The 288,358-nt window shown below is 41.7% G+C and overlaps 7 protein-coding genes and 1 non-coding gene across 34 annotated transcripts in view; 5 read left to right on the top strand and 3 right to left on the bottom strand.

The window, feature by feature from the left end:
* The window catches only part of HNF1B (HNF1 homeobox B), a 136,444-nt gene extending 105,218 nt beyond the window's left edge, over positions 1–31,226 (top strand). For 2 of the 4 annotated variants that reach the window (XM_027087392.1, XM_027087390.1), the window contains exons 8-12: positions 9,834–9,994; positions 14,861–14,993; positions 18,617–18,811; positions 21,245–21,363; positions 30,261–31,226. In XM_027087392.1, coding sequence (XP_026943193.1) covers positions 9,834–9,994; positions 14,861–14,993; positions 18,617–18,811; positions 21,245–21,363; positions 30,261–30,281 — 629 coding nt within the window. In that variant the 3' untranslated portion in view covers positions 30,282–31,226. Of the gene's footprint in view, positions 1–9,833; positions 9,995–14,857; positions 14,994–18,616; positions 18,812–21,244; positions 21,364–30,260 lie in introns of all 4 variants that reach the window. The other 2 variants (XM_027087391.1, XM_027087389.1) reach the window with 1 other exon arrangement.
* Positions 25,919–26,050, bottom strand: LOC113609803 (small nucleolar RNA SNORA72). The gene has a single exon (XR_003428801.1). It is a non-coding gene; the product is annotated as a small nucleolar RNA SNORA72 (small nucleolar RNA).
* A 37,651-nt stretch (positions 31,227–68,877) lies between the features above and the next one.
* LOC113609771 (tumor-associated calcium signal transducer 2-like) lies at positions 68,878–69,282 on the top strand. The gene has a single exon (XM_027087394.1). The coding sequence runs from the start codon at positions 68,898–68,900 to the stop codon at positions 69,252–69,254; it is 357 nt and encodes a 118-aa protein (XP_026943195.1). The 5' UTR covers positions 68,878–68,897; the 3' UTR covers positions 69,255–69,282.
* Positions 68,898–70,563, top strand: LOC113609770 (tumor-associated calcium signal transducer 2-like). The gene has a single exon (XM_027087393.1). The coding sequence runs from the start codon at positions 69,297–69,299 to the stop codon at positions 69,870–69,872; it is 576 nt and encodes a 191-aa protein (XP_026943194.1). The 5' UTR covers positions 68,898–69,296; the 3' UTR covers positions 69,873–70,563.
* Positions 70,564–73,473: 2,910 nt separating this feature from the next.
* DDX52 (DExD-box helicase 52) lies at positions 73,474–96,367 on the top strand. 2 transcript variants are annotated; one of them, XM_027087384.1, is made up of 15 exons: positions 73,474–73,611; positions 74,679–74,877; positions 79,206–79,333; positions 80,307–80,492; positions 82,212–82,355; positions 83,037–83,148; positions 83,973–84,045; positions 84,541–84,744; positions 86,941–87,031; positions 89,392–89,514; positions 89,648–89,798; positions 89,968–90,043; positions 92,200–92,271; positions 92,851–92,943; positions 95,807–96,367. In XM_027087384.1, exons 1-15 carry the CDS (start codon positions 73,525–73,527, stop codon positions 95,862–95,864), a joined length of 1,797 nt encoding a protein of 598 aa, XP_026943185.1. In that variant the 5' UTR covers positions 73,474–73,524; the 3' UTR covers positions 95,865–96,367. The 2 variants fall into 2 exon arrangements, with proteins under 2 accessions (XP_026943185.1, XP_026943184.1); XM_027087383.1 differs by lacking the exon at positions 95,807–96,367 and adding an exon at positions 94,154–94,430.
* Positions 96,368–98,773: 2,406 nt separating this feature from the next.
* SYNRG (synergin gamma) lies at positions 98,774–191,307 on the top strand. 18 transcript variants are annotated; one of them, XM_027087370.1, is made up of 24 exons: positions 98,776–98,920; positions 105,628–105,668; positions 109,758–109,879; positions 126,567–126,697; positions 127,369–127,474; positions 127,987–128,098; positions 131,760–132,062; positions 132,931–133,164; positions 134,128–134,205; positions 136,334–136,530; positions 137,157–137,405; positions 138,649–138,779; positions 150,971–151,089; positions 151,225–151,287; positions 156,261–157,208; positions 166,161–166,616; positions 167,966–168,129; positions 168,917–168,970; positions 169,471–169,567; positions 173,765–173,913; positions 188,701–188,784; positions 189,119–189,229; positions 189,585–189,620; positions 190,634–191,307. In XM_027087370.1, the coding sequence occupies exons 1-24, from the start codon at positions 98,844–98,846 to the stop codon at positions 190,763–190,765; spliced, it is 4,194 nt and encodes a 1,397-aa protein (XP_026943171.1). In that variant the 5' UTR covers positions 98,776–98,843; the 3' UTR covers positions 190,766–191,307. The 18 variants fall into 18 exon arrangements, with proteins under 18 accessions (XP_026943166.1, XP_026943183.1, XP_026943171.1 ...); XM_027087369.1 differs by having other exon boundaries at positions 166,158–166,616; XM_027087364.1 differs by having other exon boundaries at positions 98,777–98,920; positions 109,761–109,879; positions 166,023–166,616.
* Positions 191,308–194,847: 3,540 nt separating this feature from the next.
* On the bottom strand, positions 194,848–220,814 carry DUSP14 (dual specificity phosphatase 14). Of its 2 annotated transcripts, none has more exons than XM_027087361.1 (3): positions 220,700–220,814; positions 197,236–197,318; positions 194,848–196,156 (listed from the first exon to the last, which is right to left on the bottom strand). In XM_027087361.1, exon 3 carries the CDS (start codon positions 196,062–196,064, stop codon positions 195,468–195,470), a length of 597 nt encoding a protein of 198 aa, XP_026943162.1. In that variant the 5' UTR covers positions 196,065–196,156; positions 197,236–197,318; positions 220,700–220,814; the 3' UTR covers positions 194,848–195,467. The 2 variants fall into 2 exon arrangements, with proteins under 2 accessions (XP_026943162.1, XP_026943163.1); XM_027087362.1 differs by lacking the exon at positions 220,700–220,814 and adding an exon at positions 220,135–220,153.
* An 11,537-nt stretch (positions 220,815–232,351) lies between these two features.
* On the bottom strand, positions 232,352–279,608 carry TADA2A (transcriptional adaptor 2A). 5 transcript variants are annotated; one of them, XM_027087357.1, is made up of 16 exons: positions 279,517–279,608; positions 277,215–277,342; positions 268,737–268,843; positions 267,288–267,347; positions 258,497–258,588; positions 255,557–255,714; positions 254,273–254,355; positions 252,638–252,710; positions 246,415–246,478; positions 245,030–245,073; positions 241,685–241,795; positions 239,889–239,960; positions 237,747–237,879; positions 236,905–236,948; positions 234,700–234,773; positions 232,352–233,188 (listed from the first exon to the last, which is right to left on the bottom strand). In XM_027087357.1, the coding sequence occupies exons 2-16, from the start codon at positions 277,237–277,239 to the stop codon at positions 233,003–233,005; spliced, it is 1,326 nt and encodes a 441-aa protein (XP_026943158.1). In that variant the 5' UTR covers positions 277,240–277,342; positions 279,517–279,608; the 3' UTR covers positions 232,352–233,002. The 5 variants fall into 5 exon arrangements, with proteins under 5 accessions (XP_026943158.1, XP_026943156.1, XP_026943157.1 ...); XM_027087355.1 differs by having other exon boundaries at positions 254,273–254,361; positions 279,517–279,607; XM_027087356.1 differs by lacking the exon at positions 279,517–279,608 and adding an exon at positions 279,132–279,148 and having other exon boundaries at positions 254,273–254,361.
* Positions 279,609–288,358: the final 8,750 nt, after the last annotated feature.

The raw sequence follows: 288,358 nt of genomic DNA, 5'->3' as shown, positions 1-288,358 counted from the left end.
ATAAGTTCATTTGTACCCTTTTTTTAGATTCCACACCTAAGTGATATCATATGATATTTGTCCTTCTCTGTCTGACTTACTTCACTCTAGATTACTTCCTTTTATAATCTCTTACCAGCATCCCTTGGGCAAGCAAAGAGCAAGAATTACTCTTCCTGAGTTTCTATTGAGCAACTGAGAACTAGAAAAGGGATTGGACTTATTGCAAGTCAGTCATTTGGAGAAATGGGAAGGAAACTCCCCAGCTCTGGGCTGCCACCAGGTCTCTGGGGGAACCCCTAAGCACGTTACTGGTGCTCCTGGTCAATGGAAGCCAGTGGTCATCCACCTTCCAAGGTATCAGTGCCCAACACCTGCTGCTCCCTGCGACCGGCATCCCTGAGCCTGCCGGGTGATCAGTGGCTGTCTGTCATGCTGATGGTGATGATGATGATGATAATGATGCTGGAGCTGCCCTCCACGACGGTGCTGAAGGGGCTGAGGTGTGGCCGGGCAAGCGCCCGTAATGAGCTCTGACACTTGCCGGGCCTCCAAGGATCTTCTCCCCGGGTACCACTTCCCAGTAGGGTCCTGCTGATGAATAGGTCGCAGTGGAAAACCTCTCTCTTCTAAGGCAATTTTATTAGCCCTTCAGTCACAATACAGATGTCTGTTTATGGGACCTCACTTTTATGTGGACACCCAGTGGCTCAGTCTGCTGATGACTTTATGGCCTTCCCCGTTCCCCAGACCCACTAGGAGCATCGTCATTCTCCTCGTCAGCCAGGCCTAGGGGCCTTTGTTGCAGCCGCATTCCCCCTGCCTGCAAAGGCAGCCCCTCAGAAAAGACACCCCAGGAGCCAGACGGTGGCAGGGCTGTGTCTGCCTGCACAGACTTTCAGCCTAACGATGTCCATCATTAACCCTTCTTAGTTTTACCCTAGATGCCTTTGGAGAAAGGCCTTTGAGTTACTCAGGTTGCCACAGTAAATCCCCAGTAATTGATCCTACTGACCCCCAAATAAACCCAAGGGGCCTAAAACTGGGTTCTGACACGGCAAGTCTAAATTTGGGGCTCCCACCAGCAGCCCAAACCCTTTAGAAATGGTCAGCCCATCAGGACCCTAGGTAACAGGTATGTTCTTAGGCCTCAAGAAGTAGGGAATGGGTAGGTCCTTGCAGGCATCCCACTGGCCCTTTGCACTCTGGATAAAGCACTGTCCAAGGTGTCCGGTGTGGAAAGGAAGAGCTGCGACGTCATACTTACTCCTCAGCACCTCCACCTCGTACCTTCCAACATGAAGTTGCTGAAATGCATCCATGCTATCTCTTCATTTTGATTAGATGTTAATCTCTCTTTCCCCTCTCTCCTTCTCTGCTACTCCTCCTTAAAAATACCTGCCTCTCGTCAACCTCAGAAAACCCGGGAGATCAGCGAATAAATTATACCATTTATAATTGCTCAGTCAGAGTTGAAGTGCAGTCAGAGTTGAAGTGCAGGCCATTCATTCATTCATTCATCACATGCTCTTATCGAGGGGGCAGAGCATAGTCTGTACAAGGTGCTGAGGAAGGAGATCATGGAGAAGACAGATGAGGTCCTGCCCTCACTGGGCTTACATTCCAGTGAGAGATGCCGCCAAGAAAACAAATGAAATCATTTCAAACTATTAGTGCATCACGATGGGAGGCTCAGGATATGTGGAGTCAATGTGGGGCTATCGGGGAAGAGCGAGAGGGGCCAGCTTCGGGATACTACTGCTTCGCTGGGAGACCCTTAGCAAGAGATGGTGGAAATGACTTCTTCCTCTCTGAACCTCAGTGTTCCACTCTGTCAAATGGGCATCTGGGACACACTGAGAAGCAGACTGTGTAAAACACTTACAGAGGTGAGGCCCTCTCAGGTACTCGAGGGTTGGCTGGGTTTCTTTCACGTGTAGCAGCATCTCCCGGATGAAGTGTTCATTGCAAACCCTCTCTTGTTTGCCTGCAGAAACCAACTCTCTGCTAAGGAGCAGGCGTGGTAGCCGAGATGGGCTTAGTGGGAAGGACAGGCAGCCCTTTCTACCTCCCCACGTGTGCCATTTTTTCAGGTGCACATTCATTTCTGTTCTCAGCCGAGATGCTTTTGATGGAAGCCTTTGTCTTTTCTTGGTTACATTTGCTTTGATTTTTATAAGAAAACCAGTTTGTGGGCTTCCCTCAAGTATCACTCAACTTTTACTCCTTGAGTTCAAGAGTGTTTACCGTCCCCGCAGGCCTGTCTGTGTTTCTCCTCTTATGAATTGGGCTCCTAACTAAGCCACCTCGGGTAGAAAGGGATCTGGAATTGAAACCAGCCCCATGTTTAAACTGCTTTCATCTTGCTTCAGATTTTTCCTCCCAGACTTTCAGATTTTTAATCTCCTCAACTCTTGGCAAACATTCATCTTTATCCTCAGAGAGAAGGAAATATTAATAAGAACCGGCAATAGTCCTGCGTGCAATGAGGAAACTGAGGCAGCAGTGCCAGCTTATTTGAAAGCTTTCATTTTTGGAGTTCCCAGTTTCACGCTGGGGGAATTGTTCACATTCTTTTATCCTAAATGAGTATCTTAAGAAGTTCACTAGACTGAATCACATGTGTCTCTGCCTCTCTCCTCAAGAAAGTGACTTGTTTTGGGGAAAAGGGGGAGTGGGTTTATAAGGATGCAGTGCTGGACCCATCAAGACTGGCCTGGTGCCCCTACCCCCAAACCTCTGTTTTGGCTTCATAAGAAAGACAGCTCTGTCTACTTATAATTGATGGACACGGTTGTTTCCTTTTTGGAAGAGCTTTCTCCTCTGCACTCTCCCTCCTGCCTGATTTTAAATTCCCAGTTTCCAGACCCAACAGTGCTGGGCTGCACTCTGCGTGAGGTTAGGAACACAGGGGAAGAATGTGTGTGACAGAGCCCTGGCCGGTTGAGTAATGTTTACTCTGTTGGTGGCTGGGACGCTCACTCGAGCTGGCAGCGGTCCACCAGCCAGAGGAACATTCCTGCATTATCAGGGATGGGAGATTGGCTTTGAAATGTCAAGAGTGAAAGGCAGCCCACCAGATTCTGGGTGCAGCTCACAGACCCCAGTGAAAGGGACCCCCAGGCTTCAGGCTCAAAGGCCACGTGAGGTCAAGCTGAGCCTCCCACTGCCCAGGAGACCCCCACCTCCCTCTTTGCTTCTTTCTAAAAGAGCGATTCTGGTCATGCTTTCTGGGCTGACGCTGCTGTTCTGTTTGCCCAGCATTTTCTTTCTCAGGAGAACCCAGTGCCTCTCTAACCTTATTTTATTCATTCATTATTCTGGCTTCCGAGGAAGGGAGATCTGTATGCCCATTTTACAGATAAAAATGCCAAGGCCCAGAAGTTGACTGGCCCAGAACCATCAGAGAGTCAAAGCAGAGAGATGAGAGAGTATGAATTTAAAGTGGCTGGACACTGGTGCCCAGTTGATTTCTGGAGTTGTGGAATTGGGGTCTCAGCTGGTTGTTTGTTTTTTTTTTAGCCGCACCACATGGCTTGCGGGATCTTAGCTCACCAACCAGGGATTGAACCCGGGCCACGGCAGTGAAAGCGCCAAGTCCTAACCACTGGACCGCCAGGGAACTCCCTCAGCTGGTTTTTTTAAACCATTTTTTAAAATTGAAGTGTAGTTAATTTACAATGTTGTGTTAGTTTCAGGTGTACAGCAAAGTGATTCGGTTATACATATATATTCTTTTTCAGATTCTTTCCCTTATAAGTTATTACAAAATATTGAGTATAGTTCCCTGTGCTATACAATAGGTCCTTGTTGTTTATCTCTTTTATATATAGTAGTGTGTATTTTTTAAAAATATTTATTTATTTATTTGGCTGCACCGGGTCTCAGGTGCGGCACATGGGATCTTCATTGCCTCGTGCGGGATCTTTAGTTACGGCACGCGAACTCTTAGTTGCGGCATGTGGGATCTAGTTCCCTGACCAGGGATCCAACCCGGGCCCCCTGCATTGGAAATGTGGAGTCTTAGCCACTGGACCACCAGGGAAGTCCCATAATAGTGTGTATATGTTAATCCCAAACTCCTAAACTGATTTTTGAAGCTCGTAGAGAGCCGGATTAGATATCCAGGGCTCTATGGGGTAGTCCAAGCCCCTGAAGCACAGGTTTATGAAAAGTTTCTGTAGTTAATTACACCCTGGACAGCTCCTCTCTGGGATCCTCCTGGGAGGCAGTTGCTTCCACCTTTGAACACAGGGGCACAGTCAGTCCTATAGAACCCAACATACCCATCATAAAAACCACCGTGCTTTGCAAGGTCACACAATAAAAACCACAGGGCTTATGGGAAAAAAATGGGGTTAAGGGCACAATACTCAAAAGCTTTGTCGTTGACACCTTTTAAAAAAGATAAGAATCTAATAAAAACATTAGCAGAGTTTTACACCTGTTAAATGCCTAAGAAATACATAAACACTGTACAACAATAAATATGGCTCTTTACCTTGAAAAAGGCCTAAAGTTTGCCCATTGAAGTGAGCATCGGAAGGGCTGCAGCTGGTGAGTTATTGTGAGGTGGGGGACGGATGTGGCTTACAGTACATGCAGTGAACTAATGGTAGCTGGTAGATGTTTGAAGAGTGTGTGAGAGAGAGAGAGAGAGAGAGAGAGAGTGTGTGTGTGTGTGTGTGTGCATTTAGTGTATTCCTATGTGAATGGATAAACAAGTTCCTACTGTATAGCACAGGGAACTATATTCAATATCCTGGGATAAACCGTAATGGAAAAGAATATAAAGAAGAATGTATATATGTGTATAAATGAACCACTTTGCTGTACAGCAGAAACTAACACAATGCTGTAAATCAACTATACTTCAATTTTTTAAAAAACAAACAAACAAAAAAGCAATTGTAGTTATTCCTATGTGGCTCCATTCAGCTGGGTGCAGATTTCTGAATCCCTCAAATATGAAATTCATGTTGTACTCAAATTATTCCCTAATATATCAATAGAATTGGAACCAATCCACACTGTTAATACCAATATGACCGCAGAACTGACTGTATTTTCTCCTTCTGCCAGAAGGGATGCTCCCTTGTTCTCTGGGGCAAGGATCCTCAAAGCACCTGAGGGCTTATTCCCTCATTCAATGAATATTCACACATCAGCCCCTCTGCTAGGCTCTGAGGATGCTCTTTAAGAGGGAGAGAGAAGGAAACATATCCTCAGGGCATTTTAGTGCAGGGTGACCAGCTCCTGCTGTAAGAGTCTCTACTGTATGTTAAATACAAAGGATGGAACAGATAACTACCAGGATGAATCAAGGAGAGCTTCACAGAAGAGGTGACATTTAGCCCTTTTAAATGATGGGACATGGAGAAGAAGGGAAGAGCTCTCCAGGCACAGGGAACAGCATAAGCAAAGGCACAGAGGCAGGAGATGGCAGGGTCTGGCTGAGGAGTGGCAGGGCTCTGACATGGCTGTATGGGATGTGGTGACAGATGATACCAATAAGGCAGACTGGAGTCACAACAGCCCAATTCTGCCATTGAGGTGTTGGGGCTTTTCCAGAAGGCAGTGAGGAGCAGCGTTAGGTTTCCAAAGAGTGCCGTGGCATGGTGCAATTTTGTTCTAGAAAGAAATCCCAGCCTGCAGTAGTGTGAAGAGTGCCCTGGATTGGGTGCTGGTACAGGAAGGCAGCGTATGGAGAGGCCGGCTTCTGGAACCGTAAGCTTCCTTCATGTTTTGTCACTTCTGACCAGTCATGTTGGATAGAAACCAAATGATTTGTCTCTGTCCCACATGCTGTCAGGAGTTCGGAAATGGCATCATCACCCACGGTGCTGAGGCCTGGGAACAGGTGAGAGTAGACATCTCCTCTCCAAGGCCTCAGGGCTGTCTCTAGATTCCAGCTAAGATGCCTTTGCTGCTGGACTGTATACTTGCTGTGGTTCTTTGCTGCTGGACTGTATACTTGCTGTGGTTCTTAGGGCTGCTGATAGGATGTGGCCAATGAGTGACTTGAGCCAGGAAGTGAGTGGGAAGTACATGACCACCTTCTGGCTTTGTCATTTCTCCTGCGGGACCTCTGTGGCTATTAGCCTGGCATCTTCGGTCAGTCACTATTAAACCAGAGCCCTTGTCGTATGTTCATTTTCAGAGCCTGCAATGGTGAAGGGAGAAGGGAAGATGCCATTCCACTTCTTACAGGCTCCCTGCCACAATGCCTGGCACAGGATAGGTGCTCAATGAAGTTTTGTGAACTCAGCCTTCCTAAAAATGTCTTTTAAACAAAGACAATCCCCAAATAGGAGGAACAGATGTGTCTCGAGTAACTGTTGTGTGCCAAGCGTGGCCTGGGTAATTTCACGCCCATAACTCATCCACTGACCAAAGGGATGGAAATCATTAACAATAAAGAAACTGAAGCTCAGGGAGGTTAAGTAATTCCCCCAAGGTCACACAGCTATTATGTGGTAGAGCCAGGATTTAAACCCATGTCACCTGGCACCAGAGCTTATTCTACTTTGGTTCTCCTTTCAAGCGCTCTTCTGAGTTTGTGAAATACACAAGGACCTGGCCTCTCCTTCCTCTAACGAGAACACCGATTTCTGGTCTCGTAGGCAGAGATCTTGTGATACACCCTCCACCTCCGCACCCCCTTTTAAGGCGGCTGGCTGATTACAGCCACCCTCTCAGGAGCCTGAGTGATTGCCAAATTCCTGGTGAGAGGAGTGTCAGTGGGAAAAGCTACAGGTGCACCTGGAGCGGATGAGCAGCCTCGTGCCCAGCTCTCACCGCACTCTGTTGAGAGTAGTGTGGTGATGATAGCCCCCTCCCCACAGTAAGCACTCCTCTGGCTGAGAGATGAGGGAGCTAGAGCTCACCCAATACACTGATGGCAGAACTGAGTTCAAAACAGGGCTCCCTTAATCCCCAGCCAGACGCTATCTCTCAACCAGAGGTCCTTAAAGGGAGGTGCAGAGGTCTAGGCCCATCTGTCTTTGAGGAGAGCAGCTCCATCATTATATTTCTCATATAATGAAGTTCCGCTGGGGGAGCGGAGAAAACAAGGTTTACAAAGCACAGCAGCCTTGGGCTATGCTGCCGGGATTCTAACAAATGGCTCTTGCCTCCCTCCTGCCAGGCTCCCTTGTGAAGAAGGCTTTTGTTTCCTGCGGATATCTTTGGTTAATTATTTTTAAATAAATAATTATGTAGCCTGGGATAGGGGAGAAGTCTCCCCACGACCCATATTCGATCACCAGAGGACTGGCCCTCTTCCTTCAGCCAAATTAAATAGGCGAAAACGAGCGTCTGTTTGACTTGAGACTGAATCAATGATGGGGACAAGCTGGGAGGTGAAAACACACCTGACTCCCAGCGTTATCACTGCTCTCTCAGGAGCAGAGCATCTTGGGGAGGTAAATAGCTGGTCAGGGAGTCAGAGGAAGCCAGAGAAAAACAGGGTGAAGTCCAGTTTCTCCAAAAGGAAAGAACAAGAGGGCCAGGGGCCAGGCCTCCCTCCCAAGTTGCTTCCAGGACAAAGCATCAGTGGTTGCAGCAGAGTTGGATTCTTTGGAAATGATTCTCCGTGGAAAGGTAATTCCATTCAGTAGTTAGAACCTACTGTTCATTGTCCAGAATTCTAGAGTCTTAGGGCAAACATCTTGGGCTCCATCCCTACACCAGCTCCCTTCCTGCAGCATCGCTAGCCGTGTTTGCCGTTTATCTGGCATTCTGCTGAGAGCTTTATAGATGTCATCTCTAATCCAAAGTAGCCCTATTAAGGAAGCGTCCTCTTCACTTTATGAGAGGAAACAGCCACAGAGGGAGAGAGTGATTTTTCCCAAGATCACGCATCTGTTAAGAGCAAAGTCAGGATTGGAACCCGAGTTTGTCCAGCTCCAGAGCACACAATCTTCCCGTTAGCCCCCCTTGTTAGAAAATCCTTCGTTTAATTGATCTGAAATCTGTCTCCCCCTTTTCTACTGGACCCAGCTGCCTTCTGAGCTCACAAGTTCCAGATCTCTCTTCTCCTAAATAAGTATCTTGCTGGGAACCCGGTGGCAAATATGAGTGGAGAAAAAGGACCTAATTTAACCCAACGGGATGGAGTAGAGGGTGGTAAAGAGGAGACCTAGGGGCTACAGGTAGGTGCAGAGGAAGTCAGACAGGACTGGGCAGGCAGCGTGGGCTTGGAGACGTGGAAGTCTTTCTTCCTCTTAGCTTCATGGTTCCTGTTCACCACCACCACCAAAATAGAGTGCTCCAGACCTATCACTACCAAACTCCAGTGCCGGCCGTCTGCCAACACCCCCACCCCCAGCAGCCCCTTGAATCAAAAGATGGGGAAACAACCAATAGAAGAAGCCCACAGAGCATGCATCAAGCCACTTCGTAGTCAAACAAGTTGCTCCTGAAGGTTAGAACCCTGCCCTAGCGTTTGTTTGTTTTCTCCCCAGCCCTCTTAAGCTCTAGGTCACATCAGCCTTGGGGAACGTCCTTTGCACAATTCAAGGAAAACCAGCTTGTATCTCCTCTTGGCAAGCTTTGTCTTCGTGAATAAGAGGCTGCTGGTTAGGGCAGCTTGCCTGGCTCCCAGGGGTGCGGAGGGGGACTTCTGCAGGCTCCTCGAGCAGGTGGGGCTCCAGGTGGGGCAGGAGGCAGGGCAGGGGGCAAGCGGACCGACAGAACTCGGATACTTGATACAGTGATGTTTGATCCTGGGGAACTGGGCAAAAGGGAAAACGAAGGAGAAGTTGGTCCTCCTCTCCAAATAATTCCATGCCTAAGGCATTTGGTCTCCATCCCTTGCAGGTAGGAACAGGGTCCCCCGAACCTTTCTGTCCAATCCAAAGCATAAACCAGAACACTGTCTTTCTCAGCTTTGAGCTGAGGGTGAGATGCCTCAGCTACCCCTGGCTTCGTCTTTGGCTGTTTCACAGGCACATCAAGCAGGACTTGGACTCTGCACACTGGGCCCAGGTTCTCTTCCCCCTTCAGCTCCCTTCACCCGCCTGGTCTCTGCCCAGCACTGTCCCTTTCCTGAGCACAGACCTGCGCTTTGGTTCCCGAGCGAGAGGGAGGGTCAGAGCAGTGACATTGCACACATGCTTGGTTCTCCCCTCCCTTGCAGACCAAACTGCAGTGGTTTACTAGGCATCCGCCTCCTGCCTGTGCTTGCTGCCTGCCCCACCTCCTAGCAGACACGCCTTCCCCTGGGCCCTGGAAGTCAGCCAAATGGGACCCCACCAAAGGAATGTGAGTTCCAGAACCGAAGACTCCTAGCTTCAGCCCCATCCTGACCCTGCTCCGCCTGTGTCCCCCTGGCCTCTTGGGCTTGGCCAAAATGGTGGTGCACAGAGTCTGGTGCATTTTGTTGTGGCCCTTATAAGGGTTGCTGGGCCAGTCCCTCTCCGTAAAATCCATCAACTCATGCTTTGAAGCCCTGCTTGGCCAAGCGATGCCAGGGAAACATTTCTAGAAGGCATTTTGAAGAACAAAAGAAATACGCCAGCCAGAAAGAGAAGCCCCTAAATCCTAAACGAACTATGCTGAAGCAACAAGAATCAGAATCCATTCATTTGTTCATTCGTTCGTTCATTCATTTGACAGATACTTATTGAGTGGCTACCGAGGGAATACAGCCATGAACAAAACAAAACAGATAAAAACATCCTGCCCTCATGGAGATTACATTCTAGAATTCAAGCAGAGGCCATGCAACCTCTACCCTAGAGAAAGACAGCGGATGGAAGGCAGCTTTTCTTCCTTGTCATCCACCCTAGAAAGCAAGTGTTCTCGGGTCAGGTGGCACTAATCTTCGCTGTTGGGTCTGCCTTGTTTTGCAGGAGTGCGCTACAGCCAGCAGGGAAACAATGAGGTCACTTCCTCCTCAACAATCAGTCACCATGGCAACAGCGCCATGGTGACTAGCCAGTCTGTTTTACAGCAAGTCTCTCCAGCCAGCCTGGACCCGGGCCACAATCTCCTCTCACCTGATGGTAAAATGGTGAGTACACCTGGGCCATTGTAGCTCTGGAGCTGATAAGATAAGAGGCAAAACAAACACAACTTCTCACAAGGCCTGCCTCAAACAATGAACCATTGTAGCCCCACAGGGGAAAATGGGGGCCGTCCAGAGTTGGAACGGAAAGGTAGAACCGGTGACCCAGCCTTTGGCGGGTGGAAGAGGTGTTCGGTTTGAACCCAGCCAATAAATCTGACAGAGCCCTGCTCTCGTTTTATTGATTGAATGCCTCATAAAGGAGCAAAGCGGGTGGGACACTGTTTGTTTTGGGGCTGCCGGTGACATTTGAGTTGATAAAATGCTCATTCATCCCCCCCAACCCAGGGCCTCCAAAGCCAGTTTTTTAACCCAGAGAGCACCTCACTTTGAAACAAGCCCCCTCTTCCTCTTCACACCCTCCTGGTCCTGGCAAGGAGGGTAGTTAAGTCAGGATTGAGTGGATGGCGGGAGGTGGGGAAGCTTCTGGCACGGGGGTTTTGAAGGACACTGGACGGCAGTGAAGATCACAGCACAAAATGGCAGGTGGGGTGGGGCGGTGCTTACAGGGTGAGTGGGAAACACCAACTTTGAAGTTACAGTGACCCGGGTTCAAATCCCAGCTCGGCATTTAATAGCTGTGTAGCCTTGGGCAGGTTCTAGCTCTTTCTTTCTCATCTATAAAAAGTAATAACACTAGGGTTGTTGGCAGAACAAAGGTGATAACACGAGAGGCACGGTGTTGGGGACGGTAAATATTCCATGAACGACAATGCGATTGTTGTTAGGTGAATGTCAGTATTATTCTCCCTAAATGAAGTTGTCTATACCCATAACCACAGCCCAGCCCCAGATGTCAGTTGAGCAGCCCCGCCCAGTGAGGAATAGACTAGTTGATGTTGAATTTTCGACGTTCTAATCCTCAAGCAACACAAGCGCAGCAGGGGAGGGCGGCTTCCAAGAGAACGCAGCATGACGACACTAGGAAGGGTAGAACGTGGAAAACTTGATTCTTTGGGTCATGCTCTGTGTTTCACAGGAGGGAGGAGCCGTGGGTTCCTGGCTTCCAAGCTCAAGGTGGAGCCGTATGCCTTCCTTCAAGGTGTCTGACCTAGAGGCGGGGGTGGGGGGGGTGGCGGGGGTGGGGGGTGGCGGGCAGGGAGCCGATGCCATTCTAGACCTTGACGTGTGTGCCGTGTAGGCAACACAGGAATGGTGAGTCACAGGTGACTGAGTCCCCAGCTCCCTGGAGGAAAAAACAAAGTGTAATATCCGAGGGGAGCGCCAGGCCTGGCCAACTCTAGTTTGGGGACTTGAGCTGATCAATCCCTGGTAGTGGTCTCTGCAAAAGGAAACGAAAGATGCTCCTAGGGGAGCCCTTTTGCAGCCCCCTTGCCCACCTCTCATCCCTTAAGCTTCTTCTTTGGCTGCCTTGTGAGACCCAAATAAGTTAAAGGATTGCCCAGACTTCCCTGGAGGAGGGGGGCGGGGCTTGCGGGAGAGATCTTGACTTCCCAGCGGAGGAAACAGGTCTCCTCTCCTATTGCTTGAAGGTCCTTGGGGTTTCCCTGTGAGCCCTCCTGCCCTTCCTCCTAACAAGCAAACTGCCTCACCCAGGCCGGGGCGCTCCAAAGGCAGCCGCAGGAGACGCTTTTTTCTTCCTCTTCTGCTCGGCAGCGCCCTAATGAGCAGTATGTTATTGGATTGATGATTGACCAAGACAGCACACCTCAACGTTAGCAAACACCTGGAAGCTTGTTTGCAGGGACCAGCTTTTCTCTAGTTTCCAACACCCTGGCTCATATGTTATGTCACTATCACTGGATGCCCAAATTCAAGAGTCTGTTTTCGGTTAATATATAACAAGCCCATCACAGATCCTGGTCCACCAAAGACAGGAGTGGAGTATGGTTTAAAATAACGCAGCAAGGGAACGAGTGTGTCCACGTCGTGGGTTCTGTTGTTTATCAGCCATAGGATGGACGTTGCTTAACTTCAGTTTCCTCATCTGGAAAATGGGGGATAACAATGCCTGCATCACCAGGGTGGTGTAAGGCTTGCCTGTAACTCTGCCGTTTTGGGGATAAGACCCATCCAGGGAATGACAGTCTTCGTGTGCTGACCTGTGGTAGGATGTGCATTTGAAATCTTCCCACAGGGATTGGTTTTGGAAATAATGGTGATCCCTTTGAGCTTTCTTTTATTCTATTTGGCCCCCACCCCATGCCCAAATGGCATGCGTCCACAAAGAGCTGGCCAGGTTTCAGACTGCAGTCTGTGTCTGTTGAACCTTGTGTTTTAGAAAAGCACATGCTGGATACTTCCACAGTATCAAAGCAGTAGAGCTTAATAGTGAAAAGCTCAGGCCTGGAGGCAGATCGCCTGCTCTTCATGGCCACTGTACCACTTGGGCACATTTCTTAACTTCTCCAAACTTCCGTCGTCTTGTCTGCAAAGGAGAGTTAATAGTACCAACCTTGTAGATGGTAGGTGTGTGAATCACAAAGCAAAGGACTGCAAAAGGCAGCGCTGATACCACTCAAACTCTCTGGATTATCCTGTGAGGATCATGACAGATATTCTTGGCAGCTCCCTGGCTTCCATCAGTCCTGAAGGCAAATAGAAGATGATGGTTGCGTTTTAGAGTGGGAAGGAGCTTGACCAAGGTGCCCCCCAAAATAGTAAGTGGATGGGACTTAAAGCCCAGCAGCACTGGGTTTGAATCCTGGCTTCCTCGCTTACGAGTCAGGTGACACAGAGCTGCTCTCTCAACTCTTCTGAGGCTCTCTTTCTCTTTTTTAAAAAATTTTTATGGAAATATAGTTGATTTACAATGTTGTGTTAGTTTCAGATGTACAGCAAAGTGATTCAGTTATACATATATAAATATATATTTTTTCACATTCTCTTCCATTGAGAGAGGCTCAGTTTCTTAATCTGTACCATGGAGCAATAATCATAACGCCTTCCCTATGTGTGCCATTAACTATTGAGAACAATCAGTGAAAGCACTTTACAAGCGCGAAAACCATACACATTTAAATTGTTTTTATCATTAGCACCCACGTTTCTCCTTCACCGTTAAAACCAGACATTGAAATGGCAGAGATTACTGTCACTCCATTGACTTTCTCCAAAGGACTGCATTACTCAGGGCAAGTCTGAAGGCAGGTCACTGACTTTTTTTTTTTTTTTTAATGACTCTGACATTTTGAAAAACAAGTCCAGCAAACAAGCTGGTTCTCTCTTGTTTGATGTGGTCAGAATTCCTTCTTGGTCATGTGACCCCTAACTCATGTCTTGATGCTCGTTTTAAAAACACAAACAAACCTGTTTGGGTTTTTCTTTCTTTCTTTTTCAAATTCACCTTGGAAGCTATGGGGTTGATCAGAAGGGCAGGCAAGAGAGAGTGTCTTCCCCCCTGGGTGCTGGTGTGAGACCTATAGTCTAAGGAGCTCTGGGTCACAAGGGAAGGAAGAAGGAGAGGGCGACTCAAACATCTGATGTATGTATCCCAACCCTAACCCACCTGTCAGCATTCCTGATGCCATCAAGAATGTCTGAGTTATTTCAGAGTGAGGGGGGACAGTCCTTTCTTAGTAATACTTCTAAAAATTATTTTAAAACTATAAATAGTAAGCTACTTTATCATGAATAAAAGTTTGTTGTGTGTATGTGTGTGTAAAACTGAAAACTTCTTATAATTAATGGGGAAACATTGGAAGCATTTCTGATAATACAGAATCAAAGTAAGTACATCTATTACCTCTGTTACTGGTTAATACTACTGGGAAAATTCTAACCAATGCAATATGACATGTAGACGTATTAGCACTAGCAAGGAAGAGACCCAATTAGCATTATAGGCCTGTGATGCCGTTATATATACACTTGGGAAAATGAAGAAAATCGATAAGGAAAAGACACTATTAGGAATAAATAGGACTCAGAGTGGCCTTGGACAAAAATACACAAAACTCAGTAGGTTTCTCTTACTAATCTGTCATTAACATATAATGGTGAAACGGAGTCAAGCCTCATTTAGTAGCTTTGTCATTACAATAGTAGCTTCCTGCCCAAAAAAAAAAAAATTTTTTTTAAATGTATAGTAGAGATTTGGGAAAAGTAGAGAAGCCCAATCATGGCTGATCTCCCCCAGAAAAACCTTAGTAATAATTATCGGGTAAAAGTCCTCCGTAAAAAGTAAGAACTTGAATATTAGAGTCAGACAGACTTGGGTTTGAACACAAGAGTTACCATTTACTAGTTGTCGGATCTCAGGCGATATGCACAACTACTCTGGGCCTCAGTTTTGTTATCCGTGAAATGGAAATGGCAGAAGTATCTGCCTCGTGGCTCTAGTGAGGTTTGTGAGTTAATGCATGAGCAGTGCTTCCTAGAACCTGTACTCAGTGAAAGCTTCCCTGTGCTCCTGCCTGGGCCCTAATCTGCTACGCTAGGGAATCCCAGGGCATTTCTTCAGCTACTATTTTTAGCAATCACATGTCTTTAGCACCAATACTATAGAGGGCATAGAGCAGAACAGAAGATACTTTCAACATGAGCCAGAGACAATCACATAATACACATGGGCTGAGGAATCTCTAAGGCAAGCTAGTAATTCAAAGGTAGTCAACAAGCAGGCACATGAGGGAAGGGATTATGGTCAATATTACTTACCACTCCATCCTCTGTACCTAGAACGGTGCCTATCCCTCACTTGGTGCTTAATAATTGTTCCTGAATGGATGAATGAATGAATGAACCAGTGAATTAGCCATGCCAAGGAATTGCTGAGCCACGTCCTTTTGGACACTGCTCTTTGCAACCCTGATTCTACTCATGCTGCTCTTGTTTTTTTCTCTCCAGCAGATCTCAGTCTCAGGAGGAGGTTTGCCCCCGGTCAGCACCTTGACGAATATCCACAGCCTGTCCCACCACAATCCCCAGCAATCTCAAAACCTCATCATGACCCCCCTCTCTGGAGTCATGGCCATTGCACAAAGTAAGCTCTGTTCTTGGTCAGAAAACTTGGGGGCAGGGAGAAGCAGCATGGGAAATGAGTCAACCTGATTTTAAAAAAACAAAAACAGAAGAACTAAAGAAGATCCCCTTAAAACTCACCTGACACTTGTAGGATTGATTCAACTCGTTTCGTTCCTTATTTCTCTCCTCAACAAGATTTGGATTGTTTAGCCTAAAATAAGAGAAAATTATGGAACGGAGTTGAATCCTGGTCACAGCTCACCAGCTGTGCATTGTGGGTCAAATCATTGAAGCTTTATGAGGGTCAGTCTCCTCATCTGTAAAATGGGTTGGCAATCCAATGACCGTGTGTGTAGACATGCCTGTAAATCGATAAAGCATGAGTATGTATAATATTGTAGCTTATACTTTTGTCTGGTATTCATTCCTATCCCTAAGTATGTGGTGGGTTTTCTAGGAGGTTGGGTTGTGTTGATGTTTCTTTGTGTTGGCCAAGATGGAGCAAGACATGAGGGGCTTCCTTCTTAAAGGGGAATTTTGTGTGGTCGAACGAGACCTCCTTGGCCCACGGTGAAAACATACTGAGAAGGGACTCTGCAGGAAAGTGTCACAGCATCTCTGAGCCTTGACAGATTTAAGGAGAAATAGGTTGTGTATGCCCAGGACTGAAGACAGGGAGAGGGGTCATGTCCTTCCAGCCCCAGCAGCTTGCATCCCACAGAGAGTCCATCCCCATCCATCACAGATGGGCCATTTCAGGGCACAGGAAGGCTGACACGGCTGTGCCAGTGGATGTCTCTCTCAGAGTAATAACGTTGATGTGTATTCAGCATATTTCAGCCTTACGGTAACAGCTCAGGCCAAGTCTTCCTTGTGACCCAGGGAAGCATCCCTGAGAAGTCTCGGGAAAGATCTAAGGGCAGTACATTGCTTATCTTTCTTTCACCCTGGGGATCGCCTCTCTTCCTAAACCATCTCTAGTCAGGGTAGCAACTCAGATCACTTCTGAAGAGAAGGACTTGTGCTCTCCTTGAGGGCAAAACAGGGCTAGGCCCCTAGGAGACACAGGAGTTTACTGAATAAATCAGTGTGGCTCTCTCTGTCCTCAGCAGCTGGGAGATTGATGCCCTCCCCATTGAGTTCTGTAAAGCGAAGTGGGAAAGGAGAAGCCTTTAGAGAACTCACAAAATCAAGTATTTAAAATTTGCTGCCTTTTCACGGGGCCCTCTCCAGCAATATGGTAACCACGCTAACACCAGGGTTTGAGAATGAGATAGGATAACTGAAACCAACTTGCTTACCTTCTAGATGATTTGAAAAGGCCTACGGATAAGATATCCCACCTATATTTTTACAACCAAAATGATACACAAACTGTCCCACTTACCTTCTCTCTTCACACGTCCAGCTTTGGCTGACACACACAGTTATATATTTTCTTAGGCACTATCGGAATTAAAATTTTCCCTGGAGCTATTACATATTTTTCTGTTTTGTTCCTCCTAATTTTTCTCACCCATCCTTCTCTACCTTCTTACAATAATCTTAATCTCCTACTGCAGACAGCCAACACCAGAGTACGTTGACCTTAGAAGGGTGAGAGTGTGTGTGTGTGTGTACTTGAAGCACGATGAGGGTCACCAGAAAACATGGCTGAGATGCAGTGGTCCTACCCCGTGGAGTGTCAGGATGAAGAATCAGTTACGAGTCCAAACTTGTACTGCTCTCCACACGACAGGCCAATAAGCCGAGAGATGAGTTTTGGGGCAAGGAATAGCCAACTCCTGTCCTGTTGAGTATGTGAGCCCTGCCTGGCGACTGCAGAGGCCCAAGGAGAATGTGATAACAGATTACCCAGCAGTGCCAATTCCTCATTCTCTACTCACCTACTGGACTGGATAACATGCTTCTTAAGCAGGAATCAGTGCCCAGAAAACAGATGGAAAGGCCAAGAGTCACACTTCGCAGGAGCTCGAATGACATCAGTGGCTCTCCATCCTGGAATTGAGGCATATCAGGGTCACAGACTGTGTTGAAAATAAAATTCCTGGGCCTCACCTCTAAAGTGTCTGACTCATTAAGTCATGGGTGAGGCCGAGGAATGTATATTTCTTAAAGTGCTCCCCAGGATGATTCTAAAACACAGGCAGGTTGCAGAAGTATGCCCTCCACTGTCATCCACTCTAGACAGCATAATTTGCTTTTCTGGGCAGAGATTTCCCAAAAACAGCAGTGGCAATGGGCTCGGGGAGACAACAGCAAATCCATGGGGCTTCCTCGGGTACTGAGACCTTACGTAGAAGGTAGGAAAGGGAAACAGGAGATCGTGGTATCGGGTGAGACACTGCCTAGAGGAGAAGCCGAACCCCTGGGGAATTGGAGATAGCACTATTCTGATCGCTCAGAGGACCCCACCTCCCCAGTCCCAGCCAGGAGAGCCAGGAGGGGGCTTATTCGTCTTCCCTTCTGCTCATGGGCCTCACCTTTTAGGTTTCTGATAACAGTATCAGCTGGGTTCTGAGCAGGCCATCGTTGAGGTCTTTGTGCTATCTCCACGGAGGACTGCCTCCTCCTGTGAACCTGCTTATGGAACCCTCTCTGTCTCAGGAAAGGCTCTCTAGGTGTCTTTTCCACGTTTGCCTAAAAGAGACCTTTCTCTGGGATTCCTTCTTCATCGCATTCTTCCCCCCACTTCCCAGAAAGCAAGGTCAAAGGAACCTTGGCAGTTCCAGGAAAGAGGTCGGGGTGTCTTTCCCCTGATCCTCACATCCCCACTCCCACCCTGCCTCAGGTGCCTTCCCCAGAGTCCCGCCCAGGGAGACGATGGAGGGTGGGTACCAGGGACCTGATCTTTGCAGTGCTGGCCCCAGTTCTAAAGAGACCTTAGGATACAGACACAGTACAGAACCACGGAGGCCCTCATTCTTCCAGAACAGAAAGCAACACCTACTGGAACTGCCAACCTTCAACTTACTACTTACTCCTTCCAATACCTGGTCCTTTTGAGGCCAGCAGCCCTGTGCTGCCAGATAAGATATACCCTTTTCATAGACTGATTGAGTTGCAGTGTTTTATCCCCTCTCTGTTCCAGGCAAGAGAATGAGCATCTGACCTCTTTCGGGTTTTGCACAGCCCGCTAAATGAGGGGCTTCAGGCTCCATACCTCCAGGACTGTGGAGGGGGGTTTGCTTTTTATCCAAATGTGGGTCCCTGAACACTCCTGCCCCCTGCTGATATATCTGGGCAGTAATCTGCACCTTGGTGTGGATGCCTTTAACCCTGCTCCCTCAGAGCCAGGCATGGATGGAGCAGGCAAGCACAGGGCCCTGCAACCTCAAGGGAGCTAAGTTTGGGAGGTCACAGGACAACTTTGGGAGACTCTCAGGTCTCCTTCAGATCTGTTGAAAGCCCATTTGCATCCACAACTCGCTGTGGAATTTGAGCAAGTCAACTTAATCTCTCTAAGCCTCAGTTTTTTGGTCTATAAGATGGGTCTATAAAATTGCTTTCTGTGCAGTCTCTTACGTAACAGGCTCAGCCCAGTGCCTGGCAAATAGCAGGGCCTCCGTTGATGACCATTCACATCTGTTCACCTGTCCTCCTCCCTGAAGCCATCTCTAATCTTCCCTCTTGTTCACACAGGCCTCAACTCCTCCCAAGCTCAGAGCGTCCCTGTCATCAACAGCGTGGCCGGCAGCCTGGCAGCCCTGCAGCCCGTCCAGTTCTCCCAGCAGCTGCACAGCTCTCACCAGCAGCCCCTCATGCAGCAGAGCCCGGGCAGCCACATGGCCCAGCAGCCCTTCATGGCCGCTGTGACGCAGCTGCAGAACTCACACAGTAAGGACACGGGCAAGTCGGGGAGGGAGCCCAAAGGGACCTCAGCAGCCGAGCTCTTCCCCCTATGGGTCTGAAGCTTCTTGGAAGCTTATTGGTCTGGTCACTTTTCCCTACCTGTGATCAACAAAGCCAATATCTCAAGCATAACTCTTATGCAGTGCTGTGCCTTTTCTGGTCCTCTTCTCTACCCCCAGGATTCCTGGGGGAAAATTTGATGAAGACAATTAAGACCTATATGGAAAGGGGAGCTGGAGATAGAGAGTAAGGGTAGCTTAGATGTGGAGCGAACTCATGCCCCCTTTCCCACCCTGGCCCCCGTGGAAGAGACCCCCAGTCAAGCGCAGCCCCTTTTCCCAACGAGCCTCAACTTAGCCTTTTCCGTTCAAAGTTCCAGGCAGCTGTTACCAAATGATCAGACTTGGCATATAATTTGCCTCCTATTTGCCTTCTCTGAAACTGAAGAATCTTCCAGAGTCCCCACACCCTCCAATTTCCACACCCCAGACATCTCCAATCAAGAACCATGAACATGGGCAGAAAATACCGCCTACACATCATCCTGCACAAGGAATATTAGAGTTTCTGCCCACCACACAGAGGCTGCTTCCCACCTCCAATTTCTACACCTACCCCAAGTCTACCTTTCAACCATTTAGTTCCCACCCACCCCCATCCCCCGTGTCTCTCCCCCTACCCCCTCCTGAGCCCCAGACCCCCAGTCCTCTGGCCACGTCAGGCTGTAGTCCCTGGCCTCTGAGTTTGGGGAGAAATCATGGAAAGGATGGCTTCCCTGCTTCAAGCACAGTTACCACAGGGACACCAGGGACGTCTGTGGAATAGAGTGATAGCCTTAGGGTCAGACAGACCTAGCTGTCTGATTAAATCCTGGCTCTGAGCCTTACCAGCTAGGGAGCCATTGTTAAGTTCCCTAGCTACTCTCAGCTTCAGTTTCATCCTCGTAAAATGGAAATAGTGTGCATGTAGAGTGATTAGGGAAATGAAACAAAAATAGGTATGAACTGAGTTTGGTAAGTGTTAAGAGTTGTAAAAATGCAAGTGATTATTTATCAAGGGACTCCTTAATAGAAGGAGGCAGGGATGGGAAAGAGGATTTCAGTTTCTCCTCCGGCTGCCTCAGGCAGAGCTGTGGGTCTGAGGGAGACCAGCCAAGTTCAGCCTTCTTCTACGCTCGGGGCTCTATTCCCAGGCCTGCGGAGCTGGTTTCTAAGTACCATCTCACATTCCAATCACATTTTCAAGGCTTTAAAAAAATCTACCACAGCCTGTAGCAGAGTCTGGGACCACAGGTGTACCACTGCCCTTCCGTCCAGGGCCAATATGCTCCCCACTTGCCCCCACCCCTCACCTGGACAGGATTCCTCAGTGGCGAGGCCCGGGTATGACAGTCGGAGAGTGGTCATCAGTGACCTGTGGACTGCCATGGCCCAGCTGGCCTGGCTGGCTCTGAAGAGATAGCTCACGGTTGCCCCAGGCCAGGAAATAACCAGCCTCCCTCCAAGGGAAGGGCAGGCTGAGGCGTCGGGCTGTGACCTTCACCCCCATTCCCAACTGGAGGACTCCTTGGTAGAACACGCTGGTCCCTCCCTCAAGGCCAGACATCCACATGCTTTCTGGGTTGGTCACGTGACCTGGAATTTCCATGACTCTTATGGACGAACTAGCGTGAGTGAAAGGTTCCAGACTTGGTGGACACAGGCTAGAAAAACAAAAAGTGAGCCACATGCTCCTGGAGGCTTTCTTGGTATCTAGTCTCATTTTGTCCATCAGCCTTCATCTCTGTGTGATGTCATAAGGCATTCTAGCGCAAACTGGAACAGCCCAGAATTATACAAGTAATGACATCCATGTCCATTTACAATTACTAATTAATCTACAGTTGCTAGCACAAGACCTGGCACTTGAGTCACGGCAGAAACAGTAGACAAACAGGCCAGCTCCTTCATTTTGCCAGCTATTTAGAACTTTTTTTTGCCCTAAGTTCTCAGATGTACCACATATGCCTAAGGATCACTTGTTGATGCCCAGGAGTCTGACACTCTGTTGAAAGTCAGGGGCAAAGAAGTGCTCCCACCCCAGAAGTGCCAGCCACCACTGCACACCAGGCACTGTGCAAAGCTGCTGATCTATTTGGTATGAAGTGCTTTAAACACAAGCTCTTCTAATCCTATATCATTCCCATTTTAGAGGTGAGGAACCTGAGGCTGAGTTGATTAAGGAGCCAGGATTTAAACGCATGGCCGTTCTTTCTATCACATCGCACTGCCTTGCCAGACATAACCACCACCACCACCTTCCTTTTATCTGCCTGGGGAAGCAGGAGCAGTGGTGTGGGCTGGAGGTGGCGGGGGTCTGTAGCTATGTTCACGCCTGTGTGATCTACACGTTGATTTTGTCTTCACTCTGTCTCTCTAGTGTATGCACACAAGCAGGAACCCCCCCAGTATTCCCACACCTCCCGGTTTCCATCGGCAATGGTGGTCACAGATACCAGCAGCATCAGTACGCTCACCAACATGTCTTCCAGTAAACAGGTAATGCCGGCAAGAAGATGTGGGGGGAGGGGAGGGATGACTATGGCTACTCATGTGCAGAGAGTGCGGCAAGTGTGGACTCAGCCACAAGCGTGATCCTTCTGAGGCTCCCCTGGTACTTGCTAAAGGAATCCCTGAGGTCACAGGGCAAAGAAGATGGGCCACAGCCTACAGGGGAGGGACTTATTGCTCCCCCCAGCATCCCTGACAAGAGCGCTAGAGTACTGAAGTTTTATCAGTTGCTAGAGACTGGATTACACAGAGCCTGTAGGCACTGAGATTGAGTATCTCCAATGGATTGATCAGTGAGCCACAGCAAAGGTATTTCCAAGGAGGGCTCAGAAAGTCAGACCCCCTGCGGAGTTCCCTGCTTTGCAAGAAGGATCCCTGAGGATTTCCCACCAATAGAGAAAGTGACCAGTGAGTCCTCAGGCTGATTCACCCAGTCCAGGACCCATGTTGGACCCCCAACGCTGTAAGCTCTAGAGAATGATGCAATTCTGCCAACCCATGGGGACTCCCCAGTAGACAGCCTGGCCTTGCCAGGGACCTGCATTTACTTGGTGTTTTACAGAGAAACTTAGAATCCACTTCCTGGTGCACTGAAAGTGGGGAATCCAGAGGCTTAGTCACCATGTCAGTTGATGACTAATGCCCACCTCCGCATAGAGGGGATGGGGAGTCAAGATGACCCACGCTGAGGCTGCAGCCTGGACAGCTGGACTGGAATGAGATGCCAAGAGTTAGAGAACAGGACAAGATGTCTGCACACAGGTCACAATTCCAGAGGAACACAATAGGACCTTTTAGTAGCTGGGGTCTGTGCAGTGTGGGAACTGTTTGGCCTTTATTGATTGCTAGATAAGTAGGTGGCAACCTTGAACTTCATGTCCGATGCTCTCGGCAGGGTTTCCTGCTGTTGACGGTCTTTTTTTCCCTCAAATCCCACCTCATCCAGCGCCGTGTGTTTCTGAGCAAGTTCTTTCACGGGCTCAGCCTTCTCTGTTCTTCCTCTGCCCCCATCTCCTCCTGGTCCGCCAGCGTCAGACAGGTGGGTTCAGTTCCTGGCTTTGCCACTTGCTTGGTGACCTTGACCTCGGTGAGCCTTCACTTTCTTCATCTCTAAAACAAGTCATAACATCTGCTTGTTCTGAGGATTTGATAATATCGTGTAGATTAAGCGCCTGGCACATCTTGGATGCTGAATACAACGTAGGCATCCAGGCTCTGGAATTGGGGGTGTTGGGGAGGGAGAGGTGTGTGGGACCTGCTTTGCTACCCTTCTCTCACCCATTGGAAGATGAAAGGACAGCCCCCATCGCCCTGCCCTTCGACTCCCATGTGATTTCCCACTCTTTGTAGCGAGCAGGGAAAACATTTATCTGTGCTCACAAATCTCAGTCAGGGGGGCAGCCAGGCGCAGCAGCCCTGCTTGGGAATACCTTCCCCTTTGAAAGGTTTATCAATCCATCTGCCGCTTGGTCAGCCCTAGATGGGGCTGTGATTAATGATTCCTGTCTTTCCCAAGTTGACTTTGATGCTTGCTTGTTGAAACAAGTCCTCTGAATTCAGGAAATGGTCTCTTAATCAAAATGCTTCGAGATGCTCTCTGAGACTCTGTACCGGCCCCCAGCCGGCTTCTCCCCTCCACCGGACAGAGTGGCCAGCCGACCTTGAAGCCGCCTGGACGGCCCTCTAGAACTACTGTGAAGTTGTTTCCGAGTCCCTGGACATTTCAGGAGTCTATGATGGACTCACTTCTAGGATGATGATAACATTTAGTAAGGATAAAACTTCATATAGCACTTTACAGTTTACACTGATACTTCTCATGAATATTATCTCACCATTTTCTGTTTTACCAAAACCTCCTAAGAAGTACAAAGAAATGAACTGAGGCTCAGAGATGCAGGGTCACCTGCCCAAAGTCACACAGATGATATTCGGGAGCCAAACTTCTGGACTTTGGTCTTTGATTCTAAATCCTGGACTCTTTCCACTTAAATAATACTTGTCTTCCAATACCCATCTTTAAAACACCCGTGGTAATCGCTGCTCTTGTGGTCTTTACCGGTCAGGAACATGAGTAAAAATTAAGCCCACATACTGTATTCCAGTCAGGAAACTTTCTTCCTGCAAACTACAGGAGAAGAGGAAATAGGAAAGACAGAATGAAGTAAAAAGAGGATAAAGATGCTGTCTCCTGGCAGCAGAAGGAACCCAAGGTGAAGAAAAGTTGTACAAACTCTGTTCCAAAGGCAAAGGGTCAGAAGTGAGTTCTGGAAGAGAATTGGTGGCAATTCTGCTTTTTTGTTGTTTTAAAGTAGTATTTTCCAAAAAGAGTTTCAAGGTTATTGCTAGGAATCAGGGGCCCATGGCATGAGGAGAAGATTCCATGGTCAAATTTGTTGGGGAAACAGCTGGGCTCAACAGAAATCCCACAGGGCAGGGCATCTCAGAATCTTTCCTGTGCTGATGTGGGCAGTGAATAGAGACCCATCCTGGGCAATGCTGCTTTAGAGACATCGTAGAATGCTAGGAAAAGCCAACAGGCCTGAGCCAATCCCAGCTCCTTCACCCCTGCTACACGACCTTGGGCAGTTAATTCATGGCTGTGAGACGAAGTTTCTTCATCTCTAAAGGGGAAAATCCCACCTCCCTCTTACAGTATATTCAAAGTGTCTGAAGACCATGCATAGTACAGAGTCACGTGCTCGAAGTGATAGCTTCCTCCCTGTTCCTACCCCCTTTCTGTCTGTGATCCTTTAGGAGACACCTTCCATTAGCTCCTTCAACATTTAACTCACTGCTTGGTCTGCATGTGATCAAAGGAGGTTCTGACAATAACATTTCTCAGGGTTAGGACCGTCTCTCAAGCGCATCCTGCCTCTCGGGCCCAGGCTCCAGATCCCTGCTTCCCATTCTCCTGCTGGCACAAGGATGCCCTCTCACCCATCTCCCAGGAGAAAAGCAAATAGTTCAGGGCCTCTCAAAGCACCCAAGCCCTTTGTGTGTAGCCAAATGCCTGGGCTTTAGTAGATGTTCACTAAATATGAATGAATGAATGAATGAATTCAGATCTAGCATTTTTTGACTGCCTCCCGTTTGCCACACAGCACTCCAGATGCTTGTCCATCTTAATTTCCTGGCTAATCCTCCCACCCATCCTGCGAGGTAGAAATTTGTATGCCTGATTTATAGAGCAAAAACCTGAACTTCAAAGATGGGGAAGAATCTGCCCACACTCACATGATGGTAAATCTGGAGTTGGAGTTCCAGACTTTGGTTCTTCTCACTCCACATCCATTAAACAACACTCACCTTCTAAGATCCATTTTTCTAACATTTAATTTTTTTTTTTTTTTTTTTTTTGCCTGTGCCATGCCACACGGCATGCGGGGATCTTCCCCGACCAGGGATCGAACCCGTGCCCCCTGTGTTGGGAGCATGGGGTCTTAACCACTGGACTGCTAGGGAAGTCCTAAGATCCATTTTTAAAGTACTCATAGAAATGACCCAAGGTTATGCCAGTATAAGGCTAAAGCCAGCGTTTGACCTTGAAGCTGTCTGATCCCAGTGTTTTCCATTGTCAAGACAGACATGCCCCAGGGCCTCACGGATCATGTTTCGGGAACCTCAGGCTGGAACTTTCTTGCTGGGAATCCTCCGTCCTTTCCAGAGCTTATGCCCCATCCCCCCCTTCTCAACCCTTGGGTGCTGGAGAGTTACCACCTAAGTGGGTCTCTGCCTGAGCCTCCTGCAAAACGACAGCCTGCCAGCCTGAAAACCAGACCACAGCCAGCACCAGCCTTGGCTAGAACGAGTGTGGGCGGGCTGTGAGCCCACTCCTACTTCCACAACTTCTCTACCCACCGCTCCACTTCCTAGTTTACGTAGAGAGAGGTCAGGAGAGGACCCCCGGAGCAGTCACCGTCAGGGGTGCTGACGAGAAGGAGGTGGGCAGCCTCATCGTCATAAATGCCCTGCAGCTGCCCCCCACCCTCCCAACCTTCCCCACTGGCAGTGTGGGCTGATGAAGAGCCAACGTGGGTGCGAGGCAGACCCGGGCTCAAGATTCTACCACTGTCTACCTGTGTGACCAAAGGGAAAAGTCTAGCGTCTCTGAACTTCACTTTCCTCACCTTTAATATGAAGATAACGATTCCTCCTTCATGGGATCATTGAAAGGACAAAACACAATAAAACTTGTAAAACACTCAGCTCAGCGCTTGGCTGGAAACACCCAGTCCGTGGCAGCTGGGTCGATCTTGGCTTTCCCTGATGGTAACCTTGAGTGTCTCTCGAGCTTAGGAAGGAGGATTTTAAATGGCAAAGGGCATTTATTTCTCCCTGGTGTCCCACTCAAGATAAAAGGCAGTAATCTTTCTTTTTTTTACATTTTACAATTCATTTAATGGCAACGGGTAATCATCACATTAGCAATGGTTATCTTCAAAAGTTATTACACTAGCTGTGCTACCATTTCTCAAGGTTGATCGGATACCTAGAGTCACAGACATTTCCCACATAAGATTCATCATATAAATCAGACTTGGTTTATCACCAGCATTTATAAAACCAGACCTAGGAAAAGAACTAAGTCTGGGGACACATGCATGGTCTTAATATAGCGAATGTTTAGCCTGCCCTGATTATTACAAAATCAGAACAGCGAGAATATTCGCAGAAAAGGCAGTAATCTTACGTAGTGGGTAAGAGCACAGAATTTTCTGTTCTGAGACCCTGGGCACGTCACTTAAAATCTCTGTACGCCTCAGTTCCCTCATCTACAAAACTGGAAGTATAATCTTTACTTGTAATTAATAGAGCTATAATTAATCTAACTTAATAATAATCTGTACTCACTGTCTCTACTTCCTCACCCCCAGTTCTCTTTTCTTTCTTTTCTTTTAACGGAGGTATAGTTGGCTTACAATATTCTATAAGTTTCAACATAGCGATTCACAATTTTTAAAGGTTATACTCCATTATAGTTATTATAAAATAATGGCTGTATTCCAATATCTGTGCTGTACAACAGATCCTTGTGGCTTATTTATTTTATTCATAGTAGTTTGTACCTCTTAATCTCCTTTCTTTTTCCACCCACCTTCCCTCTCCCCACTGGTAACCACTGGTCTGTTCTCTATAATCTGTGAGTCTGTTACTTTTTTTATTATATTCACTCATTTGTTGTATTTTTTAGATTCCACATATAAGTGATATCATACAGTATTTGTCTTTCGCTGTCTGACTTCTTTCACTAAGCATAATACCCTCCAAATCCATCCATGTTGCTGCAAATGGTGAAATTTCATTCTTTTTGATGGCTGAGGAGTACTCCATTGTATATATACCCCCCCCGCATTGTATATATACCCCCCCCGCATTGTATATATACCCCCCCTGCATTGTATATATACCCCCCACACACATTGTATATATCCCCCCCCCCCCCGCATTGTATATATACCTCTCTTGAGAACATTTCAGTCTGGCTTTTGTCCCCACGTTCCTGAAACCCCTCTTGGCCAGCTCACTAATACCTCCTTGTCACCAAATCCAGTGGTTATCTCTCAAGCTCTATCTCTGACACAGCCAATCACTCCCTCCTTTTTTCACTTGGATTTTAGGACATTACCCATTCCTGGTTCTCCTCCTATGACACTGGCCACTCCTCCTTTCCTTGGCTGGCAACTCATCTTTGCGACATTTACTTGTCAAAGGGCACTGGGACTCATTCTTTGGCCTCTTCTCTTCCATGTTTGTCCCTGGGCAATCTCCAGTCCCAGGGCTTTGGATCAAGTGGACACAAAGATGGATCCTATCATTCTGTCTCCAGTACCGACCTCTCCCCTGAGGGTCCATTCACAAACCTGTTGCGTCTTTGGCACATACAGATGCATACCTAACATACCAGACAAGCCTCTTAAAGCGAACCTGCCGCTCTTCATTTTGTCCCAATTCCTCCTGACCCAAATTGCTTCCTCCTTGGGCTTCTCCATTTCCAAACATGATACCAGTTCTTCCAGTGAGATTCCTGAGGGTACCCTGGATCGTTTCATACCCCGCATCCCACATCCAGTCCATCAATAAGTTCTGCTAGGGGTCCTTCAAAATGCATCCTCAGTCTGACCGCTTCTCACCACCCCATCAGTCTTTCGCTCCTGCAGCGGCCCCTAACTTCCCACTTCCAGTCTTGCCCCACAGGGGTGGGTGTGCTTTGCTCACCACACAGCAGCCAGAGTGATCTCTGGAAAAGGGAAATCCATCATGTCGCTCCCCTGTCAAAATGCTCCACTAGCTTCCCGTTGCAACCAGACTGAAACAGGGACCTCCAAGGCCCTATGTGGTCAGACCACGGCCCTTTCTCCCTCTGTCACTCAGCCTCAGCTGAACCAGAGCTGAAGCAATCCCACCACAGGACTTCTGCTTCTGCGGTATCTTCTGCCTGGAATATTCTTTAATGCATATCTTCACCTGCGTTCATTTCATTCAGTTCAAACATCACCACCTCAAAGAGTGGGGGGATCACCTTCCGATGCCCCTCCCTAATTTATTGCCTCTTCCCTCCAGTCACTGAAACCTCTTACCATGCTTAATTTTCTAGAGTGTTCATCCCCTCCTAAACTTCTATGTTATGCATTTTGTTTTACTCATTCATTGTTCAAAACCCTCACTAGAATGTAATCTCAGTGGGGATGGGGACAGGGTCTTGTTCACAACTGCACACACACCCAGTGCCTAAAAAAGGGCTAAGCATATGGAAGGACCTCCAAACCGTGTGAAATGAATGAATTACCTATCTCAGAGGCCTGACGTGAGCATTCAATGCCATGATGCGTGTCAAGCCCTTACTTAGCGGTGCAGCCCGGCACACAGTAGGACCTCAATAAATGTCAGCTCTTCCCCATTACGGATCAAATCTTCTTAGGGTGAGGACGTCCTTAACAATCCCCCAGCAACTACACCCTCCAGACGAGGGCTCTGTAGTCACTCAGAGGTCCTCGGGCAAGGCCCCCGCGCCGCTGGGTGAGCCAGGCCTCCGTTCTGAGGGAGCACAGTGCACCCCTTATCAGATGTTTGTGTTTAGACTCTGAAGGGGGCAAATAACCCTAGTTCCTTTGACAACATTTAGGGCTCTGCCACCATTTTATTATGTGAGCAAACATTTGATAGCTGGGGAGCCCATCCCTAATGACAGGTCATAGAATCTTGCTGGCGTCTCCTTATCTGCTCTTGGTGTTTGCTCTTCTATTGAAACCTGCAAGGTCACAAGCCATTTTCTCTCTCCTCCACCTGAAATCTGAAAATTGGAAAAAGGCTGATAGTGGGGAGTAAAGAAACTCGAGAGTGGGGGTGGGTGGGGGAAAGAAGAGGAGGCAAAGGGTATCAGAGGACCCTGACCAGGGCCTCAAGAATGAAGAAGGGCCAGTAAGCCGTCTCCTCCCACGGACGCACAGCTCAGTCCTGCTCCGAGGAGCTCTGGAGGAGGCACCCCGGGCAGCCCAGTGTTACCAAGGACAGTTACACCAAGCACCGTGCGGAGTACTGCACACAGAGCAGCCCCTCTGATCCCCCAACGACCTTCATCTTATAGGTGGAGAAACCGAGGCTCAGAGAAAGGAGATTGACCAAGAAGAAAGCTAGTAGAAGGCTCCTAACCTCAGCATAATAGAAAGAACGCGGGCTGGGAGGTCTCCCAGAACTGGTTTGAATCCCCACACTCTCCTAGGTCTGAAACCTTGGACAATCCACGGACTCTCTTTGACCTTGTTTTCCTCACCTGTAAAATGGACATAAAGGCAGCCTCATACAAGGCTATGGCTGGGAGCACTGATTAATGAGATAACAGTGGGATAATAGGCCTTTAATAGTAGTGGGAGGTGTGCGTGTATGCGCGCGAGCAATGCACGCGTGTGTGTTGGGTGAGGTCTTGAGAAAATAAGCCACGAAGCCAAAGGGCAGAACCTTCCCCTGAGATGACAACAAAGGGGAAAGAGAAGGAGGAGACAGAGAGAGGAGAAAAGGGACTCCCTGGAAGGCAAGGGCGAGCAGTGGTGTTCCAAGACAGCTGAGATGAGCAAGGCCCAGGGCTCTGGGAGCAGAGGCTGCCTCGGATGGGGGTCTGGCTCCTCTCAAAGGTTCCTCCATGCTGGGTAGGTCTCCTGCCCCGACGCACCGGGAAGCCTGGCATCAGAGGCCTTCAGCCCTTAGATCCTGGTCCTCTGAGCTCTTGTCCTGACGGTAACAAATGTTGTAGAAAGCACTTTGCAATTCCCCATGCTTCTTCCCTGATGGATCGTTTGTGAGTACGTGGTGATTTTCTCATGTGCTTTATGGCCTCGTGGCTCAAAATATATCAGCAGCATCCGCCCAAGCTGGGAGCTGATTAGAAATGCAGGTTCTTAGGCCTACCCCAGGTCCACTGAATCAGAATCTATCAGTACATTTTAACAGGATCTCTGCCACTCACGGGTCCATTACAGTTTGGGAAGGGGTCTAGGGGAACCCCTGCTCTTAGAGGACTTAGGAAGAGATCCTTATTTCCGCCAGAAGCAAGAGCTCCCCATCCAGCTGCCATTGCCACCAAACTGAGCAGTTTATTTATAAACTCACAGGAAGAGGAGCCCAACTTCAGGATAAAGGTCGGCGAGTTATGACTATTTCAAGGTCGGCAGCAATTCACTTCTCTCTTCTGAAGTAGCCAGGGAAGCCGGCACCTAGGTCTTCCTAAAGGGAGCGTGTTTCAGGCTCAGCAGGCACGGGGTCCCCAGGCCTCCAGCCTCAGCTCTTTGCTGACTGAGTTGGGTCTCAGCTCCCCCAGAGAAGCCAGACTAATGGCCCAGGTCCCAGCAGATGTACACAGCTGAGCCGTCTCTCCTCTCTCTCTGCAGTGTCCTCTCCAAGCCTGGTGATGCCCACACATCACTTACTTTGTGCACAGCAACAAGGACCCTATTTTCCACACCATCACCCTCCAGGCAGCTGTCGCGGAAAAGCGCAGTGACCTGACAAGCAGCACCTGCGAGAGGTCCCTGCTCACCTGACGTCCTGCCAGCGCCTCGGACAATCCGCTCTGAGAGGCGCGGCCCAGAGCCCAGCTTCCCTTCTATGCAGTATTGTCACGATGCCTCTCCCAAGACGTCAAGCTCTCCCGTCCGGTCTGTCCTAAAGGCGGGAGATGAGAAACCGAGGAAGAGGAAGAGAGAAAGCCGGAGCATCTACATTATGCTCCTTCATCGAACAAACTGATGTGAAAACTTGAATCTGTTACTGAAGTGAGGCGAGGAGGACACGTGCTATTGAACTGAGCCAAACGCACTGTAAATATCAGCAGCTCCCTCCCCCGCCCCCCTCCCGGCTGATCTGGAAATTTCTTTTAAAGAAGTAAATTTGTCCAATGGGTGTAAACTATAAACTACTGTAATTAAGTGCAATTTCCCCTCTACTTCCTCTCCCCTCTGCCCTGTGTATAATACTAAAGTGTCTATCCGTTTTCTTCGTAAAGGTCAGAGTTGAATTTTCAAAGTGATTTGCCCCCTCTGTCTTCCCCCACGGAGAAATATCTAAGGTGGAAGTGAAGCCCCTGCCCCCTTCCTCGGGCCCGGGCACACACAGGGACTGTGTATTTTGGACTGTCTGCTAGCTCACTCCAATCTCCTGATGTTAAGACACACCTCTGGATCCCTGGAAGGGCTGAGCATAGTGTCAGAGTAACGTCCTCACTTCCGGTGGGGTTGGGGGATCAGCCAGTACCTCCCCAGGAAACCCCAAGACAGGGACACTGGCTGTTTGATAGCACAAGGAAAAGTTGCCCTTTCCGAAAACCTCCCATTAAAACAATTTATTTTGTCACTGCCCAGAGTCTCATATTTCTGTCTGTCTCTGACTCTTCCCCTGCCACGGTTCCTCCAAGAACCCCCAGCCCCTGGTCTCCTTGGAGTTTTCCACTTACTCCACCAGGCTCGCTGCTGCATGCCCCAGTGTCTTCAGGCCGGCTTTACCGCTAAGGTAAGAAAAGGCTGTAACCCCAGTCAGACTCCAATACCTTTGTCTTTCTGCGACTCACAGAAGTAGACATGGAGCCAACTCTTGGTGACTGTTGGTCACAGGAACAGAGAAAAAGTAGGAAAAGTGGAATCCCCGTGGGTAACATTTTCAACCTCCTTTTAAGCGTTAACTCCAGCTCTCTTCCCTTCCGTAGGGCTGTTAGTCAGGAGAATGGCTCTTCCTTCCCAGGCAGGAAGGCGAAAAGCCAAAAGAGGCCTGAACACTCTGCCAGCAGGGACTTTGCCACAGATGATCCAGTGTTGACTCCAGGAAGAAGGAGGCTGGACCTGTCCTCTTTGCCGTCTCCTCTTACGTGCAGCGTAGACCTACCAGCATGTGGTTTCTGGCTTCTAGACAGAGCAGTTCCCAAGCTGGGTGTAAGCAAGGGCATCATGCCAACGAGGCCCCAAGCAACAGGTTTTTCAAAATCTCAGTGTAGTGGAAGACGTAATTCTTAGTGAGCCGGGCAAATGTGCTGAGTGCCCAGGGCAGGGATGGGTAGGTTTGGAAACGCTGACCTCCTTTGGCTCCTGGCTCCCCCAGACAACGTAATTTGGGCTAAAGTGGTCAAGAGAAAATTCATGGTTGGGTTGAAAAGGACTGGGGCCAAGGCCGAGCACCATGTATCAAGAGAGGCCAAGATCGGCTGTCTCTGGTTGAGATGTCCTGTTGGTTGGCTCCTGTGAGTTCCAGGAAGAGGAAGGGAATGTAGGTCTCGAGCTCAGGCCTCAACTGAAGCCCTGTGTTTGGACTCACGTTGTTTCTGGGACAGCCAGTATCTGCATTTGATAGATTTTAGGTCTTGTGTTATTGCCATAACCCTGAGAATCCAGAAGGTCTTAACCATCCAAGAGGCCATCTGGGAGTTGGGGGGTGGGCAGGTAGGGGGAAATCTCTAGGGAGTCTTCTTTACCAAACCCTACGTGATCCAAGACTTGTAGAAGGTGACCCTGACAGCTGAGAACACCTCCCTTCTAAATCAAATCTCCCTTCCCACTGGCCCTAAGAGGGGCAAGGAGGCTCACTGTGTGTGCCTTCAGGTGGGCATTACCCACTCTGAAGCTTCATTTGCAACTAAAACCTCCCCATACCTTCCTCCAGCATGTTATGGACCAACATTTCCGGGGTCTCTCTTTACACCCTGAGCCTAGGCTAACAGACAGATGGTTCTGTTTTTACCATGATCTGCCTCCGTCTTCTAGGGTGAGATCTGAGGAAGGCAGATTTCATTTTCACACCCGTGGATAAGAAATGAAATCAGTAATGAAAACCTGCCCTAAAATGGATTGACTTGTCCATGCCAAACAGTGGATCATCTCCCCTCAAAGGCAGAAATAACTGGAGTGTTAGCTACTGGATTCAGGTGGATAAGAACACAGTGTAGACAGCCAGGGAACTGAGCTTTTGGGTTGGGGGCAGGTCTTTTTTTTTTTTCTTTTGCGGTACGCGGGCCTCTCACTGTTGTGGCCTCTCCCGTTGCAGAGCACAGGCTCCGGACGCGCAGGCTCAGTGGCCATGGCTCACGGGCCCAGCCGCTCCGCGGTATGTGGGATCTTCCCGGACCGGAGCACGAACCCGTGTCCCCTGCATCGGCAGGCGGACTCTCAACCACTGCGCCACCAGGGAAGCCCCGGGGGGCAGGTCTTTGATATTCATTTTGGAGCCAGAATGCCTTGGTTAGAATCTCCAACTTCACCACTGAACCCCGTGCTCATTGTCTGCCTACATAACATTGGGTGATAGTAGTACCTACTGTACACAGTTGTTGAGTGATTGAGTTCATATATGTTAAACGCTTAGACGTGGGCCTGGTACGTTGTGAGAGCATGTGCGTTAGCATCCTCTCATCCCAGAGTGCCTCCTCATGCAGTCTTCTGGACTTGGTTGATCTTTCCAGACACCCTCATCACCAGTGTGACGCTTGGTAAAGAAAACTGCCAATCGCTGGTGAAATGATTTTGCTCATGTCTATGGTATATGACCAATCAAGCAGTGAACCGAGGATGAGTCAGGGAGGAGAGATCTGAGGAGAACGGAAAGGCTTGACTGGGGAGTCTGTGTCCTTAGGGAAAGAAGAAGGTAAAATGTGGTGATGGGGCTTCCCTGGTGGCGCAGTGGTTGAGAGTCCACCTGCCGATGCAGGGGACACGGGTTCGTGCCCGGGTCCGGGAGGATCCCACATGCCGCGGAGCGGCTGGGCCCGTGAGCCATGGCCGCTGAGCCTGCGTGTCCGGAGCCTGTGCTCCGCAACGGGAGAGGCCACAACAGTGAGAGGCCCGCGTACCGCAAAAAAAAAAAAAAAAATGTGGTGATGAGTGGGAGGACCACAGAGAGCCAGGTGGCTGGGACTAAAGGTGGCTTCATGTCCCTAAAGGTTGGGGAGGGGGCGGTCATGGAGGAGGAATACAGAGAGCAAGGAAGGGGGTGGGTCAGGAAGAGGCAGGAGTGAACTTCTTCCCAAGCACAATCAGAGCTGATGCGTCCCCTTTGAATGAGGAAGTAATTCAAATAAATGCCATTGAAATCTGTTCTGGAAAATAAGCGATTGCCAGTAATGGACCACATAGTGGCATATAACAAATCCATGTTTTTGAATACTTTAAACACATCCCAGTTGTATCAAACAGACTGAATATTCACGAGAAGTTGCAATCAGCTAAACCAAATGCCTGTAAAGCCCCTCCCTGTCTCCCTCCCTCCCTTTCTTTCCCTGTCTCTGTCTCTCTTTCGTACAGAGGTCATTCCAGCTGGGCAAATACTAGATTGTCAGCCAAGATTTATAACATGACAGTATTTTATAAATGAATCTTTGGGGCATGCAGGGCTTCTCACACACCTGGATGACCATTTTTTTCCTGGTGTATATAAAATGGTATCTGCATGTATATAGAGGAAATACTTTCTAAGGAAGAATGAGCAGAACAAACATGAGGGGAGACAACATCAAAAGCAGGAATCCTCAGAGCAGGTTTCATGCAGTCTGCATATGTATAAATATGTTTATTCCAACAGATCACCCGAAATTTCTTCTCCATTTCCACACATTTAATTTTCTCAATAGATACACACTGTTATAGTCCCCAAAGGCAGGTTTCCTTCCTGTGGCCAACTGTCCAGACATCCTTAGTAAACCAATTATATTAAATGATTCCCAATTAATTATGAAAGAGATAAAAAGATAAAGCTAGTATTTTTTTTTTTTTTTTTTTTTTTGGCTTCGCTGCATGGCATGCAAGATCTGAATTCCCTGACCAGGGATTGAACCCGTGCCCCCTGCAGTGGAAGCGTGGAGTCTTAACGACTGGACTGCCAGGGAAGTCCAAAGCTAGTTTTCAAAAGACAAAAAAATAAAAATAAAAAATCGCACTCTAAGGAAAGCATGCCTGATTTCCTGAGCCAAAAGGCCTTAGCCTTCTGTATATCCCTTTGCTTTTGGAAATATCATCTAGTCCAAAATAATATTTCCCATTTATTTATTCAAGAAATACTGACACCTACTGTGTGCCAGGCACCATGGTTCTAGACACTGAAGATACATCAGTGAATCAAATAGACAAAAATCCTTGCCCTCGTGAGCTTTACATTCTGGTTAAAGAGATGGGTAGTAAATGTGTGAGTGTGTGTATGTGCGTGTCAGATGATTTTTTTAAATCTATGAAAAATTCGGCAGGGAGGCTCGAGTAGCTATAGAGCTGAGTGAGCGGGAGTGTGGGAGTCAGGGTGTGAGCAGAGTGCGGGGAGGTGATGACAGATGACAAGGACCTTGTCACCATTGTAAGGACTGCTATAAGCTACTGGAAGGACTTTTTATTCTGAGGGAGCTAGAGGCCATCAGAAAGTTGTGAGCAGAGCAGGGGCAAGATCTGGCTTACGCTTTAACAGAATCCCTCTAACTGCTGAGTTGTAGGGAGGCGTCAAAAGTGACGGCAAAGAGACCATCAGGAAGCGATGCATCATCAGAGCCTGAGACCAGGGGGTGGGGGTGGAGGTGACGAGAGGCTGTCTGATCGTGGATGTGGTTTTAAAGGGAGAGGATTTGAAGGCACGAGGGTTTTCTGATAGTTTAGATGTGGCATCAAAGAGGATTCCAAGGTCTGAGGCCTGGACAAATCAGGAAATAGAAATTGATGTTATAGAAAATGGAAAACAATATTACCTGGGCAAAGACTCTTATCTCAGGCATCTTGTAAAGTGGTACTTTAGGAAGCATCTGGGTAGTATGTCATGCTGTGATGTCTGCTGTTATCATGTCCCTGATATGATGTCAGGACTCTCCAGGTGGCAGTAACCTGACATTTGATCATTCATCCAACAAGTGTTTATTGAGTGCTTACTATGTGCTACATACACTTCTAGGTATGGAAAGAAAAGCAGTTTAAAAAATGTTACTCTTCCCATGGAGTTTACATTCAACTGGGAGGGAGCCAACAGTAACGAAATAAACAAATATACAGTATGCCGGGTATTGATTGACAGGCAATGGAAAGAAACACAAAGCCAAGAGAGGGGATGGGAGCTGGGAAGGAGGTGGATTCATTTTTGTAGGGGGATCCCCTTGCTTTCCAAGGTGGGATTTCTTGGGGGCATCCTGACTAAAAAGAGAATGCATTTCTTTTTTTTTTTAAATTGAAGTATAGTTGACTTACAATGTTGTGTTAATTTCTACTGTACAGCAAAGTGATTCAGCTATACTTATATATACATTCTTTTTTTGTATTCTTTTCCATTACGACTTATCATCAGATACTGAGTATAGTTCTCTGTGCTATACAGTAGGGCCTTGTTGTTCATCCATTCTATATATAAAAGCTTACATCTGCTAATCCCAACCTCCCACTCCATCCCTCCCCCAACCCCCTCCCCCTTGACAACCAGAAGTCTATTCTCTATGTCTGTGAGTCTGTTTCTGTTTCGTAGATAGGTTCGTTTGTGTCATATTTTAGATTCCACATATGAGTGTACCATATGGTATTTGTATTTCTCTTTCTGACTTACTTCACTTAACATGATAATCTCTAGTTGCATCCATGTTGCTGCAAATGGCATTATTTCATTCTTTTTATATCTGAGTAGTATTCCATCGTATATATGTACCACATCTTCTTTATCCATCTGTCTGTCGATGGACATTTAGGTTGTTTCCATGTCTTGGCTACTGTTTATAGTGCTGCTATGAACGTAGGGGTGCACGTATCTTTTTGGATTAGAGTTTTGTCTGGATATGTGCTCAAGAGTGGGATTGCTGGGTCATATGGTAATTCTATTTTTAGTTTTAAAAGAGAGTGTATTTCTGAATCACCTACACTCGTGGTCAAAGACTTGTTCTCCCTGCTGCCTCCTTCTGTAGAAGACTGTATTAGTTTCCCGTGGCTGCTATAAGAAATTTCCACAAGCTCAGTGGCTTAAAACACCAGAAATACATACTCTCACAGTTCTGGGGGCCAGAAGTCCAAAGTCAGTATCACTGAGCCCAAGCCAGGGGTCAGCAGGGCCACACACCCTCCGCAGGTTATAGGGGAGAATCTGCTCCTTGCATCCTCCAGCTCCTGGTGGCTTCCAGGTTCCCTAGCTTGTGGCCACATCACTCCAATCCCTGCCTTCCTCGTGTCATTGCCTTCTCTCCTGTGTCAAATCTCCCTCTTCTTCCTCCTCATAAGGATCCATGTCATTGCATTTAGGGTCCACCCAGATTATCCAGGACATTCTTCCTTCATCACATCTGCAAAGTCTCTTTCCTTTTAAGATAATGGTTGACAGCTTCCAAGGATTCAGACCTGCTATCTTTGGGGGTCGTTATGCAGCCTAATACAGACTTTACCACAAACCCAGAAAAGAGAACTGAAGGGGACAGTTTCTTTGGCATAACTTTTTCAATGATAATTCCTGATTATTTGTGTAAAATAGGTTGCCTTGCCCGGGAAACACAGATGATAACGAGAAAGATGCTTGTTTCTTCATCTTTATGAAATCTACTCTCTATGGGAGCCACCCTTTGGAAAAGCTTGAATCAATAAGTAAATGAAAAACTTAAACGTGGTGCTCACGTTTGTATCATGGAAGCAAAACAACGGGCTGCAACTGTAGTGACGGTTAACCATTCATCCACCCCTTTGTTCACCTGGTAAATATTTACTGCTGCCGTACAGAGTCATGGTGAGGAGCTCAGGCTGGGGGGGAGTCAGGCAAATCGAAGTTCAAATCCTGGCTCTACCACTTACTAGCTGTGTGATCTTGGGAAGGCTACTTAACCTCTCTGAGCCTGTTTCCTTCTCTGAAAATGGGGCTGTTGTAAGGATTAAATGAGATACAAGGTGGATCAAGTCCTTCACCAGGTACATGAGAAAGTGTGCACTAAATATTAGTTATTTGCGTCCAGTTTTTTCGGACTATGTGAGAGAGAACATGATGGGCCCCATCCCCGCCATCACTGAGTGCCTGCCCCCAACTGGAGTGTAAGTTCTATGAGAGCAGGGACCTGGGAGTTTTATTCACTGTTTTGTCCCCAGCATCTAGTACCTGGTACATATTAGGCACTCAGTAAATATTTTTTGAGTGAATGCATGTGTGTATGTGTGTCATGGAGTTTACTAGTTTTACAACTGGAAAATGACCCCAGTGTGCACCTGCTACCACCACCCTCAGCACCTCTGTCTGGGGCCTCCCAAGCTTCAAAGGAAGGAGCAAGTCACTGTTATATCTGCTATAAATGGGGACAAGGAGAAAGGAAAGAGATGAAAATGGAGGTCCTAGGTATCGCCTTATGGCCAGTGCAGTACTAGGGTTACATAGACCAGCTTGGAACCCATTCTGGCTTCTGAGCTGGCCCTCAGAAAGGAAAACCAACAACAAAAACAATCCGCTTCTGTCTATCTGTGAATCTGATCTTTATACCCCGTCTGCAAATATTCCTATCACCCATAGAAACATAACCAGATTGCAGACTTCTCCAGGACAGGAGCCCTAGGTTATGTCTGTCTTTACTGGCCTAACCCAGAGCTTCATCCCTTTGACTATACCCATTGTGCATTTTCCATATGCAAAGCATCTAAGTGTGGTAGAGAGACACATAAGAGATGCCCATTCACTCATTTATTCAACAACCCTCTTTTGCACACTGACTTGAGCCAGGCACAGGGGTGGGTGCTGGGGATTCCAAGATGCCTTGAAGGAGTTCCCAGCCTGGCCAGGGAGACAGAAAATTTTGCAAGTTATTGCAATGAATGTGCTGTGTTGGTGTTAGAAGGTAGAGTGGTAGGACAGTGGAGGAAATTCTGTCTGGGTGGAAGTCAGAGAAGTTTCCTCGGAGGACACTTGAACTGCATCACAAAGAATGAATGTCAGGGGACTTCCCTGGTGGCGCAGTGGTTAAGAATCCACCTGCCAATGCAGGGGACACGGGTTCAAGCCCTGGTCTGGGAAGATCCCACATGCCGCGGAGCAACTAAGCCCGTGCGCCACAACTACTGAGCCTGCACTCTAGAGCGCGCGAGCCGCAACTACTGAGCCTGCATGCCACAACTACTGAAGCCCGCACGCCTAGAGCCCGTGCTCCACAACAAGAGAAGCCACCGCAGTGAGAAGCCTGCGCACCGCAATGAAGAGTAGCCCCTGCTCGACACAACTAGAGAAAGCCCGCATGCAGCAACAAAGACCCAACGCAGCCAAATAAATAAATAAATAAATAAAATAAAATAGAAAGAATGAATGTCAGTTCACCAGGCAGATGGGGGAGGGGGTGGGGAGAAAACATTCCAGGCTGAGGACCCATAAAATGCAAAGTGAATGTCCAAATCAGTTCCAATGTAGTTTCAGCCCAAATCTTCTGTCCTCTGCGTGCCTGAGACCCCCTGCCTGAACTTCTCTTGCCCCGGCTCTGCAAATCGTGATCTGACACAGTGAAATATGTTCTCCAGGCTGCAGGGTCCTCAGGTCAAGGTAATGGGTCACTAGCCAGCCAGTGCCTCTGAGGAGTGAACCAGGGCCTGAGAATCAAATATGTGGGCCCCCCATTTCAGATGAGCAGAGGTAAGGCATGGCGTAAGGCATGTGATGTTTACGTTCAGAAACTGCAAAGCCACTAGCTTGCAGAGTGTCATTACGACTGCAGGTGGAGGGTAATTTTCCTGTTACTCAAGGACTCCTGATCGGGCTCTGATTGGTCTCTGGGGAATTGTTTTATGACCCAGAGCCAGGCAGCAGATAGATAGGAGATGTGGTTTGCTGGGCAGAAATTTACAAGGCAGGAAATTGCTTCACTGGACACAACCATTCATAAGAAACACCTCTGGGAAAAGGAGCCCAGGCTCCCGGCAGGTCTGCCCCAGGCCGATGTTTACATCAGCAACAACCCGTGTTCCTGGTTACACAATGTGGCAGCGTCACTTTGAGTGGGGGATCTTTGCCCCTTGGAAGAATAAACACATTCCTCACTCGCAGAGGAATTAGCAGACCTCAGAAGACTTTTCAGTGGCTCTCCTGGAGGTCTTAATGTCATAAGAAGGTGACTCTACACATGATTAGCTCTACAATCTAACTTACTCCAGATTCGGTTGCGTTTTCTTTTACATGGCAGTGCAGGCTAAGATGAAGATACTCCAGCACTGAAGGCTGGAAATGGTGACAGTCCAGGCAGTTGCCAAAGCCACACTAGGTTTCTTAGGAACAATCCAGGGGTTTAGGGGTCATTGGTCAGTCTTTGGGGAGGAGGGGACAGGGCTGTGGGTTGTTTAGATACATTCCAAAGCCCACATTTCCATTGTCCCACCAGCTCTTAGCTGAGTTCTAGAGTCCAGATCTTTCAGAACGAGAGCCATCAGATCTGCACAGGTCATGGGGAGGAAAGATAAAGGGCTGTGGCCAGAGTCTCCAGAACCATGGGGGTCTGTCTGGCAAGTTACTAGAGGCTCCAGCCCAGCACTGTTCAGTAGAAGCAAGAGCCACGCCTGGGCCCTACGCCCCCGGCCCCGCCACCCCCCCCCCCATAAACCCCATCGCAGTCCTGGCCCAGCCAGGGGATATTCCACAGGCTGCTTCCCCTCTCCAAGGCCTCGGGTTCTGCATCTGTGACATGGGGGAGAGCCTGGTGCCAGTGCCCGTTGCTGCTCGAATGTGAGGATTATGTGAAACCATGAATTTCCTCACTCTCAGGCGTGTTTGCACACTTAGTGCATTGTCTCTGGGGCAGTTGGGCAGGTCAGGGGACTCGGAGGGGAATTTCATTCTATGTGTTTTTAACCTTCCTATGAGGAGTTGCAGGCAATTCGCCATGACCCCGACTTAGTTCCGGACCTACTCACTGTGCCCTTGTGCTATTGGGCATGACATCCAAGGCAGGAGGGGTCAATGGCGGAAGGCCCTGGGCTTGCCCCATCTGAGCTCGTTCTATTTGCTTCCTGGAGACCATTTCTTTAATTCTGTCTCCCCCTAGCAAGTTCTAAGGCGGCCCAGACCATGTTACTCTTGTTCACCACTGTACCTCCAGTACCTCGTGTAGCGCCTGGTGCATAGTAGATTCTCTATAAAGACTCGTCGAATGAATAAGCAAATGCATGAGTGAATAAGTGAATCGGTGGTACCTCTTTTAAAAGTTGAAATCCATTGATAGAGTGAATCCATAACAAACCCACTACGGACTTCAGATCACCTAACTTGCACGTCATCACATCAGCAGACAGCCTTGATTCCTAGTTTCCTTGTACAGGTGGAGCGGTTGTGTCAGGGAAAGCAAAGCCTACCGAGGCCATTGCAAGGACAATCCTAGCCGAGGACCCTTTAAATAATTGATTCATTAAGTATCCATTTTAGTAGTTATTTTCAACCCACCTCAGGATCTCATACTTACTGCCCTGCTCATTCTCTGTGAAAGAGGCTGCAAAAAGGTTTAGAGCCATTGCCCCTAGACATTTGAAGAATAGGGTTACTGCCCGCCTGATCTCCAAATTCTGCTAGAGGCAGCAGGATAAACCCAGAGGTGAAGGGATGATCCCACAGGGTCAGACTGGAGGAACGTGTGGACAGGGCAGCACAGGACAGACCTAGAGGAGTGTTTGGGGATCAAGGTCATGGGCCATGCAAGTATGTTATGGGCCCACTTTGGGTTGGAACATGTGTATGGGCCTGATGTCCTAAGAGGCATGCTTCTTCTCAAAGTGGGGTACAGGGCAATGAGTCAGGGGGTCCAAGAAGCCACAGGAAAGATAGTTTGTCTTCCCGGAGCATCTGTTTTATTCAGAGATAAGTCATTTTAACTGCATTTTTATATCAAAGCAAATTGATAGGTCATGGTAGAAAATACAAATTTTTAAGATCAAATATGGGTCTTCAAAGAAATGTCCTGTTTGCAGTGATCTGAAACCCCAGGCTCCTTGAGAAATGTGAAATTCACTCTTCCCTGCCACATGGCAATTGAGTAGAACAGTTTCAGAAGCACTGGCTTAAAAGAGTCAAGCAGAAAATGCCACCCAGTGACAGTGCCTCTTCTGTCCACGCACGCTGCTAGACCCCCAGTCCATGCATTGAAGGTCCCCTTGATGAGACAGTGGCCTTGGTACAGCAATGGCCGCTCACATTATCTGGCCCCCCTGGGACCCTAAGAGATCAACTTGCTGTCCTTCTTCTCCCAGGTTCTCGGAGATATAAGAGGAGGAGTTACAACCCTGCTGTCATTTTCTGTATTCCTGGTGGCCAGCACAGATGTGCTGAGCTGTGTTGGGATGGCCCGAACTCCAGACAGGTGTCTCCGTCTCCTTCCTTCCTTCCTCCTGAGGGCAGTGACAGCTCTGGCCTCAAATCCCTGGGGAGCCCAAACCGAACAGCACGGGCACAGCTAAAAAGTGTGGCTCCGGTTGGAGTCCCTGTGGGGACACGTTTCACTTCCATGGTTCCCAGGACTGAATGGTTGAGAAATCCTTCCCAAGTAGAGACACTACTTTTTTATTCACATTTTTGAGACAAAGTCACATAGGGAAAAGCTAGACGTGCAGATAATTGGTAAGTGGTTAGCTCCACTCTGGAATCTGCAGAGATCCGCAGTGAATGGGTTTCTGGGTCTGGGGGTATCCACAGTAAGTTTACTTTTTGGGAAACTTTGGTTGCCAGATTCCCTGGGGTCTCCAGCCCCAGCTCCTTCCTCTGACCTCCTGGCAAGCGAAGCTTCTCTGGGTCTCTCTGACTCTAGCGTAAACCGCTGTGAGTGGGAATGGTGTCTCATTCATCTTTGTACCCACCACTGCTTAGCGGAGTCGCTGCACAGAAGACGCCCTCAATAAATATTTGCTGGTGATGAGTATGACAGCATTAGGCTAAGTCATTTACCAAATATTTATGTTCTGTGCAGTCTGCTGGGCATAGGGATTCAACGATGAATAAGAAAAAATCTCTTCCCTCAAGCGGCTCATGGCTTAGTAGGGAAGGCTAATAGGGACTATGAACGGTGCGGACAAACTGAGTGGCATCAGCCTCCACCCACACACACACCGCATCCCCAGACAATGGTGGTGCTGCCTGCACTCTAGCCAGTGGCCTCAGCAGCTAAACTGAGGACTTCTTTTTTTTTTATGTAAATTTATTTATTTTTGGCTGCGTTGGGTCTTTGTTGCTGGATGCAGGCTTTCTCTAGTTGCGGCGAGCGGGGGCTACTATTCATTGTGGTGCGCGGGCTTCTCGTTGCGGTGGCTCCTCTTGTTGCAGAGCACGGGCTCTAGGCGCGCAGGCTTTAGTAGTTGTGGTGCATGGGCTTCAGTAGTTGTGGCTCGCGGGCTCTAGAGCGCAGGCTCAGTAGTTGTGGCGCACGGGCTTTGTTGCTCCGCGGCAGGTGGGATCTTCCCGGACCAGGGCTCGAACCCGTGTCCCCTGCACTGGCAGGTGGATGCCCAACCACGGCACCACCAGGGAAGTCCCTGAAGTGAGGACTTCTAAATCCATTGAGGTGGGCTCGGCCTCCTGCAGCTAAAGTCATGGGGGACCAAAAGGAAGGTCACGTCCGAAGGTGGGCTTTTACGATCACAAGAATGCCCAGAGAGGGCTGGGCTAGAGGTGACCTCTGCATCACCCTGTAGGAAAGTGAGGCCAGGCTAACACCTGTTGAGACAGGTAACTCCCATTTGCCCATTGTCCCATGTTTGCAGAGGAGGAGATGGGGGCTCCGGGGAGTGAGAGGGGATGGGTCACAATCAGGTGAGCCTCCTTTGGACGGCACCACAAGCATTAGCACGGAGATAGGGTGGCCGTCCTGGAAGGATTTATAACTCCAGATTTCAAGGTCTTATCGTAAACAAGCTCTTTCTCAATCTCAACATGTGTGTGGGGGGGGCGCGGGGGGGAGGCAGGTAGGGACAGACCAGATGGAGCGGTGTTGGAGGTGAGACTCTAGCAGAAATGTGTTCCTTTGCTTGTAGCAGAAGAGGGACATTTAGGAGGGAAAGAAGGAGACAGAAATGGACCTGTTCGTGGTTAATCGTACATAGGACATTGAACTGGTTAATAATAATGGTTAATTCCTTGTCTCATTCCCTGTGGTCCAGGCCTGAAAGGTTACAAACATGCTTTGGGAACCCTAAGGCAAGCCCTGAGAGCCAGCCCAGTGGGAGCATTGTGTTACCCAGGTTTCTAGAGACTTCTCCACCCCCCTCCCCCCGACCTCCCACCAGGGTTCCTCACCCAATGCATTTTATTGCTTGCAGGAGAGGCTGGGGAGCAGAGCTTCTGAGGCAGGAACACAGCAGCGCTGCCCCTGGCGGAAGGCAAACTGCCCCCTGCACTGCTTTGGGGATGGGGGAGAAAGGGTGAGGCACAGTGCGGAGACCCAGGGAAGCAGTTGGTGGAGGATGAGAAGGGAGGAGGAGATTGATCCTCAGGTGGGACCCTCAGGCCTGTGGCTACTGAAGGCACCAGGGCTGCCTTTGTCACCTCTTTCTTCCAGTCTCCCCTTGCCATTCATTCTTACCTGATGCCACCTGAAAAGAAACAGTGCCCGAGGGAAACAGCACACTCTGCCAGCCGCCCTGGGCCACGCCCCCGTGGCCCACCCTGAATGGAGGGGGCTAGGTGTTTCCTTCCATCACAGGCTCAGCAGGAGTTGAAAGCTGTCCCTGGGAGGACCCCCGGGCAGGCCTCCCTCCTCCTGCTTCTCCGGAGAGACATCAAACGCCCCAGGCCTGGGTGGCCGGGTGGAGTTAACAAACACAGCCAGGCTCGGGGGAGGCTCGCAGCCCTCTCCTTCAGGCTCCCCACTCCAGCCTGAGCAAATCCCCCCTGGGACTTCAAAGCCAGCTGCTTGTTTGCCCGGCCACAGGGCAGCAACAATGCTTTCCCTTTTGACCTACAAAAGCATCGCTGCTGAAGGACGGCTGGCCTGGGCGCCGACCTGGAACATGGAACCCTGCTTAGGGGGCTGTGAGGTGGGCACTCCTGGCAGTCCAAGACCAGGGAATAGGAACTGTGTCCCCAGGCCCCTGGGCGAACCTCTGGAAAGACTGCCCCAGCCGGGACTCAGTTCAGAGAAGGCAGGCTCCACCCTACTGCAGCAGGGCGTAACTGGTCACATCAAGGCACTGGGGAATGGAGACCACAAGCCCGTGAACTTGCTGCTCCCCCAAAGGCCACCCTTGTTTCCAGGGCCTGCTCATCACAAACGTGGTGGTGTGGTGAGTGTGCTTGTCTGGGCCAGGTGTGTGTGTGCCCACGCGCAAGCGTGTGCACAGGAATGTACATGTCTCAGTGATCCCAGATGCCACCCACGGTTCTCTAGGAACCATGCCCTTGACTCATATTCTGAAAACAAATTCTTTTTTTTTTAAGATTTTTAAAATTATTTATTTATTTATTTGTTTTATTTATTTTTGGCTGCGTTGGGTCTTCGTTGCTACGTGGGCTTTCTCTAGTTAGGGCGAGCGGGGGCTTCTCTTCGTTGTGGAGCACGGGCTCTAGGCATGTGGGCTTCAGTAGTTGTGGCTCACGGGCTCAGTAGTTGTGGCTCACGGGCCCTAGAGCGCAGGCTTAGTAGTTGTAGCCCACGGGCTTAGTTGCTTCGCAGCATGTGGGATCTTCCCAGACCAGGGATCAAACCCGTGTCCCCTGCACTGACAGGCAGATTCTTAACCACTGTGCCACCAGGGAAGCCCTGAAGACAAATTCTTATGCTTGATCTAAAAGCAAGAGCAGAAATGGTGTATGAGAAGCAGTAAATTTTTAATATAAAACTTTATTCAAAAATATATTTTATTGAAGTATAGTTGATTTACAATGTTGTACAGAATTGTAATTCAATGAAAGGTGTACAGCAAAGCGATTCAGTTATACATCTATATATATTTATATCTATATGTATACTCTTTCTCAGATTCTTTTCCCTTATAGATTATTACAAAATATTGAGTATAGTTCCCTGTGCTATACAGTAGGTCCTTGTTGTTTATCTATCTTATATATAGTAGTGTGTGTATGTTAATCCCAACCTCCTAATTTATCCCTCCCCCGCCCTTTCCTTATGGTAACCATGAGTTTGTCTTCTTTTTTGTTTTTTGTTTTTTTTTGAATTTTATTTATTTATTTTTGGCTGCATTGGGTCTTCGTTGCTGCGTGTGGGCTTTCTCTAGCTGCAGAGAGCAGGGGCTACTCTTTGTTGTGGTGCATGGGCTTCTCATCGTGGGGGCTTCTCTTGTTGTGGAGCACAGGCTCTAGGCGCGCAGGCTTCAGTAGTTGTGGCACACGGGCTTAGTTGCTCCACGGCATGTGGGATCTTCCCGGACCAGGGCTCGAACCCGTGTCCCCTGCATTGGCAGGCGGATTCTTAACCACTGCACCACCAGGGAAGCACCGAGTTTGTCTTCTATGTCTTTGGGTCTATGAGAAGCAGGAAATTGATTCAACCCATCAGCTCCAAAGGTGGAGAAACCTATCTTAGGACTTATTTTCTTACTTAGGCTTTATTTACCCTTCAGCTTACTTCCACCAGGTCAATGGTGAAACACTCCCATTTTCAGGGACCCTCACTTTGAGGCCTGAACAGTGATCCCAGATTGTAGCATCCAGCACCCAGCTGGACCTTTAACAGGATTTTTTTGGTAATAATTATGATGATGATGACTTTTCCCTGAAGAATGGTCCCCACATATTGTCCATCCCAGGCAAAAGAGGGTATTGAGAGTGTACAGGTTCTTTCTGAAGATACGGCCCCATGATAGAGGTGGTATAGGGTTGGGGGACATGTGTGGACACTAAACACACCGAGAGGGAATTCCCTGACAGTCCAGTGGTTAGGACTCCGCACTTCCATTGCAGGGGGCATGGGTTCGATCCCCGATCGGGCAACTAAGATCCTGCAAGCTGTGCATCACGGCCAAAATAAAATAAATAGATAGATAGATAGATAGATAGATAGATGATAGATAGAGGCACCCAGAGTGGGGTTCACATCCTAATGCTGCCACTTACTCCCTATGTGAACATTATTTAACACTCTGAACCTATGTTTCTCTGTCTGTAAAGGGGTTAAAACCTACTGGAAGATTCTACCCTAAGAATCTTCTTAGTGATTATAATAAGAGGAAATCGTTTACCAAAGAATAGCTTTGGGGCAGAAACGCAGGCTTGGGGCTGCAGTTCTCACACATATGGTATCCACTGCAGCTCCCTTCACAGTTTAGAGGGGCAGCATCCATGGTGGTTTAGAGCCCAGACACTGGAGTTTGACTGCCTGGAGTCTGCTCCCACCTGCCACTTTTAGCTGTGTGACCTTGAGCAAGCACATCTCTGTGCCTCAGTGTCCTCATCTGTAAAACAAGGATAATAACAGTCTCTGCCACAAAGAACTGCTGTTAAGGCGAAAGGAGTTAACATATATAAAGTGCTTAGCAGAATGGGTGGCATATAGTAAGTACCATTGAATGTTTCCAGTTTTTATTATTGCATTGTCAATGCTGCAGTCACACAACACTGCCCTTGTAAATACAGTCCAGGCAAAATTACAAATATTTGGTGAAGATGAGGGATATGTGTTGGAGTGGGAGAAAGTTTACTAGTTTTTAAGTATGGATTTGTGAGCAGAACAAGGGCAAGGGAGATTTGGGTAGCTAGGATTTCAGTCTCAAAGACATACCCTGAGATTCTTTTTGATAGTCACATAGAGGGGTGGATGGTAACCCCACTAAGCCAGGTGATATAAAGCTGAGCAGAGGACTCTGACTCCTGCTTCCCCTTCCCTTTCTACGGTCCTTCCATCATTTCTTAAAAAAATCATGAGATTTCTGGTTTCGTGTAAGAAATTGAATTGTAACTCTATAATCAAAAATGTCAAAGTACCAATGCTCTGAAATTTGAATTTTATCCTGTCCTGGGACAGCAGTCCCAAGTGACTTCACCCACCCCTGACCAACCAGGTGTTTCCTGGTAGTCTGTTGGCAGATTCCAAGCTGCAGGTGATGCCTTATTTGTCTCCATAACAGAGTAGATTTCTGTCCTGGTTCCCTCCCCACAGACTTGGCTCTGACCTAGACCTAGAGAGCTCCAGGAGAGGGTATAGGAGATGGAAGAAAAAAAAAACCTAGCATGGCTGCTGGCCTAAATGATTAGTAATTCAGGACAACTCTTCCTTGCATTTTCCAAGTCCACACCTCACACTATACGGAGAGCAAGCTTTAGCACATTTATAGATGGTTGATTATGAAGTAGGAACACTTTTTAAAAATTTTATTTATTTATTTTGGCTGTGTTGGGTCTTCATTGCTGTGCACAGGCTTTCTCTAGTTGCGGCGAGTGGGGGCTATTCTTTGTTGAGGTGCATGGGATTCTCATTGCAGTGGCTTCTCTTGTTGCAGAGCACGGCCTCTAGGTACACGGGCTTCAGTAGCTGTGGCATGCAGGTTCAGTAGTTGTGGCTCACAGGCTCTAGAGCACAGGCTCAGTAGTTGTGGCGCACAGGCTTAGTTGCTCTGTGGCCTATGGGATCTTCATAGACCAGGGCTCGAACCTGTGTCCCCTGCATTGGCAGGCAGATTCTTAACCACTGCACCACGAGGGAAGTCCCTTTTCTCTCTTTTAACATACAAATAACACATTTTCAGTAATGTAGTTCAGATGAAAAATGTGTGGGCTTAGCTAACCCTAAACTTAAGTGTGCAATGTGCCATAGTTGCTAAAAAGACAAAATTCTAGACTGCATCAATGGTGTGTCTGATAACTGTCCAGATCATGGAACATAAGAGTCCCACTTTGTTTGCAGTCAGACCCCACCCTAAAGTCTGAGCATTGTTTTTCAAAAGGGACATGGATCAATTAGAAAGCATTGAAAGGAGAATAATCAGGATAATGAAAAGTCTGGAAACTATCTCATTCAGACAATAACAAATATCCTAGAAATGAACAGTCTCAAAGGGAAGACCTAAGGAGAACAGATACAGGGACAGGTGTTATGGACAGGAGAAAACACACTGCTCTCTGGACCAGTGGGCAGATTGTGGATCCATATGAGAATTATTCAACTGTTTGACAGTGAGGTGAACCCACCCTGGCAGTTGGTAAAGGCTGGAGGATGATCTCTCAGGAATGTAGTGTAGGCATAACTCATTAAAGAGGGGGTTGGATAAGATAAGAAACCATTCAACTCTAAAAGTCTATGAATCTGTAAAAAACTGTAAGTAGGCCAAGTCTTCTGTTTAGGCAAAACAGAATATCTGCCTAAAACTCCCACTATTAGAGTCATTTAATTGAATAAAGGCATTGTTTGCTCTGGAATATCTCTTTTTAAATGCAATATATTATCTGAGAAAGGTGACACATTAGCACAAATAGATAGCTAGAAGGAAAATCATGGAAATAACATTCAACTGGGAATCAGATTTGCGGTTGAATCTCCCACTCATTAACTGTGTGGTCTTAAGCAAGTTATTTACCTCATTGAGTTGCTGTTTCTTCATCTATTAAAAGAGAATAAAAATACCTATTCTCAAACACCAAAGACATTTTGCTGGTACAGATCTAGTAGGTACAACATAGCTCTAGAGCCAATAGTTCTGGTGACATATCACAGTTCAGGTAGTATGTTCCTTTGACTAACAGCTATCAGTTTTTACCACTTTCATTCAGTATTTTACTGGATATCCCAGACAAAACATTAAGGCAAAAACAAACAAACAAACAAACAAAAAGTATAAGGATTGGAAAGGAAAAAAATTAATTTGCTGCTATTTGTTGACAATATGATTGTCTTCATAGAGAATCCAAGAGAATTTGTAGATAACTTATCAGAATTATTAAAAGAATTGTGCAAGGTTGCTGAATTCAGGATCAGCATACCAAAAAAATCAAAAGCATTCCTGTATACCTGAAAAAACTAATTAAAAAATGTAATCTTTAGGAGTTTCTGTCACCATATCCACAAAAACTAAAAGGTATTAGTAGCGGATCTAATAAAAGAAGTGTTGATCTATATGGAGAAAAATAAAACTTTATTGACTGACAGAAGGCCTAAATAAATAGAGCAATATACCATGTTCATGGATGGGAAAACCCAATATTATTTATTTATTTAGGAGAGACTCTCTCTCTTTTTAAAAAATATTTATTTATTTATTTATTTTATTTGGTTGCACCAGGTCTTAGTTGCGGCAGGCAGGCTCCTTAGTTGCAGCTTGCTGACTCCTCAGTTGCAGCACATAGGCTCCTTCGTTGCGGCACGTGGGCTCCTTCGTTGCGGCTTGTGGGTTCCTTAGGTATGGCTTGCCAGCTCCTTAGTTGCTGCAGGCTCCTTAGTTGTGGCATGCGAACTCTTAGTTGCAGCATGCATGTGGGATCTAGTTCCCTGACCAGGGATCGAAGCTGGGCCCTCTGTATTGGGAGCACAGAGTCTTAACCACTGTGCCACCAGGGAAGTCCCCCAATATTATATTTTGATCCCAAATTACTCTATAGATTCAATGCAGTTCCAATAAAAATACCAACTTGGCTGTATCTGTGTATAGGAAACTTACAAAGCTAATCTTAAAATACAAGAGGCAAGAATAGTTAAGACAATCTTGAAGAAGAAGGAGGCATTTGCTTTACCACATGTAAAAATCTTTTAATAAAGCTATAATAACTTAAATGGTATGATTTTGACACACAGAGAGATAAGTAGCTCCAATGGAATGGAATAGAGAGCTCAGAAATAGACCCATGAACGTGAAAATTTGGTATATTATAGAAATGGCATCACAGGTCACTGGGAAAAGGATGGACAATTCAATAAATGGTACCAGAGCAATTGATTATCAAAATGGAAAAATAGGGCTTCCCTGGTGGCGCAGTGGTTGAGAGTCCACCTGCCAATGCAGGGGACGTGGATTCGCGCCCAGGTCCGGGAGGATCCCACATGCCGCAGAGCACCTGGGCCTGTGAGCCATGGCCGCTGGGCCTGCGCGTCCGGAGCCTGTGCTCCGCAACGGGAGAGGCCACAACAGTGAGAGGCCCGCGTACAGCAAAAGAAAAAAAAAAAGGAAAAATAAAATAAAATTAGCTTCCTACCTCACACTATATATAAAGAGCAACTTAAAGCCTTTTATATAAAAAGACAAAATTTTAAAGCTTTTAGAAGAAAATATTGGAGAATAGTTTTGTGCCCTTGGGGTAGGGCAGGATTTCTTAGGTAAGACCTCCAAAGCACAATACTATAAAGGATAAATTTGACTATATTAAAATGAAGATTTAATACATTAAATAGGTTTAATGTATTAATTATATTGAAATGGAAAAACACTACAAACAAAGTTAGAAGTCAAACCACAGAGGGGAAGAAAATCTTTACAATGAATGCTACTAACAAAGGATGAGTTCCGGATTATATAAGGAATTCTAACAAATCAATAAGAAAGAGACCAACAACCTATGAGAAAAATGTTCAAAGAATATGAACAGGTGGAAATGGAAACCCAATGGGTAAAAAATATATGCAAATATACTAGACCTCACTAATATTTTGAGAAATGTAACTTAAAATCACAATAAGAGAGACTTTTGTCATCACTAAGATGACAGTAAAGATTCTTTTTACAAAAGGCATAAACTCACAAGGATAAAGAGAAAGGAAAAGGAGACTACAGCAAATTTTGGAAATTTTGGAAGCTGGAAAGCAAATAATTGAGAGATAACTGGCTCAGTAAACCTAAGAACGCTGAATCCCAATCCAGAAGTGGAGAAAGCTGGGAAGTAACCCATGTTATTCTACCAAGTAATTCAAACAATGAGGATGAGGGAAGATGGAGTGAAATATATCTAGAGCAGATGGAAATCTTTCAAAAGCCAATAGGTTCCCAGATTTTTTTCTCCTTGCTTCATGCAGCCAGGACTTTGAAGAGAATAAAAGAGAGAGTCTCTGGAAAAGCAAACAACAGACAAAGCTGAGGGCAGGTTATTATATGGAGAACAAGAGGATTAAGTGCATGTTCATATACCAAATGCTGGTGAAGTGAAGGAAGCGTTTACCCTCAGGAAGGAGGTTGGGCAATGCTCCCCTAGGGATTCTGACTAGTCCAAGAGAAAAAGCTTAACACTTCTGACATCAGGGGTTCACCCAAGGAAATGGCACAGCCAGGTAAATCTACAGTGAGCCCCATAACTGGCAAGCCCTACTCTCAAGTTCAGAGCTTTCAATCAGTTTTTAAGTTGCCCATATTTAAATATTAGAGAGCATCCAAGAATCACCAGACTCCTAAGGAAGACCTCTAACATGAACAATAGAGACCAAAACAAACAGGAAAAAGCAACCTGGAGAAAACAGATTCTATTCAGGAAAAGGAAGCTAAAAGCAAATAAACAAACAAAATATAAACAAATGAAAAAGACTACAATGATTATTCTTAAGAAGTAAGAGTCGATAGTACATCCATAAAACAAGAGCAGGAAACTGTAAAAGGAACATTCAGACAATTTAAAAAAAAAAATTAGAAATTTTAAATAGATACGATAACATCAATGGAAAACTTAATGAATGAGTTGGAAAATAAAGTTGAAAAAATTCCCAGAAAGTTGAATAAAAAGACAAAGAAAAAAAAACAGAGAAGAGAAAATAAAATAAGAGGACCAATCCAGGAGGTCTAATATCTGAGTAATGGGAGTTCCAGAAAGAGAGAACAGAGAAAACAAAAGAGAGGAAATTCTCAGATAAACAATCCAAGAAAACTTTCTTAGAAGTAAAACATGACTTTCCAGATGGAAAGGACCCACCAAGTATCTAGCATATTAATGAAAACAGGTCCATCCACACAGGCGTATTATCAAACACATAGAAACACAGAATGGATTCAAACAAACTTCAGAAAAGTAGTTACTTCTGAAGGATGAGAGGTGAAGAATAGGAGTGGGGAGGGATGCAGAGTGGGTTGCAACCAAATCTGTAAACTTTATTCAAAAAAAAAAATTGAATAGGGCAAAATGTTAACATTTATTAAATATAAGTGGTGATATATGAATATCTGGAATAATCTCTGGACTGTTCTGTATATATTTTATAATTAAAATATAAATGCAATGGGGCTCAGGAAAATATATAAGAATCATCATAAAGGCCTTATTCACAACAGCTAAAAACTGGGGAAAAAAATCAAATGTCCATCACAGGAAAATGGATAAGTCATGGTATATTCATACAATGGAGTGGTATTCAATTAAAAAAAGGAATGAATTACTGATACATGAACAATGTGAATGAATCTCAAAAACATGTTTAACAAAAGGAGGCAGATACAAAAATGTGTGGCATCTGGCAACAGGCAAAATGAAACTAGGGCGATAGAAGTCACAATTGCCTAGCAAGGAGAAGAGGAAGCCTGGGGGGGGGGGTGAATGGAGAGGAGCAAGAGGGAACTTTCTGGGGTGATATAGCTGTTCCTTACCTAGTTTTGAGTGGAGGTTACATAAGTGTATACAATTATCAAAACTCACTGAACTGAACATTAAGATCTGCATTTTATTGTCTGTAAATTATACTTCAATAATGAATGAATGAATGAATCAATCAATCAATGAATTGAAAAGGAAAGGTGGCAAAAGGGAACTTCAAAATTATGTTTTGGATAGAAGCTCATATCACTCTGTGACCCTGTGGTGTCCATAATGTAAATCCCCACTCTGGGGTGGGAGAGCCAATGTTCATAGATGATCTAGGTCTCTTTCGTATTTTCATCTTTTTATCTGCTCCAGAGTCCACGTGCAGTGGTACCAGAGTGATGGTCTGCTTCAGAACTCTGGGCAGAGCTAGGCAAACTGATTCTATTAAACTACACAAAAGTTAGAAAGAAAATTCACAGAACTCAGACCTCATCTTGGCCAACCTCCATCTGATCCATGAATGTCCCAACCAACATCCCTGACAAAGGGTAAGCCAGTCTAATGCTTGACCTTCTGCAGAGGCCAAAAGCTCCCTCCTTCCCAATAATAATAATAACAACAACAACTGCCCTTTACTGAGTGCTAACTGTGCCCTGCACTGTTCTAAGCCCTTTGCATGTATTGACCCAAGTCAGCTCCTTCCAAATTTGGCCAGCCCTTCAGAAGAAGGTTCAGACAGGACTCCAAAATGTCCCTCCGATCCTCACAGGTCTCTTAACTAAGGGGGAATGAGAACTTTCATCTTGGAATGGGTTGCCCATGGAGATTATAAGAGAAGAAAGAGTCAGTATTCATTGTGTTATGTGTTTATCACCATAAACACAGTCTATGCTGGGCTCTGAAGAAATAGCAGTAGTAATAGTTAACATTTATTGAAGCATATCCTCACTTTACATGCATTTACCTCACTTAATCCACATAACAACCCTGTTTTTCTACAGATGAGCAACTTGCTGCTTTGAAAGATTAAGTAATAATCCTAAGGTCCCAGAGCTAGTAGCCAGCATTCTAGCTCAGGCTGTCTGACCCAGAGGCTGAGCTGTTAACCAGTCTGCCCAAGTTTTCAAAGTTAATATGTTTCTGAGAAGAGTGTCATGGAAAAATCTCTGGACCAGGAGGGAGAAGACCTGAGCTCTACTCCCTTCTCTACTCCTTTCTCTGTGAGTCTGAGCAAACTGCTTTCCTCATTTCCATAAGTCTGAAACAAGATGAAACTAGATGACCCCTAAAGCCCAGGCCTAACTCTAATCATTTATGATCCAAGCTAAAGGTGTCTATAATCCTTTCCCATCTTATGAATGTGCCCAGCATAACATTTCCTGGGGCATCCAATTAACATATGGAGATAGTGATGATGGAGAAGAAGAAGAAGGAGGAGGAGGAGAAGAAGGAGAAGGAGAAGAAGGAAAAGAAGAAGAATGAGAAGAAAAAGAAAAAAAAGAATGAGAAGGAAAAGAATGAGAAGGTAAAGGAAGGAGAAGAAGAAAAAGAAGAAGCGGAGGAAGAAGAAATGCATGAATGAATGAATGAGTGAAGTGGAATCTTCAGCATTTTCCTTTGCAGAAGGCTGTCCCTGGTCAGCTATTCCTAGAAAAGGAAAGAAGGTTCTTGTCTCACTTGCTTTTCACCAGTTGGCCTCAAATCTCGGGGCATAAAAAAATAAAGCCAGCTCCAACCCCAGCGCTTTCCCTCAAGGCCCAGCTGTAGGCTAGAAGCAGAAAGTGAATATGTGAAGAGTGGCCAATTAGTTCCCTGAGTGCCCTCCTGACCTCTGACCCCTGCTGGGCCACCCCATCCATTAGCTGTCCTCTTCCCCCTCCACCCTCCTCTCTCGCAGTTTGAATCGCTGTCCCGCCATTCTCTTTCAGCAAAGAAACATGCTCAGGCATTCAGCCAGCCGCTGCCACTTTCTGTTCTTTTGTCTCCTCCCTCTGTTGCCCTTGTTACTAACCTGGTCACCACTACTTGACCCTACAGCTGGGCTCTCTCCCCTTCCTGGGGTGGGGAGGGGCAGTAACTGGAGGCAGGGCTTGCTGGGAAGAAGAAGGCGAGCTCTTGCTTTTCCTTTCACTTGGGTTTCATTCCACAAACTTGAATTTTAGTCCTACTCCTCAATGCAAGAAAGTCCCTGTAATGCTTTCTCTGGGCTGATGATTTCTTTCAAAGGCAAGCATTTTGAAAAGTCCATGTGGGCGAAGGCAGTAGTATGTTCCTTTGAGATGTTGGTTATTCCTCTATGAGGTTGGAAAAAAAAAAAAAAAATATATATATATATATATATATATATATATATATATATATATACACATTCCACTGATGGGGAGGGGAAAGGCTAGTTCAAGATTATGGGTGTGTGAGTACATATCTGTGAAAAACTACAAACCAATCATCAAAAGAGGAAAACAAACTACTTTATTGCACTTGGAAAAAATCTGCCAAGTGTTGATTACATCCGCTAACTCTTTAGAATTCTAGCTCACAGAGCAAAGGAGCTGGTGAGTGAGTTTATTAGAAAAGTGTAAGCACTTGGGATTCAGAGCCATTAAATCCAGGTCCTGCCACTTGCCAATTACACACATCATCTCAGTTAATCCTCATAATAAGCGTGAAGTAGATATTATTAGCAATTATCTCCATTTTACAAATAGAGAAATGAAGGCTAAGAGAAATCAAATTATTTGTTCAGGATTGTATACATGATAAATGTCAGAAAAGGAATGTGAATGAGGTCTATATGACTCCAGAGTTTTTAAAAGCTATGCCGTATTTCCTCCAAGTTATAATGTACCTAAGTTATTAAATCTTAATGAGCTTCGGTTTCCTCACCTGTAAAACAATCACCTGTAAAGCACCTAATAGTAATGACTAACCACTCCTGAATGCTTTCTATATGCCAGGCATTTTCTAAATGCCAGCATACCTTATCTCACTAAATTCTCACAAAGTCTTAATGAATAGGAACTATTTTTATCCCCATTTTACAAGAGAAACTGAGGCTTAGCGGTGAAACTAACCCAGATCACACACGGCTATTAAGTAGTGGAGCTAGGATTCTGATTTGAGCCTGTTCAGCTCCAGAGCCCATGCTCTTTCCACTTTCCACTCTGGGACAGCTGCCTCAAAAGGGCCTACTGAGAAAGATACAGTGTATACGCAAGAGGGTTCCAGGACTGTAGGGAAAGCTGAGGGTGACAGGGACAGCTTTATGGAGAATGTACAGGAAATTCACTAGATGGAAATTCACTTTAATGCCAGAAAGGCTCAGAAATATATCTGTTTCGTAAAGTGAAGTACATACCTAATTAGGTACCAGTGTTTATGATGAAGAAGAGAGCAGAGTCCTTGTCATAACCATGTCCACTAAATAGTAAGGCAGGTGCTGTGTCTTACTCATCTTGGTCCTACTTCCCCCCTCCCGCCCCCTCCCACTTCAACAGCATCTAGAATGGTGCCTTGCACCTAGTAGGCACTCACTTGATAGATATTTACTAAATGAATGAGTGAATGATACCTCAGGAAGGACTTGGTTGGGGGTAAACAGCTTTCCTGGTCTGGGGCTCCTGCAGTCCTGCAGCTGGAAGACCCTATTCTGTCTCATCTTTCTCCCTGTAGCTCCCTGGCAAGCCCACAGGCTGCATGATAGGGGGCCCACCCTACCAGAGATGATTTATGGTTCTTTGTTATACAGACCCTTTCACATTCCTCCCCCATCTTCTTTTTGCAGTCAATTAATCATGATACTTAAATCAAACTTTGGGTAGTGAACTATGGCTCACAGTCTTGAAGACAATTGTTCAGGACAACAGACCTAGTATTGAGATCTATAAAAAAAGACCACCTCTCCACTGGGATTATCTAAGAGTCCGCTGCTTTTTCCCAGGACCCAAGGAAATACCTTTATTTCTACCTTAAAGAATGCCAGGTACTCAGCCTGAACAGTGAAAAGGAAGGGAGCAACAGGGAGCTCCCAGTTGGCTATGGGAGGCATTGCTTGGGAATTTCTCCATAATCAAAATAGTAGAGTCCCCAAGGAAGGTATTTCAGTCTGGGCTGCAGGATACCTTTGCAGAGATAGCTAAGGTTATCTTCCTCAGTGCTCCGGGAACCCCAGCTTCGTTGAGTCAATCTGCCGTCAAAATGATGATGTGAAGCGAAGTGAAACTTTCTTGGTTCTTCATGCTATTACTATAAACTGAAGTTACACTAATCCAAATAAACCCTTTATCGTGGCCATTAGAGTAAAACAGGAGTAAGCAGTTCCTTCCATCTGTCATTAAGTCTATTTTCATCACATCACTCACAGGATACTCTGGCATTATCTTGACTATGTCAATATAGTCAATAGAACTTGAGACCTAAATTCTTGGGCAACAATCACATACACTCTCATAAAAAATCTTGTACAAATGGGCACTTTTGATTTTATTTATTGATTGATTGTTACATATCATCACCTTATTGTGAAAAGAACTATGGCCGTTAGGTACTAACATGCCATCCATGATTTTTTAACATGATTTTTTACAACCCAGATGAGTAGGTGATGCCTTCTCATTTCTCACTGCATGATGCTAAATAAACTCACTGCTTCTCTCTGTGCTTCATTTTCCCTCTGTTGACAATTAGGAGATGAATATTTTGCTGTCTATCCTCCTAAAAGACAGAAAACTCAAAATGCAATGTAAACAACAGAGATATTTCATAAACTAATCTGTTCAAAAACAGTTCGGCATACATTTTAATTTCAGTGAACCACATCATACTTTAGATGTACCAAGGAATCTTGAATAATACTCTTTTGTAAAATAATCAAGCCCCTTGTACACTGGTTTAAAACATTCAAGTTTTCAAGTAATAAATTTGCTTAAAAGAGAGGTTCAGTTAAACTTGCCAAGTTCCTTGAGTTCACTCTATGCACTTGGTGGTATAAAATATTTTTATTACATATATTATCAGCCGAAACATTTATTGTGTACTGTCCTTCCCACTCCTTAAATGCCAGCATTTACCTTTGACCTATATGATGTGAACATTTTATTGTTCATTCCAGATGATTCTGTTTCTGTTTTGTTATCTGCAAAATAGAAGTCTGTGCTGTATAATTTATAAAAATATTGAATCACTATGTTGTACACCTGAAACCAATAAAATATTGTAAGTCAACTATACTTGAATAAAATTTTTTAAAAAGTAATCTATCCCAAAGCAATCAGGTACAACAAAAGACATGCATTGAAAAGATACATGGAGAACAAGATTTTTTTAATATTAACTCTTTCTACACTTTGTTAATGTTCATACTATTCTGATTTTCCCCCAAGAATTTTGTCCCCCAGACTGAATAATAATTCTATATTAGCTCTACAGTTCTCAAACTGTGCCCCAAGGCACCACAAGGTGCCACAGCAGCAAGCCTATGGGAGAACATAGAATATTTTTTAAAGTTTCAAGAGCAACACAGTGACACTCAACATCTGTCAGAATTCATGTGAACTTCTAGTACACAGTAAATCATGGTTTCAGCATTAGACCATTATCCTTTTGATGTTATGTCTTTGAGAAGCTGGGTTTTCTGCAGTTGTGATGAAAAGCAAGTACTGCATGAATATTGGTGTGGAACAGAAAATGAGTGTGGCCGTGTCTGATCTGAGCTCATGGTTTGAGAAGTACAGACCTCGACAGGCTCATCCATCCCATTAGCAAGTAATCGTGATTATTTTACAAGAAAATAAGAATATATTTTCTCTTTCAATTCATAAGTATTTTTAATGGCTACTAAATTGTGAAATCATAAATAGATGTTAAGAGATTTGGCTCTAATAACTCAATAAATTGAATTATTACGTTATTTCTTTTGGCCTGAGTTGCCATGAAAAAACTACTGAAGACACTAAGAGCACAGTTAATCAAGAAAGTTTGAGAACCTTGGTTTTTTCAACTGTAAACTGAGTCTAATAATAGTATCTACTGCCCAGGGTTGCAGTGAGATTAAATGGGTTAATGTACGAACGATATTTAGAATAGTATCAGGCAAGTCGTTGCAGTAGTAGTATTTGTTACCTAGGACGGTTTTCAATCTTTCTAAGTGACAGAAGAAAAAAAAAACAGTTTTGAGTATGTCTCTGCATCAGTAACATCAAAGATTTATAACTGCCATCATAATCAGAAATTTCTATTAAATGAACTATCTGGGAAGAAAACAGAAATTACTCCATTTAAAAGTTTTTTATTTCTTTGATTTTTATGTCTCCTGGCATTTAAATTTTCATCCAATTATGTTTTTTTACCAACTAGAAACAGAATTTGTCTCTGCCACATACTAGAGAGCCTTTTATTTTATTTTTTTGAATGTCACATTGATTTTTATTTCAGTTAATTACCTATGTTTTAGTGTGCTTTTCTTTTTATATATAGAGTATTTTGAGTGAGTAATAGTCTTTAAATGGTTATAGAACCCTCTTGCTTAGTTTTAAGTACAGAAAAACTTCATTTTTAATTAGCTACATATTTTGTTATTTTATTTTATCTTTATTGAAGTATAGTTGATTTCCAGTGTTGTGTTAGCTTCAGGTATACAACAAAATGATTCAGTTATACATGCATAGTTTTTTAAATTGCTATCAAAAATCCTTTTTCAACAGGTTTACATCTTTTCAAAAAGAATTTTTGAAAAAACTTTATTCAAGGAAACATCTAATAAGGTTTTTGCCCTCCTGCCACCTCCTACTTCCCAACGATGACTTTCCATACACCATTTTGCCAAGGAGGCAGGCAGAATTAACTTGCTATACATTGATTACAACCTTTGTTTTGCTATAGCCTAGCAAACTCCTCAGAAATGCTTTAATAAGCTTTTCTTTTTAACTTTTTATTTTTATGTAATCTCAGACTTACAGAAAAGTTGTAAAAATAGTACCAAAAATTCCCGTATACATCTCACCAAGATTTCCCAAATATCGAGATTTTACCCCATTTGCTTTATCATTTACTTCGATCATTTTGTTAACATGGCGCCTGCCGATTTCTCCACTATAAATTTACTACTTTTCTCTTTGTAATTAATAATATCTTGTGAGAGGACTTCCCTGGTGGTCCAGTGGTTAAGACTCCACACTCTCAATGTAGGGGGCACGGGTTCGATCCCTGGCTAGGGAACTAAGATCCCACACACCGTGGGGCAACTGAGCCCACGCGCCTCGACAAAGAGCCCGCGCGCTACTACGAAAGATCCTGCAACTAAGACGTGATGCAGCCATAAATAAATAAATAATTAATTAAAATAATAATAATGATATCTTGTGAGAACATGCTTTGCAGCTATGTAAATATCCTGTTCCTCATCCAGATTTCACCTACTCATTCTACCATCCATTGATTATTCAGTTATTACTACGATGGTTGCCAAATAGTGATTTTTCTAATTCCATCATTCCTTCTAAATTTATTAGCTGACATTCTATTGAGACTCACTTTCCCTTCCCCCACATTATTTACTCTTTCATTTATTTATATGCCTATGTGTTCTTATTTTACTCGGTGGGTTGTAATACATGACTATCAGTATTTATTTTTATGTTTAATTGTCCCAGATTTGGCTGGTACTAATCCCTTCAGTACAGCTCTTTTTGTCATTCTGACCTGTCCTAGCATTCTTTGAGCATTTCCTAATTTACTAATTTAATACGATGTTCAAGGTTCATCTTGTTCTTTCCCAGCTCTAGCTCTAGAATCCGCCAGTCCTCCAAGGGGCCCTGGCTCCATTTAGCAGCAAACAGAGTTTAGAAACCAAATTGCTCCTGGGGTGTCATTGCTTCTGGGCTTTCTCAGTGGACAGGGCTGTCATGTCCAATTCTAATCCAATACTATAGAATTCATTCTACTCTTCTCTCTTTCCATATTTGTAACTCTCTTTTCTCTCAGTGAGAAAATTGAATCTCATTGTTTATAATATATTTTATACATTTACTTCTTCACCCAATCTCGGATTACACAGAAAGTAGTTTTAGAATTGCTATCAAAACGAAACAAAACCCAACCACTGCAAAAAAACAAACCAATTTCATTTTAACGTTCATTTACAGTTCATTTTTTCTTTAGTCTGAGAGTATATAGCAAAAAATATCATATTCTAAAGTTACTTGGTTTGAGTTAGTTTTCCCTCCCACACAAAAATGTGCTTTTCAATGTGTTTATATTATTCATTTAAAACCATTAGGTTGATTTGTTTGTGCTCCATTTTCAGGCTTTCCCCCTATGTGTGTGTGTGTGTGTGTGTGTGTTTTACTTAATATATGAATTATTAACATGGATCCAAAAGACAGAACTATATAAAAAGGAGTATTCAAGAGAAATGTCACTTTCCACCTTCTACTTACCCTTTCAACTCATCCCCAACCACCTCCTGTAAGTAACAGTAATCTCATTAATTTCTGGTTTATCCTTCCTGGTTTGCTTTTTGGTCAAAATGCAGGCACTTGTGTATTTTTCTCACTTCCCTTTTTTTCTTACACAAAAGGTAGCATACTACAGATACTCTTTTGTACTTTGCTTTTTTTCACTAAACAGTATATCCTAGAAATTATTCCTTATCAGTTTGCAAACGTCTTCTTCATTCTTTTTTACAGATGTGTAGTGCTCGATTATGTGCTTGTACTATAGTTTATTCAACATCTCTCCTCTACATGGGCATTTAGGTTGTGTCCCTTATTTTGCAAATACAAACAGTGCTGCAATAATTAACCTCGTGCATACGTACTTTCATATTGTTGGAGGTGTATATTTAGGGTGACTTCTTAGAAGTAGAATTACTGGGCCCAAAGTGAACACTTTTGAAGTTTTTTAGATGCCTAATAAGGTTTTAATATAGAGATTTAAAATAGATCTGTGATAATATTTATTACATATTTGTTTACATAGGTATTTTGTTTTAGATTTTGAGTTACCAGACTTTCATATCTTAACAAATGTGTTCTGGTAATTATAAGCAATTGAATAACAAAATTCTTCCTAAGTAGTTTTAGATTTTGCATGTATTTATTTAATTAGATTTTAGCTCTGAGAGTAATGATGTGCAAAAATAGTGGGGTGAGGGAGGAATCCCTTAGATCTGAAAAACAATACTTATATAAGGATGGATCACATTCTGCCTGTGGGAATGATCAGGGACATAATATTTTTACATCTCTAAGGAGGAGGTATTTCCTCCCAACAGAGTTGCTGATCTGAAGTCACTGGAAACATGATGAATAGTAAAAGGAGCTGGTCTGCTGGTGCTACAAGGCTGGTTAATTATACTGTAAATCATGCGAACACCGACATGTTGAACAAAAAGCTTCTCTAGACATCTTTTCCTTCTCACTAAAAGAACAGTTCTTTAAAGAAATAGACAGATTGGTAATTCTCTTAGACTGAGGATGTACAAAAATGCTGGCATTTAGCCCTAGAGAGACAGAGAAGCTATTTATGGCTTTGAAGTCTGTAAGGCATTTAAAAAATGCTTTGTAAATATGCTTTGACACTCTTGATTAAGCATTGGAGGAGTAAGGACAACTAACTCCCATCTCTACCGTCTATAATCAGTATAATAACATTATTCTGGAGTTTTATTATTTGTGTCTTTCATTTGGGAGTCTTCCTTTATATAGAGTCCAGGATTCATCAATAATTCTCTACCCCTTAGAAAGGTAACTATTTCATTTGGAAACCTTTGTGGGCTTTGGGCTTTCACAGATGGAGATCAAAGATAGAAATTAGTCCTCTGCTCCACCGCTGACCAATCCTGTCAACAGAACCTCCCTGTCCCCTTGTTTTTTCTACTGTAAAAGGAAAAGAATCTCTCTGTGGCACAGATATTGATATTTTACCACATTTGCTTTCTCATTTATACTTTATTATATTAACATAGCATCTGCAAGATTTCTCCATTGTAAATTTGCTCTTTTTCTCTTTGTAATTAATAAATACCTTGTGGGACATACTTTGTGAATATGTAAATATCCTGTTTCTTATAGGTGGTGAAGAGTTTCAGGAAGAGGCCTCAAATTCACAATAGGGGTCCTCACTAGATCTCCCTAAATACAGTATTATTTAAACCACCTCAATCCAAACAGTCTATACCCAAAGAAAACCACAAAGTTTCATTTGTTACTGCTTTAATTTTGGCATCAATAATACGAGGCCATGCAGCCTTGCTTAAAGACCTCAAATTTTGGAATCATACAGATTGAGTTCAAAATACAGCATGGATGCTTACTACCTGGATGACTTGAGAGGCAAGTGACTTAATGTCTTTGAGCTTCAGCTTCTTCCTCAGAAAAACGAGAATAATTATCAATTGCACGGAGCTGGTATGAGAGTTCAGTGAGCTCATATAATATGAAAGGCACTCTGAACTGTATGTGGCACACAGTAGGTACCAATAAATGGTAGCTATTAATAAATAATAATGAGGGTATTATTTTGGTTAGTTTTGAACCCCGGTGAAATTTCTTTTTTTTGGATGGAGACCTGCTGCCATATAATACCCTGTACTGTTGATCCAGCCTTAGGTCAGAGCGGATTTAAAAACAAAAGGATATCCTTCCCTGTAAATTCTCCCCAGGTAGTTTAATTGTGTGGCCTATGGACCCAGAGTTTATGCCAACTCTTTACTTCAGAGTGGACTGTCCACTTAAGAGTTTAGTAAGATGATTCCAGAGCCCTTTATTCCGACAAGACTGGAGTGCCACCGTGAGGTCAGCTTTGGTCCTGGCGATGTTTACTTGAATTCTGTCCTGATAACGAGCATATTTGAGTGGTTACATTTATATTGCGTTAAACTTCCATTAAAGCCTGGAAAGAACATGTTATACTTTTGACTCTTAACATTTTGTACATTGGACTCTTGATGGCAAAACAGAAATGTACAAAAAGTGTAAGAATCTGGATTCCTTAAGTACTTGCTTTGGATTTCTAAAGTACAAGACTATGGGTAAGGCTTGAGAATTTGATATTGAAAACTTAGCCCCAGGGAAAGTGAGAGTTTTGTCTGTGTGAATGGCTGCTGTGTTTATTATCTATAGCCAATCACTCTCTCCTCAGCTTATTTTTAATTAAGACCCTGAAGCTGTGATCTAGAAGTTTCTAGCTCCCTTTGCAAAGAAATAATTCCTATTTCCAAATGACCATTAGAAACTCCACTCAGGTGTTCCACAGAAATCTCAAACTCAGACCTTCTCAAAATTAAACTTTATTATGTTGTTCTCACACTATCCTAGCCCTCCAATATTCCCCATCCCCATAAACAGAGGCCCCCTCACCCAGTCACCAAAGTTTGAGACCTGGGAGCTACCTTAGGCTTCTCTCTCTCCGTCTTCCTACATCTAATCACTAAGGGAGTGCTATCAATGTCACCACCTTAATGTCCTTTAGATCTGCTCCTTTCTCCTCTTCCCTTTTGCTACTGCCTTCTTCCCTCACTAAACTACTACCGTGATATTCTTCTGTTTTCCCTGACTCCAGGCTTGCCTCCCTTCCATGTTGCTGCTAGAGTGATCTTTTAAAATTAAAAAGCTGTTTATATCACTAACTTGACATCCTTTAATGGCTCTCAATGCCTACAAGATCAAGTCCAAGCTCTTTGGCGTACCCATAAGGTGTACAGGAGCTAGTCCTTACCCACCTGTCTGATTCCACCTCTTGCTGCATCATCCACTTCAGGTTTTGTTGAACCACTAATAGATCCCCAAACACAACAGGCATTTTCTTTATTTTTTGGCTGTGCTAGGTCTTCGTTGCTATGGGTGGGTTTTCTCTAGTTGTGGCGAGCGGGGACTACTCTGCGCTGCGGTACGCGGGCTTCTCATTGCAGTGGCTTCTCTTGTTGCGGAGCACGGGCTCTAGGCGTGCGGGCTTCAGTAGTTGTGGCTCACAGGCTCAGTAGTTGTGGCACACGGGCTTAGTTGCTCCGTGGCATGTGGGATCTTCCCAGAGGACCAGGGCTCAAAGCCATGTCCACTGCATTGGCTGGCAGATTCTTAACCACTGCGCCACCAGGAAGTCCCACAACAGGCATTTTCATACCCTCTTACATTTGTTGCTACTGTTCCCTTTATTTAAAAGAGACTTGCCCGTCTTGTCTAATTTGCCAACATCTTTTTTTAAGGGTTTGCAAGCTTTATTTCCTCTATAAAACTTTCCTAACTTCCTACAAAGCCCATCCCATCCTACCACCACTGAGAAAACACTCCCTTACCTCCTATAACTTATACAGTGCTTAGGGAATTTTCTTGCTCTGTTTGAAAACAGACTCTAACAGACTTTAGTCCCTATCCTTAGCAGACTTTAAGCTACTTGAGAGCAAGGACTGTGTCTATCTCTGCATCTCTAAGCCCAAGTCCATGCCGATCACACTGTGAAAACAATGCCAAAGTTTGTTGAATGAGAAGCAGGGAGTGGAGGAGAGAAAAATTTTCAAAAACATACTTTTAGGACATGAAGTGATCACTCTGTCCATAACAACAAGATATCCCAACCAGCTCCCACTGCAGCATTATACAAAATTTGTGTTCTCACTTGCTACAGTTGAGAAACCATGTGTGTCTACCAGTCAGACCATACTGGTTTTTGGAGAAATTCCACTTATACAAAACCATGATTCAATTTCCTCACCACTTTTATTGACGATGGTTTTTAATTGTTCTGCTTTGTTTTTTTTTCCCAAGAGGAAATGGTCCCTTAATGAGTCAGCTGGACATTGTCAAGGTAGAAAATGATATCAGTCTGACAGTTTCATTTGACTTTATTCGCTCATTCAGCCAAAATTTATTACAAAGCACCAAGCAAAAGATATAGGTCCTTTCCTAAATCCACACGGTTGGCAGTTTCAGGAATCTTTGTCTATTTTATTTCACTTCATTAATTCAACAAGATTTATTGACCACTTAAGTATGAAACAGTATCCATGCTAGGCCAACATAATATGAAGATAAATGAGATACAGGCCCAGCCCTCAAAAAGCTTAAAGTCTGGTATGTGACAGATGTGGAAAACAAAATACAATGCAACAGGAAAAGAGCTAAAATAGAGGCATTTACAAAGCGGCATGAAAACTCAAAGAAAGAAGAGGGACTATGTCAAGGAGGGGACATTCAGGGTAAGCTTCAGAGGAGACAACATATAAACTGAATTTTTTAAAATAAATTTATTTATTTTTGACTGCATTGGGTCTTCGTTGCTGTATGCAGCTTTCTTTAGTTGCGTCGTGCAGGGGCTGCTCTTCCTTGCGGTGCATGGGCTTCTCATTGCAGTGGCTGCTCTTGTTGCAGAGCAGGGCTCTAGGCGCGTGGGCTTCAGTAGTTGTGGCATGAAGGCTCAGTAGTTGCGGCTCGCGGGCTCTAGAGCACAGGCTCAGTAGTTGTGGCTTACAGGCTTAGCTGCCCCACAGCATGTGGGATCTTCCCAGACCAGGGCTCAAACCCGTGTCCCCTGCATTGGCAGGCGGGTTCTTAACCACTGTGCCACCAGGGAAGCCCCTGAATTTTTTGTTGTTGTTGAGGTATAGTTGATTTACAATGTTTCAGGTGTACGGTAAAGTGATTCAGTTATACATATATATATTCTCTTTCAGATTCATTTCCATTATAAGTTATTACAAGATATCAGATATAGTTCCCTGTGCTCTACAGTAGGTCCTTGTTGTTTACCTATTTTATATATAGTACGGTGTATCTGTTAATCCCAAATTCCCAATTTATCTGCCCCCCCCTTACCCTTTTGGTAACCATAAGTCATATAAACTGAATTTCAAAGAATATAAGGCATTTGCCAGAGAGGAAAAAGAGAGAGGACATTCCAAGAAGAAAAAAAAACATGTACAAAGGTTCAGAGTTAGAAGAAGCAAAGGCAAAATCAGATGATAAAATTAAAGCTTACAGAGGATAAGTAACTTGCCTAAGATCACACAACTGCTAAGTAAAAGGGTTGGGGGCAGTTGAACTCAAGCTGAAGTTATTTATGGGAGTGTGTCATGTGTCCTGAGAGAGTTGAGAATCACTGCTAAGGGTCTGGCGTACAAGTCACAGGAGCTCGGACTACACTCAGTAGACAGTGGAAAATCATGAGAAATTTTTAAGCAGAGAAGCAACATAGTCTCATTTGGGCTTTAGAAAGATAATTCTAGCAGTGATTCTTAATCCTGAGTGCAATTAGATTCACTTGAGAAGCTTTCAAAAATTACAGGCCAGAGAGCTCCTCCAGAACAATGAAACCAGGATTTCTGGGGGTTGGACCAAGTTTTCTTTTGTTTTTTATGTTTCTCAGAGGATTCTAAAGTGCTGTTAAGGCCAAGAACTATTGCTCTAGGAGAATGGACTGCAAGAAAGAAAAGGACTAATATTTATTAAGCACCTACTGTGTTTGAGATTTTGTTCCAAAAGCTTTATACAACAACACACACATATATATAATACATATTTCTAATATGGATAAATGTAGATAGATAGATAGAATCCTAAGCCAATTCCCACCATTTTGATCTCTGTGTGGGGAACCAGTGTTACTCCTAGCCTTCAAGGTAGGATTATAGGATATTATAATGCTATAATCCCCATTTTACCAGTGAGGAAATTGAGGCACAGAACAGTGAAATAACCTGCCTACAATGGTCAAATTATTAAATAATACAACTGGATTCACACATAAGTCTTTCTGACACCCAAAACCCATGCTTTTTCCATTATACACCATTGCCCTATGAGCTCAGCTTAACGCTGATAACCATCCTGCTGTAGGTATCATAATCCTCATTTTACAAATGAGGAAATTAGACCAGGAGGTTAATTTGACCAGGTCACAGCTGGCAGGTGGAGAGGCTGGGAGGAATTTAAACTCAGACTTGTTTCACTCTAACTATATGCTTATGAAAGTAAAATAGAGCACATATTCAATACTCCATACAATTCTTTCCTCTGAAAGAAGGGAAGCAAGTTGGATTATTAATCTAACCCAGAGTATTATTCTGAATAAGACTGCCATTCCCAGCGATTTTCCCCTTCCTTCTTGGGTTTCAGGAGGTCAAATCTCCGTTGAACTATCAATCCCAGGTGACCTTTCTGAGGCGGGAGAGGGCGCACAAGGAGTTCTGCCATAATCCTCTATCATATTTACCTGAAAATACTTTAACCCCGGCTAAATCCAGCAATACAACTTCTTCACACCCTTATCTAAGTAGCTGAATCACGCTGATTAGTCTCTTTTTTAATTCATTGTTTCCAACTCAAATGAGCATTCACTGTCCATCGGTATTATTGCTTTTTCCCAGTAAGTTCATTTTCCCACTCTTTGAGGATGTTATTTCATATAATTTCTTCCCTCCTCAGCCCTCCAACACTCCCTGACAAAATCTCACCTCACGCCCATCCCATTATTTTCTCCCTTCTCTGTTACATCAACAATTTCCATCTTTTCACTGGACCATTCCTTGCAATTTACAAATATTCCCTAGCACCCATCCTTAAAAACATCAAAAACAAAAAGCAAAACCCCAGACACCTGGAGACCTTCTCAGACAGCGGAGCCCGAGCTCGGAAGAGGCCCCAGCGCTCGCCAGCCCGCGCCCCTTCCGCACTCCTCCGCCCCGCCCCACCATGGCCCAGGGTCCGGGCCTCGCGCTGCTTTCGCCGTCGCTGCTGCCGCCGCCGCTCCTACTACTAGCGGCGGTGATCGATCAAGCGGCCGCGCAGGACAAGTGCACGTGCCCCACCAGCAAGATGACCGTGTGCGACCGGAGCGGCCCGGGGGGCCGCTGCCTGTGCCGCGTGCTCGGTTCGGGCCTGGAGGTCGACTGCTCCACGCTCACATCCAAGTGCCTGCTGCTCAAGGCGCGCGTGAGCGCCCGGAAGAGCGTCCGCGCCCTGGTACGGCCGAGCGAGCACGCGCTCCTGGACAACGACGGCCTGTACGACCCGTACTGCGACCAGCAGGGCCGCTTCATGGCGCGCTAGTGCAACCAGACGTCCGTGTGGTGGTGCGTGAACTCGGTGGGCATGCGCCGCACCGACAAGGTCGACCTGAGCCCGCGCTGCGACGAACTGGTGCGCACCCACCCCATCCTCATCGACCTGCGCCACCGCCCGGCCGCCCGCGCCTTCAACCCCTCGGACCTGGAGGCCGAGCTGCGGCGGCTTTTCCGGGAGCGCGACCCGCTGCACCCCAAGTTCGTGGCGGCCGTGCACTACGAGCACCCCACCATCCAGATCGAGCTGCAGCAGAACACGTCGCAGAAGGTCGCCGGCGACGTGGACATCGCCGACGCCACCTACTGCTTCGAGAGGGACGTCAAGGGCGAGTCGCTGTTCACCGGCCACCGCGGCCTCGACGTGCGCGTGCGCGGAGAGCCCCTGCTTTTGGAGCGGACGCTCATCTACCTCCTGGATGAGAAGTCCCCCCAGTTCTCCATGAAGCGCCTCACCAGCGGCCTCATCGCCGTCATCGTGGTGGTCGTGGTGGCCCTGGTCGCCGGCGTGACCGTCCTGGTGATCACCAACCGGAGGAAGTCGGGGAAGTACAAGAAGGTGGAGATGAAGGAACTGGGGGAGATGAGAAAGGAACCGAGCTTGTAGACACTGGCGGGGCTGGGGTGGGGTGGGGATCAGATTTCAGCAAGGTCCCAGACCCAAGTGAGTCACGCTTCTTCATTCTTGGCCCCAAGGAGTCATTCCTCCTCCCAAATTCCTGCCTCCCCCCGCCGCCACCAAATTTAATAGATCCTGTTGTCAGGATCACCTCTCTTTCTGACTTCTGTCCTGAAGGAAGCATTTCTAAAATTCCTCCCCTTTAGGTCCAACCAGAAACCTGACTCGAGAGTTAAGGGAAGTTTGGCATAGGGTTATGTATAAGAATCAAGTGTCTGTATGACAACCCAGCATCGTTTACACGTGACGCAATCATTGCTGAAGGCTTAAATGCGTTCAGATGGGAAACAGCGCTTTTACTGTCTTGGGTTTAGGTTATTGGATTAGCTCCACTTGTATGGTGGCCTTCCTGATGAGGAGTTCGCTACTTGGGCCCAGTAGTATCCTCATTTACCATCGTTTGTATTAATATTACCGACCACACATGCTTGTCATCAGAAAGAAGCCTGTTTCAGCTGCCTGAACACATTTTAGATGTCTTTGAGGGCAGACTTTGGCCCAGAAACTCAGCATCTATTCTTCAGCTTGCCCTTATTACAGCTGATACTAGCAATATTTCTTTTGTAAAATGTTTGTACATAGGTTGTCTTTGATACTGCTGTTGTGATTTTTAAAAAAACAATGTAATAAAATATGAAAAAGGCACAAACCAAAAGATGGAGTTTGTGAAAACTTGCTCCAGGTTTATACCAAAAAAAAGCAAAACTCACCTTTGAACCCACATCTGCCTCTAGTTACTACTCTACTTCTCTGCTTTCCTTCTCAGTTAAACCTTTGGAAAGAGGTGGATTCAGGGACTTCCCTGATGGCGCAGTGGTTGAGAATCCGCCTGCCAATGCAGGGGACACAGGTTTGGGCCCTGGTCCCGGAAGATCCCACATGCTGTGGAGCAACTAAGCCCGTGCGCCACAACTACTGAGCCTGCACTCTAGAGCCCACGAGCCACAAATACTGAAGCCAGTGCACCTAGAGCCCATGCTCTGCAACAAGAGAAGCCACTGCATTGAGAAGCATGTGCACCGCAACAAAGAGCGTGCAGCAACAAAGACCCAACACCGCCAAAAATAAATAAATTTATTAAAAAAAAAAGAGTTGGCTTCATCACAGTCTCCCTTTCTCCACCTCTAGCGCTCAATCATCTCCAGCCACCATGCCACTGAAACTGATATTACGTCACTAGTGACCTCCATGTTGCCAAATTCAGTGATCTTTTTTCTTCGTGCTCAGTCTCTCAACAGCCTTTGAAACATCTGATCACTACCTTCTTTTTAAAACCTTCCTCTGGCTGCCAGGACACCACATTCCTCGTCTTCCTACCTCACTAATTGCTTCTCAAACTTTTGTTTTATAGTTATATCCTCCTCTACCCAATCTCTAAATGCTGGTGTGCTCTAAAGGTCAGTTCTGGGTCCCCTTCTCTTCCCTAGTCACACAATGTCTCTAAGTGATCACATTTATGACCGTGCTTTTAGATATGGGTTTGTCACCACTTACATAGGGATTGGGTTCTAAAGTCGGCTCATAAAGAAAAAAAAAAAAAAAACTCATGAAGTGTAATTACTCTTGGAAACTATTTAAATCACTTATAAATTACAGAAGTTGTGGTTTCATACATGTTGATTTTACACATGATTGTGGCCATACTTATGTGCCAAACTGAAGACCAACACTCCATTTCCTAAAAAACTCAGTTGATTTTTTTTCCCTTGCCATGTTGAGATAAATTGTTTTTATTGAGCAATAGATGAAAAAGTACTTGGGGCTTTCATTCAGGAGCCACATTTCATGAAAAATACTTATTTTTAAAGAGCAGACACAATTGGAACAGCAAGCTGCTCCCACAATGAGAGAATTGGGGACTGACGCCATCTGAGGGTACAGCAGACTCACATCTCTCATCTCATCCTCACTCCACACTTACTTTACTTGAGTGTAAAGGAATCACACAATTTAAAGTATTTCTCACACTCTCTGGCTGAATATGTATAACTCAATTTTAATAAGTTAAATGCTTGTTTGGTGTGATTCCATTGTACCATTTATATGTTGATGACTCCTAAATTATTTTTCTAGCCCTGACCTTTTCCCCTGAGCTTCAGATTCATGGAATCAACTACCCACCTGGACATCTCCACTTAAGGTCAACGAGGCAACTTAACATGCCCAAAACATAAAAACTGATTCCACCCCCCATGCCTCAACCTCACACACAAAAAAGCTGTTCTCCTTTCAGTTTTTCCTAGCTCAGTAAATGGCATGCCACCTACCCTGGATTTCAAACAAAAAACCTAGGAGTATTTCCTCCCTTTCCTTCACCTCCACATGAAATTCATCAGGTGAATTTAGACCTACCTCCAAAATATACCCCAAATCTATCCATTTAACTCCATCAGCACAGATACCACCCTAATCCCAGCCACCATCATCATTTCTACTTTGACTGAACTGTTTCCACTCTTACCCTTTCTATGGCCCATCCTCCAAATAGCCAGAGTAATCTTTTACAAAGCATTCACTCATTCATTCATCAAATATTTATTGAGAGCACACAGGAACTGGGGATACAGCAGTGAAGCAAATTAGATCTCTGTGCTCCTAGACTTCATTTTAGAAGGGGGAGGCAACTCATAAGTAAATAATTTTGTACAGTACAAATACAATGAAAATAAATACAAAATGTAATAAACTAAGCCATGTTGCACTCTCAGTAAAAAAAAATTTGAAGAGCTTCCTAGCATGCTTAGATTAAAATCCAAATTCCTTACCATGACCCTGTTATAAAATTCTATGAGGGCTTCCCTGGTGGCGCAGTGGTTGAGAGTCTGCCTGCCGATGCTGGGGACACGGGTTCGTGCCCCGGTCTGGGAGGATCCCACATGCCGCGGAGCGGCTGGGCCCGTGAGCCATGGCCGCTGAGCCTGCGCGTCCGGAGCCTGTGCTCCACAACGGGAGAGGCCACAACAGTGAGAGGCCCGCGTACCGCAAAAAAAAAAGTCTATGAGATCTGATTTTCACTTGTCGCTTCAACCCTATCTGTACCACTCCCTCACTGCAACTTGGCTCCAGTCACCCTGGCCTTCCTTCTTTCTATTTTCTCAATGTTCCAAAACTTTTTCCATCTTCAGACGATGTTTCCTGTGTCTGGAATGCTGTTTCCCATATCTGGGAAACGCTGCCTCCTCTTAGATCAAATATCACTTCATCAGAATGAACCTAACTAACCTACCTAAAAGTGGCTCCTCTCCCTTGTTTCATAGCACTTTTTCAGGAATTATTCTGCTTATTTATTTGTTAACATCTTCCATCCCCACTAAAATATGTTTCCCGAGGTGAGATTCCTGGGGTGTTGTTTACCAAACTATCCCTAAAAGTGTAGAACAGTGCCCGGCTTAAGAGGATCTTGATAAATACTTTTTTAAAGAACAAATAAAAAACGACGCACTGTAATACGATAAAAACTCCCAGACTCTCCCTGCGGCCAAGCTCCGCCCCCCGGAGCCACTTCCGCCCAAGGTCTAGCCTTCCGGGAGGGGAGTCCTCTGCGCAGGCGCTGTGGGACCGCGGAGCTTTCTGGGAAAAGATGGATGCTCACGATCTGTTTCGCCGGCTCGGCGCGGGGGCCAAATTCGACGTGAGACGCTTCTCGGCGGACGCTGCCCGATTCAAGGTACTGTGTGCAAGGTGTCAGAAGCCTGAGTAACTGAGAAGGGGCAGGTGCCGGAGAAGGAACTGGCTGCTGGGGGAGCCGGCACTCGGAGACCCCGTGGCCTGGCTGTGGGGCATTTTCCCTCCCTTGGCGTTCAGCTTACTGCAGCCTTCTGAATGAACTCTTTTTCCCATCATTCTGTAGACTTTGTTGGGTCTAGCAAGGAAACGTTTCCTCCTGGCCTCCTTTCTGAGTTTATTCAAAGCACAGTTAGAATCCTACTTTCAGAAGTTATCTTTTTTCCGAAACTGATGGAAAAGAATTTGAAAAATCCCAAACGGAGAGAACAGATGATTTCACTGTAGTCTCTCCAGGTTTGTCTTGGCATGCGTATGCCTTTAGTGGGCATGTTTTTTTTTTTTATTCCCGCAACTCCATGGCGTGTTAAGTAACCAATGAGAAGAGCGATTTAGAAATGGGAGATCTTACATAGGGAATTAGTGAGTGATAAATCGGGAGTAGTTAGGGCCCAATTGTGGAAAATCTTGAATATCAAGATTTCTTGGTATTGGGACTAGGGACATGTGTGTGTGTGTGCAACACGTGTGTTTCTTCTTTCTCTGTCTGACGGCATAGCGTAGTTGTTAAGAGTTTGAACTCTGGAACCAGATTATTTAGGTAAAATCCTGGGTCGGCCAGTTACTAGTTTTGAGACCTTGGTCAAGTTACTTAACCTCTTAATGCCTCGATTTTCTGATCTGTAATATTGCTATTTACCTCGTTAGGGTTGTTGAAGGAAGAAGGAATTTAATATATCTAAACATGCTTAGAAATCTGCCTGACAGCATGTGTTATGCTTATAAGTGTTAGTTGCTATTATGACTATTATTATTACTTTTATAAGGTCAGAAAAGGTATCATCTTGGATTCCATTTGCCCAAACACACACTTGTCAGCTCAAACAAATAGTTGGTGAAAGATAAAAAAGATGGGGAGTCATTGTACCCACACCCTTACTGCCAACACTGCTAGGGTGAAAACAGTGCCAGTCTGTCTATAGATTTCATTTGAAATTTTCTGGGTTTTAGATAGGAAAAAGGAAATATGACTTTGATTCTTCGGAGGTGCTACAGGGACTGGACTTTTTTGGAAACAAGAAGTCTGTCCCAGGTGAGAGTGAATCATCAAGAACTCATCAGGAACTACAAGATGAAGAGAAAAATGAAGAGAGCCTAACTGAAAGGAAGAGGGAGCAGAACAAGAAAAAGAGGAAGAAGATGACTTCAGGTTAGTGCTTGATGTGTTTTCTTTTCTTTTTTCTTTTTTCAATTACAGAAATTATGCAAGCTTATGATTACACCTCAGACAGTATACAGCTATTTGTCAGTTGATGGCATTCAGGTTGTTTCCAGGTATTTGTGATTATGAATATTGCTACAATAAGATACCTGTACATATATCTTTTTGTACAGGTGCTGTATTTCTGTAATTAGCATCCTAAATGTGAATTCACTATGTGAAAGGATATGCACACTTCTTTCTTTGAACAGATACAAAATGACTTCCCACAGCCATGTCAATGCTGGATACTGTTGGTCTTAACATTTTAGCCAATCTCATGAGTGAAACTATTTTTTAATTTGTATTTTTTTTAATTTATTTATTTTTGGCTGCATTGAATCTTTGTTGCTGAGCGCAGGCTTTCTCTAGTTGCGGCGAGCAGGGGCTACTCTTCATTGCGGTGCGTAAGCTACTCATTGGGTAACTTCTCTTGTTGCAGAGCACGGGCTCTAGGCTCGCCGGCCTCAGTAGTTGTGGCTCGCAGGCTCAGTAGTTGTGGTGCATGGGCTTAGTTGCTCCACAGCATGTGGGATCTTCCCAGACCAGGGCTCAAACCTGTGTCCCCTGCATTGGCAGGCGGATTCTTAACCACTGTGCCACCAGGGAAGCCCCTGTATTTTCTTGATAACTGGTGAGGTTGAACATCTTTTCATAGGCTTTGTTGGATATTTACATTTCAAGTTTTGTGACTTGTTTGTTTTTACACCTTGCCTGTTTTTCACAAGGTTTTTTTCTGTACTCAAAAATAGGAGTATTTACCTTTTTTCTTTGTCTGTTACATCTATTAAGTTTCCTAGCCATTTTACCCTTTTTTATTATTTTTTATTATTTTTTTTGCGGTACGCGGGCCTCTCACTGTTGTGGCCTCTCCCTTTGCGGAGCACAGGCTCCGGACGCGCAGGCTCAGCGGCCATGGCTCAGCGGCCATGGCTTACGGGCCCAGCCGCTCCGCGGCACGTGGGATCTTCCCAGACCAGACTGGGGCACGAACCCGCGTCCCCTGCTTCGGCAGGCGGACTCTCAACCACTGCGCCACCAGGGAAGCCCCATTTTACCTTTTTAATAAACTAAATACTTACACATGGTTTTAAAAAGTTATACAATGGTGAAAAGTAAATTTTCTTTCCACTGTTTTGTCTCTAGTCCCCTATTTCTCCAGAGGCAACCACTGTTAATCAATTTCTTAGGTATTTTCCTAGAGATATTCTATTCACATGTATTTATACCTCGCTTAAAAAACGTGAATGATAGTGTACTCTGTATGCTGTTCTGTTCTGAACCTTCCCTACCCCTACTCCTTTTACAAAAAACAATATATCTTGGAGATTGTTTGGAATGAGTAGGAAGTACATTGCCTTGTTCATTTTAACATAGCATAGTATCCCATTGTCCATTCCATAAGTGATTTAACAAGTTCCTATGTGATGGGCTTTTAGTTCGTTTCCTCACTTTTACTGTTACAGCGTTGCAATAAATGTTTTACTTTGTGTGTATGTGCGGGTATATCTGTCTGATAAATTCTTAGAAGTGGAATTTCATAGTTAACAAGTCATGTTACTTTCCTGGCTACAAGGAAGTTTAATAAAGCCTTCCACCGAGATGAATTGAAAAAAGACCTGACACAAGCTTAGGTTGCCCTGTTTTCCTGGGCAGCCAGAAACACACAGATATGTCCTATAACCATTTAACAACAAGTGTGGATAGACATATATATAGTTTTAATTGGAAAATTCAAGATCTTGTGGATGAATAATGATTCAGGTCTATTAATGCCAACTGTCTCATAAAAGGGAGCAAAATTTTATTTTTTTAAAAAGTCTTTCCAAAAAAAGAAGTCATTCCAATTGGTGATGCCCACCAGCCATGTACGAGAGTTTCCTTTTTATATTAATTTGCCTCCTCACGTACTGTTGCACCGTTTTACTGTTAACATTGTTCATCTGTTTCTTCTTAATTTGTTAGGCCTTATATATATTAAGGAAGTTAGCTCTATTCTAGCATACTATGTATACAGATATGTTTTCTAGTTTGTCACTTATCGTCTTTATTTATTTATTTGTTGCCATTTTATGCGTTAAATTTATCTTTTCCTTTATGGTTTTTTGGGTTTGTTTTTACATTCTAAGCATTAAGCTTATTTTTCAAAAATTCTCCCATGTTTTCTTATTTGTAGTTTCATTTTGTTATATTGAAATCTTTGACCCTCTGGGATTTTATTTGGTATAAGGAATGAATGAGGAACTAATTAATTTTTTTCCAGATGGCTAGCTAAGTGTCCTAATACATTGATATTACATCTTCTCCCTGTTGCATTTAAATACAACTTTTATTGTAACTTATTTCCCATATATATTTGGGTCTTTCGACTCTATTCTATTTCATTGATTTCTAATTCTGTATTCCTACACCAGTACCAGCTTGTGTTAATTAATGTGGCCTTACTTTATAAATTCCAGTAGAGTGGTATGGCATACTCTTTTTATTGATTGGGCAACTGGATATTTTCTCCCTAAAGTGATCTCTAGAGTCAGTGCAAACCCAGTTAAAACTCTAGTAGACTTTTCTGGTAGAAATTGAAAAGGAGTTTTAAAAAAATAAACATGCAGTTATTATGTGACCCACCTATTCCACTCCTAGAACTTACCCAAGAGGAAGGAAAATGTGTGTCCTCACAAAGACTTGTACACAGGTGTTCATAGTGGCTTTATATGTAACAGCCAAAAACTGGAAATGACCCAAATGTCCTTCAGCAAGCGGAGGATAGACAAATTGTATATCCATACAATGGAGTACTACTTGTAAATAAAAAGTTAAAATTATTGATACATGCTCCAACATGGATGAATCTCAAAATAACTGTCCTGAGCGAAAGAAACCAGACTAAATTTATTAAATACTATATGATTCCATTTATATAAAATTCCAGGAAAAAAAAAAGCTAATTAATCAACAGTGACAGAAAACAGGGGACTTCCCTGGTGGTCCAGTGGTTAAGACTCTGCTCTTCCACTGCAGGGAGCACAGGTTCAGTCCCTGGTCAGGGAACTAAGATTGCGCATGCTGTGCGGCACAGCCAAAACAAGAAAGAAAGAAAGAAAGAAAGAATACAGGTTGTTACCTAGGGATGGACTGATGCATTGTAAGGGGCCACAAGGAAATTTTGGGAAGTGATGGAAATAGTCTTAAATGTGGTGATGGTTTAACAGGTGCATACATAATGTCAAAATGCCTCAAGTTGTATACTTTAAATATATGCAGTTTATTGTGTTGGTTGTACATCGGTGAAGTTGAAAAAATTTAAAAGAAATTCCAGAAGTAGTCTTTGCTCATTACTCTTCTTAGAATTTTTTAGGTATTCGTACATATTTATTTTCCCATATAAACTTTAAAGTCAGCTACTCCAGTTACCAAAACAATCCTATCATTACTTTTCACTGAGGTAGTGTTATTTACAGATTTAGTGAGAATTGCTCTCTTTATAATATTGAGTAGTCCTTAAGTATTGTGTTGTGTTTATTGGTATTATAAGTGAAATCTTTTCTTGCATCGTATTTATTTTCTAGCTGGTTGTGGATATAGAAAAGCTGGCTGCCTCATTGACATCTCTTATTGTTTAAATAGTTTTTGAATTAATCCCTCATTGTTTTCAAGTGTACAGTTAGGTACATATTACAAAGCTGAAATAACTAAAAAGGAGAAAAAGGAAAGAGTGAGCTTCAGAGCTCTGATTTTACCAACACACAACTTGCTTCTCCTTTCCCAATTTTTTTTTTTAATTAATTAATTTTTATTTTTGGCTGCCTTGGGTCTTTGTTGCTGCGCGCGGGCTTTTCTCTAGTTGCGGCAAGCAGGGGCTACTCTTCGTTGCAGTTCATGGGCTTCTCATTGGGTGGCTCCTCTTGTTGCAGAGCACAGGCTCTAGGCGCGCGGGCTTCAGTAGTTGTGGCACTCAGGCTCAGTAGCTGTGGCTCACGGGCTCTAGAGCACAGGCTCAGTAGTTGTGGTGCATGGGCTTAGTTGCTCCGCAGCACGTGGGATCTTCCCGGACCGGGGCACGAACCCGTGTCCCCTGCATTGGCAGGCAGACTCTCAACCACTGTGCCACCAGGGAAGCCCTCCTTTCCCAATTTTTATACCTTCTATTACTTTCTTTCATCTAGTTGCAACCACTAGTACTTTTTCTTTTGTTTAGTGTGAAGGTAAGGTATGGTCTGTTTGTGCCACCTAAGAATGTTGCACTTAAAATCTTTTAATTTTTTAAAAATATATTTTAGAAATTACGTCTCAAGAAGTTTCTACTATACAGTGGATATCATCTGTGGAAGCAAAGATTGAAGATAAAAAAGTTAAAAGAGAAAATAAACTAACTTCAGGAAAGTTGGAGCAGCTCAGAAAAGAAAAGGTTAGAAAAATGGCTTCATCCAATTGTTTTTCTGGCCTAATAACTTTTTCGCTATCCTTGAGTTATTCTGGTGGTAAAAGCGAGTATGGTTTTGTTTAGAAGATTACTTACATTAGATTAGATTTTACTTTGATGGAAACTTAAAGCAAAGTAGTGTTTGTGCTGTGGCTGAAATTTTTAAAGTTTAAAATTCTTGAAAGTATCTTGAAATTTTGAAACTTAGGTCCAAATTGATGATGTGTTTAGAATTAAATTTTTAAAATTTCTTATTCCCTTTTGATAAACATGAAATTGGCCCCCTTACTCCTTTATGTTAAGCTCACACTGGTTTAGAAGGATTTCCTCCGACAGGGATTTGAGAGTTAGAATTCTTAAGAAACCTATTTTATGACTTGGGACTAGGAGGAGTAGAATTCAGAAGAAACAACAAATATGCCGTTGTCGTGTTTGCTGCTCTCCTGCTGTATTGCAGATGGAGAGTATTGTTCGGCTCAGTTAGTAATCCCGAATCTGTCTGGGTCAGAGAATGGGAAAACAACAAAACTCAGCATCACCTGATTCTGCTTTTGGCACTCAGTCTTAATAAGTAGAGTTTAGGGTAATCATTAAAAAGCATTGGCACTTGTCTGCTAAGTGCCACATAAAGACAATAGATTGATTCAGTGCCTGCCTTCTAGAAGTTTATATAAGATTGTGACTGTGACAGTAGCACATTAATGTGAATAACACATTATTCATGGCATTGACATTAATATGAGGAAAGTGTGGATAGATAGGTTTCATTGTTATGAAGGTCTTCCTTCTATGAAAGGGCACGAATTATACCTAATATCTGTATCTTGTAGGGATTGGAATTTAACCAGAAAGTTTCATATGTTACTAAAGCTTATCCCAGAAACCGTTACTGTTGCTTTACAACATCTGACACGGTATTTGACCACATTCATGGCGACTCCTTTATTTCACTTTTCAGATAAACTTCTTCCGGAATAAACATAAAATTCATGTCCAAGGAACTGATCTTCCTGACCCAATTGCTACATTTCAGCAACTTGACCAGGAATTTAAAATCAATTCTCGACTGCTTCAGAACATTCTAGATGCAGGCTTCCAGATACCTACGCCAATCCAAATGCAAGCCATTCCAGTTATGCTGCATGTGAGTATGAAGGCCTGTAAGTGAGTATGCGTGCATGTGTATGTGTGTGTGTGTTCATTCTCTTTCCTCTGTCTTTGAAATGTTCCTTTCTGCCTTATCTCCCCTTGTTGAAATCCTACCCTTGATTTCAAGGTCCGTCTCTAATACCTGTGCCTCCGTAAGATTTGTCTTGATCACTACTGCTAGATGTGATCTTTTTCCTTCACCAGCACCGTTTCCCCTACCACCCAGTTCTCCATGTGTTTTCTTTTTCTTGCAACATTTGTCTTACACTTTACTATGGATTTGCATTAATTATATTCATCTCTTCCATTTAACTAAGAGTGTTAATCTTCTGAGGATAGGGACTATGTTCTGTTTTTTCATCCATGATTTAGTTTGTAATATTCAAGAACTATTTCAGAAATACAGAATTCTTGTACATAACCTGACTTTGTTTTTATCCCAGTACTTTTTATTATTGAAGTCTATTTAAGTACCAAAAAAATGCATAGATTTTAAGTGCACAGTTCATTGAGTTTCAACAGTGCATACCCTATGTAACCATCAACTCAGTGAAGATGTGTAGCATTTCTGTCACTCCAGCCAGTTCTCTCATACCCCTTCCATTCAGTCCTCACCTGACCCCCGCCCAGAGGTAAGCACTTTTCTGGTTTCTATTGCCATGTTTTAGTTTTTCCTCTTATAGAATCATGTAAGTGGAATCATTCATTATTTACTCTTTTTGGTTTCTTTCACTCTAATACAGTTTTTGAGATTCCTCCATGTTGCATATATCAGTAGTTTGTTACTGAGTAGTATTCTGTTGTATGAATATACCATAATTTGTTTATGTGTTGTTGATAGAGGTATGAGTTAACTTAGACTTTTGGAAATTAAGTTTTTCTGAGGTTTCTTTTTGTAGTGGTGAGAGCTGACTTTTTTCCCCAACATAACCAAGATGGCCTTCAGTTCTAGTAGCCAAAGGATATGAGTTCCCTCTCTCCTCATCCATACTAACCCTTTTCATTTTCTTTGGGAACTGAAATAAGAATATATTTGAATGATGTTGTTGACTGACATTATAGTAAATTTGCTTTTAGTTTTCATTTAAGGTTGTTTCTGTAGTGACCTTAACTTAAAGCTTTAAAAATCACAGTGACAAAAAAAAAAAAATCACAGGCTCCGGATGCACAGGCTCAGCGGCCATGGCTCACAGGCCCAGCCGCTCCGCGGCATGTAGGATCTTCCCGGACCGGGGCACGAACCCATGTCCCCTGCATCCGCAGGCGGACTCTCAACCACTGCACCACCAGGGAGGCCCTCAACACTTTTTATTTCTTACTTTTAGCCATTCTGTTATTTATTAAAACCTTCTTTAAGGATGGAGCAATGCAGATATCAGGTCAAAAAGTTGGTTTTGTAATTTTGCTTTGATAAAGAGGTTTAGGGGAAAGAAAAATTGAAATAATGGAAATAAGGTTGTGAATCATCTTTGGGTTTTAGTTATCTACTTTCTTTACCCAGTTCAAATGAACTTTAGTAATAATGCTCAGAAACTCTATTGGGGCGGTTGTAGCAGGGGTGGGTAGAAAGGCAAATATCGGAGAAGTTAGAAGAGTGATGGAAATGTGAGTGTTTGGATTTATTATGTATAATTTTGTTATTTTTATGGCTGGTAGCATTATTTGACTGGGCTCTGAAAAATGTATGTACTCTTACTTAATATACTCTTTTTAGGGTCGAGAACTTCTGGCTTCTGCTCCTACTGGATCTGGAAAGACTTTGGCTTTTAGCATTCCTATTTTAATGCACCTGAAACAACCCACAAACAAAGGCTTCAGAGCCCTGATTATATCACCAACACGAGAACTTGCCAGCCAGGTATGACTGGTACTTTCTGAAGAGGTTGTGTTTGTGTTTGTCAGTCATCTTTCTTATTTGAGGGTAATAGAAAGGTCCAAAAGAGTAAGGCCCGTGTCTTTCTCATGGTCACATATTCTGTTCAAAGCACACTTCTCTGTGTCTTACTGCATGTGGGCCAGTCTTTTAAGTCTTTTCAGTTTTATAAAATATGTTGTTCTTAACATTTATACTTTGGTATATGCTCTAAGATCCTTGAAGTTGGAAGGCTACTATCATATATAGTTCCCCTCTAAAACTTTTTTTCCTCACCTAGAAAAATGAAACCTCATCTCAGTTTTTGAGAAAGTAAAACTATACAATGATCCACTCTACCCTCCCAATGTGCTTAATATAAAATACATGCTAAGTATGAAATAGTTTTGTAACAGTACTGTATTCTACAAACAATATGTAACAGAATGGAAGAGTTTTGGTTTTATCTCTTGGAACTAGTTTACTAGACCAGAAGAAACTACTGAATCTTACTTAGTATTGACGTTCCAAAATGCTGAGATTCCAGGTTAATCTACAGATTATTATGGGCTTAATTTCAAGTATTCATGAGTTGATACTAGATTTATTTTGTTAATAATGAAAAAGAGACTATACATCTTATCCAAGTATTTTAGCAGCTAATGTTTTTATCATTTTCTGTTTCAGATTCACCGAGAGTTAGTAAAAATATCTGAGGGAACAGGATTCAGGATACACATGATCCACAAAGCAGCAGTTGCAGCCAAGAAATTTGGACCTAAATCATCTAAGAAGTTTGGTAAGGGGCTTCGTGCTTGAGATGTAAGGGAGTTAGAAATTACAAGTATCCTAATTGCTACCTAGAAGTTCTTCAAGTGTAGTTAGTTGGATTTTTAGAAAAGCTGAAAGAGATCTCCTCCTCACCCCCACCCAGTAGATATATAAATATATACCAGTGGTTCTCAACCAGAGGTGATTCTGCCCTTCACCCCCACCTCACCCTCTATCCCAGGGATACTTGGCAATATCTGGAGACATTTTAAGTCATCACAACTGGGGAGAGGTGCTACTAGTATAGGGACAGAAGCCAGGGATGCTGTTAAACATCCTACAACACACAGGTCAGCCTCCTACAACAAGGAGCTGTCTGAACCAAAATGCCAGTAGTGCTGAGGTTGAGAATCCCTGCTTATTCTATTGATTGTTAATCTGCCATGGAAATATTCTGCAGATAAGATTGATTTACATCCCTACTCTTAGATCAGCCAGAGAATCTGTTTTACTTGTCTTTTATCTTGAGCTTCTGAGTAAAGTTGCATTTAAGGAAAGTATTTTCCTGAAAAACAAACAAATGTTTGTTAAGCAAATTGGTGGATTATAGTATTCTTGCCTCTTAGAAGCTGAGAAAGCAGATCAGATAAAAGGAGAGTAAGGATATAGTAGTTTGTGCTATGATGGATTTAAAAAATATGTATATTAGCTTATTGTGTTGTTGGTGGTATAGTGCATATAACCACTTCTCCCCACCTGAGGTTATTAACAGAAATTCAGGAGACTTAATCCCCTAATTCAAGAGGGATGAATGTTGTTTTTGCAATTTGTACCATTTATTTTTCCTTACAGATATTCTTGTGACTACTCCAAATCGACTAATCTATTTATTAAAGCAAGATCCTCCGGGAATAGACTTAACAAGGTAAATTACTTTAATAATGTCTTTTATGTGTGTTTTTCATTAAATTGATTATATTTTGTCCTCAGTTACTTGTATTATTGCTCTTTGGAGCTTGCTATCTTGATGCTGAGAAAAATGGTTTTCATTAAACTCATAGAAAAGTAACTATCCTGGTCTGGAAGAAAGTTAACAGATTCCGATAAGCAGTTAGTACAGAATTCGCCTAGAAATTTTCACATCTTTCAGCAATGGTGATGGCGTTCATAAGGTTTATCTGAGCTTCTGTCATTGCCAGTGGAACCTCATATCTTTGGGGCTAATGGAATAGGTACATTAATTTATATTTATTTTGTTTTTACCTTTTTCTTGCTTATTTTTCTTATACTTTTTCTGGTATGATATGTAGATCTGAGAAGCATCATTGTGGTTGGACTTCTTCATTTGTTCCCACAGGTAGTGAAGCATCTTGGATCTTTCAGTTCAATACCCACAAGTTTTTTTTTTGTTATTTCTTAGTGTTGAATGGCTGGTAGTAGATGAATCAGATAAACTGTTTGAAGATGGCAAAACTGGGTTCAGAGACCAGCTGGCTTCCATTTTCTTGGCCTGCACATCCCACAAGGTCAAAAGAGCTATGTTCAGTGCAACTTTTGCCTATGATGTTGAGCAGTGGTGCAGACTCAACTTGGATAATATCATTACTGTTTCCATTGGAGCAAGGTAATTGTTCTTCCACATTATCCCACTCATTTTTTAAAAAAACACAAGTCATTATTTTAGACTAAAAGAGATAGGTTGTGTGGGTTAAGATTGATAAAAAGAGTTTGACTGAAAGAAATATATTCTTTAAAGTCAAGATTGATTAAGCATTTTCTATTTTAGAATAATCCAAAGGGAGATTCTCATATTGTCATATTAATATTCCTATCCTCATGCGTTTAGTTGGTTTTTCCAATCCACAAAGTATGACATGAGCTCTGTGGCCACCCAAAGGATTTAATCTCGTTGATGGCTTAACAAAGTAGGGCCACAGAGAAGGAAGCTGATGTTACTGAGCCACTTGATTTATAATTGCTTTTTAAAAATATTTTGGGGAGCATTTATGCTAAATGATAGAGAAAAGTCTTATGAAATTATGATATTGCCACTTGATACACTATAATGCAACGCATGAAATGGTCGGAGTGAAGATTGTAGCTATATGAAAAGGTGCCTGTAGTAACATGTTAAGTAAAACAGAAGCCAAATGAAACAGTAAAGAATATCCTGTCTACTTTCAACATAAAACTCCTGTGTATAAAAAGAAAAATAGAACAGATTAACCATAAACATAATTATAAAGGCAGATAACAGAATGGAAAAAGTATTTATACATGGTATAGAGTGTTAATAAAGCCTAAAGATACCTCACCCCAACTGTTTGTCAATAAATAAACCTTTGCTAACCATTAAGAAAAAAATTTAGGCATATGTAACAACCCCCTTTAAAATGTTCTCATTTTACCCAATAATTTTACTTTTAGAAAGATTCTGTAAGTAATTAGACACATGAAAATTTATGACTAGAACACAGCAAAATGTCAAAGTTTATTCTAAAATGGTAGAATTGTGGGTAATTTATTTTATTGTTTATGTCTTTATTTTTTTAAATTTTCTTGAGATAACATTTTTATAATCATAACAAAACATTCAAAGACCTAAATAGACATTTCTCCAAAGACATCCAGATGGCCAGTAGGCACATGAAAAGATGCTCAACGTCACTAATTATTAGAGAAATGCAAATCAAAAGTACAATGAGGTATCACCTCACACCAGTCAGAATGGCCATCATCAAAAAGTCTACAAAGAATAAATGCTAGAGAAACTAACACAACATTGTAAATCAACTATACTCCAGTAAAAATTAAAAAAAGAAAAAAGAATAAATGCTGGAGAGGGTGTGGAGAAAGGGAACCCTCTTACATTGTTGGTGGGAATGTAAATTGGTGCAGCCACTATGGAAAATAGTATGGAGGTTCCTTAAAAAACTAAAAATAGAGTTACCATATGATCCAGCAATCTCAACTCCTGGGCATATATCCTGAGAAAACTATTATTCGAAAAGATACATGCACCCCAGTGTTCATAGCAGCACTATTTACAATAGCCAAGACATGGAAGCAACCTAAATGTCCATTGAGAGATGATGGGTAAAGAAGATGTGGTGTACACACACACACACACTTACACACACACACACAGAGGAATATTATTCAGTCATAAAAAAGAATGAAATCATGCCATACAGCAACATGGATGGGCCCAGAGATTATCATACTAAGTGAAGTAAGTCAGAGAAAGACAAATATCATATGATATCACTTGTATGTGGAATCTAAAAAATGATACAAATGAACTTATTTACAATGCAGAAACAGGCTTACAGACATAGAAAACAAAGTTACAGTTACCAAAGGGGAAAGGCAGAGGTGGGGATAAATTAGGAGTTTGGGATTAGCAGATACAAACTACTGTATATAAAATAGATAAACAAGGTCCTACTGTATAGCACATGGAACTATATTCAGTATCTTGTAATAAACTATAATGGAAAAGAATCTGAAAAATAATATATATATACACACACACACATATATATACACACATAACTGAATCACTTTGCCATACACCTGAAACTAATATAACATTGTAAATCAACTATACTTGGATTAAAAAATTTTAAAAAAGAATGAATAAAACATTTAAAAATAACAACTTTGTCTTTAAGTTAAAATATAAATAATTCAATACTTATATTGACAGTGGAAAAGGTCATTCTGTTGGAGTTGTGTGTAAATTTTTTCATTTATTTAGAATTCAAGGGGGGAAACAAAAATTGGCTCTTGCAAACTACAAGGGATGTTTTCTTCTTAGGAATTCTGCAGTAGAGACCGTAGAACAAGAGCTTCTCTTCGTTGGGTCTGAGACTGGAAAACTTCTGGCCATGAGAGAACTTGTTAAAAAGGTATATTTGGACTACATTCTTGAGTTTTGTTAATGTTCACCAAGCCTTGTATTACTAGGTGTAATATTACTAGCAATTACTTGTATTACTAGCCTTGGAAGATGGATTTATTATGAGCACTTAACTTCCTGGCAGACCCTTGATTGGGGCTCTGCTGGGTCTCCCGCCTCCTGCTGGCAGTCTTGGGGGTCTCTCTGTCCCAGCTTCTCCCTGCCCACACCCTAACTCCCATCCAGAACTGGCTGCAGGGCCCCCAGCTCTCCTCCCTGTTCCCAGGTAGGGTGATCAGTGCTGTGGCCTGGGTCCCTGAGCTGTGTGCTGTTGAGGGGGTCCTGCCGCAGGATTCCTGGGTGGGCCCCCCTCCGTGCCCTGGCTGTTTCCATATTTAAGCTGAAATCAAAGGTTTTAGAAACTTAAAAAAAAAAAAAAGGAAGGTTGAGTGCTATTCTTGCGTCATATTTAGTAATCCAGTGGTAAATCGGTAAGAAGCACATTGGAGCAACTCTTGTCTCGAAGGGGAGAGGCTCTGCTCTCAGAATACATTAAGATTTCTGTTCCCAGCTCGGGGTAGGCCAGGGAAAGACCTACCTGCTGCCCTGAATGCCTCCTTTTTCCACACCAGCACACTGCGGGTTCTGTTCCAGACCACCACAGTAAAGCCAATGTCACAATAAAGTGAGTCACAGGAATTTTCTGGTTTCCCAGTGTATAGAAAAGTTATGTTTACACTATATTGTAGTCTATTAAGTGTGCAGTAGCATATGTCTAAAAAACAATGTACATACCTTAACTTAAAAATACTTTATTGCTGAAAATGCTAACCAACACCTGAGCCTTCACTGAGTCATAGCAGAAACATTAAAGATCACTCACTGATCATAGATCACAACAGCAAATATAATAATAATGAAGAAGTTTGAAATATTGCGAGAATTACCAAAATGTGATACAGAGACGTGAAGTGAGCAAATGCTATTGGAAAAATATGGTGCTGAACATTGAGTCGCCACAAACCTTCAATTCGTAAAAAACACAATATGTGCAAAGTGCAATTAAACAAAGTATGCCTGTATATATCTGCCCCTGAATCTCCCCCCATCACTCTCCTGGTTTCTTAGAGAACCGGGGCATTAATGAATAGGACACTAGAGTGGGGTTTTTTGTTTTATTAATGAGTTAATAGAAATATAGTGCTTACAATAGTGCTTGGCACATAATAAATGCTATTATGTGCATGTTTTACTAATGTTCTTAAGGATATCATTTGGCAGTAGGGAATTTAAGGTTTTCACAGATACTCAAATGGAATTATACACCAGAGATTTTTAGCCATGTATAAACTTCAGGAGTTCTGTGAACCTTCTGAAATTATATGTAACATTTTGTGTGAATGTGTGGTTGCCTGTTAGAAAGCTTCATAGCTTTCTTTCATTAGATTCTGAAAGGGTGCGTGGACCAAAATAATAAGGTTAAGCCCTAATGCTGACAGTCAAAAATATAGAAAGCTGGTTTGAGAGAGAGGTGGGGTTTGATGATATTAATGTAAAAACTAAAAATCATTTGCTTAGGGCTGCTGGTTGATAACTGAGATTTTATGGAACTTGATAAGATAAAGATTATATTGAGAGAACTGAGAACCAAGGACTAAGCTTTGGGGAATACCCACAGTTAGGATAAATAACAGATTAAAATGACAGATATTGGGGCTTCCCTGGTGGTACAGTGGTTGAGAATCCGCCTGCCAGTGCAGGGGACACGGGTTCGAGCCCTGGTCCAGGAAGATCCCACATGCCGCGGAGCAACTAAGCCTGTGCACCACAACTACCGAGCCTGCGCTCTAGAGCCCGCGAGCCACAACTGCTGAAGCCCATGCACCTGTAGCCCGTGCTCTGCAACAGGAGAAGCCACCACAATGAGAAGACCACACACCACAATGAAGAGTAGCCCTTGCTCACCGCAACTAGAGAAAACCCACACGCAACAATGAAGACCCAACGCAGCCAAAAATAAATGAAATAAATAAATTTATTTTTTTAAAAACGACAGCTATTACATTTTAAGAAGAAACAAAAATGTTCTGAAGCACAGAAGCAATCAGATGATTATTTCAAAGAGTGGGCATCCATTGCTGTAGAAAGATGAAGGGGAATTAATTAGACAAGATTATTGGAATTAGATGGAGAGCCTGTACTCCACAACAAGAGAAAGAACCACATTGTAGAGAATGGATGGTGAGGAAGACAGGCAGGCTTGGACCTCTGGTCTAAGAAATTTGTCAATTTCTAAATTAAAATGAACTAAAATCATATGAAATACTGCAGTTACATTCTTGATTATGGATTATGTATGCTTTCTTTTAGGGTTTCAATCCACCTGTTCTTGTTTTTGTTCAGTCCATTGAAAGGGCTAAAGAACTTTTTCATGAGCTCATATATGAAGGTATTAATGTGGATGTTATTCATGCAGACAGAACTCAGCAACAGGTAAAGTCAAATGCATACTTTCAAAGCAATAAAGAACAACTAAATTTTTTTTAATTGGCATTAAATTTATGAAGTACTTGTTTTCCATTCCTAGAGTGGTACTAAAACATTTAATATATGTTCTGTTAACCAGAGAGATAACACAGTCCATAGCTTCAGAGCAGGAAAAATCTGGGTTCTTATTTGTACAGCCTTGCTAGCCAGAGGGATCGATTTTAAAGGTGTGAACTTGGTCATCAACTATGACTTTCCAACCAGCTCAGTGGAATATATCCACAGGATAGGTGAGTCGTGTGCCCCACCCCTCTACTCGCCTCTCTTAGCACCCCTGCCAGTCCCTTCAGCACGCTCAAGTTTTTAGTGCTGTGAAAATCCAGTGACTTGTATATGTGATTCTTGAAGGTCCCATTCCTCCCAAAAGTAGGTTTTTTTTAATGGTCTGGTTTCTCTTAGGTCGAACTGGAAGAGCCGGGCATAAAGGAAAAGCTGTTACATTTTTCACTGAAGATGATAAACCATTATTAAGAAGGTAAATTAGGAGAAAAAATTTAGCATTAAGTTGGCAAAATTGATTCATTATTCTCATACACAGTTAACGGATAATTACAAAATGGCTGTGTCCCAAATTCTGTTATGGTATTAGTCAAACAAACCTTAGCCATGAAAAAAAGAAAAATGATCAAAGGGCCTCGTTTTTGCCCTTCCATTGTTAGATTTTGGAAATATTCACAATGGAATATTCATTAAGTTTCAGACCCACGGGCTTTCTTGGTGGCACAGTGGTTAAGAATCCATCCACCAATGCAGGGGACACGGGGTCGAGCCCTGGTCCAGGAAGATGCCACGGAGCAACTAAGCCCGTGGACCACAACTACTGAGCCTGCGCTCTAGAGCCTGCGAGCCACAACTACTGAGCCCATGTGCCAGAACTACTGAAGCCTGTGCACCTAGAGCTTGTACTCCACAAGAGAAGCCACCTTAATGAGAGGCCTGTGCACAACGAAGAGTAGCCCGCACTCGTTGCAACTAAAAAGAGCCCGCGCATAGTAACAAAGACCCAATGCAGGCAAAAATTAATTAATTAAAAAAAAAAAAGTTTCAGACTCACAGAATTCTCCCAATAGCCTTCACTTGATATTACTCAAAATGTAATATTAAGCTTTTGGATTAATTGTTTAAAGTTAACCCCTGAGTCTCTTATAGCCCCGTCAAAATGATCTCTTAGCATGGGTGTATTCTTCCCATTACTCTTAGGGGCAGCTGGAGTTTTATGTTTAGTCCCAGGATCACCTGTCATAGAGGAAAAACTGTTTTAGTAACACACTCTAATATTCAGTTGTAGCCCCTTGAAGCCTGGGTAACCTATGATAGATACACTTCTAGAATCTTATCTTAATTTAGCCCATCGTCATAGATTTTAATATAGAAGCTGAGTTTCCTACATTTGGGCTGCCTACAGAAATTTTAGTCTGATGATAATTGGCAACAGTTCATATTTCTAACAAATGAAGTTGAGTTGTGGATGTAGGCAGTTTGTACTTTATTCTGTTTATCAGTTTTGGCGAAGATTTTGCTTCGTGCCTTCTGAGCCTTGGCTCTGTCAGCCTTGATTTTGCTGTGATCAGATTTTCACATGTGGTGTGTAGGGGAGTACATTCCAATAGCCTAGTTCACCTGAGTTCTCAGCAACTCCAAGCACGTGCATCTGATGACCCCCATATCAGTGCAACTGTGTACCTCAGTTTTCCATCTGGGAAATGGGGATAATGATAGTATTTACTACAAAGGGTTGTAAGGATTGAATAAGTTACTACAGTAAGTCCCCTACATACAAACAAGTTCCGTTCCGAGAGTGTGTTCGTTAAGTCCAGTTTGTTCATAAGTCCAACAAAGTTAGCCTAGGTACCCAGCTAACACAACCGGCTATATAGTACGTACTGTAATAGGTTTATAATAGTTTTCACACAAATAATACATAATAAACCCCAAAATAAAACATTTTTAATCTTACAGTACAGTACCTTGAAAAGTACAGTAGTACAGTACAACAGCTGGTGCTTCTTAGCAGTACCAGCTACGTCACCACTGCTTTTATGCTTGCTTCCGGACACCCTGGGCTTGAAACAAAGATACTGTGCTACTGTACTCTATACAGTACTGTACAGTAAAGTACACAAAAGCACAACCACTTGTAGAGGATGTATGCATATGACAGTGTACGCCAGACATGTGAACTAATTTACCTGATTGGGCATGCGAATGCATGTTTACATCTTTGAAAGTTCAAAACTTGAAGGTTCATTTGTAGGGGACTTACTGTATACATGAGAAGCTTGAGACCATGTCAAGCTTTATCATTTAATAAATTTAAGTATGACTCTGACTTCAGTCAGTGTCTCATCCAATACTGGGCTTAGTAGCTTTTTAGGGCTTGTTAAATATTGAGTAGAAACAGATGCTATCTAAAATTTTCATCAAGACATTGATTTCAGTCCAGCAGACCATTCTCTCAGTAATCCAATATGACTGTATCTGGTAATAATTGGTAATAATTTATCAGAACACTTTACTGGATTACTTTTTTGTTTGTGTAGTTTTAATTCCTCTTGTATTGTGCAGAGGGTTTATGTACATAAACATCAGTTTGACAAGATACAAATTTACGTTTATGGGTACCTTTTTCAGTGTTGCCAATGTTATCCAGCAGGCCGGATGTCCTGTCCCAGAATACATAAAAGGTTTCCAGAAACTACTAAGGTACAATCTTGAATTTACCTGGAGCTTCTCTCTCTCTCTCTCTCTCTCTTTACATATATATTCTTGATTTCACACTCTTATACATTATAGTTCTAATAATACTACTATTTTTAGAACATTTTAAGATTAAAATTTTTCCTTTTAAATATTTGTGAATACTGTCTGTTCTTTCCCTGCCAGTTTTTCATCCTTGAAATTTTAAGTATTCAGATTTTTAAAGTATTATTCAACATGAGTGAAATATGCTGAGATTTTGTTCTAATTCATAAAACTGATAAAAAGCAGTTAATTGGCCAAAATGAAACTCTAGTGTTTGTTAGCACAAGATATACGAGTGACACACGACATATTTTAATCATAATCAGTGCCTTTTAAAAAATTGGTTGAATTTATCATCCCTTTGGGTTACCTCTCTAGATGCTGTTAGGTAACCTAGTATATTAAAGTGGATACAGTGGTGTCACTGTAAATCTGTAAGTGGATGAAGGAAACGAATTTTGTGAACCAAAGAACCAAAACTAGTTTTAGCTCTTTTAAATTAAGTTGCACTTAATTCAGTTCTTTCTTTGTAACTTTCAGTAAACAAAAGAAAAAGATGATTAAGAAGCCTTTGGAAAGGGAGAGCATTAGTACAACTCCAAAATATTTCTTAGAAAAAGCTAAGGATAAACGGTAAGTATATGGTAAAAGTTACTGTTTGATTCTGGCATATTCTTATAACGTAAGCATTATTTTTCCTTAGGATAGATTTTTAGAAGTAGAATTTGATAGGTCTACAGTCCATTATAGAAGGTAATAAAAGTAATATATCTTAGGTTGCCTGTGATTTGGAAACTTGGATAATTCAATCTTGGAATTTTTCTTTATCTGTATATTAATGATCTGTATTTCTCCATCTTTGAAAATATGATTTCAATTCACTATGAATTAGAATTGCACTGTCCACCATCTCCACACAGCCTGTATCTGGGCACACTACTGAGGCCAGTAGTTAGGACTGCTGACTCACATTGATGGAGTCTTCCTTCAAGCTCCATATTCTGGGCAGGATTTCAGTAGGATCTTGGGCTTATGCTGAAGCACATTGTAACACCTCTGAACAGTATGACTTGAGTAAATTTGTAGTCATTTAGCTGAAGTTTTGAGGATTTTAAAGTATAGGTTTTTTTTTTTTTTAGCATACACACAGGACTACCTTTTTTGCCTGTTACTGCCAGGAAACGACATGATTTCATAGGGGATTTCACAGTACTATTCTTTCCACTGTTTAAGGAAAAATGACACTCTTCAAATTCTATCAGTACCAATTAATATATAACATATATAAAATGTAGGCCTTTACCAAGTTCTACTGTTCACCTTCAGTCTTACTACATATATCATATGTAGTGAGGTGTATGAATGGATGTAAAATGAGACGACCCCTTTCCTGAAGTTAGGGAAAGGAGATTAATATACATGAGAAAAGTTAGATAATAATTTTTAAATAAAACAGAAGTTTAGAGAAGGGAAAAAAATCATTATGGATTGGTGTAGTTACAGAAAGTTTCAAGGAAGTAGAATTATGTTCAAGGATGGGTAAAATTTAGGCATGTAGAAGGAACAAGGTGAACCCAGGCGAGAAAACCTGCACTTTCCTTCTGAGTGAAAGAGTCTGCCTGGCATTTTGTATTGGTTGTGGGAAATAATGTTCAGCCCCAGTACATAGACTGTACAGAGTGTCCCAAAGGGTTCGGTGGTTTTAAGCTTTAATAACTTGGGAAGAATAAATGTTACAACCTTATAAAACTACATCATTTGAAAGATTATTTTAATTTAACTGGTACTTATTCAGTTTTGTGCGTTCTTAATACATTTTTATTTTTATTCTTTGTGGCAACAGTTCCTGGGTGACAGACCAGTGGATTGGTAGAGAAGGTTGCCCTGCTTGGTCACCTTATCTGTCTCATAAGACTTTTTCTTGTGGTGGGCTGCTGCAGAATTGTTGCATACACATCAGAACCTCATTCTTTGGGTGATCTCAAAGCTAGGATTGGAAATGCAGTCCTTTCAGGCACTGAGCCGCAGCTGATGAAAGTTTTTACAAAGGTCGAAAATTGTCTAGAGCATAAGATCATGGCTGTGTTGAACTGTAAAAATAAAATCAATATTTTAAATAATGACAGTTTAATTGCTGATTTTTGTAAGTTTGTAGCTTTTAATGATCTGAGGTTATTAAAACTTAAAGCTGCGCTAAGACTTTGAGGACACTTGTTACAAACCTTGTCACTAGCCCCCTGCTTAAGATGCTTTGGTTCTGTCTCTATTTTCTTTACATTTAAAGGCCATACTTCTTAACATAGCATACAAACAAGATCTGATCTAGCTTACCTTTCCACTGTAGATGTTGCTTTAATGATCCTACCCACACCTGTGGCCTCAGCTCTATGCTGATAAATCTTAAGTCCATATCTTCAAGCCCAGCTTCCCAACTGAGCTATAAACCTGAAGCCTGTTGCCTAATGGGTGTCACTTCAGGCGCTGCAAACTCAAACTGGTATAGTAGGGCGTAGGGGAGATTGGATTTGGAGCCAGAATAACTGGCTCTAATAACACCTTTTCCTGTGTGACTTTGCACAAGTCACTTCACCTCTCTAAGCCTCTTTCCCCCTATATATAATGGAAATGGTTATATAAATAATACCAACTCTGCCACTCAGAGTTGGTGGAGGATTAAATGAACTGATATACATCTAAGAACTTTGCATTACTGTACTGTAGTATGTGAATATTGATTATTTTCTCAAAACGTTTTTTCCTTTTCCTGTGTTAACAGTTAGTTGATGGCATTCACCATTCACCAAAGTCTAAAATCAGACTGTCATGTCTAAAATTTTTACCAGTGTCATGTCTAATATTTATTACCAGTGTGTGATGATCAGCAAGTTACTTAACCACTCTACCTCATTTTCCACATCTGTAAAATGAGGATAATAATAGAATCTTCTTCGTAAGTTAGGAAGACTATCTGAGTTGATACATATAAACGACTTATAAACAGTATCTGGCATTTAATCAATGTGAACTCTTCTTATTAATTCAGGATCAGAATCTGTCTTTTATACCATGTTGTAGTGTAGTTTACTGTGGTGTTTCTGTCTCACTTACCTGGATGTGGTTTTCTAAAGGGCAAAGACACATCTTTGTGTTCCTAGTGCCTTGTATACTTGATTATACAGGAGGTTTCAGTAAATGTTTATTAAACTGGTAGAGTTTTGGAAAGTACATATATCTAAAATTTCTAGGGCTTCCCTGGTGGCGCAGTTGTTGGGAGTCCGCCTGCCGATGCAGGGGACGCGGGTTCGTGCCCCGGTCCGGGAGGATCCCACATGCCGCGGAGCGGCTGGGCCTGTGAGCCATGGCCGCTGAGCCTGCGCGTCTGGAGCCTGTGCTCCGCAACGGGAGAGGCCACAACAGTGAGAGGCCCGCATACAGCCAAAAAAAAAAAACAACAACAAAAAAAATTTCTAATTCAACTTTCCTTTCATTGTCACAGGAAAAAGGTCACTGGTCAGAACAGCAAGAAGAAAGTAACTCCTGAGGACAAAAGTTAAAAACAGACTTCTAAAAAGACTATATCACAAATGTGATTTTATGATTCCAGCATGAATGTTGTTTTCATGGAATACATTGTCTTATAATCACCTGTACCAAACATTTGAAATCAACTACAAGAACATGGGACTAGTGAAAAATGATCCTAAACTATCAGTGCATCATGTCAAGTTTCAATTCATAGGTGATTTTTTAAATGATTATATAATGGAAAAAACATTCATTGACATTCATGTGGTTTGAATCCAGAGCGATGCTTCTTACAGAAGAACAAAAGTTTATGCTAAAAATAACAACACCCAAATGTGGTGAACTGGATTTTTCCCTTCAAGTGTGGAAGAGCGTGTCGTGTATGCTGTGGAGAGGCGTTTGGAACCACATTGCGAAGTAAAGTCTTGAGGTTGAATGCCCCTTCCCACCCACTTTTTTTTTTTTTTTTTTTTTTGGATGGACAAGAAGCAGCACGGGCTGTCTACCAAGAATAAACCTACTGCTCTCTTTATTTCACTGTTTCTTAATTTGTTGATGGCCTTTTGTGATATGAGCCACAACAAGATGCCTTTTATATGGCTGGTTATTCAAGTTCACTAGAATTTTAAATTCTTTGATCTATATATAAATATCTTTTACCTCATCCCTATCGTAGCTCAGACCTTACCTTCATAATGTTGCAGCTATAAGATTATGGTCAGCTTCTCCCTTTCTTACTTCATTTTCCATCATTTAACCATGTTCTTTCCTGTCTCTTTCCATTTGAGATGACTTTGCTCGAAAAGTGATAAACATTTTATCCTGATAAGGAAGAATGTTCCTGTTACTTGATCCACCTCTGTCTCCCTTCTCTTACAGCTTATCTTTCCTAAGGCTTTATGGCCCTTCATCCAGATAGTATGCAGGTCTCTGCCGAAGGTAAAGGATTATGATTGTACAGTGATAGAGACTATTCACTCTTAGTAGATTTTCCTCAGTTGCTAGTTTTGTACAGTGGAATGAAAAATCGACTTCATACATGTAAGGTACTTGCAATGGTGCCTGACATGAATGTTAGTTATCAGTACTGTAATACTATAATATAGATAACCTTTTCTCAGTAACATTTGAATTACACTTATTTATTTCCTGTATCCTCAGTCTTTTATTCTAGAGTCAGGATGGGTAGACTTCAACTTAAATATTTTAGATGAGACAAAAATTGTTCATCTTCAGAATTTATGTAAATGGAGACCTATTGCTACAAGGTGCAAGAAATACTTAGAAGCCTGTGATTTTTTTGTTCTTGCAAACAGAGCCTTGACTCAAAATATATTCTGGAAGTAGGTGTACTGGTGCCACCCACTTGCCAGTTGTTTTAAGTTCTTAATTTCTCAGAGGTTCAGTTTGTTTGTGAAATTGAGGGTAATACCGACTATGTCTCAAGATTATAAGTACCCAGCACTGTGCCTGACACGTCATAACTTCACAAAATATATTCCTTAACAAACATTATATATTTGGTTAGGAATACAAGTCTTGGTAACACAGTCCCTGCCCTTACAGTATAGTGGGCATAAAGTAAAGGAACAAATAGTGTGGTAGATGCCGTGTTAGACATAAGGCCACAATGCTGAGTCATCACAGGACAGCATCTAACCTGGACTGGAAATACCGTGGAACGCTGACATCCTGAGTCATGTGGTCTATGATCTTTGAAATACTCCCTTCGTTTGACTTTATTTCCTCTTTTTTTTTTTTTTTTAGTATTTTCTCCTGTGCGATCACCCATCCTTAAAAGTGGCTACATAAGCCTGTACCATCTTGATTTGTCGATGGATTAATACTGAATTTAGTTATATATCAGTTTATGTCGATTGGAACATCTGCTACACAGTTCCATCTAAAGAAGGGGAGGAATGAAGTTAGTGGACAATTATGGGGGAAAAAAGCATAATTAAATAGCTGGCTCTAGCTGAAATGAAGTCAAACTCCTTGGATTTTGATCCTGGTCCTGCTGTTTTGCAGCTGTTTGATGTGGGTAAATTACTCCTCCTCCTAACCTTGATTTTCTTATCTGTGAAATGCCAATACTAGCTCTTAGGGACACTGAGGATTTGAAAAAATACAGTAAAGTTCCTGACCAGTGATTGTGCCCAATAAACGATAACAATTATTACAAATTGTTTCCCAGTAAAAGCCCTGAGGCAAGAGTAAAAGATAAAGCTAATTATAATCCGTTACTTGCTAGTAAGCAAACTCCACTTGAGGGCTTGAAAAAGTTTACATTCAACTTTTATATTTACCTACAGTAGTTTGGTTAGGAAAAAAAAAATCACAGTAAAATATGCCCAGATAGGGTCGGAGCAATGAACTCTTCCAAGCACCACCGTTTTGGCCCTGATTGTAAGTATAGGGAAAACGGGGATTACCAGCTGGCTAAACACCTTCGGCTTTTAGAGTGGGTACCAAAAGGAAGCTGCCGAGTTCCTGGGAAAAAGTAGAGCTCATCACTAATCGGCGCTGTGATGCTATCAACGGGGCATTCAAGATCCATCTATTCTTTGTGTAAAGAGTAACAATAAAAGAACACCCGTGTACCCCCCATCCAGGTAAAAAAACAGGACTCAGTGTACTGTTTCCACTAAGCAAGACGATGGTTTTCAAACGGAGGAACGGTGACGCCTCGCCGCTCGGCGGCCAGCTGGGTTCTCCACAGAGCCTTTCCTGAGAATGAACCTGGAGCCGGCACCAGACCATCCCACCAGCCCCTGAACTAGAATTGCACCTGGCGGGCCCTCAGCTGTGGCCGGGTCACGTGACGAGGAAGCGCAACTCCTCCCCCGGACGCGAAGGGTCACGTGGGCGCGCGGCCCCGCCCCGTCGCCCAGGCCGCGGCGAGGTGGGGTCCTGCTTCTGCCCCGGAAGTGGCTGTCGGGAGCTGACAGCTGCTGGGAAGGTGGCAGCGGTGGCGGTGGCGGCGGCGGCGGCGGCGGGCCCGGAGCAAGATGGCGCTGCGGCCGGGAACGGGAGCTGGCGGCGGCGGGGCCGCGGGAGCTGGCGCGGGGGCTGCCGGGGGCGGCAGGTGAGTGTGAAGACCGGGGCTGGGCGTGCCTCGCAGACGCAGAGCAGACCCGGCACCGGCGACGGGTGGTCGGTGGTTATGGCGGTTTTCGCCCACGCCGACCCCTTTTCCCTCGGAACTGGGCTACGGGAGGAGGGGTCGTCCTCCGGGAACGTAGGCCGAAGGGATGGATGGAGCCCGAGCGCCCGACTCTTGTCCTGCAGGCTCGGGGGCACTGGCTGCTGGTGCTGAGCGGGGAGGAGAGGGGGAGGAGGTGAGTGTCCCATCAGTGCGGCTGCCACCCGGCTGGGTGGATAAAGGAGGAACTCGCTTCTAGCCCGGCTGGATCTGAAGCGACCAGAGACTTCCTTTTCCCAGGGCTTGACCAGGGGCTCTGAAAAATCTGTTCACAGAGCTGCACAAGTGTTTCCAAGGGGTGTGTGTGTGTGTGTGTGTGTGTGTGTGTGTGTGTGTGTACTCATTTTTTCAGTGTTGTGTCCTTTTTATTTTTTCCTTAACACACCAGAAACAGCAGGAAAATCTGAAGACCTTTGAATTAGTATATAGAGCTCTTGTAGAGGTAGTTTTAACACCTGTCTTCTTACTAAAAAACAATTCACTGTTAAACAGCACGTACGCAGTTATCAAAACAAAGCTTCCAGACTTTTACTTAGCCCTTAAACAAATTTGCTCTCTGTCAGTTCCAGCTACTAATCGCCAGTAGCTCTCATATCGAGAACATTAAAAGAGATGAACACTTGCAACCCGACAAGTTCATCATTTGAGGAAATATTTGATTCTGGGAAGTTTTCATCCCACTTCTGTAATGACCTAGTCTGACTTTGTTTTGCTAGCCAACCCGAGGTTCATACACATTTGGAGATAAATTTTGCTTTTTATCTTCAGCATCCTAAATTATTTTTGGAAAACAAAGTGTTAGGTTTTTTTTTTTATGCAGTGTTTTATTTTGGAGTCATGAACACCACAGCGTGAAGCCTTTAAAATCATCACATCCTGCAGGTGCTTGTATATATGCCAGGAAAAGAGAGCAGTCACTTCACCTGTGTGCAGCCGCATTTTTCACTTCCTCTTTTTCACATCTTTCTCTCTAGATTTAAAACTGTTTTCTTTCTCTTTTGTTTTCTGATTTCCACTTTTCATTAGAATTTTTCATGAATACTTGATATAAGTCAGTTTCTGGCTAGAGAAGACAAATATGTAATAATCTCTTTTTTCTGAATGTGACAACAGTTTCTAAAGTGTTCTTGAGTGGCATTAATTTGATCAAGTGAATGATGAGTCATGGCACCAAGTTCTGGGGAAATATAAAACTTAAAAGAATTTGGCGTTCTAGGCACGGGTTTTGGGGGGGTTTGTTGTTGTTTTGGCTTGGGTTTTTTTTTGTTTTTTTCAGGTGGAGAGGAGCTTGGGTGTAGAAAGTTGAGTGGATCATACCCCTTAGTTTGTAGTAGTTTAACATCATTGGTCCATGAACACAATATTTTTTCTAAATATGGCCTGAATTGTGATAGAAATTAGAATGATTGACTTTAAAATTTCTTTCCTATTTAAAATTTGGTGGTAACATTACATTCTTAAGCTCTAGAGGATATGTGGGAGAGCAAATCAGCCTTATCTTGTAAAATGTGTGATAAATATTCTATTGGAGCTTTTCTGAGGCTGAGAAGCTGTATGCTTAATAAAGAAAGAATATGGTTTTTAGAGAGCAGTGGTGAGGGCTGAGGTTGTTTTTTAATAAGGAAGCTAACGTTATGGTTGGTACCCTAAGTATATTTTAGGGAAAAGAAAAAGAACCAGGCAACCTTTCTCAGCTTTTAATGGAAGAAATCTGTGAACTATAATTTACTATATTTCTTAGGTACTTGTCTGTGTCCTTCCTAAGAGGCTAAGCAAAAAGCACAGGCATTTTCCAGCTTTATTAATGTTAGCCTACTTTTGATTGGTATCCTGAATGGACTACTTTAGAATAAATAGTAGAGTTGTATAAAGGGCAGAATTTACGCAAGAGATGAGAAGTATAACTTGTTTTCTTTTTTAAAGTATGGCAGGAAAAAAACAGTTGAAAGATCTTGATTAGACTGTGTCCTTCTGGGATAGTATCATTTGTGAGCTTGTCTATTTCCTGCTTTTATAAGCTCCTTAAGGGCCTCATCATCTTTTTATCTTCCACTGCTTCTAGCACATTCTACACATAGAAAACATTCTGTAAATATTTGTAGATTCAAGCAACGTTGTAGGCAGAGAAGAGGTATTTCAATTGGGCCTCATTTCAAGGAAGAGTAAGGGGTCAAGAGATTGTCATGGAGATGGGAAGGCCCAGTGAACATTAGGGGACAGCAGGTAGGCCAGATGGACTGTGGCACTGAGGGGGAGAAAAGAGTTTTGTGAGATAAAACTGAAAAAGTTGTGTTAAAACTGCAGAGGACCTTGAATATAAACTAAAAAAATTCAGTTTAAGGGGGAATCATTACATTGTTTTAATCCCAGGAGTAGCTTTATCAAATGGTCCCTTAGCTAGATGCACCTCACCTGTGCTATGTGAACTGCGTTAGAAGCCACAGTGTCTGCAGGTGAGGGGATCCATTAGGAAGTCTTGCTGAGTCCAGGCCTCAAGAGAGAAGGGAAGGCTGATCTGGGTTAGTAGCAAAGGTAACTGAAAGGGGAGGATGAATGAGATAGGCATGTGACAAGCAGGGCTCACAGTTCTGCTTCAAATTGTTTGTCATCTTGTTGCCCATTTTTTTGCCAAACTTTTGCTGTCTTATCAATATCTTAGCTGTTTTGTCTAACCAGTCTTCAAGCATGTTGCTGCTAGTAGTCTAAACATTTCAGAGAGTCCTATGAATGGTACATAGGTCAGTTGGTAGTTTGGGTTGTATAATTACTGGAGTAAGTCATGTTTGTCAGTAATGTTCTTAATTTAGTTTTTGTTTATGTTTTTGAAGTAGCCTTTATATGTCTGTACATTATTTGGTTGTCTTAGTTAGGAGCTTGGCAAACTTGTGTCCTCGTTTGACAAAGGGCAAACAGGACAGGGTGGTGAAAGGGATTGCATAGAGCTTCATGGTTACTTTGTGGCAGAGCTAGAGAAAAGAAAATGTCACTCAAGTGTCCAGTTTTTACTTAGCCACTAAGCCCTATTGGTGATTGTAATCTTTAAGACTGATTTGGAAAGTCTCAATAGGTTGACTACTTAAATCTTAGTGTATGAGTAACTTTTAAAAAAATTGAGTCCTACCAAATTTCAACTTGCAGTTTAAACACTTTATCCAGTTAACACATTACTTAGCTAATACGTCTTGTGTGCAGTTCGGAAAAGCTGTTCACTGTTCAGACCTTTCCTTGGTGTGGGCTCGCTTGTCTGCAGAATTTGCGAATGGTTCAGATCCTCTACAAGGCTGTAATCAGGTAGATGTCCAACTAGAAATTTGTGAACCACCTTACAAAAAAATCTTGTTGATCAAAATATTTTAGAGCTAAAAGACTCTAAAGTTTGATTTTTAGCCCTTTTCCTGGGAAGGGGGAGTGTTGTGTAATAGAAAAATGCAAGGACACATAAATTTGGCATACCGTTCCTGATCTCACTATATCTTTAAAGACTATCCAGAAACCCCCTTCAGATCCTTGACTCCCAGATTAAGGGCTTTTCCCACTCAGACTTTTTCTTCCTTGATCTGTCCCATTTCCTTTCCCTCCGGTCTCAGAGAAAGAAGTCCGTCTTCCTTTTGCTACATTAACCCCATCCTCTCAAAAACCTTGTTTTAGCTATCACTAAGTATATCTTTTGTATCCTAAATCTCTGTCTATGCAGGTCCCTTCCTCTTCCTCTGTTGAAACCGTTCACTCAAAGATCACCATTTTCGAAAACAGCAATCTTTATTTAGTAATCCTCATTCTTATCAGCTTCTCTACAGCGTTAGACACTTTTTCCTTAAATGCAGTCCTTCCTCAGTTATAACCCTCAGTTATAAGCAACTTCTTTGGTTCTCAGTGACCATTCCGTACTCAGTTTTCACTAAGAATTCCAAGGATTTCCTTTGTTGTCTTCTCACTATGTATACATCCCTTTGGCTCTTTCATCCACAACCAGACTTTAATTTTTTTCTTTTTTTACCTTTATTTAAAAGAGCCTGGGTAGATTGATGCAAGGGAGGGGATCCAGCTCCCTTCCCTTGAGCTGGAGTTACTTTTCTGGTTGCCTATTAGATTCCTCCTCGTGGACACCCTCCTAACACCTTTCTCCCCAGACCGGCTCACACTGGGTTCCTGTCAGCAGGTAAACAGTGTCACCATCCTTACAGTTGCTCAGCCCCAAAATCTCGGCAGCATCTTCAGCCCTTTCTGCTTTTTCAGTGCTGTTCTCCATCCTGGTAGTTGCTAAGTCCTGTTGATTCTTCCATTTAAATAGATTTCATTCACCTCTTCTTTTCCATTCCCACTACTCTGGTTATGACCCTTTTCATTTCTTATTAAGATTATTGTAATAGTTTCTTAGCTAATTCTTGTTACTTCAAGTCTTCTCTGTCATACCCCATTACCAGAGAAACCTACAGCACATTTCTTTTTTTTTTTATAAATCTAGATTGTTTTTAGTAAGTGTATTTCTTTTATTTATTTATTTATTTATTTATTTGGCTGTGCTGTGTCTTCGTTGCTGCTCAGGCTTTCTCTAGTTGCGGCAAGCGGAGGCTACTCTTCGTTGCGGTGTGTGGGCTTCTCACTGCGGTGGCTTCTCTAGCTGCAGAGCTTGGGCTCTAGGCACGCGGACTTCAGTAGTTGTAGCACGCGGGCTTCAGTAGTTGTGGCGCACGGACTCTGGAGCGCAGGATCAGTAGTTGTGGTGCGGATTTTGTTACTCTGCGGCATGTGGGATCTTCCCGGACCAGAGCTCGAACCCATGTCCCCTACATTGGCAGGCGGATTCTTAACTACTGCACCACCAGGGAAGCCCTACAGCACATTTCTAATCATTTCACTAGAGAAAAATGTATGACATCAGGGAAATGTAGATCTAAATCACAATGAGATACCCCCTCATACCCATTAGGATAACTATCATTATAAACAAACAAACAAAAATTCAGAAAATAACAAGTGTTGGTGAGGATGTGGAGAGATTGGAACCCTGGTGCATTGCTAGTGGGAATGTAAAATGGCGTAGCTGCTGTTGAAAACAGTTTGGCAGTTTTTCAAAAAGTAATCATAGAATTACTCTATGACCCAGCAATTCCACTCCTAGTTAGAGACCCAGAAGAATTGACAGAGGGACGCAAACAAATACTTGTACACCAGTGTTCATAGCAGTATTATTCACAACACCCAACCCAGCTGTCCATCAACAGATGAATGGATAAGCAAAATGTGGTACATACATACAATGGAATATTATTCAAGCCATAAAAAAAGAATGAAATTCTCATGTGTGCTACAACATGATGAACCTTGGAAACATTATGCTAAGTGAAATAAGCCAGATACAAAAGGACAAGTATTGTATGATTCCACTTAATATAAGGTAGCTAGAATAGGCAAGTTCATCAAGCCAGAAGGTAGAATAGTGGTTACCAGGGGTTGCAGGGAAAAAGTAATGGGAAGTTATTTTTTTAATGGGTACAGAGTTTCTGTTTGTGATGATGAAAAAGTTCTGGAAATGGATCATGGTGATGGTTGTACAACATTGTAATGCTACTGAACTGTACACTTAAAAATGGTTAAAATGGTAAAATTTTATATTGTGTATATTTTACCACAGTTTAAAAAAAATCTCTGGGGGCTTCCCTGGTGGCACAGTGGTTGAGAGTCCGCCTGCCGATGCAGGGCATGCGGGTTCGCACCCCGGTCTGGGAGGATCCCACATGCCGTGGAGCGGCTGGGCCCGTGAGCCATGGCCGCTGAGCCTGTGCGTCCGGAGCCTGTGCTCCGCAACGGGAGAGGCCACGACAGTGAGAGGCCCGCGTACCGCAAAAAAAAAAAAAAAAAAAAAAAAAATCTCTGACTTTATACAGTAATCAAAATAAAATCAAACATTTTAAAGGCCCTCTACATTTTGCTTACTTTTTCAGTCCTATATCTTATATTCAACCTTAAATCATTTCTCTGAACACACTACAACTCCGGCCTCTGAGATTTTGCTCAAGCTATATAGTGTGCCTCTCTTTAAGATTCAGCTCAAGAGATACCTCCAAGAAACTTCCCAAGATATAAACCATAAAATTAATCTTTTTCTTCTCATTTCTGTTAGTATTCTGGCCCTCTCACAGCCCTTAGCACATTCTGTCCTATGTTAAAGTTATTTGCCTGCATCTGTGTCTTCAGCGAAACTGAGCTCATTCAGGCCTTTCATGTAGTAGGCACCCAATAAATGTTCACTGAATTGAATCTAATCCAGCCCTCTCATTTTATGGATGGGGAGATTGGAATCCAGGGGAGTCACATTGGAATCCAGGGGAATCCGGGGGAGTGACAGAACCAGGACCAGTTTCAAGGTCTTCTGTCTTCTGGCTCAAAAATTTTCTCCCTACACTAACATGCTGACTGTCATGCATCCTGTGGATGGTCAATCTGTATTGATGGTGGATAATTCAATATTGTACTATGGAAGAGATGCCACGGCCCAGGCTGTAATTTTTTACTTTATGTGAAATGTTACATGTTTTATCTGAACTCTTTGCACATAGGAAAATCCTGATATATTTTTCTGTTTTCAGCTTCATGTTTCCAGTTGCAGGTGGAATAAGACCCCCTCAAGGTATGTGAAAGCTTAAGTTTTCAACTTTCATTTTTCACTATTATGTCTGAACTTGGGGATTAAGTGGGTAAAAAAGTTCTGTTGCTGCCAAATAGAGTAAAATTTTCTTATAGTCTGGAACCTCTATGACAGCTTACTCTTAAAATTTCTCAAAAATTGTGTAATTTGGCAAATAAGAAGGATCATTCCTCATTTCTCCCAAACTTCTTTAAGCATTATATTGACAGGTTATTATTTAATCTCAGAGATGAAGGAGACTTTCAAGACAAAAGTATTGAAGAAACAGGTGACAAAGATGAAATGAGTTGTAGTTCTCTGAATGCCATCTTCCTCCTGTCTGTCTTCTAGATTGTTAGCTCCGTGGGGCAGGGGCTATGTCTGCCTTATGCTCGTCAGTATCTCCAGCACCCAGCATGTTGATAGAAAATAATAGGGTCTTTATAGATGCTTGTTGAATGAATAAATGAACCCCTTTAGTTATTTTATACTTATGTTTTCTCTATATGAATTTGGTCTTATTTTAATCATGTACATAAGAGATCACATATTCTGATTCCGTTTAAACTATTTTACGTCTCAGTTTTATTCCTAGCAATTTCTCCACTAGGTATATCCCTTCTCTCTTGGTTTCAGACAAGGGCCCACCAATACTGATTCTAGCTTTGTCTTCAAGGAAACAGTAGTGAAGGGATATAATCTTGACTCATGCTTCTGTGTCACTGGAACACAAAACTGATGAAAGAATGTCTGCCCTTCTTTCTGCTCACTTCTCCCACTCCAATGTGCCCCCCTCCTCTCCACAGGCCAAGCTGCTCTGAAAACCGGCCCTGCTCACAAAGCCAGTGTTAACTGGTTATGGTAGACTTGCTAGAGAAACAGAGACTCCTAGGTCACCAGTAGAGATGAATGATAAAGAGCAGCTCAGTAGCAGGTGGTCAGTGTCTCCATTTATAATCAGTGATGGAGGTTGAGTTTCAGGCAAATTTTTCCAAGGGTCAGTTGTATTCTTTTCATTGTGCTCACATTTATGCATTATTTAAGCTATCTGTAATTAGATGTGTCCCAGATTTAGATCAAATGGTTTGAGATCTTTTGTACTTTAGGAGGGCATTAGAGAGTTGTGTGTTCATTATTGTGGCTCCTCATTTTGCATTTTTATAAACTTTCAAGTAAAAATCTACATATGGAGCAAAGGAACAGGACAAGAAGAGAGCCCAGAAGGTTGCCTGATATTTTTTCTTCTGGAATTTGGAATTGTTTTCAAGATTTTTTTACAAAGTATGTTAGAGTGGACTTTCTGATCTTTTGAAGGCATTAAAAGTGCAGGGGTTATTTCTGAAAGCATATACAAGGAACAGACAAGAAGAGTAGCTATAAGATCATTGAGTAGGTGAATAGGAGACAGGAGAGAAACAAGACTTGTTTTTTACTGTGTATACTTCTGTGCCGTTGAATGTTGTACCAAATCCTTGAGTTACCTGTTCGACTTAAATACACTTAGGAAAATAAATAAAACTTTAGGTCCAAAGGCATAAGAGGGAAGACATCTTACTATGCTATATTCAGTCTGTGTGTTCTTTTTTTTTTTTTTTTTTTTTGGTAAATTTATTTATTTATTTTGGCTGTGTTGGGTCTTTGTTATTGCGCGTGGGCTTTCTCTGGTTGCAGCGAGCAGGAGCTACTCTTCCTTGCAGCGTGTGGACTTCTCATTGCTGTGGCTTCTCTTGTTACGGAGCACAGGCTCTAGGCACGTGGGCTTCAGTAGTTGTGGCACGCGGGCTCAGTAGTTGTGGTTCGCAGGCTCTAGAGCGCAGGCTCAATAGTTGTGGTGCATGGGCTTAGTTGCTCTGAGGCATGTGGGATCTTCCCAGACCAGGGCTCGAACCCGTGTCCCCTGCATTGGCAGGCGGATTCTTAACCACTGCGCCACCAAGGAAGTCCCCAGTCTATGCATTCTAATTCTCCATGACACCTCAAGGCCTTCGCATTTGGTGTTCCTTTGTCTAGAATACTCTAACCAAATATCCTCATGGCTCACTCCCTTCAAGTGCTTGCTTAAATGCCACCCTTTTGGAGAAACCTTTTCTGACTATGAAACAGCAACCACTCCTTTCCCTGGCTCTTCCTTTCCCCCATCCCCACCTGATATCCACTTATTTTTTTCTTTTTTTATTATCTGTCTCCCCCAATTACAGTGTAAGTTACATGAGAGCAAAGACCTGGCTTTGTTCAATGTTGTGTCCCTAGAATGGTGCCTGACATGGAGTAGGCCCTCAAATATTTGAAAAAATGGTTAATATAAATGAATAGTTTGCCACTAATAAATGTTACCTACAAATGTGGTGTCCATGCTTCTGAAATTAAACTCTGTATGAATAACCTTGAAGGTACACAGAATCCACGAGATAAATATGGTATACTTTACCAGACCTTTAATTTTTTTTAATCAAAATTTGATTTTAAAAAGTTCCTTATACTAGAACCAGCATGGATGTAATATGTCGTACAGTGCAAAATTAGGATGAAATTTGTGTTCAGGCTATGTAGGGATTTTGTTTTATTCCCTGTTGCATACCAGGTATCTAGAACTGTGCCTAAAGTGTGGTAGGCATTTCATATTTATTAAATCCCTGAAGGGACGTAATCTTTATTCTCCTGTACTCTTGGGAATACTTCATTGGAAAAGTTTGGGAGGTTCTATACTATAAAACACACTTTCATGATGGTTTTCCTGCCATTGCATTATATACTTTGCATGCTGATAGCTGTTTGTGGTGTTATATTAATTATTCGTGTAAGGAAAGAGAAGAGGAATATCATTTCTTTGAGCATATTAGGTATTAAACAGTTTCACAGATGTGAAACCGAGGCACAGAAAGAAGTTAATCAAGTTGCTTAAGGTCCCAAACCTAGCAAGTGACATTTTTAGGTGGCTTCCAGAGTTCATGCTCTTAACTACTTTTGTATTAAAAGTAACTTAATTAGTATTAGTATTAATTAGTATTAACTCTTAACTACTAGTAATCTGCTGCTGTATAAAAAATTACCCCAAAACTTAAAGAAAATAAACATTTTACTGTTTTACACTTTGTGTGGGTTGGGTATCTGGGAGTGGCCTCACTAGGTGTTTTTGGCTTAGGGCCAAGGAGATTGCATTAAAGATGTCAACTAGGACTGTAGTCATGGGAAGCTTTGATGGGTTTGGTAGATCTGTTTCCCAGATGGCTCACTCACATAGATGGCAAATTCATGCTGCCTTTTGGCAAGAGATTTCAGTTCCTTGCCACATGGATTCTCCATTCCCCCTAGGACTGCTTGAGTATTCTCATGATGTGGCAGTGGGTTTCCCCAACGGGTGATCCAGGAGAGCAAGAAGGAAGCTGCAGTGGTTATTAGGAACCTTGGGGGACTTCCCTGGTGGTCCAGTGGTTAAGACTGCGCTCCCAGTGCAGGGGGCCTGGGTTCAATCCCTGGTCGGGGAACTAGATCCCACATGCCGTAACTTAAGAGCCCGCACGCCGTAACTTAAGAGCCCGCACGCTGCAACGAAGATCCCCCACATGCATGCTGCAACTGAGGCCTGGTGCGGCGCAGCCAAATAAATAAATATGATAAAGAGAGGGAGGAAGGGAGTGAGAAAGAAAAGAAAAAAGAAAGGGAAAGGAAGAAGAACCAGCCTTGGAAGTTACACACCGTCATTTCCACAATATCCTATTGGTTATTCTGGTCCGCCCTATTCAGTATGGGAGGGAAGGACAAGGATATGAATACCAAGAGGCAGAGATTGCTGGGGGCCATCTTGAAGGCCAGTTAGGCCATATTGTGTATTTTTTAAGTATGCACAAAAATTCTGTGGAATAGGTATTATTATCTTCATTTTACAGATGAAGTTTTGTAACTTGCCCAAGATCACATAGCTAAGTAAATGATGGAATTGGAATTCATACTCAAGTCTGTCTCACTCCAGAGCCTGTGCCTTTTCCTCTATACTGTGCCACCTCCCAAGTAACAAGTCCTTTAGGTGCTTATGGTTTTAAGAAAATAAACTGTAAAACACATTGACCTTAGTGATATCTTTATGTTTTTCAGCAGGTCTGATGCCGATGCAGCAACAAGGATTTCCTATGGTCTCCGTCATGCAGCCTAATGTGCAAGGCATGATAGGAATGAATTACAGCTCTCAAATGTCCCAGGGACCTATTGCTATACAGGTACTTGCCTCTTTAGCCAATGTTTGCAAAGTTATCGTTTGTTGTTAACTGTGTTCTAAGAGCTACATACTAGGAGCTTAATGTTATATTTAGAAATAAGTGTAGTCTGCATCTTAGGTGGCTTCCTTCAAAATAAAATGAATATATGTTTGTAAGAGTGAAAAAAAAAGATAAATCATTTAAGAAAAATCTGGTGACCTCTATATTTGACTACTGACTTAGAAGAATTATAGAATGGCATCTTGGAAAGTTTAGGGACCTGATGCCATGAAATCACATTGTTAGAAGAACTCTACTGTTCTCATGAAAGGAGCAGTATTGTCGTTTGCAAGGCTTAGGTACTGCTTTATATTGAATTGTCTCATCTAATCCCCATAACAATTTTTTAAAGAGGTGGTATCTCCATTTTTCTGATGAGGAAACTGAAGTGTTGTGAGGATGCTCACAGAGCATAGCCACGATTTGAACCTGTGTCTTCAGTAGGTCTGTACTTGACTATTTATACATTGAATTCTCTCTTGAGAGCATCAGAGAGCCATTGACTGGTATAAAGCGTGGAATGACGCAATCAGAATTATGTTTCAAAAAGATCATTCTGACTGCTGATTGGAGAGTGATTAGAAGGAGAGGGGAGAGCGAAAGTGGATGTAAGGAGAATCATTAAGAGGCTGATGTAGTGAGAGCAGGTGAGATGTTGGCTTAACTTAGGGTGGTAGCAGGTGCGTGCAGAGATGGATGTTTTTGAGAACTTCTTAGGAAATAAAATGAAGAGAACTTGATGAAGGATTGGATGTTGAAAATAAAGGAGAAGGTGGTATCACATTGATTCCCCGTTTTCTGCATGAGCCACTGACTGGTCATTTATTAATAAAAGAAACACCAGAAGAGATTGTTTGCTGGAACATAATTGTTGATTTTTAAGGACCCATGAAATATTCAAGTGGGGCTGTCCAGAGACAATCAGTTGACCTGGCACTCAAGATTTTTCACTCTCGGTTGAAAGTTATAGATTTGGGAATCATGCACACATAGAAGGTAATTGATGCCATAGGGGTGAACTAGAACATCCAAGAACCCTATAGATGGAGAAAATAGTCCAGGATAGAGCCTTCAGAATTTCAGTGTTTAAGGGAGTGAGTTGCAAATGGAGGAGATCGAAGAGGAACAGCCACAGAAGGTGGTGGGGTTGCGGGGTGGGGGGATTAAAGAAAAAAAACATGGGTGTCAGACCTAAGTTCAAAGCCCAGCTTTGCCACTTACCTGTAAAACGCGGATTTAATAATAACTTGCCTGTACGGTTATAGAAAGAATTGAAAAAGGAATTATATAAAGCACTTGGAATTGTACCTGGCACACAGTGAGCAGGAAGTGGCAAGAATTTTTTATTTCTTATATTATTAATATCAGGAATGATCTTTCCAGTGGCATGACACTATTTCATGTTCTGTTTTTAATATTTGTCTATGTTTCCATGCTTTCATTGGCTCACAACCCCCATTTCTGTCTAAAACATTCTTTCTTGAATAATGGTAATAAGCAGTAATAATAATAATGACCACCATTTGTTGTTTACCTGTGCTGTATCCATTGTGTGCATTATATCATTCAGTCCTCATAACAACTCTATAAGTAATATTCTTATTCCCATTTTATAGATAAGGAAACTGCAGTCAGAGAGATTCAGTGCCCTGTTCAGTGTCATACAGCTTGTTTCAGAACAGAGACTGAAAGCAAAGCTATCTTACATTTTGGAGCCTGAGTTCTTAATTACCAGTGTTTCCCAGCCTTTAGTCATTTGAGTATCACCTTCATGATTTTTGCCATGTATTATTTAATTAATAGTTTTAATTGGTTAGGTTTGCAGCAAATTCTTAAAGGAATCTTTTCTTGTTAAGTAAATAGAAAACCTCATTTGTTATAAACAGAGGGTAACCAGAAAATAAATATGATGAATCAAAACAATATTACCAAATTCTAACTAGGTACTGTTACTTATTGGAGTTTATAAACCTCATGTTTACTTTCTCTTTGTTTAAAAAAAAAAAAAGTAAATTATGTCTACAGTTTACCCACAAATGGTTCAGCAAAAGAAAAAAAGAGTGTATGTATGTGTAGAAACAGAGAGCAGGGACTTCCCTGGTGGTCCAGTGGATAAGACTTCATGCTCCCTATGCAGGGGGCCTGAGTTCAATCGCTGGTCCGGGAACTAGACCCCACATCCCGCAACTAAAGATCCCACGTGCTGCAACTAAGACCTGACGCAGCCAAATAAATAAATATTAAAACAAACAAATATTAAAAAAACAACCCAGAACAAATAGGGCAAAATGTTAATATTATACCGTTCTTCCAGGGATTCCCTGATGGTGCAGTGGTTAAGAGTCGTGTTTTCACTGCCGAGGGTGCGGGTTCAATCCCTGGTCAGGGAACTAAGATCCTGCAAGCCCCTAGGCACAGCCAAAAAATTTAAAAATAAAACAAAAAAATATATATTATACTGTTCTTCCAAATTTTCTGTAAATTTTATATTTAAAAAAAGGGAGAATTTAGGTAAAAATTAATAACACTTAAAACGAGACATAAATGGGAATCTGAATGAGAGTTGCAGGGGAACTGAAGAGAATTTTCCTGCTAGCATGCTGAGCTTGTGTCCCTGCGTAGCTGGTCGTGATCATAGATAGTGTAAATTAAAGCAAATAAGGTTGTTTTGTTTTGCTTTGGTTTTGGTTTTAGAATTGGTGAGTGAAATTGATAGTATCATGATTTAATTAATAAGTACAGCCTAAGGAATGGGCTTTATCCACATTGGTAAATTATCTTCTTCAGCCATGATACCCATTTAAACCAACTAAACTGAATCCAGGAGTCAGATCTTTGGCTGAATCCAAAGTGTTATATTATTGAAAAAAAAAGAAAGAAAGAAAAAGAAAAAAATCAGTCACAAATAAACCAGAACAAAAGGATTTTGTACTATTAATATTTTAAATGCCATATATTTCATTTTTACCTAATTATTTAAAACTTTCTATTCCTGCATGTTTTATGTATGTATTAGTATAATAGCACATGTATATAAATTATAAATAATGGGAGTTAGCAATCAGAATTTAAGTTTAAACCATTGTCATGTCAAAGTCATTTAAACAAATAAAGCTTCTATGTTGTATGTAAAGATTTAGGAAAACTTCCAAATCATTCTTTATTCACCTCCAGTAAGAAGAAAATACGAATAAATTGAGCTTTTGTAGGTTTTAAGTCCAAGTTACTCAGCTTTCACTAGGTTATGCTACAGAAACAAAAATCCCCAAGTCTCAGTGACTTACAGAAACAGATTTCTCATTTATGATACGTGTCCTTTTTGAGTTAGCTGATTCAGCTGCATGTTCTCTTTATTGTGAGACCCTTACCAAGGACATCCCAGAGATGGCCAAACCCTGTGATGTCTTTTAAAGCTTTCTCTCAGAGGCAGGATTTATCAGTCACTTCTCACAAAGTAGTATGACTCAAAAACATCATTCGGAGAGTATACCAGGAGGAATGCACACCACATAAGGATGTGTCATCTTATAGTAAGGGCAGCAAGTGATTGGAAACAAGCTACCAAAGAATACCATGTGTTTCTAATTAAGATTTCGTAAACTTACCACTGAATCTTAACAACTGATACAGTTTTTAGGGGGGCGGGGGCTTGTGGGATCTTAGTTCCCTGACCAGAGATTGAACCCGTGCCCTCAGCAATGAAAGCACGGAGTCCTAACCACTGGACCGCCAGGGAATGCCCACAATTTTAAAATCATTAATTTTCACATTAAACATTGTTTTATAACTTGCCTAATTATCTAAAAAAAAATTTTTAAGAGTTTGAAACAACCAAAAACAATAAGGATCTCTAACATGCATAAAAACAATAAGAAAGTGAACTACCAGATTTGATGTCACCCAGATAATTTCCCTGAGTATCAGGAGTTTAGGATTAATGGTTCTAAAGTAAAGAAGCCAAAATCTTTTTCTTTAACCTTTATTCTTGCTGACAGGCATTATACTGCTTGGAAGCTGCTCACTGTTCTTAAAGGAGAAACTCATTCAGATCTTATTTTTCTCCCTCAAACTTAATAACCTTAACCAACCACAGACATGTATGAGGAATACCCATTATGTTTGAAGGGTGCACTTTCAGATAAAAGTCAAAGATGAAAATTAGTCTTGGTTGCCGCATAGCCCTCCACTCCCCCAAACTCAGAACACACTTCACAAGATTTAGAATAAATTTTAAAGTTATTATTCAAAATATTTCAAGTATATAGGGAAGAATAGACTATATGATGAACATGTGTGAGCCAGTTGCACAGCTTTATCAAAACATTTTTTGTTAAACTTTTAATTTTGAGGTAAATGTCTGTACACATGTACATAAGAAATAATACAAAGAGATCCTTTCCCTGTTTCCCCCAGTAGTAACAAGTTGCAGAACTACAGTATAATATCACAGCCGGGATGTTGGCATTGATACAGTCAAGATACAGAACATTCCCATCACCCCAGGGATCTCCTCATGTTGACATTTTACAGCAAAATTCATCTCCCTCCCACTTCATACCCCCCCAGCCCTTGTCAATCACTAATATGTTTCCCATTTCTATAATTATGTGATTTCAACAATGTTACCTAAATTGAATCACTAGCCTTTTGAGATTGGCTTTTTTTTTTTTTTGCTCTGCATAATTCCCTTGAAATTCATCCAAGTTGTTGCATGTACTTCATTTTCATTGCTGAGTAATATTCCATTATTGTGTATACTACTGTCTGTTTAACCATTTACCCATTGAAGGACGTCTGGGCTGTTTTTTACTTTTTAGCTATGACAAATAGAGGGTTTTGTGTGAACATAAGGCTTCATTTCTCTGGGATTAACGCCCAGGAGTGTGGGGTGGCATGGTATTTGGATGTTTAGTTTTTACAGAAACTGTTTTCTAGAGTGGTTGTACCCTTTTACATTCTCACCAGCAATATATGAGTGATCCAGTTTCTCTGCATCCTTGCTAGCATTTGGTGGTGTTATTTTTTATTTTAGCCATTCTGATAGGTGTGTTGTGATATTTCATGATTTTAATTTGCATTTCCCCAATGACTAATGTCAAAAGAAAATTCAAGGAGCTTTACTTGATATGGGTATTTTATTGGGCAAGAAACAAAGTATTCCCCAACAGGGAGACCTCAAACCCGCAAGTGCTTTCAGCAGTTACAGTTCATTAGAAACATGAAGGAGTACATTGTGTTCTACTGTGATTATTTTCTAGAAACTTACTTACCTTTTCATTGCTTGTTTGTAGCTGATGAGCTAGGAAACTGTAAGGTCACATTGACATGAAGAAAGCTTAGGTTTTGTTTAAAGTCAGAGTCAGCATTTGGGGGAACTCAGGACAGTGTTACATTTTGGTTACTGTGAGCCTTTGGTCTAGGGGTATATTCAAAGTGCAGCCTCCATATTGGTTTCTCTTTAACACTAATGATGCTGGACATCTTTTCATGTGCTTATTTGCCATGGTTACATTCTCTTCAGCGAAATGTCCCTTCCTGTCTTCTGTCCATTTTCTTGTTGGATTTTTTTATTTTACTGTTGAGTTGTACATATTTTCTCCCAGTCTGTAGCTTGTTGTCTTGGTCTGTTCAGGCTGCTGTAACAAAATACCAGAGATTGGGTAGCTTATAAACAACATAAGTTTATTTTTCACAGTTCTAGAGGCTGGAAGTCCCAAGATCAGAGTGCCAGCATAGTCGGGTGAGGACCCTCTTCCAGGTCACAGACTTTTAGTTGTATCCTCCCAGGGGGGAAGGGACTAGGGAGCTCTGTGGGATCTGTTTTTAAGAGCACTAATCTCATTCATGAGGCTTTGTCTCTCACGACCTAATCACCTCCCAAAGGCCCTACCTACTAATACCATCACCTTTGGGGGTTAGAATTTCAGCATATGAGTTAGGGGGAGACATAAACATTCAGACCATAGCACTTGTCTTTTCATCCTCTTAACAAGGTCCTTCTCAGAGAAAAAAATTTTAATTTTGATGAAATCCAATTTATCAGTTTTTCACTTGATAAAACATGCATTGCTATAAGTCTGAGAATTCTTCACCTTGCCCTAGATCCTGAAGATCTTTCTCATATTTTTTTATTTTTTCTAAAAGTTTTACATTTAAGTCCACGATCCATTCTGAGTTAGTTTTTGTACAAGGTATGAAACTTTGGTTGGGGTTTATTTTTTGGCCGATGGATGTCCAGTTGCTCCAGTACCATTTGTTGAAAAGGCTGTCCTTCCTCCATCAGAGTGCTTTTGTATTTTTGTCAAAATCAGTTGGGCATGTTTATGTGAGTGTTTTTCTAGGTTCTCTGTTCTGTTCCATTGACTTACGTGTCTACTAGTCTTGATTACAGTAGCTATGTAAGATTGATTCCTCCCATGTTTTCTCCAACTTTATTGCAGTAAAATACACATAACATAAAGTTTACCACCTTAACCATTTTTAAATATACAGTTCAGTGGTATTAAATTCAGTCACGTTGTTGTGCAGCCATTACCACCATCCATCCTCATAACTCTTTTCATCTTGTAAATCTGAAACTCTGTACCTATTGTACAGTAACTCCCCATTTTTCCCTCCTTTCAGCCCCATGCATCCACCATTATATACTTTAGGTCTTTATGTTTTTTGGGTTTTGGGGTTTTTTTTTTGCCACACTGCACAGCATGTGGGATCCCAGTTCCCTGACCAGGGATCAAACCTGCGCCCCCTGCACTGGAAGCATTTTGTCTTAACCACTGAACTGCCAAGGAAGTCCCTCTGTCTTTATAATTTTGATTACTCTAAGTACGTCATGTAAGTAGAATCATACAGTATTTGTCTTTTTGTGACTGGTTTATTTTCACTTAGCATAATGTGCTCAAGGTTTATCCATGTTGTAGCATATTGCAGAATTTCCTTCCTTTTTAAGACTAACATTCCATTGTATGTATATATGACACTTTGCTTATCCATTCATTGGTCTTTGGACACTTGGGTTGAGTCCATGTTTTAGCTATTGTCAGTAATACTGCTATGAACACGGGTGTACAAATAGCTCTTTTAGACTCTGCTCTCAATTCTTTTGGGTATATACTCAGAAATGGAATTGCTGGGTCACATGGTAATTCTATTTTAATTTTTTGAGGAACCTCCATACTGTTTTCCACAGCAACTGTACCATTTTATTCCCACTAACAATATAAAAGAGTTCCAATTTTTCCACATCCTTGCCAACACTTATTTTCTGTTTTTTGATAGGAGCCATCCTAATGGTTGTGAGGTGGTATCTCATTATAGTTTTGATTTGCATTTCCCTAATGATTAGTGATGTTGAGTAATCTTTTCACGTGCTTATTGGCCATTTGTATATCTTTGGAGAAATGTCTGTTCAGTTCCTTTGTCCTTTTTTTTTTTTAATTTATTTTATTTATTTATTTTTGGCTGCGTTGGGTCTTCATTGCTGCACGCAAGCTTTCTCTAGTTGTGGCGCGCGGGGGCTACTATTCATTGAGGTGCACAGGCTTCTCATCACGGTGGCTTCTCTTGTTGTGGAGCACATGCTCTAGGCGCGCGAGCTTCAGTAGTTGTGGCTTGCGGGCTCTAGAGTGCAGGCTCAGTAGTTGTGGCATGTGAGCTCAGTAATTGTGGCTCACGGGCTCTAGAGTGCAGGCTCAGTAGTTGTGGCACACAGGCTTAGTTGCTCTGCGGCATGTGGGATCTTCCTGGATTAGGGCTTGAAACCGTGTCCCCTGCATTGGCAGGTGGATTCTTAACCACTGCACCACCAGGGAAGCCCCTTTGCCCATTTTTGAACTGAGATTTTTGTTGTTGAGTTTTAGGATTTTCCTGTATATTTTGGATATTAACCCCTTATCATATATGTAATGTGTAAATATTATCTCCCATTCTGTGGGCTACCTTTTTACTCTGTGGATTGTGCCTATTAATATACAGATTTTTAAAATTTTCATGAAGGTCCACCTTGTCTACTTTTTCTTTTGTTGCCTGTGCCTTTGGTGTCATATTCAAGAAAGCATTGCCAAATCCAGTATTACGAAGTTTCTGTTCTATGTTTTCTACTGAGAGTTTTATTGTTTTAGGTCTGATCCATTTGGAGTTAATTTTTGTATATGGTGTAGGGTAAGGGTCCAATTTTGTTGAAAACCGCCATTTGTTGAAAAGACTGTCGTTTACCCATAGAATGGTCTTAGTACCTTTGTCAGAAATCATTTTGACCCATATATGCAAGGGTTTATTTCAGGGCTTTCTATTCTTTTCCATTGGTCTATATGCCTTTATGCAACTACCATTACTGTTTTGATTACTGTAGTTTTGTAGCAGGAAATCAGGAAGCCTGAGTCCTCCATTTTTCTTGTTTTTCAAGATTGTTTTGGCTATTCAGGGTCCCTTGAGTATGAATTTTATTTTATTTTTAAAATTTTTTTGAGGACTTGGTATACTGTTTTCTTTCTGTTTTTAATTTATTTTTTTTCATATTTTGTTTATTTTTGGCTGTATTGGGTCTTCATTGCTGCACGTGGGCTTTCTCTAGTTGCAGAGAGCAGGGGCTACTCTTTGTCGTGGTACGTGGGCTTCTTATTGCGGTGGCTTCTCTTGTTGTGGAGCACGGGCTCTAGGCACACGGGCTCAGTAGTTGTGACGCACAGGCTCAGTAGTTGTGGTGCATGGGCTTTGTTGCTCCGCGGCATGTGGGATATTCCCGAACCAGGGCTTGAACCAGTGTCCCCTCCATTGGCAGGTGGATTCTTAACCACTGCGCCACCAGGGAAGTCCCATTGAGTATGGATTTTAGGATGGGTTTTTCTATTTCTGCAAAAATGTCACCAGTATTTTTATAGGGATTGCTTTTGTAGTTTGCTTTGGGTAATATTGACATTTTAACAATATTAAGTCTTCCAATCCATGAAGCATGCGTTGTGATTCTATTTATTTATGACTTCTTTCATTTCTTTCAGCAGTTTTTGGTAGTTTTCATTGGATAAATCTTTCACCTCCTTGGTTAAATTAGTTCCTAAGTTTTTGTTTGTTTGTTTTGTGGTTTTTTTGATGCTATTGTAAATGGAATTGTTTTCGTAATTTCCTTTTTGGATGTTCATTTTTTGTGTATAGAAATGCACATGATTTAAAAACATTATTTTAATGTCAAGTTTTTTCTAGTGGTACATACCTCACTTTCTTAGTGCTTAGGGAGAAATACAATCTGAAAGCTTTATTTTGTTTCCATTTAATATTTGAACAATATATTTCTCTTAAGTTCTAGAACAGTCCATTTTTCATTTAATTTTGAGCATTTTATGCCTTTTTTTTTTTTGGTAGGAAGATTAATTGTTTCTGCTGACATTCCTTCACCTCTTTTGGCTCCCACACCCCTATAGTGAGGTTGGCTCATGATTTTTGTGTGTTGACTTTGTATCCTCCCCCTTGCTGAATTAGTTTATTGGTTCTAACAGCTTTTTTGTGGATTCTTTATGATTTTCTACAAATAAGATCATATCTGCAAACAGAGATCATTTTACTTCTTCCTTTATAACTTGGTTGCCTTTTATTCCTTTTTTTCCCTAATTGCTCTGGTTAGAACTTCCACTACTATTTTGAATAGAAGTGGTAAATGGGCATCCCTGCCCTATTTCGTTTTTTTCTTTTTGGCCACGCCGCGCAGCACGCAGGATCTTAGTTCCCCAACCAGTGATTGAACCCGTGCCCCCTGCAGTGGAAGCATGTAGTCTTAACCACTGGACCGCCAGGGAAGTCCCCCCTGCCCTATTTCTGATCTTAGAGAAAAAGCTTTCTGTCTTTCACCTTTGAGTATGATGTTCACAGTGGGCTTTTCATATATAACCTGTATTGTGTTGAGGTAATTTTTTTCTGTTCCTAGTTTGTTGAGTGTTTTTTGTCATGAAATGCGGTTGTATTTTGTCAAATGCTTTTTCTGCATCCATTGAAATGAATATGTGGTATTTACATGGATCATTTTTCATATATTGAACCAGCCTCGCACTACAGGAATAAATCCCAGTTGGTCATGGTTTATAGTCCTTTTACTATGCTGCCGAATTCTGATTGCTGGTGTTTTGTTGAGGATTTTTGCGTTAGTGTTCATAAGGGATATTGATCTGTAGTTTCTTTTCTTGTAGTGTCTTTGTCTGGCTTTGGTACCACGGTTATGCTGGCCTTAGCATAACCTCTCTCCTCTTCAATGTTTTGGAAAAGTTTGAGAAGAATTGCTATTATTTCTTCTTTAAATGTTTGGTATAATTCACCAGCAAAACCATCAGGGCAGGGCTTTTCTTTGTTGGGAGATTTTCATTACTGGTTCAATCTCATTAGCTATATAGAAGCCTGATTCCTCTCACGTTGTTATTATTTTCAAAATTGTTTTAACTATTCTAAGTTCATTTGCCTTTCCATAAAATTTTAGAATAATGTTGTCTAGATCTACAAAAGCTCTTGCTGGAGTTTTGGTAGGAATTATATTAAACCTTTATATCAACTTGGGGGAAATTCACATCTTTAATATGAAGATTCTTTCAATATATGAACATGATATGCCTCTCCATTTTTTTAGGTCTTCTTTAGTTTCTTCATCAGCATTGTATAGTTTTCAGCATACAAGTCTTGTGAATGTTTTGTTAGATTTACATCTAAGTATTTCATTCTTTTGAGTAATTGTAAATGGCATTATATTGTTAATTTCTGTGTTAATGTGTTCATTGCTAGTATATAGAAATACAAATTGATTTCTGTGTATTTGTCTTGTAACCTGAAACCTTGCTGAACTCACTTATTAGTTCTAGGAATTTTTGTGTAGATTCTTTTCGATTTTCTACTTAAACAGTCATGTCATCCTTTTATCAAATTTTAACCTGCCATATTTGCTTCACATTTTTTAAAAGACTTTAACAATATAGGTATAATTTTCTTCCTCTACTTCTCCAGAGATAGTTATCACTATCATGAATTCACTTTTTATTGTTTCCTTATGTATTTTGTACTTTTTTAAATATATGTTTGAATATTCATGAATGTTATATAATATTTTCTAGGTTTTAAAATTTTACGTGTGTTCCCTTTTGCATTTGATTTTTTCATTTAACATCGTTTTTCTCCAAGATTTATCCCAGTTGTGGAATGATGCCAAGTTTGTTCATATAGCTGCTAGTAGTATTCCATTGCATGAATATATATTCTTCTATTGATGGACATTTAAGTTGCTTCCAATTTTTTGCTCTTTGTTTTGGTTTTATTGATTTCTAAGGGTTCATTATATATTCTGGTTTCTGACCTTCGTGGTTATTTGTGCTGTCAATATCTCCTTCTAGACTTTGGCTTGCCTTTTAATTTTGTTTATGGTGTCATGTTTTATAGAAGTTAAGTCAGATGGATAAATCATTTCTTTTATGGTTTGAGCTTTTCGTGTCTCATCTAAGACATAATCCTACCCTGAGGTAATGATGATATTCTCCTGTATTTTCTTATTAAAAAATTTAAAGTTTCTTTTCATATATAGGTCCTTAACCTACCTGGAATTGTTCTTTGGTATCAGTGTGAGGCTGAAGGGTCTAATTTTATTATTTTCCATTTGAGTAGACAGTTGTCCCCCAAACCATTTATCAATAGCCCATTCTTTTTTGTGCGGCATGTGGGATCTTAGTTCCCCGACAAGGGATCGAACCCATGCCCCCTGCAGTGGAAGCGTGGAGTCCTAACCACTGGACTGTCAGGGAATTCCTCTCAGCAGCCCATTGTTGTTTTTTTTTTTAAATTTATTTGTTCACTGTGGTGGCTTCTTTTGTGTGGAGCACGGGCTCTAGGCACGGGCTTCAGTAGTTGTGGCTTGCGGGCTCTAGGCATGGGCTTCAGTAGTTGTGGCTCGCGGGCTCTAGAGCGCAGGCTCAGTAGTTGTGGCGCAAGGGCTTAGTTCCTCCGCGGCATGTGGGATCTTCCGGGACCAGAGCTCGAACCCGTGTTCCCTGCATTGGCAGGCGGTTTCTTAACCACTGTGCCACCAGGAAAGCCCAGCAGCCCATTCTTTACCTGTTGATTTCTAAGATTACTCCTGTAATATCAAATTTCTTTATATGCTTTGGATTCGTTTTTGAGCTCTTCTATTTGTCCCATTGCTATACCTGTCTATCTCTACATCAATAAACATCTTACTGTCTTAATTGTTCTAGCCCAAGATAAGCCTTGATATCTTGTAGTGTGGATCCTCCTTTTTCTTTTAAAGAATTATAGCTATTCATGGTCACATCCCCTTCAGTATAAATTTTGAGATAAGCTTGTCAAATTCCATATAAAACCTGTCGTGATTGTGATTGAAATTGACATTTTGGGGACTTCCCTGGTGGCACAGTGGTTAAGAATCCGCCTGCCAGTGCAGGGGACACGGGTTCGAGTCCTGGTCCAGGAAGATCCCACATGTTGCGGAGCAACTAAGCCCATGTGCCACAACTACTGAGCCTGCACTCTAGAGCCCGCAAGCCACAACTACTGAGCCCGAGTGCCACAACTACTGAAGCCCACGCGCCTAGAGCCCGTGCTCTGCAACAAGAGAAGCCACTCAATGAGAAGCCCGGGAACCGCAACAAAGAGTAGCCCCCGCTCACCGCAACTAGAAAAAAGCCCGCGCGCAGCAACAAAGACCCAAGGCAGCCAAAAATTTTAAAAATATTAAATAAATAAATAAAAATTAAAAATATATATTAAATAAATTAATTTTAAAATATTAAATAAAAATAAAAAGAAAAGAAATCAACATTTTTACTCTTTTAGTCTTACTGTCGTACCTCTCCACTTACTTAAATCTTCAGTAGCCTTCAGTATCCTTCAGCTTGGGGTGAACTTTATCTTTTAGTCTTCTTAGTAGTTTATTGGATGTATCTCAGATTTCTGAGTTATTTCTTTTGCTGTGTTATTCACTCACTGTATAGCTAAGGATTAGTGTCTCTTAACCTTTTGGTTTATCTAGATCTCAAAAGAATGTATAAAATTAGACTCTATGAAATGTATAGTTACTTTTCAGGAGAAGGAGAAACAAAATGCCATTTAGCAAGTTTGAATCTTCTTGAAGAACAGAATTGTGTAAATAGAAAGGTAATATGCATAATAACACCTCCTTTCATTCTTTATTATTTTTGTGGAATGTCTCATTTTGTCTTTTAGCCTATATGATTTGGGTGGTTTCTTTTGTGTTTTGTGTGCCTTGAGTAAACTGAGTCAAAATTTTAAAAAGAAATTTTAATCCCTTACCACAAAGAAGAAATGGTAATTATGTGACATGGCAGAGGTGTTAGCTAATGCTATGGTGTTAATCATTTTGCAGTATATAAGTGTATCAAATCAACATGTTGCACACCTTAAACTCATACAATATTATATGTCAGTTACATCTCAATAAAACTGGAAAAAATAAGGAACTGATTAAATTATAGATTGGGGGAAAAAAAGAAATGTAATACTAGGACTCTGGCACTAATTTTTAGCAGCAAGAGAACCACAGTGTGATTAAAAATAAGTATGCATAGCCATTACTACTCAAGATTTAGAATAGGGAGTGTTAGTAATTAAGCAATATTACTTGGAATTCCAGTTATAAAGTACTAGAAACCATTCATAAGCCTTCCAGGCTGCTAGTATTTATTGAGCAGGTATGTGTCTGAGCACATGAATAAAAACAGAAAAAAAAATTTTTTTAAATTTGAATTTTATGGTGGTTGTTGGTAGCTGGAGAGGGAGCATAGCATAATGATGGAGAACATGGATTTGGGGACCAGAAGCTGCCTGGGTCTAATCCTGGCCCTGACACTTGCCAGTAATGAGTGAGATACTTAACTATTTTCTGCTTCAATTTCCTCATCTGTAAAATAAGAATAATAGTAGCACCTACTGCATAGATTTGTTGTAAGGATTAAATTAATTAGTACATGTAAAGCACTTAGAAAAGTCCCTGGAACATAGTACAGGCTTCATAAGTGTTATTACTAAGTTCTTCTTATTGATCATTATCAGAAATATCCCTAATTCTGATGATCTTACACATATATTGAGAATAATGTATGTAAATGCCTAGTTCTATAGCTGACATATGGCAGGAACACAGTAAAATGATACCTATAACTATTGTGTTCTTTTTTCTTATCTAGTTGCTTAATTCTGTATTTGCTTGAGGAATCTTATTTTGTTTCAGAAAAAAATTGAATCATTACTGTTTTTGAAAGTGTTCTATTCTGTCATTAGTATTGTTTCTAATGTATAAAGTATATTTCTAATGTATAAAGATAATTATTTCTGTTGTAGCTGTTATTTATTTATATGTACTAGACAGTGTTCTAGGTGCTTTACACATATTATATTACTTCTAGACCTTAAAACAATGTTCCACTGTCTCAGTAAAGGTTCAGAACAAGAAGGTATTTTGGATAAGTTCAAAAGAAATACTTTTTTTATTTGAGGGAAACAGTAACATGATTTCTGTTAAAGGAAAATCAAACAAAATATATTTTAAGGCAAAAAGCCTTAAAAACCTGGAGGTAAAGAGGATATTTCATTTTGATGAGAGATTAAATTCACCAGAAAGATTAACAGTTTGTATGCACCTAATAACCTGGCCTCAAAATGTATAAGACAGAAACTGACAGAAAAGCAAGGTGAAATAGACAAATCCACAATCAGTAAAGATACAGGTTTAAACAACCTTCTCAACAAGCTTGACTAGTGGATAAATAGGACACTGTTCCCAACAATTGCAAAATACTTTCTTTTTAAGCAAACATGGAATATTTATTAAAATTGAAATATGCTGGGCCATAGCAAATCTCAAGAAATGTCAAAGGGTTGAAATCTTACACAGTAGGAGTCCTCATAAGACTCCTGCATTGGGGATCCATTTGAGATCCGTAGTCAGGAATTTAAGGTGAATCATCAAGGCTTTTTTCTCCAGCAAGGTTAAATGGTTTGGTTGTAAGGATAAGAGAAGGTGATTAGTTGACTAACCAGGAATGAGGTTTCCCGGGAGACCATACCAAGGAAGCCAGAGGTAAGGGAGCTAAGGATGTTTACAGAGGCATTTAATATTGAATCCTGGAGTCTAAGCTGAGCAAGAAGAGAAGTGAGGACATGATGAGGATGATGGACAGTGGGAAAGTGGTAAGATTAATGGATGGGAGGGAGGTATTAATGAAATAAGAGAATTGCTGGAGCACATGAGCTGGAAGGATAGAAGGTGGTGGTCAGGTGTTGGGATGTTTAAAATCAAGATTTTGGAGATGATGCAGTTACTGGGGCGGATGATCAGGGGAGGTGGCCGTGGAATGGGAAACTGGAATGGTATGTTGGACATGATTGTGATGAGGAGACCTGAAAGGCCACAGTGTTAGATGAGTCATCCATATGATTATTGACATCACCAAGAGCAGTTTAGGAGTAGAATGGACCTTAGCAAGGTTCTGAAGCCTTTAGTTGAAGAGTGAGGGAGTTGAGGGTCAGTAGATGACATAAACAAGTTAGGATAGTAAATGATGAAGTCTGATGGCAAGAAATTAAAATGTGTTCAGGTTTTTGAAGGAAAAGAGGAGAAAAAGGGTTTAAGGAGAAGCAAGGAGGAATATTGCCCGTCTACAGGAAATGTTGGAAGAAAAGTAGCAATCTCCAAATGAGAGGGCTTCCAGGGACAGCCAAGTTTCAAGTTAGGGAACTGAAGGGGAACTTTTCAGGGAGAAGGTTGAATAACACAGGAATTTTCACTCAGTAAAAATTATCCATTGCCATCATTTTCATCATCATCATCATTATTCATATTAGATTTTGTGGTTAGCTGTTGTGTAATACCATTCTTACTTCTGGACACTTCAGTAAACTTTATACTGTTGTATTGATATGTCATTTACTATTGATTTTTTAAATTATTGATATTTTCTGTGAAAGTTTGGATAGCCAAGCCTATGATAATGAATATCAAAATAATCATTATCCTATCATATTGGAAAATCGTGTTTAATCTCATTTGTTTAATCTCATTTGTGGAATAACTACCATATGCCAGGTGCTTCTCTATTGCTGGAAATACAGAGACATGTAAGATATGATACCTCTTCTCAAAGAGTATGGATCAGTAAACTCACCAGATATAACTTGTGAGTTGTACACATACACAGCCTTACACACACAGACTGAAAGATTTTACACGCACGCCCTCAGACTGTTCTAGCAGTGGTGGTCCCCTCGAAGACATGAAGGAAATGGAAGAGGCAAGATATTAAGGGGAGCTTTTCATTTTTAGCCTGTGTTCTTTGAATCTTGTATTAAAATGCATTTATATAGTTTGTTAATAAATAATATCAAATATTCTATTAAAATGCCTTTATATAGTTCATTAATTAAAAATAAGAAAATTTATGGAAGTTACAGTTTTTCTTTGTAGTAATTAAAAGGAGAAATTGTGGGGACTTCCCTGGTGGTCCAGTGGTTAAGACTCCGTGCTTCCACTGCAGGGGGCACGGGTTCAGTCCCTGGTTGGGGAACTGATCCTGTATGCTGTGCAGCGCAGCCAAAGGAAAAAGAAAAAGGAGAAATTGTGTTTTTTTAAGCTTAAGTCTTTGTTTTTTTCTAGGCAGGGATACCAATGGGACCAATACCAGCAGGAGGAATGCCTTACCTGGGACAAGCACCATTCCTAGGAATGCGTCCTCCAGGCCCACAGTACACTCCAGACATGCAGAAGCAGTTTGCCGAGGAGCAGCAGTAAGAGATCTCAGGATGCAAGGATAAAGATACACGATAGCAATCAATTTTAAAATTGTCAAGTGATCTGTAGTGCAGATTTGAAGCTCGGTGCCTTTACGGTACCTTTAAAACTCTTTAAAATACTCTTATTATTTAAAAGTTTAACGCCAGAAGGGACCTTAGAGATCCTGTAATTCAGTCCTCTGACTTTACATCTGGGGAAAGTGAGGTCCAAAGAAATAAGCAAGTGTCAGGCTGGGTTACACAGTTACCAGTAAGACCTGGACCCGAGTTCGGGCCTCCTGAGTCCCAGAACTACTACTCTTTCTCATGTATGATACTGCCTCCTCAAGTAAAGTTTCTTTTTTGTATGCAAAGAGTGTTTTTATTTCGTCTACCTCCCTCTCTGTTTTTTGTAATTACTTTGAATGTAAAATGTTGTCTCCTCCCCTTGCAAATTAGACAGGAAATAAATTCACGTCTATAATTTAGGTAAATCACTTTTTAGACTTATTTCATGTATTTGGAAATTAATATAGTGGTGAAATAGGATAGTCTTCAGAAAATTAGATATAATTATCAGTGAAGTTTTTAGTTCTAGAAATGCAAGATGACTTTGTAGAAGAAATATGAATATAACAGTTGATAATCCCTGAAGCTGGCTCTTTACTAGATTGTTTTTCCTTCAGAAAACGATTTGAACAGCAGCAAAAGCTCTTAGAAGAAGAAAGAAAAAGACGCCAGTTTGAAGAGCAGAAGCAAAAGCTCAGACTTCTGAGTAGTGTGAAACCCAAGGTAACGTATTCCGGCACACAGCCTACCCTCCTGAATGTGCCTATTCTCAGTCATTTAGTGGATTTTGTTACGTGGGCACCAGCGCAAGCTGAGGCTGTGGTTGATTTGTTTTGGTTTTGTCTAAGTCCGAAAGCAAAGGACTTTTCTTTTTCTGTGAAGTTACTTTATTGTTGAAGGGAATGGGATAGCAGCCATTATCTTCTCAGCTCTTGTTTTCTGCCTTTGCAGTGCTTGTAATCTTTTCTTGGGAAGCATTAATACTGGATACTTAATATCTAACAGCTGTAGCCTAAAGTATTTCTAAATGGGCCTTTTAATAATCTTCTTTAGAGTGTTGTCTTACGCCTTCGCTTTATGTCAATGTTTTTCTGACTTGGAAAATTCACTATCCGAAGTATGTGGTAAAAATATTGTAAATTGACGAATATTTGCACTTTTCTTTCAACTTATGTGGATTAGGACGAAGTGTGAGAGACAAGTGAAGAAATATATATACATTTATTGTCTCCCAGACAGGAGAGAAGAGTAGAGATGATGCTTTGGAAGCCATAAAAGGAAACTTAGATGGGTTTTCCAGAGACGCTAAGATGCATCCTACTCCGGCATCACACCCTAAGAAACCAGGTAGTTTTAATTTAAAATTTTTCTTTTGTTGGAAGGTGACTTATAGTCCCTGTGTGTTTAATTGACCATTATGTGTGTGTGCCGAGAGTGAATGTTGAACTCCTCCTTCAAGCTAGGTACAGATTTGGATGTTTTAAAATTTACAGTGGGTTAAGAGCTCTGGTCTAGACAATCTTGGGGGGAAGAAACCTCTTTGTCTTCTAGTAAATGTCAGTATGACAACTTGTAAATCTTCTGTATAAATGAATATGTTAACGTTAGTAAAATCCATTCACTAAAAACAAATGTAATAAATGAGTTTACCATTTCATTCTCATTATTTTAAAATAGTTTTACTTTTGATGTACTAGTTCATATTTTATTCAATGTGATGAAACTTACAAATTTTCTACGTGACTTCTTTAAAAAGTCATGGATTTATATGTATAAAATAGATAACTAATGAGAACCTACTGTATAGCATAGGGAACTCAGTGCTCTGTGGTGACCTAAATGAGAAGGAAATCCAAAAAATAGGGGATATATGTATAGCTGATTCACTTTGCTGTACAATATAAAATAACACAATATTGTAAAGCAGCTAAACTCCAATTTAAAAAAAGTCATGGATTAAATAATATTTCTCGTGAAATTTTATTTTTTAAAATACATTCCTTTGTAGTTTTTATTTTCATTTACCATCAAATAAGCAAAAGAAAAGTACCTAATAGAGCAGGGTAAAGAGATATTTTTGGGGTTTTTTTTGCATGTGTTTTAAACATTTAGCAGTTGAAATGAGTCTTATCTTCACATAACTGTTACCACATCCTTTTTTTAAATTTGATATTTTGACATTTTATTCTCAGCTAATTTCAAGAATAACATACCATTAATACGTGAATAGTTTTCATAAATCATTCAGCAAGTGCTATTTTCTGCAGGCATGTATTACATTGACAGTTTTTATAGGTACCTTTTATAGGTGATATCAGGAGGGCATAATCTAATATTGGCACAGTAACGGGTTCTTGACTTTCTGGGACAGCTTTGCCTCTGTGCTATTAATTTCACTTGCTAGATTATATACTCAGATTATCGTTACAAACATATGCCCCAAAGTAAAATATATACTGATATTGAAAAGGGAATGGATATTAGCAATCAGAATGAGTTCAGAAAGGAAAAACATACCTAAAAATGAAAATTATAAGCTGAATAAGCTAGTCAGTAAGTCATTTAAGTATAGTCGTTGGAATGGTAAAACTGGACCCAGCATGGAACCTAATTAGATAAAGGAGAAGGCAGCAGAGAGGAATGGTCATTGTTAGGTCACATACTTTTCTATCCATATAGAATGGCCCCTTTGGACAACTGGGTATGGTTTAAAATCTTCATTGTTGAGTAATAAATTGGCGTTTTGATGTTCCCCAAGGAATTTCCAGAGCTTCTCCAGCTAGGGTCTTAAACCTAGGCCTAAAGTATGTAAAAAGTTTCCAGCCTTTTTACCACCAGAGGCATAAATGCCCATAGACTGTTTACCTTAAAATATTGAATATACAAACTGTACCACATAATTTTTATACTTCTTATTAATTATATATATATATATATATAGCTACAAGAGTTTCTAAGCCAAAATATATACCACATAGAATTAACATAATTCCAGTCAAATGGAAAGAAATTTTTAGCCTAAAAATAAAGAAAAGAAAACAAGTTGGTTTAGCCTAAACAGTCAGCTAGTATATCCATAGTAGCTGTCAGTTTTGCATTGTTACTATTTTCTACCAGTACTGATCTGAGAACCTAAATTGAGAGCTTAAATACACAGTCTCAGTAACCATTATCGGGAGGGTTGAGATTCATTACGACATGGCTTTTTTTAAACGAAATTCATTAAGGCAGTAATTTTGCATATTCATTTTGCATCTTTCATAGAACTTTAATGCTTACAGGCTTTATTTCATGGATCCAAAAGAGAAGGGTCCAAAAGAGAAGCATATAGTGTCCCCATTTTTCAAATGAGAGCCTTTTTTAAAAAAGACTGCTCCTTGTGACATTAGACTTTAGTAAATGTTAAAGCAATACAAAGAAGTTAAAAATGTGAAGAAGCAACAGTAATAGTATTGTTAATGAGCCAGTATTAAACATAATCCCTGTAGAGAAGGTTTATTACATAAGTGAATCTCCTATTTAACGGTAAAAAGCCACAGTGATGTTTATATCTTTTAGAGGCAAAGATCTTTTAAACATAGCTCTTAGGGTTTACTTTCTTAAATTGGCTGTTGAGTTATTTGACTTAGCACTTTATGATGTCCTTATTTTGATGCTTTGCACAAGAAAATATCACTTTGGTAATATGTTTGATGTTCTTGTTGCCTTTGTAATTTTTATTCCCCACACAGTAAGTTTCATCCTCATATGAAATATGAACTATGCTAAGTGTATGGATTAGGCATGATTTATCAAAAATTACAAGTATGCATCATGCATTGTTTTTTACTGGCATAATGAAGTTTAATCATCAGTATATATCTGTCTAAAATGTATTCAGCAACATCTAGGTTTGTTCTCTTATTTATATTGGTTTGAGAAAATATTATCCAGATAAACAGATCAATTGGATTTCAAAAATAATCACCACTTTGATGTAAATTATTAGTGGTCTCAAGGAAAAAAAATAAGTGCTAACTTAATAAAAGAAGGAAAGAAATTTTGAGCTTTACATTTTTCTGTTTTTGAATGAAATGCAAAATAGCTATAAAACCTCTTTTTTAAAAAGACTAAAAATGAAATTGAGTTATTTGTAGCGAGGTGGATGGACCTAGAGTCTGTCATACAGAGTGAAGTAAGTCAGAAAAGCAAATACTGTATGCTAGCACATATACATGGAATCTAAAAAAAAATGGTTCTGCTGAACCTAGGGGCAGGATAGGAATAAAGACGCAGATGTAGAGAATGGACTTCAGGACACGGGGAGGGGAAAGGGTAAGCTGGGACGAAGTGAGAGAGTAGCATTGACATATATACACTACCAAATGTAAAATAGATAGCTAGTGGGAAGCAGCCGCATAGCATGGGGAGATCAGCTCGGTGCTCTGTGACCACCTAGAGGGTGGGATAGGGAGGCGCAAGAGGGAGGGGCTATGGGGATATATGTATGCATATAGCTGATTCACTGTTATACACAACAGAAACGTAACACACCATTGTAAAGCAATTATACTCCAATAAAGATATTAAAAAAAAAAAAAGACTAGGGCTTCCCTGGTGGCGCAGTGGTTGAGAGTCCGCCCGCCGATGCAGGGGACACAGGTTCGTGCCCCGGTCCGGGCAGATCCCACATGCCGCGGAGCGGCTGAGCCCGTGAGCCATGGCCGCTGAGCCTGCGCGTCCGGAGCCTGTGTTCCACAACGGGAGAGGCCACAGCAGGGAGAGGCCACAGCAGTGAGAGACCCGCGTACAGCAAAAAAAAAAAAAAAAGACTAAAAAATTGTTTGTAAATAGACATCAAAGTGTTTTGCATTCATTGTATGATTCTGTTTGTTGTTACATGTTATTTCTTATTCACCTCCGCTATTCATGTTTCATTATATTCTTTTGGGGTTATACTACATCTTAATTTCTTTTCCCCTGTTGATTTTCATTTCTGTGTGTTTCATTGCCGTTTTCCATTTTGCAGATTATCCCACATCATTTCATTCTGCTAAAACTGTCTCCCCATCACCTGCCTTTCTTGATGAAGAAGAATTCAGTGACTTTATGCAGGGGCCTGGTGAAGCTCCCACATGTGGGTCTTCTTCCACTTCCCAGCCTTTTCAGTCTTTCCACCCCACCACCCCACTTGGCCAGTTGCATGCTCAGAAGGCTGGAGCACAGTATATCCCTCCAGGTCAGAGTCCAGTGTCTGTTGCCTTACATGGTGTCCCTGGGCAAATTCCTTATTTCTCTACTGCTTCAGCCTCATACAATGTGCAGAAAGCAGGTAACTACTAGACTATTAATGAAAGTATTTTTTAAATAATCTAGGATAATTTATTTCACTTATATAAGTAGAATAATACAGTGATGTTGGCACAGAAACATGTGCCTGAATATATGAGTACTGTTGAAATTCACCAAAGTTAAGAATATAGATTTTTTAATTCTGGGGGCTTCACATTCTGGAAAAGTGATTGGAAACAGCTGCTCCTAAATTAGGACCTATTTAAACCACCTTAGAACTTTAAGAACACACTGATTTCTTCAGGAGATGCCTCTTGTTTGGGGAAATCACCACCATCATTTTCTTAAGAGTACTGAGCCAGGGAAAGCTGCTTTAGAAAGTGCTTTCAGTGATAAAGCACGTTGGGGTCAGAAGCCCAGGTTCTCCATTTACTACCAGTTTGTCCCTGGACAAATCTTTAAACATTTCTATACCTCAGTTTTGTCACTTGTGGGGGCGGGAGGCAGTTACTGTGTCTTGAGGCACAGAATAGTGCTGCGAGGAATCTTAGCAGACATGTACTCATCTACACGTTCTCGGTTGACAGATGAAGAAATAGGCGATAGTTAGTAGAAGTGTCTATATCTTGTATAGGTCACCAAATTTCTAAGGTAGTACACCTTCCGCTATACCATTCTACCTACTGTCTCACAGAATTCCTGAGAATCAAAGTAGATAATGATGTTTAAGTTCTCTAAAATCGCTAAAGTGTCTCAAGCCCTAGACAAATGTGTGGACTTGAATTATTTCAAAATTTATATTATATGTGGCAGGGCCTTCCCTTTAGAATTTGGGGGGTGGAGATGGATGGTTGAAAAATTAGAAGCTTGCAGTTATATACAAATAATCCTTCATGCTGTTTGTTTAGGCCCTTCCTTGGAGGAGAAGCTCCTAGTATCTTGTGATATAAGTACACCGGGGCAGGAACAAATTAAATTAAATACTTCTGAAGTTGGGCACAAAGCCCTAGGCCCAGGTTCCAGTAAGAACCATCCCAGTTTAACGGCCAATAACGGGGGTGCTGTAGATGGACGTGTAAGTGGTACCACTACCGCAGAGGCAGAAAAGACTTCAGACCAAAACCTGTCCATTGAGGAGAGTGGTGAGCTCATGAAATATTCAGCGAAAAGTTCATTTAACCAAATGTTGCTCAAATGCTAACACCTTAGGCATTAATCTTAAAATGAATGCTGCTTGATTTTGCTAATCAAAATTTTGCTTAAAATATATTTAATGCATTCCTTTCTCTAATTAACCCCTACAATTTTGCTCTGAATTCTTTAAACACGCTGTTATTCCTTTTAAAAAAATTTCGATAACCAGTTTTTTTAATCGGAATCATTTCTGATTTAAAATTTCTTCTCCTTTTATTTTATAAAAAACTTTTTCCCCCTCAAACTTTCTGTTCTTCTATAAGGTTGAAAAGTTAAAATTTAACTGGAAAAGTCACCAATGAGAATATAGTTTTGCTTCTCTGAAATTAATCGTACACACTGCTGCCTAAATTAGATCCACATTTTTGTAAACTCAACTTGCAGAGATGAATTACAATGTGGGCAGCCCAGGAGGCAAACTTTTGGAGGCTATTTTACAGGACAAAGTGAAAAACAAAAATTTTAAACAAAAATGCTATACATCTAAGGCAGCAGTGTCATATTCAGGATTTTAAAAAATCAGACTTTGCAAAGAAGTGTTATTAAAAGCTGCAAGTGAAGCTTGGGCATTTTTTCTTTTGTTTTGCGTATGTAATCTTTAAACCATCATCTCTCATGTTTTTGTCTTTAAATTGTAATATATGTGACTGGCATCAAGCCTCATATGATCCAGAATATTGATTTTGTACATCTTAGGGGTATTTTTTTGTTTGTTTATTTTTAGTTTACACCTTAGGACATAGGTGTACAAGAGTTGCTTAGAAACCAAATTTTAGTTGTATTGGTGACTTTTTTTTTTTTAGTGTCTCCAGTGCTCTTCTTGTAAAAAAAAAAAAACATGACACAGTGTGATTTCCCCATCTGCTACATGGACCAGTATATACATTAGATAATGTTCTTTAACTTCTTAGGTGTGGGAGTATTTCCCTCACAGGATCCTGTTCAGCCCAGAATGCCTCCTTGGATATACAATGAAAGTTTGGTTCCAGGTAAAAAGAGCTTTTTTGTCCAAGATTCCTATCTGGATACTTTACTTTAAATGTTGTAAATGTAGTTATAAATATTTACTCTTGTGGTTACAGAATATGCAGAAGGAATTGTAACTTTTTCTTATTTTTTCTAAAAGAGTACAGAAAATTAAATACATCTAGTGTTGAAGACTGCCTCATAAGGACTTCTCTCATGGTCCAGTGGTTAAGACTCCGTGCTTTCAATGTAGGGGGCCAGGGTTCGATCCCTGGTCAGGGAACTAGATCTCACAAGCTGCAGCTAAAAAAAAAGATCCCACATGGAGCAACTAAGACATGGCACAGCCAAATAAATAAATATTAAAAAAAAAAAGACTGTCTCATGTATGAAATAACTATATAAATGAAGAAGTGTTTTGCTTTAATGTTTTATTGACCATCATATACTTTTATATCTAAAAGCTTTTCTTAGATTTATTATGCTTTAAAAGACACTATCAAATATTTATTTCACAGATTATTAATAACATCAAGAATAGTACTAATATGTTTAGTAAAATTTTCTGAACTCTTGGTGATTCATTTATATATTTAAAAAATATTCTTTGACTTTGTCAATATAAAACTATATGAAGTAAAAGACCAAGTGGCATCTTTTCCTACACTGGAAGATGTTATTTACTTTTTTCTTTACGTATGTTATTAACTGCTGAGCTAAAAAATCACTGAAGTACACATTTTGTGATGTAGTATTCAATTGGTACAAGGGAGTAGTGTATTTAAGCCATATTTGATGTGCATAGAATAATGACTATTACAATGGCATTATGTTAATCACAGTTAGTATATTGCAACTTGTTCAATTTGCTTTGCAAACCCCTTAAAAACTAAAGGTAACTTTGATCTTTAGCTCTCTTTGTTGGTCATAGACTTGATCTAGGTTGGTTCTGCACTTAATTTAAATAAAACTCATGCAAGATCCCTGTAGCTCAACTTTTTGGGGGAAGAAATTATTAATGTCTGCTTTTCCTCAGAATCACATAATCACAAATTGAAAGGTTCATTTCCCAAAACCACAGGGGACTTCAGTTGTACATAAAGATAATTGATTTCCTCCCAATTGCCCGTTAGACAGATTGCATCTTTTCTTCTTCCTCTCTGTCTACAAGCCAAACAAACAAAATCTAGATCTTGGTATATTTTGGGATTCTGTCCCTTTTCTGCCAGCTTGTATTTCTTTCTCCCTTCTCCCTCCAAACATACACGTACACATAATTTCCTAGCCAAAATATGTGTTCTTATGGTCAGCCTACTAACCTGTAATCCATATCTAAATGCTAGATGTAAAATTTTTGCTTTAAGCATTTTTCTCTGTCTGCCTTAGCCCTACTTTCATCCCCCAAACTCCTAACTAGGCTTGCCAGATTTAGCAAATAAGTATACAGAACATCCAGTTAAATCTGAATTTCAGAGAAACAGCAAATAGTTGTTTAGTATAAGTATACCCCATGCAATAATTGGCGTCCTGTATTTTATGTGGCAACCCTATCCCTACCTAACAGCCTTTCCTACTTTGTCCTTTGGAAAGGCCATTTTATAGTGAAAAACTCCCCAACGGTCCCTTCCTTTTTTCAGACACTTTCCGCCATCTAACTGAAACCCTGTCTTTCTCTGAAGGCTGTGTTCCCAAAGCACCTTACCCAATGATGTTTCCTCTAATAGCCTCTAATTCACTGGGACAAGAGAAAGGTGATATTGGTATAATTCTTGCTTCCCACTGCTATTTTCAAATTAGTCCCACCATCATTAGTCTACAACTTCTTTTTTAAAGTCCAAAACATCTGCTTATACCACCTCCATCTTATTGTTGTTCCTATCTACTAATGAATTATAAGACTTTCTCTTACCTTTAACCCCAAATCTTTGTCTGTAGGGCCAAACTCCAACCTCTCTTCTAAGCTCCAGACCCTAATTGTCTGCTGGATATTTCCACTTGAATATCTTTACAGCAGTTTAAACCCTTGATGTGGCTTCAGTTCTCTTAAAGCAGTTTGACTTAAGTTTATTCTTGTATAAGCGGCAATGACAACAAAAAAGATGAATCACTTGTAATATGTTTACATTTGTAATCTGGTCTTTCCTTTAATAGATGCATATAAGAAAATTTTAGAAACCACAATGACTCCGACTGGAATAGATACTGCTAAACTTTATCCCATCCTGATGTCATCCGGACTTCCCAGGGAAACTCTTGGACAAATATGGGCCTTAGCTAATCGAACCACACCTGGCAAACTTACTAAAGAAGAACTTTATACTGTTCTCGCCATGATAGCAGTAACACAGGTAGACATTGTTTCTAAGGTTAGGTCAAATTACTTTCCAATATAAACTGAGAGAATATGAATCCTTTTTACTACAACCTTGCAGAACTCCTTGGACTTTAAAATTTAGATTATTTTCAGGATACAGTTCTTCAAAAATGTGCATTTTATATGATGTGCATACTAGCAAAATATTCCTTTGTTTAAAGACTTGAATATATTAACATTCTCTGACCTAACTGTAACCCTTCTGAACTTGAAAGTTAGTTAGTAATAGATGAAATTACTCTCTGTCCTTTGAAGTCCTTGTCTAAAATTCCTTAGATACAGATAAAGTATACTCGGTCTGGCAGCAGTTTTTCTCATATTACAAAATCATTGTAAATGATTTGATTGTAGCGAATTAACCAAACTTGTCAGAGTGAAAATGTCAGAATTGGTATGTGTTGGCCATTTCTTTGCTAAATATTAGATTCACATTAACCTCATAACTTATTTTCTTGTGTCAAATTCCTGAGTTTTGGGAGAGTCAGAGTGGAAACATACCAGGGCTGCAGATTTTACAGTTAGGTCTCTCTTTGCCAGATTTGGGTTGTATGTGGTTTGCAATTTCCTAAAGTGTTTCCATTTTCCTCCTGTTCTATGTAGAGGGGTGTTCCTGCCATGAGTCCCGATGCTTTAAATCAGTTTCCAGCGGCTCCTGTTCCAACTTTAAGTGGCTTTCCTATGACTTTGCCTACTGCTGTGAGTCAGCCAACTGGGATGCCTTCAGGCCCTGCAGGCTCCATGCCCCTCACCCTCGGACAGCCAGTCATGGGCATTAATCTTGTTGGACCAGTCGGGGGAGCTGCAGCCCAGACTCCCAGTGGCTTCATGTCAACTTACCCTGCAAATCAGGTAAATGGAGAGGCTATGCAAAATGGAGAGGCTGTGCATATTCTGAGTTATCCCTGGAAAATGAATCCAGGCAACTTTTTTTTTTCCATGAATGCAGAAAAGGTGCTGGATTATGATGGACACTGGAGGTGAAAATTAAGCAGTATTAAAACAATACAACATTTAATTTTTCATTATTTAAAAAAAAATTTCTTAAGCCTTAAGATACTTGAATTTTGGCTAAAAGTTTATAGTTCTTTATCATATATGTCTTAAACATCAAGCTTAATAAAGCTAATTATATCCTTAGGCTATGTCTTTTGAGGAAGCTGCTAAACCTGAAATTAAGATGCTTCAGTTTATTTTTCACTTCTCAGATTAGCAAAAAACGTTTTAAACATATATTCAGTGTCAGTAAAAATGTAGGGAAAAGGGCTTTTTGGTACAGCCTTTTTGGAAGGCACATTTGGCAATAGCTATCAAAATTCTAAATGTTCATGTCTTCTGACCCAGCAGTCACTCGATTAGGAGTCTCACAGAACTTAGTAACTCAAATTAGCAAAAATATACAAGGATATTTGTTGTAGCATTGTTTGTTAGAGTAAAAAATTAGGAATAGCTGCATATCCATCAGAAGAAGAAAGGTTAAATAAACTTTGGTTTATCTCTACAGTGGTAAACTATTAGATTATTAAAATGAATGCCAGTAGATGTACATGTACTGCATGAAAATATGTCCATGTTCTGTAATTACATTTTTTTTAAGTGCAGAACAATATAATGTAAGCTCGTTTTTCTATAAAACAAATGAACTGTTAACAGTGCTCACTTCCTAAGCATGGGATTAGGAGTACGTGTTCACGATTTCCTTATACATGTATGTGATGAGTTAAAACAAACTTGTATCACTTCTGTAATTTACAGACATGATTAAAATGTTTTATAAAGATGGCAGTTTCTCAGTAATCCATTAAATGTGATTCAGCTATTTAAAAATTATATAAATTAACTGTTTAAACCACTCTTTTACCGTTTGTACAACAGAGCATTTTAAAATATTAGGCAGCATTCCTGCCTTAAGCACTTGAGTTGATGTTTTTGTCTAAAGGGTGTTCTTCTAAAATTAGGTGTTTGTACTTAAATGGGAAGAGTTAAAAAGTAGTTTTTGAAAAAAAAAATAGTCTTTGAGGTTGACAGTTGAAGATTTGTTCTTTACCTTTTTATCATAAGACGTTTTCTATTTCAACGTCCTCTGTAAACCTAGGTTGTCAAACCAGAAGAAGATGACTTCCAGGATTTTCAAGATGCTTCCAAGTCAGGATCCCTTGATGACTCATTCAGTGATTTCCAAGAGTTGCCTGCTTCTTCAAAATCAAATTCTCAGCACGGAAACAGGTAGAAAAGAGTTGAATATAGTTAACACTGTATTTAATAATTGAGAAAGAGGCCATCCACAATGAGAAGCCTAAGTATAAATAAGAGAATTAAGACTCCTTACTCTCATGCTTTCTTGGTTATTCCTAGTGTATTCCTACTTTCACTCTTCAAACTTCCTTCCCCTTTGTCCACCTTAAACTTCAGCTTCTACCATTTCCTCCCAGTACACACCTGCTTAACAATATTTCTTTTTGCTTGTGCTAAACCTGATTTATTACAGCTGAGTGCACCTGTGCCACGCATGACTTCATGTTCTTATATTAGATCCAGGTATTCAACTGCTGAAAAGCTTTTTAGGCAGGGGCACATAATTTGACATTTTGCAATATAACATACTATTGCTTTTCCACAGAAATCATCATTTAGAAATCTAAATATGATTATTTATCCATGTTGCTCTTCTGTTTGAGATCAGTGGCTTTTAGGCCTTCAGGTTTCTGTTTGTTTGTTTGCATAGACAGTTGCATAAACAGTTTTCTAATGTTTTAACTTTTAGGTACAGTAAGTGATTCAGTATGTTGTCAACACCTTTCCATTATTTTTTTTTAACATTTTTATTGGAGTATAATTGCTTTACAATAGTGTGTTAGTTTCTGCTTTATAACAAAGTGAATCAGTTATACATATACATACGTCCCCATATCTCTTCCCTCTTGCGTCTCCCTTCCTCCCACCCTCTCTATCCCATCCTTCTGGCTGGTCACAAAGCACCGAGCTGATCTCCCTGTGCTATGCGACTGCTTCCCACTGGCTGTCTATTTTACATTTGGTAGTGTATATATGTCCATATATATACTACCACTTTCTCACGTTGTCCCAGCTTACCCTTCCCCCTCACCGTGTCCTCAAGTCCATTCTCTAGTAGGTCTGCGTCTTTATTCCCACCTTGCCCCTAGGTTCTTCATGACCTTTTTTTTTTTTTTCAGATTCCATATATATGTGTTAGCATACGGTATTTGTTTTTCTCTTTCTGACTTACTTTACTCTGTATGACAGACTCTAGGTCCATCCACCTCACTACAAATAACTAAATTTTGTTTCTTTTTATGGCTGAGTAATATTCCATTATATATATGTGCCACAGCTTCTTTATCCATTCATCTGTCGATGGACACTTAGGTTGCTTCCATGTCCTGGCTATTATAAATAGAGCTGCAATGAACATTGTGGTACATGACTCTTTTTTTTGCTGTACGCGGGCCTCTCGCTGTTGTGGCCTCTGCTGTTGCGGAGCACAGGCTCCGGACGCGCAGGCTCAGCGGCCATGGCTCACAGGCCCAGCCGCTCCGCAGCATGTGGGATCTTCCCGGACTGGGGCACAAACCTGTGTCCCCTGCATCGGCAGGCGGACTCTCAACCACTGTGCCACCAGGGAAGCCCCCATGACTCTTTTTGAATTATGGTTTTCTCAGGGTATATGCCCAGTAGTGGGATTGCTGGGTCGTATGGTAGTTCTATTTTTAGTTTTTTAAGGAACCTCCATACTGTTCTCCATAGTGGCTGTATCAATTTACATTCCTACCAACAGTGTATGAGGGTTCCCTTTTCTCCACACCCTCTACAGCATTTATTGCTTGTAGATTTTTTGATGATGGCCATTCTGACTAGTATGAGATGATATCGCATTGTAGTTTTGATTTGCATTTCTCTAATGATTAATGATGTTGGGCATCCTTTCATGTGTTTGTTGGCAATCTGTATATCTTCTTTGGAGAAATGTCTATTTAGGTCTTCTGCCCATTTTTGGATTGGGGTGTTTGTTGTTTTGATATTGAGCTGCATGAGCTACTTGTAAATTTTGGAGATTAATCCTTTGTCAGTTGCTTCATTTGCAAATATTCTCTCATTCTGAGGGTTGTCTTTTCATCTTGTTTATGGTTTCCTTTGCTGTGAAAAAGCTTTTAAGTTCCATTAAGTTCCATTTGTTTATTTTTGTTTTTATTTCCATTTCTGTAGGAGCTGGGTCAAAAAGGATCTTGCTGTGATTTATGTCATAGAGTGTTCTGCCTATGTTTTCCTCTAAGAGTTTGATAGTTTCTGGCCTTACATTTAGGTCTTTAATCCATTTTGAGTTTATTTTTGTGTATGGTGTTAGGGACTGTTCTAATTTCACTGTTTTACTTGTAGCTGTCCAGTTTTCCCAGCACCACTTATTGAAGAGGCTGTCTTTTCTCCATTGTATATTCTTGCCTCCTTTATCAAAGATAAGGTGACCATATGTGCATGGGTTTATCTCTGGGCTTTCTATCCTGTTCCATTGATTTATATTTCTGTTTTTGTGCCAGTACCACACTGTCTTGATTACTGTAGCTTTGTAGTATAGTCTGAAGTCCAGGGGCCTGATTCCTCCAGCTCTGTTTTTCTTTCTCAAGATTGCTTTGGCTCTTCGGGGTCTTTTGTGTTTCCATACAAATTGTGAAATTTTTTGTTCTAGTTCTGTGAAAAATGCCAGTGGTAGTTTGATAGGGATTGCATTCAATCTGTAGATTGCTTTGGGTAGTAGAGTCATTTTCACAATGTTGATTCTTCCAATCCAAGAACATGGTATATCTCTCCATCTGTTTGTATCATCTTTAATTTCTTTCAGAAGTGTCTTATAATTTTCTGCATACAAGTCTTTTGTCTCCTTAGGTAGGTTTATTCCTAGGTATTTTATTCTTTTGGTTTCAGTGGTAAATGGGGATGTTTTCTTAATTTCACTTTCAGATTTTTTCATCATTAGTGTATAGGAATGCAAGAGATTTCTGTGCATTAATTTTGTATCCTGCTACTTTACCAAATTCATTGATTAGCTCTAGTAGTTTTCTGGTAGCATCTTTAGGATTCTCTATGTATCATGTCATCTGCAAACAGTGACAGCTTTACTTCTTCTTTTCCTATTTGGATTCCTTTTATTTCTTTTTCTTCTCTGATTGCTGTGGCTAAAACTTCCAAAACTATGTTGAATAAGAGTGGTGAGAGTGGGCAACCTTGTCTTTTCCTGATCTTAGTGGAAATGGTTTCAGTTTTTCACCATTGAGGACGATGTTGGCTGTGGGTTTCTCATATATGGCTTTTGTTATGTTGAGGAAAGTTCCCTCTATGCCTACTTTCTGCAGGGTTTTTATCATAAGTCGTTGAATTTTGTCGAAACCTTTCTCTGCATTGATTGAGATGATCATATGGTTTTTCTCCTTCAATTTGTTAATATGGTGTATCACATTGATTGATTTGCGTATACTGAAGAATCCTTGCATTCCTGGGATAAACCCCACATGATCATGGTGTATGATCCTTTTAATGTGCTGTTGGATTCTGTTTGCTAGTATTTTGTTGAGGATTTTTGCATCTATGTTCATCAGTGATATTGGCCTGTAGTTTTCTTTTTTTGTGACATCTTTGTCTGGTTTTGGTATCAGGGTGATGGTGGCCTCACAGAATGAGTTTGGGAGTGTTCCTCCCTCTGCTATATTTTGGAAGAGTTTGAGAAGGATAGGTGTTAGCTCTTCTCTAAGTGTTTGATAAAATTCGCCTGTGAAGCCATCTGGTCGGGCTTTTGTTTGTTGGAAGATTTTTAATCACAGTTACAGTTTCAGTGCTTGTGATTGGTCTGTGCATATTTTCTATTTATTCCTGGTTCAGTCTGGGAAGGTTGTGCATTTCTAAGAATTTGTCCATTTCTTCCAGGTTGTCCATTTTATTGGCATATAGTTGCTTATAGTAATCTCTCATGATCCTTTGTATTTCTGCAGTGTCAGTTGTTACTTCTCCTTTTTCATTTCTAATTCTATTGATTTGAGTCTTCTCCCTTTTTTTCTTGATGAGTGTGGCTAATGGTTTATCAATTTTGTTTATCTTCTCAAAGAACCAGCTTTTAGTTTTATTGATCTTTGCTATCGTTTCCTTCGTTTCTTTTTTATTTATTTCTGATCTGATCTTTATGATTTCTTTTCTTCTGCTAACTTTGGGGGTTTTTTGTTCTTCTTTCTCTGATTGCTTTAGCTGTAAGGTTAGGTTGTTTATTTGAGGTGTTTCTTGTTTCTTAAGGTAGGATTGTATTGCTGTAAACTTCCCTCTTAGAAGTTCTTTTGCTGCATCCCATAGGTTTTGGGTTGTCGTGTTTTCATTTTCGTTTGTTTCTAGGTATTTTTTGATTTCTTCTTTGATTTCTTCAGTGATCTCTTGGTTATTAAGTAGTGTATTGTTTAGCCTCCATGTGTTTGTATTGTTTACAGATTTTTTCCTGTAATTGATATCTAGTCTCATAGCGTGGTCAGAAAAGATACTTGATACGATTTCAATTTTCTTAAATTTACCAAGGCTTGATTTGTGACCCAAGATATGATCTATCCTAGAGAATGTTCCATGAGCACTTGAGAAAAAAGTGTATTCTGTTGTTTTTGGATGGAATGTCCTATAAATATCAATTAAGTCCATGTTGTTTAATGTATCATTTAAAGCTGTGTTTCCTTATTTATTTTCATTTTGGATGATCTGTCCATTGGTGAAAGTGGGGTGTTAAAGTCCCCTACTTTGATTGTGTTACTGTCAGTTTCCCCTTTTATGGCTGTTAGTATTTGCCTTATGTATTGAGGTGCTCCTATGTTGGGTGCATAAATATTTACAATTGTTCTGTCTTCTTCTTGGATTGATCCCTTGATCATTATGTAGTGTCCTTCTTTGTCTCTTGTAATAGTCTTTGTTTTAAAGTCTATTTTGTCTGATATGAGAATTGCTACTCCATCTTTCTTTTGATTTCCATTTTCATGGAATATCTTTTTCCATCCCCTCACTTTCAGTCTGTATGTGTCCCTAGGTCTGAAGTGGATCTCTTGTAGACAGCATATATATGGGTCTTGTTTTTGTATCCATTCTGCCAGTCTATATCTTTTGGTTGGAGCATTTAATCCATTCACATTTAAGGTAATTATCGATACGTATGTTCCTATTACCATTTTCTTAATTGTTTTGGGTTTGTTATTGTAGGTCTTTTCCTTATCTTGTGTTTCCTGCCTAGAGAAGTTCCTTTAGCATTTGTTGTAAAGCTGGTTTGCTGGTTCTGAATTCTCTTAGCTTTTGCTTGTCTGTAAAAGTTTTAATTTCTCTGTCGAATCTGAATGAGATCCTTGCTGGGTAGAGTAATCTTGGTTGTAGTTTTTTCCCTTTCATCACTTTAAATATGTCCTGCCACTCCCTTCTGGCTTGCAGAGTTTCTGCTGAAAGATCAGCTGTTAACCTTATGGGGATTCCCTTGTATGTTATTTGTTGTTTTTCCCTTGCTGCTTTTAATATTTTTTCTTTGTATTTAATTTTTGATAGTTTGATTAATATGTGTCTTGGCATGTTTCTCCTTGGATTTATGCTGTATGGGACTCTCTGTGCTTCCTGGACTTGATTAACTATTTCCTTTCGCATATTAGGGAAGTTTTCAAGTATAATCTCTTCACATATTTTCTCGGTCCCTTTCTTTTTCTCTTCTTCTTCTGGGACCCCTATAATTAACATGTTGGTGCATTTAATATTGTCCCAGACATCTCTGAGACTATCCTCAATTCTTCTCGTTCTTTTTTCTTTATTCTGCTCTGCAGTAGTTATTTCTACTCTTTTATCTTCCAGGTCACTTAACCATTCTTCTGCCTCAGTTATACTGCTATTGATCCTGTCTAGAGAATTTTTAATTTAATTTATTGTGTTGTTCATGATTGTTTGTTTGCTCTTTAGTTCTTCTAGGTCCTTGTTAAATGTTTCTTGTATTTTCTCCATTCTATTTCCAAGATTTTGAATCATCTTTACTATCATTATTCTGAATTCTTTTTCAGGTAGACTGCCTATTTCCTCTTCATTTGTTAGGTCTGGTGGGTTTTTACCTTGCTCCTTCATCTGCTGTGTGTTTTTCTGTCTTCTCATTTTGCTTATCTTACTGTGTTTGGGGTCTCCTTTTCACAGGCTGCAGGTTCGTAGTTCCCATTGTTTTTGGTGTCTGCCCCCAGTGGCTAAGGTTGTTTCAGTGGGTTGTATAGGCTTCCTGGTGTAGGGGACTAGTGCCTGTGTTCTGGTGGATGAGGCTGGATCTTGTCTTTCTGGTGGGCAGGTCCATGTCTGGTGGTGTGTTTTGGGGTGTCTGTGACCTTATTATGATTTTAGGCGCCTCTCTGCTAATGGATGGGGTTGTGTTCCTGTCTTGCTAGTTGTGTGGCATAGGGTGTCCAGCACTGTAGCTTGCTGGTTGTTGAGTGGAGCTGGGTCTTGCCGTTGAGATGGAAATCTCTGGGAGGTTTTCGCCATTTGATATTACGTGGAGCTGGGAGGTCTCTTGTGGACCAGTGTCCTGAAGTTGGCTCTCCCACCTCTGAGGCACAGCACTGACTCCTGGCTGCAGCACCAAGAGCCTTTCATCCACACGGCTCAGAATAAAAGGAAGAAAGAAAGAAAGAAAAAGATAAAATAAAGTTATTAAAATAAAAAACAAAAAATAATTATTAAAACAAATTTTTTTAAGTAATGAAAAAGAAAGAAAGAACAACCAAACGAAAAAACAAATCCACCAGTGTTAACAAGCGCTGAAAAGTATACTAAAACAAAAAGAAAATGTACAGACAGAACCCTAGGACAAATGGTAAAAGCAGAGCTATACAGACAAAATCACACACAGAAGCATACACACACACACTCACAAAAAGAGAAAAAGGGAAAAAAATATATATATATATCCTTGCTCCCAAAGTCCACCTCCTCAATTCGGGATGATTCCTTGTCTATTCATGTATTCCACAGATGCCGGGTACATCAAGTTGACTCTGGAGATTTAATCCGCTGCTTCTGAGGCTCTTGGGAGATATTTCCCTTTCTTTTGTTTGCACAGCTCCCAGGGCTCAGCTTTGGATTTGGCCCCGCCTCTGCGTGTAGGTCACCTGAGGGTGTCTGTTCTTCGCTCAGACAGGACGGGGTTAAAGGAGCAGCTGATTCGGGGGCTCTGGCTCACTCAGGCCAGCAGGAGGGAGGGGTACAGATGCGGGGCGAGCCTGCAGCGGCAGAGGCCGGCGTGACGTTGCACCAGCCTGAGGCACGCTGTGTGTTCTCCTGGAGAAGTTGTCCCTGGATCACAGGACCCTGGCAGTGGCGGGCTACACAGGCTCCCAGGAGGGGAGGTGTGGATAGTGACCTGTGCTCGTACACAGGCTTCTTGGTGGCCGCAGCAGCAGCCTTAGCATCTCATGCCCGTCTCTGGGGTCCGCGCTAATAGCCGCGGCTCGCGCCCATCTCTGGAGCTCCTTTAAGCAGCGTTCTGAATCCCCTCTCCTCGCGCACTGCGAAACAGAGGCAAGAAAGCCTCTTGCCTCTTCGACAGCTCCAGACCGTTTCCCGGACTCCCTCCCTGCTAGCTGTGGCCACTAGTCCCTCCAGGCTGTGTTCACGCAGTCAACCCCAGACCTCTCCCTGCGATCTGACCTCCGAAGCCAGAGCCTCAGCTCCCAGCCCCCGCCCGCCCCGGCAGGTGAGCAGACAAGCTTCTCAGGCTGGTGAGTGCTGGTCGGCACTGATCCTCTGTGCAGGAATGTCTCCACTTTGCCCTCCGCACCCCTCTAGCTGCACTCTCCTCCGTGGCTCCGAAGCTTCCCCCCTCCGCCACTGCCCGTCTCCACCAGTGAAGGGGCTTCCTAGTATGTGGAAACCTTTCCTCCTTCACAGCTCCCTCCCACTGGTGCAGGTCCTGTCCATATTTTGTCTCTTTTTTCTTTTTTCTTTTGCCCTACGCAGGTACGTGGGGGAGTTTCTTGCCTTTTGGGAGGGCTGAGGTCTTCTGCCAGTGTTCAGTAGGTGTTCTGTAGGGGTTGTTCCACGTGTAGATGTATTTCTGATGTATCTGTGGGGAGGAAGGTGTTCTCCACGTCTTACTCTTCCACCATCTTGAAGCTCCTATCTCCATCTTTTTTTTTTTTTGCCGTATGCGGGCCTCTCACTGTGTGGCCTCTCCTGTTGCGGAGCACAGGCTCCGGATGCGCAGGCTCAGCGGCCATGGCTCACGGTCCCAGCTGCTCCGCGGCATGTGGGATCTTCCCGGACTGGGGCACGAACTCGTGTCCCCTGCATCGGCAGTTGGACTCTCAGCCACTGCACCACCAGGGAAGCCCCATCATTTTTAAAAAGTACTTAGTAGATACTTCTTCCACTGAGTAGAGCACATGAGGCTTTGAGTAAGCAGTGTGAATGTTTTTGGTTGCTTTTGGAACTTGTTTTTGTCAGGGTACATATTCTATTTCTCTTATGTTCCTATTTGTGCAGTTTCATTCATCTTTTCTATTTTAACCAATTGTTTATTTCTTAGTCAACACTTCCTGCAGACACTGTAAGAAGAACTAAGGGATAGGCATTATAGAGAATTAGAAATTAGGGAAAGACTTATTCTCCTGATTTTAAGATTACATCAAACACTTGTAAATGACACATAGAAGAGACATACGAGGGGTGTGACTGTAAAGTACTGGGAGTTCCAAGCCCGCTGTACCGGCGCACACACGCATTAACCTGATAGACACGTAACAGTTCTTTCTCAGGTCTCTTCCTCTGCACAAATTGATATGTTCTACTGCTATCTAGAACATATCTGAATGACCCAAGTCATCTTAAATTACCTCCATAAAATGATTCATTGTTTTCCTGCTCAAAGCTAAATAAGAATTTGTTAGATCACCATATCCAGTCACCTAATCAGAAACATGCTGTTTTTGTCTCCTTTCTCTCTCCTTTACTGCCATCAACTCTGTCAGCTCTGCTTGGCATGGGAAAAGGCCGTGTGTGATCTGGCTCCTGCCAACCCTCTTGACTGTTGCCATTTCTCCACAACTTACCTCCAGCCACACGTAAACCGCCAAACTGACCATGCTCTTTCAAGCTTCTGGCCTTTTCCATTCTGTTTTCTTCAATCTGAAATTCTCTCTATAGTTAATTCTAGTTCCATGTCGAAAATCGGTTCATTATAGGAAGTATTTACTAACTCCACTCCATCAGTCCCCACCTCTAAGATGAGTTAAGGGCTGCTTCTTCTCTACTGCCATGGTAGCCTGTGAACATCTGTGCCGTAATTGCCATTACTGGTTTACCTGACTGTTCCCCTCACTAGGCTGTAAGTACCTGAAGACAGTATTTCATGTCTCTGTATGTAGTACTTAGCCTGTAATATGTAATTAATAAAGGTTTGTTGGATGAATATATTGTCGTATAAAGGTTACAAACCAGATTTAACAAATTGATGGCTCATTCCTCAGGGAGAAAACTTTCAGCAGATGAAATTAAAATTTGGGCATAGAAAGTTTTAAGATGGTGGCCAGACCTGAGATATATGGGGTATTAGCAATTTTGTGTGGCATTATCTCCACCCAGTAGTTTACTTTCATATACAGGCATACTTTGCAGATTTTTCTTCTTCAGTTCTGGCTTGACTACTTCTGTGCTTTTCTTGCATGAAAACATTTTGTTCATGTCTAAGAATCCACACTCATTGTTTCTTTATTCATTCAGAAACATTTACATAGCATCTCCTGTGTGCCTGACACTGGGGTAGGGACTAGAAATACAGAAGCAAAAAGCACAGTTTCTGCTCTAAAGATTGTTAGTTTTATCTGGGTATTTATATTATCTAATAAAACTCTCTTAGAATTGCTCCTTCAGTGGTGAGTTTGTGTGTTCATGTATAATGAATTCCCTAGTTTATGATGATCTATATTCCATATTGTGAGTTATTTTAAAAGGCTGTTTGTTAAATCATGATATAAATAGGTAGGACCACTTTGAGCAGTATTTTTAAGCAAAAATGGACATTATTTTTTTGAGAAGATGAAAAGGCAAGTAAGGTGTTAAAATAGGCTGGAGCCAAGAGTATTGTTAGTCTGAAAAAATGACACTAGTTAAGGGCAGGCACCAGTTATGGGATGCCTTATGATTTGTGGCATAATCTGTAAAGCATTTTAGAAATAAGTGGCATGGTGAAAGTGATTTTTGCTACTAGGTATGGGATAAGTGCAGCTTCCATGGTAATCCTGTTGTGAGGTTATGGGAGTTACCCTGGGTTTAGAGTTACAGATACTGAAAAGTATGTATCTGAGAAGTTGGTTGGACTCGGTGTTGAACTGGATGTCAAAGTCAAAGGAGGAATAGCACTTGAGTTGGCATGAAAGGGCATCTGGAAGGGAGCAACATCATTCATTTATCCATTTGGAAAATACTTACCGTGTGCCAGGCACTGGGGAGCCTCGTATAATAAAGCGGTCATGGGGCGCTGACGATAGAATAGTTCAAAAAGGATTAAGGCGTAGGAGTTTTGAGTTGGTTTATTTTCTTTGCTTTTTAAATGGATGTATTTAGCAGGTTGAGCAACTAAGTAAAGTCACCTACCACAGCCACGTGAAGTAACTGTAAAACACAAATGATACACTAGAGAAAAAGCAAAGCACTTTTTTGTGGCCAAATTCTCTAAAGTCTCATCTTTCAATAGAATGCAGGTTCTTAAATTTTAAAACAGTATGCCTCTCTCACTGAGTACCTTTCGTTAGTATTAAACAGTAGAAATAACCATTTGCATGTTTGGAACAGATAACTACTTTATATAACTGGCATAAACACTTTGATGGTGATTACAGTTTTTTTTAATAAAAACTTTAAGGAAAGAACTGGAATGAATTCTTCCTTTGTAATATGCATAAAATTACAGTCTGAGTCATAGCGTTTTTTGAATGGAATTTTATTTTGTTGACTTCACTCAGCAGTACTACATTACTCTGAAGATCCTCTGGTTTTTTTCCAATTCTGAAAATCATTTTTAAATTAATAATATTCAAATAAATGTCATATTTAGTGGAAGATTTTACCATGGACTTTAAAGGGCCATAGCTAACTTTGGCGATCATGAAAAAACAAATAGATCATTCAACTTTGTGGTTTTTTCCTAAGACATTAATTACCTTTATTCCTGTGTAACATTCTGTTCAGTGTGTTGTAGTTTAATTACTTATGGAACTTTTAGAAATCCACCTATACTGTATAAACAGTGACCTATTTGTCCAGATCAAATATGTAGCAGCTGTTTGGTATTGGTGTGAAATGATAATATTTGATAGCACTAAGTCCTCCAGGCACTGCAGACGCCCATTAGCATGCATGTGCAAGAGCAGGGTTTTTACCTTGCTTGTAGGCCACTGATAAGAAGATTTAAATGACTGTAGAAAATTTTTGCTCCAGGGCAAAGAACTCAATAGAAATCCATTTATATAACTTGTGTGTATGGTATTGAATGACACAAACTAGTAGTGGAATGTAGTCATTCATATGTAAAGGTGGTTCTTCCAGGGAGCTGCCTGGGTCTGATAAGGGGGGAAAAAAAGGCAGTGCTTTTATAGTCTGTGTTTAAGCCGCCCAAGAATTACCCACACAGATACTACTCATTACACTATTTTTCCATCCAGCAGGGAAATGTGTCCACAGGCAAAAGTATCTTTATCTAATTTTGAAGTGATTGTTGTTTTGCTGCAAAGATAGCTTCTGGAACTGCTGATGTGATCCTCGTAAAAATGCAAATTATATTAACTCTACTGCTGCTTATCAGATGTGGGAACTTCTGCCACTAAGCAATGCAGTGTGATCAAAAGAAGGACAATTTACATCTTGGCTTGAACAGCATTTCATAAATAGATTTTTATCTTAACTATTCCACCTCTGCATTCTGAACCCATTTTAGAGAATATATTAAGGTTAACATAATTTACTTTAAAATATTGGGTATACGTACTTGAGCAGTTCACTTTCACAGTTTTATGGACCTAAATTTAAAATTACAGGAAGTCATCATTCTATAATAATCTATTTCTAATGCCATTCCGGTGGTTCTTATGGCTTAAAGATGATTAGATAGATGGTCAGTGTGGATCTGACTCCTCTTCACATAATCAAGAAAAGAATTATTGCTTGAGTGTTGTTTCAATATATGTTTTTTCAAGGAAAAGGATGTTGTTTTTTGTCATTTGTGGTGTACCTATATAGTTTCTAACTTTTAAAGCAGGGAGCCATGAGTTTTAACTAGGTTATCTGTGTGCCATTTTAACTCTAAGTTCTTCCTTGATGACGAGGTAAGGAGACAATGTTCTAGTCATTAAGAAATATTTCTTTTTCCCTTTTAGTGCCCCTTCTTTGTTGATGCCACTTCCTGGAACTAAAGGATCAGCTTCAGTGGATAAATATGCTGTGTTCAAAGGAATTGCAGCTGACAAGTCCTCTGAAAATACTGTTCCGTTTAGAGGTAAAAACAGTTCATAAATTCATGAACCTGTGAATGTAAATTTTTGTTTTTAGTGGTGACCTTTTATGGTGAATGTCCTTGAGCTGTGATCTTAAGGTTCCTAACCTTAATTGGGCTTCTGTCTTTTCATCATAGAGCCTGGTGATAAATATAGTGCTTTCAGAGAACTTGAACAGACAGCAGAGAGTAAATCTTTAGGTAAGTTTTTGTTTCCTTAAATGGATAAATTATTTCAATTTTTAATAAGAGACTTTTATGGTTCTTTCAGTAGCATCCCAAACATTCTTTTATTTTACTGTGTGGTTGTTTTTGTTTCGTTTTGTAGCTCTGGAAATTACAAGAAAGAAAAATGTGGTTCAGTTATTAGATAATAAAATAACTGATAATTTAGAAAAATTATTTTCTAATAATGCAGTTTCCTTTGAAGATAGTGCATTCCCTTTCACTGGAAGCCTTCAAGCCAAGTTAGACTCCTGTGACCACTTTCGGTTATTTTAACGCTCAAAACAAGACTTGAGCTGTTGGCAGTGCAGCAATCTGTGGACTGTGCGAAAGGCAGCAGCCAGTCTTTTACATCTCAAGATTTTCAAAATTGGCTGTAATTTAATGAGTAGAAGTGAGAGGGCTTTGTGTGCCTGTGTGGTTCCTATCTCTGATAGAAGGGCTTAAATAGAGTAGAAGGGAATGTAGAATGATAATTTGAGAGCCATATATGTAAAGTCATATTTGTGGCTGAATCCTACTGGAAACCTGATGTGTAGGATTTAGATAATCCATAGGTCAAATGATGTCCTTCAAAGCTTACCCACGCATGCTGTGAAGTTTTTATCCTCTACTGAGGAGTTCTTCCTGGAAACAGTACCACATTCTACCTCTCTGTATTGGACAATCAAATTTGGAACATCTTTCCACAATCACTTGTTCTAACCCTTTTCTCCGAGCAATGGGGAGGGCGTGGGGAGGTGGGGGGAAATTACAGGAAAGGTAAGGTGTATGTGTGAAAGTTAAAATAGAAAGTGTACTGCTTAAATATCTGTAGAAATATTCAATCTTTTTTTTCTTTTCTTTTCTTTTTTATTTTTTTTGCGGTCCGCGGGCCCCTCACTGCTGTGGCCTCTCCCGTTGCGGAGCACAGGCTCCAGATGCGCAGGCTCAGCGGCCATGGCTCACGGGCCCAGCCGCTCCGCGGCATGTGGGATCTTTCCGGACCGGGGCACGAACCCGTGTCCTCTGCATCGGCAGGCGGACTCTCAACCACTGCGCCACCAGGGAAGCCCAGAAATACTCAATCTTTTACAGCTCTTAGGTTCTAGAAATGTTTCCTTGTGTTTCATTCAAGCCTTTAGGATGTAATAACTTTCTTCCTCAGTGCCTGTATTAGGTACTATGAGTACAAAAATAAACCCCAGAGGAACTTCTGGTTTGTTAATTTGGCATTTACTCCTAGCAATGCTTTTATCAACTCTTGGGCCAAGGCAAGTTTGGAGTAAAGAGCATGGTTTAATATCAGGGTTCTTTATATACTCTGGTATTAGTGATCGTACGATATGTATGTTATTCCTGGGAAACACCATGGTGCCACCAAAATGTAAGCAGCACATCTTAGCCCTGCTTTTGCAGTAGTTTACGAACAGAATCCCAGATGGTTGTTGGCATTGTTGTGTGCTTGCTTTCATTCCTGTCTTACCTTTAAGGCTTTCCAGGGAGAGATGCCAACTTTGTTCATTTTAGGAGAATATATTTTTTTCTACTCTCATTAAAAATACAGGGCTTCCCTGGTGGCACAGTGGTTAAGAATCCGCCTGCCAATGCAGGGAACGTGGGTTCGAGCCCTGGTCCAGGAAGATCCCACATGCCGCAAAGCAACTAAGCCCGTGCACCACAACTACTGAGTCTGTGAGCCACAACTACTGAGCCCGCATGCCACAACTACTGAAGCCCACATGCCTAGAGCCCGTGCTCCACAACAAGAGAAGCCACCGCAGTGAGAAGCCCGCGCACCGCTTCGAAGAGTAGCCCCCGCTCACCGCAACTAGAGAAAGCCCACACAGCAACGAAGACCCAACGCAGCCAAAAATTAATTAATTAATTAATTTAAAACTTTAAAAAAGTGGACTGAAAAGCTACCCATGAAGTCATATGCTTAATGTACCTCCTGATAAGCAATCTTCCAGTGTCTGCAACTAATTTATTTGCCCAAAAAGCCCCTGTGTTTTTGAACATGTAAACCCACCCATTTTTATTTCTTTTTAACCCTTTCACCCAGGTTACATTTCTAGTGGAAACGTTTACAATTCATCAGTAAGTTTAGTTTGCTGTGGTGATTTCCTTTATAAAATAACAAAGCAAAACTTGTCAGTTTCACAGATATTTTAAAGGAGCACATCAAAAATTTAGGCTGTGACAAAATTGACTGCTTATTACCTTTTTATTTACACAAATGATACAAATATTATCAGTGATGTACTTGCCTAAAATTCTAGGGCGATTTTTAAAGTTTTACATCTGCTTCTGTCAATTTGTGAAATTGACTTTAGTTTTATTAGTGGTATGTATAAAAACATAAAATACAGAAATTCTGAATGCTGTTCTTCTCTTTCTGAAATTTCCCTAATATTAAATAGATTTCTCTGTGTTGATAAATTATGCTGGTGAATTTGTTAAGTAGCTCAAATTAGGGGGAAAATAAGCTTCCATTATTTTCCATGCTTTTTTCTTTCTTTTTTTTTTATAAATTTATTTTTGATTTTATTTATTTTTGGCTGTGTTGGGTCTTCATTGCTTCAGGCGGTCTTTCTCTAGTTCCGACGAGCGGGAGCTACTCATTGTTGCTGTGCACTGACTTCTCATTGCAGTGGCTTCTCTTGTTGCAGAGCATGGGCTCTAGGCACGCAGGCTCAGTAGTTGTGGTTTGTGAGCTCTAGAGCGCAGGCTCAGTAGTTGTGGCACACGGGCCCAGTTGCTCCGCGGCACGTGGGATCTTCCCAGACCAGGGCTCAAACCCATGTCCCTGCACTGGCAGGCAGATTCTTAACCACTGTGCCACCAAGGAAGCCCCCATGCTTTTTTCATATGATGTATCAAAGTATATATCATGTTATAAGCACAATATATTTTAAAGCCTGCATTATTTAAGTGACAATTTGCAGAATTATATTTTGGTTTTACACACATTTTTATAGTTCATATGCTTCTATATCTCATTTTTAGGGAAAAGTAGAATTTTAAAAAATGGATGAAGAAATTAAAGCTTGTGTTTTAATTTATAACTCTCCAGAAATGGCATTCATATTTTTAAATAATAAGTGATGTTAGTATAGCTATATTTATATTTGGTTTATCTCTGGTTTTCATTATCTGGTATAACCTAGTGGATTTTATGGAGGACCTTCAGGCACTATTCAAAAACTGAGATCATCTGTGTCCTAACCTTATGCCTATGAGTGATAAAATTATTGTGATAATAAAGAATAGAAACCCTATTAAGAACCATGGGCCCAGATTTTTATCAGTATCTAACTGCATCTATTTAATTATTTATGAGAAATACCTTAGTACCTATTTTCTCTAACTAAAAAACTAATTTAAAAAATGCTGTCAGTAACCCCATCCTCAGAGTAGCACAATATAAACTAAAGTTTAAATCCGATCCTCAAAATTTTTTTAAAAACTTATTTATTATTTATTTATTTATTTTTGGCTGTGTTGGGTCTTCATTGCTGCACGTGGGTTTTCTCTAGTTGTGGCGAGCAGGGGCTACTGTTCGTTGTGGTGCGCAGGCTTCTCATTGCGGTGGCTTCTCTTGCGGAGCACGGGCTCTAGGTGCGCGGGCTTCAGTAGTTGTGGCATGTGGGCTCGGTAGTTGTGGCACACGGGCTTAGTTGCTCCACGGCATGTGGGATCTTTCTGGACCAGGGCTTGAACCTGTGTCCCTGCATTAGCACGCGTATTCTTAACCACTGCAACACCAGGGAAGTCCCCTCAAAATTTTTAATAATGGAATTGGTATTCAAATCCCTTTGAATTGTAATAAATAAGAATAAGTGCTGATTGGTACAGTGAGATTGCTGATTTCAAGAAGAGCCCAAGTACTCATGGATTTTTTGGGTAAGATTCAGCTTATTTGTTGGAAAGTGTGGGGGGAACTACTTTATAATGTGCCCTTAGCAAGAATGCTTTGTAAATAAGCAGATGCCTTTTCAGAATTTTTCATCAAATCCCTTCAAATTAATGCCTCAATATACTTGAGCAAAACCACATAGTATCTAACCATAAGCTTAAGTGCCTAGCTGAGCAGAGTCTTGTACATCCTAAATATTAGATTCAGGATTTTTCATAATACTTCATTGGTACCTGTGATATTTTTTTTCTGATTGATTACCATGTAACACATTTTATCTTTAAAGGGCCACTATGTGTTTTAATATGCCTCTCTTCAGGAACCTCCAGCGCCTATTTCCTTTTTTTTTTTTAATTTATTTATTTAATTTATTTATTTTTGGCTGCGTTGGGTCTTCGTTGCTGAGCACAAGCTTTCCCTAGTTGCGGCGAGCAGGGGCTACTCTTCGTTGCGGTGCAAGTGCTTCTCATTGTGGTGGCTTCTCTTTTTTGCAGAGCACAGGCTCTAGGTGCATGGGCTTCAGCAGTTGTGGCGTGCAGGCTCAGCAGTTGTGGCGAACGGGCTTAGAGCGCAGCCTCAGTAGTTGTGGCAAACGGACTTAGTTGCTCTGCGGCATGTGGGATCTTCCCAGACCAGGGCTCAAACCCGTGTCCCCTGCGTTGGCAGGCGGATTCTTAAACCACTGTCCAGCGCCTATTTCTTATTCTCCTGTATGCTTGGCTGGCTAGCAATAGTGAGAAAACATCCTTAGAGCAATGCTTTTGGACAGCTGAAGGCTCTGGCACAGACATATCATGTCACATATCATATCACACTGAAATGAGCAAATGAAAATCGTGTGATACGTGTGCTCAGTTTGATTTTTATTTATTTCCCTATCACTAGCCTTCAGTGTGGAAACAAAAGGGATATTTGGTAGGGATATTATTAAACTGTGGTTAAATAATGTGAAGCCAGTGAGGGAAACGTCTGTAATATGCTTGTACTTTAATATGGATCATGGGATTTTAGCTCAGCATTCTTTTGTATTTGGTTGTGTTTTTTCTTGCAGGAGAAAACTTTGCAGAATTCAGATCTGCGGGAAATGATGATGGTTTCACCGATTTTAAAACCGCCGATAGTATCTCACCACTAGAGCCACCAGCAAAAGACAAACCTTTTCCAGCAGCCTTCCCCTCAGGAGCTATCCAACAGAAACCACAAACACAGGTGAAAAATCCTCTGAACTTAGCAGACCTAGATATGTTTTCCTCAGTTACTTGCAGCAGTGAGAAACCATTGTCCTTTTCAGCTGCATTCAGTGCATCAAAATCTGTTTCCTCACGACCCCAGCTCACGGGATCTGTGGCACCCATGACGACATTGGCGTCAACTAAAACTTCTAGTTTGGCTGATGATTTTGGAGAATTCAACCTTTTTGGGGAATATTCTAGTCCAGCATCTGTTGGGGAGCAGGATGACTTTGCAGATTTTATGGCTTTCAGTAATAGTTCTATTTCATCTGAGCAAAAGGCAGATGACAAATATGAGGCCCTTAAAGAGGAAAGTAGTCCGGTTCCTCTAAGCAGCAGCGTGAGCAGCACAGTGAAGAACGGACAGAGCTCTGCCGCTGCGTCTACCAAATACGATGTCTTCAGACAGCTCTCTCTGGAAGGATCGGGACTAGGTGTTGAAGAGCTGAAAGATAACACTCCTTCAGGAAAGAGCGATGATGATTTCGCTGACTTCCACTCCAGTAAATTTTCTTCCATGAGCTCGGACAAATCCCTGGGAGAGAAAGCAGTGGCTTTCAGACACACCAAAGAAGACTCTGCTTCGGTGAAGTCCTTGGATCTCCCTTCCATTGGTGGCAGCAGTGCTGGCAAGGAGGACTCTGAAGATGCACTCTCTGTTCAGTTTGACATGAAACTGGCTGATGTGGGAGGAGATCTTAAGCATGTCATGTCTGATAGCTCTTTGGATTTACCAACAGTTAGTGGCCAGCATCCTCCTGCTGCAGGTGAGGAATTGGTGAGATTGCTCTGGTGATGGTGATATAGATCTCAAAGATGGTTCTGTGGGTGTTGATTTACAGAAGAGGAAGGCTCTGGCTCTTAACCCTTATGAATGTCTAATAATTAACCTCTTCATTGCCAGTCCCCTTAAAGCAGTGTTGAATTGGATTCTGTGGATACTTGGATATGTGGATACCATGAATACAATGAAACTTAGACTGGATAGCTAAGATATTTTTACATTTGAAATCTAACACCAACTTGGTGTCTGAGGCACATCAAAATCCACTGCTGAATGAGCCACACATTGCCAGAAATTTTATAAAGACTTTTGCAGTGTCAGTAACGTTCCTCCATTTCTGTGAGTGAAGTCAATGTTTCCTTCTCCTTTTTTCTTCTCTTGGGTATATTTGGCAGCTGCCAATAGAGTATTCTGTTTGGTTTATAGAAACCGACTCTTGTTAGACCAAGAAAGTAACAGTGTCTAGCCAGTTATACTGCAGTTTTGCCACATCCCTATAAGAGAAGAGGGCAAGAGCTTGTACCTGGATGCCCTGTGTGCCAGGGTCTGGCAAGGAGGAGGGCAGGAGTTGTTAGTGGAATTGAGGTACGGTTTTCAGTGTTAACGCTATTACTGGAAGTAGTAAATTGTAACACAACTGTAGATGGTAGATAGGGTAACTACTAACTTTCTCATAAAATGTTTGAAAACATCTTAGAGGAGAGCCCTCTTTAAATTCCATGTGGATTTACATGTAGCAGTTGATTCTCTAGTCCAAATTTCCTGTCAGAAAAACTAGATTCCCAAGTGTCCTAGTTTTTATTTTGTTTTGTTCTTTGATATGTATATAGAAAGATAAACCTATTTTGTGGCCTTTAATAATGAGAAATATCTCAGCATTACTGTATTATTCCAGAAAATGCATTATGCGTACAAAGGGTTCCTTGTCGTTTAACTAGAGAGGGACACATAAGACACTCCCAAGTTTACAGATTCAGGAAGAAATAGTAAAGCATGGCGGCTTTTGCATATATCAATTTGGTAAGTCAGAAAACAAAATTGCATCCATCCTTTGGCTATTGAGATGTTAGAGGTCTTCTTAAACAGGGTGCTGAATTGGGAGCAAGGTATCGGAGGAGTGACGTGTTCCACAGGCTACTTGCCAAGTGCAGTGGGCTGTCTGCAGGGCTGCTTGTGCCCCGACTGTCTACTTCTTTTTCTAATGTACCCTTCTTCAAATGTTTTCCTTTATTTATTTATTTATTTTTTTGCCGCTGTTTGTTTGCTAGAGTGATTTTGTTTCTTTTTTGTATGAGCTGCTTGAGCTACAGCAGTTGGTTGCAAAGTGCTCCATTTTCTGAACAATAATATTGGCTTTTTATTTTAAAATCTCATAACATGTATACTAGCCTTTTGGGCTCTGAAGTTATTAATTAGAAGCTATTTTTCTGAAAGTGAATCTATATTCTTTCACAGTGCCAAACTAGATTTCTTTGTGAGACGAGTCTAATCTGCGTTTGGGAGGGTGTCTTTTCTTTTTTTTTTTCCATTTGGGGAGGGGAGATTGGTTTCGTGACTGAGCTTGTTCTGATTGACCTGTTAAAATAATCTTCTGTGCTCATGTCCTTTTATGTATGTTTGGAACGTTCCCAGCTTGGAACCTGTAACGTTCAAGCCAAGTTTCTTCAGTTTGAGGATATTCTTAAAAGAGGATTGTTCCCTCCTTTTGATCTGTAAACCTCCTGTCCGAAAGGAGCAGTATCCCTTTAGAGTGGTTGTTAAAAGGGGTTGATGTCTGACCAATGAGCTATATCGTTCTTGAGCAAAACTGCTGCGTGAATGTATTGAAGAGGGTAAATGGCAGGGACTTCTCCAGTGCAACTTGGTTTTTCTTTATCCTCATGTTGACGCACAGTATCTCTTGCTCTCTTAGTTTGAGGGTTAAGGGTACTTTTTGTTGGAGAAATAAGAAGTGGGCTGATGAAGAGAGAATAAAACGTAGTAGATTATCATCTCTGGACCTTAATCCTGTTTAGAAACCCTAACTCGACTCTGAAGGGGATACTGTCTCTTTTAACTCTTGCTATAATTCTTTGTATGGAAGGTAGATAACACTAATAACTGCCTGATTTCTCTGCGTATTATTACATTTAACCCTTTGAGCCCTTGCTGCATATAATTTCAACTAGGCTGCTTTTGTCCCCCCTCTAAATTGAATCTCTCAGCACTAAAGCATCTTGATGTGCAGTCATTAAGATCATCTGGTTTCGTTGGCAGCAAGAGCTGCCCCTCATTTGTGACACTCTCAAAGGGTTAGCAAGGCTTCTGTAGCTACCTGCCTACCTACCTACCTGTAAAGTAGCTCTTCTTTGACATTGAAAATCTTTGTATTTTAATCAGCGCTTTATTATTATTTTTTGGCTGCTTTTCTGATGTCTTTTTTTCAATTTAGACATTTTCTGTGTGAATGTGCCTTTTCAAACTTGCTTTGGTATATTCCTCTGCAAATACCGATCTGCATGCTTATTCTGATGACTTTTTTCCCAGCTCTTCTGTACCACTCTCCTTTGTGATCTGTAAGTCTTAACGTTAATAAATAATTCTTTCACACATTTTGAAAGTGTGGGGATGTGTGTAATTTGTACTTTTCCAGGGTTAGACCAAAGAAATACCTGGTTAGTATCAAGTTTAAACCCTCCTGTGGTTAGAGGGCTTTTTCCCTTTTGTTTATTTTGTTTCTTCAAACACCTTTCTCCTAAGAAAGTTATTGGTACATTTTAGCCTTTTCCCCTTATAATTCCACGGATATAAATTTTTAACATGGCACTGGATTAAAATGTAAGTTAAAACGTTTTAAAAGATAAGTGTAAACCTTACATTACTTTACGTAATAGAGAGAAATTTTATTCCTTACTTCTAGTGAAGATTTTATTGCTTAGTAAACATCACAGAGCCTGTCTCCACTAGGAATTATACTGTGACGAGAAGGGGAAGATCTAAGAGTTTAGTGTTGGGGAAAGGGCCATATCTATTAATAACTAGGTATATATAAATTTAATTTAAAATAAATTATCGAATGGTATTGAGAATAACTTCTGAGCAGAGTAAATGTAAACTGAATTTAGATTGATAATCTCTGTAATGAAAAGTGTTTATTGTTAATACCAGGGAGTCTCCAGGACTGAATTTGATTTGAGTTTGAAGTTGGGCACTCCGTCCACTAATTGTAGAGCATGTTATCTTTCCAGCTTCAGAATGTAGTATGAAGCCACCCTTGGTCTTTTTTAACTTAGTCCGTAAAGCAAGTTCTTAGCTCTTTTCATTTTTAAGAAAACAATTTTAGAAAGACCCACAAAAGTTAGCTGCAAGAGTAGGCCAAATTTGGAAATTTTTTTCCATTTTAGAGTATAATAATAGTGAAAAACCTTGGGAAAAGGGAGTTGTTTCCATTGTTTAAATTTTTTTCCATATATATATATATGTATATATATATATATTTTTTTTTTTTTTTTTTTTTTTTTTTTTTTTTTTTGCGGTACGTGGGCCTCTCACTGTTGTGGCCTCTCCCGTTGCGGAGCACAGGCTCCGGACACGCAGGCTCATTGGCCATGGCTCACGGGCCCAGCCACTGCGCGGCATGTGGGATCTTCCCGCACCGGGGCACGAACCCGTGTCCCCTGCATCAGCAGGCAGACTCTCAACCACTGCGCCACCAGGGAAGCCCTTTCCTTATATTTTGATGCTTTGGTTCTTTGTTCTTTTTAAAAGTTTGAGTCAGAAAGGAAATTAAACCGTTGAAGGTGAGGATTTTGAATAGGATTCCTGAGAGATTACTTACAGTATTTGAACTATGCCATTTGAGAAAAAAGAAAAGTTGCATATTGGGATTTAGATTAACACTAAGAAAAGCTGGGTCTGCCATTCAAAATACCGTGTTTTCCAGAGCATAATTCTTTAGAAAGTGAATAATACTTGGTTTGCGAAACCTTGTATAATCACACTATGTTTTAATTATGATGTGTATTAACTAACTTGGAAGAAAGAGATTTTGGTGTAGCCTCCATCTAGTGAAAATACCAGTTGCCTTTCTTTTAGAATGTTCTGGTGCCAGTCTCATGATGGCTTTGGCTAAGGAATTCCTCTGTCAGTGGAATTATTTAGTGCTGTATTGGTCCATCTGGGACTGCTTTATTTTAACTCCTTTCTGCATTTAAGCAGGCTCCAGAAAATGAATATACCTGTGCATAAAACATAATCACATTCACAAATTGAGCAATTAATGTGTCCAGAGTAATATTACTTTTTAGGGAGGAAGTTTTGATAATACATATAACAATATAAACTTTCAGTAAAGACTTGAAGGCTGTATTCTGTAAGTTCCAACAAATCAAAAAACACCATTTTGTTTACCCCAGTGCCAAGTAAAGTAAGATGTGGTTAGTGCCTGACTTCACACATCAGTGCCTGAGAAATTATACAAATGTATTTATATCTTACAGTCACTCTGTTTTTCACGTTAAAATCCCTGCTGATTTTTAAAAGTAGCTAATGAACATGAAGGGGATTCTGGCAATATCAAAGAAGCTGGGCTAAATCCTAAAATAACTCAAAGAATCAAACCAATTTAATATTTAAAGAGCTCTTTCCAGCTTTGTTTTTCCATCAGTTGAATGCTTTTCATAGGTTGTTTTGGAAAATGTTGGCCCATTAGCTATATAGGGTCATATGCACAGTATGGTCTTCTGGGTGTTCCCCTCTCCCTTGCATGGTCACAAGGCTCTAGTTGTAATTGCCATCTTCTGTGCTCATTTGATTTTTTTCTGTGGGATTTTTAACGATGACCATGTCCCACTGTATGTTTTGGCACCATTCTGTGGCCTTCCAGCCTCCTCTGGACTGAAAATATCCACAGGATTGCCACTTTTCTTTATTGAACTTAAAGCACTGACCTGGAAACCTGCAGGTGCTTACTGATAGCCTGACAACATTTAAACTATAGATTTATATGAGTAAGTACACATGAAGAATGGGAGGTTTCTATGCAGATTAGGAAACACTGGAAGGCGATTATACAGCAACATTTTGTGGCCTGTCATTCTTACACTATGATCACTTTCATTCCTGTTTTCTTCACCAACACCTGTCAGGGTGTTTGATACTTAGAGGACACAGTCGGGCCAGGTTCTGTAGTTAATAGAGAATGTAAATATGACTGACTTCAGAAGGTAGAATAAGGCCAGGAATGGAAAGAAGGTTAAGTGTATAAATATTTCATGATTTGCTTTGGTAGAACAGAGTTTGGATTCAATCAGTATTGGAAATTAAAAGCTGTTTATTCCTTAGGCCAATGAACAATTTAACTGCTATATAAAACACTAGGGAACAGCGGAATTTGCACATGTATCTCTTTTCTTTTTCTAAACGCCTTTCTCAAAAGCCAGTAACTCTTAATCACCTGGGCACATATGCTTACAGCTTTAGAAAAGATCCATGGGAATCGGTATGGCCTTCTGTGTCCTGTAGCAGCAGCTCACATTCTTTGTTCCAAGAAATACCTTGTTTTCACGTACAACATCCGTGCAGAAGGGACATGAATAGAGGTTATGGAAGAGACTGATGGGGTTACTTGCCAGTGTAAGCAAGAAATCCATGTCTTAATTTGAGACCCATGGTGGAAAACAGATTGTATAGTTTATTCCTTTGGCCTTAGTAACAGGACATTCCTGGTTGCAAACAAATACATATATTAAAGCACACAATTTGGCGCATTATCTGTGTGCAATTGCAGTTCAACCTAGCACAGCCTAAGAGTTTTCCAGTAGAATCAGAAATACAGCAGTGATTCTCTGTTCCTTTTATTGCATTCATTCTGTTTTCTTTTCCTTTTTCTCTTGCAATTTTCAGAATTCAGCTATCAAATTGAAAACCCACCTACAGTAATTTCAGTGATTGCAAAATAAAATGTGGGTTATTCCGTATTATTTTTTCCATCACTCATGTTGTGGTTCTTATAGAATCTTTACTATTTTTAAGACCATCGTACAATAATACATATCATTTGACTGCTTAGAAAACATAGAACTGTTAACATGGAAAATAAGGAATTTTCTTGGTTTAATCTACCCTCAGTGAGCTGATTTACCACGTTTTTCTAAAAAAAAGGTTTACTTAAAAAAAAAAAAAACAGTTAACTAATATTCACCATGCTAGGAAATAAAACTGTATTTTTATATTGCTTATAAATGCTAAGGTTTAGGAATACAGTGTTCTCACGTTCCTTATGTAGTAGCAGTACTTCCTTATGTGTTCAAATGAATTGCACTTTAGTAAATTGTTTTTTTACACTATATAGCTAGTAAATAAGCAAAAGTAAAATTTAAAAAATCAGCCTTGAGGCTTGACTTTCATATATCCAGTATCATTACTCTTCATTATCTTATAAAATATAAAATTTTTCTTTTTTAATCTTTCTTTTGGTCATTTCTGTGAGTTGTTCCAAAAGGCAAAATGTTATGTTTATCATTCTTAATAAAAGAAACGTTTCTTGAAGACCTATAGTGTTATAAAAAATACTTAAAAGGTCTTCAACTAAGGTATTCCCTTATTGCTTATAATGCCTTTTGCCTGATTATATTACAGTCATTTCTGTTTTTTAAAAAAAAAAAAGAAAACTTGTTTTTTCTTGCTGCATAATTGCACAAAAGGGTCATTTTTATTACCATAGCAATTTAGTTGTAATGCTTGAACAAGAGCTTGACTTTTTATTAAAGTTATCTTTGGTCTCTAGGAAAATTGCTGCCCTTTTTAGTAGATGAGATTCTGGGAGTAGTTCACAATACAGCTTCTTCAAAGAGCTTTCTGGTAGGATGTAATAATAAAAAATTCATGTTCTGACACATTCTTCTGAATGTACCCCTTGAAGACTCACTCATCTTGTGTTTAACTGCATCAGCCTCCTGATAGAATTTCACTTCATTTGAGTCAGGGCACCTTCTGATCCCTTTAAATAGTGGGGAAAATAAACACTACAGCCAGAGACTAAGAGGGTGTTCTGCCTAAAGTCTTGTTTCATTCATTCTAAACTGTACATTTTTCACCTGAATCTTTTTTTCCCTCCTGTTTAATAAGCTAAATTTGAAGGGTACCATTTGCACTACGGAATTTTAAAATATACTGCTGTTCTGTGGCAGTTACCTGCTTTTCACTGGTTGGCCTCTCTGTAAATCTCGGGTTTTCCATTTTTTTTATTATTCAGTTAGTGCCCTTTTCCTAATAGGGTTGAGAGAGAGAGAGCTATTTGGGGTGCACTGTTAGAGGAGCGATGTCAGGAATCCCTTCCTTCTCATAAACTATGCAGCATTGCCGTGTAAGAGAGATGAAGAAGCCCAGTGTTGCTTTACCTGTTGACTGTGTTACGAAAATCTGGGTCACAGAACTTTTGAGCATTTTCCTTTAATCCATGTTTGTGGTTGTCAGAGAGGGAGTCTTGCATTTGGCCTTCTTACCTGGTGTACAATGACCAAAATGAGACCAAACACCTCTCAGCCAGACTGAATGGACAGCACTGCTGGAAAGTTGCTTCTCCACACCAGTGTTACTCAGCGTCAGCTGGTTTTGCTTTATGAAAATGAGCAAGAAATTTTCCCTACTAAGACCACTAAAGGGATGGGTTGACTTTTCATTTTTTCTTTGAAACAATTCTATTTTAGGCCCTAAGGCAGGCAACTAAATACCACATTGAGGCTGGTGGCAACTATGCTGTATAGTAATTGCTGTGTTGCTCACTAGGCCCTGGGCTGGGCCCTTTACGCTTGTTATCGTTAATGTCATAACACAGCCCTTCCAAGTGCATGGTCTTCTCTTTTTACAGATAAGCAAACCGAGGTTAAGAGATGTTAAATAGCTTGCCTAGTGTCACACAAGTGGTAGGTGGCAGAGGTGGGAGTTGAACCCAGGTCTGTCTGAATCAAAAACCTACATTCTTTCTGCTGTTTTGTGCCACCTCTTAAATTATTTAGAGATATATTAAGCATGTAAAATGAGTCTTCTGCTGCAGCATTTCTTTTCTTTTCCTTTTTTTTTTAAATGAGGGGGTTACACGTAGTTGAAGGAGAAACAGGAGCCCAAGAGGACCCAGACCTTTGATTCTATTTTTTTAGTGATTAAAGTAGTTTAGACTGATTTTTCTTTCCTCATACTCCATCACAGCAATATGACGTCCATATTGACCAAAATAACAACTAGGTAAGTAACTGCTCAATTAAAATCTCATATGTGGCCTTGCCTAGACAGAAACTCCTAATAACTGATTAAAAGTTAAATAACATTATTTTTACTTTAGTTTTGGGATATTGTCAATTTCTAATTAGTTTGTCGTGTACATTTCATATGGCCGTGTTATAAAGGAACATTTTCCAGCAAAGTCGAAACGAAAGAGACTTGTTTTAGGCAGGGAATATTGTAAATACATTTTAAAGTTCATAAGTGAACGGACATTTGATTAAATGACCCTATTCTTATATCAAACTGTATATACATTGGTGGATGAACCTCCTATCTTTTTTTAAGAATTGTACTATCCAAAGAAGATGGCTCTTTGTTACTAAGTATAAATGCCAACTCAAGGCTAATGTGGGTTTTTCAAGATCAGATTTTACAGCCCAGCTTCCTTAATTTTAGTACAAGCTCTAAATTTAGTTAACTCCAACATCGCATAAAATGAATCAAAAGTGCTAGACATTTTGCTTCTGCAGAGCTTAGGGCATTTTGCCTAAATGGTGAGCTTGCCTCTAATTGTGGGGTCTTATTTCCCTTTCAGATGTAGAGGACTTAAAATGTGCTGCTTTTGGAACCTACAGTAGCAATTTTGCAGTGAGCACACTTACGAGCTATGACTGGTCAGACAGGGATGATGCCTCTCAGGGCAGAAAACTCTCTCCATTTGTCCTCTCAGCAGGAAGCAGGGCCTCCTCAGCTGCCTCAGCTCTTCAAAAGAAAGAGACTTCATTTGGCAGTACCGAAAACCTCACCATGACACCTCTCTCCAAAGTCACAACCCTCACAAGCGAGGATGCTCTTCCAGAGACGACCTTTCCGGCTTTTGCCAATTTTAAAGATGTGATCCCACAGGCCAGCGAGCAAAAGGAATATAAAAGCGAGGACTACAGGGATTTCACCAGACAGGACCTGCCTGCGGCTGAACGGAGCCAAGAGGCCACGTGCCCAAGCCCAGCCCCCAGCAGCGCTTCTCACGACACCCCCAAAGAATGTGCAGATGACTTTGGAGAGTTTCAAAGTGAAAAGCCCAAAATCAGCAAATTTGACTTTTTAGTGGCCAATTCACAAGGCAAAATGAAATCCAGTGAAGAAATGATCAAAAGTGAGCTGGCAACCTTTGACCTTTCCGTTCAAGGTGAGTGGCTTCCAACATAGATTTTACGTCATGGTTTCTTCCACTGCAGTGTTAGATGTTCTTTCTTAGAATAAGAAGTTAGTCCCTGGGCTAGCAGGAATAGATTTTCCAGTGTTTAAAATCAGAGTCTATGACAGATAGCTATAGAAGAAGGTTTTCCTGAGACTGAACTGAAGTTAAACCAGTATCCCTCAGATAACTGCTTTTGGGGCTAAAAATAAGCATAGCCCCCAGTCTGTTGTTCATTCGCTTGTTTGGGGTAGAGGTGTGCCGTGTTAAAAGACAGAGAAATGGTTTGATCCCCTTGTGGGCAAGTTAGTTCTGCTCTTGTCCGCTGGCTATGGACTATATCTTTTCATCCAGAGGCTGCAACGTGGTAGCTGTGGATCTGGATCCAGCCTGCAGACCTGCTTTGATTGACCCACATGGAAGGTTTTCTAATATGTGAAGCAGCTGCAGATACATAGAAATCATGACACTTCACAATCTGGATTTCTAGCTTTTCTTTCTTCTTTTTTTTTTTTTGTAAGCTTATTTTTTTTTAATTAATTATTTTTGGCTGCGCTAGGTCTTCATTGTGGCTCTCAAGTTGCCGTGCACAGGCCCTAGAGTGCGCGGGCTTAGTTGCAGCATGTGGGATCTTAGTTCCCTGACCGGGGATCGAACCCGAGCCCCCTGCATTGGGAGTATGGAGTCTTAAGCACTGGACCACTAGGGAAGTCCCTCTAGCTTTTCTTGAAAAGTTGTAGCATCTGGCACTACTAGGCCTACATTCCCACCTCTTGACAGGCAGCTGGAGCTGAGTAGCAACATCCCCCTCTGACAGCTGAGGTGTGCTCCCCCCAGTGTCGCAGTCCCCACCACTCCCATCTCCAGCTGACCTTCTTCAGTCATTTACTTTGCTTGCCTGTCCTCTGAAGGCATTTAAGTTTGCCTCTTTTGCTTTAATCGCATCCTGACAGAAGGGCTCGTTGATTTCCATTAGATTGGGAGAGATGGAGGAAGTCGGTACAAATCCCTAACTGATGGCTGGAGAAGCAACACACCTCTTATGCACTGATACTTAGAAGGACCCTTTAGCCCTCCAGACTCCAGTGATTCCGCACTTAGAATTATGGAAGAATTATGATAGATCGGAGAAGCGTAATGGAGAAAATTAAAGGCAAGGAACTCAAGCAAGAGAGAACAAATGAAAGCGTTCAACATGTAGCTTGCCAGACAGGCTGAATGAGGGGTGTGAACGCCTCCTGACACAAACATCTAAGAAAAGAGGGTCGTGTTAGCAAGGAAGAGCCTCTGCTTGCACTAAGCTGAGTAATCAGAACCTTTGTGCCATCCACTTCCCCCAGGATCGCACAAGCGGAGTCTGAGCCTTGGTGATAAAGAAATAAGCCGTTCTTCTCCTTCTCCGGCCCTGGAGCAGCCTTTCAGAGACCGCTCCAACACACTGAGCGAGAAGCCCGCCCTGCCCGTTATCCGCGACAAGTACAAAGACCTGACAGGAGAGGTGGAGGTGAGCGGGCTCCTCGTCCGCAGGGGGCTGAGCCCCTGAGGGCCCTGAGAAAAAGCGCTTGCGGCTTTCACTTGGGGAATCAGGGGCAGAGCGTCACAAAGCACCAGACGTAAAATACGCAATTACAGTGAGAGAATGGTGACGTTAGCCCCAGGTGAAAGTACCTCCCAGATGTGGCATCACTGAAAGTAGTCAGTGACCCTAAAACTGGAACTATTCCTGGGACCTCACAGGCAGGCAGGTGTTTCACGGGGTTCTTTTTGAGCACGTAGACTTTATCATCTTAGTGAATGGTAAAGCCTCAAAATAGAGGAGAAAGGGCAGATGTCCTGGGTCCTCTCACTGCTCCTGTTCACAGCGCCGTAGTCCCATGCCGCCTTCCTCCTCCAGCCAACACTCTTAGCGCTCCTCGTCCCTCCCTGGCACACACGCGCACACGCACACTCAGGAAGCCATGGCGCCGGAAGCCGTGGTTTGATACTGGCCCTTGTACTAGACACCTATATGGTGAGTGCCTTTAAAGAAACTTCCGCTGTGGAACAAATGAGGCAACATTTACAAAGGGAATCAACGAAGAAAATTTCCCTCAGATTTACAAGTCATGTGCTTGGAAGTTACATTTATCAGGAATTAAAAATTGTCACTAGTGGGTTCAAAAAGATAAGTTGCGCTTGGACTAGAGTGATTTTCATGCACAGGAAAGTCTTCAGTACTCTGAATTGACAGAAGTAACAAATAGGATTCCAGCCTTGCTGGTTTGACCCAGTTCTTTTTATAAAATTCACAGGAGAATGAGAGATATGCATATGAATGGCAGCGGTGCCTAGGGAGTGCCCTAGAGGTGAGTCTGTCACTTCCGTGATGTTCACATGTACGGAAATGCCCCTTGTGTACATATCTTGCCTTCTGGGTTCATTTGGATAGACTCGCAGAGCTCTGCCTCGATGGCCTTGCGCAAAGAGAAGCTGTGTGGAAAGTCACACATCTTAAGCAAGGCTTCTTTCCCATCTATGATAGTAGACACAGCTCACTCAACTACCGTGCCCTCTTCTGTCACTGTGTTTAAGACATAACAAAATGATATCATTATCTCTACCCAAGTTAAAATAATATTTAAGCTAAAGAACCTCTATTTTTCCTCTTCCAAAAAAAAATGAAGGATTGGTTCTTCAGTGTCAAAATTAAATTCTCAGATTTGTTTCAGCATAGTCCTCTATATACATCAATCAGTCATGTGTTTCCACACCTCCTGGCTCTCTGTTGGGTTTTCTACTGATAGTAAATTGATTTGTAATGACTTTCCCTGATTACATAAGGTGATGTGATTTCATTTCTTTGTAGGTCATTAAGAAGGCCAATGATACCTTAAATGGAATCAGTAGTAGTTCTGTGTGCACAGAAGTAATTCAGTCAGCTCAAGGCATGGAATACTTATTAGGTATGTGCTTTTATATTTTGCTTATCCAAAATCATGACACTTTGCAGTCTTTTCAGTTGTCCCTATGTTACATAGCTTAATCTAGATCTCTCAAGCCACATATGACTTCACTAAGTAGCGTCTGCATTTGTAGGGAAGACACTTAAGTCCCAGACAGGAACAACTATTTGACTTCGGGTCTCTTTGGCCAGGTTTCCCAGTCCTTGTTATACACAGTGTAAAATTACTGGTTTATCAAAGAGTCTGAACTAGATGAGGCATTAAAATTAAATTATTGGTTTAAAAAAGAAAATTAAATCACTGGGTCTCCAATCAATTCTTACCATGCTGTGTTGAATTCTTCCTTTCTACCTCTCACCGACATCACAGATTCCTTAACTTCCTGGCCACCTTCAGCTATCAGACATGCCAGTCCAACATGAAATCTCAATCCCTGTCCATTTCAATGGTCCTCTCCTCCCCAAGCTCAGGCTTGTCCCGTGGCCAGAGCCACATGCACTGGACCGTAGTCTTTTTCAGATCTTTACTCAAATGTCACCTTCTAAGTGAGGTCTTCCTGGCCTGTCTTACTCAAAGCCATGTCGTGCCTCCCCACCCTGGCACTTCCCGTCTCTTTCCCTGCTTGATTTTCTCCCTAGCCCTGTCACCTTTAATATCTTAAATGCTTTACTTACTGTTCTTATTATCTGTCTCCCTCCACTAGAACGAACCTCCAAGAAGGAAAGGATTTGGGTCCGTTTTGCTCACTGCTGGGTCTTCAGCCCCTAGACTAGGGCCGGGCACATAATGGTCACTCGCAAATACTTGCTGCATGAGTGGCTATGAAGGGATGTGAGCTCTCCTTCCTCCTGCCACCTTGCTCTGGTTCCGCTGTCCTGCCCAGACAGGCACAGTTCTGCTGCATAAACAGATGTTCACCGGGTAATGGGGTGCCTGTCCTTCCTTCTACCAGTTTTCTAGTGTAGAAGACCATCTGAGAAGCCCCCTCACTTGGCTTAGAGTGTACTGTGATTCCTGCCCTTCCCCTGGGGGAGGAAGGACAAGCTGTGGTGCTGTACAGAGGCTGAACGTGTACCACTGAAGACCCCCTGGGATTCTTCCAGTCCTCTCTTATAGCGGCTGGTGGAGGGGTTGGGGGTACGTCTGGCAGCTGTCCTTAGAATGTGGAGACCTTGGCACCCTCATCCTTGCTGAAAGAATTCAGCCATAATTCAGCGACCACAGGAGAAGAGCCATTCTGTGTCAAGTGTATAAAAGATACATGAAGCCACAGACTTTGTAGATCTTTGGGCATTCAGAGGAGTGAGATAGTTCTTAATTACAGGCAGACCTCGGAGATATCACGGGTTTGGTTCCAGACCACTGCAATAAAGCATATATCTCAAAAAAGCATATATCTCAATAAAGCGAGTCACATGAATTTTTTGGTTTCCCAGTGCATAGAAAAATTATATTTACACTATTACTGTAGTCTGTTAAGTGTGCAATAGCATCGTGTCTAAAAAAACAATGTACATACCTTAATTTAAAAATACTTTATTGCTAAAAACTGCTAACCATCATCTGAGTCTTCCGTGAGTCATAATCTTTCTGCTGGTGGGGAGGCTCTTGCCTCCACGTTGATGGCTGCTCACTGATCAGGGTGGTCGCTGAAGGCTGGTGGGGGGGCGTAAGATGACGGTGAGGTTTGCTGCACCGATAGACTCTTCCTTTCATGAACCATTTCCATACACTATAAAATGCTGTTTGAAAGCATTTTGCCCAGCAGAGAACTTCTTTTCGTGTTGGAGTCAGTCTTCTCAAAACCTGCTGCTGCTTTATCAACTAAGTTTATGTAATATCCTAAATTCTTTGTTGTCATTTTAACAGTCTTCACCAGTAGATTCTACCACAAGAAACCACTTTTCTTTGCTCATCCATAAGAAGCAATACCTCATTGTTAAGTTTTATCATGAGATTGTAGCAATTCAGTCACATCTTCAGGCTCCCCTTCTAATTCTAATTCCCTTGCTCTTCCCACCACATCTGCAGTTACTTCCTCCACTGAAGTCTTGAACCCCTCAAAGTCACCCCTGAGGATTGGAATCACCTTCTTCCAAATTCCTGTTAATGTTGATATTGTGACCTCTTCCCGTGAATCACACATGTTCTTAATGGCATCTAGAATGGTGAATCCCTTCCAGAAGGTTTTCAATTGACTTTGCCCAGATCCATCAGAGGAGGTACCATCTGTGGCAGCTACAGCCTCACAAAATGTATTTCCTAAAGACTGAGACTTGAAAGTTGAAATTATTCCTTGATCCGTGGGCTGCAGAATGGATGTTCTGTGTTTAGCAGGCATGAAAACATTAATCTTGTTGTGTATCTTTATCAGAGTTCTTGGGTGACCAGGTGCAATGTCACTGAGCACCCATATTTTGAAAGGAATCTTTTTTTCTGAGCATTAGGCCTCAACAGTGGGCTTAAAATATTCAGTAAACCGTGTTGTAAACAGGTGTATGTCATCCAGGCTTTATTGTACCATTTATAGAGAGAGCACAGGCACAGTAGATGTAGCATAATTCTTAATGGCCCTAGGATTTCTGGAATAGTAAATGAGCACTGGCTTCAACTAAAAGTCACCAGCTGCATTAGCTCCTACCAAGAAAGTCAGCCTGTCCTTGGAGGCTTTGAAGCCAGGCATCGACGTCTCTTCACTAGCTACAAGAGTCCTAGATGGCATCTTCCAATGGAAAGTGGTTTCATCTACACTGAAAGTCTGTCGTTTAATGTAGCCACCTTTGTTAATGATCTGAGCTAGAGCTTCCGGGTGACTTGCCGCAGCTTCTCCATCAGCACTTGCTCTTCACCTTGCACTTTAGGTTATGCAGACGGCTTCTTTCCTTAACCTTCATGAACCAGCCTCTGATGGCTTCACACTGTTTTCTTCTGCAGCTTCCTCACCTCTCTCAGCCTCCACAGAATTGAAGAGAGTTACGGCCGTGCTCTGGATTAGGCTTTGGCTTAAGGGAGTGTTGTGGCTGCTTTGATCTTCTATCCAGACCACTAAAACTTTCTCCATATCAGCAATAAGGCTGTTTTGCTTTCTTATCATTCTTATTTTCACTAGAGTAGCCCTTTTGATTTCTTTCAAGAACTTTTCCTTTGCATTCGAAAGTTGGCTAACTGTCTGGCACAAGAGGCCTAGTTTTTGGCCCATCTTGGCTTTCGACATGCCTTCCTCACTAAGCTTAATCATTTATATTTTCTGATTTGAAGTGAGAGACGTGAGACTCTTCAGTGAACACTTAGAGGCCATTGTAGGGTTATTAATTGGCCTAATTTCAATATTGTTGTGTCTCAGGGAATAGGGAGGCCTGTGGAGGAGATGGACAGGAACAGCAGGTCAGTGAGGCAGTCAGAACACATGCTTCGTGGTTTGTGGTGCCCTAAAACAACTACAATAGTAACATCAAAGATCACAGATCACCACAGCACATGCGATAACAGTGGGAACGCTAGAAATACTGTGAGATTACCAAGATGCGGCAGAGACGCACAGTGAGCAAGTGCTGTCAGGAAAGTGGTGCTTATAGACTGGCCTGATGCCCCGTTGCCACAAACCTTCAGTTTGTAAAAAGCGTATATCTAGAAAGCACAGCAAAGTGAAGTGCGGCAAAGCGAGGTGTGCCTGTGTAGTGATATTGACATTCCGATTCTTTTAAACTGTTAATATTCCTATTTTCAGTGAGTTTAATGGTATTTCCCAAATTCAAACAAATGGACTCATAAAGAAGCCAGAAAAAAAATAGCTAATACTTGGTTAATGCCTACTTTTCTCAGCCTTTTACAGTATTAACCCATTTAATCCCTTAATTCAACCATCCTTTGAGGAGGTACTACTATTATCCCAATTTTGCAGATGAGGAAACTGAAGCACAGAGAGGTTATGCAACCTGCCTGAGGTTACACAGCTAGTTAAGTGGCAGAGTTGGGACTTGAATCCAAGCAGTGTAGCTCTAGAGTCTGTGCTCTTACCAATGAGTTTATACTGCAGCATTAAGAGTTGGTTGGTCCCGAGGAATAGTAAATTCATGTCTGTCCAGGTACAGTCCCAGTTTCCACCTAGAATATCAGCCAGCAATAAGGCTGTTGTGTCTTGCTCAACTCTTTCTGTACGCTTCCAGCACCTAACTCTGTCCTCTCTCACCCTGTCAGGTGTCGTTGAGGTGTACAGGGTAACCAAACGTGTGGAGCTGGGGATAAAAGCCACTGCAGTGTGCAGTGAGAAACTCCAGCAGTTGCTGAAGGACATCGATAAAGTATGGAATAACCTAATTGGCTTCATGTCACTCGCCACACTCACGGTAAGCCCACTAGACAATTTAGCAGTTGCTTTCCTTCTAGAAACCTAAGCTGTGAAGCCGAGCGTATGTTCCTGTGATGGCACTTACTGGAGGATGGAGGTGCCTACTGTATCAAGTTATGTTGAAGGAAGGAGACAACAGTTGTTCCATTAGTTGAATAGTACCAGGTTGGCTTCTGGATAGCTCCCAGGACTGTTGTACCTAAATAAAATGAGAGTGTAGGAAAATGTTCTCTATCTACATCCTTCTTAAGTCACATATGTATATGCATGTTTTGCAAAGCTTTCGTTTGAGTTTCTCCCTTTGCATTTCTAGTTATTTCTGTCCTCATTTGTGTCCTTTTAAAAAACCGTACTATGAAAACACTAATTCAGAAATATACATGCACCCCAATGTTCATAGCAGCACTGTTTACAATAGTGAAGACATGGAAGCAACCTAAATGTCCATCAACAGAGGAATGGATAAAGAAGATGGAATACTACTCAGCAATAAAAGAGAATGAAATTTTGCCCTTTGCAACAACATGGATGGACTTCAAGGGCATTATGCTCAGGGAAATAAGTCAGACAGAGAAAGACAAATGCTGTATGATATCATTTATATGTGGAATCCAAAAAATAATACAACAAACTAGTGAATATAACAGAAAAGAAGCAGACTCGGGACTTCCCTGGTGGTGCAGTGGTTAAGACTCCACACTCCCAATGCAGGAGGCCTGGGATTTGATCCCTGGTCAGAGAACTAGATCCCACACGCATGCTGCAACTAAGGAGCCCGCCTGCCGCAACTAAGACCCGGCACAACCAAATAAATAAGTATTTTTAAAAAAAGAAGAAGAAGAAGCAGACTCACAGATGCAGAGAACAAACTAAACTAGTGGTTAGCAGTGGGGAGAGGGAAGTGGGGAGGAGCGAAGTAGGGGTAGGGGAGTAAAAGGTACAGATTACTATGTATAACATAAATAAGCTACAAGGATATATTGTACAACATGGGTAATATAACCAATATTTTATAATAACTATAAATGGAGTGTAACCTTTGGAAATTGTGAATCACTGTTACATACCTGAAACTAATATATTCTACATCAACTATACCTCAGAAACATTTTTTTTTAAACCTAAGTGAAACAAACAAAAGACTGTATGATACGTCTTGTTGCTGTCCTGTGGTTCATTTAGCCGGTTTACTTTCTTAGGGTCTTGGATTGTTTTCATTGTTTTCCTGTTATGAATAGTTTTACTCTGAATACCATTAAACAAATGACTGTTTCCCCTTTTGGGGATATAGTTTCTCCAAGTGGACTTAAGAGGTCAGAGTGCATGGCTGCACATGTACACGCATGCCTGCATATAGCTGTTGTTGCGTGTGTTATATGGATTTACAGGGAGCTTAGGGGCTAGTTGACAGTGCTATCAGCAATACATAAGTATACATTTCTTTACTTTGTATTCTAGCTTTGTCAATTTCTTACGTTAACAAATGTTTAAACAATTTCATAAAAGTGTTTTTTAATTTCTTTCATTTCCTGAGGGGCTAGCCAGTGTCTCAAATGATAATTTACTATTTTTATTTCCTTTGTGTATAAACCGATCATCTATCTCTTTTGACCATTTGACCATATATTCAATGAAATATTGTATTGACCATACATATTTCATACTTGTAATAGACTTATTCACACACGTGTGTGTGCTCATAAGATTACATCAGTTATTTTTTTCCTCTTCTATTTCTTCCCCTTTTTATTTTTTAAAATTTTTTAATTATTTATTTCTTTATTTATTTTTGGCCATTTTGGATCTTCGTTGCTGTGCGTGGGCTTTCTCTAGTTGCGGCGAGCGGGGGCTACTCTTTGTTGCGGTGCATGGGCTTCTCATCGCGGTGGCTTCCCTTGTTGCTGAGCACTGGCTCTATGTGCGCAGGCTTCAGTAGTTGTGGCTCACGGGCTTCAGTAGTTGTGGCTGGCGGGCTCTAGAGCGCAGGCTCAGTAGTTGTGGCGCACGGGCTTAGTTGCTTCGCTGCATGTGGGATCTTCCTGGACCTGGGATCGAACCCATGTCCCCTGCATTGGCAGGCGGATTCTTAACCACTGCACCACCAGGGGAGTCCTCATCCCCTTTTTAAAATATTACATGGGGCAAAACTATTTTATTTTTATATATTCATACTTATTCAGTTTGTCTATGATAATATCCTTTATTTCACAGTTTATCTTCCTTCCACAGCTGGAATAAATACGCTGTTCCATTTTCTTTCTTCTCTTCCTTACATTTTGCCATGTGCCCCGTCTGAGAGAGCAGCCAGTTCTCACTGCACTGCACTGATGGTCAGGAGGACTCCCGGCTCTCCCAGCAACCTGTCTTCAACGGCAAGCACATCCTCTCTCCATTGTTATGTTGCTTCTGGCTTGTACTATTAAGTTCTTAAAGCATTTGAATCATTTCCCAAATCTCTTATTTTGTTTTCTTTGGCCATTTTTCAATTTATAACCTAATTATTTAAAATATTTAAAATACTGTGTGGCCAATACAATAAGAAATGAAGTTATAAATATTTGAAGAGATAAAATTATGTTCATTGGGTGATAAATACTTATAGAAAACTGAATTCAAGAGATTAAATTTAACAAGTTTGGCAAAAATTCATAGCATTCTTTTTTTTTTTTTAAAGACTTTTTTTGATGCGGATCATTTTTAAAGTCTTTATTGAGTTTGTTACAATATTGCTTCTGTTTTATGTTTTGTTTTTTTTGGCCACGAGGCATATGGGATCTTAGTTCCCCAACCAGGGATCAAACCTGCGCCCTATGCATTGGTAGCACGGAGTCTTAACCACTGGACTGCCAGCAAAGCTCCCTACTGGTTCATTTTTTTATCCACTATCAATTCGTTCTGCACACCACTCTCAGATGTCTCTTTCTAAAATGCTAATCTGATTGTGTCATTTATATCCCATTTAAAATCCTGCAGTGACTCTCTGTGGTCTTCAGGGTCAAGTTTAAACTCCTTAGCTCAGTAAGTAAGGTCTTTTCCATCACTTGGGCTGCCCTGGCCTCTCTTTCTCTGTTAGACTGCTTTCCCCTCTGGACTTTGCGTCATTTGTCCCAGAATTCATTCCAAGAGGCCTTTAGTCTGCATTAGATGCCCTTCCTGTGTGTGTCCATAGCACATTCTGTCAGGGCACTTACCACGCTTCTTGATAATTGTGTTTGCTTGTTTCTTACCCAGTAGCTTCTCAGCTCCTTAAAAGCAGGACTGTGTCCTTTATTTATTTTTTTTAATTGAAGTATAGTTGATTTACAATATTATGTTAGTTTCAGGTGTATAGCATAATGATCTGGGTTTTTTTGTTTCTTTGCAGATTATATTCCACTATAGGTTATTACAAGATATTGAATATAGTTCCCTGTGCTATACAGTAAATCCTTGTTGCTTATCTATTTTATGTGTAGTAGTTTGTATCTGTTAGTCTCATACTCCTAATTTGTCCCTCCGCCTTCCCCCTTCCTTTTGGTGGCCATAAGTTAGTTTTCTATGTCTGTGAGTCTATTTTTTATATACATTCATTTGTATTTTTTAGATTCCACATGTAAGTGATATCCTATAGTGTATGTCCTTTTTTCCTTTGTGTTCTAACACAGTGTTTGGTGGGACTTTGTACCTTTTGTTTTATACTTTTTTGAACTTTCCACTTTTTTTCAAGCAAGATAAGCATTTTTGTACCTCATTATTTTAATAACTGGTTTAAATATTTTTAATAAATGGATAAGGAAAATAAAACAAAGGGAAAATGAAACTAGGGAAATAAGTTAAAGCCAGGTATGAAGTGTACAGAAATATGTGCTTTTTTTTTTTTTTTTTTTGGCCTTGAGGCATGCAGGATCTTAGCTTCCGATCAGGGATTGAACCCACCCTTGGCAGTGAAAGCCTAGGGTCCTAACCACTGGACCATCAGGGAATTCCCCAAAAATGTGTGCTTTAAAAGTGCTGGCATTTGCTAGTGGTGAGCTGTACAGCTGACCCTTTCTAGGCACTGATGTAAAGAAGACGTGATCAGTTCCATGATTCACTGTGTTCACAACATAAAAATAGACCCTCTACTCAGGAAGCATAATTATTCCGGTACCCAGAAAGAAACTTCTTTTGTGGGTTCTCATAAAGAGGAAACTAACATAATCTACATTATCTTCAAAAATATCCTTTCAGTAAAGAAAGCATCAGGTTTCATTGAGTAGTTTCTTAGGAAATCTCTCCGTAGAGATTGAATGGCATAGCTCCAAGTACAGATTAGTGGAAATCCTTCCAAGCGGCAAAAAAATAGATGAAATGGTAAATGAGAAAAAACGTGTGGCAGCGCATACTGACAGTGACCGCAAGTCTTTGCTCTGTAAAGAAAACATATAAATTACTGAGAACTATACCAGCTTCCAGTAAAATCGGAACAAAAACGTGAAGTGATTCATAGAGGAGGCACAGCTAAGCAGGAAACGTTAATTCAAATTAAGACGAGATCTCAGTTTTTACCTCCTAATAAACCCAGTATGGGGTTTGGTTTATTTATTTGAATGCTGATCGTGTTGATGTGGTAAAATTGGACTACTTTTTAGGGAATTTATTAGGAATTCATTGATTAGGAAATTTTTTTTTTTTTTTTTTTTTTTGCGGTACGCGGGCCTCCCACCGCTGCGGCCTCTCCCGTTGCGGAGCACAGGCTCCAGACGCGCAGACTCAGCGGCCATGGCTCACGGGCCCAGCCGCTCTGCGGCACGCGGGACCCTCCCGGACCGGGGCACGAACCCGTGTCCCCTGCATCGGCAGGCGGCCTCCCAACCACTGCGCCACCCGGAAAGCCCTGATTAGGAAATTGGTACCACCCTGTGGGAAAGGTGTCTGGCAACATACTTTCCCCTCCACCTGTGAACTCGTTGAGAACAAGGACCAAGACCACATTTTGTTCATTTTCTGTCTGTCCAGGCACTGTGTAAATACCTGGTAAGTGCTAAATGAATGAAAGGACTTGAAAACATTCAGAGCAGTTGACTTGGTAATTCCACTTCTCGGAAAACTGCCTAAGGCAAGAGTTCTACGTACAAACTCACAAAAAGAAGCAAGTTAAGTGCACAAGTTGTTCTCTGTAAAAGTGAAACATTGAAAATAACCTAAAAGTCCAAATCTGGAGAATTAGTTGTGTGACTCTTCATACTAGGATGTTAGGCCGCCATTTTTCAAAGAAGCTTAAAGTTTGAAATAACACAGATCTGTCACTACAGGGCTAGAAGGAAATACGCCAGAATAGTGGTAGGGTTGTGTTTGGGTGATAAAACCCTGGTGTTTTAAAAAAGTACTTCTAAACTGCAGCTGCGCATGAAGTTGGTTGGCTGGTAATGTCCGTGGCTGCCTGTGAGGCTGTGGGATGGAGCGGGACATGTTACCAGGTGTGTCCCCTTTGCATCGTTAGCATCGCAGTTCATCAGAGCCTCTCGGTCTCACAAAGGTCTCACCTTTAGGAGGAAATCTGGAGATTCTCTCACCTTTAGGAATCTAGAGATCAGTGTGGGTCTGGGCCTCTCCTAATTCACCCACCTTCTGCTCCTAAACCTGTGCCAATATGACCACATGAAGCCTAAATATCGGCATCATCATTCGCCAACTTTCACTGGTGATTACTGTGTGCTAGACCCTATTCATACTCTTTACATAGATATAATTAATACAACAGTCTTGAGGGTAGATACTGTTATTCTCCCCCTTTCTTACAGATGAAGAAACTCAGGCACAGATATTGGTGAGACCTGGACTCAGTCTGAAAGTCCTGAGTCTACTTTTTCAACCACTGTATTCTGCTGCCTCCTTGAAATGGGCAAGTTGGATGGGTAAAAGCAGAAAGGCAAAAGCCTTTTGGGGAAGAGTGGGTTATTATTTAGCATCAAGGTTAATGAGATGAAACACCAGGAGTCTATCTTGGCAGCAACTTGCTATAAACAGTCAGGTTCTTTTCTGTACACTTTTTCCCCTGTTCATATCCCAGGATTATAGAGTAGCTTAAAAGAGTCCCCCTTGCCACTTAGATTTTAAGTTTCTTTGTTCTGGTGACAGGCAGTTTCTTCTTGTAATTAACATTTTGAAAACTAGACTTCTAGACAAACCCGTCTCTTCTGGTGCTATTAGAAAAAGATGACTGTGGGAATTCCCTGGTGGTCCAGTGGTTAGGACTCGACACTTTCACTGCCGAGGGCCCAGGTTCAATCCCTGATCGGGGAACTAAGGTGTCACAAGCTGCCCAGCAGGGCCAGAAAAAAAAAGAAAAAGAAAAAGATGGCTGTGGTTGCAAAGCATCTTTCTTTGCCGTGAACTCTTTAAAGAAAAGGTATCACAAAAGACCAAGTGTGTTAACCAGGTTCATTATGTATTAGTCCTTTTCAGTTTGGAGCAAAGGATATTTGGGGAGAATCTTGGCCTGGATTACTGCTTTAAGGGAGCTGCTGTCAGTGGGTGAGATGGAAGTCAGTTTCATCCTGGTACATCTTGCTCATGAGAAAGGCTTGCCTTCTTAACTCTGCCCCTCCAGACCTTTCTTTTCTTTTTTCTTTTTCTGTAAAATATATATACAGTAAAATGCAAAAATCTTAGTTATACCACTCAATGTTTTTTACATATGCATACCTCATATAACCCATACCCCTATCAAGATACAGAATAGCCCATCATCCCAGAAGCTTTCCTTGTGCTCCTCTGTTGTCATCATCCCACTCAGAGATAAGTCATGTTCTGGTTTTTTACACTAAAGATTAGTTTTGTTCAGACCTTTTTAAAGAAGCCATAGAATTTGGTTTTGTGATTTCAAAGGAAGCCTGTTGGGTTTGGTCACACATCTAACTTAGGAGTGTTGCCCTCTCACTTACGGTGGTTCTAAATCCCTCCACATGGCAAAATAGGAGGTAAGTGGGAAGAGTGGACAGGCATTCTTGCCCTCTCCTTCAAACTCCCATTAGGAACATCCATTTCTAGCATCCATGTCTAGATGCTAGAGTGATTTTTACCTGACAGTTTTTAGGCACCAGGGAAGGGTAGTTATCTGCCGCTAGACAACACAGGAATGCATTGCACGTTGTACGTGACCGCCACTGAGTATTTGTTTCTCCAATTACCCATGCTATTCCAGTTATAGTTGCTTTCTTCACCAGGTTAGCTGTGACAGAAAAATAATCATTCTTTACTCAGGTATTTTTCCTGATTATACCATGGCATTTCCTCTTGATAACTAGTATGTCCTCGGTGTATAAAACTTACTTGAACTGGGCTTCCCTGGTGGCGCAGTGGTTGGGAGTCTGCCTGCCGATGCAGGGGACTTGGGTTCGTGCCCCGGTCCAGGAAGATCCCACATGCCGCGGAGCAGCTGGACCCGTGAGCCATGGCCGCTGAGCCTGCGCGTCCAGAGCCTGTGCTCCGCAACGGGAGAGGCCACAACAGTGAGAGTCCCGCGTACTGCAAAAAAAAAAAAAAAAGACTTGTTTCTTCGCACAAAGACTCCATGAAACTATTGCCGTCAAAAGGAGGCTGCATTAATTTTCTCCAGTGAAAAGGTTCCAGGATGCAGCTTGGGATAAGGAAAGCAGAGTACACGGTCTTAACCTCCAAATTGTGGCTCCTTAATATTTCTTTAGGCTGGAAGTGATACTAGCAAAGTTACATTTCCCTTTCCCTTTCATGCTCCCTTTATCCATGGACTAAAACTCCCTCTTGTGGCAAAAGCCTGTCTCCTCTGGGCACAGGTTGAAGGAACTTTTTTCTCAAGAGATAAAAAGCCCCTATTTTAGTGAGATGAGTGAATTGTTATCTTAAAGTTTTGTCTCATGCTTGTGGATTGAATTGAAGTTCAGTAGCTTGGTAACCAAGACTTAGTCCTGGAAAACAATACTAATGCGTTTTTGCCACATAAAATCTACAAGAAGAGACAGGACTGTTATTCTCCTGACCTGTGGTCAACTGCAAATCACCCTGGCTCTGTGATTCCACTACTACCCTCAGTATAATAAAATTCTTCTGTACTTCCTTTTGATGTAAAATCAGCAGTGAATTTCAGAGTACTTACTTCCCATTGCTGTGGCATGTCAGGAGAACAGTTTTCTTGTTTTGTTTTGTTTGTTTATTTATTTATTTATGGCTGCGTTGGGTCTTCGTTGCTGCGCGCAGGCTTTCTCTAGTTGCAGCGAGCGGGGGCTACTCTTTGTTGCGGTGTGCGGGCTTCTCATTGCAGTGGCTTCTCTAGTTGCGGCTCACGGGCTCTAGAGTGCAGGCTCAGTAGTTGTGGCGCATGGGCTTAGTTGCTCCGCGGCACTTGGGATCTTCCCGGACCAGGGCTCAAACCCGTGTCCCCTGCATTGGCAGGCGGACTCTTAACCACTGCACCACCCGGGAAGCCCCAGAACAGTTTGTTTGTTTTAGTAATGACAGCATTTTTGTCATCTTGCCAGTCTGCACAGTGTTTTAGAGACAGAATCTTAATCATGTCTCTGCACGGCTATCTTCAGTTGGCAGAAGGTGGATTTGGTAGACAGAATAACACCTCCCCACCCCCCTAAAATGTCCACATCCTAATCCCTAGAACCTGTGAATGTTTTACCTTATGTGGTAAAAGGGACTTTGCAGGTGTGATTAAGTTAAGGGTCTTTGGATGGGAAACTTATCCTGGATTATCTGGGTGGGCCCAGAGGCATGACAAGGATCCTTGTAAGAGGATGGCAGGAGAATAAGAATGAGAAAAAGCAATGTGACAGTCGAAGCAGAGAGAGAGATTGGCAGATCCTACACTATTGCTTTTGAAGATGGAACCATGATCCACAGAGTGTGCAGGCAGTCTCTAGAAACTAGAAAAGGCAAAGAGGCAGATTCTCCCCTAGAGCTTGGATAAGGAGGAATACAGTGTTGCCAACCCACTTTAGACTTCTGACCCCCAGAAGTGGAAGAGAATAAATTTATGTTGTTTTAAGTCACTAAATTTATGCTAATTTGTTATAGTAGCAGTAGGAAAAATTACCAGAAAAAAAAAAAAACCATTGTAACCAAGAATGGTTGCATTGTAACCAAAATCAAAGGTGTGAAATTGCTTGTGGAACCTGTGTCTAGATCACTCTTTGTATCAGTCAAATTAAGTTCTGCAGCGGTAACAAGCAACACCTCCCAGCTCCAGTTCTTAGCAATGTGAAACAACAGAGCTTTATTCCTAGCTCCTGTTCCATCTCAAGTTGGAGGGACTCTATGCCATGTCCTCCTTACTCCGGGATCTGGGTTGATAGAGCCAACACCGAGTGGAACATAGCTGGTCACTATGGGAGTATCAAGGGAACATGACAAATAGCACATTGGTCTTGCTTCCTTCCAGAAGTGACCATATTACTTATACTCACAGTCTGTTAACATCATGGCAAGTTACACGACTGTGCCTAATTTAGAGGACAGGGAAGGCCCATCCTACATTTGTCCGGAAGAAGGAGAATAAGTCTACTGGTAACACTAAATTGTACCAAACTCGTCTTCCTTAATAATGATTTTCTTGGATACCATTTTAGTAGTTTATTACTGGCTAAAGATTCAGGATTATACATCCCAGTCTGACTCTGGGACTTGTCAGTGTATGCAGGTCATGTCTAATACAGCTGGGTTTTTAATCTTTACTAAATGCATGGCATACTTGCCAGTTAAAGTAGGTGATACGCAATTTAAGGTGCCTGTGGAGGGCATACCTCCTTATAGAATTAGGGCATTTGATTGGTGTCACACTGTGTACTACAATAATCTCCCTGCTAATAGATGTGTATTTATAAAGGTTAATTTTATCATTTGAAAGATTAATTTGACTACAGGGTAATTTATGCAGAGCCTTATGATTTTCACTGGAGATGACCTTTTCATTGGCTTCTTTTATTCCTTTGGTAAACAGGTATTAAAAGGGCTTTTTATTAACTTGGATTTGATTTCAAGATTCAGAGTTTCCCCGGGTTCTAATTATTTCACAATTAGTCCTCATTCAGTAACATGATAAATGTCTATAATGTAGATTATAGACATACTACTATGTTTTTAACCTCTTCAAAAAGCTTGTTAGATTTTGTCAAAGTGAATAATTGTGATGATCATTTAGAGTATTTTATCCTTTCCAGAGCCCTTTTTATGTATCTGTGAGGGTCCTAACACCAACTGAAGGAGGGAGGGAGGTAGGGCAAGTGAAATGGTTACTGTTTTACAAAGGACAGAATTGGACAGCAGACAGATGATAATTCCACCTGCTTCTAGGTTTGACCACATTGGCCATGATTACACTAAAAAACAAACAAATTATCCTCTGGCTTGGCTAAGGCCATGTAGGTTCACACAGTTGAAACTTCCACCTCCCTTTTTCTTCTTTGAGAACTGTGTATCCTTCCTTCCTTAAGGGTAATCCAAATGGATTCAGCTCAGGTTAGTTTAAGAGAGGTTTATGGAACCTAGCACATGGTTTACTGTTTCAAATTAGAAATGGATGGGGAGGGACTTCCCTGGTGGTCCAGCGGCTGAGACTCCACGCTCCCAATGTAGGGGGCCCGGGTTCGATCCCTGGTGAGGGAACTATATCGCATATGCATGCTGCAACTAAGAGTTCGCATGCCGCAACAACGATCCTGAGCGCCACAACTAAGACCCAACGCAGCCAAATAAATAAATATTTTTAAAAGATACTTATTTCATATTAAAAAGAAATGGTTGGAGAAATATCATATATAATCTACACATTTTTCTAGGGAGAAGGCTTTTTTTCCTGGGGAAGAAGAATACAGTTTTGCAAATACAAAGACAGTATAGTAACTTCTCAGTGGTTCAGCCTAAAGTAACTATAGAACATGTAGCTGTTATTTTATTGTCCAATTTGCCATCATCCTGGTCACCTCAGTATTCATGAGGAAAAACCAGCCAACATGCCAGGCTCCCAGATCCTTGACTCTCTGGACTACAAGCCCCTTGTCTCTGTTTCACTTAAGCCACGCACTTGCATGATCACACTGGACGGTGTTATCACATCACACTGCAGAGCCTGGGCAATCTTAAACTCAGACATCTTTCTGAGCCCAACTTGGTAACTCTAGAACTTTCTCACACTTGACTTGCTGTGCTCTTGTTTTTGGTTCTCAAGACAGGACAATGGACCCTTTTACTTTGTTCCTATCGACTCCCATCTTCACTTCCTTTCCCACCTGCTTTGTCCTTAGTGTTTGAGGTTATTGATGTCTGTCATAGGACAACCAGCTGTCCCGGTTTGCTCAGAACTGAGGGGTGTCCTCAGAGCTAAAATGGCAACAGTCTGGCACAGACCAGGAAGTTGGTCACCCTAGTCCATTGTATCCATATGTGGAAATACTATATGACGGTGCTGCGTGCATCTCTTCCCAACCCCATGTTCAGTGACATCACACTGGTAGCTAGAAATCGACCATAGGGGGAGCATTTATACCATGGAAATCAGCAAATGCTTCAAATCAGGGCTTGACTTGTTTTGTTGATTGTCTAGACTTAAGGTGATAGAGAAAATGTTAATAATGTAGATTAAACTTAAAAGTATGCTGTGTCTGTAGCCATTATGTTGTGAGTAGAACCAAAAGTTGAGGAAAGAGTGTCCAGTATTCAAGAACTGTTACCTGATTCAGCAAAGAAGTCACTCATATATTTGACAGACAAGTGAAGTTCTGAAGTAGGTCTGAGTCATTTCAGTCTAGCCCTAGTCCTTCACATGAAAACATCAGCCTTCGCCTCAGAACTAACAGTCTTTCAGGAAAGCAAGCAAAGGTTGTTGATCTAAGAGTTGGGCAAAAATCCAAGAAAGCATTTTGTGAGAACAAGATACTATGTGGAATCTAGTAAAGATGATGGTATATTTTATTATTTGTAAATGGTGTGCTACACATTCTTTATATCAGTAAAATTTATAATCAGCTTACATACGAGTGTGGGTTTATGTGTATATGTGTATTTATATGCGTGCACACATGCGTCTTCCTCTTTGGAAAGTCAGTTCTTAATAGTCGGGGAGGGGAGCAGTTTTGCCCCAAATTAGCCAGGGATCCTACATGCAGAGGACAGGTCTTACAGGTCTTTTAAGCTCGTCTTACAATTATCCAGCTTAAAATGTCAATGGTGCCAAGTTTGAGAAACTCTGCTCTAGAGCATATATAAGAAAAATAAATTAGTTCATGTATACCTAACTTTTACACATTAAGAATCCAGAATCTTTTTTTCTTAATTGTTTTAATTGAAGTATAATTGATTTACAATGTTGTGTTAATTTCTGCTGTACAGCAAAGTGATTCAGTTATACATAACATACATTCCTTTTTTAACATTCTTTTCCATTATGGTTTATCACAGGATATTGAATATAGTTCCCTGTGCTATACAGTAGGACCTTGTTGTTTATCCATTCTGTATGTAGTAGTTTGTATCTGCTAACCCCAAACTCCCAGTCCATCCCTCCCCCAACCCCTGCCCCCTGTGCAGCCACCAGTCTGTTCTCTATGTCTGTGATTCTGTTTTTGTTTCATAGATAGGTTCATTTGTGTCATATTTTAGATTCCACATAGAAGTGATATCATATGGTATTTGTCTTTCTCTTTCTGGCTTAATTCACTTAGTATGATAATCTCTAGTTCCATCCATGTTGCTGCAAAGGGCATTATTTCGTTCTTTTTTATAGCTGAGTACTATTCCATTGTATATATGTGCCACATCCTTACCCATTCATCTGTTGATGGACATTTAGGTTGTTTCCATGTCTTGGCTATTGTAAATAGTGCTGCTGTGAACATAGGGGTGCGTGTATATCTTTTTGAATTATAGTTTTGTCTGAATATATGCCCAGGAATGCGATTGCTGGATCCTATGGTAATTCTATTTTTAGTTTTCTGAGGAACCTCCATACTGTTTTCCATAGTGACTGCACCAACTTATATTCCCACCAACAGTGCAGGAGGGTTCCCTTTTCTCCACACCCTCTCCAGCATTTGTTACTTGTAGACTTTTTAATGATGGCCATTCTGACCGGTGTGAGGTGGTACCTCATTGTAGTTTTCATTTGCATTTCTCTAATAATTAGTGATGTTGAGCATCTTTTCATGTGCCTATTGGCCACCTGTATTTCTTCTTTGAAGAAATGTCTGTTTAGGTCCTCTGCCCATTTTTCGATTGGGTTGTTTTTTTGCTATTGAGTTATATGAGCTGTTTGTATATTTTGGAAATTAAGCCCATGTCGGTTGCATCATTTGCAAATGTTTTCTACCATTCTGGTTTTTTACTTTGTTTTTCTGCTTTTCTTTGGTCGTTTTTGTCTTGTTTTATTATTCAAGTGTTTTTCGTAGTTGAGGAATAACATATATACAATGAAATGCACAGATCTTAAATGCATAGTTGGACCAGTTTTGACAAATGCACACAACCATGTAGCACACACCCCATCGGTATATGGAGTGTTTTCATCACCCCCTAAAGTTCCCTTTTGCCCCTTCCCAGTCAATCCCCTGATCTGACTCCAAAAGCAGCCAGTGATCCATTTTCTGTAGATTTCCATCACCATAGATTTGCCTGTTCTAGAACTTAATATAAATGAAATTATGTAGTGTATATATTCTTGTGTCAGCTTCTTCTACATAGCATGTTGTAAAAATTCATCTGTGTTGTGTGTATCAGTTTGATCCCTTTTGTCACTGAGTAATATTCCAATGTATTAATATACTATGTTTTTTGAATCCATCTTCTTGTTTAAAGATGCATGCTCTTTCCAGTTTTGGCTAATATGAATAGAGCTATGAACACTTCTTGTATAAGACTTTTGTTAACATGTTTTCATTTCTCTTAGATAAAAATATCTAGAAATTGCAAGCTCATATAATAGATGTGCATTTTAACTTTTAAGAAATTAACAGCTTTCAATCATTGGGCTTTTCATCATTGGGTGACACGCTCCCTATTTCATAGATTTTTTGGTAAGGAATAAATTAAATAATGTATGTAGAGAGCCTAGTGTACTGCTTAGCACAGGTAAAGACTTGACCTGTTAGCTGTTAATATATTTATTCTCCCTAGCCGATAACATCCAGATCTCTCATTCTTGAGTGCTAGGCCTGTATACCCATCTGCCTGCTCATATAGCATCAGAACTCAGCTGTCCCACAGGCAGCTTCGACACGGCTTGTACCAAATTGAACTCTTCTCCCCAGTCTCCATCCCCAAACTGGTTCTCCTCTCACGTGCCCCGTTAGGGTGAATCCTTTCAGTTGCCCAGTCCCCTCCCCTCCTCGCACATCTAACAGATCCGCCAGGCCTGTTGATTCTTCGGCCTTAATAGCTCTTCATGTGTCCATTTCTCTCCATTCCGCACTGTTGCTCCCTCAGTTCTGACCTTCAGGACCCGTCTCCCGGTTCGCTACTGCAGCCTTGTAACAGAGGCCCAGACCCCCAGTTCAGTGCCTGCCTGCATTGCAACCAGAGGGTTCTGTCCAGAGTACAAACCTGATCCTGTCACAATCTAGTTACAACCCTTAGGGCTTCCCAGGATAGAGTCTCAACCCCTCATATTCCTTTCAAGGCCTTCGTGCTCCAGTTTCATCTCCTCCCTCCTTCTGTAAGCTTGGCTCACACTCCCTAGACTTCTTCTCATACCTGATCTTTTGCTTAGAGGCCTTTGCCCAGGCTGCTTATTCTACATAGAGTAGATACCCTTCCCTCCCCTACCTCATCCTACCCTACCCCTTTCACCTAGCAAACACCCATCAGGACTCAGCCACCGTGTTTGGAAGTTCTCAGAAGCATTCTCTGCCACCACGCTCCTTTCCCCTTGAGTCGGGTAAGTGCCCCACCCCTTCCCCCTTGTGCTCCGGCGCTCGGTCCTTACGCCTAGTGTGGGTCTCGTGGCACAGTGTGGCCTGACACCCACCTCGCCCTGACCCTAAACAGCTCTCAGAGGACAGGGACCATTTTGTGCTCATCCTAACACCCCTAGCAACTAGAACACAGCAGGGCAGGTACTCGGTAAACGTCTGGGAAATGGAATAATTGTACTGGTGGTGGTAGAGAGTGGACTGAATTTGCTGCTGGACCTGTTGGGATGTTTGATCAGGGAGTGAAACCAGCAGCGTCTGGAATTCTTGGCTTCTTACCCGTTTGTCTTGTCCTCACAGCCTGATGAAAATTCACTGGATTTTTCCTCTTGTATGCTACGGCCTGGGATTAAAAACGCTCAGGAGCTTGCTTGTGGGGTGTGCCTTTTAAACGTGGACTCCAGGAGCCGGGTAAGTCACCTGCCTTCCCCCCTCCCCTGCACGGGCTGCTTCCCTGACCGACCCGGGAGGCAATCCCATCTGGCCCTTCTCCACAAGGTCTGTGACCAGAGGAGGGGAGTTTATCAAGCCCTGAAATCTGACCACAGAAGCAGACATGTTCTTTCAAAGGGGCAGCGGGGGGGAGCTGTCGAGGGGTGGAGGCAGCTCCTGCCTTTCTAAGGAGTGGGCTTGTTGGCACGTGCCTGCCCACCCTCTGCACAGTGGGGTGGCAAGGAGAAAAGGTTACACCTGTAAGGACTCGTTTGGAGGCCAGAGGCCCTGTTCTGGGAATTTTGTTGACCTTATGGTTTCAACGTTATTTCAGAAAGAAGAGAAGCCTGCAGAAGAACATCCTAAAAAAGTATGAACCAGTTACGCGTTATCTTAGCTTCTCCATCTTAATTTTGAGTGTGGAAGGCAAATTCGATGATTCCACTGCCATCCTGAGCTGTTCCAATCATGGATCCTTTGCTGAGTCCTTTTCGTTCCCATAGTGTTTGATTCGGTCAGCTAACATGTCCGTGCGGGTCCACTTCCGTCTGCTGTGCATGCTTGTGGCTCATAGCTGGCTTCTGGTGTTGCGGTTATTTTCCTCTGGGATGAACAGGGTAACAGGAAGAGCAGCTTCTGGAAGATGAAGTGGTAGTGACACACAGAATGAGATCAGAGAGCTTCAGGACTTGGCCGTTAGCAGACAAAAACAAATTGTTTGGGGTTTAGAGCTTTATTTATTTGTTTACTTGTTGAGCTTTACAAACACCCCGGAAGTGATTGAGGTTAGGCCTGGCTGACTGTAACTTACCGGTAAGCCTTATTCATCTGGAAATCATTCTGCTGTGTTTAACATCTTTATTTTTTTACAAATCCTATACCTATTTGGACTTTTTAATGATGTCAGTTTGGTTATCAGCTCCGAATGGCATTAGACCCTAAGAGTCTTTAATCTTTCATTTGCTTTCATGATAGGACTGTAATCAGCCTCAGAAACTAAGGGATGGCATGTTATAGTCAAATGCCAGCCTCAGGGAAGGGCTGCTTTCTTCACAGAGAGATCAAAATGATCCCCAGCCCGTGGCTGTTTTTGTCCAGTGTCAGGACCCCTGCCGACCCCCACAGCCTCTGTCTGCCTTTTCTGGGAACAATTTGGCCTCCTTTTGCTGAAACTGGGTTTAACAGTAAAGATATTTTTATACCTTTAATTAGCGGCGAAAAACTTTCTCGCTTGAATTCCTGTAGCCACCTGCTCAGCTTTTGTGTGTGCGCCAGTTTGGCCTCAGCCTCTGTGAGCTGGAGAGGGGTCCGTGCCGGCTGCTGGTCAGTGCCCAGGTGTGGAGGGAGCCTGACTGGCCCCCCATGTGTGTTTCTTCCCGGCAGGCGTTCAACTCGGAAACGGACAGCTTCAAGCTGGCGTATGGAGGACACCAGTATCATGCCAGCTGTGCCAATTTCTGGATCAACTGTGTCGAACCAAAGCCTCCCGGCCTCATCCTGCCTGATTTGCTCTGAAACTTCCTGAAAGCTCCTGTGGGAAGTACTGCCTGAGTTTGTTTATTTTCCATCACACCCCTTGGGGTGACAGGGACCAATAAACAGAATGCAAATGCTGCAGAGCTCCCCCCACCGCCACCAGTCTACGTGAAGAAATCCTCAGGAGGTGGCGGGGGAGGAAGTGCTGCAGAAGTTCCCAGTCTTTCCCCACAACGACCTTTGCCCCCAGGTTCCCACAGCCAGTCTTTGGTATTCGAGGTAAAACTGCTCTACCCAAACTGCACTGGAAGTTTGCTGACTTATCTCTAGTTCTCTTAAGATGTTTTAAAACATGGACCACAATTTTCTTTATCTAAGGAATATTTGCTGCTGCAGTATTGAAACTGTGAAGAATTGACATTTGAAGAAAAATAAATTATTGCTATAGGACTGGAGTTGGAAGGATGTTTTGATCCAGTGTTTGTGTGTATCTAGAACACTTACTGTTCTGTGAAGTAGAATGCATTTATCCGCATTTAGTTTGTTAATATCTGAAATGAATAAAAAGGGGGAAATTGTGATTAAACTGGTATTCTTTTTATAGAAAAAATTCTGGTTCTCTCCATTGGACAATGGCAGGTGGGTGAGGGCAGACTTACCAGCTTTACTGTCGCAACCGACCCAGTTCTCTACTCTTTTCGTTCATTTCTAAGACTGTCAACTTATAAGAAAACTTTCTCAAAACATGCCTGGGAACTTTGCAGTGAGAAGAATGTTCATTTTGACAGAGGCCTGAATCTCAGTGTATCGGGGTGAATATCGTTGCCCTTAGGCGCCTTCAGTGAAAGCCTTGTTTTACCTCACACACAGACTGTGAACGTGATACTTTTTTCAGATGAGATTTGGAAAGCCAGCTGAATGAAATCTCTTTGCAGAGGCCTCTAGCCAAATTTCCAGAAATGACTGCACAGGGACCAATACCGCAGTATCTCTGTGAGAGACGGGGAAATTAATTCAGGGTTAGAAGGTGGAGCTCCTGGCCTAGCAAGGAGAAAAGTAAGGTGTGTATTTGTGGTAGAGGCACATGACTTAGAAGCAAAGGCAGGAAACTGTTCAAAAACAGCACTGAATTTTAGAAGGAAAAGGCTTATGCTCTCTGGTATAGGGAATTTTCTTTGCCACTTAAAATGAATGCATAAAATCAGGGGGAAAAAAGCCAAGTGGTTAAAGACTGTTATTCCTGGGAAGAACCCGCCAAACTAGGACACGTTTCTCTCAATTGTTAATTACGTGCTTTACAAAGAGATTTTGAATCTTGGGTGTTTCACTTTGTATGGCTTAAGCTCTCTGACCTAGACTTAGTTTTTATTTGTAAACTGGAAGAGTTGGTTTTGTCTGTGTAATTGCTGCTTTACATAATTAATTAGATCATTTTCCCTCCTGAGGACAAAACTTGAGGAAATTGTTTTGTTCCACCTTACTACCTCCTACTTCCATCCGCTCCAAGAAAGGTAGACATTTTCATTCCCGAGCTCCTGAAGAGGCTTCTGCTTCACCTGGCTGCGCGCCCGAGTGCACAGAGAACTGTTGATGAGGTAAATCTGTTTTTCTCATTTGCTCCAGATGATACCATGTCCAGCTACTAATGCCTGGGACAGCTGTCTCTGAATCGTTACCTTTGCCCTCCACAGAGCCAGTGGGTGTTAGTGACAACACAAGTGGGCTGGTTTCTAGCAGGTTTTGCCTGAGGCCTCTGGGTTCCACTTCAGCCTGTGCAGCACCTAGGGTTTCAACATGGCACCAGATTTCAAGCAGCCTTCTAAGTGGTCTTATACATTCCATGATAGACCATGATAAGAAAATCTACCTTTGCGACAAGAAGTGTCTCGCAGTTGGACAGAATTTACATTGCAGAGACATTTTTTGGAAATGCTGTGTGGACTACTGTTCTGTCACAGTGGTCCATATTGATGACATTTCAAAAAGTATGCTCACCTGTTAACTAGATTGGCTTCCATTTCTAGATATATTCCAGAATGCCTCAGATAAAATTCCTAAGTATAATTACTGCTGACCTTACCAAGTATGATAGGTTTAGTCACTCCATGGGAGGTGCCAGGGGAAAATACAGCAGACATCAATAAAAAGCCTTTGCTATAAAGAGTATTCACTACTTTCAGTATCTGTTTAGTACTGGAAATGTTTTATTAGATCCACCAGTAAAGATTTGGGGAGTGTGGAATACCGTTGCATTGATTTTCTTTATGCAGGTTTATTAAAATGAGTCAACACTGCATGCAGCTTCACCTCAGCGCTTGCTAGCCAAGAGCCCAGTGTCCTTGGAAACAGTAACCAAGGTTACTTACTTCCATATAGTGCATTGTGCAAGCTGCTTCACCCCCTTCTTGAGTGGCAGTTGGTAAGCAGTTTTGGTGTTGTATTTTGCCTTTAAATTTTGTATGGCTTAGTGTGTCATTTTTGTCTGGACATGCTTGAGGTAGAAGCAGCACAGGGTATATTAGGATATTATCCATGCTTTATTTTTCCTGTGGCTACTAGTTAGTTCATATAGGTTGCATATTTTAAATTATTTGAGTATCTTTTGTGTGCATATGCATAATTCTTTGCTGATTTACAGATGCCTTCGACTTGCCTTTTATTTAATGACTAGCGTGTTCTTAAGATTTGAAATTATAGGGCCTTTATGTTATAGAAATCTGAAATGTTTGCTCTGCACTGGGGATCACTACAAAATATCCCGTCACACCTTGGAGGTCACGTACCTTCCTTCGTGACCTTTAGCTAATAAACTCCAACATTTAGATTGGAAAGGTGTTAGGCTTCCCAAGTGCTAAGTTACATCCCAGTAGCGGCATTTGCCAGGATTTCTGCAGGAACTTTTTCTTAATTACCAAGAACATTCTCTCGCTGTGTACAATTTGAGTTTTGCACATTTATCCAGAGACTACCAGACTTACTAGAGTTTGCCTCCATACTGTAGAAGCCGTAGCCTCCACAGCCAGTTTGTTTTTTCTGATTGATTTTTGATCATGTGCTGCTGAGGCATTTATGGGGTGCTCTGATTTCCCATAGAAACTATTAATTTCATTTTAATTTTCCCTTCTAGACAGTAATGGTGCATGCTTATAAAAGTGGACAAAGTGTATAAAATAAGAAAAGGTGGAATTTAGAGGGAAACCATTGCCACAAACCAGGTAAAATCTGGAGGATATAATGTATAGAAATATGTGGCCACTGGCATTATATGTAGGGCTTCTTGCCAAAAAGACTGAAAATCTAGGAAATTTTTCTACAGATAAGCAAGGAAATGAAGTAAAACAAAGCCGTTGCTGGGACAAGCAGCTCCCCTACAAAAGCAAGGAGCAACCTGCTAACGCCCAGTGGTTTCCCAGGAGCGTGCAATAGAGAAGAGCTAATAGAAACTTCTACCAAGTCCCATCCAGTTTCTGGGGGCTTCCCTGGTGGCACAGTGGTTAAGAATCCGCCTGCCAATGCAGGGGACACGTGTTCAAGCCTTGGTCCGGGAAGATCCCACGTGCCGGAGAGCAACTAAGCCCATGTGCCACAACTAATGAGCCTGCACTCCAGAGCCCATGTGCACAATGACTGAAGCCCACATGCCTAGAGCCCGTGCTCCGCAACAAGAGAAGCCACCGCAATGAGAAGCCTGTGCACCGCAACGAAGAGCAGCCCCCACTGGCCACAACTAGAGAAAGCCTGCGCGCAGCAACGAAGACTCAGTGCAGCCAAAAATAAATACGTTTTTAAAGTTTATAAAAAAACAAAAAAAGTTTCTTTGATGGAGGACTCACTGCTTTGGTGCCCTCCAGTTCCCAAGAGACAACTGAAAACTGTACCTTTTATTAGAGTGTACACTGTGCTGTTTTCTACTGTTCCAACGCTGTGAATGAGGTTAATACCTGCCCATCTGCAAGGATGGGCAGTGCTGACATGATTCAAGTGGGATGTCTGATTTAAGGAGCATTCATAATTATCACAGGAGCCGTATTTTAATAGCTGTTGGAGAGCATCTTTCTTCCCTCATCCACACACATACACACACACACACCCTGAAATTCTTATCAGTAAAAATTCCAATATGTTAAGCAGATATATTTATTAAAAATAATGCTAATATAGTCCTGGGGCACACTGATTCCAACAGAGTGTTTGCAGATTCCATTATAATTAACAGCTAAATAATAAAGGCTTGTTTTTTAACTTACAGAGTCACTAAATAATAGGAGGAAAGGAAAGAGGGCTGATCCAGTAGAGACTGACACTGGTATCAATGTTCCCTAAGCATTTGTTTGGTCGGCAGCCTTGGGCAAAGCGTGTATCTAAAGGGTTAATCGGGGCCCAAAGTGATTTTTTGCACTGAGCTCCTCCCATGATGCCAAAAGGCATGGGATTGAGAATAGAGCAGAACCAGTTTATTAAACTGTTCAAATTGTTAAAAAGGATTAAAAGCCAGTTAAAGATTTTCATAAACACTATTCCAAAATGTTAGTTTTAAAAATGTCAGTAGCCATGTAAGCATTCCCCTTACGTTCCTCCCCTCCCTCCTTTCTCTCTTAAGATAGACATGAACACCCAGTGTAAAAAACACTTCAGGGAGAACCAAAAGTCAACCATTTGGAAAGAAAGGTGAAGAGGGGAGCAGACGCGTGCAGCAGATGCTGGTACTGCTCAAGGGGCTGCTGATGCAGGCTTTGGTGACTTATATCCCCCAGTAAGGCATCAGGTGTCGGGACTCCTTCTCGTAAACGTCTGGAACTATGCCATAAGGTGTCTGTACCATTTTAACTGTCGACTTCCCAAAGAGCTGGCGCTCGTAGTCTATCAGCTGCCTCCAGAAGCCCACGTTGGGCCTGATGACGGGCCTCCGGGCTTTCACCCAGGTGTACGCCTCCAGCAGGCACACGTTGTGGTATTTCATCAGGTATGCGATGCAGAGCGTGGCCGAGCGGCTGACCCCTGCAGCACAGTGCACCAAGGTGGCCCCGTGTTTCCTGCTCACGCTGTGGATCTTGTCAGCCACGGTGTCAAAGTAGAGTCCAATGGGGGCATGAGGCATGTCAGCCAGAGGCACTTTAACATATTCAAACTGGGGCCAGTTGAAATTGGGGATCTCGATGGTAGCATTAACAATGCAGGTGATGCCACGAGCCTGGAGGAGGTGCCGGTTGGAGGCTATACTGCCTCTGCCCAGGAAGAGCGAGGAAGTGATTTGAGCAATGCCTCCTATGTCTCCCTCAGAAATCATCCGAGGGGCCATGAGAGTCCGTGGTAGCGTGCTGTGACCTCTGGAACTCATGAAGACGCCAGCAGTCACACTTGCATCATTGGAAGTAAGACCAGAGTGTTTTGTTTTCCTCCACCAAGGAACTGGAAATTACAGTCACTTTCCTGCAAAATACAGGTATATATCAGTACTTTAAATGCTACTGATTCATCACAGCCTTCTGCAGTGTTTGTGGAATGGGAAGGTAAAAGGATTAGAAATGCTTATTTTCTATAATAGTGTGTGCTTTCCAGGACGTAGACAAATCATTTTCATCGATTAACAGTTAGGAAAAGTAGTCTAAGATGCCAATATGCAAAACCAATGTAAAAGTCAGCACTCTGGTGATTTTTTTTTTTTTAAAGGCACTAAATAGAAAGTCATCCTATTTTAGGAAAAGTTAAAGACAGAAAGAAGCCCAACTACTCCCTGAACAACAACCTTGCAGGGTCTTGCTCTTATTGAAGGGAGTGGTGTTCCCTGGTAATCAGGAAGAAATCAGAACTTGTGATCCTTTCTGTGGCCATGTTCTTTCATATACTTCTCTTGCCTACCTCCACATCCATGATGGCCATATTCTCCTAAACCTAAATCTAGACATAGAGATCGTACATAGATTATACTTACAAAGTATAAAAACGATATCGCTTTAGGTAATACATCCAATGCGTGGCCTTTGCAGACTAAAGAGATACTGAATTGGATCAGTTACAGAAAAGCCAGGACATATGGTCACCTTAGCCCTTTATAATTTAAAAAACAGCTAACTATCGTATTTGTGACATTCGAATACCTGTGCTATGTCATTTCCGTGGAAACAATCCTAGGCAATTTGAAGGCCATGGTCTCAAAAATTCATTCGTCTAAGTTAATGAGCATTTTAGCTGACCTGACCCCGGGTGTGGCTAAATTCTTCACCTTCCTCAGCCAATTCTAAGCTCCAAGATGTATCCCACTGGCTTAAGATGTATTGGAATTAAAATTTAACATTTGAACATCTATATTCTTTCATTAGTACAGTAGTTATTATAAAAGACATTCAATATTATATAATCTCTATGTAGTCTTTCATACCACTTTATAGTCTGTGCCCTCTGAGAAGTGTGCTTATCCCCACCCAGGGTACCGTAGGGATGCCCACGGTGATTTCAGTTAGACAGGAACATCCCCGGTTCCACAGACTGGTGATGCTGGGACTACTCACTTGAGGAGTCTGATTACTCTGGCGTCCTGCGTCTGCAAAGTCCTAAGTGAGTGAGTGCTGATGAGAGTGGATACAACTCAGATCTGCAGAAAGACAAAGAGGCAAGAATATGGTCAATCAGGAAGTTCAAAATAATTCCTCCTGGGTTTTGTTTGTTTGTTTGTTTGTTTACGGTACGCGGGCCTCTCACTGCTGCGGCGCACAAGCTCCTGACGCGCAGGCTCAGCGGCCATGGCTCACGGGCCCAGCCAATCCACGGCACACGGGATCCTCCCGGACCGGGGCACAAACCCGCATCCCGTGCATCGGCAGGCGGACTCTCAACCACTGCGCCACCAGGGAAACCCTCCTCCTGGGTTTTTACTACGAAATTGGGTTTGACTGGAATAAATCTAGGAAGTGGAAAGCATGTTAAATATATCTCCATGTGCCTTTAAAGAATGTGCCAGTAAGAAATATCAACCCAAGTCTCAGATTTCTGTTAATGACACATAACCCACGGTGTGAAAAATATTAAGTGCTGTTTTGGCCACAACCAAGATGAATTTGAGAGGAGATTCAGAGACTACAACATGCTGAAATGTAAGGCTCTGCTCACGGGGCCAGCAAGAGATGCAGAGCAAGCTGGACTCTCTTCCCTGTGCCCACAGTCCACCTGGCAGTGTGGGACTGTTTGCAGCATGCTAGATGCTACAGTGGGTGCAGCAGCCAGCCAGCTTTGTGAAGAGCCGTGCTGCAGAGGTGGCTGCAGCTCTGAACGTCAACTACAGGAGGTGCTGGTGGTGGACAGCAATTTGAAATTGCTTTCATTTTGTATTCTCTTCCAGGTTGGCCCTCTTATTTACTCATTTATGTAACGATATGAACACCAATCAGTATCATTAAAAATGTGTTCCTTCCCCAGTGGCATGCAAATCAATGAAGTTAGAACACACCCTCACAAAACATAACTCAAAATGGCTTAAAGACTTAAATATAAGACATGACACCATAAAACTCCTAGAAGAGAACACAGGCAAAAACATTCTCTGACATAAATTGTACCGCTGTTCTCTTAGGTCAGGCTCCCAAGGCAACAGAAATCAAACAAAACCATAAACAAAACAAAACGACAACCTACAGACTGGGAGGAAATATTTGCCAATGATGCCACTGACAAGGGCCTAATTTCCAGTATATACAAACGGCTTATACGACTCAACAGCAAAAACACAACACAATTGAAAAATGGGCAGAAGACCTAAATAGACTGCTCCAAAGAAATACGGACGGCCCATAAGCACGTGAAAAGATGCACAACATCGCTAATCATTACAGAAATACAAATCAAAACTACAATGAGGTACCACCTCACACCAGTCAGAATGGCCATCATCAAAAAGTCTACAAACAATAAATGCTGGAGAGGGTGTGGAGAAAAGGGAACCCTCTTCCACTGCTGGTGGGAATGTAAACTGGTGCAGCCACTGTGGAGAACAGTGTGGAGGTTCCTCAAAAAACTGGAAATAGAGTTGCCATATGACCCTGCAATCCCACTCCTGGGCATATACCCAGACAAAACTATAATTTGAAAAGATACATGTACCCCTATGTTCATAGCAGCACTATTTACAATAGCCAAGACATGGAAACAGTCTAAATGTCTATCGACAGATGAATGCATAAAGATGCGATACATATATACAGTGGAATACTACTCAGCCATAAAAAAAGAATGAAGTAATGCTATTTGCAGCAACGTGGATGGACCTAGAGATTCTCATTCTAAGCGAAGTCAGAAAGAGAAAGACAAATACCATATGATATCACTTATATGTGGAATCTAAAATACAACACAAATGAGCATATCTACAAAACAGACTTACAGACATAGAGAAAAGACTTGTGGTTGCCAAAGAGGGGTGGAGGGGAAGGATTGGGAGTTGGGGATTAGCAGATGCAAAGTACTATATACAGGATGGATAAACAATGAGTTCCTACTGTGTAGCACAGGGAGCTATATTCAATATCCTGTGATAAACCATAATGGAAAAGAATATATATAATTGAAAAAAGAAGTGTTCCTCCCCCGTATGTCCCTCTGCCTTTCCCACGTAACCACTGCACTTAAATTTTCATTTTTTTACAGCTCTGTTGAGACACAGCTGACATACAATTTGATGTACAACTTGATGAGGTTTAACATATGTATACACTCAAGACACCATGACCTCAAAATGATAAACATATCCGTCACCCCCAGAATTTCCTCATGCTCCTTTATAATTCATCCCTCCCTCACCCTCTAGCCCCATTCCCAAGCAACCACTGATCTGCTGTCACTACAGTTTACATTTTCTAGACTTTTATACAATGGAATCATACAATGTAGGGTTTTTCTGTTTGGTCTAGCTTTTCACTCAGCATAATTATTTTCACATTCATCCACAAAGCTGTGTCTATCAACAGGTCATTCCTTTTTATTGCTGACTAGTATTCCATTGTGCAGATACAACATGGTTTATCTCTTCACCTATTGATGGAAATGGGTTGTTTCTAGTTTTAGACTAGTACAAGTAAAGTTGATGTAAACACTCATGTGTAAGTGTGCATATATGCCTTCCTTTCTCTTAAATACCTAGGAGTGGAAGGGCTGAGCCCTATGACGTGCATATTTAACATTTTTAAATAGTTTTTAAAAAATAGTTATAGCTTGCAACCTAAGAGGCAGGCTTCTAATTAAACACACATATAAGGGTCTACTGTAATCCTCTCCAGAGACCTCACAGGGCAGGCACTGTCTTTGTGCTGTCCCTCTGCTGTGTTCCAGAGCACCAGTGTTTCTCAGAGAGTAGCTTCTATGTGTGTCTGGTGCCCTGGCTTTTGTGGCTGCCACCCAGGGGACACCTCTTGATCACCCAGCTCTGGGGGCAAACACAGTTCTTGGCTGGCTACCAACCCTGGGGCACAACACAGCCAGCCAACTGAAACACACCCTCAGTCTTTCTGTGAAAGAGGCCTATTTGCTTTTCCTGGAGCTTCAGCCTAAGGGGCCAGCTTCTGCTTTGGCATGCTCTGGGGACAGAAGCCAGTGGATGCCATCTGTGTGTTCACCCTCTGCCTCACTCCAAGTCTCTGGTATCTTCCAGAAAGGAACTTGTATACTCATCTGGTATCCTGATTTTTGTCACTGCTGCCCAAGGGACACCTCTAGATCACCTGGCTCTGGCAGACAGTGGGACTTACTGCTAGTCATCCCACAAGACTGTATATTTACATACTTTAAAAGCTGGTGACTGAGACCCTTCCCTATAGAATACTGACAGGTCTGGACCCACCTGCAACTACTGGAAGCCACTAAAAATAAAATAGTCTGGACAATCACAAAGGTTTGAGAGACAACCAAGATTAAGGCAGGGCTGAATGGTAAGATTCATCTCCTACACAAGGTCACTCCTCCAAGACTGGGAGAGGTGGCTCTTTTATCTAATGCACAGAAACCAACAGGGAGAGTCTAAAATTAAGATGAAAAAGTAGAGGAATATGCTCCAAATGAAAGAACAAGATAAAACCTCAGAAAAAGTCGTTAATGAAATGGAGATAAGTGATTGACCTGTTAAAAAGAGTTCAAAATCATGGTCATAAAGATGCTCACTTAACTCGAGAAAAGAATGGATGAACACAGAACTTCAACAAAGAGACAGAAAATATAAGGAAGTATGAAAAAAGTCACAGAGCTGAAAAATACACTAGAGGGGTTCAACAGCAGAGTAGATGACAGCATAAAAAGGATCAGTGAACCTGAACACAGGGCAGTAAAACTCAAACCACTGGAGCAGTAAAAAGAAAAAAGAATGAAAAAAAGTGAAGATTGCTTAAGGGACTTATGGGATAACATCAAGCAAACCAACACTTACATTATAGGGGTCCGAAAGAGAAGAAAGAGAGAGAGAAAAGGGATAAAAACGTCCCTGACCTAAGGAAGGAAACAGACATCCAGATCCAGGAAGCCCAGAGAGTTCCAAATAAACCAAACCCCAAAGATACCCACACCAAGACACAGTATAATTAAACTGTTCAAAGTAAAAACACAAGAGAATTTTAAAAGCCAGAAGAATACAACTAGTTATGTACAAGAGAACCCCCATAAGACTATCAGCAAGTTTTTCAGCAGAAACTTTGCAGGTCAGAAGGGAGTGGCATGATATATTCAAGGTGTTGAAAGAAAAAACTTCCAGACAAAAATACCAGCAAAGTTGTCATTCAGAATTTAAAGAGTTTTCCAGACAAGCAAAAGTTAAACTGGCCTTACAAGAATGAACGCAACTTTTTAAAGCTGAAAATAAAGGCCACTAATTAGTAACAGGAAAACATATGGAAGCATAAGTCTCACTGATAGAGGTAACTATAGTACACTTTAGAAAAATATAATGTAAAGGTGGTACGGATTAATTACTCATACAGCTAGTATGGAGATTAAAAGATATAGTAGTAAAAATATAATAATTAAGGGATATACAAGATAAAATGTGTAAAATGTGACATAAAAAACAAAAATGTGGGGGATGGAGGAGTAAAGATGTTGTGCTTTAGAATGAGTTTAAACGTAGACTGTTATAAGTTGTTATGTGTAAGCCTCATGGTAATCACAAAGCAAAAACCTATAGCAGATTCACAAAAGATCTAAGAAAAGAATCTAAGCATACCACAAAGAAAATCATCAAGCCACAAAGTAGCAGAGCAAGAGAAGAAAGGGACAGAGGAATTACAAAACATCCAGAAAACAATTAACCAAATGGCAGTCAATAATTACTTTAAATGTAAATGGACTAAATTCTGCAATCAAAAGACAGAAAGGGCCTGAATGGATTAAAAAAAAAAAAAGACATGCTGCCTACCTCAGATGTAAGGATACACACACTCACTTCAGATGTAAGGACACACACAGACTGAAAATGAAAGGATGGAAAAAGATATTCCATGCAAATGAAAACCAAAAGAAAGCTGGGGTAGCTATAATTAGACAAAATAGACTTTAAAATAAAGAGACAAGGGCATTACATGATGATAAATGGGGTCAATCCAACAAGAGGATATAACCGTTGTAAATATTTATACATCCGACATAGAAGCATCTAAATATATAAAGCAATATTGGGACTTCCCTGGAGGTCCAATGGTTAAGACTCTGTGCTCCCAGTGCAGGGGGCATGGGTTTGATCCCTGGTCAGGGAACTAGGTTCCCACATGCTAAGATCCTGCATGCTGCACCACACAGCCAAAATTTTAAAAAAGTAAATTAATTAAAGCAATACTAACAGACCTCAAGGGAGAAACAGACAACAGTACAATAATATGGGACTTTAATACCCCATTTTCATCAATGCATAGACCATCCAGACAGAATATCAGTAAGGACACATCAGCTTTAAACTACACATTAGACCGGGTAGACTTAACGTATATATACAGAACACTTCATCCAAAAGCAAGAGAATACACATTCTTCTCAAGTGCACATGGAACAATCTCTAGGACATATATTAGGCCACAAAACAAGCCTTAATAAACTTAAGAAGATTGAAATCACATCAAGCATCTTTTCGAACCACAACAGTCTGAAGCAGTCTGAAGTCTGAAATCAATACAAGAAGAAAACTGGAAAATTCACAAATAAGTGGAGATTAAACAACATATTACTGAACAACCAATGGGTCAGAAAAGAAATCAAAAGAGAAATCAAAAAAATACCTGAGACAAATGAAATTGGAAATACAGCATACCAAAACTTATGGGATACAAGAAAAGCACTTCTAAGAGGGCAGTTCATAATGATAAATGCCTACACATCAAGAAACAAGGAAGATCTCAAATAAAGAACCTAACTTTAGGGACTTCCCTGGTAGCACAGTGGTTAAGAATCTGCCTGCCAATGCAGGGGATACGGGTTCGACCCCTTGTCTGAGAAGATCCCACATGCCGTGGAGCAACTAAGCCTGTGTGCCACAACTACTGAGCCTGCACTCTACAGCCCTCGAGCCACAACTACTGAGCCCACACTCCACAACTACTGAAGCCCGTGCACCTAGAGCCCGTGCTCTGCAACGAGAAACCACCAAAATGAGAAACCCACACACAACGAGGAGTAGCCCCCGCTCACCGCTACTAGAGAAAGCCCACACACAGCAATGAAGACCCAACGCAGCCAAAAATAAATTCTTTTTTTTAAAAAAAGAACATAACTTTACACTTCAAGGAACTAGAAAAAGAACAAACAAAAACCCAAGTCAGTAAAAGGAAGGAAATAACAAAGATCAGAAGGAAAATAGAGACTAAAAAGACAACACTATAGAAAAGATCAATGAAACTAAGCGAAACTCTTTGAAAAGATAAAATTGGCAAACCTTTAGCTAGACTCAAAAAAAAAAAAAAGACAAGAGGACTCAAAATCAGAAGTGAAGGAAGAAATTTTTACAACTGATACTACAGAAATACGAAGGATCATAAGAGACTACTATTAACAATTATACACCAAGGCTGAATCATGAAGAAAATCTGAAGACCAATAACTAGGAAGAACATTGACTCCATAATCAAAAACCCCTCAACAAACAAAAGTACAGGACACAGTCAGCTTTTCTGGTGAATTCAACCAAACATTTAAATAATACATACTAGGGACTTCCCTGGTGGTCCAGTGGTTAAGACTCTGTGCTCCCAAGGCAGGGGGCCTGGGTTCAATCCCTGGTCTAGAACTAGATCCCGTATTCCTCAGCTAAGAGCCCACACAACGAAGATCCCATGTGCTGCAACTAAGACCCAGCACAGCCAAATAAATTTTTTAAAAAAAGAAAAAGAATACATACCAATCCTCAAACTCTTCCAAAACACAGAAGAGGAGCAAACACTTCCAAACTCATCCTACAAGGCCAGCATTACATTACTACCAAAACCAGACAAGGGCACCACAAGAAAAAAAAATTACAGGCCAATATCTCTGATAAACATAATGGAAAAATCCTCAACAAAATAGCAGCAAACTAAATTCAACAATATACTAAAAGGATCATACACCATGATCTGGTGGAATTTATCCCATGGATGCAAGGATGGTACAACATCTGCAAATTAATCAGTGTGGTACACCACACTAAGAAAAGGATAAAAATCATACGATCATCTCAATAGGTACAGAAAAAGCATCTGACAAAATACAACATCCCTTTATGATAAAAACTCTTTAACAAAGCAGGTATAGAGAGAACATACCTCAACATAATAAAGGCCATATATGACAAGTCCACAGCTAACAACATATTCAGTGATGAAAAGCTGAAAGCTTTTCCTCTAAGATCAGGAAAGAGACTGGGATGCCCCTTCCTGCCAGTTTTATTCAACATGGTATTAGAAGTCCTAGCCAGAGCAATTAGGCAAGAAAAAGAAATAAAAAGCATTCAGATCAGAAAGGAAGAAGTAAAACTGTCACTATTTGCAGATGACATACTATATATAGAAAACCCTAAAGACTGGACACACACAAAAAAAGTTAGAACTAATCAATGAGTTCAGTAAAGTAGTATACAAAATCAATATACAGAAATCGTTGCATTTCTATAGACTAATAGTGAACTATCAGAAAGAGAAATTAAGAAAACAATTCCATTTAAAACTGCATCGGGGGCTTCCCTGGTGGCACAGTGGTTGAGAGTCCACCTGCCGATGCAGGGGACACGGGTTCGTGCCCCGGTCTCCAAAGATCCCACATGCCGCGGAGCAGCTAGGCCCATGAGCCATGGCCGTTGAGCCTGCACGCCCGGAGCCTGTGCTCCGCAACGGGAGTGGCCACAACAGTGAGAGGTCCGAGTACCACAAAAAAAAACAAAAAACAAAAAAAAACTGCATCAGGAAAAATAAAATATTTAAGGAATAAATTTGACCAAGAAAGTGAAAGACCTGTATACTGAAAACTGTAAGACATTTATAAAAGAAACTGAAGAACACACAAATAAATAGAAAGATATATTTGGTGCTCATGAACTGGATTAATGTTGTTACAGTGTCCATAATACCCAAAGCAATCTACAGATTCTGTGCAATCCCTATAAAATTTCTATCAAAATTATCAAATGCCTATCAAATGGCATTTTCACAGAAATAAATAATCATAAAATTTGTATGGAAACAAAAAGTCCCTGAATAGCCAAAGCAATCTCGAGAAAAAAGAACAAAGCTGGGGGGCATCACACACCCTGATTTCAAACTATATTACTAAGCTATAGTAATCAAAACAGTATGACATCAGCATAAAAAAAGACACATAGATCAATGAAACGGAATAGAGCCCAGAAATAAACCCATGTATATATGGTCAATTAATTTACAACAAAGGAATCAAGAATATACAATGGGGAAAGGACAGCTTCTTCAATAAATGGTGTTGGGAAAACTGAACACCACAAAAGAATGAAACTGGACCACTATCTTATACCATACAAAAAAAACCTCAAAGTGTATTAAAGAGTTGAATGTTAAGACCTGAAACCATAAAACTCCTAGAATAAAACATAGGAGGTGATAAGCTCCTTCACACTGGTCTTGGTGGTGATTTTTTGGATTCGGCAACAAAAGCAAAAATAAAAATGTAGGACTAAATCAAACTAAAAAGCCTTTGCTTTTGTTTAGGAAACTAAACAAATGAAAAGACAATCTATGGAATGGGAGAAAATATTTGCAAATGATATGAATAGGGGTTAACATCCAAAATACATAAACAGTGTGTATAATTCAATAGCAAAAAAGAAACCCCAAACAATCTGATTTAAAAATGGGCAGAGGATCTGAATAGACATTTTCCCAAAGAAGAAATGCAGATGGTCAACAGGTACATGAAAAGGTATTCAACATCACTAATCATCAGGGAAATGCAAATCAAAACCACAATGAGATATCACTTCACTCACACCTGTTATAATGGCTATTATTGAAAAGACAAGAAATAAAAAGTGTTAGCAAGGATGTGGAGAAAAAGGAACCCTTGTGCACTGTTTATGGGAATGTAAATTGGTGCAGCCACTACAGAAAACAGTATGGAGAGTCCTTGAAAAGTTATAAATAGAATTACCATATGATCTAGCAATTCCATTTCTGGGTATTTATCCAACAAAAAATGAAAACACTAACTCGAGAAGATATATGCATCCCCATGTTCACTGCCAAGACACGGAAACAACCTAAGTGTCCATGGATGGATGAACGGATAAAGAAAATTTGGTATATATACACACCATGGAATATTAATCAGCCATAAAAAAGAAGGAAATCTTGCCACTTACAACAACACAGATCTTGAGGGCACTATGCTAAGTGAAGTAAGTCAGAGAAAGACGAATACTGTATAGCATCAGTTATACATGGAATCTTTAAAAACAAAAAGCTCATAGATATAAAGAACAGATTGTTGGCTGTCAGAGGTGGGGACTAAATGGGTGAACAAGGTTAAAAGATACAAACTTCCAGTTATAAAATAAGTCATGGGAATGTGATGTACAGCATGGTGACTATAGTTAATACTGTACTACATATTTGAAAGTTGCTAAGAGAGCAACTTAATCTTAAAAGTTCTCATCACAGGAAAAAAATTTTGTTAACTATGTATGGTGACAGACGTTAACTAGACTTACCATGATGATCATTTTGCAATATACACAAATATTGAATCATTATGTTGTGCACCTGAAACTGACACAATGTTCTATATCAATTATACCTCAATTTAAAAAATTAAAATAATTCCAGCTTTATACTGCAGTGGTTCTCACACTTGGCCTGCATCAGAATCACCTGGAGGGCTTGTTAAAACAGATTGCCAAAAAAAAAAAAAAAAAAAAAAAAAAAAAAAACAGATTGCCAAGCCCCGCCCCCAGAGTTTCTGGTTTAGCAGTTCTGGAGATGGGCTCTAGAGCTGCCACTTATTTCCCACGTGATGCTGATGCTGCTGGTCAGAGGACACACTTTGAGAACCGCTGCAGAGGTGGATGCTGTGGTGTGCCACCCAGATTCCCCTTCAAGACTGAGGCACTCAGAATGCAGGTTCTCTCCCCAGAAATCGCCCGTGCCTGAAGGGAGCTGCCTTGCCCAAGCTTACCACCCCCCTCGTTTGGGGACCACACCTGCTGACCAATGATACAGAGGTACACAGACGTATATAGGTGAAACTGCATCATGAAGACGAACAAGGAAGTAGTCGCATAAGGAGATGCATGCGGATGTGAGGGTCAGATATGCATGGAAACAGGCAGAACTTTAAAAGAACAGCCTGTCCTGCAGCAGAGCACATTCTCATGCCACTTCCAAGTCTTTCCCTGGCAGAATCCTAAGAGTTTAAAAAGCAAAGTCACCGTGGTAATAAACACACAAAGTTAGGCTTTTGAACTGCTGGTGATAACTCCATCCTCAATGTGGAAGATGCTAATCAAATTTCCAACCAGGTTATCTAGTTACTGTCTAATTAAGAGGGACTCAGTCTCGTGGTCTCCCAAATAATTATACTTTTGGGAAAACCACTTGCCCTCCTGAGGCATGTGTCCCAGGCTCACTGGCCTTTTCAGCAGAAAGGTCTTCATCAAGGGCCATGGGTAAGTGATGGGTGGGCTGAAAGCCTAGCTTACTCAGTTAACTCCCATTCGTCAGGCAGTGATAGGGTACTTGGTGCTGCAGGGAAAAGAACGCAGATTGTGAGTCCTCAGGGCAGAATCCAAGTGAGACAGACATGATGCTCCCTCCCTGCTGCTGCTAGTCAGTCTCGTGCCAAAAACCTGTTTAAAATGCCAAAGCTGAGTCCAAGGTTTAGAAAAACAACTTCTGCCAGAGAGCACTCAGAGGGCACAGATGCTCCTCTGACCAACACTCCCGACCCCTTTTACAGATCGAAAAATACAAGGTTCAGAAAGGGGGAGATGATTTCAACTTGGAGAAGACGAGTCACAGGGCCAAGAGAAGATCCAATGTGTCTGGATCCCTTGCTCAAGCCCACACACAGCTTCTCTGTGCCTGTGCGGGGGTGGCTGTGGCCTCACTACCTGCCCTACAGGACTCCCGCCCCACCAGCACCTTCAGTGCACGAGGGGCCTTAGATCTGCCTAAGCAGGACATGTTCAAATGCTACACACAGAGAAGAATGACCCCAAATGGGCTGCCCCAGTTTCTCCTATTGACCAGAAGAGGGAAATACTGCCACAGACAGGTACACCTTTCAGGACCCAGAACGCTCTCCTGATAGCAGGGGGACCTCAGCAAGGAGCAGCCCCAGAGCAGGCACAACAGGAAGCCCTAGTTTGCTTCATTTCTAAGATTAGCAGATTCTGATCATAATGAAAAAAAGAAAACATGCATATTACATCACAGGTGTGTCAAAATCAACTTAGTGAATGTGTACAGGAAAACGGAGAAGGATATCTATTAGGAGAGTAAAAGACTGACCATGTTTGAGGGATCAATGATTGCAAGATGCCTTCTGAGTGACAGCACCACTCCCATTGCAGCACACTGGTCTCTGGGACAAGGATGACCAGAGAGAACACCAAGGAGTGTCCATGTCGCTGTCCATGGTGTTCAACTCAGCCCTCCCAAGCTGCTCTGGCAGCTGCATTTACTTCTTGGAGGGAAAAATGCTTTCCTGGCCAGGGGAATGGGGGTGGGGTGAGGTGAAAGACAAAAAAGAGGAGGTGTCCTAAACCAACCCCAGAGAGGTGTTTTTGTTGTTGTTGTTTAACAAGTTATAAGAAATGTCAGGAATGATGCTGGTCTCTTTGAATAACGAACATCAAAGTGCTAAATGCTAATAAGTAAAATGCAGAATTAGTGTCTACCCAGTGGGCCTGTAATCTCAATAATGCATTAAGCTATTAACAACAGCCTGCTCCCTGCACTGGAGAGCTCCTGGAATGTGGCACCAGCGTCTATACCAGCAGCAGATGCAGAATTGCTACCTGGTGTCACAGCCTATTCAGAGCATCCGTCCCACTGCCACAGAAGCTACTTTTTTTTTTTTTAATGACAAAAATCACTAGAATCAGGAGTTAAAGAACTGAAATTCTATCTACTGCTTTTTCTCCTCATGTTGAATAAGCAGAAAAATGGCCACAGTGGTGCTAGAGATGACCATGTAAAATGATCTAAGACATTTTTAGCTTTAGGGATTTCAGAGGTTTGCAGTATATACTGGAGGCCTACATTGTTTTTATTTTTTAATACATGAAAAGCCTACGTAATCACATTTTCTTTTTCCATTGAAGTAAATGTTTATCTAGTTCTTTCAAAAAAAAACTCTTAAAAAAAAAACAAACTCTTAAAGTCACCCTTTTTAAAAGAGAGGTGGGCTTCCCTGGTGGTGCAGTGGTTAAGAATCTGCCTGCCAATGCAGGGGACACGGGTTCAGCCCTGGTCCACAACTATTGAGCCTGTGCGCCACAACTACTGAGCCCACGTGCCACAACTACTGAAGCCCACACACCTAGAGCCCATGCTCCACAACAAGACACCACAATGAGACGCCCGCGCACCACAACAGAGAGTAGCCCCCACTCGCCACAACTAGAGAAAGCCCACGCACAGCAACAAAGACCCAACGCAGCCAAAAATAAATTCATTTTAAAAATAATAATAAAAAATAATTAAAAAATAAAAGAGGCATTTTAGCCTACATTGTTGTAAATAAATACTACTTTTCTCATTACATTTCGTTATTAAATCAGAAATGTGTTCCACTGGGGAAAGAAGTTAAAATACTCTTAAAAATAAAAATCACAGTGTGGCAAAATTCAAGGGAAAAAACTTTCTGACAAAACATTAAGCATCGGGACGTCCCAGGCTTCCCTGGTGGTGCAGTGGTTGAGAGTTCCGCCTGGCGATGCAGGAGATACGGGTTCGTGCCCCGGTCCAGGAAGATCCCACATGCCGTGGAGCAACTAGGCCCGTGAGCCATGGCCGCTGAGCCTGCGCATCCGGAGCCTGTGCTCCGCAACAGGAGAGTCCACAACAGTGAGAGGCCCACGTACCGCAAAAAAAAAAAAAAAAGAATAGGGACGTCCCTTGTGGTGCAGTGGTTAAGAATCTGCCTGCCAATGCAGGGGACACGAGTTCGAGCCCTGGTCCAAGAAGATCCCACATACCGCGGAGCAACTAGCCCACGCACCACAACTACTGAGCCTGCGCTCTAGAGCCCGCGGGCCACAACTACTGAGCCCACGTGCCACAACAACTGAAGTCCGCACACCTAGAACCCTTGCTCCACAACAAGAGAAGCCACTGCAATGAGAAGCCTGCACACCACAATGAAGAGTAGCCCCCTCTCCCCGCAACTAGAGAAAGCCGGCACGCAGCAACGAAGACCCAATGTGGCCAAAAATAAGTAAATTTATATTTAAAAAATTAAGAATAAAATTCAAATACTGAGTTATATTCATGTTAAAATAAAATGAAATAAAAGATATTCACAAATTGTTCTCAGTTAATCTGGAAAGCTTTAGTAATTTGCTGAAACACCTCAACATCTTACATTTGGAGAAGGGGTTGTTTTTGCTTTTCCCACCATATAATTTAACTGATAAGATGGCTGGGAAGAGGATAAATACACATAATACACATAGAACTAAAGAATCTGAGAATCACCATTTTAGTTTGGCCACCGATATTGCCCCAGTGTGTAGCTGTAGAGCAACTGCCCGTGTAGTCGTGACCTGGCTGACATCTTGATATCCTCATGTGGACCACTAGCCCATGAACTGAGCCTAACAAAGGCTGATCATTTTAAGACACTAGCCAGCTGCTGGATGGAGAATATACCACAGTCCAAAGGAGGACACAGGCAGTCCACTTGATGAGAGCAAGGAAAAAAAGCATGCTAATAGTGACAGAGATGCACATTCTTTAGAAGTTTAGTTCCATACGATAAATTCATAGATTCTCATGTTGGAAACAGAGTAAGTAGAGAGAAGAGACTATAAATAACTATCTATAAAAGGTGAACATATGCATTTATTTGGGTATCGGGGGCAATCTGTTTACATTTGGAATTGAGTTTTTTAGTCTGGTCCTCATCCACCTTGGTGTTTAAGTTACTTGTCACTCATTCACACAACAGTACTTACTGAGTTCATGCCACGTGTTCAACACTATTCTAAGTGCTGTTGGGGACTGTGGCAGAATGTATTGGCGAAAAATGGCCATAACAATACCCTGCACCCCCCATGACCTTCTTACAACGTGACCAACTCAACCAAAAGAGAACAGTAGAAATGACGCTTCAGAGGCTAGATCATAAACATGTCAAACACCTCTCCCTAGTCTCTTGAGACTTGCTCTTGGAACCCAGCTGCCATGCTGTGAGGCAGCCCAAAGAAGCCGGGCAGAGTCACCATGTGGAGAGGTCACATGTGGGTGTTACAGCCAGCAGCCCAGCGGAGATCCCAGCTGACAGCCAGGATCAACTACTAAATATGTGAGTCAAGACACTTCAGTGATTCTAGCTCCCAGCCATTAAGTCACCCCCAGACACTGTGGAGCAAAGACAAGTTGTCCCCACTACATGAGGTTCAAATTCTTGACCTACAGGAATCTGTGAGCAAACAGATTCCTGTAGGTCAAGAATAAAAATGATTTTTATACCACTGAGTTTTGGAATGGTGTGCTATGCAGCAACAGACACTAGAACAGGGATATAAAGTAACAGAAGACATCACCCTGTGCTAGGATTTTATCATCTTCAAGAGACGACACAAGATACACATATAAAACAGATGAGGACTTCCCTGGTGGTACAGTGGTTAAGAACCCGCCTGCCAATGCAGGGGACACGGGTTCAAGCCCTGGTCCTGGAAGATCCCACATGCCGTGGAGCAACTAAGCCCATACGCCATAACTGCTGGGCCTGTGCTCTAGAGCCCGCGTGCCACAACTACTGAAGCCCGCATGCCTAGAGCCTGCGCTCTTCAACAAAGAGAAGCCACCGCAATGAGAAGCCCGTGAACCACAACAAAGAGTAGACCCCGCTCGCCGCAACTAGAGAAAGCCCGCGCACAGCAACGAAGACCCAATGCAGCCAAAAATAAATAAATAAATATTTTTTAAAATGAATAAAACAGATGAATAACAATTAGAGATAGACTAACAATAAGCGAATCAAATGAGTGGTGCAAACAGCAGGTGCTGCAGTAATGCAGAGAAGGCACAGGGTTAAGACAAAGTAAAACAGTCAGTGGTGCTGAAAACCTGGGTTGTTTGTTTCTTGGGGAAGTGTCTCATAGATTACACTATCATGCCTTTTCTTCAATCCATTTAAAACATGCTGCCATTCTTGCCTTGCAAGAGCCTCCTTATTTTTGGGATTCCAAATGAAGAACACCAGCCCTTTTCTATAGCCCCTCACTACTCACAAAGTGTGGTCCAAGGCCCAGCAGCATCAACCTGGAGCTTGAATGAAATGCAGAATCTCAGGCCCCATCCCAGACCTCCAGAATCAGACGCCACCGCTTAACAAGATCCCAGGTGATCTGTTTACACATTAAAGGGTGAGAGACACAGCTCACATTAATCTGCCCCGGTCTGTCCCACTGGACTTGCTGAAGCCAACTCGAGCGCCTGTTTTGTTTAAGCCACACGAGCACGCTCAGCCTCTCACAGATCAGCATCATTCTGCTGTCATGGTTCCCAGATGAGGAATCAGAGGTAAATGGAGGTTAAGAGGCTTTTCCAGACTCTACACAGAAAATGAGTAACCCCACTGGGACCAGAACCCCTTCTCCATGAGTTGTCCATTTGTTGATTAGTCATACAATCTGACCACAACAGATCAACTGATCTAAAGACTACCAAAATGTACACTCCACTGGGGAAGAAAATAAAAACCGAAGAGACAGAAATTAAGGAACATAAATTTAGTCTGTACTTTATCTATAATCTGGATATTCATCTAAAAAATCCTAAACTGCTAAGTGGTATGAGATGGTCTTTGGGTGTGAAAAGTCTGATCATCCTGAACCCAGAAAATGCTTGCAAAATTCCACAATCACATTTAAGCTTGTTTGGTGACAACTGGAAACCAATTTGTGCCACAGCCTATACAAATCATACTTTTAAATCTTCAAAGAGTAAGTGGTAAAAATTAAACATGAATCACAGACTCCTGGCTAAGTGGTGAACTTTGATTTGTACAGGTCAGAACATCTAGACCCAGAGTACTTAAAAAAATCACGTCAGCAATTAAACCCATGGCACGTATAAGTTTGCCTCAAAATTGGGAAAGTCACTACTGCCCTCTGAAAAGCAGAATCATGAAATCTCAGGACCTTTCATAAAGAAGATCTCAGTCCTTAGAAGCTCATTATTACTTTAAGGGAGACAAAAACGAATTTATAAATTAGAATAAAGTTCACAGGACTAAGACCTCAATGGTGAACAGTTGAGCACTCTTTGAGCATCTAACCGTTTGATGTCTCACTAGATATATCAACGTTTTTAAAATTCAAGCAGTGAGCCTCAACCTTCTCCCTGCAGGGACTCTATATCATACCTCTGGCCGCTTCCACATTTTTGGTGCTTTCACACCAAATTAACTTCATTTGTAAACTACTGATGAATTAACTTCCCATTTTTCTTTATAAACCAAAGGCATCTGTAATCATCTATGAGAGTTTCTGAGCAGAATAAGATAACCAGGTAAGTCTCCTGCATTAGCTGGATGCTGCATACCCTTATCCTTGCTGAGGGACAGCAGCCTCCCGAATTTTGAGGGCAACTGGGTGTATCTGAGCCTCCCTGGAGCAAAGGAAGGAATCAAGTTTTTAGCTCAATAGGAGTCAAAGAACATGGCATCCTGAAGTTATTCCCTTGGCTTTAATTGTCTCCTAAAGAAATAGTCTTATACAAAGAGATAATACACATAGTTCTTTGTAGATTATACTACTAATTACTAGTCATATGCTAAACGAGAATGCAATGGTCTCTGAACCTCATTCTACTCTTGGTCAAATCAGGGGCCGACAAACTATGGCAGGTGGGCCATGTCTGCTTGGCCACCTGTTTCTGTACAGCCCATGAGAGAAGAATGGTTTATACATTTTTAAATGGTTAAAAGAGAATTCAAAAGAAGAACACTGTTTCATGGCACATAAAAATTGTATGAGATTAAAATTTCAGTGTTCATAAATGAAGTTTTACTGGAGCACAGCCGTGCTCATTTGTTACATATTAACTGGGGCATTTTCATGCTACAAAGGCAAGCTTAAAAAGGCAAGTTAAATAGTTGCAACAGAAACTGTGGACTTCCCTGGTGGCGCAGTGGTTAAGAATCCGCCTGGCGATGCAGGAGACACGGGTTCAAGCCCTGGTCTGGGAAGATCCCACATGCCGTGGAGCAACTAAGCCCGTGCGCCACAACTACTGAGCCTGGGCTCTAGAGCCCACGAGCCACAACTACTGAGCCCGCGTGCCACAACTACTGAAGCCCCCACGCCTAGAGCCTGTGCTCCCAACAGGAAGCCACCACAATGAGAAGCCCACGCACCACAACGAAGAGTAGCTCCCGCTCACTGCAACCAGAGAAAAGCCCACGTGCAGCAATGAAGACCCAATGCAGCCCAAAATAAAATAAGTTAAAAAACAAAAAAACTGTATGGCCCACAAGCCTAAAATATTTACTACCTGACCCTTCACAGAAAAACATTTGCCAACCACTAGTTGAAATTATGTTATAAAGCCATCATAGTATATGGCAAAGGAATATTTTTCCAAGTGGTTCTAAGGACCCTGCATGAGAATCCTGCATGAGAATCACTGGGCTGCTGGTCAGAAGGCTCTGTGGCTCTATCTGCCACATCACTGTTTACTAGTTAACAGAAGCAACACCCTCTTGTTCAAGAGTCTTCTCTTGTGGCTCTGCAAACTCAAAGACCTAAGGAGTCAAAAAGGCCTGCCATGCTCCACTGATGCTGAAACTGTTCTGGGACAAGGCACCAGTAAGCCCAGCAGTTGCATATAAATTTCAGAAGGGCCTTTTTGTCCACTGAGACCTCCAGATGGCAGGGGAAAGCTGACCAAACTGGATAGGAGGTTACTCTCTGTCAGGGTAAAAGCAAGAATGGGAAGTGCTGAGGTGAGCGGGGAGGGCCATGGGCTGCACGTAACAGGACACGGCCGTAACCTTGGCACCAGGGCTCCCCGCTCTTCCCTGCAACAGGTGGAAAACAAAGCTCCTCTGTAAATTACAGCCTTTGGAAAAGGATACCACGAAACACAAAATTTCTCCCCCCATCACTCAGATTAAGAGGTTCCGACACTACTTTTCATCCTCCTACTATGGGTATGTTTTCTTAAAAACTTCTAATTTATACATATGTAGTTTTTAAAATTATGGTTATTTTAGACAATCTGAAAAAAAAAAACCTTTAGTATATGAGTAAAAAAGTATTCATGATTTGTAAAGACTGAAAATAGAGCAATTTAGCCATTTTCCAAGATGCCTTACAGAAGAAATTTAAAGGAATTACAAATCTCACGTTCTTTGGACTACTGTCTTCTATCAACCCTCCAACTAAGAAAAAGATCTACTTAAGGGTGGGGTTTTTTTTCAGATGCTAATTTATCTTATTATTCAGAGATAATTTCATGATGACAGTTGAAAGGTGTTTTCTAAACGTACAGAATTGTATTTCTGCCCTTAGGATAGAAAGAGACTGTTAGCAGATAACACCAGGCACAGTAGATGCTCAACAAACACCTGAACTTAATAATTTAATAACTGTCCTGACCTGACCTTCCCATCCCTCCCTATCCTCTCTCCCTTCCTCTTTCTCTTTCCCTCCCTCCCTCTCTCTCTCTCACACACACCCCAGCTTTAAATCCAGCTAGCAACACCAAACACAGGCAATTAAAGTTACCCTGGCAACTGTCTACTCAGAAAGCAGGAACTCTCTATCAAACCCGGTACTACCTCTACTGTCGAGTATAAAGGAAGACTTGGAGAAAAGGACACTTCAAAGATTGTAAAAGAAGCATTTATTCCTGTAGCAAAGAAGCTGCGGTTCCTTTGGAATTGCCAAGGAATTCCTGTGCTGGTGCCTCTAAGGGATCTGCATGTGTACACAACCATGTGAGTACCGGTCCTTAGAGGGTATTTTCACAAGTACTGGCCTGGGTTCCTGCACACATCACACACTAAAGCCAGCACTGCTGGCCTGCACATTCAGAGCTGGGCGCAAGGCAAGTATTCTCCAGCACAATGCAAATCACCACATCAAGGCATCTGGTGGCCCAAGAGGTAAAATTCTTCCAAAATCTTTAAAACTTCCAGGTACTAGACATTTTAATTTTTAATACTTCATTTTGCATATTTAAATTTCTCTATAACTACACATCTGTTTAAAAAAACAAAATCAATGGAAGGATTCTATGGGGTACCTGTCAGCCACATAGAGTGGAAAACCATCTCTGGCTTTCGGTGGTATGTAGTCCAAACCATACAAACTTAAGTGTATAAAAATACAGTGGCACATGAAGGGCCAGAGGTCAAGCCACCTAGGTGAAATTTATTCATTCATTCAAGAAATAGCCAGACAGGGCTTCCCTGGTGGCGCAGTGGTTGAGAGTCTGCCTGCCGACGCAGGGGACACGGGTTCGTGCCCCGGTCCAGGAGGATCCCACATGCTGCAGAGCGGCTGGGCCCGTGAGCCATGGCCGCTGAGCCTGCACGTCCGGAGCCTGTGCTCCACAACGGGAGAGGCCACAGCAGTGACAGGCCCGCGTACCACCAAAAAAAAAAAAAAAAAAAGAAGGAATAGCCAGACATGTTGTGGTTAAACAGCAAGTACAGTGGATTATAAGTTCAAGGCTGACACCACTGGAGGAATTGGTACAACCGCTTTGGAAAATAGGCATCAGCTAGTAAAGCTGAGGATATGCACAGCTATGACCAGCAGTATTCATAACTGCCCTGGGCCAGAAACAACCCAGATGTCCATCAACAGTGGAAGACAAATAGATAACCTGTGGTATATGCATACAAATATGAACTAATTACAGTTACAGGTAACAACATGGATAAATCTTAAAAACCATAAATGCTGCAAGAATTTGAACCAAAAAATTATATATGTGTGTATATACATACATGTATAAATACCCACACTTACATACATATACAGATATATGATATTGACCCACCCAAAAATGGATTTACAAGAATACCTACATTAATTCCATTTGCATAAAAGTGAAAAACAGGCAAAATGAAACTATATTGTTTAGGGTTAGTATTTAGGTGATAAAGCCTGTAGAAAAGAAAGGAAATGACTTTCACAAAAATGAAGCTATTTACTGGCTGGGTTACCTCTGGGGTAAGGAGAGAGGTGGTCATTGGGAAAGAGTGGAAAGAGGGTACTTCTTAACCTGCAAGATGGTTACAGCTGTTTTCTTTAAAATAATTAAGTTATCCATTTATGTTTTATACCCTTTTCTGTGTGTTATAATTCACAATAAAAAAGTTAAATAAATACAATGTTGGTTTCCAGTAATTCAGAACCCTTACAATTCTGGCCTATCTGGGGAAAGAACACTTCCTCTCTGAATATCACTACTGGCCTGTCAGCTTCATGAGGCAAGGACCTTATTTGCCTTCTACTCCAGTAGTCAGCACTGAACCTTTCGCATGGCAAAAGTCTCAATAAATGTCTATCTATAAACACTTTTTTTTTTTTTTGGCTGGGCTGCACGGCTTGTGGGATCTTAGTTTCACAACAAGGGATCGAACCGAACCCGAACCCTCGGCAGCGCAGAGTCCTAACCACTGGACCACCAGAAACCCATACACTCTTGATGTGAATTTTGTTTTAACCCACCTCTCTTCTGAAATTACTCATTTGAACTGTGCCCACATTAACATTTCCCTTTCTGTCTTCACCCCAGTCAGGCTTTCATAAATAACTAAAGCTACCATCTTAAATATTCGCTCTGTAAGTTTATACTTAGGTGCTGTTGCTTTAGCAACTCTCCCTGCTTTCCACTCCCTTTTATGCCTCCTCACAAACAAAGAAAAGACGAATACAGTAGATTTTTGTTTTTAATGGGGAAGTTTTCATTTGCAACCAAGAGTAACGCCAAGGTTCTTACTGATTTAACTGTTTTGAAGTTAAGAAGGGGTCATTTCTGCATTGTCTGGAGAAATACTACCATGCTATCAGGGTTAATACAACTTTACGACCAGCTGTATTTAAAACACATGCTACCTGTTCTAGACAGAAACCCAGTCTCTATAAACAGGATTGGTTAATTTTATAATAATCTATTTCAATTTAAAAAGTCACTCAGAAAAAAAATAAGCTAGAGGTTTTCAGACTATGCAAACCAGAAAAAAAAATCACTTTGTGCAAACAGACATTTATGAAAATGCTTAGAAAAGTCTAAAAGAATACACACAGACCAATAAAGATACACGCAGCAGTTACTTTTGGGACAGATGCTCAAAAGAAGGTTTTAATCTTATCTGTAAAGTTTTAATTTTTTTCCAAACAGAGAATGATTAATTCTTGGTATTGGGAAAAAGTATTTGTAATCCACCTCGCCTTAAAATAAAATCCCAATTGCTAAAGAACCTACCAAACACAGTTCCTTCCCTAAGGAGCAACATTTTAAAATGCTGAAGTTTTAAAGGATTTCCTGTACTTACACACCTGGCCAATTTTTTTATGGTAAGAATATAGATTTATACCATTGTGTTAAAGAATATTACACAAATCATACCTGCATTCAACCAATGTGAGAGATTTCAGCTAAGAACACAGCATAGATACGTTGGACACTAACGTTAAAAAGCCTTCGAATGAAGTAAACTGTCTCCCATTTTATGGGGGAAAGCCAAAAATATCAAGCATCTACCTCTCCTCCCCCAAGCGTCAGAAGATGAGTCAGAGCTGGAGGCAGGAGTAGGGCCCATGTGTCAAGCCGCCTGTGCAGGGCTCCTTCCTTCCTCCACCAGGCAACCCTCTGCTCCCACCCACGTCGGGGTCCCTGCCTCAGCCTGTCCCTGATGTGAATTCTCAGGTGCCTCTGGTGAAGATGAAGCAGTTATTCATTCTGGGGGCTCCTCCTTCCCTGCATTTCTAAAGGGAACCTGAGAATGGGGGCCTTTAAGAGTCCACAACAAATAACAGTCACCAAATGCAGCTCAAGGAAGTGGAGCTTCCAGATACACTCACACAACTTTGCAAAGAATACAGCACCTTTGTTCCCCTCATTTTAAAGACTAGGAAACACGCAGAGAGCAGCTGTGACTTGTTCAGTATCACTTAACTTTGTGACAGAGCTGAGTCCCAAGCGTGGAGCTGCTGGCAGCCCCATCCCGTGACTTTTAACTGATCTGTACAGTCTCAGGGAGTACGTTCCAACATTCCATGACATTTCTGAGTGGCCTCATGGACTAGGAATTCCAGGAACTCTGGTCCATATTCCTTTCAGGTGAGTAAAGAATCAGGACTTGTCGTTTTGCCTCCGTTTTCAAATCCGTAAAATGGGACGTAATGCTTTCTACTTACCTCTCTCTTAAAACTACATTGAACAGCTAGTTAACACGTGCTAAACGCCCTGAGGTCTTGCTGGATGAAAAGCACAAGGCACTTAAAAAAAAAAAAATCCCTACACAGTAGAACTGCATTTTTAAGTCACTCCTCCTTCCCTTGCCTCTGGGATGCCCAGTTACCATAACACTGGCTGGCACCACTGGAAACATCCACCTAAATAAAATATCGTTATACAATCCACTTAAGGCAACTACATACAGCATGCAACTCCTCTCGCACACAAACAACGACTCAACTTCGCTGTGGAGCAAGGGTACTTAGGAGAAATAAAAAGACATGTTAGCACTGTGCTCACCAATCCACCACCGTAGAGAAATACTCAAGTTGAATACTTGGCATTGCTGAAAGTCAAGTTGCTTCTACCAACGCACCAGAAACCTTTGGAAGACGCAAAAAGCCGCCGACGCTCCCGTGGCTCGGAGCGGGCGAATGGTGGCGACGGGGTGAGGAGGCAGAGAGGCCATGGCTGGACCGCAGAGCAGAGGGGTCAGGGAGGGGGAGGGGAACAGAAAGGATGCTCGCGAAGGAACCAGAGGGCTGGGACCCCGGCCCAGGCGTCGCCGCAGTGGGGAAGCAGCCGGGGTGGCAGGGCGGGGGGCGGGGAATGCGCGCCGAGAGCCGGCGAGGCAGGGTCGGGCGGTGAGGAGGGGGCGCTGCGTTGGGCGCCGGGCCTCTCCTCTCCCCGCCGCCCAAAGGATGCGAGAACCGCCCGAGAGCAGGTGGGGGACGCCGGCACAAAGTTTCCAGAGACCACGTTCGCGCAGGCCCTCGGCCATCCGGTCCGGCCAGGGCCCCGGGGCCCGGTCGGCGCCAAGTCCCGCCCGCCCGCTGCCCCCTGCCCGAGCCCGCGGGCCCCATACCGGCTCGCCCGGGCTCGCAGCTGACGCTCTTCCCTCCTGCGCTGCTCCCGGCTTCTGCCGGTTATCCGCCGCGCGCACGCCCCTCCTTCTCCCCTCCGCCCGCGCCCGGGGCGGGCCGCGCGCACGCTCCCTGCGCCCCACCGCCCTCTCCCCAGGCGGGGCGGGCGCTCCGGGCGGGGGCGGGGCCTCGGCGCTAGAGGCAAGCTGTGCGTAGCGGGGCGAGCCGGGGGGCACGCGCGGAGCTGCGGACGGCGCGCGTGCGCATTGTGCCCTCCGCCGCCGAGCGGGGAGTCCGGGGCGCGACCCCGGCTCGCACCGCCCCAGCTGCAGCGGCAGACCTCTGCTCAGGGCGCTCTTGTTGTGTCCTCATCTGTGTCTCAACATACGCCCCCGCTCCTTCCCCACTTCAGCGTCTACCTACAAACTGGGTTTGGGCGTGGGTGCAGGGATGATGAACTAGGGTACTTTCTGGATGTGAGAGGGTTAAAGTCAAGAAAACAATACAAATGTAAAGGGTGTGAAGAGTGCAATTAGTGACTAATCTCCGCCTCTCCCCCCACCCCACCACCACCTTCGGTCCTGCAAGGGAGAGCCCAGGAGTTGGGACCAAAGAGTGAAGGGGAAATAAATCTCATGGCAACTGTTGGATGAATTTTGCTTGGGCAGGTATGGGCAGTTTCTAACGACTGTGGGAAGCTGTGTTGTCTGAGACTCAGAAGTAGCTATAGATATGGCCATCTTCTGCCTGCCCCGAGACCATCATAAACCACAGGTGCCACCTGAGTTTCAAAACACCAGGTCCACAGCCCATGCCTCCAAGGCAGAACTGTAGGGTCTCCGGAGCCCAGGCTGAACGCATGGATTCGTGAAAGGCTTATTTGCTGTGTCACGCTGAGGGTATTTTTTTTTTTTAAGAAGATGTTGGGGGTAGGAGTTTATTAATTATTTTTGCTGTGTTGGGTCTTCGTTTCTGTGCGAGGGCTTTCTTTAGTTGTGGTTAAGCAGGGGCCACTCTTCACCGCGGTGCGCGGGCCTCACACTATCGCGGCCTCTCTTGTTGTGGAGCATAGGCTCCGGACGCTCAGGCTCAGCGGCCATGGCTCACGGGCCCAGCCGCTCCGCGGCATGTGGGATCTTCCCGGACCGGGGCACGAACCCGCGTTCTCTGCATCGGCAGGCGGACTCCCAACCACTGCGCCACCAGGGAAGCCCGAGGGTCTTTTTTTAAATGTAGGTTTGTCCATCTATAACATGAGTAGATGCAAAGCGGACTTTTTTCAGCACAATCTTGCCCTGTAAACAACTTTCTCGAGGCTCTGCAGTGAGTCTAACACCTGAGAGTCCCGACTCCACGCCCAACCCTTTGCTCACTAGCCCCAGCTACGCATCGTTGTAAATCATTGGCATCAGAACAGCTGAACACTCAAACGAGTAATCATAGTTTTAGGGGGAAGGATTGGTGAGGGAAGTAAAAACAGCGCTTTGGGTTTATATCCCACCCCGCCACATCCCCCCGCATCTTCAACCACAAGCTTTGGGGATTTTTCATGCTTTCTGGTCTCCAACCGGATTCCGAGTCATCCCGTGGGTACAGGAATATCTAAAAGTTCTGTCTGCTTCCCAGACAAAAATATAACATCAAAGCCATTTTAGTGATAATCCTAAGGGAGTTGAAAAGGCCTAGAATGGAGAGATTTTGTTTATTTTTCCCTTCATAAAGAGAGAATCAAAGCTTTAAAATTAAGCAAAATTAATCTTTCTGCGAGAGAACAACGCAGAATCTGATTCAGGATAACACATTAGGAGTTCAAATCTTGCCTGGGAAAGGCATCTTCCCAGCGCCAAATTGCTCCACCATCAATTTATCTAGTGACTTATTTTTGACATGCCAATACCAAAATAGCAAAATCTCTAATAGAAACGATTGTATGCCGCTTTATTTCTGTTTCTCCCCGACCCCCCCCCCCCACCAAGTCTTCCTTCAGTCAATTCAATGACTCAGCAGCACAAAAGATACATCCCTCTTCAGATTCAAGCTTATTTGTTACACAGAAGGCAGGTTTCCAGAACAACACTTGTTAGTGACAAGGAACTGGGCATTTTCACGCATTCTAGAACTAAGCCTACCATGAAGAATCAAATCCTCATCAGCGAAGAGGAGGGAGAAGGACTAAAATAGAGTTTGTATTGAGTGTGATGTATGTGTGAAGATCTAGAGATTAAGGAAAGTAGGAAGAAGTGCTAAACTCAGTAAGATCATATAGTGACTGTACATATACGCCTGTGGGTAGGGAGGTGCTTTATGCCTTTACAGAACGTGGAAGTGTGGGCTTATAGATATCTCTACAAAAAAAAACAAAGGAAGAAAATGCAATTTGAAGGTGTTATCTTCTAAACCAGCACTGTCTGATAGAACTTTGGGGGCTGGAAATGATCCATACGTGCACTTTCCAACACAGTAGCCACTAGTCTCATGTGACTTTTTTTTTAAGGGTTTTGTTGTTGTTGTTTATTTATTTTGGCTGCGTTGGGTCTTCGTTGCTGCGCACGTGCTTCTCATTGCGGTGGCTTCTCTTGTTGCAGAACACGGGCTCTAGGCACGCAGGCTTCAGTAGTTGTGGCGCACGGGCTTAGTTGCTCCACGGCACGTGGGATCTTCCCAGACCAGGGCTTGAACCCGTGTCCCCTGCATTGGCAGGTGGATTCTTAACCACTGCATCACCAGGGAAGTCCCTCATGTGACTTCTGAGCTCTTGAAATGTGGTCTGTGTGACTGAGGAACTGAATTTTAAATTGTAATTAATTGTAATCCATTTAAATGTAAATAGCCACATGAGGCTAGTGGCTACCTTACCGGGCAGCACATTACTAGACTGTAAATAGGTACCTTTAAAGGTGTCGACTGCTTTCGATGTATTAACATCTTAGAGACCGTCTGTTACAAAAGTCTGACTTGTCTATGCCCAGAGAAGGTGTGGGTGCTCCTGACTATGTCTAAATAAGCAGTGCTTTAGAGCAGTGCAGCTTCTGTGCAGAATAAGAGCTGATCTGATTAGACACAGTAAATAGAGGGTGGAAACTTCTACTCTGCTTAGCTTCTGATGTCTGCCTTTCCAAAAATATTCTCCTTAATTGCTTGGGCAATGGCTTCTCCTGAGACTAATCAGACCTTGATGAGCCCCTCAAAGAATAGCTGCATCTTCCATTTGCATCATTTCTTCTGGTTAACAAATTGGCAACAGATTTGATATATCTGTTAGAATTGGGAGACAGCTGTGATGAGGGCTCCCGGGTCTACAGAAGTTAGATTTCAGGGTGCCATCAGGTCCCATGGCTCTGGAACACCTGCTTGCTAATGCCTGTAATTCCAGAGTATATGCCATTAATTGCTACAAAAATGCAAATCCCCCAGAGAAGTAAATCTTTAAGCTATCTTAAACTTTCACACGTTTAAGAGGGATAGTGGACACCAGGTATCTGGGAGAAAACTCTACAAATGTGGAAAAGATAAAAGAACTACGGGGATAGAAGTCCAAACACATATTTCATCTACTATTCAAGCTTGCCTAATGCTTGCACTATTTTATAAGACATAAGATAACACCTTATATAGCTATCATGAGGATTAACTAGATATTATTAATTGTAAAATACTTTAAACTTTTATTTGTAGAGTTTTACTTTATTTTATTTATTTATTTATTTACTTTTTGGCTGCATTGGATCTTTGTTGCTGCTTGCGGGCTTTCTCTAGTTGTGGCGAGCGGGGGCTACTCTTCGTTGTGATGCGCCAGCTTCTCATTGCGGTGGCTTCTCTTTGCTGTGGCGCACAGGCTCTAGGTGCACAGGCTTCAGCAGTTGTGGCTCGCAGGCTCTAGAGCACAGGCTCAGTAGTTGTGGCGCACGGGCTTAGTTGCTCTGTGGCATGTGGGATCTCCTTGGACCAGGGCTCAAACCCGTGTCCCCTGCATTGACAGGCGGATTCTTAACCACTGTGCCACCAGGGAAGTCCTATCTGTAGAGTTTTAATAGTTCTCATGTAATTTATTTTTCCATTAATAAAAAAAGTCACATTACAAAACAAAACAAAACAGGAGAGAGAGAAAGCATCACCCCTAATTTTACTACTTAACGAAACAAAAATTAGCACCTTTTTCTTTTTTTTTCTATGCATGATTTTTTTTAGTTTTCTTTACACAATTACAATCATAGTGTGCCTACAGTTTTGTAACCTGAGTTCAAGCTTCTTGAGCTAGGCTTATATAAGGGAATATTACAACATATCTAGGATGACTAGGTCATTTAATATCTATCTGTCTGAAATTTTCTGCCCTTAATTCAACCCTGGGGCTGTGGCAATGATGCACAGTGATGAAGATTCCAATATAAACAACAACATCCATGAAAAATGCACCTGTGCCTATTTTAACATTTGCTCTGTGTCCTTCAGAACTTAGTGTCCCTCTGTGAGACTTTATCATGGTGTGAATGTACCATTTACCATGGAAAATCAAGGGCTTGTTCAGACCTGGCTGGAGTTAAATGAAAATACCAAAGGCTCAATGAGAAGGGAAGGGAAGGGAAGGGAGGTGTCAGGTGTAATATATACCTTATCCCATTTATCTTCATCAAACCCAGTCAGGTAGGTTTTATCAACCACAGTTCAGATATGAGGGGTTAAAAAACTTGCCCGAGGCTGTATCATTATTAATAGCAGAACAAGGATTAGCACTTAGGTCTTTCCAGTACACCAGGCAGGTAAACAAGAAAGCATATACACCCTTTATTTAAAAAGGAAAAGAGAGGGGTTCAAATTTTTTTAAAAACTAGAATATATTCATGTATTTCTTGAGGAAAAAATTGTTTTAAAAGAAACCTTTAAAGAATGGGGAAATGAAAAATTAAAATATTTCCCCCCAAGAGTTAGTAACCTCTGGTAATAAACAATAATGAAATGGTAAGAGACATAACTTTAAGGACTTTCTAGGTAATTAATGCCACTTTGCATAATCTCCTACAACACCAAAGAGAAAAAACCTGGTCCCACTAAAAGGAAGTAGATGTCCATATCAGCCCAAGAGCCTGAAGACCGCCCCTCTAGTTATAAACTGTTATAATATTCTGATGTCAAGCCTCTGACTATGCAAATGAAAGAATGGAAGGTGAGGCGTAGGGTGTGTAGCAGTTTCCCAGATTGGTTAGGAGGCAACATCTAACCTACAGTGCTGCTCATCTGCTCTCTGCTTTGCCAAATAGTAGCAAATCTGTGTTACAGGAAGTTGTAAGCCTCAAATAAGTCTTCACCCACCCAAAATGTACACATTGTTGCAAACATATCCCCTGCCGCGTGTCTCCAGAGCCCTGGAAAATGTCTAGCTACATCCTGGATGCTAATCAGGGGTACCTCCTCTCAACAGAGGGCCTCTAAGCTCCCAGCCCCTACATCCGCCCCCTCTTGCCGCATCTGCTGGAAATCCATGGTTTGCCTTCCCCCGCCCCCAGTTTCCATGGAGATGAAACAGTTTACTTTTTTCCCCCCAACTCTAAGCCACGGTTATTTTTAACTGTAAAACTCTGAGCCAGGTCACAGCTGGGATCTGGAAGATGTAATGACGTCTATAGCCACCCTTCTCTCCCACCAACGCCTTCTTTTCCGCAGTTGCTGGGGGCGGAGGCACTCCTGGGAGATTTTGCTCTCAAAAGCGTTTTGCTTTGCATCATTGAAGTTAAACCTGTGCTCACTTAGCTCTGACAGGTGTCTTGAATCTGAAACTATGCACACCCCAAACAAGGCAAAGATCTTCTTGTTGGGGCAGGGGCAGCCAGGTAAGGTTGATATTGCTGTCACCTCCCTGTGGCTAGAGCTTAGATAAGTGCCCTTTGGTAAAAATATATCAAGGTGTCATCCTCTAGACAAAAAATAAGGGTTCTGGCTCCTGCCCCAGTAGAGTGGCTTTTTCTGCTGCAGCTTGACTTTACTTAAAAAGAGGCTCCAGACAAGATACTGTGTGGGAAAACTGTTCCACCTCTCCAAAGCAAAGCAAGTTCCCATGGGGTAAGGGCTGGGACACTGCTGCCCTCTCTTCCTTTACTGAAAGTTCCTATCAGTCCCCCCCCCCCCATCTCTGAGGCTCCTGGTACTTGGGAGCTCGTGTCTTCATGGCACTTTGGAACTTTTCACCCTTTTTCAATAATTTTTGGGGAAAAGCTATTAAATTACCCTGAAAATTGCCTTCTTCATCTTAGACAACATCCTAAGATTGGAAACCGAAGTAAAAACATCAGACAGGCTCAACTCAAAGTCAGTTTTCTGATAGGGTATATTGTAGGGGAACATTAAAATTAAGCTTCACAGTGCAGGTCCCATTATTTTTTTATTTCTTAAAATAATATATATTTTATGTCATGATAATGGGGAGGGTAGGGGCGGGGGATCCAAATCGTTAGCTATCATTTAATGGGAGAAAAGAGGTCACTGCCAGCAATTCAGATAAAGGGAGTGTACTTGGCAGACAGCTCTCTGGGAAGGAGAGGTGCATTGGAAGTGTCATGAGTTGGCACTTGGCTGTCAGTTCACTGAAGTGTGATTTCAGCGTTTTTGCTTTGATTAATAAAGTGTTGGTTTCTTAAAACAATTGTGAGGTCTTCTCCTTTCCACACTTCCTAAGATGCTACTTCTGTTCCACATAACTCTGGACCAAGGCAAGATTATTAGCAAGCTACCTGGAAGCTTTCTGCCACATAAGACCTCTGGGGAGACCAGAGAAAGCTGAAAAAAAAGTGTGGCTTGGTTAAGAACGTGAGATTAATTCAACCAAATGATTAGTTTGGTGCCATAGAAATCCATCCCCTGTGCTCCAAAGTAGAAAATAAGTGCATCAGACTTAACTCTCCAGTCCTGAAAGACACAAATCTGGGCTGGCAAAGGTTAACTAGGGCTTTCAAAGGCAAGGGGAGGTACGGCGATATTCAGGGCTGCATCTATCAAATCAAATTTTTTGTAGCTTTCGATTTGGGGTTTTAAACCTTTTAATGGTCCCTTTCTGCATTCTTATCTCAATTTCCTTATTCTTACTCTTAACTGGGAAGGGGGCCCAGCACACAACGCATACCAAGCAAGTAACTCCTAGTGACAAAGGAATTTTCTTTTTTTTTTTTTTTTGCGGTACGCGGGCCTCTCACTGTTGTGGCCTCTCCCGTTGCGGAGCACAGGCTCCGGATGCGCAGGCTCAGCGGCCATGACTCACGGGCCCAGCTGCTCCGCGGCATGTGGGATCCTCCCGGACCGGGGCACGAACCTGTGTCCCCTGCATCAGCAGGCGGACTCTCAACCACTGGGCCACCAGGGAAGCCCGACAAAGGAATTTTAATGTCAGATTCAAGACATTCATCCTTCCTTTAAATACCTATGTCTCTTAACTTGTAAGTCTGGTCATTCAAATCAAACGGCAGTTAATCTCAGTGCATCTCAACTGGTAGAAGCCAAGGCAGCAGGCAAACAATGAATAGAAAAAGAACTCCCTCCCATTAGATAAACTGGCTTTCCAAGTTTCTCAGAAATGATTCACCTGTCCCCACCCCCTAGCCCTCAAAAGCAGCATACAAATGAACACTCAGTGCCAATGCGTATTTTGTGGATACTTAGGTTCCAAAATACTCCCTAGTTAAGTGCTATTCACTGTTGTTCTCTCTCCCAAAGCAAGTATTTGTCAGCACGACCAATACTATTCTAACCAGGCTGCTCTGACTCTCCTTGCGCCCTGAGATCCTGCTCAATATCACTTACATTTCACTAAGAGGGCTGGTTATTGTGCCTGATTGAAGGGAAATTCTTTATCTTAGCTGGACTACCTCTTCTACACAGGGCCACAGACGTAGCAGTGTCCCATTGTACCAGAGATGGTCCTTTCTGACAGATCGGAGAGGTTATCCACATTTGGCTAAACACATTGGAAAGGAAAGCAAAGCTTCCAGATCAGTACCTCTGGAATAGAAATTCAAACAAATAAAAAGCCAGGTACATGTAAGTTGTGGAAAAGCTTTTTGTGTTAACAATAACAGTGTATATCTAGAAGGTATCTATAAAGACATCTTTAAAAATGAATGGGCAAGTCATCAAAAAATCTACAAACAATAAATGCTGGAGAGGGTGTGGAGAAAAGGGAACCCTCTTGCACTGTTGATGGGAATGTAAATTGATACAGCCACTATGGAGAACAGTATGGAGGTTCCTTAAAAAACTACAAATAGAACTACCATATACCCAGCAATCCCACTACTGGGCATATACCCTGAGAAAACCATAATTCAAAAAGAGTCATGTACCACAGTGTTCACTGCAGCTCTATTTACAATAGCCAGGAGATGGAAGCAAACTGTGTCCATCATCGGATGAATGGATAAAGAAGATGTGGCACATATATACAATGGAATGTTACTCAGCCATAAAAAGAAACGAAATTGAGTTATTTGTAGTGAGGTGGATGGACCTAGAGTCTGTCATACAGAATGAAGTAAGTCAGAAAGAGAAAAACAAATACCGTATGCTAACACATATATATGGAATCTTAAAAAAAAAAAAAAGTTCTGAAGAACCTAGGGGCAGGACAGGAATAAAGACACAGATGTAGAGAATGGACTTGAGGACACAGGGAGGGGGAAGGGGAAGCTGGGACGAAGTGAGAGAGTGGCATGGACATATATACACTACCAAAGGTAAAATAGATAGCTAGTGGGAAGCAGCCGCATAGCACAGGGAGATCAGCTTAGTGCTTTGTGACCACATAGAGGGGTGGGATAGGGAGGGTGGGAGGGACACGCACGAGGGAGGGGATATGGGGATATATGTATATGTATAGCTGATTCACTTTGTTATAAAGCAGAAACTAACAAACACACCATTGTAAAGCAATTATACTCCAATACGGATGTTAAAAAAAAGAAAATGAATGAGCAATATTCCAGAATGCTGTTTAGAACACAGTACTGCTCTCCTGGCTAGAGACCCATCGAAGTGTTTTGGAGTAAATATGAATTAGTTTTTCCAAGCTTCTCTTTGTAGTTTGGGCCTCTGACTTATCACACTGGACATTTTAGTTCTTATCACATACCTACATATTTCCTAAAGCTGGAATGACTTCCCAACTAGAACTTTGTTATTGATGAATGTCATTGGTCTTCTCCCCCTTCCCGCTAACTACAAGCTGAGGATCTCAATACTCAAAATTGGGAAACTTGTTATCACTCAGCAGCGACTGGTTAATTAACTAAGTTCAGATTTAAAAAGGGGGTTTAGGGTGGGGGGAGTTGTAAACGATAAAAGGATGAAAACTGGAACCCAAGAAGAGATAAATCATAAATAGTTGGTCTCAATAGAGACAGTTGAGGTCTTTGAGCACAAGAAAGGATCATTATAAATTTATTTACTTATTTATTTATTTATGGCTGCATTGTGTCTTCGTTGCTGCACGTGGGCTTTTCTCTAGTTGTGGTGAGCAGGGGCTACTCTTTGTTGCGGAGCGCTGGCTTCTTACTGCAGTGGTTTCTCTTGTTGCGGAGCACGGGCTCTAGGCGTGTGGGCTTCAGTAGTTGTGGCTCGCGGGTCTAGGGCTCAGGCTCAGTAGCTGTGGTGCACGGGCTTAGCTGCTCCACAGCACGTGGGATCTTCCTGGACCACGGCTCAAACCCGTGTTCCCTGCATCGGTAGGCAGATTCTTAACCACTGCGCCACCAGGGAAGCCCAAGAAAGGGTCATTACACGTAAAGAAATTTGTTCTCTATTCCCCACCAGGACAGAGGAGGACGATATGCATAAAATTCCAGCAGAGGGCTTCCCTGGTGGCGCAGTGGTTGAGAGTCCGCCTGCCGATGCAGGGGACACGGGTTCGTGCCCCGGTCCGGGAAGATCCCACATGCCGCGGAGCAGCTAGGCCCGTGAGCCGTGGCCACTGGGCCTGTGCGCCCGGAGCCTGTGCTCCGCAACGGGAGAGGCCACAGCAGTGAGAGGCCCGCATACCGCAAAAAAAAAAAAAAAAAAAATTCCAGCAGAAATCTTTAAATTGTAATAAAGTTCCTAGCAGTTAAAGGTCTTTATTTCATAGTTCATTGTTGTTGAGTTTCAGAGTAAACTCTCTTTCTTCTGAGATGATCTGCACCAAGAAGGACCTAAATTAGTGGAGTTGGTTTATGGCCAATCCCATCTAGTTGAAAAGGGGAAGGATGGAATTTTCTTTGGAACATCCTTGCTAGCTCTGGATTTTTAGTAACAAGAAGGGCCTTCCTTTGGTGACAAGAAGATGGAAGGAAATAATGTACTAAGCTAGTGATCGACATCAAACGTCAGCAAGTGCTTTTCTAACGACGCCTTTCAAGAGTACTCCTCACCCAAAATTATGGCTTGATCTTTGAGAAACCCACTAGGATTCTAGGTCTTAAATTTTGTGAAGTTGGGCTTACCAAAACCATAGTAATCCTCCTTTCTAAAATCCAGTCATTTGAAATTATAGCCTTATTTTTCTGTCACTCTTTTCAACAATGCCACTTTCTTCATCCAGTCTACTGATTCGCCAGTCAGTTTTTCAGACTTCAACTTGTTCCAGGGCTTCTATCAGACTGTCCTGCCATCCGCCATCCTCCCAGCCCTAAGCACCGCAGCTGCTCCTTGTGTACTAGCCAGCTAAATCTCTTGGCACTGTTTTCCTTACTCATCACCCTCCACCTACTACGTCTGGAACAGTCTCCCACTTCCATCTGCCATTTTATTTCTCTCATCTCCGTCTTATCATTGCCTCAGAAGTGCACCTCTCCCAGGAAGCCTTCCTTAATCAAGATCAAGGACTCCTCAGACTACAGCAGACATCACCTGACACAGAGGTCTAATGCACTTTTAGAACAGGACTTGCCTTCCAAGGATAAGAGGCAACCCCTTTATAAGCAACTCAGGGTGATGCTGGTGGTAGGATACGTTTTCTAAGAGACAGGACTATATCAAGAAAACCACAAGCCGCCCTTTTGAAACACTGAAGTCCTTTATTCTATTTCCCTCAGATCCTACGAGTTTCCTTTTCATTCGTTATCCCCTAGATGAAGTCTATTAGCAAACTGCATGCATATTTTCAGCAGTCAAGAAGTTTGAGCAGATACTTCCAACAAAGCATATAATATTTGAATTAGATATTTTGAATGTTGAAAGAATTAAAGAAATCAGTCAGCTACTGGAGGTAATTTGTGCAGATTCTGAAGTATTTCTATATAACTTTGCTTCTAACAGAAAAGGGAAAAACCCTGACTCTGAGTTTGGCTTCTTATTGTGCAGAAAGATTTGAGGACCAAGTTTCAGATGTGGTGGGGTCACTCATCCTCATATCTAGTGAGTTCCATATATGAAAAGGCTTTCCTTTTGTTTTACAAGTAGCTCTTATTGTAGGCTAGCCTTTCACCATTGAGAAATTAGGGTTCAGGTCTTAATCTAAGCAACACTGAGGTTAATTGCATCACCTCCATCCTCAGGGGTCTGGTATCCAGGGAAGCCAAGGGTTAGAACAGGGTGAGCCCAGGACACACATGCTAGCAGAGACAGTGCAGCGTGATGAGGCGCGCATCCAACCCCCTAAGTGCGCTTTAGTTACCAGAATATTTGACACACCCACAAAGTAAGTAGCAAAACATTTTTAATCCATTAATTCTAAAAATAAGAGACATTTTATATCCAGTGCCACCTCCTCAAAAGTCTACTGCAGATTAGACAGCCAGACTTCAACTTACAAAGCCAGACATTAACGTTGAAGATGCAGTTTGGGACAAGACCATCATGGGGAGATTTTCCTTCTCTTTGCTCATAAACATAAGTTGTCAGCTTAAAAGAATCCTCAGACAGAAAGAGAAAGCTTTCTCTCTCTATAACCTCTTTATTTTAAATCTGTAATGTTTGAAGGCAAAACAGATAATCAGAAAACCAACCTCCCAAGTAAGTACAAGGATCTGAGCTGGACTCCTGGGACTAAAGACTGGTTTAGTTCTATTTCTACCAACACTGTGATGTGAGGTACTATGGTTCTTGTTTTAGTTACAAGAGGTGTTAGGAATGAATGCCCACACACAATTAATAATAGCTTATCTAGCACATAACTCTGCAGCACAATACCAACAACAGGAGTATTTTAAAGCAGGGTGGAGAAGAAAGTAGACGTTAATACAACTTAAGGTTTCCTTTGTTCTTCCCCTCTTTTTACAAGGAGAATTCAGCTCAAAAACAAAACTCCACAATGCCCGTACTGTCCTTTGGCCCACCAGGCCCGGAGAGCCTCAGGCTTTAGTGATGTATCCTTCTCGGATGAGGAAATCATAGATTTTCCGGGTTTTGTTCACGTCTATCTTGATGAGTGCTCTTGCCTGTGCCAGTCTCAAGCCTCCTTGCTTGTTACATTCGTTCAATAGAGCAGATTTGTATTCTAAATAGGCTCCTGGGACCAATCTCACCATCTGACAGAGCTGCAAGACATGGCAAATTTAATAAACATTAACATCTGTCATTCTCATAATTTAATCCAGCAGGTATAGCCAAAATAAAATTTAAAGAGTGACATCAACCTCTAACTATTTATAGGAGCTGCTGGTGGCTAGATCACATTCCAGTTTGTCTTTTCTTTGGAGAGAATACTCTCTAAAGACAGACAGAAAAAGGCAGAGTGTGATGCCGGGAGAGCTCCAGCACCTACCGGCTGGCTCACCTGGGTTTGTCAGGGATACAAGTCTGTGTGCTGAGGAGCGGTGTGGAGTAGAGGCCCGGCACCTTCCAGCTCAGCCAGTCAGGGAGGAGCCACAGGGCACCGTGCGGTTGAGGCTGCTGATACTTGGGTTCCCAAGTATGAATTGCATTATTTTTAGTATCGGCATAAATCTTTAGTCCCTGATTTTGTGATTACATTTCCTACTCTGGAGGGAGAAGAGATATAGAGACCTTGCTAAGAGGTCGCTTTAACTGCTAAAAATCTAGAAACCTGGCTCGATTCCAGTTCACCTGCCACTATCCAGAAATGAACAGCCTGAGGTTACCACTTTGTGGGTAAGGCTAAAAACTGCTTGAAACTCCAGGCCATTCCACCCTTGATTCAGAATGGCAATACTTCTTCAGCAGTACTTGGATATAACATACACCTCCTTCTACTCCCAAACTAACCTTTACTGTTCCTACTGGGTAAAATAGAAGACTAATACTAGCGCCTACTCCATGACTTTTCCTTACTGTCTGACCTGAATTACTGATACAGAGTGGCAGCTGAAGACACTGATCTTGGGAACCGTAAAAGGAGCACACGAGGAACGAAAGAGGATCCTCTCTTGGAATGGACTTGAGAGTTGCGGCACATTCTTTTGAAAACGCTTGATGATGACCGTTTTGAGGCTGGATTTAAAGTTTAGAAACGGCCAAAAGTAATATGAAGAAGACACATCCGGTGATTATAATGTAAAAGAAAAGTAGGTCATGGCTTTTTTAATCAAAATTAATGTGTGACTACATATGATGATGAATTCCTCTTTTATGCTTATACACATACTATGCAGACAATTCAAAAATCTTTTAAGTGATGGTCATATTGTTGGAATAACAGCAGAACTTCTGAAAATGCCCACTCTAATAGGAAATAATCATTTTCATATACCAGTTATTTTAAGTTTGAAAAAAATTAAATTCACTGACATAAAGCACAGTACAGTATCTAGTACATGGTAAATGCTCAATAAATGATAGTTGCTATTATTTAGATTTACATCTCATATGTTCTTCTCTCAGGAGATGAATGGTGGCTGGGTGATAAGGACCTGCTGAGGTCAGCTCTTTAGCACCTAGGCCTCTGGGATGGACTAGAGCTGTTACATGCACATGTGTGACATGAACAGAGCAAAACGGGTTTGATCCTATAACATGTTTTTAATGACAACTCAGTGAATAACCAGCCCCTACTCTCTTTCTTCTAACCAGCTCCCCTTCTTTTTGTTACCTCCTTTTCTTTTTCGTTCAACTTCTCTGTGCCAGGGAGGCCAGTGAGGTTCAAGGGCGGTGCACTTCGTCTACCTACAGATATAGACAGAAAAAGGCATATATTTCGTAAAAGTGACAGTCCCTCAGGTGTAAAGTGTATAACAAAGTTCACCACAGTCAGGCCAGTTAGGTACAAGATTACTATACATAGCTGTATATATACTCCTCAGGCCTCAGTTTGTCTGGCAACACAGGTATCCCAATGTTCACTTGAAAATAAAAACGGTAAGCCATGTGCCCTCTGCTCTGATAAGATACACATATAATCACACATACCTCAGTGTCAAATATGGCTATTCTTCCTAAACCGGTAAGAGATGCTAAAATCTACAGCCCAGATGTCGTCCAGTTAAGAAAGGTCATACGCTGCCTGCCGTGACAGCTGATGAATGGAAATAACAACTCTGCGCGAGAGACATTTCCTAACCCTTGCCACTCTGCCGGCAGTGCAAGGCAAACATGGTAATTAACCACGTACCATTCGCCTTGAGATCAAAGGCAGAGTGTCAGGCCAGCAAGAGGCCCTTATTTATTATGTGAGGGAATATCTGTTCCTTCCAAAGTAGCCCTGTTTACCTGAAAGATCTGAACAGAGGAATGAGCCACTATATGGCAAAGTAGAGGCTGAGGTGAACTCACAAACCTGAGAAAGAAACCCAAGCATGAGGTCACCGCCCAGGATAGGAAGCCTGATGTGCAAAACCTTTTGGTTTTGTTTTGAATGTATACTTGAATGAATGGACTGCGTTAAACAAAAGAAAATTCAGGGCAATACGTTACATTTCATGGGGGTTGCCGGTTTAGGTGGTGGAGAGAAAGGGGATGGACTGTTGCAGCCTGCTGTACTGCAAAACAGACTTCTCTGTAATATCAACAAAGGGGATGAGGACTTCTCCATAACTGACAGGCCTAGCCATACCCTAAATGCTCAAAAAGGGAGACTATGATCATTTGCTGCCTCGGCAAAGTTCCCAGAGGCTGGGTTACGATCAGGGATCCAGGCTTCCAGCTCTGCACTACTTCAGGAGCAACTCAGAGCGTGAAGAGGAGGAAGGGGTCGCCTCAACCTAAACACAGGGCGTGAGGAAGGCAAATGCCCACCTAGGACGCAGCAAAGAGCAAGTGTGAATGGTTCAGAAAACACAAATACCAGAGGAGCTTGGTCACGTCCATTCATTCATTTTAATTAGCCAATATTAAGTTATTTGTATTTCTGTATTTAGATTGGGGAGGGGTTGGATGTAAGAAACTTAAAAACTTGGATTTAACTGTCTTGGCTATTCCCTAAAAGACACTCTTTTCTCCTTTAAATATTAAGAAATTATTACTTGAAACAAAGGAATAAATGAAAAAAAATTATCATCCATGAAGTCGCCTTTTCTGAGCCCTGTCTAGATCCTGAATCTGAGAGATTATGAATGGGATCACAAGGTCTGTTGTTCCAAGCTTCCAAAAAATGGTAAAACTGCAAGTGGGTCACCTTTTTGCCAAGTCCAATCTGTAATCAGTGGAGCAGCCTGTATGTTCTGACCAGGGGAAGTGGCTACTCTACCATATGGAGCAGGGGTGAATGATAACCAAGAAAACAGGCAAAGAAACACCATGATCTTGGACCACAGTTCTACAGCTAATACCACCCCAAACTACCATTCACTGATTACCAAGAACCAAGGATTACCAGATAGCATATGGCTTAATCTTACTCTGTAAACTAACCTCAAAAGACGAAATACCCAAAGAGATAAGAAATAGAAATACCTGAAGTCTCCAACTTATAAAGAAAGTCTTGCTTTTCTGGCAAGTAACACGTTTCTTTGCTCATATAGGATACAAAGCCTCTAATTATCCCCTATGAGACAAATCTCAAAGTTTGTGGTAGACAGCGTCATAGTAAACTAACTGCCCATGAACATTGGTAAAATAGAGAAAACACCTGTCTGGAGTTCTTTCTTCCCCTGTCTTTGTACTCCAAACCTGAGGAAAGTCCTGTTTGGCCATGAATATTCTAAAAACTTGCTTATGTTTATAAATTGGGATAACACTTAATTATCATTCCTCTGCCGAAGCACCCAGCTCCCACACAGCTGAAGGGATTGCTGGGTTACCATAACCCCTAGAATGAAAACTTCACAATCAAGACCTCTCCAGCCTAAAAAATAATTACCTGAATTCGAAGCCATTGGTACGGAAGGACTCAGGCCAGAATCACTACAAAGAAGAAGAGGAATTTAAACTTACATCACATCAAAGAAAGCCATTTCCAAAAGCCCATGTGAGACTGGGTGACACTTATCAGGTCAGTTACTTTGAAGAGAAGTAATGCGACAGACTGTGTTATGTTTTACAGGATGTCCCAACTGTACTACCTAGGAAAGGAAATCTGTTCCAGAGAAGGAAACTGCTTGGATTTGTTAAGAAGAGTTCTTGGCCTGGCACATCACAAAGACCATTCATGGGGAAAGGAGAGGAACATGATTCTCCAATGAAAATCATACCAATAGAAACAGAGGGAGAAAGAAAGCATGGGGGGGGAATTTACTAATTAAAAAAAATAAGGTCAAAGTAGCAAAGTAGGATTCTAGGAGGCCAGTTATGTTTCTCAAAACTGTCAGTATGGTACTGTTTCTTTTTTTTTTTTTTTTTTGCAGTACGCAGGCCTCTCACTGTTGTGGCCTCTCCCATTGTGGAGCACAGGCTCCGAAGGCGCAGGCTCAGCGGCCATGGCTCACGGGCCCAGCCGCTCCGCGGCAAGTGGGATCTTCCCGGACCGGGGCACGAATCCGCGTCCCCTGCATCGGCAGGCGGACTCTCAACCACTGCGCCACCAGGGAAGCCCAGTGTGGTACTGTTTCTGAGACTGCCTGCTAAAATTTTCTGAATTCTTCTAGTCACCCAATTATTACTGCCCTGCCATGTAGGATAGGGTGCCCACAGAATTCTCTGAAAATACAGGTAAAGGCCAAATTCTCCAAGAGGTTGCTCCTTCCCCCTGGAGTAATTCCTCACATGTCAGCCTGCCGGCGGAGCCACTGCTGGCAGGCGCTACTGTCCTGGATGTACTGGAGAACCTCCGAGAGCATAGTGCGTTTGAGGCGTTCCTCTTCTCGAGTCTTCTTGAGGTGATCATAGGTTCTGGCACCTGGAGGTATTAAAAAACACTGTGACTACAATGACAATGCAGCAGAACTAACCGAAGGGTTTCCTCACTCATCAGCAAACTTCATCTTTTTTAACCTTTAATTTAAAAATTTTTTTGGCCGTGCCGCAAGGCTTGTGGGATCTTAGTTCCCCAACCAGGGACTGAACTCCAGGCCCACGCAGTGAAAGCGCCGAGTCCTAACCACTGGACCACCAGGGAATTCCCAGTCATTTTTAAATTTCCTTTGCAAAACTGCTTCCACATTTTTCTAAGAGCAAAGTCATTTCCCCTAGTTTGAAATCCCTTTTTTGACAAGAAATAAAAATATTTTTATTCCTTTTCTACCTTTAACACATTTTGGGGAAAAATCCCCAAAACAGAAAATTACAAGGAGTCCCTCATATTTCCATCCCCTAAAAGTAACTTTTAACACTGTCATATTTACTTCCTGTTCTGTATTTTTCTATCCATATATTTTTCCAAGTCACACAAGTGCTATACACATACACTCTTCCTTAAAAACCAGTTAGAATTACAAATAAAAATAAATCCTCATTGACCAGTACCATTCCTTTCCCCTCTTTCCCAGAGGCAACCAGTATCAGGTAACCCAAGCCTTTATATGCATCTTGATAAACAGTTGCATAGTGTTTTCTACATGTTACAAATGTATATAGGATCCAAAATATCACACCAGTGGGTTTCAAACAGTGTTCCACAGAGGCCCAGGATACCATGAAAATATCTTAGGGATTACGGAGAAGAGCAAGGGCACCAGCACATACCAGTGGTCCTGTGCTCCACACATGACCTGAACCATCAGACTTCAACCAAAGTAGTCCTACTTTTATCTTATTTATGGATTAGTGCCCCACATAAAATTTCATTTTGTAAACTGTTTCCATTGTTAGAAATAAAGAGCCATTACAGTAGGCTGAACTTATACCCACAGGGCTACTTCTTGTGAGCAGTGGGTGATAGCTTTCAACCAACAGCAAGGAGGAGGAAATGCCGAAGATCATTCCAACAATAACAACAAAATGACAGAAGCTGCCATTTACTGAGGATTTACTGTGTGCCAGGTACTGTGCTATGTTTTCATGCATTATCTCTAACTTAATCTTTTAAAAAAAAAAAAAATTATTTAATTTATTTGTTTGGCTGTACCGGGTCTTAGTTGCGGCACGCGGGATCTTTAGTTGTGGCATGTGGGATCTAGTTCCCTGACCTGGAATCGAACCCGGGTGCCCTGCATTAGGAGCGCGGAGTCTTAACCGCTGGACCACCAGGGAAGTCCCTCTAATTTAATCTTCATACTAACTCTAAGAGACTTGGAAAATTGAAATGAACAGAATTATAGATCTGGTGAAAGAACAGCCAGAATTCAAACTCAAGCTGTCCAAGTCTAGACCTCAGCTCTTAACTACTAACACACACTACCTTCCCTTATGACCTGGCTCTACTACAACTAGCTCCTTAATCACTTTAAACTTTAGTCTCTCCATTAAATGAAAATAACAATAAGTTTGTTACAAGAATTAAATGACACGATCCAGGTGAAGTGCACAGGGTAGGGCCTGGTGCATGGTAAACTGTTACTGCTATGAATATAATTATCACTACCTCAAGTAACTGGGATGCAAGCGCCTAGAACCAGTTGAAGCTCCCTTAATAAGAATGATCAGACTATGCATCACTAAATTTAAAAAGGCTGAGGCTAAAAACTGGAATACAAAATCCTTTTTTTCAGAGGCCACAACGGAATCCTAAATCTAAAACAGCATCTCTCTTTTCTCTGTGTCATAACTTTTATTTCACCTCAGATAATCCATATAATGGTAGTTTATAAGGATTAAATAGGTGAAACTTTATGGGAAAGATTGAAAACTCATTCTGAAATGTGAAAGCTTGTTTAAAAAAAAAAACTCCATGGCACCTCAAACAGAGACACCCTCTATGTGCTTGGAAGACGTGCCCTCTGATTTAGCGTGTAGCTTAAGCATACTTACTACAAAAATTGGTAATGCCTGCTGTCCTGTATTCCTGGAGCCTCTTGATTTCCCTTCGGAGTTCGAATTCCACTGTTTATCCCCCCGAAAACAACAAAGGAGAAAAATTGGAAAAGCAAAATCAACATTAATGAGCACTTTTACTGTTGAATATTTTCAGTAATTCTGCCTTCTATAAAAGACTGGGTAATTCCATTTGGGGAATCCTAATTGTTGCTAATATCTCATTAGAAATTTTACCCAAAAGCTGACAAAAATGTACTCCAGCTGTCTTTTGGCTTCTGTCTCCAGCTGCTTCCTAGAAAACTTATAGTGAACTGGTTGAATTCATTTAGCTACAGAAGTAATGAATATAATTTTTTTAAACCACCAAGTTTCCCTGCTCTATTTATTCTCTGTTAAAAGCTCTAGTCACAAAACCAAATTCTTTTATGAAACCTGTCTCTGGTATTACTTGATGTGGCCCTTTTGCAAGGGAAGGACAAAAGCTCTGGGCTTCAAGTCCTGGATAGTTTCTTTACAGCTTTTCTCCTATAGGAACAAAAGAGCATTGTGTTTTCCATAAATCAAAGATTTCTGCCTCCTCTGAGCACATAGATCAGGTTGCACCGCTTGGGTTATTATGTGATAGAACATTCAAATTTGGGTGCTTTGAAACAGAGGATGAAGGAAGAACCTGGACAACCCATGGGGTGTTGTTCTTTGGAGTGACACATAAACCAGGGATGGCACAAACTGGGACGGGAAGTGAAGGATAAATCACACAAAGAATGCCAACCAAACAGGGTGTCTGGTGAGGACAACCAACCTGGCTCAGATACACGCCTACAGTGTCAGGCAAGAGATGTCTGCATGATGGGTACACGATAAGAGCCTTCATGAAGTACCCTTCCAGAACTAAACTTGGGGGTCAAACACCTGACTCTCATGAGTAAAGGTATAGACTTAGCCCCCCAGTCCAGATTGTTTTATAGTCTAGGCCTTACTGCCTTAACAACTTCAATTTTTTACAGTGAGAAATCAAATGGTAACTAGATAGAGCTCTCTCAGGGAAAAAGGCAAGAAAATGATGGAAGTACTATATACTATCTTGATGAGTCGTCCAACTCTGTCCCCACTTAAAAAACTAGTTTTAATACTAAAATAATTATGAACAAAATAATATGATTTGCTTCAAGGGCTTCCCTGGTGGCGCAGTGGTTGAGACTCTGCCTGTCAATGCAGGGGACACGGGTTCGTGCCCTGGTCCAGGAAGATCCCACATGCCGCGGAGCAGCTGGGCCCGTGAGCCATGGCCGCTGAGCCTGCGCATCCGGAGCCTGTGCTCCTCAATGGGAGAGGCCGCAACAGTGAGAGGCCCACGTACCGCAAAATAATAATAATAATAATAATATGATTTGCTTCAAAATAATCCAGTTGAGGATGGGAGGGGAGTGGGTGGTAAAGATGAAACTGGATTGGCCATGTGTTGATAACTGCTGAAGTTGGGTGATGGACACATGGGGTTCATTATACTATGATCTCTATTTTTGCATGTATTTGAAAACTCCCATAATAAAAAGGGGGAAAAACTACTAAACTATTGTTTATCTGAGGGGAAAACAAGCCACTAGGCTTTTTAAGCTCTTTTCTCCCACCCCCAAAGTCCCAAATTAATCTCATAGTAATAAAGTGGAAGCAATACAAAAAAATCCACTTATTTATTTACAGAACTTCACATAAAACACACCACTATCTCTACTATTTATATAAAAACACACACACATATATTTGCTCAAGGTTAAAAAACCACCTACATGCATGGCTTTCAATGAACTTGTCATGTTCCACTGGCCCCACTATCCTTGCAAATCGCCTCATTGTTTCATAAAGGTCTTGGACTTCCTTGGGATACCGCCGTTCCATTACTACAGAGAAAGTAAAGAATATAAAGATCTCTAAGTTTTCTGCATTTTTTTTTTTACAAGAAGTAAAATGGAAGAACATTATTCCTAACCTCATATGACTAACTTACCAATGACAGGAAGCAAACTGGAAAGCTAAGAATGCAGCACACTAATCATAATGATAAGAGAATCAGAGTGACTATGACACAGAGAGGTTGTTATCACTGGAGAGCATCTGCACTGCTGAGCACCCTGGAGACCTCCACACCTTGCTGCCTCTTAATCTATACAAGGGCAGGAAGTACTGGCAGTAATGGGAAAGATAATTAGGTTGTGTGTTCTCAGAAACAATGTGGGGCAAAATCTCTGGTATTAACTTCTGCAGAGGGCTTCCCTGGTGGTGCAGTGGTTAAGATCCACCTGCCAATGCAGGGGACACGGGTTCAAGCCCTGGTCCGGGAAGATCCCACATGCTGCGGAGCAACTAAGCCCGTGTGCCACAAGTACTGAGCCCGTGCTCTAGAGCCTGCGAGCCACAACTACTGAGCTCACACGCCACAACTACCGAAGCCCACGCGCCTAGAGCCCGTGCTCGGCAACAAGAGAAGCCACCGCAATGAGAAGCCTGCGCACCGCAACTAACAGTAGCCCCCGCTCGCCACAACTAGAGAAAGCCCGCACGTGGCAACAATGACCCAATGCGGCCAAAAAATAATAAACAAATAAAATAAATTAAAAAAAATAAAAAATAACTTCTGCAGAACAAGGGAAGTGCAGACATACTAATTCATCTAGAAGAGGTAGATTAGCCTGGAAAAAGTGTGATCTCCTGCACGCTCCACCAAAAATAAAAATCTCTGTAACTACATATCCTCAAATGAGGCATTTATTTCTTCACTTTCTACATGGGTCATTTTGCCTTTCTCTAAACTTAATTAGGTACCACAACTTAATGTACTACTAATGAAGTTATATTTTGATAACTATGATGGAAGCGAAGGGTCAAATATGCCATTTGGGATACCCACATGGGTCAGCAACTTTGAGGATCACTACTGACCAAATTTCTAATAAAAAGAGCTATCAGCAAAAAAGATGGGTAGTAAAACCCACCAATAGTAACTGGTAGGTTGGAGTGGCCAGGAACTCTCGAACTGCTACTCAGTCATTTCAATAAAAGTAACTAGGCTAGTTTTGTCCACTCTCAGGCTAAAGATACAGGCTATCACTTATGACAGTTACTTAAATCAAGTCCTCTTTTCAGATGAATCTCTTTCTTTGCAGGAGAAATTCTTGCCCACAAATTCTAGGAGCTGATTTGATGGGCAGCCACAAATTGATTATTTTCACCACCAACCCCCCCGTCCCCCTCTATAGGGATAATACAGAAACATTTGGAGTAAAACTTTTTAATTTGATGAAAAAAACTCCTATGCCTACATATTAAGGTCACATGTACATTCAGTATAATGGCAACTGAAGACCTCTCAAACCACAACGCACATACCACTTCTTTCTTGGAAGCAACAGAGCTTCCTCTCAGCTCTGTATGTAAGAAATACAGTTAAAAGAATAAAGAGGCTAAACTGACCTCTGTCCACCAGCTGAGAACAGAATTTATACAAGAGTCAAGGTCTACTATGTAATGGTTAAAATCAACTGACCTATCGTGGAAAGCCCAGGAATTCAGACAAAGGAACCCACTACTGTGGCTATCAGAACGTGACCAATTATTGTCTACAGAAAGGGCAAGGGAGATCTGACCTTGGGTTATTTTTGCAAACCCACAGCTCTCGATGAGGACGAGGTTAAATAGGCAATACTGCATACTGCTAGAAGGAATATAAATTGATAAAACCATCTTTTAGGAAACAATCTGGCAGCATGTGTTAAGCATTTTTAATAATCATATTCTTCGACCTATTTAATTCCACTTCTGGGAATCTATCTTAAAAAAACAATTCTAAATACAGACAAAGCTCTATTCACAAACAAGTTTACCTTAGCTTTATTTATAATGATTAGAAAAACACTGAAAATAAGCTAAAGATCTAATAATAAAAGACAGGTTAAGCACTTCATTATATATTTATGTATCTATACAACATATTATGTAACTATTAGAAGTGACATCATCAAAACACCATAATGTGTGTAATGGAAAGTGAAAAAGTAAAGGACATATAATGTAACCTACTTATGACCACGACTCTATTAAATGATACTTAACCCAAGACTGGCTGACCTGAACCCTCCTGGCACAGACTGTCAAACCCTATAAGATTCCATCAATTTAGCATGTGAAGCACGATCATTAGGCACTTTTACAAAAAAAAAGTCTTGTGACATATAACTATTATAAACATATATAAATATTGCAATTATTATGATATCATCATTCTTATGTTCTGAACAAACTCTACAGTGTAGAAGAAGAAAAAGTACAGAGACTCTTTCTGCCCAGCATAGGTTATCGCCAAATATTTAAAAGTAAGGTCAAAGTTAGCAATCATTTAAAAATCATAGGTTTATTTCATCATCATACAATGCTAATGTCTTTTCTGGTTTGTTTGCCCCGACCATGCAAAATAAAGCTATCATTTTCTGTTAATTTTTTTCCATAAAAATATTTTCACAACCTGATGGTCAAAGTTATTTTATGTTTAACATATAATTCCAAAACACAACCCTATCCAGTTTCAGAAAATGATCCATTAATATTCATGCTTTAATTACTATACTAATTTAAAAAAAAAGAATTCTCATGCTAGTGTTATTGACCATATATTAATGGCTTGTAACTCTTACAATGCAACAGAATTGCCCTGAAGACTTTAAAAAAATACAGATGCTGTAGTTCTACCTCCAGAGATTCTGACTTAATTAGTCTGAGGTGACTGTCAGGCATCAGAATTTTTTTTTTTTGCGGTACGCGGGACTCTCACTGCTGTGGCCTCTCCCGTTGCGGAGCACAGGCTCCGGACGCGCAGGCTCAGTGGCCATGGCTCACGGGCCCAGCCGCTCCGCGGCATGTGGGATCTTCCCGGACTGGGGCACTAACCTGTGTCCCCTGCATCGGCAGGCGGACTCTCAACCACTGCGCCACCAGGGAAGCCCCAGGGATCAGAATTTTTTAAAGATTCCTAGGTGATGCTAATATGCAACTTTGATTGAGAACTACTGTCATAAATGATTTGTTTAAAACTATTCAATAATATTGGGAGAAATTTTAAAGTAAGGAAAACTAATACTTACACTGAAACTTTCTAAGGTTGATTAATCCATGGTCTCTTATAATTCTAGAATGAAAAACATATATATGATAATCAGTTTCACATTTAACAATGTTTTCCACACACAGCTTTCATTAGACATCCTAAACACTGCAAGGGGGAATCTTGAGGTCCAGAGAAGTCATTCCCCACAAAGTTCTGCAGGTCAGTAAGTCTCTAGCACAATTTTAGGCTCTCAAGCATCATATATTTTTCCTCTCCTTGGGCACTGCAGATTCTCAATAACTATCTGCTGGATGAATGAACAGATCAATAAGCACTCAAATAGTGAAAAACACGTCTGTAACTTAGATGAAACAGAAGGGAATCTGTGTCCATATCATAAAAATCATCTATTCAGCTTAGGGAAATGATAATTGAGAACAGCCGTTTAAGGGAAATCTGTGATCACACACTCAACATTTACAACTGTACATTCACAGAATGCCTTGAAGCTATTTGAAATAAATCTTGTGCATGTTTAATGGAAGGTCATCATAAAACAGAAGATCTAATAGCGACCTCAACTACTGAGTTCTACAGCACTGTCTAGTTCTAATTCCATGTTTTAAGAGAAACAGAATTTAGGTAAACCATGCAGAGTTACGTGTCTGGAACCTCTGGTTTATACCGGAGGTATTCATGACTAGCAATGAAGCTTCTCACAAGAACAGCTGGGTAATCTTCTTCAGAGCTTCTTGGAAGCTAACTCCAGACACGCAGAGAGTAAGCTCTACTTCAGATCATGTCTTGGTCCCTCCAGAGTGCCTCCCAAGTCCCATTCCTTTTTCTTGTTGTGATGCCACTGTATCTCTAGTTATTAACACCATGGTAACATGCCTACACATACATACACATCCTCCGCATACCCTTCTCTGAACTGTTAAAGTCTCTGTAATCCAATAGGGGTTTGGGATCCATAATTTCTCAGCCTCAATGTATGTTTTTTGTTCTGTTGCAAAGAGAAGGAATAACCAAGAGTGACTGAAACTTGTTCATAATTTCTTTGAAATCCTTGTATATAAAAGACTTCTCATAAAAATTGAGCAGTTAGAATAGAGCATTATTAAGTGTAACAACTTAATAATATCTTGAATTTTTCTTGTTCCTTTTTTCCTTAAAACACCGTGTCCATATTATTCATTGGTCACCAAAACATCAAGAAAGGGTAAGGAAGGAGGAGGTTAAAAAGCAAGAAAAGGAGAGGTATTATTATCTCCTTTTAACAGATGGAAAAATTGAGATCCAAGGAGGTTAAGTGTATTCCTCAAGGTCCTAAGATGAGCCACAAGTGGAACTTGCTCTTATGGGCTATATGTGGTCAATAGTCCAAAGCCAAAAGAAGGCAGGATGGTTTTCTAGACTTACTTTTTTCGCCTTTGTCTCTCCTTTAACCTGGAATGATAGATATCTACTACAGCCATCTTCAGAGCTATAAACAAACAAACAAACAAACCCTTACATATAAATAAAGCCAAGACAAGAAGAAATCTTTTGCCCAAGCTGTCCTAAACTTTCAACCTCATACTGCTAACTATTCCACACGCACTGGTCTAGGAAATCTGTCTCTTGGAACCAAAAATACCCTAGGATAGTGAATTTCTGTATCAGTAAATTACAGTAAAGTTCTTTTTTCCTAAGTATATGTTTATATGGGATTACGCTATAGATAACAATTTCTGCTTTTTCCTGAACATCTCTTTTGACCATGCTTTGCTACGTATATTATTAGCTTTCATAAAACAGTTCAACAAGGAGTCTGAACTTTAGTAACACATGGACTAGAAATTAACATCTGTCAGAGTTTCAGATTAGAAGAAAGAAATACCAAAATCTAGCATGCTGAGCTATGAGCAGATGCACTACATCTGTATATAACTTCAATCACTGGGAAATGACCAGGAATACTTTATCCAGGCCATTCTCCCTTGGGTCTGAGATAAAAATAACATAAATTCTAGCTGGATGACCTGAAGAGATGAATGACCGCAATACTTTTTAAACTTTAAGTATTAAAAAAAAAGTATTAACTATCATGGATCTTTTGTTCATTTCTAACAAGTTCAAAAATTTAAACAACATTGCTTCAGTTTTCCTCATAACTGCCCACAAACTAAAACTAATTCAATAATATCAGGTCCAAGATTTAAGGCAATGGTTTTCAAACATTTTTTCAGGTTGCAGAACTCTTTCTGTAAATGAACTCTTTCTTGATTTACATGCGTTCCATACAGAAGCATAGGTACCACAGAATGCCCCATACCCTGCCAGTGTTTCCTAATAAATGCTGGGGAATGATAGGCTCTAGAACGCTGTGCTGGTGGAGATGCGCTTTACATAACTATGTGGTGGGAGAGGAAGGAGGCATGGGGAGAAGAGGAACTGTCTCTGACATGCAGAGCAACCAAGTACGAGTTTTATAGTGGACTCTACCTTTACTTCTTATGAGAAAGAGAAATTAGGACGTCAACAGTTCAAGGCAGAAAGAGAAGCAAATAAAATAGCTAAGTAAATAGTTAACATCCACTGAGTATTTATCATGTTCCAGGATCTTTAGGTGCCTTATCTCGTTTATCTACTCAATAATAAGATGAGTTCAACATGAAAGAAACTACCTGAAGATCCAGTGGAAGTTAGTGCTAATTTTGACAAAAGATTTCGGTAATTTTTCTAAGACACTAACTTATCATGTTGTTTCTTGAGATTTGTGTGGGAATGACTTAATTAAACAGAAAAAAAACTGAAGAGACTGTGTTACAGAAAAACTCTATAAATAAATCCTGCTGATAAATGGTTCTGGTGCTTGATCATTTCAGTAGTTTAAACTTGTACAACTGGCCCTGGAGAACAAAGGGAAGGAAGGGAACACAGAGAAACAAATGGGAGAACTGGAATTCTCCCAGAGAAAAATTCATAGTTGAAGCTCTCCCTTGTCTTTATGAAGCACACTCCGATAGCAGCAACTGATTGTAAGATCTTAACTGCACGAATAACCCAGGGAGGACCACAGCACGGCAGGCAGAACAGAAATGAGAGGCAGACGCTGAAAGAATGAGAATCACAGGTTCATATTCTACTTAAAGTGAGTGGAGGGTCTAGTAAAGCAGGCAAAGACACAGAGCTCCTTAGAAACAAACAAACCCAAAGCACCCATAACCTCTCCACCGATGCCAGGCCTCTGAAATCTCAGTTTCGGGGGATGACTAGTCTCCCTGTGACCACACTGGGGACTGATAACAAAGTTTCCAAACGGCTGGCCTTAAAATATTTCAAGAAGTGGGCAGAAGTCAGAGGCAGCTCCTTCCCACTGCAGTGTATTTCTAACATTGTTCAAAATAGCTGGCAACATGTTTCTGTTTTCCTGACAGAAGGCACCTACTGCTTGCTTGGCAAGAAAACCTACTCAGAGGCCTTAACTACAGGGAAGCCAATCAAAAGCCCTACTGCAAGCGCACAGGCACAAACCTGTGACTCAGGTATTCCCCAGAAGCAAAGCTTTTTAAGTCATTTCCCCCCAAAGATTTTGGCCGAGATGTACGCAAGCAGCGCTATGAAGGAAAGCCAACCAAGTGACCTAATGGTTGAAGTCAGCAACTAGGAAGGCTTAGCCAAGTCACTTCACTCCTTTGTGCATTTCTCTGAAAGTAGAATGGGAAAATATCGATTTCCACTTCTCAGAAATGTGGTTAAGCTATAGAAGATAAAAAATGTGAAATCTAAAAAGAAAAAAAAAAAAGGTTCAAGGTTGTAGAGACATTAAGTATAGCACAGTATTAAGAGCATAGACTCAAGATGGCCCTGCCACTTGCAGGTTACCTCTTGACCTCAGGCAAGTTATTTGAGATTTCTGCTCCTCAATTCTCCCATCTATAAAATGGGGGTAATAGTAATAACACCTAACCCAGAGAGTTTTGTGAGGATTAAATGAGTTCATGTGTGTCAAGGACTTAAATGGTACCTGGCAAATAGTAAGTGCTATACGTATTAGCTATTATTATTAATAGCATTTATGTCTAAAAAGTCCTAAACATAAAGCAGCCAAATCACCATCAAGGGAAGGGCACTGCCAATAGGTAGGTAATAGGCACAGTGACCAGGCTGGACCTCTGACTGACTAATTGTTAAAGGCTCTAAAGGCTGACAATACGGACCAAAGAAAGAAAATTTGGGGGGAAAAAGTGGGGGAGTATCCACATCTGGCCAAGAAATTTTGCTGAAATTGGCTTTCCAAATAGAAGGAGAGTAAACTGCTCTAATGTGCAACCCTGAGAAGTGCTGAAAACACAGGCCCAGTGCAGAGGAAGGAGCTCTTGATGCCTCTTGCTTGCCTGGGTTATGGGCCAGCGATGATTAGAAGATGCTGCACACAGGGCTTAGCACCTGTGAAACTCTGAGAAAGAAGAGTCCACAAATTTAGGAGAGATTTCCCCAAATGAAAGCAGATGGAGAGCGATGTCCCCTAAGGAAAAGGAAACTATGCTGTGTGTCTGCACTGACATCACACAACATGCCACAGGGAGCGCCGAGTTATGTCTTTTGCATCTCTCTCTCTGGACCAATAATTTCTGTTTATTTCAATAAAATACGAGGAGGTGTCATTTAGGGATCTCAGAACCTCCTTATTTTCTTCCTTAGACACTACTTCACATGCAATATCTTTTGGGGGCTCATTCTGAAAGACTTCTGGTATGGTGGAATGTAATTACATGTCCCTCCATTGTGTCCCAGGCCTCTATAATGGACCATTTAAACCCCCTTTATTAGACAAATTCCGTGAATCACAGCAAAAGTCTTGGGTGAGGAAAAGAGCTTCCTGGCATCACCCAATTTTCTAGATGTAGTCTTTCTAGGGGATGGGATACAAAGCCCAGCCAAACAGTTTACTTCCTTCTAGTAGTTGTGAGGAAACGTAAAAGGAATGTTATTAATGCTCAGTAATATTAGGAGTATAATGGTATAATGGAATGGCAATAACACCAATCTGAATTATGTACCACGTTTCATTGGAGACATTCACCCTGACTAATCAGCATCATCTGTTCTTTGCTGGCCAGGGACACAAAGAAACAGCATGCAAATTTCCAAGGACTTGCCCAAGATCACAGTGACTCAGAAGCAAGCCTGAGGTTGAATCACTGTCCTGATGTGCACAAAATATGTGCCCCTCTTTCTGTTCTAGGTGTGCATAGAAAGCTCCTTCTCATTCCCTCCTAGTTTCCTTGGGCTCCTAGTCCCCTTCACTGAGAGTTCCAGGAGAAACTGCTGGAACAATATGTGCCCAACTGGACAGTGGGTCATACTGCCAAAGGAGCTAATATGAGAACTTAGAACCATAAACAAAGCATCCCTTTGTGGCACCAGCAAGTCTTCCCTTTGATCTCCAGTCCTGCCAAACCTCTTTATGACGTTATCACCTTTTAAAAAGCACCCATCTAAACATCTTACCGTTCACTACTAGACAGGGAGGGAAAGGAGAGGCAGGGATTATTATTATATAAGCGCTGTTAAAACTACTTATGGGGCTTCCCTGGTGGCACAGTGGTTGAGAGTCTGCCTGCCAGTTCAGGGGATGCGGGTTTGAGCCCTGGTCTGGGAGAATCCCACATGCCGCAGAGCAACCAGGCCTGTGAGCCACAACTACTGAGCCTGCGCGTCTGGAGCCTGTGCTCCGCAATAAGAGAGGCCGTGATAGTGAGAGGCCCGCGCACCACGATGAAGAGGGGCCCCCGCTCGCCGCAGCTAGAGAAAGCCCTCGCACAGAAACGAAGACCCAACATAGCCAAAAATAATAAATAAATTAATTAATTAAAAAAACAAAAAAACAAAAACTACTTATGTATAACAATCAATAACTGATTCTTAGTTCAAATGAATTAGAATCAAATAACTTAAAAGGCTGTAGAAACTGTAGAAAGAACACAAATAACTAAAGTATGTTATAGGTTTGAAATGCTAACTGAAATAAAACTTGCTAATCAATTGCTTCTTTTTGATTTTTTTCCCTTTTGCCCTCACTTAATTACAGAAGGGACCATAAGTATACCAGCAGAAATTGCAAATCATGCTTTCACAAAGGATGAAGAGTGAAATTAAATACCAACCATTACTACAGTTTTCTTAATAATGTTGAGGCTTAAGAATGAAGACCTTGGATTAGGGCCTGGAGAAGTGATTCAGCAAGTCCCTTACATAGTTGAGCCATGACTGACATAAGAGATTTTGACTTTCAAAAGTTCAGTACTTTTGAATACTATCTAAAAGAATGATATTTATGAAACTGCTTTTTTGTATTCTGGATAAGAAAGATATAAGCCAGGAAACAATACCATTTTAATTAAAGCTGGTGTGTATGATGAGGAATACTGAATGGCAACCTGCACGCTGCCTTCAAGAGAATGACACACGAGGTGAGAATAGACAATAACGTGAATTATCAGGGTTGAAAAGCAGAGATTGACATTGAAGACTGAACAAACACAATGGCTCTAGTGAATGCTAAAGCAGTTTGCTTTAAAGCTTTCCTCTTTTAGTTCAATCTACGTCACTTTGACTTTCCTTAAAGTTGTGTGGGAGAAGAGAAATGAAATTTTGCAAAGAAAAAAACTGCTCAAGAAATATGTAGAGAAAAAACTCTAAAGGTAAAATTTTTATGAGGACTCTTTCTTGGTCCCAGATCTGATGTAACAAATATCTAGTCAGCTCTTCTGCGGAGAGAAGAATAAAACTCCCCTTCAAGTGACAGAGGACCAGTTAATGCAACATGAAAACTTGATTTAAAATGCAACAAGGATTCTAACTTGCCTTTCCTACCTGGGATATACATTTAAGAAAAGCAATGAAGATGTTGTTTAGGAAATACAGAATCCAAAGGAGCATTATTCACCTACTGCATCACCCTCAATTCTGGGCTGAAATGAAACAGAAGATTGGGGATTATTTTAAATATGTAGTTCACTGAAAATGGAAAGAAGGAAAAAAAGACATTCACTGAAAGTCTAACCATCCACTTTTGAAAGCCTTGTTGGCATTAGCCATTTACGTTATAACAAAAGAGTTGACATAAATCCTTAGAGGGTTAATCTTAGATGAGAATTCAGAAGTGCTAAAAATTCAACAGTTCTGAGAAACAAGAGATTTCCAATCTTGGTCTAAAAACTCTTGAACTTCCATTCTTTTCCCCTGCTATGGGAAATTTTGCATAACAAATTATAGTGAACATCTAGTATCAGCAGTTGTTATTGAAGTCCCAAGGTCTTCACCCTGATTCCCTTTCTTTTAAGGAGGCAGTGAGGGCCATTTAACCAATTACCTCAGTGTAGGCTTATCTCAGCCAAAAGAAAGCTTACACAGTCCAAGGGATGGGATATTCCCAACTACCCTTATGTGATCAACATTCTCACCACCATCACAAATGATCTTTCTCACTGTGGTCAAATCCCAGCAACAGGGTAAGTTCAGCAACTTAACCACTGTAATTTGGGTCCCATAAGGGGCAGGAGACATGTTTTATTCATTCTTATATTTCTAGCACCCAATACAGTGTCATCACAGTCTGCAATCAATAAAAACACTGGCTGTAATAAAATGTTACCGTGTAAAATGTCCGAGTCATCTTCAACAAAATCAATGTCTCTCAAGTCCCACTCTGCATAATTGTCAAACTCCTGTTTGGGGAAAAAAAAATTCCCATCTAAAATCCATCAGCTCTGAGTAACGCCTTTACAGGAGCCATGCTTTAGAAGCAAATACATAAACAAACACTTGCTAAAAAGTACTGAATGGAGTACAGGGCCAGGACAACTGCCATAAGTAAATAAGTCATGGGAGAAAACTGAGAGGCTTTCAGGCAGCAGTGACAGCAAAAAGTGAGAAAGTTATGAGTCCAGGAATAAAGCCAAACATATTGTTCTAAAAACTAAAAATAGTCTGTTCATGAAATCTAACTCAAGAAAACTTAACTCCTACTAGCCCTTCGAGTATTGGGTTGGCCAAAAAGTTCGTTTGGGTTTTTCTGTAAGATGTTATGGAAAAACCCAAACCAACTTTTTGGCCTAACCAATATTTAGGTAAGAAAATTGCCTGCATTAATTCATCTACCTTTTTACCACCATCTAGGGCTCTATTTATCCCATAATATTGCTTACCTAGCTCAGTGGGTAGATTTGTTCATGTTCTATTCAATGACTACAATCTGTAGGGGTAGTGTCTCTGAGGTAGCTCTACAATTGCAGCTGCCATGAACAAAATGCTGACCTGGGTGTGGCTAGCAAAATTGTCTGTGGTTTGCTAAACTTTAATGACCTCCAAGAGTACTCTAATTGCGGATTAGGTGATAAATCAAGAGACTTGTGACTACATTCACGTGGCTTTTAACTCCAGGGCTGAATGAAGAACATGTAGTTTTTATACACATTCATCATTCTTTATAAACTTGTGAATATAGTATAGAGGTCAGCAAACTACAGCCTATAGACCAAATTCAGCCCACTGCCTATTTCTGTAAATAGTTTTACTGGAGCACAGGCCTGCTCACTTGTTTACTATTATCTATGCTGCTTTTGCATAATAATGGCAAAGTTTAGTTCCAACGGAGAATTTATGGTCTACAAAATCTAAAATATTTACTATCTGGACCTTAATAGAAAGTTTGCCAACCCCCGATATAGTACAACCTCGAAACCCCCTAGATGTGGAGTGAAACTTCAGAAATAGGTTTTTGGGGCTTCCCTGGTGGCGCAGTGATTAAGAATCTGTCTGCCAATGCAAGGGACACGGGTTCGAGCCCTGGTCTGGGAAGATCCCACATGCTGCGGAGCAACTAAGCCCATGCACCACAACTACTGAGCCCCCGTGCCACAACTACTGGAGCCCAGGCACCTAGAGCCCGTGCTCTGCAACAGGAGAAGCCACTGCAATGAGAAGCCTGCGCACCGCAACGAAGAGTAGCCCCCGCTCCCCCCAACTAGAGAAAGCCCGCGCGCAGCAACGAAGACCCAATGCAGCCAAAAATAAAAATAAATAAAATAAAATAATTTAAAAGAAATAAGTTTTTGCTCTGAAGAACTTTTACCTTTCTAAATGAAAGATTTACAAATGAGAAAAAGGCACTCAAATGGAGAAAATGCGGCTCCACAAGTTACAGCGCTACGAAAATCTCTTTTTAGTGGCATGGAACCTACAGGTAAGAGAGAGAGCCTCATCCTAAACAAAAACAAGTTTCTCTCACCTCAATGAAATCTGCTCGAGCTGGCATGTATCCCGCCATGTCCCGAGAAAGCAAGGAGTCAAAGGTAGGTCGGGGAGGGTCATCTGTAGCTGAAAGAATTTAGTTTTTCTTAGTTACTTAATAAGATACTAGCATAAAAAAGTGACACAAAGCAAGTCCTAATTTAGACTCTGAAATATTTTTGTTTGGAGAAAGACAGCGTCTGAGAGGATAAATAAAATGCAAGAGATTTTTATAAAGAAAAAGTAAAGAAAGATAAAGTAGTAATGGAAACAAATTGATTTCTTGAAAAGGAAACTAAGACTTAGGGAATCCTCTAAGTAAATACAGAAATTCCCTCTTATTTTTGCTTTCCTAATATGAAAGAAAATCAAGGATCTTTTCTTCAGTATTACAGAACTTAAGTATTTACCCTGTCTGCTTCAGCTCCCTTACCCCTTAGGACCAATCTCAATTTACAAATCCCATCCAACTGACAGGCAAAAAACCCCACTGGATTTGGAGTAAGCCAGAATTGAGTGCAGGCTCTACTGTAACATCCACTAGTCCCATGACCTTGTACAAATTATTTAACCTTTCTGAATCTCAGTTTCCTTGTGTGCAAAACAAAAGCACTTGCTCTGCCTGTCTCACTGGGTTGCCATGAGGAAGAAATGGTCTAAGGCATTTGAGAACAAAGTGCTAACATCCAAAGGGCTATCCAAATAGGAGGTATCATCAGGTTTTGAGTTAGTCACCTATGAAACTGTTTCCAGAGAGTATGAGGAAAGAGGCGGGGAAAGAAAAACATTCATATTTCATTACTCATGCTCTGGGAGTCATTCAGCAAAGATGTCCATTTATAATTCATCATGGGTTTGGTTACGTTTTGTTAGAAGACCCATGAGTCCCTAAGTCACATAAGATTTAAAAAAAAGAAAACGATGGGCTTCCCTGGTGGCGCAGTGGTTGAGAGTCCGCCTGCCAACGCAGGGGATATGGGTTCATGCCCCGGTCTGGGAGGATCCCACATGCCGCAGAGCGGCTGGGCCCGTGAGCCATGGCCGCTGAGCCTGCGCGTCCGGAGCCTGTGCTCCGCAACGGAAGAGGCCCGCATACCGCAAAAAAAATAAATTAATTAATTAAAAATAAAATAAAATTAAAAAAAAGACAACGAAAAGTTTGCTATTATTACCACAACCAAGTGGACAAAAATAACAAATTGCTTCTTGGACTTAACACTGAGATGATTAATTATAATAAGCTAAATACTGAACTCTCTTACTGATACAGGGAGGTACTTACAGTGAAATGGAATGGCTGTGTCAGCAGTTTTTGCCTCCTCTGCTTGCTTCAGGTTCAGCAGGGTAGATGCAAATAGAGGGTTATTGATGAAATGCTTCATGTAGTGCTTCTCACACTCCTCCTTGGTCTTGGTGCACATTTGATTGGCTACATCCTGCCTAGAGTGTGGAAAAAGAGAGAAGGAAGTAGTGCTTTCATTTATACATAATGGTCAAAGCATGGTTTGTTCTTTCCATATTTTAAGTCCTACCTATATAATGTCTGGAACTTGACACCTCCAAACTGGTATCAGGGAGCTATCAGCAGAACATTGAGACAAATACAAACATAGTACTGGTGCAATCTGATGTTCCAAATGCTGCTATTCCGAGATATGGAAACAATATTTAAAAAGCCCTTTCCTGGACTTCCCTGCCGTTCCACTGGTTAAGACTCTGCCCTTCCAATGCAGGGGGTGCGGGTTTGATCCCTGATCGGGAAATGGAGATCCCACATGCCTTACGGCATGGCCAAAAAAAAAAAAAAGCCCTTTCTTTTCTACCAAAAGAAAGGAAGACCACTAGAAAATATGTAAGCTAGGCTCTACCGAAAGAATTGCTATAAATAATAAGAAGCCACTTCAGAACATTTAAAATGTACATAAGAGTAGTTTTTTTGTTTTTTTTTTTTGCGGTACGCGGGCCTCTCACTGTTGTGGCCTCTCCCGTTGCGGAGTACAGGCTCAGGACGTGCAGGCTCAGCAGCCATGGCTCACGGGCCCAGCCGCTCCACGGCACGTGGGATCCTCCCGGACCAGGGCACGAACCTGTGTCCCCTGCATCGGCAGGCGGACTCTCAACCACTGCGCCACCAGGGAAGCCCCAAGAGTAGTTTTATATTCACATGTTTTATAGTTTACAAAACACTTCACATGAACAGACATTTCTTTACTACAGCTCTCACGACAGACCAAGCTCTCAGCTAGAAATATTCACAACATAATTTAAATAAATCCTAGTATTAACTATGTAGTGTATTTACTATCTCAATTTCACAGATGAAAAAATGAGGCCCAAAGAGATTAAGAAACTTGCTTAAGAACACAAAGCACATAAGTGACAAAGCCACTTAATTTTTACTTAAGACCTCTGACTCCTGGCCCAGATGATGGAAAGGTAGAGGTGAAATCTCTCCAAGTCTGCTCTCAACTTCTCTCTTCCACAGTACTTCACTTGTCCTTTTCCTAAGCCATTACTATGCTCTGCTTTGTGTACTTCAATCATCTGTACATATATTTTGATTCCCCTACTAGACTATAAGCTTCTTGAGGTCAGGATACATGTCATAATTCTTGGCTCTAGCATCCTCACCACCAAGCTTAGTGTCTTACTTACTTAATAGTATCTTAGCGGATAGAGAAACAATGGTCTTTTTGTGGTCTTTGCTGAGAGGGAAGGGGGACAAAGAGGATTAGCCTATTTTACAGTTAGAATGGTAGGCAAAAAGTGAAAAACCAGGCCAAAGATAACTAGCAAGCGAATGATCACTTTTCCTATCTTCTTTGGTATTCCCATAGTAACCAGTATTTTATGATACTTAATAAATGTTGAATGAATGGATACGAGCAAAATGTGAACGGAACTCAACTCTCCTTCTTCAAGGCCCTGGACGTAAGGGAGGCAGCACAGTATTATTCTATTAACATCAGGATAGATTATCTACACTAGGAAGTCAGGACAAGGAAGAGCTAGTTAAGGGCCCTTCACTAATAAACTATGTGGTCGTAAGAAGTCATTTTAACTCCCTAAGCTTCAGATTCTTCATGAACAAAATATATTTAAAAATGCCTCCGGGGCTTCCCTGGTGTCTCAGTGGTTGAGAGTCCGCCTGCCGATGCAGGGGACGCGGGTTCGTGCCCCGGTCCGGGAAGGTCCCACATGACACGGAGCGGCTGGGCCCGTGAGCCACGGCCGCTGAGCCTGAGCATCGGAGCCTGTGCTCCACAACAGGAGAGGCCACAGCAGTGAGAGGCCTGCATACCGCAAAAAAAAAAAAAGAAAAAAAAAAAGCCTCTGCTGGGACTTCCCTGGTGGTGCATTAGTTAAGAATCCGCCTGCCAAGGCAGGCGACACATGTTTGATCCCTGGTCCGGGAAGATCCCACATGCTGTGGAGCAACTAAGCCCATGAGCCACAACTACTGAGCCTGTGCTCTAGAGCCCACGACCCACAACTACTGAAGCCCGCGTGCCTAGAACCCGTGCTCCTCAACAAGAGAAGCCACTGCCATGGGAAGCCTGCGCAACACAAGAAATACCCAACTCAGCCAAAATAACTAACTAACTAAATAAAATCATTAAAAAAAAAAAGCCTCTGCTATCTAGTTCACAAAATGAAATCATCGGTGTGAAAATACTCCCAAAAGGTAAAAATGAAAGTGGTGGTATTATTAGTAAGCAGTATCACCTCACATGGCAACAGCCATGAGTGCTATTCAGTTCTTGCAGGTATCTACAAGCTAAAAACAGGCAATGAGGATAGGCAGTCTGTCAAACTTGAATCTCAGGTAAGCCATGGTTGTCTAAAGTCTGACTCACTTAAATGACGCGGGCATCTACAGCCAAGAAAAATTCAGAAATCAGAAAGGAGCAATAACTAATAAGTCTAAACTTCCCCACTATTCAGAAAGGAATAACCAACCTTCCTTGTGTGGATATGTCCAAAGCAGCCCTTTAGAGCTATCGAGTCATGGACCACTAAACATCTCATAGCCGTGTGAGGCATTTAGGCCTTGGAAAATAATGTGCAGAGGGGAAGAGGACTTGTCTCTAAGTCATGGGTCAACAGAAAAGCAACATATGGCCCCCAAACTCCTTTTCCTGAGGCTCCTCCTTTTACCCTCAACAGCACCTTCTTTTTGGAGCCCACTAGCGCAGGAGAACCCTTATTCCCAAGCTCTTACCAATTTCCAAAGCCACAGTCCATCACAGCTTCTAAAAGGGCCATTTCTTCTTGAGCAGTCCAGCTGGGGTCAAGAACAGGAAAATCTGAGGTCTAAGGAAGAAAAAGTTTGGCCTAAGAACAGACACAGAAATGGAACCCGGCAACCCCAAATGTAATCCTAATTATAGTCAAATGGCTGTCATTCTCATGGTATTGAGAGGTGCCTACAGTACATTCTTATTAGCTGTCCACACCCCCCCACCTCTACTTCCACCATTAGCTACAATAAATATTATCAACCATAAATGCCACTGTAACTCAGGCAGAAATATATGTTTTTTAAACTTAGCAAAAAGGTAAAGATAAGTATTATAGTATGTTCCCATTTAGCTAAGAAAGATAGGAACACAAATATGCATATTCCTATCATTTAAAATGCAAGAATAAACCATATATTAAAACCAAGTTTACCTATGGGGGAGGGAGGGAGGAAATAGGGTGGAAAGGACAAGGATAGAAGCTGGACCTCTCTGAATATTCCTTGTTTGTAGACTTGACTTTGAAAACATAAACACTGTACATTAACTATTAAATTTTAAAATCACAAGAATCAAAAGCAAAATGACATAAACCTGTGAATTAATTTTAAGGCATAATCACACAGGAAGAAACAATCCCAAGTGACTAAAACACAGTAACTTGACTATTTATTTCTAGTAGAATATACCTTAAAAGTAAAAGGAACTGCCAAAAAAATCTTAAACTGTTTTCAAGTAGTGTTGGTACAGTTGTTCTGAGCTTATTACATGTTGATATGCTGTGGGGTAAAGCAAATAAGTAACTGTATTGGTGTCACTGCACAGTGGGACTTGGAGCTTGGGGAAAAAAAGAGATGTAAGATCTATGAGGCTATGTAAAACCATGTAGTCTTGTTATTTGAATTGAAAGTTTTAGTATGGGGACTTTCCTGGTGGTACAGTGGTTAAGAATCCACCTGCCAATGCAGGGGACATGGGTTCGAGCCCTGGTCCGGGAAGATCCCACATGCTGAGGAGCAGCTAAGCCCGTGCGTCACAACTACTGAACCTGTGCTCTAGAGCCCACAAGACACAACTACTGAGCCCGCGTGCCACAACTGCTGAAGCCCGCGTGCCTAGAGCCCATGCTCCGCAACAAGAGAAGCCACCGCAATGAGAAGCCCGGGAACTGCAACAAAGAACAGCCCCCACTCACTGTAGCTAGAGAAAGCCCGCGCGCAGCAACGAAGACCCAACGCAGCCAAAAAAATAAAAAATAAATTAATAAATAAATATAAAAAACAAGAAAGTTTTAGGATGAACTCATGATGTATTTGTCTTAAAACAATAATTTCCTATATAGAGAACTAGTGATTACCAGTCGGGGAGAGGGGGGCACAATACAGGGGTGGAGGAGTGGGAGGTACAAACTGCTGGGTGTAAGAGAGGCTACAAGGATGTATTGTACAACAGAGGAAACACAGCCAATATTTTGTAATAACTGTAAATGACGTGTCACCTTTAAAAATTGTACAAGAAATTAAAAAAAAAAATTCCTATCACTGTTCAGTGAAAAGGTCTAGAAAAAATGACAAACCCAGTAGCAATGAACACTTCTAGTACCCAGTATGTGGTCTCTAAACACCATTTCCCACTAAAGGAACCAGGGCTCCTTGAAGAAAAAGGCAATTCCAGGTTTGGGTAGGAAATGTACAAGATGAGACTGGAACACTTCATTACACTGGAAATCAAAGAAACTCTTAAAGACGAAAAGAGTCCTGTCAAAAGGATTCAGAGGTCAACTTGTAGAGGCCCCCACTGACCAAAAATGGAACATTCTGAACATTAATAAGAACTGCAAAGGATTACAACACACCAAACATTCTAAATATCTAGAGGATGCCAGGGAACCAACTCATACTTTGAAAACTAGTAAATAATGGAAATAATTTATCCTGCCCTTCTGTACAAACTTTACCTCAGGGTGACCACATAGATAATAAACTTTCTTTTTGTAGAATTATTTAATCTCATAAATTAAAAGGAGTGATAGAATTGAAAGATAACTATGTATTTTGCAATCCCAGAAAAAAAGATCTAAACAATGATCATGAATGAATCTGATATAGCCAGTATATATCAACTACTAATTTATAGGAAACACAGAAGTCAGAGGAACACGTTAATCAGCAAAATCTAGACTGCAGTAACATCCATAAGATAAACCCAGGTTTTTAAACAATCAAACTATATGAAACAAGAGAAAGAGTGAGAGAAGGAGGGGAAGGAGAGGGAGAACCCACAGGATAAATATATGAGGCAATCAATTGGAATGTATGGACCATATCTGAATTCCAAATAGCACTGTAAAAGGTAAAAGAAAAATGATGACACCACTACACATTCACCATACCCACTAGAATACTAGGATGAAGAAAATGACAATAACAAAACTTGGCAAGCATGAGGAGCAATCAGAACTCTCATACGCTGCTAGCTGAGGTGTAAAGTGATACAACCATTTAAGGGAACTTTTTGACAGTTTCTTAAAAGTTAAATAATCATTTATTTTATGACCCAGCAATTCCACTCTTAAGTGTTTACCCAAGAAAAACGAAAATATACGTCCATAGAAAGCCTTATACAAAAATGTTCAAAGCAGCTTTATTCTTTTTTTCTTTCTTAAAGTATTTTTAAAAAATTAATTTATTTATGGGCTTCCCTGGTGGCGCAGTGGTTGAGAGTCCACCCGCCAATGCAGGGGACACGGGTTCGTGTCCCAGTCCAGGACTATCCCACATGCCGTGGAGTGGCTAGGCCTGCTCCTCAAGGGGAGAGGCCACAACAGTGAGAGGCCCGCATACCGCCAAAAAAAAAATAAAATAATAATAATAATAATTTATTTATGTATTTATTTTTTGGCTGCATTGGATCTTCATTGCTGCGTGGGCTTTTCTAGTTGCGGCGAGCAGGGGCTACTCTTCGTTGCAGTACGTGGGCTTCTCATCGCGGTGGCTTCTCTTGTTGCGAAGCACAGGCTCTAGACACGCGGGCTTCAGTAGCTGTGGCATGTCGGCTTAGTAGTTGTGGCTCGCAGGCTCTAGAGCACGGGCTCAGCAGTTGTGGCGCACAGGCTTAGTTGCTCCGCGGCATGTGGGATCTTCCCGGACCAGGGCTCAAACCCGTGTACCCTGCACTGGCAGGCGGATTCTTAACCACTGCACCACCAGGGAAGTCCCTTTCTTTTTTTCTGATGTGGGCCATTTTTAAAGTCTTTATTGAATTTGTTACAATATGGCTTCTGTTTTATGTTTTGGTTTTTTGGCCCTGACGCATGTTGGATTTTAGCTCTCCAACGAGACCCCCTGTATTGGAAGGCAAAATCCCAACCACTGGACCACCAGGGAAGTCCCTCACAGCAGCTTTATTCTTAATAGCCCCAAACTAGGCAAAGCCCAGTCTCTATCAACAGGAGAATGGATAAACAAACTGTGCTATACTCATACCATGAAATATTACTCAGTAACAGAAAAGAATAAACTATTATTATATACAACTTGAATAAATCTCAAAAACATGCTGAATGAAAGAAACCAGAAACAAGAGTACATACAGAATGAATCCATTTATATGCAGTTCTAGAATATGCAAAACTGATCTATGGTGATAAAAATCAGAATAGTGATTGTTTCAGGTGTGGAGAAGAGAGCAGATTTTTTTTTTTAAAAGCTTTTTTGAGATGACTGGAGAAATGTGAACTGAGTTACTTTAAAATTTTATAGTGACCTAATGAGACGTTTACAGATGAAATGATATGATATCTAGGGGATTTGTTTCAAAATAAGCTGGAGAGGTACGGGTTTAGATGAAACAAGATAGGGTATGAGTTGGTAATTTTAAGAACCAGTGACAGGTATATGGGAATTTATTACACTATATGTGGTAGTTGATTACAATGGTGGCCCCCAATGAACTTCTAGAATTCACACCTTCACGTGGTCCCTTCCCATTTAATAGGGGTTGAACCTGTGACTTGCTTAAGAAGGCCTGGCAGCTTCTACTTTTTCGTCTTTGGTAGCCCTGAACCACCACATAAGAATTCTAGCCTCCTTTCTGGAAAGACCACGTGGAGAGGCCACATGGAGAGGGAGAGGCCCTAAGGCTACCTGGAGAGGAACCAAAGGCCTCAGGCAGTTAAGATATTCCAGTTCAACCAACTCAAGCCATTCTGAGGTGCTAAAAGTGAAAAAACCCCCTTGGACTTCCATTCCCAGCACACCATGTGGAATCAATGAAAGCTACTCTCATGGTGCCAATCTGAATTCCTGACCCACAAAACTGTGAGAGATAATAAAATGGCTGTTATTTTAAACCATGAAGCTTTTTCGTTTGTTTGTTAATTAATTAATCCTTGGCTGTGTTGGGTCTTCGTTGCTGTGCGTGGGCTTTCTCTAGTTGTGGCAAGCGGGGGCTACTCTTCCTTGCAGTGCACGGGCTTCTCATCACGGTGGCTTCTCTTTGTTGCGGAGCACGGGCTCTAGATACGCAGCCTTCAGTAGTTGCAGCACGTGGGCTCAGCAGTTGTGGCTCGTGGGCTCTAGAGCACAGGCTCGGTAGTTGTGGCGCACGGGCTTAGTTGCTCCACGGCATGTGGGATCTTCCTGGACCAGGGCTCGAACCCGTGTCCCCTGCATCGGCAGGCGGATTCTTAACCACTGCGCCACCAAGGAAGTCCCTAAACCATGAAGTTTTGAGGCAGCTATTAGAGGCAACAGATAACTGAAACACCATTTTCTGTATTTTAGTATATGCTTGAAATTTACTATAAGTTAAAAAAAAAAAAGTGACACAAGAAATCCTCAGATCACACGGGCGTTTATAAATTGTTCTTTTGTTAATGGCAAAGAAAATCTGTGATCTGTGAAATTACATTACTAATAAGCAATACATTTTATCTGAGCATGTACTAGGAATATGCCTCACATGAGATATTTCAGATACGAGATCCAAAAGAGAAATTTCAGAGTCTATGTCTGTATTAAATTCAAAATAATCACTCAATCTGGAAAGTACCATGAATACAGGTAAATATGACAACTCATAGTTGAAAAGCCTGTTATTTCTAAAAGAGTATTTTAGAATATTAATTAGTCCTCACCAACTTTACTGTGAGATAAACCAGAAAGACTTCCTACACCAAAAAATAAATGGGCATGTCAGTTTTTCTTAAAGTTGAATCAATATTATTCAATTTCTGGACCCAATCTTGGCCCTACTGAAACAGAATTTCTGACAGTGAGGCCTAGGAATCTATAATTTTAAGAATCTCCCAGGTGATTCTTATGCACTAAAGTTTAAGAATCACTGGTATAAAGGGTGTGGCTGAAAGAGGTGCCTTGACTTGTTTAAGGTTCTAAGAATTATAAGACAAAAATAGGCAAAGAACTCAGAAATCTTGATTAATGCACCACCCACTACAGCATGAGCAACTTCCAAAAATACAGCACTGTGAGATGGCAAAAGTACTGAAAACCATTTAAAGTTTTCTGAGGCTTCATATGCAAAAAGAAAAAAATCAAGTTTTTAGTGGCTTCGTGTGTAGAGAAGCAAAATTTGGTCATCATTCCTACGGAAGGAAAGATTCTTCTTTTCCTTATCTGGGAATAGATAAAGACTAGCAGAAAAAAGAGAGTATTAGTAACCTCCAAAAGCTCTACAAAATAAAGGACAGAATTCTGAAATGTGTTTGTATGGGTAGAGAATATGTGAGAAAAGGATGAAGTAATCTGAAGAGTTAGGTGGACTTGGAGTGAAACTTCGTGCCGTCAGCATTATGCAGAAGGGATGGTGCCCAGAACAGCTGAAGAGAGCTCATGGTCAGCTTGCCGGCAGTGGATAACTTCAATCTACCCAAACTATACTGAATTATCCTTTAAAGAATTATTTTCACAATTCAAATGAATAAATTTGTATTCTGGTTCTAGGCATTCTTGTGTGAATTTAGGAAGAATAAGCCAACTTTCTGAAGATCTGATAACCCTGGTGAAATGAACTCAAAGCCACAGCTACTTTGACCATACTCTCCCCCAGCCCTTCATTCATTTTGCAATTAACAAAAGGGAAAAAAAAATTCATATGAAAAGATGTTCCACATCATATGTTGTCAGAGAAATGCAAGTTAAAACAACAAGATAGCGTTATATACCTATCAGAATGGCCAAGATCCAGAACACTGACAACACCAAATGCGGACGAGGATGTGGAGCAACAGGAACTCTCTTTCACTGCTGGTGGGAATGCAAAATGGTACAGCCACTTTGGGCAGTTTGACAGTTTCTTACAAAACTAAACATACTCTTACCATGTGATCCAGCAGCCATGTTCCTTGGTATTTACCCAAAGGAGTTGAAAACTTATGTCCATAGAAAAACCTGCACATGGATATTTATAGCTGCTGTATTCTTAATTGTCAAAACTTGGAAGCAACCAAGATGTCCTTCAGTAGGTGGATGAATAAATAAACTGTGGTACATCCAGACAACAGAATATTATTCAGTGCTAAAAAAGAAATGACCTATTAAGCCATGAAAAGACATGGAGGAAACTTAAATACATATTACTTGGTGAAAGAAGCCAATCTGAAAAGGCTACACGCTGTATGATTCCAACTATATGACATTTTGGACAAGGCAAAACCATGGAGACTGTAAAAAGATCAGTAGTTACCAGAGGCTGGGGGGAGGCACGGATGAACAGGCAGAACACAGAAGATTTTTAGGAACATGAAACTACTCTGTATGATACTATAATGGTGGGTACACGTCATTATGTATTTCTACAAACCCATAGAATGTATATCACCAAGAGTGAACCCTAATGTAAACTATGGACTTCGGGTGATAATGAGGTGTCAACGTAGGTTCGTCAGTGATAATGTATGTACAGTTCTGGTGGGGGATGTTGATAATGGGGGAGGTTATGCATTTGCGGGGGCAGAGAAATTTCTGTACTTTCCACTCAATTTTGCTGTGAACCTGTAACTCTCTAAAAAACAGTCTAATATTAAAAAATGTATTCCAAATCTTATAATTAGTGAAGAAACTACTTAGAAGACTGAGGGTGTTTAGAAAGAGGCAGGGGAAGGCTAGACAGCTGGCTGCTAAGAACTCTTACTAAGGAGCATTTCTTTGACTAATTCATTATGGACCAGGATCTGACTCTCAGCATTACAGGCCCAGAAACTCACTTAAATAAGACTTCATAAATCATCAGACTTGGAGATGCTGAGTTACCCTTTCTAAACTTTTAAGAGACTGAAGTAGATATGCTACAGCGCTGCGGTATACAGAATTCTAAAGATGTCCCCCAGTGCCCCCAAGATTCCTGTTCCCTGATTATTCAATCAAACACTAACTAGATATTACTGTGAAGGGATTATGCTAATGGGATTAAGGTACTAATCAACTGACTGTAAAATAAGGAGATTATGCTGGTGGGCCCAATATAATCACACAGCCCTTAAAAGTAGAAGAGAGAGGCAGAAGAGTCAGAGAGATTCAGCACAGGAGAGATGAACCAGGAGAGGTCAGAGAGACGCCAAGCATTTCATCAGTAACCCTCAAGGACTCCCTGCCATTGCTGGCTTTGAATACTGAGAATGAGGGCCAGGAACCTCTAGAGACTAAGAGTAAGCCCTGGCCAACAACTAATAAGGAAACAGTAGCATCAGTCCTACAACCACCCAGCAGTGAATTCTGTCAACAACTTGAATGAGAATGAAGTGGACTGGAAGTGGATTCTCCCGCAGGGTCTCCAGATAAAAACCCAGACAGGTCAACATTTTCATTTCAGCCTAACAGAATCTGGAGCAAACCACTGAGTCTAATGGTCTTCTGACCAACAGAATTGTGAGATGATAAATTTGTGTTGTTGTTTAAGCTCCTTCATTTTTGGTTAAGTTGTTATGGCAGCAAGAGGAAACTAACACATGTATCAATGGATTAACCCATGATGTGAAATTACTGTCAAGTAGATGCCCAACCAGCATTCCTTCCTGTAAGAAGAACAACATGGGAGGCCAAATGTAAGAAAACTACTTGGTGACCTAGGAGTTAGGCTCTGATAACTGACAAAGGTACTGTATATAGACCTGTCAAGCATACCACATATTCACTTTGGCTTATTAAAGTGCCCGTTCCTCTGGCTAGATATTGGAAGGACACTGCCAACATCTGCCTCTCATTCCTTCTTTAGAGGCGGCAAACAATCAAATTACAGCCAAGTCTTATTCTGGCCTATAAGTCAGTCTACCTCTTCAAAGTGCTTCTGTATATTACTATGTTATTCACCCTACATCCATTTTACAACTTAACTCTCTGAGGGTAACTAATTTTCCCAAGGCTGGGGAGGTTGAGTGACAGAGATAAATATCACCACTGCCCACACAAACCACATAAAAATACCATTAGCCAAACACAGCGACAACACATTTACTACATGTTTATCAATGAACTTAGAAAACCACAAACCTCTGATCCTTATATTAGTAAATCTCAAAGAGCACTTCCTTTAAATTCCTTCTAATTTAAACCAAAAATCTGAGTATATAAATGATTTTTTGGACTTAAATGCCTTAGAAGATCCATAAAACCCTAAAAAGCTTATTGCGCAACGATTACCTAATCCAGAAGTGGGCGAAAGAAAAGTGAGATACTTGCAGATGAAGAAATAAAAAGACTAATTCCCAGTATAATACTTGAAAATGAAGGGAAATTCCTACAACTTCATCATTACCATTATTTCGTAAGTATGATCACTTTGATGTTTCTTGTACTCAAATCCTCGAGTGAAACACTGCAAAAGAAAAGAAAATTAAGTTACCAAAAAGCTACGTTTTGGAATGCTTTCTTAAAGGACAGAAGATGGCTTGGGGGTATTTTACTCTTGTGATGAGTTTTTAAGAATTCATTTAGTCTTGTCTGCAGCCACAACAGGAAGGTTAAGTTCATGATCGCAGCCTTTCAATGGCCCACATAGAGAAAAACAATGATCTGAAAAAAAGAGTTTTTCCTAGGACAACTCCTCCTTTTATAAAAGCATAAGCCCTGGAAGCAGACTGCCTAAATTTGAATTCTGGCTCTTAGCTTATTTCAGCAATTCTAAGACATGTATTATTTCATATTTTAAAACTCTGAAATGTGGATTCATCTTATAATGAAAAGTATATTACAACTTCCATCAGCCATTTTTACACTTTAACATTTCTGAAATTGGGATGTTTCTTTTAATCAACAGCATCTTGGATCTGAGAAAATATGGTATTTGCTGTGTGACCCTGAGCCAATTATTTAACCTCTCTTTGCCTGAGTTTCCTTTATAATATAGGGATACTAATCATAGTTACTTCCAGGGTTGCAGTTTTGATTTAAAGGTTAATTCATGCAAAGTACTCAAGATAGTGCCTGGCACAGAGTAAGCACTTATCATTAGTATTTTTTTAAACAATTTTTTAAAATTTTATTTATTTTTGGCTGCGTTGGGTCTTCGTTGCTGCGCACAGGCTTTCTCTAGTTGCGGTGAGCGGGGGCTACTCTTCGTTGAAGTGTGCGGGCTTCTCATTGCAGTGGCTTCTCTTGTTGCGGTGCACGGGCTCTAGGTGCATGGGCTTCAGCAGTTGTGGCACGCGGGCTCAGTATTTGTGGCTAGCGTGCTCTAGAGCGCAGGCCCAGTAGTTGTGGCGCATGGGCTTAGTTGCTCCGCAGCATGTGGGATCTTCCAGAACCAGGGCCCAAACCCATGTCCCCTGCATTGGCAGGCGGATTCTTAACCACTGCGCCACGAGGGAAGCCCAGCACTTATCATTAGTATTGCTATTACCACTATCATCGACGAAATAGTTTGTTCCCTGGTTTGTCACCTGCCCAAACATCACTCTTCAGTAAGACAAAAAACAGTGTCATAGGTGCTATCAAAAGTTATAATCCTCCAATTCTATTTCTTGTAGTCCCAATACTTGAAATTTACTGGTAAAAACAGCATTAGGTTGATACAGGGAAGTGGAATATTCAACAGTCTATCTCATCCATCCTGCTCTGTTCCCCAATTTTTCACTGGTAAAATGTGTAATTCAATATTGACTGGAAAAAATAGACTTAATAAGGTATGGTCCTTCTGAGCAATTGATAGTCATCTCTGAATTTACTGTATCCATAAAACTAGGCAAGCCTCCCCTTAAAGAGTTACCTGCAAGCACAGGAAAAAAGGAGGCGGCCCACATTCAGCACACTTGATATAAGGCTCCATGAGGTAGGAGGAGCAGCCTCGGCAAGGTGGCTTATCAGAGGGATCATCTATAACAAAAAGAAGAATATGCTAGCTTCAAAACACCTTATGATTATCTTAAATGCGAGAAGGTGAAAATCTGCAAATGATTACACAAGGTAGTAAGCTGCGCTGAAAAGTTCGTGGAGACAAGATGAGCTCATTCCAAGTAAGAAAAAACAAAAATTATGTTCCTTTTTATTTCAGGCCAGCTTTGTTCCTACCTACAGTATATCTACTATTTTAAATAGCATTTAAGTAGATATTGCCCCTGCAGAGAAATTTACAAACACAAGTTTTAACTGGAAGTTTCATAATGCCCACAGTTTATTTTCCCAGGGGAAAATAATGTCATATACCTACATAACACATCTATAGTTATAGATAAAGCCAATCTGACAAAATGTTAATAACTGCTGGGTCTGGGTAATGGGCAATAATTACTGTACTGTTCTTGCAACTTTCTATAAGTTTGAAATTTTTCATAATAAAAAGTTGGTAAAGAAAAACCCTTTAAACATATCTTGGGATGTACTACTTCATATTTGATTTGGGAGTTAAACTCAGGACAGCTCCCTCCCTTTCTCCCACAGTAAGTAGAGAACAGAGCAGACCTTCCTCCAGTTCCAATGACAGTACTGTCTCCGCAATATCAAGGCAAGGAGTATAATCCAAACTCTCTAAAGTCATAAAAATGCAGATGTGTGTGTGTCCCTGGCTGTCCCAAACTCTGCCACTCTTGAGTCAGGGCAACCTAGCAGAGTTGTTCTCTGTGATCAACAGAAGTCTAAGAAAACAGGCTCTGAAGGTAGAGAAGGGATTTAATCTGTTTGGCCTGGTGCAGAATTTCTCACATTCTGCAATAGCATTTTCCTTCCTAAAGTCCAAGAAACACTCTTCAAGGCACCTTTCCCTCCTGTAAGTGGTGATCATTTTTCTTTTCTTTTGCTTCTAAATGAAGACCTGGAGAAAAAAATGACAGAGGAAAGAAAGGTAATCTTTCTGGCAGTAGCTTCAAAATAAACATGTGGAACAGCAACTACCCCACTTCTCCCATTTAAAATTTTGAAATGGAAGAACAAAAATTATTTTATATTAAATGTCAATTTTTACCAAATTACCTTCTTCCTCACATCCTTTTGTTTCTTTTTTTTTTGCGGTACGCGGGCCTCTCACTGTTGTGGCCTCTCCCGTTGCGGAGCATAGGGTCCGGATGCGCAGGCTCAGCGGCCATGGCTCACGGATCCAGCCGCTCCGTGGCACGTGGGATCCTCCCGGACCTGGGCACGAACCCGTGTCCCCTGCATTAGCAGGCGGACTCTCAACCACTGGGCCACCAGGGAAGCCCTCGCATCCTTTTCTTTTAATGATATGAGCTTGCTTTTCTTTCCTCAAACGTTCTTCAACAACAAAAAATTGGCCAATGACTGACCTAAAGAGTTTTTAAACCCTCATGTCAAGAAGTAATTGTTTTTTAGAGAAATGCTAATCAAAACTACAATGAGGTATCACCTCACACTAGTCAGAATGGCCATCATCAAAAAATCTACAAACAGGGGCTTCCCTGGTGGCGCAGTGGTTGAGAGTCCACCTGCCAATGCGGGGGGTGTGGGTTCGTGCCCCGGTCCGGGAGGATCCCACATGCCACAGAGCGGCTGGGCCCGTGAGCCATGGCCGCTGGGCCTGCGCATCCAGAGCCTGTGCTCCGCAACGGGAGAGGCCGCAGCGGTGAGAGGCCCGCGTACGTCAAAAAAAAAAAAAAATCTACAAACAATAAATGCTGGATAGGGTGTGGAGAAAAGGGAACCCTCCTGCACTGTTGGTGGGAATGTAAATTGATACAGCCACTATGGGGAACACTATGGAGGTTCCTGAAAAAACTAAATATATAACTACCATATGGCCCAGCAATCCCACTACTGGGCATATACCCTGAGAAAACCATAATTCAAGAAGAGTCATGTACCACAATGTTCACTGCAGCTCTCCTTACAATAGCCAGGGCATGGAAGCAACCTAAGTGTCCATCAACAGTTCAATGGATAAAGAAGATGTGGCACATATATACAATGGAATATTACTCAGCCATAAAAAGAAATGAAATTGAGTTATTTGTAGTGAGGTGGATGGACCTAGAGTCTGTCATACAGAGTGAACTAAGTCAGAAATAGAAAAATACCGTATGCTAACACATATAGAATCTAAAAAAAAAAAAAAAAAAAAAGGTTCTGAAGAACCTAAGGGCAGGACAGGAATAAAGATGCAGACGTAGAGGATGGACTTGAGGACACAGGGAGGGGGAAGGGTAAGGTGGGACGAAGTGAGAGAGTAATATGGACATATATACACTACCAAATGTAAAATAGCTAGCTAGTGGGAAGCAGCTGCATAGCACAGGGAGATCAGCTCAGTGCTTTGTGACCAAGAGGGGTGGGATAGGGAGGATGGGAGGGAGACACAAGAAGGAGGAGATATGGGGATATATGTGTATGTACAGCTGATTCACTTTGTTATAAAGCAGAAACTAACATACCACTGTAAAGCAATTATACTCCAATAAAGATGTTAAAAAAAAAAGATAATTATTTTGTAAAAGTTCAATTTATAGTTTCAAAAATTTTAGACAATAAAAAGTATAAAGTATGTCATCCTCTATTAACATTCTGATTTCTAGCCTTTCTTCTATGTACATGTGTGTATATTTTAACAAAAGTGGGATACCACACATTTTATAGCCTGTTTTTTCACTTGATAATATATTGTCAACATCTTTCATGATGGTACACATAGATCTTCCTCACTCTTTTTAATGGATGAATAATAGTCCATTATATCTATTTAATCTAACCTAATGGTTTTCAACTGCCTCCTAGGAAGGTATTATGGAAATCTGAGGAGATGCTTTTTTATTGCCACAATGACTAGGGAGCACTACTGGCACTTAGCAGGCTGGGATCAGGGATGCTAGATATCCTTCAACACTCAAGATATTCCTACACAACAAAGAATTGGCCAGTCTCCTGCACAACTTTCAAATGTCCCACCAGACGTTCAAGTAGGTGAAAACTTGCTCATAATGACATGACCTGGAACATAATTCCATACTAAATACAACAAAATGTTTTTGACAGTTTTAATATGTATTGAATTTTCCAGGAAGGCAACTGCATTACGTCAAGAGGAGATTCTACCTTGTTTTGTTCAGAACTTTACTAAGAGTTATTCAAGCTTGTGGTATTTGAGTCACCAATACAACACACGTGAATCACTGTGCATTTGTAGTTGTAATATGCACAGTGATTTGACTTACGGGTACAAGCATTTGACTAAAGGCATTATGTTTTCCACTGTAATGTCTAAACATATTGATACATATTATTATAAATTACATTATTTATTACAAATCACTTCTCTTTTATTTATCTTTTATAGTATAGTTAGGGCAATATTATTATTTTTTAATTACTTAATTTATTTATTTTTGGCTGTGTTGGGCCTTCATTGCTGCGCACAGGCTTTCTCTCGTTGCGGTGAGTGGGGAATACTCTTCGTTGTGGTGCGCGGGTTTCTCATTGAGATGGCTTCTCTTGTTGCAGAGCACAGGCTCTAGGCGCTCGGGCTTCAGTGGTTGTGGCTCGCGGGCTTACAGCACAGGCTCAGTAGTTGTGGTGCACGGGCTTAGCTGCTCCATGGCATGTGAGATCTTCCCGGACCAGGAATTGAACCCGTGTCTCCTGCATTCGCAGGCAGATTTCTTAACCACTGTGCCACCAGGGAAGTCCTAGGGCATTGTTTTTATTTCTTTGAAATCATGCGCATAGTTATGTTATATTATCTATGTATTTCATTTCCAAATAGTAAAAGGGGCTTTAAAAACATTATAAAAAGAAATCACTGGGTCTCATAAGACTGAGAACCACTAATCTAACCAGTTTCCTATTGGTGGATATTTAAGTTGTTTCCAATTTTTCACTATTATAAAAAATGCTGAGATCGACGTTCCTGTACACGTAACAGTTCACATTTTGTTCCTCAGGATTTCTGTTTTCCTAGAACTAGAACTGTTGAGTGTACAGAGGGTTTCTGATACACATAGCCAAAGTGTCCTTCACAAAGGATTCCAGAACTTTTCTGTAACCTAGGAGTAGGGAAAGACTTTTTACCATCATTCAAACTTCAGAGGCAATAAAAGAGTAATAAATTTGACAAAACAAAACAAACAAAAAGCTCTTTTTTGGCAAAGAACACCATAAGCAAAGTTAAAAAAGCAAATAAACTAGAAGAAAATACTTGTAAACATATCATAAAGGGCTAACATCTTTAATATAGAAAGAACTTTTAAAAATTGAGAGGAAAATAAAAGACCAAAAATCCTACTGTGAAAGTCACGAAGAGATAATTAGGAAAAAGAGAGATAAAATGGACCTTAAACATGAAAAGACATTCAACTTCACTCATAATAAGAGAAATCTACACTGAGATATAAGTTCTTACCCATCAGATTGGCAAAAATTCAAAAGCTTGATAATATACTTTCTTAAGAAGACTGTGGGGAAATAGGCAACCTCATATACTGCTGACGGGAATGCAAAATGGCACAACTTCTATAGAAAGGAATTTAGCACTATCTAAATAAATGCATCCATTTATCTTTGGACCTAGAAATCCCACTTCTAGGAATTTACCCTGAATATACACCTCCAACAGTATAAGGTTATGCATTAGAACATTATTTATAACTGCAAAATACTACTTTGATGTCCAAGCACTGGACAGTAGTTGAACAAACTATGGTACGTTCACATAATCGAGTACTATACAACTATAAAAAAATAATCTCGGAGGCTTCCCTGGTGGCGCAGTGGTTGAGAGTCCGCCTGCTAATGCAGGGGACACGGGTTCGTGCCCCAGTCTGGAAAGATCCCACATGCCGCAGAGTGGCTGGGCCCGTGAGCCATGGCCTCTGAGCCTGCGCGTCCGGAGCCTATGCTCCGCAACGGGAGAGGCCACAACAGTGAGAGGCCCGTGTACCGCAAAAAATATATATAAATAAATAAAAATAACAATGTCTATAAAGCAGCATCGTATTTCCACGAGATACTATTAAGTGAAAAAAACAAGGTGCAAAAGAGCATACATAGTATGCTACGTTTTCAGGAAAAAATTAGGTAAAACAAAAGCAAAAACATATACACGTCTGTCTTTGCAAAAAGAAATAAAGGACAGATAAATTAGAAAACAATACCTACGAAGGGTTGAAGGAGGGGGAATGGAAAGGAGTGGAAGAGACCTAGGAAGGAGCAACAATTCTCCAAATATACCTTTTTGCACAGCTTTGACTTTTGGAAGCATACTCATGTTCTGCAAATTAGAAAATTAAACCACTAAATATGGGAAGGGAAAACTGAAAGCAGAACGAACAGATGAACCAAAAAGTATTTCAAAGGAATATCACAACCACAATGAGGAGGGGAAAAAAAAGAACCAATCCAAGTAACTTATGAACATTTAACAACAGACCTTCAGTCTTGGGTGATGCAGAGAATTGCAAACAAATCCTGAACTTGTTGAAGTGGGTCTGTGTTATGTAGTGGTATGCACCAAGCAATTCTGAAATAATTCTGGATGTATTAAAAGACTGAGCAAATGAATAATCGTGCTAATGCTGGGAGCCAGGGTTTTCACTGAGGAAAGGACACACAAACAAGGAACGTGGTGGGGGTGGGGGGACAAAAAAAGGGCCTAGGAAGGTGAACTGGAGGTTATCAGTGTGAACTCATGATTTCTAAGAAAGTGCATCTATGGATATACGCATGTATATGCAACTGTGTACATATACTGGTATATATGTACGTAGTGTATACCTACCATGTATTTCCCAGCGCTGTGGGCCAAAAAGGCCCAGATGCCAAGATACTCTAGTAGAAATAAGCAATGGCCATATCTTGGTCTCTAATGTCACTCCTTTCTAAAAGGACCAAGGGCTCCTCAGAGAAGTGGCTGATTCTAGGGCTGGGGCATGGGAGGTAGAAGATGCACCTCGAACATGTAGCCATGCCAAAAAGTAAGGAGATGCTCAAAAAAGCGATGGGGCACGTCACAAGGTTGCAAGAGCCGGCTTGAAGGGGCTCACAGTGTTCAAATTAGGACAGTCTGAGAACCAAAGTAAGTATGATAATGAATTATAAACCACTGAAAATAAAGGAATTCATGCATGCATACTTATAATAAATAAGTGAAACAGGAGGTCTCTTGATTATAGTAGAATGCTAAGTGCTAACTAGTAAACATGGAGAGAGTGCTGGATGCAGGGGGAAAAATCATTTTGCGACCATCGTAGTAAAGACTGGATCAGGCAAAAATCATCAATGGATGCTAACTAGGGAGAAATTCTGATGAGGAACAGGATATTTTATGGCCTGAAAGTGTCTCCTTATGGGTTGCTTATTAGACGCAAGAGAAAAAATAGACATTAAACAGTGAAGAACTCAAATGCACACCTTGACTGGGTTTTCTTTTTTTTTTTTTTTGCGGTATGCGGGCCTCTCACTGTTCTGGCCTCTCCCGATGCGGAGCACAGGCTCCGGACGCACAGGCTCAGCGGCCATGACTCACGGGCCCAGCCGCTCCGCGGCATGTGGGATCTTCCCGGACCGGGGCATGAACCCGTGTCCCCTGCATCGGCAGGCGGACTCTCAACCACTGTGCCACCAGGGAAGCCCCCGTTGACTGGGTTTTCAAAATTAACATCGCTAATGAGGAACACAGCAAGACCAGACAAACCCAAAATGAGACACCTCTAGTTTTAAAAAGGGGAGAAAGGGGCTGTATTCTTCAAAAGTGTCAATCACTAAAGACAAAGGCTGTGGACATGTTTCAGTTTAAAGGAGGCTAAAGAGACACAGCAACTTAATGCAAGACCTGAACCCTGACTGTATCCTGTATGGGAAGGAAAAAAACATCGTCAAGGACATTATTGAGTCAGCTGACAAAACTGGAATACAGACGGCAGGTTAGATAAAAGTATTTTATCAGTGTTATACTTACTAAAGTTGGCAACTCTACTGAGGCTAGAATGTACTGAAGTTAGAAGAGAATATCCCTAGTCTCAGGAAATAAACACTAAAGTACTTAGGGGCCATGATGTATGTCCCTAAGCCCTCAAATGATTCTGAAAAAAAAATATGGGGTATGTATATCTATCTATAAATACATATATATGTGAATAAATATGTATATTTATAGATAGAGAACTATGAAAATAGAGTCAAAGGTTTACAAAAGGTGTATGGATATTCTTTGTACTATTCTTATTCTTCCAACTTTCCTGTTTGAAATTGTTTCCAAATAAAAATTTTAAAGTTTAGCTTAAAAATATTAAAAAAAAACACTTTTTAAAAATTTTTTAATTATTTTGAAAAGGGGGAGAGAGTGGTTTCAGTTTACACTCCCAGCATGGGGATAATTCATTTAGGCTCTTTCTCTGTGTGAAAAATGAAAGATCTGAACTAGATGTATTGGAAGATTCCATTCTGTCCTAAATATATATATGGAGTCTGATGAGAGAGTAAATTAGAGCCCCTTTAAGAAACTGCTGAGGGACTTCCCTGGTGGTCCAGTGGGTAAGACTCGGTGCTCCCAATGCAGGGGGCTCGGGTTCAATCCCTGGTCAGGGAACTAGATCCCGCATGCATGCCACAACAAAGAGTCCGCGTCCCACAACTAAAAGGTCCCACGTGCTGCAACTAAGACCTGGCGTAGCCAAAAGCAAAATAAGTAAATGGGAGGGAGGGAGAGAGGGAGGCAGAAACTGCTGAGGAGGATACACCCCAAAAGTGACTTTCTGATTCTTCTCATTGGGACACTACTAACATCTAACAATGGATTTCTATTTCTGCCAAATCTCTTATCTTCAGAAGAAAAGAAAAAGTGTATTTTTTCCTCCATAGTTGTGGCTGCCTGGATTTACTTCACATGTACGCCATAAATCTCTGCACTATTACTGCACTATAGTTTACTCTTAGAATACAAGTGCCAAAAAAGCAGGGGCAGGAGCATTTCCTTTATTCTACCACTGACATTAGTTCTTACCAAGGCACCTGAAATACGTTATTGATTCTAAAGAGAAATTCAACTGCTTTTTTAAGTCGAACTACGGGTTAATCGTATTATGAATGGTCCACCTGAGCTTAATTTTCTTATAAGACCTTGAGTATCATGTGCTCAGTTTTGTATCACGTGTTCAGTAGTAGTGGTTGATTTTATTCTGATTTGATACTCATTCCTTTAGGATCAGATTCACATGGCTTCATCTTCAAAGTGCTTATTTTTCTTCTTTGATCAACTTCCACTTCAGTTTGCTATTAATATTCACCTGGGACTTGTTCGCATGGTACTTACTGCTAAAGGAACTCAAACGGTCCATTCCCCAGTTGGCAAAGACTGCTGCTTTGATCTTCCTCAATGTAGGGCTCCTTCAAGGAGATTTCAGAACTGGCCAACACAGACACCAAAGCTGACGACCCCCGCTATAAACAAACAAAAGTGGCACATGGATGAGGAAATACTTTAAAGGGACAAGATAAAGAGAACATAATGCAACTTACTCAACTGTACCACATCCTAGCTTTGTAAGGCTAAGCAAATTAGTTTATCTCTACAAGCTTGTTCCCTCCTCTGTAAAATGGATGATACAATCATATCTACCTTCTAGAGTTGCTGAAGATTAAATATCAAAATCCACATAGATAATGTACCATAGTGCCAGGCCCATAGTAAGCCCTCTACAAAGGCTACATACCTCTAATAAACAACAACTGATTTTCTCTGCCAGGCCTCACTTTTCTCCTTAGCCCTCCTTCCTTTGGGAAACTGACTTTCATATGGCTTTCGTGGGGTTACGAATCCCAATACTCCACCCCCCAGCCCCACAGCAGCTAAAGCAACCAGATCTGTTCTTACCGAAAACTGAATCTTGAGTAAGGTATCCAAGGACAGAGGGCAGGTTAGAGCTCATTCACTAGCCAAAGAATCTGGTCCAAGAGATCTGGCTCTTGAGATCCCCATCCCCAAGGGTAGCCCAATGGTATAGGTTTGTTTGTTTGTTTTTTCTCATTTCTCTATAATTCCAGTAATACTTTAATCTGAATGAACGTCTATTACTAGAAAACTAAGGAATCCTATCTATTACAACGTACATTTTGTTCACTAATTTATTCTTTGAACAGCTATTTAATAGGTATGTACAATATACGAGTTATCTTTTTGAAGACATAAATGAACTCATATTTCACACGAAGTCATGAAAACATCCCCCCTCCCTCTATACTCCCATATCTTTTTATCTATCTCTTTTTTTGGCATTTTTCACATTCCACTTTGTGAGAATCACTTCTGAATGCATATTTTCCCCATTTCTAGACTAAATGAAAGCAGGGACTACATCAAATACAAATTTGTATGTCTTAAAGCACCAAGCACAGTGCCAAGAGGAAAGAACTCAATAAACGCAAATGTAATGGACATATAAATGTTAATTCTACAAAAAGGTTAGTTCATCATTAGTTCTCCTGCAGTGACTTCTTTCACCTGATAGTTTTAGCTTGGGGAATAATTCATCGTTAACTGTATGGGACATTCACATAAAACTGTCAATGAACTTGTCTTTTCCAGGAATGAACTGGAGTGGTTACCCCTCTGCTCTGGTCCCAGGAAAATAAGTTTGAAGAAAAGTGCGCTTAGTAAGGGGTATTATGCACTCAATAATGAAATAATGGCCAACATTTACTGAATATTTTTCATATGCCAGGCACTGTAGTATCACTGTATGTGGATTGTCTCTGAATCCTTACAACCTTCTGAGGCATGCTGCTTTTTTAAGAAGGGAAAGGAACCTCTGAAAGACTGTCACTTGCACAATGTCTTACAGTTAGTGAACAGCAGCGTCACTTCAACAGAGGTTAGTAGAGATGGTCAAGTAAAGGATGTATACAGTCTCAATCACTCCACGTTGTAAGCGCAATATTGCAATAAGCGGAATCTTCTTTGTTCCTCTTTCTTCACACAAGAGACATTTCTGACGCTAACATCCATGAAAGGATGGATGCTAGTTCCACATTAACATCTGCCAAATTCCAAGAAGTTACTGGGAGGAGGAGGGAAGGAACGTGAAGAGCATTCGATGTGGTGCGGGGGACAGGCGCAGGCTTGGGAGTTTTGCGGACAAGATTCGAAGCCACACTTCGTTCCTTATTAACCGTGTGATCTCGGGCAAGTCATTCTACTGGAGCCTCAGACCACCTCACCTCTAAAACTGACCCGAAATATCTACTTGGAAGGCCTACTTGAAAACAAGAGGTAACGTCAGCTAAGAACGGGATTTCGCGTTCCCTTGCAGCAGAGCCAGGAAGAGCCAGGCTGGGACCCACCGGGGCCGCCCAGGGGGCGGGGCGCGTCAGGCCGCGGCGGGGCGGGGCCCCAGGGCTCAGGCCCGCCCCACGCCGCCCTCCCCCACGGCGCGGCGTGGTCCGCCCCCCTCGCCCCCCTCGTCCCCCTCGTCCCCCTCGCCCCCCTCGCCGCCGACGCCGCCGGGGCCCGCAGTCCGCCCCCAACCCCACCGCACCTCACGATCCCTGCCTCCCCCTTGTCCCGAGACTGGGGCTCCCGCCCCGCCGCCGCCCGCCCGCAGCGCCTCGTACCTCACCTCACTTCGTTCCCCTCCTCCGCGCCGAGGAAACGCCAGCAGCGCGCGCGCCCTGGGCTTGCGTGCTCGCTCCCGCGCGGCGCAGGCGCGAGCGGGCCGCGCGCTCGCCGCCTCCGCCCAGTCCCCGCCCCGGCCGTCGCGGCCTCGCCGCCTGCGGCTCATCAACGGCTGCCCCTCCCTCCGTCCCCGACCCTTCCCTACCCGTGCGCTAGCGTCTGGCCTCTGGCAGAGGCCTTGGAGGGTGGGCCTTTGAGCAGCTTGTCTGAGTTTTGAGTCGGACCAGTAATCGTATTTCCCTGGGGGCGCGTTGCTGGTTGCCGCAGGCTTGCCGGTGCGTGGTGCCGTTTGAGCCGCTCTAGAGTGCGGTGAGCTGGAGCGGGCCGGTACTGACCCGCTTTTGTGTTTTCTAACATTCCCACCCCTCACCTCTGTTGCAGCCTCGAACAAAATCAAGGCTAAGGGACTGGGCCCAAGGACGGCGAGCGGTGGTCGCCTTTGGAAGCCGGGTCTTGCAGTGCTGCTCATGGAATAACCAGACTGCCTGAAAGGTTTAAGGGTTCACAGGGTACGTTTGATTCAGATGCTTCTGGAACGTCGAAATTATCTTCTTTGGAAAGAACCATCTCCTCTTTGGGCTTCAGGGGCCCAGACTGAGGCGCAATGATGAGAGGATGTGGTGGTCCACTCTGATGTCAATCTTGAGGGCTAGGTATGTCCCAACATCTCTTGTTACTACTAACTATTATAATAGCTGCCATTTGTCGAGTATTTTCTGCATGCCAGGCATTGTACAAAGGGGGTTACATACATGTTCCCGTTTCATCTTCAAAAACAACCTTATGGGGTAGACACTAATTATTATCGTCCCCATTTTCCAGGTGAAAACCTTTAGACTCTGCCTTGTGAACAACTTGGGATCACACTGCTAGACCGTGTTGGGGAAGGGGATTCAAAGAGTAGTTTAGCTTAACCATCATGCTAATACATCTATTTAGAAGTCTTTCATAAATTTGCCCAACCTCTTATAGAATTCATTTACACTTTATGCCTGTGTGGCCTCTTTACTCATTTTTTAGTATCTGAGTCATACAAGTTCATACTAAAAAAAAAAAAAAAGTTAGAATATTTGCATGAGCAAAAATATGTGAAAACCAGCTCCCACCATGATAGTTAACATTTTGCTATACATTCTTCTAGATATTTTTCTATGCTTCATGTCAATAAATTTAGAATAGTTTTACATTCGATGTATTCTGAAAATCTATTCATTTATCAAATATTTGATGAGAAGAATGTTCTAGGTGCTGGGAATTCAGCTGTGAACAAAACAAAGTCTCTGTCTCATAATAAGGGGGGAGATTGACATTAAGCAATACACATAATATATTACTAAATAATAGCTAATGCCCAGTAATGTGGCAAGTTTTTTAAAAAATTAGGAGAAAGGGGATGCTTTATTAGATGGGGTAGACAAGGAAGTCCTCTTAATTGTAAGCAGAAATCTAATCATTAAATAAATGAGGGAGGCAGCTGTGTGGATTTCTAGAGAGAAATTGTTCCAGGAGAAAAGAAATGGCAATTAAAATAGCCCTGACTGCTTGGCATGTTGGAGAAGAAGCAAGGAGAGCAGTGAGGCTGGAGCACAGCAAATTAAAGCAATAAGTTGGATAACAGGCAGAAGCCAGATTGTATATCTGGTAAGCCATGTGGGACTTTAGATTTTATTAGAATGTGATAGAATACCATGGAAGGGTTGAGAACAAAGGAATAATCAGATTTGTTTTAAAAGGATCTCTCTGGCAGTTGTGTGAATAGATAGTAGAAACATAAAAATTGGCCTTTAAATCATTAATCGTCCAGCAGTTGTTCAACAGGTAGTTTATGAACATTGATGTTTCAGCTACACCTTTACAACACCTTCACCTCCGCAAACAGAAAATGGGTTCAAACCTTTAGGACTTATCTTCATGTCTTTCTCATCTAAACTGCAAGTTTTTTGAGTCTGGCTAGGGCATATATCCAGATCTGGACGTCACGATTGTCAACAAACTGAATATGAGTCATCAATGTTGTACTGTTGTGGAAAAACAGTCCCACATAATACTGGGATCTATTCATTAAAAACACAGCATTCATCTGGAAATTACCCTTCCTCTTCAATTGATGTTAGGCCCTCATTAGAATTCTAAGCCCCAATTTAGTCATTAATTGTGCTTAAGAAAGATGTGGAGAAATGAAAATGCACCGTGAGGGTAAGGGTAACAGTGATTAAGGCAGTGTTTTTCTGGGTTTTTGCCTTCAGCAGTGTGGTGGCATCAGGCAAATTTGGAGGAGAAATGAAAGGTCTGTCTCAGATATCTGTTTTGCAATCTGAGTGAAATGACATAAATGAATTTAGAGCTCAGAGAGGCCAGGGCTAAAATGCTATAACCATATTAGAATTGTTTCTTTGGTTGTGTGTCTTCTTTGTAACCTCAGTGCCCAGAAGTGCATCCTGGACAAATATTTGCAAAATGAGCAGGTAAAGGCAAAGGTATGGATGAAGTCACTCAGGCAAGGAAAAGAGATGTCCAGGCTCTGTAATGTGGCTGCCATTGATTGTCTCCAAATATCCCCACAGGCTCCCCTTGAGCTGCTTAGCTGCTGTGGTTAGAACCAGAAGTGCAGTTTCTGAGCCTTCCTCCCAGTGGAAATGACTATCTGCCATTTCTAGTTACTTGCTATGTCCTGAGTACTGAAAGACTTTATAAACTTTACCTCATCTAATATTTATTTTTCCTGTATCTGAAGTGGCTCTTTGTAGTTTGGTATACAAATACTTTTAAATTAAAAAAAATTTTTTTAATTAATTTATTTTTTAAATTAATTTAATTTTGGCTGCGTTGGGTCTTCGTTGCTGTGTGTGGGCTTTCTCTAGTTGCGGCGAGCGGAGGCTACTCTTCCTTGTGCGTGGGCTTCACATTGCGGTGGCTTCTCTTGTTGTGGAGCATGGGCTCTAGGCATGCGGGCTTCAGTAGTTGTGGCACGTGGGCTCAGTAGTTGTGGCTCGCGGGCTCTAGAGCGCAGGCTCAGTAGTTGTGGCGCACGGGCTTACTTGCTCTGCAACATGTGGGATCTTCCCGGACCAGGGAATCGAACCCATGTCCCCTGCATTGGCAGGCGGATTCTTAACCACTGCGCCACCAGGGAATCCCCTTGGTATACAAATAGATAAAAACAAAAAGTCTAAAAGTCTAGCCATGCCTTCTAGGTTTCAACTTCCTCCCCTTTAAACTCTAAGATAACCCCAGTCAATGTAAATTAGCCAGAGATTTATGTCTGGGAGCAGAGCCCTTTGCTTTGCCAATTGCAGGGTCTCTTAAAGGCAAGGAGTTTCCTGTGATGCACTCAGTAGAGAGGACTTCATGCCACAAAAGGCCTGAGCCTCAAGGATTGCAGCTCTTAGGGCTCAGCCCTTTGAGTTCACACACTAAGGCACTTTCACAGAAGCCCTGGGTCCACCATGGCCCAGCTCAGGACTGGTTCCAGCCTCCTCAGCCTCTGTTGCTGTCTCTTGCATTCAGAAGCATTGCCATCCTCTTGTCCCCATTTGCTCCCCGCCCCCCATATCTTTCTTCTTTTGTGGCCACCCTAGTCAGAGGAGATAGGAAATCAATCCTTTTCTTTCCAGGAGTTTCCTAGATTGCTCTTTTAACTTGATCAACCTCAACCATGACCAGTCTGCAGAGGAAGGGTTGAAGTACTCTTGCTAAGCTACTTAAGGAAATGGAAGGTCTACATATAGCTACTTCTCCACACAGTGGCTTGACTGGAGTGCTTCTGCATAAGTAAGAGGGCCCTAAACATCTCAAAGATGAACAAGAGGGGCAAGAATTCTGCCAAAGGACCTTACTGCATCCCATTTTACAGATAAGGAAAAACAAGGCTCCGAGAGGTAAAAACCACTTGCCCTAAGTCATTCAGTTACTAGGTAGTACAGCCAGAATTAAAATCAGGTCTGTCCAAATGTAACTAATAAACTCCGTCTGGCTATTCAAAGTGAAAAGTTAGCAAGTATTAGGATTTTCATAATGCCATGGCCATTATGCCAAATTTTCATGAATCCAGCCCTTTGCTACCCATCTCCTCTGCCTCTTCCTCACCCTCACCTTACTGACTTTCTTCTTTTTGGCTGCTCCGTGCGGCTTGTGGGATCTTAGTTCCCCGACCAGGGATTGAACCCGGGCCCCGGCAGTGAGAGTGCCGAGTCCTAACCACTGGACTGCCAGAGAATACCCTCACTGACTTCTTTTTGATCTCCACAAAGCGCAGGATGTCTGTCTGTTGAAACAGCAGGCTTGGGGTAGAATCTAAAAGTTAGGTGAACCAGGAATGTATTGTTGCTGAGCGACTCCTGTTTATCAGGAAAATTTTAAATGCCTGCTAGGCAGCCTGGCTGCATGCCTTTCAGCCTGATGAACGAGGCCTCCACCTTTTGACCTTCAAAACAGGCTCCTGAAGTATTTTGCATCATTTGATGACAGGCAGTCTATACTCTTTTGCAACCAACAAGTGCCTAGTAAGTGTTTGAAATATGAATTGTAAGAAACCTGGCCCAGTTTAATATAATTGAAAAAGCATGTACTTTGAAGCCTTTCCTGAATTTGAATCCTAACTACCTTCAAGAATTTAGCAAACTATTATCTTTCTGTGTCTCTTTTCTCTTCATATGTAAAATGAAAATAATAATACCTAATTTATAAGAGTTTTATAAGGATATGATGATGTATGTGTAGTACCTAGTTCATGGTGGGAGTCAAATGAATTATAATTGTAGTTTTAATGTTAATTCTAGAAGTGCTTCAGAGTATGACCTTGGGGCTTGCTTAGAAGTGTTCTAGGCTAGGTTGGCCAGTGCTCAGCTTTGGAATATTTTCATTATTTTAACCAAGAACTATCTACTGGAAACCTGTAGGCTTCCAAAACACCAAATTAAACAGAATTTTCTTTTGCTACCTGCTTCTTTAGCACCTTCCTCACTATACAAAACTAAAGAGAGTGTACATTATCTCACAGGTCATAGGGCAAATGCACAGTTGCGATCAAGGATGAATAATCCAGGCTTACGTCAAATGCAGGACATGCTCAGGAGCTCTGTCTCATTAAATTGATGTAAATAGTGAACAGACTTATGCATTATGAGCAATTAACTGTAAGACTGTTCTATAGAGTGCTATTGTAATCAAATAAAACTTACAAGGTTAATCTGATGCATATTTAATGATATATGTAATTGTTATTGGGCTGCATGATAATCAGGCCTTAAATGTTAAGCTGTTTACATAAATGGCTGTAACTGGTTATTTTTACACAGCCAAACACATTTTTTAGTGTTTACTCACTTTACTAATTTTCTGGAATCTATAATCATGCCAAGGACAGCAGTTTTCTCTGAAGCCCTTTACTATTTAATCATGCGCTCACACACACATGAACACACTCTTCAAAATGACACAGCAGTGTTGTCTCCCAACTTGGCACTAAAAACAGCTACTGTGCAAGGCTCTTTGTGTACACTTTCTCATTTTAGTACTTAAAAATCCCTCAAGGGAGGTGTTGTTACTCCCATTTTACTGATGCAGAAATTGACGCTCAGAGAGTGTAAGCAGGCAGCATAGTAGTCATTCAAACTTCTATCCCCAACCTCTAAACTTTATACAACCTCAGAAGTTAATGGATCCCAGCAGAGATATGTCAAGTTTTTTTAGGAAATAGAACGGCTCCTGAGAAATACAGAGTATGCATACACATCCAAAGGAAGAATGAGTCAGCCTGCAAGAGGGCGGGGTTAGTTAGTAATGGAAGAGTTGGAGCCTGTTGAAGCTGACTTTCTTGTGCCCATTCAAGGAAGAGGCTCAGCCAATGAATTTCAAGCACAATCGCTCCAGTATTGGCTATTATAGAGATACTATATCAACCTAATGCCACTGGATATCTGAATTTTAGAAATAACTCCACTTGTTCTAATTCCTTAAGAAAGAATCATACAGAGGTTAAACTAGTGTTTCTCAACCTTTTTTTTTTTTTTTATCATTATTGCCAGCCCTAAAGAGCCTTTTTAGACTTTTTTTTTCTTAATTTGCTTTCCCGGATGAACTTTTAAGACCACAGATATGCTAGCTGTATATCTGTTTATGTACTGTATGTATATCTGTACTTTTTACATAAAAAGTAAGATTGTTTTTGCTCCTCGAGAATAAGATTTTTTTTTTTTTTCCTCCTTCATTGAGAGTGCACAGGTTAAACAATGATGCAGGAGTAATGCAGCTTCCTATATAGGCCTACCTTTAGGTTCGGGATAGTTGTACAGAAGACAGTATTTCTATACATGTGACTATTGTATTTCTCATTATAAATAAGTTGATAATTTTACGTATGAGCGTGGTTAGTATGAATCTACTCCTAAATAATGGAACCATTCTCTATGTGTGGAAAATTTGGGTTTCTAAGCTTGTGAAACAGCCTGAGAGGTCTTCTGACAGACAGCCTGCTAGCCTTCCACAAGTCAACCTCCAGAGCAAACCTTTTTATTTGAAACTTCTAGAGCATTCTTATGTGTTTATTCCTTCATTCCATAAATATTTATTGAGTCCTACTGTAGGCCGAGGTAGTAGGGATTCAACGACTAATCAAATAATCTCTGCCCTCAAAAAGAAGCTCAGTGACTAGCGGGGGAGACAGATGGGCCTGCAGATAATTGCGATACAAGGTAATATGTGCTGTAACAGAGGTGTGCTAGGTACACTGTGGGCTCCAAGAAGAGACTGGCCAATTCTAGGGAGAATAAAGGGGTAGGTCTTTGGGAAGTGATGAGTTAAGTCTTGGAGAAGAGTGGGAAGGAAATTCCAAACAGAGAGATCAAATTATTCAAAGGTCAGAAGCATGAGATAGCATGCAGTTTGGTCTGTGTGACTGGAGTACAGAGAGCAAGAAAGGAGGGCCACTGTCCATGAAGCTACAAGGTACACAGAGGTCAGACCATAGCGGGCTTTGGACGTTACTCCAGAGGCCATGGAGAGCCAGTGAGGCATTTTGAGCTGGGGAGTGGTGATATCACTAATCTGGTTTTAGACCTATCTCTGGCAGTGATGTGGACTAATAAGTGGCAAAAGGAAAGGCCAGGAGTTTCAGAAGTCCAAGTAAGAGATGATGAAGGCTTGAGCTCACATGGTTGGAATGGGGAATGAGGAAAAATAAATGGATTTAAGCTGTTTAAGAAGTAATTGGGGGGAAATCCCTGGCTGTCCAGTGGTTAGGGCTCTACACTCTCACTGCTGAGGGCCTGGGTTCGATCCCTGGTTGGGGAACTAAAATCCCACAAGCCACGCGGTGTGGCCAAAAAAAAAGTAATGGGGGAAGGGGAGTAACTAAGGTGGTGGAATTAAAGATGGTTCTCAATGTCCAGCTTGGTTGACTGGGTAGATGATGCTGTCATCAAGACAGGGACCATAGGGCTAAGAGCAGACACAAAGTAGAAAAGAGCAGGTTTTGTTCTGCATACGTGGAGTTTGAGGTGTCTGCAGGTTGTACAGGTGACATTCCGTAGGCAGATTCAAAAGCTAAAGGAGAGATCTGGGACAGAGACACAGATTAGGAAGTCAGCGCAAATCTCGGAATTTTGAAACCGTGGGAGAGGATGAGATTGCCTGAGCTCATTGAATGGAAAAAGAGAAAAGAAAGGTGAAGAGTAGAAACTTGGACGGCAACAACAGGTAAGATACAGAGGAAGACCCCGTAGTCCAGAAAGGGAGAAGTAGATTGAAGAGACAGAAGTGGTAGTAAAGATGGGGGTGGGCAGTAGTCAACAGAGCATTGAGACCCTATAGGACCTAAATAACTGAAAATATAGTGCTTCGCATGTAATTTAAAATAAAAATATTGGGAGTTCCCTGGCAGTCCAGTGGTTAGGACTTGGTGCTTTCACTGCTATGGCCCCGGGTTCAATCCCTGGTCGGGGAACTAAGATCCCACAAGCCGAGTGGCATGGCCAAAATAAATAAATAAATCTTAAAAATATATATATATTATAAGCTATAAAATATGTGTAAGGGAAGTCCAACAAAGTTCTGATTTTTCTATGGTGACCTCTTTGATTATATCTTCTTTATTATCATTATTTTGGTGCCACTGATTGCTAGTGCCCTAAGTACATGTTTATTCACCTTCTCAGTAATCTAACAATATAGCACTGAGAATACATCAAGGAAAATGGATTAGTCAACAGTGCCAAGTACTACAGAGAAGTCAAAGATAAAGGTTAAAAAGTGCTCATTGGAAAAAAGAAAAAGTACCAATTACTCTAGCATTTGGATAGACTTACATACTAGTGGAAGAGGAGCGAACGTTCAGAAGTAAACCAAAATACATATAGGAATTAGTGTATGATGAAGATGGACTACTCAATAAATGGTGTGGACAATTAGATAACCATCTGGGGAAAAAATAAATGTCGGTCTATATCTCACACCAGGATAAACTCCAAATGGATTAAATATTTAAATAAAAATATAAAAATTGAAAACTATAAAAGTACTAAAAGAAAATATGAGAAAATTCCTTTATAATCTTGGCATGGGGAAGGAAAATCTAACTATGACTCAGAATGCAGAAGGCATAAAAGGAGAGGTTAATAATTTGACCACACAACACTCAAAATTTCTGCAGAGTGAAATAACATCTTAAGCAATGTCAAAACATAAATATAGGACTTCCCTGGTGGCGCAGTGGTTGAGAGTCCACCTGCCGATGCAGGGGACACGGGTTCGTGCCCTGGTCCGGGAAGATCCCACATGCCGTGGAGTGT

This window comes from Aethalodelphis obliquidens, unplaced genomic scaffold (genome assembly GCF_003676395.1).
Source record: "Aethalodelphis obliquidens isolate GAN/ISIS:26980383/991018 unplaced genomic scaffold, ASM367639v1 scaffold58, whole genome shotgun sequence".
In the NCBI taxonomy this organism is placed as follows: domain Eukaryota; kingdom Metazoa; phylum Chordata; class Mammalia; order Artiodactyla; family Delphinidae; genus Aethalodelphis; species Aethalodelphis obliquidens.
The sequence above is the reverse complement of the archived record's forward strand: the minus strand, read 5'-3'. Positions and strand labels throughout refer to the sequence as shown.

Bases quoted from the DNA above. Each gene is read 5' to 3' on its own strand.
- LOC113609771 (XM_027087394.1), top strand. From the start codon at position 68,898: ATGGCCCAGGGTCCGGGCCTCGCGCTGCTTTCGCCGTCGCTGCTGCCG.
- LOC113609770 (XM_027087393.1), top strand. From the start codon at position 69,297: ATGCGCCGCACCGACAAGGTCGACCTGAGCCCGCGCTGCGACGAACTG.
- DDX52 (XM_027087383.1), top strand. From the start codon at position 73,525: ATGGATGCTCACGATCTGTTTCGCCGGCTCGGCGCGGGGGCCAAATTC. The intron at 89,799-89,967 runs GTGAGTCGTGTG...GGTTTCTCTTAG, and splicing joins GGAATATATCCACAGGATAG to GTCGAACTGGAAGAGCCGGG. The intron at 90,044-92,199 runs GTAAATTAGGAG...TACCTTTTTCAG, and splicing joins GATAAACCATTATTAAGAAG to TGTTGCCAATGTTATCCAGC.
- SYNRG (XM_027087363.1), top strand. From the start codon at position 98,844: ATGGCGCTGCGGCCGGGAACGGGAGCTGGCGGCGGCGGGGCCGCGGGA. The intron at 173,914-188,700 runs GTAAGCCCACTA...CCTTTCACCTAG, and splicing joins TGTCACTCGCCACACTCACG to CAAACACCCATCAGGACTCA. The intron at 189,230-189,584 runs GTAAGTCACCTG...ACGTTATTTCAG, and splicing joins ACGTGGACTCCAGGAGCCGG to AAAGAAGAGAAGCCTGCAGA.
- DUSP14 (XM_027087361.1), bottom strand. From the start codon at position 196,064: ATGAGTTCCAGAGGTCACAGCACGCTACCACGGACTCTCATGGCCCCT.
- TADA2A (XM_027087355.1), bottom strand. From the start codon at position 277,239: ATGGACCGTTTGAGTTCCTTTAGCA. The intron at 255,715-258,496 runs GTAAGAGCTTGG...TCCACACTCTAG, and splicing joins GACTGTGGCTTTGGAAATTG to GCAGGATGTAGCCAATCAAA. The intron at 239,961-241,684 runs GTAGGTGGTTTT...GGGGATAAACAG, and splicing joins GTTCATTGAAAGCCATGCAT to TGGAATTCGAACTCCGAAGG.